The sequence below is a fragment of the Passer montanus genome, unplaced genomic scaffold (assembly GCF_014805655.1).
Source record: "Passer montanus isolate IOZ18808 unplaced genomic scaffold, ASM1480565v1 scaffold116, whole genome shotgun sequence".
Lineage (NCBI taxonomy): Eukaryota > Metazoa > Chordata > Aves > Passeriformes > Passeridae > Passer > Passer montanus.
The window spans coordinates 918,107-1,161,899 of NW_024358278.1; the positions used below are offsets into that span (position 1 = coordinate 918,107).

At 50.0% G+C, this 243,793-nt stretch overlaps 9 protein-coding genes across 20 annotated transcripts; 3 read left to right on the forward strand and 6 right to left on the reverse strand.

Annotated features, from left to right (window-relative positions):
- Positions 1–5,069: 5,069 nt before the first annotated feature.
- DNAJB13 (DnaJ heat shock protein family (Hsp40) member B13) lies at positions 5,070–8,796 on the reverse strand. 2 transcript variants are annotated; one of them, XM_039697073.1, is made up of 8 exons: positions 8,659–8,796; positions 8,075–8,178; positions 7,673–7,834; positions 7,177–7,334; positions 6,351–6,464; positions 5,613–5,726; positions 5,450–5,526; positions 5,070–5,270 (listed from the first exon to the last, which is right to left on the reverse strand). In XM_039697073.1, the coding sequence occupies exons 1-8, from the start codon at positions 8,724–8,726 to the stop codon at positions 5,117–5,119; spliced, it is 951 nt and encodes a 316-aa protein (XP_039553007.1). In that variant the 5' UTR covers positions 8,727–8,796; the 3' UTR covers positions 5,070–5,116. The 2 variants fall into 2 exon arrangements, with proteins under 2 accessions (XP_039553007.1, XP_039553006.1); XM_039697072.1 differs by having other exon boundaries at positions 8,075–8,765.
- Positions 8,797–8,900: 104 nt separating this feature from the next.
- PAAF1 (proteasomal ATPase associated factor 1) lies at positions 8,901–18,531 on the reverse strand. 2 transcript variants are annotated; one of them, XM_039697069.1, is made up of 12 exons: positions 18,407–18,531; positions 18,290–18,330; positions 18,075–18,178; positions 17,723–17,812; positions 13,571–13,669; positions 12,838–12,988; positions 11,579–11,773; positions 10,980–11,071; positions 10,581–10,696; positions 9,955–10,037; positions 9,650–9,732; positions 8,901–9,312 (listed from the first exon to the last, which is right to left on the reverse strand). In XM_039697069.1, exons 1-12 carry the CDS (start codon positions 18,451–18,453, stop codon positions 9,235–9,237), a joined length of 1,179 nt encoding a protein of 392 aa, XP_039553003.1. In that variant the 5' UTR covers positions 18,454–18,531; the 3' UTR covers positions 8,901–9,234. The 2 variants fall into 2 exon arrangements, with proteins under 2 accessions (XP_039553003.1, XP_039553004.1); XM_039697070.1 differs by lacking the exons at positions 17,723–17,812; positions 18,075–18,178; positions 18,290–18,330; positions 18,407–18,531 and adding an exon at positions 15,041–15,170.
- On the forward strand, positions 18,465–19,163 carry LOC120496535 (cytochrome c oxidase assembly factor 4 homolog, mitochondrial). Its single transcript, XM_039697089.1, has 2 exons — positions 18,465–18,596; positions 18,817–19,163. The coding sequence occupies exon 2, from the start codon at positions 18,821–18,823 to the stop codon at positions 19,079–19,081; it is 261 nt and encodes an 86-aa protein (XP_039553023.1). The 5' UTR covers positions 18,465–18,596; positions 18,817–18,820; the 3' UTR covers positions 19,082–19,163.
- A 421-nt stretch (positions 19,164–19,584) lies between these two features.
- MRPL48 (mitochondrial ribosomal protein L48) lies at positions 19,585–24,334 on the reverse strand. Of its 2 annotated transcripts, XM_039697083.1 has the most exons (9): positions 23,993–24,334; positions 23,377–23,429; positions 23,102–23,139; positions 22,775–22,860; positions 22,167–22,339; positions 21,005–21,107; positions 20,424–20,513; positions 20,258–20,333; positions 19,585–20,011 (listed from the first exon to the last, which is right to left on the reverse strand). In XM_039697083.1, the coding sequence occupies exons 1-8, from the start codon at positions 24,317–24,319 to the stop codon at positions 20,259–20,261; spliced, it is 945 nt and encodes a 314-aa protein (XP_039553017.1). In that variant the 5' UTR covers positions 24,320–24,334; the 3' UTR covers positions 19,585–20,011; position 20,258. The 2 variants fall into 2 exon arrangements, with proteins under 2 accessions (XP_039553017.1, XP_039553016.1); XM_039697082.1 differs by lacking the exon at positions 19,585–20,011 and having other exon boundaries at positions 20,114–20,333.
- Positions 24,335–26,649: 2,315 nt separating this feature from the next.
- On the forward strand, positions 26,650–68,062 carry RAB6A (RAB6A, member RAS oncogene family). 2 transcript variants are annotated; one of them, XM_039697085.1, is made up of 8 exons: positions 26,650–26,953; positions 51,551–51,609; positions 54,203–54,256; positions 55,768–55,873; positions 57,659–57,770; positions 58,470–58,563; positions 63,898–63,964; positions 66,018–68,062. In XM_039697085.1, the coding sequence occupies exons 1-8, from the start codon at positions 26,884–26,886 to the stop codon at positions 66,080–66,082; spliced, it is 627 nt and encodes a 208-aa protein (XP_039553019.1). In that variant the 5' UTR covers positions 26,650–26,883; the 3' UTR covers positions 66,083–68,062. The 2 variants fall into 2 exon arrangements, with proteins under 2 accessions (XP_039553019.1, XP_039553018.1); XM_039697084.1 differs by lacking the exon at positions 55,768–55,873 and adding an exon at positions 55,595–55,700 and having other exon boundaries at positions 26,651–26,953.
- Positions 68,063–72,755: 4,693 nt separating this feature from the next.
- Positions 72,756–79,000, reverse strand: PLEKHB1 (pleckstrin homology domain containing B1). Of its 3 annotated transcripts, none has more exons than XM_039697087.1 (7): positions 78,478–79,000; positions 77,702–77,763; positions 77,129–77,281; positions 76,186–76,288; positions 75,327–75,366; positions 74,052–74,157; positions 72,756–73,978 (listed from the first exon to the last, which is right to left on the reverse strand). In XM_039697087.1, exons 2-7 carry the CDS (start codon positions 77,736–77,738, stop codon positions 73,839–73,841), a joined length of 579 nt encoding a protein of 192 aa, XP_039553021.1. In that variant the 5' UTR covers positions 77,739–77,763; positions 78,478–79,000; the 3' UTR covers positions 72,756–73,838. The 3 variants fall into 3 exon arrangements, with proteins under 3 accessions (XP_039553021.1, XP_039553020.1, XP_039553022.1); XM_039697086.1 differs by having other exon boundaries at positions 77,702–77,760; positions 78,478–78,623; XM_039697088.1 differs by having other exon boundaries at positions 72,756–73,975; positions 77,702–77,760; positions 78,478–78,619.
- Positions 79,001–80,788: 1,788 nt separating this feature from the next.
- Positions 80,789–206,234, forward strand: FAM168A (family with sequence similarity 168 member A). Of its 4 annotated transcripts, none has more exons than XM_039697078.1 (10): positions 80,789–80,962; positions 101,364–101,446; positions 118,381–118,464; positions 144,759–144,846; positions 191,375–191,455; positions 195,758–195,883; positions 198,130–198,272; positions 199,489–199,663; positions 201,045–201,173; positions 201,804–201,899. In XM_039697078.1, the coding sequence occupies exons 4-9, from the start codon at positions 144,777–144,779 to the stop codon at positions 201,155–201,157; spliced, it is 708 nt and encodes a 235-aa protein (XP_039553012.1). In that variant the 5' UTR covers positions 80,789–80,962; positions 101,364–101,446; positions 118,381–118,464; positions 144,759–144,776; the 3' UTR covers positions 201,158–201,173; positions 201,804–201,899. The 4 variants fall into 4 exon arrangements, with proteins under 4 accessions (XP_039553012.1, XP_039553013.1, XP_039553014.1 ...); XM_039697079.1 differs by lacking the exon at positions 80,789–80,962 and adding an exon at positions 98,218–98,261; XM_039697080.1 differs by lacking the exons at positions 80,789–80,962; positions 101,364–101,446 and adding an exon at positions 98,243–98,261.
- Positions 205,159–210,683, reverse strand: RELT (RELT TNF receptor). 3 transcript variants are annotated; one of them, XM_039697076.1, is made up of 9 exons: positions 209,817–210,683; positions 209,269–209,326; positions 208,953–209,042; positions 208,431–208,664; positions 208,219–208,299; positions 208,050–208,131; positions 207,789–207,974; positions 207,594–207,714; positions 205,159–207,029 (listed from the first exon to the last, which is right to left on the reverse strand). In XM_039697076.1, the coding sequence occupies exons 1-8, from the start codon at positions 209,859–209,861 to the stop codon at positions 207,627–207,629; spliced, it is 864 nt and encodes a 287-aa protein (XP_039553010.1). In that variant the 5' UTR covers positions 209,862–210,683; the 3' UTR covers positions 205,159–207,029; positions 207,594–207,626. The 3 variants fall into 3 exon arrangements, with proteins under 3 accessions (XP_039553010.1, XP_039553008.1, XP_039553009.1); XM_039697074.1 differs by having other exon boundaries at positions 208,431–208,862; XM_039697075.1 differs by lacking the exon at positions 209,817–210,683 and having other exon boundaries at positions 208,431–208,862; positions 209,269–209,771.
- A 2,333-nt stretch (positions 210,684–213,016) lies between these two features.
- Positions 213,017–243,566, reverse strand: ARHGEF17 (Rho guanine nucleotide exchange factor 17). Its single transcript, XM_039697091.1, is given in 20 exon segments — positions 213,017–213,704; positions 214,352–214,594; positions 215,251–215,425; positions 215,514–215,662; positions 215,909–215,976; positions 216,072–216,158; positions 216,239–216,485; positions 216,806–217,361; positions 217,469–217,542; positions 217,657–217,870; positions 218,490–218,608; positions 218,709–218,794; positions 218,904–219,013; positions 219,276–219,326; positions 219,571–219,747; positions 220,093–220,185; positions 220,449–220,565; positions 220,944–221,126; positions 223,236–223,313; positions 240,639–243,566. Coding segments are annotated over 20 exon segments (5,925 nt in total). The 5' UTR covers positions 243,546–243,566; the 3' UTR covers positions 213,017–213,513.
- Between the last annotated feature and the right edge of the window lie 227 nt (positions 243,567–243,793).

The window sequence follows — 243,793 nt, forward strand, 5'->3', positions numbered from 1 at the left end:
TTTTCCCCTTTTTTTGGGTTTTTCACAGCGAGCATCCCAGCAGCAGCAGCACATCATCCCGCAGGAACCTCGGGAGGAACAGATGAGAATCCTGCAGGCTCTCTGAACAATTTTGAGCCCAAACAGATTTTATTCCACAAACCTCCCGCTTCCAAGTGCCAGCCTGGAAATTCATCCCGAGGAGCAATGAGGCTGGAAGGGAAAAAATGAGAAGGGAAAGCAGAAAAACCGCAGCACTACGTGGTGAAACCCCAAAGTCCTGAGCTGGAAAATCCTCATGGCAGCAGGGAAATCCATCCCTGGTGGAGATGTGCCCTCTCCCGGCCTCCCCGGCAACTCCTGCAGGGATAGAGGCACAAAAACCTGCCCAGAAAATGATTCTGGGATGTCTCAGGTGGCGCAGCTCGGGCAGCAGAGCTCGGGAGCACGGTGGCATTTTGATGACACTATTGCTCTTTCCATCCTGGTGGGGTTTTTTTTTTGTTTTTGGTTTTTTTTTGTTTTTTTTTTTTTTTTTTTTTTTTTTTTTGGTTGGTTGGTTTTTGGGTTTTTTTTTTTTTTTTCACTCATATATATATATGCTTTTCAGCAACAACTTCTTTTTAATTATGGACTATATATATATATACACACACATATATACATATATATATATTTATATATAGTGAGATGTAAGAGACAAGGAACATTTTGGAGGAAAAATCTGAGTTAATCTATAGAGGACAAAATTAACAGTTTGGCCATAAAATCTGCATTAATCTGTAGGGGAGACAATGGAGATTTTGAGGTTAAAATGAGGTAATTAGAAGTTGACAGGCAGTGAAAATTATGAGGGTAAAATCCGAGGCAATGCCCATGGTAGAGAAGGAATATTTTGAGGTAAACTGAGGTGATCAGTGGTGGAGAGAAACAGAAAATTTGGGGGTAAAACTTGAGTAGCTCTGTAAAGTTACAAAGAATATTTTGGAGGGAAAATCTTCTGTTACCCAGAGGGGAGAGAATAAACATTTTGGGGATAAGACAGTTAATTACGGGGTCTCTAGGTCATTAAATGTATGTCAAGAATTTGAGCTAGGAGTGAGTGGGGAGCCCTTGGGGTTTGCCTGCTGATGGTTTTGGGATGCTCTCTGAGGTTTTGGGTGCTGTCTGAAGTTTTGGGGTGCTCTCCGAGGTTTTGGGGTGCTCTCTGAAGTTTTGGGAGAGCTTCTGAGGCAAACTGCCATGATAAACAACACACAGGACAGTGCTGTCTGCTTTTTTTTTAACCTTTCCCATCGGCTGTAAAAGCCTCTTGCCAAATTTGGGACTCATTTCTCCTCCCAGCAAAGCCTTGTGTTGATTTTGCCCCTCAGCAGAGAGAGGCCGAGGGAATTCGGAATCAGTTTCTCACTGAACAGATCAAAAGCCAGATAAATGAATATTTTTCACCATGGGCTGGGTCTCGCTGCCCTCTCATGGCTGGATGGACCATGTGCAGCCCACTCCAGCGAGTCTCTCACCTTCCTCAGGTCCTGGCACGAACCAGCATCCCTGGTGTCCCTTGTTTTGTCCGAAGTACAATGATGAAGGACTGACTCACTGACAAATGGGGTGAAAATGGTTAGAATAAAATTAGACAAAGAATGCAGTAAGAAAAAAAGAACTTTTAATGCCTGGAATAGGTAGGGATGAAAATTCTGGAGAGAAGGGCACGTTTATGTTTGCGTTGGTGTCACCTCTGGCAGATCAAACCCCACAGCGAGCGATCAGAGCAGAGCTGTGCCAGCCGGGATGCTCCGAATCCTTTAATTCCTTTAATTTACTGCTCTGATTCCTTCAATCCCTTGGATTCCCATTTCCCGGGAACGCGGGCTGGCATTGGAGACCCCGAGGCGCAGCAGGGCCGGGACTGTGGGAACATGGAATTGCGCTGCTCACGGTGCAGGGACTGCCCTTGGGACACATTTCAAAGCAGCATCCTAGAACATTTTGGAGGATATTTCCAGAATTCCATTGTAGCTGGATCTCGCTCCAAGTGCAGCAGCCGGGTGAGCGTTCTGACCTGTCCAGCCCAATGCCTGGCTGAGCTTTTGCTGGAGCAGGTTTTCCAGGGAAGTGGAGATCACTGCGGACCGGTGCTCTGTGCAGCAGGGACTGGTTTTCGCAAAGCTGAGATGAATTTTGTGAAGAACCGGGAGTGGGTTCGGGCCGGCACTGGGACGGAACGCGGCTCACAGCCGGGACCGGAGCCGCGGGCACAGCGGTGCTGCCCTCCTGTGGACACGCGCGGAACTGCAGCCCCGCGCGGCCGGGACCCTCCCGTGTGATCCCCGGGATCATGGAATTGCGCTGCTCACGGTGCAGGGGCTGCCTTTTGGACGCATTTCAAACTAGTACACTACAACAGTTTGGAGGATATTTCCAGAATTCCATTTGTAGCTGGATCTCGCTCCAAGTGCAGCAGCCGGGTGCGGGTTCTGCCCGCCGCGGGCACAGCGGTGCTGCCCTCCTGTGGTCATGCGCGGTATTGCAGCCCCTCGGGGCCGGGACCCTCGGGACTCCGCGGGACGATCCCTCGGGAGCGTGGAATTGCGCTGCTCACGGTGCAGGGGCTGCCCTTTGGAAACATTTCAAAGCACTATCCTACAACATTTTGGAGGCTGTTTTTTGAATTCTGTTTTAGCTGGACCTCGCTCCAAGTGCAGCAGCCGGGGGAGCGTTCTGACCTGTCCAGCCCAATGCCTGGCTGAGCTTTTGCTGGAGCAGGTTTTCCAGGGAAGTGGAGATCACTGCGGACCGGTGCTCTGTGCAGCAGGGACTGGTTTTCGCAAAGCTGCGATGAACTTTGTGAAGAACCCGCAGTGGGTTTGGGCCGGCACCGGGAGCGATCGCGGCTCACAGCCGGGACCGGAGCCGCGACCGGAGCCGCGGGCACAGCGGTGCTGCCCTCCTGTGGACACGCGCGGAACTGCAGCCCCGCGGGGCCGGGACCCTCGAGACTTCACCGCGCGATCCCTCGGGATGATGGAATTGCGCCGCTCAAGGGTGAGCAGCATTTGGACACATTTCAAAGCAGTATCCTACAACATTTTGGAGGATATTTCCAGAATTCCATTTTAGCTGGACCTCGCTCCAAGTGCAGCAGCCGGGTGCGGGTTCTGCCCGCCGCGGGCACAGCGGTGCTGCCCTCCTGTGGACACGCGCGGAACTGCAGCCCCGCGGGGCAGGGACCTTCGGGGCTCGGCGGGACGATCTCTCGGGAGCGTGGAATTGCGCTGCTCGGGGTGAGGAGCTGTCGCCCTTTGGAGGCATTTCAAAGTAGCATACTACAGCGTTTTGGAGTCTGTCTCCAGAATTCTATTTTAGTTGGATCTTGCTCCAAGTGCAGCAGCGGGGTGAGCGTTGTGACGTGCCCAGCCCAATGCCTGGCTCAGCTGCTGCTGGAGCAGGTTTTCCAGGGAAGTGGAGATCACTGCGGACCGGTACTCTGTGCAGCAGGGACTGGTTTTCGCAAAGCTGCGATGAACTTTGTGAAGAACCCGCAGTGGGTTTGGGCCGGCACCGGGAGCGATCGCGGCTCACAGCCGGGACCGGAGCCGCGACCGGAGCCGCGGGCACAGCGGTGCTGCCCTCCTGTGGACACGCGCGGTACTGCAGCCCCGCGGGGCCGGGACCCCCGACCCCCCCGCGGTTCCATCCCACAGCAGAGAACGGACAGGGTGCTGTGGGGCCAGGCACAGGGACACCGGGCTCCTCCTTCCTCTCTGCTGGGGTTTGCTCCCTGGAAATGACGTTCTAGCAGCCTGGCATGGTCCCTTCAGCCCTGCTTTTCCTGGCACAGCCTCCCACTATTCCTTACTGGCACCTGCAATAAACCACCCCCCACGGGGTGTGATGGCAGCAGGGTCAGGGCTCCTATTGAATGCAGGGAGCCCCCGCCGCAGGGAATGATTGGCATCTCACTCCAGTGATTCAGAAGGCTGAACAATTGCTTTATTAAAATGATACAGTATTACATTAATACTATATTAAAACTATACTAAAAGTATTACATTAACACTATATTAAAACTATAGTAAAGAGTACTAAAAGAATACTGAAGAAAAACCCGTGGCTGTCTGAGACAGCCAGGATGCAGCTTTGGCCCAATAGGCCAATTAATATTAACAACAGCACCTGAATCCAGTTAAGAACTCCCTTCTGATAACCAATCTTCCTAACACATTACACATGTGCAAAATAACAGGAGCAGAGTATAGAACAATTGCTTTATTAAAATGATACAGTATTACATTAATACTATATTAAAACTATACTAAAGAGTACTAAAAAATACTGAAGAAAAACCTGTGGCTGTTTGAGACAGCCAGGACGCAGCTTTGGCCCAACAGGCCAATTAATATTAACAACCATCACCTGAATCCAGTTAAGAACTCCCTTCTGATAACCAATCTTCCTAACACATTACACATGTGCAAAATAACAGGAGCAGAGTATAGAGCTCAGAATTGTTTTCTCTCTTTCTGAGGTTCCTGGCTGCAATTCCCATGAAATATCCTTGGGAAGTTGTGCCTGCCTGCTCTCTATGAAGAGAGCTGAGGCTACAGGTTCCCTCCCCTTTTTAGGGCATTCTCCCAGCCCTGGAGTGCCATTGGAAAACACAGGTGTTATCTGACCTCTCCCTGTGTGTCAGGGCTCAGCTTCAGCAGGGACAGATTGTGGGGTCAGGAAAACAAAGCACTGAGGATGGTGGGCAGTCTTGGCCATGAGTGCCTCCCTGCATCCCCCCCAAATCCTCCCTCGGCTCCCCAGGGCTGCAGAGCTGCTGCTGCAGGGTGGCAGCTGGAGAGCAGAGACCACAAAACCTCCTGGAGCTGGGCCAGGCCTCAGAGCTGCTGTTTCAGGGTGATCCTCTCTCTTGGGGTTCCCAGCATTTGGAAGAACTTCTGCCCACTCCCAGTGCTGGCTCCAAAGCTTTATTGGGGGGCCTGGGCCAGGCCTCAGGGCTGCTGTTTCAGGGTGTCTTGGGGTTCCAAGCATTTGGAAGAACTTCTGCCCAGTCCCAGTGCTGGCTCCAAAGCTTTATTAGAGAGGGAGGAGATGGGGGAGAAGGAGGAGAGGGGGAAGGTCACTGTCCCTAGGGCTGGAGGATGCTCCTCAGGAGTGTTTTCACCTGAGGGCTGAGCCTCCTGGGGAAGAGGATGTCGAAGTAGATGAAGAGGTCGCCCCTGCGCTGCGGGTCCTGGGCCAGCGGCATTCCCTCCCCTGGCACCATTTTGAAGTACTTGGGGCTGCCGAGCACAGGAAGGGGCTCAGAGGGGCTGTGGCACGGTCCCAACACAGAGCCACCATCCCCAGCCCCCCCTGCAGAGCCCCACGTGGCTTTCTCAGGTTATTTGCTCCCCCAGCTTCACCCAGGGCGTGTCCTCCTCCCAAGTTCCGCTCAGCCCCGTTTTCCCCTGGCACTTACTGCACAATGTCGTTGATGGGGATGTTCAGCAGCCTCCCATCCAGCGTCCACACATCCACGGTGCATCCAGTCAGTGCCTGCCGGGCATGGAGGGGCACCAGGAGCTGCTGCTGCAGCCCCCGAGCCCAAAGGGGAACCGCTGTCCCCTCACCCGGCCCTTTACCTTTGCCAGGGAGATGCTGGCAACATAAAGGAGGTTGTTCTCCAGCCGTCTGAACCTTGGGTGGAGCTTCTCTTGGACAACAAAGGTGATGTCAGCTGGAATGATGTTTGGGCCCTGATTGAGGGGGGAAAAAGGTCACAGAATCATGGGAAGGCAGGATGGTTTGGGTTGGAAGGGACATTGTCCTGCCATGGGCAGGGACACCTTCCACTAGACCAGGTCACCCCACATCCAACCTGTCCTTGGAAACCCAAAAATTATTTTATACAGGGAAAACTGACACAGATTCCTGCTCCTCTTTTGTTGCTGTTTTCAGCTGGCTAGAGAGAAGGGAAAGGTATTTTCTTCCCTTGAGAGGAAAAGGAATCTTTTATCCAAGATGCCTGAACTGCCAAGGGCAAATCCAGAACTGTGTTTCTGCCAGGAAGAAAACCAGCCCTTTCAATTATTTTTATTTTAACCTGTTCTAAGGAAAATCCAGGCTCCTCAGAGTGCTTCTGAGCTGAGTCTCTCTGCTGGGTTATGCTGCCAAGTGCCCTCAGCAGTGGGAAACCAGAACTTCTGCATGGAAGAACTTTTTCCATGGAGTGGGCACAGGACTGGAGCAGCTGCTTGTGGGGGGGCATGGAGTCTCCTCTCTGGAGACATCCCCAAACCCACCTGGATGAGCTCCTGCCTGGGCAGGGGTGTGGCATGATCTCCAGGGGGGCCTTCCAAACCTGGAGATTCCGTGCTTACCTGGTCTCCCTCCTTCTCAAAGGTGACCCTGGTGCCACGCTGCCACCCTGGCTGCACGTCAATGGTCAGGATCTTGTCCCTGATGGTGCTCGTCTGCCCGTCCTCGTTCATCACCTGGGCACAGGGCACAGGGAGGGTCAGCAGTGCTACAGTCCCCCGAGGGAAGGGCAAGCCTGCCCTCGTACTCCAGCCAAAAAGTGGCTGTGGGTACAAGTAGGATCGTGAATCAGATCCATAGAATCATCAGATCCATAGAATCATGGGATCATTTAGGTCAGAAAAGCCCTCCAAGATCATGGAGTCCAACTGTTCCCCCATATCCCCGAGTGCCACAGCCACACAGCTCTAAATCCCTCCAGGGATGGGGACTCCACTACAGCCTGTTCCAATGCCTGACCATCCTTTCAGTGCAGAAATTTCCCCTGATATCCAGCCTAAAGCTCCCCCGGCACAGCCTGAGGCCGTTTCCTCATGTCCTAGAGCAGGAGGGACTCAGGGCTGCGTGCAGGAGGCTGGGACAACAAGGAGGGGGACAGAGGACACCAAGGGCACAAAAAGGAGGCACAATGCAGGGTGAAAATGGGATTATGGGAGCCCAGAACACACTGAGCTCCTTCTCCACCCCTCTCTGAGATCAGCCCTCACTTCCTACCAGCTCCCACATTGCCTCCCATGCTGAATTCCCTTTGCCGAGCCGGGGTGGGGAATGCTGGTCCAGCTCCTCCTGGCTTTGGTGCTAATCCCTCCCTGCCACGAGCTCCTGGGGCAGGGCCATCCCAAACACCCCCAGCGAGGGCAGAGCTCGCCCCAAAATCCCAGCCCCTACCCTGCGGGAGATCTTGATCTTCTTGGTGCAGCCGTGGAACAGGTCCTCGAGGGACACGAAGAGATCCCGCACGATGGGGGGGTCCCGCCGCAGGGCCCCCCGGCCCCGGGGCCCCCCAAAGGGCAGCAGCACCTCCGAGCCATCCTCGGCAAAGAACTCTGTGGGAGGGAGCAGGGGCACAGCCCTCAGAGGTCTGGGCTCTTCGCCTCCCGCCCGGAACCGCGCCGAGCGTTTTCTTCCCAGCAGTGTTTGTGGCAGCCTCGCCTCCTTAATGCCCCTTTGTGATGGGAACCCCAGAAAGGGTCACGGGAGCGGCTGGGGAAGGCTGACAGCCTGGCCATGCAGCTGCAGGCCTCCCTGGGGGAAGGCAGGATCTCTCCTGCAAGCAGCACAGGGATCTGAGGGCGGCTGGGCAGGGAAGCATTCCTGGAGAGCCTGGTGTTCACGCCATGGAATCCTGCCATGAGCCCAGCCAGCCCCAGGCCTGCCAGCCTACCTGCAAAGGGGTTGTCCCCTCCAAAGAACTCCCTGAAGACTTTCTCAGGGTTGTTGTGGAACACGTATCCCACGCTCCAGGGGTTGTCGCCCGCGTACTCCAAGGGGATGCCCCCTTTGAGCCCCTCTTCCCCAAACTTGTCGTAGATGCCTTTCTTCATAGCTGAGGGAACAAGGAAGTGTTGGGAAAAGAGGGGAGCCCCAGGCTGAGATCCAGCAGGGTGCAGGCTGGAGAAGGGGGTTCCCAGGAGTGGGGGGACAGACATGGGAGTGTGTTCCAGCCAGTTCCCAGCTGGGCTGAGGGACACGGAGCTGGTCCTGCCGGGCAGCAGGAGCTCACAGCCCCTTCCTGCCCCTGCAGGCACAGGAAGGGGACACTCCGGGAGGGGACACTCCCACTTACGGTCGCTGAGCACATCGTAGGCCTCCGCCAGCTGCTGGAACCTCTTGGGGCCCCAGGGCTCCTTGCATTTCAGGGGGTGGTACTTCAGAGCCAACTTCCGATAGCTGAGGATCACAGGATGGCTCAGGTTAGCTTTGAAGCCCATCTCATTCCATGGGCAGGGACGCCTTCCACCACCCCAGGCTGGACAGGGCTTGGAGCAGCTTCCAGGGATCCAGGGACAGCCACAGCTGCTCTGGGCACCCTGTGCCAGCACCTCACCACCCCCAGTATCCCAGTGAGAGCCATTCCCTGTGTCCTGTCCCTCCATCCCCTGTCCCCAGTCCCCCTCCAGCTCTCCTGGAGCCCCTTCAGGCCCTGCCAGGGCTCTGGGCTCTCCCTGGAGCCTTCTCCTCTCCAGGTGAGCACCCCCACTGACCCATTCCCAACCCAGCCCGGGCTGCCCCCCGCAGCCCCCAGACCCTTTCCCCGGGGCAGGACAGGGGAAGGCCAAGGACGGCCCCGGCCGGGCCCGCCCCGCTCCCACCGCCACCCCCGGCTGCCTCCCGGCCCGGGGGCTCTCTCTGATGCCCGGGGTCCCTCACGCCTTCTTGATGTCGTCGGCCGTGGCCCCGCGCTCCAGCTCCAGCACGGCGTAGTAGTCCAGCCCCATGGCGTCCCGTTGCTATAGCGACGCGACTTCCGGTCCGCGCCGCGCGGGGCATCGCGGGAAGTGTAGTTCTCGCGCTCACTTCCGCACTCTGCCGGGCCCGCTCAACCCTCACCCCGCATCTCTGCTTTCTTAAAAAAAAAAATCCCCAAGTTTCCATGGAAACACACGCAGGCGTTACCAAAGCAGCGGTTTATTTCACTCCGTACTGTGACAGTCGCTTTCACTGCACCCCCTCTCCCCCTGTATCTATTTATTTCCCCCCACTAGGAACAGCATTATTTTCAGCACTGGAAATGCAACCACAACGTCACTGCAACACAAGATCCTCTCTAAATTAAAAATTGATCCCAGTTGTGTAGTAGGAAAAAAAATATGACCTGTTACAAAAACACTGTGTGTGGAGCCTGGTCATGACAACAGCCTCAAAGTTGTACACACACATCCCAGGAAAATCAGCTTGGAAGAGCCTTTCCCACACGCTTCTCCTTTATTTGGCCCCTTCAAACACTTAAAGGTCAGAAAGTTGGTATCTCCTCACTATGCCATCCCTGCAGCACGTGTAGATTTCCTTCTCCCAAGAAGCCACCTGAAGAAGAAAAAACAAAAACAAAAATAAGATGGGTCAGGCAGAAGAGCATTGCTTTTACCCTCAGGCTTCTCCCAGCACCCTTTATCCACACTTTTTACAGGAACAGAGCTGCTCCAACTCCACCACTGCAGCCAGCTCCTGCACAACCGAGATAAAGGCAGGGAATTCTGATTGGTTTAGGATTATTCAGGCAGGAGAACAAAGAGGAGCTCAGAAGTCAGCTGTGTGAGGGAACGTGCTGAGGTGAAAATCCTGAGGGAAGGGCAGTGCCTCCTGCCTGGCAGCAGCTTTCCCTGGCCACCTTCTCCTCAGGGACACCCCCCAGGTTGCCCACCTTGTACACGGGGTCGCAGTCGGCCTCGGTGAGATCCAGGACATAGTCCAGGTCCTGCTGCACGATGAAGCAGGTGCCATCCCCTGCAGGGAAGGCACAGCAGCCAGTCAGTGAGGTGAGCCACGGACAGAAATCCCAGCGGGAAGAGGCTGGGACATTCCTTGAGGCCCCGTTTTGGAGGGGTATCAGGGATGTGGAGGGTGGAAATCCCAAAGCAAAGGGGCAAGAGGACAATGCCCAAAGAGCACAAGGCTCCTTGACTTGATTGCAGGATTTCTAGGGGCACAAAACAGCCCTGGAATTACCTTGGCTGGCAATGAATCCATCTCGGTACGGCAGCAGGGAAAGCACTGGTGCTCCTGACCTGTGGATCACCTGGATTGGAGCACTAGGAAAAGAGCAGAAACAAGGGTGAGGATTGCTGCTCAGAGCAGCTGGGGCTGCCCCTGGACCCCTGGCAGTGCCCAAGGCCAGGCTGGATGGGGCTTGGAGCAGCCTGGGATAGTGGAAGGTGTCCCTGCCCATGGGAAGGGGTGGCACTGGATGGGCTTTAAGGTCCCTTCCAGCCCAAACCATTCCAGGATTCTTTCCTATGGACTGAGCTAGCAGGGAAAAGCAATAACACTCCACAGCTCAGCTCTAGTCCTGTGCTGGAATGAGGATCAGGGCAAATGTCAGGATCCACAAGAGGGAAAAGAAATGGGCTGTGTGGGAATGGGGAATATTGATGATAAGAAGTTTTCTGCCCAATTTATCTACACGTATGTGCACACAAATCATATAAACATACAATTATACACATTTTATATAACAACACAGCACACCAAAATAATGCAAGAGGCTCAGGATGCAATGGGATGCACTCCTTGGAAGTGGCACTGCCTGGCAGCACCCTCTGCTGACTCTCTTTCCAACCAAAACCCTCACTCACTTTGTGTTTCTCACATCCAGCTGGTAGATGTTCCCATCCTGAGTGCCTGCCAGGATGTAGGTGCTTGACAGGAACGTGCAGCAGTTGAAGGCATCAGATCCAACGAAGAGGAACACCTGAGGATTTGGGAACAAACCAAGTGTCAGGCACATGGGACACCCACGAGAGGGAAGCAGGCATTGATTTAGAAGACAGTACAGCTGCCACTGTTTAATTTTAAATATTGTTTTCCCCGTTTCCAAGTTAAGTCCTGAGCAATTCTTAGTCCTACCATAAAAATCTGTGCAGGAGGAAGGACAGAGAGCATCCCTTTATTGCACCAGGCTCTGACCTCTCCTCCAGTTTAGGTTCCCTGGCTCAGTTCCCCATCCCAGTGCTCTGACAGCCCCAGGTCCTTACTGGCTGCCTGCTCTGCAGTCCCACTCCTTGCAGCTTCTTGTCCTCTCGAGCCAGCAGCAGGATTTTCCCTTCTGTCCCCACCTCGCGTTCACCTGGCAAAAGGACAACAGGTCACTCCAGCAGCAGCTGCACAACAATTGGTGGGAGCAGAACCACCCAGCCGGGATCACCCCAGAGGAATTGTGGCCAGATTCCTCCAGATCCCAAGACAGCAGGAAGGCCAGAGCCCAGTCTTCATCGCTCAGCAGTGATGAAGTTGATAGGGCTGCATTCCACCCAGGCCTGGAGCGCTCTTGGGATCACCCCAGCGGAGTTGTGGCCAGATTCCTCCAGATCCCCAGACAGCAGGAAGGCCAGAGCCCATCACTCAGCAGTGATGAAGTTGATAGGGCTGCATTCCACCCAGGCCTGGAGCGCTCTGTTCCCTTCCCACGGTGCCACATGGAGCAGCACTCCCGACACTTGGCATGACCTGTGCCAGGGGGGTGAGGGGTTTAAGGGAAAGGCCCTTACTGGGAGGTGTGACACTTGGCATGACCTGGGCCAGACCTGAGCAGCGTGTGCCAGGGGGGTGAGGGGTTTAAGGGAAAGGCCCTTACTGGGAGGTGTCTCAGGCGTGCCCAGGTTCAGGGAGCTGTCAGCAGCGGCCACGGCGATGCCGTTGACGGGAGAGCCGCAGTCGGCCACGACGCCCAGGCAGGCAGACTTCCCGCAGTCCCAGAGGCGGGCAGTGCCATCCCTGGAGCAGGACAGCACGTTCCTGCCCCGCTCCACAATGGCAGTGTCCAGAACACCTGTGGGAGAGCAAAGTCTGTGCTCATACAGACACAAACAGCACCCGAGCTGAGCCCCACTGCTGGCCCCAGGCCGCTGTCCCCAGTGACAGCAGTCACACACTGACAAGCTGTGCTCCCAGGAAAAGGTGCCTGTGGAAGGCAGCAGCTCCCAGAAAACCCCACAGAGTGGAACCACCATCTGGCACAAAGGGAAGACAGTATCAATCAAATGATATCAGCAACACCTCACCTCAGCCCGAGCTGGTGCCGCACAAAATTAACCTCAAATTAGGGCAGAAAAGAGCCTGGCACTTTTAAACATTCCCAGGTCCACCCCTGGATAATCCCAAAAGCAGCATCCCTATTGTCCAGCTACAGCAACATCCAAGGAGCAGTGTCTGCTGGCACCAAGATCTCTTAACTACTTTATTTTACCGTGGGCTGTCACATTAGGATCTGAGAAATGACAGGGGTTTTCTTAGCAGAGAACTGCCAGGTGGTTAGAAAATTTAATTGGCACTTTCCCTACAGAAGCTCAAAGGACAGGATAAGCCAAGCAAACAGACTGCAGCAGTTTGGGCTGGAGCAATGAGCAGTGACTGAAGTCACCTGGAGAGTGACTGACACTCTGACCAAGGCTCTGCCACACCATCTGGTCTGGTTAGGGGACATGGCTGCAGAAGGATTTTTAATGCTCAAAAACAGATTATAGAATGGTTTAGGTGGGAAGGGACCTTGAAGAACAAGTTACAACCCCCAAATCATGTAAGAACAATGGCAGGTTCAGCACAAGATGGGTTTTTGAGTTAATCAAGTTTAGGGCAGCCAGCCACAGGGTTTATTAACTTCTCAGTGAAGCTCAGCACTTTGTGGGACAGGGAAAACCAGAGCCTGGACACAGCAACTGGCAGCTCAGGGAAGAGAGAACTCGGGGTAGAGCTTGGGGCATCTGATGCCACATTCCAGACATGAAACACAGAGTGCAGCAACTGTGTTTCAGTGCAGGCTGCAGACTGGGCATCAGCCCTGCAGTGCAAGGCAAGTACACACTCAGCAAATGAAGCATCTCAAGGGCTCTGTACCTCCTTTGTGACCTTTAAATGTTACTACACAGCTGGCATCTTCTGCTGACCAGATCTTTAGCTGGGCATCCATTCCCCCACTCAGAACCACGAGGCCCGATGGGAAAAACCTGCAACAATTCACATCATACACATGGCCTTCCAAAAGTCTCTGGAAAAACAAAGAACTACGTGCTAGTTCCATTGTCATCGTCCTCGTGCCGAGCAGCTGTTGAGTTATGACACTGGAAAACTTGGCATTCTCACATGGGCAAAGGATTGAACCCAAATCCTCTGGCTCTGCATTGCTGGAATGGAGGGGTCTGAATTTGGGGCAGTCAAAGAGGTGATTTTGGGCCTTCCCTCTACCATTTGAGCAGCTAATTACACTGCAAAATATAATTTGCTTCTAAGTACAGGTTAAATATCTTTATTTTCTGCCAAACAAGGAGCTGACAGGTCAAGCTCCACGAGAAGGAGCTTTCCCCCTTTGCTGGGAAGGCCACAAGCCAGGATGTAGCTAATCCAGCACAAAAACCCTTTTTCCCCAGCACCAAAATCTTTCTTCCCATGCAGGATAGGGGCTGTCAGTGGCCTGTTACTCCTGATTCTCCTGTTACTCCTAATTTCAATTAGCTTTTCATTAAAAAGCCAGATTCTTCACAGGGTGTGGACAGCCTGACAAAAGTCACTGCCTTCAGGACTTCAGGAATGTCACAGACAACACAAAACCATCCAAGCCAGATGTTCTTACTCTTATTTCTCCATTTGCAGCCTGCCATATTTTCATGGTCCCATCCGTGCTGGTAGACACGCCGAGTCCTCCACCACTGGAAATATCAAGGCAGGTAATCTGCAGGAAGGTAAAAGCACCAAGAATTAGCCTTACATATAATTCTGTACATAAATATTTCTGCTCAACAGCCTAGCCCTGTACAGGGGGAAACCTGCTGAGTACATTCTCTGCCTGTGGCTCTGCAAGGCAAGGAGAAAAAGGAATGCTGAGGCAGAAGCCTGCACAAGCAGCAGTTGTATTCCAGGTTTATCCCAGGTGGAAGAGAAATCTGGACTTTTCTAACAGGTCCTAAAGAGATGAGAAATGAGAAAACAGCTCAGGGTAACTGGCCTGACTCACAAGCCCACAAGACACAGTTTGAGATATTTATGAAGCCAAATTCACAGCCTAAATTTGCTGAAAGATGGAATCAAAACTAGTTCTTTATATGAATTGGGGCCCCTCAGAAGAAGCACTTGGAGGGGCAGGAGCATGCCCAGGGAAGGTGTGGCATTCACATTCTCTGAACAGAGACAGAGATAATCCTCTCTCCCAAGTTTTTTCCTAGAGAAAAACAGAGAGAAGATAAAACAATTCTTATATCTACTTGCTGCTCCTGTTGGTTTTGCACATGTGAAATGTGTTAGGAAGATTGTGCACCTGAGGAGAGCTCCTAATTGGATTCTGGTGATGGTTGTTTATATTAATTAGCCCACTGAGTCAAAGCTGTGTCCTGGCTATCTCAAGACAGTCACAGGTTTTTGTTTAGTATTCATTAGTATTCTTTGTAGTATAATGTAACATAATACAGTTTAAATAAAACAATTGTTCAGCATTCTAAATCAACAGAGTCAGATAACAATAACTTCCTTCATCAGAGGCAGCCTGTTTTACTATAGGAAGGAAACAGAGCTGGGAAGGAATGGAGAGGTTGAGGGAGCTGGGAAGGGGCTCAGCCTGAAGAAAAGGAGGCTCAGGAGGGACCTTGTGGCTCTGCACAGCTCCTGACAGGAGGGGACAGCCAGGAGGGAACAGGGACAGGAGGAGAGGGAACAGCCTCAGGCTGGGCCAGGGTGGACATCAGCAGGAATTTCCTCATGGAAAAGGGTTTTAAACAGTGGAAGGGGCTGTCCAGGGAGGTTTGGAGTCCCCTGGAGGTGGCACTCAGTGCCCTGGGCTGGGGACAAGGTGGGCATCAGGCACAGCTTGGACTCAGTGATCTCAGAGGTCTTCTCCAACATTAGGAATTCTGTGATGCTGCGAGCTGCATTTGCATTGCATTTTTTGAAATTAATTTCCAGGCTGTGGGTGGGGGGGAAAAAAAACCCCACCACAGCGGTAAAACCCACGGACAGGAATAAGAAATGCAGATGGGCTCTAGCCAGGACAGGGTTAAGTTTTCCAGCAGCAGAGGGGCAGGGCCAGGAGGAGGATGTTCCCCGCTCCCACCTCTCCGTGCGGCGGCGGGAAAATGTCCTTTTCTTCCCGCTTTCCTTCTCGCCTGCCGGGTCCCCGCGGTCGCTCCCTGTCCCGTTGCTGTTCCCCGTGAGTCGCTCGCTGCCTTCGGTGCTCCGGTTCCCCTCTGCAGCCTCCCACCGAGCGCTAAATTCGGGAATGCCAATCCCAAACCACTAATCCAACGGCACGAGATAAGGACAGCTCTGCCCGCAGCGGGGTGGAAGCAAGTTTGAGCTGAGTGTTTGGTGTGTTAGCTACAGTCCTGGTCACCATGTGGCTCAGTCAGCTCTTCGTGGAGTGGTACCTGTGCAGGTTTATATTGCCCTGCGTGCTCCTGGTAATGCACTTTAACCGTCTGGAGAGATGGTTCAAGGTTCTTATGTACATGGATTTTGTGGTATCCACTTGTGGCGTTGTACACCACCTCCAGGAGACCATTACTAATGGTTCCATGGGGGGAAAAGGGGACGAATACTTTCATAGCCTTTTCACCTCCTTTAACTCCTTTAAGCCTCTTAAAGCACCTTTTGAGCTGCCTCTGAATATTGAAGAAAGCACGTTGTTGTTCTGTCTGCTGTGTCTCCTCCCTCTGGTCTACATCACCTTTGTGGTCTACTTCATCTTCAGAGTTACAAAAGAGATCACTGGGAAGCTCTTTCAGAGAGCAGATAATGATGAGTGGCATGGAAAGTGGGAGAAAATCGGGCAGGTTTTGAAGGAGTATTCAGCTCCAGTGGTTTGGAAGTTCACCCCTCAGCAAATACAGGACCCCGTTAAGGTGGCAGAATATCTGAAACAGAAACGCCGTGGTGGCTCCAGGGAGGAGCAACTTACTGCTCTCTGCTGGGCCCTGGCTACGGTGTATCGGACACTGCTGGATACCAGCCAGACCCCTCAGGAGGAAGAGGAGGAAGTGGAGAACAGTAGGACAGCCACCATGGCCACTCAAAGTGCAGCTGCACCAGAGGAACCACCCATGCCGGGAGCAGTCGCTCCTGAGCAGAGCACATCCAACGCTGAATTAGTTTCCTTAGTGAGGGATGAAGAGGATGAAGACGATGAAGAGGAGGATGAAGAGGAGGAGGAGGAGTCCTCAGAAGAGGAGGCAGAGGCAGAGATGACCAGCGAGTCCCGGCGCAAGCTGCGGCTGGTGCGAGAGCGCTTCGCGCGCCCGGCGGGTCAGCCCTTGCTGCTGTGGCTCTACGAGTGCTGGTTTGCAGGGGCCCACGAGGACGTGCTGCTGGACAGCTCCGAGGCCGAGCAGCTGGGACCCCTGGCCCGGGACAGGGCCATTGACAGGGGCCTCGGGAGGAGGGCAGGGACCCACAGCCTCTGGAGGCGGCTGGTGGGAAGCGTGAGGGAAGCGTACACCACGGAGCAGCTGCTGCTGCGCCGGCACCGCTGGAGCACCCGGCTGGAGGGGGTCCAGTACCTGACAGAGCTCTCCATGGCTGACATACTCTTTGGGAACACGGGGAACAGGCAGTGCCTGGATGACCTGGACAGAGCCTGCTGCACCTGGGACATGTGGCAGGCGCTGAGGGAGAGCGCGCCACCGCTCTACGCCGAGGCGCTGGCGTCACTCGCGTGGAACAGGAACCTGAAGGTGCTAAAATTAAAGGTCTTCATCTGGGACTACAGAGTGAATCCCTCTCCTCCTCCACAAGACAGCTCCTCCCACGGGGAAACACAGCCTGAGGAACGTGGTGATGATGATCCCTGCACGATATGCCACGAGGAGCTAGGCAGGACCTCGTGTGAACTGGAGTGTGGGCACGAGTTCCACAGAGAGTGCATCAGGACGTGGCTGCAGCAGCATTCCAGCACCTGTCCCATCTGCCGTGAGCACGCCGTCCTACCTGCAGACACCTCTGCATGGAACAACTCGCAGCCCTACCAAGCCAGGCCTTGGAAAAGATCGGGGTTTTAGAACAGCTCCCAGGGAAAAGCGCTCAGCAGAACAAGGTCTTAAAGAATGGGCTGGGTTGATTTCAGAAGGCTCAGAAGTGAAAAAATAGCAGCAAGAATAAAAAAAACAGAAGAATTTAAAAGTCAGTTAAAAAAACCTCTGGATACCAATGAGAGGGGATGGAAGTCCACTGGTGACAAGGAAAAGCAGTGTAATGGATATAGATATGTATCCTGAGACATTTAGGAGGGACAGCCTCTGACTAAGGGAATGATTCCTGTGCGTCTGTGTGTATAGACAGTTGGGTGGTGTGGGATCTGGGATAGGATGAGGGGTGGGGAATGTCCTGCTTCTGGCCAGGACAGGGTTAATTTTTACAGGAGCAGGGAGGGGCACATTTGGGATATTGGGTTGCACTGCTTTTGGGTTCCTTGTGGTGAGCAGATCTCTTCCCTCTCCTGTACATTTTATTAATTAACATTGCTGCTACTGCTGCTTTTTTAATTCCATTGCTGTTCTCAGTAAATTGTTCTTATCTCAACCCTGATCTTTCTCTTTTGTGCCTCCAATCTACGTTTCCATCCCACCTAAGGGGGAAGGAGTCACTGGCACGTGGTGCAGGGTGCTCCAGTGGGAACACCATCCCTAAGCCCCAAGATCACAGTTCCATCTGCATTGCAACCCCTCACCCTGAGGACACCACAGCCAGGGATGTGGGAGCTGCCAGTCACATCCAGAGATTCCAACCCCATCAGGCTACTCACACTTTTCTGATGAATCCTACAAAAACTCGTGTACGGAGCCAGGAACTTTGTGGACACATTTTCGTGAGGACAAGAAATGAGGATGCTTTTCTGAGGGGGGAAGGAAGGGGAAAAAATTAATTAGGAGTGCTGTTAGTCCTGAAACAGAGGTCCCCAAAGTAGAAGTGTGGACTGGACCCAGCTGTGGGATCCCAGAGTTTGAAAATGGGATCAGTGTGGGGCTCATCTCCCCAGGATGCAGCTGGGATGGCAGGGACCAGCTCCAGGGCTCTGCCCGGCCGGACAGGCCTGTCAGAGCAGCCCCTCTGTGCACGGGGCATGGTGACCACCCCTCTCCCGCCAGCCCCGGCACCTTGGTGACTTCCCGGACCAGGAATCCCTCGGAGGCCGCGATGTCTGGCACGCCGTCGGAGCCGAGCCCGCGCCGGGTGACGCTGCCGTACAGGGTGGGCTTCCCTGGGGGGACAGAGGCCGTCAGCGACCCACAGCGACCACCCCTCACCCGCAGCACCCCCCCGATCCCGCCTCACCCTCGCGGCTCCCCCGAGGCCCCGCTAGGCCACTCACCGGGGCTGCGGCAGCTCAGCCACGCCTCGCCCTCGTCCCTGCTGCAGAGAGAAGAAGCGGCCGGGCGGGGAGCGCGACAAGGACAAGGACAGGGACAAAGGAAGGGATCGCTCCCACCTCAGCGCCCGGCTCCAGTCGCTCTGGATCCGCAGCGTCGCCGCCATCTTTGCCGAGGTAACTGCACACACTTCCGCCTCCTTACTTCCCGTCGGCCCCCACGCGAGCGGAAAGGGGAGGAAACCCACCAATCAACGAGCGCCGCCGCGGGCGTGGGGAGCTGCCGCCTTAAAGGGACCGCGCAGCGCTGGTACGGGGGCTGCAGGGAGGGGATGGAGGAGGGGGCTGGGGATCCCTGGGGATCCCTGGGAGGGGCCGGGGATCCCTGGGGAGCCCCGGGAGGTGAGGAGGGGCCGGCTGCAGGGAGGGGATGGAGGAGGGGGCCGGGGATCCCTGGGAGGGGCCGGGGAGCCCCGGGAGGTGAGGAGGGGCCGGGCACCCCGGGCACACGGCCGGTTGTCCGTCTGCAGCGGCATGGCGCGGGCCGGGCACGGCGGGAGCCGGGCGGCGGCGGCGGCGCGGGGCGAGGCGGAGGAGGAGGAGGGCGAGGACCCGCTGGACGCCCGGATCGCGCGGAGCGGCTGCCTGCAGCAGCACCGGGAGCTGCAGGAGTGCATGGCGGAGCGGCAGGACTGGCGGCGCTGCCAGGAACCGCTGCGCGCCTTCGGGGCCTGCATGGCCCGGCGGCAGCGGCGGCAGCGCGGGCCCGGCCCCGAGCTGGAGCCCCCGGACTGACACCGGCCCCCGGCAGCCTTCCTTCCATCCCAGCGCCTGGAAAGCCGGGGAACTGCTGGGAAATTAAATCTGGAGTCTGGCAGCCCGCGCCTTGGTCTGTGCTGGGGGAGAGGGTGGGAGGATGCAGCATGGGGCTGTGCCATGGTGCATTCAGGTGGGAAACTCAGGGGGAATTTTCTTCATGGCAAGGGGTTTGAAACATTGGAAAGGGATGCCCAGGGAGGTCTGGAGTGAGTCCCCATCCCTGGAGGTGTCCAAGAGTGACTGGACATGGCACCCAGTTCTCTAGGCTGGTGACAAGGTGGGGCTGGCCATAGCTTGGACTCAGCGATTCCAGAGGTCTTTTCCACCCAAAATGATTCAGTGGTTGTGAATTTCCAGCCCAAAATGTCCCAATCCAGGAGCATTCACAGCACTCAGGCTGGGTCTTGGCTCCACAACAGCCTTGCCATGGATTTTTACTCCATGTCCTCTGTGCCATCCAAAGACTTTTCCAGCAGTGATAACCTCACGTCCCACAGGATGGGATTTATTTCCAGGGAAGCCACAGAAAAATTAGGAATAGGAGAAAAATGGATTCTCGTCTGACCACCACCTGCTGGCAAATAAGCCATGAGAAAGAAAATAGAATTGCTTTTTGCATGGCTTTTGTCAGAAGGAAGGTTCCGGGCTATTTCTCAGGGATGTGGGTCCTGGGAATACCAAGAGGCTGAGCATGGACAGCCCCAGTTTGGGGAGAGTGTAAATAAATGTGTTATTTTCCCTCTTTTTGACAAGCTGATCCTTAGAAAGGGGGAGGTAAAAAACCTCCAAACAAACCAGTTTCTGGAACAGTTTCTCTTGGCATCCATCAAATTTGGTTATAACAATTCCTGGGGTTGTTGCAGCACAGCATTGCTGATGCACAGAGATTTCTGCAGAAATTCCCACCTACCAAAAGCAAAATAGGCAGGAATTAAAAAAAAACAAACAAAGGAGGAAAGCAAACCCACATTCCATTGGGGCACCTTTGCTCCCAGTACAGACCAGTCAGATACAAACTTGTGATTTATTTTTATTGGGACAAGCTGGCTGCCAACAGTGGGAATTCCTCCCAATTCACAGCTATCAGTGCAGAGCTCATGGAAGCACCCTCTGGAGGCTGGAACAGCCCATGGATGGCACATTGTTCCTCACCTCAGGACATCTCTGCCAGCAGCTCCTCCAGCTCTGGTCGAGACTTCAGCCGGCTCTTGAAATCGGCTTCCGTGTGCTGTGCAGGGAGGGAAAACCACCACAGATCAGGGTCACACCCAGCCCTTCCCTGCTCCTGAAGGGAGAGCACTGGGAAGTGCAGCCATACCTGTTTCATCAGCAGGTGCACCCCCTCAGGCTGGTTACTCTGAATGATTTCCAGCAGGATGGGAGCAAACGTCGCGCTCAAGCCGCGGATCTGAAAGCAGAAATGGCAGAGCTGCAGGAGAACAATCCCAGGAGACTCTGGGTTGGAAAAGGACCTTAAAGATCACCCAGTGCCACCCCTGCCACGGGCAGGGATCCCTTCCACTGTCCCAGGTTGTTCCAGCCGGGCCTTGGGCACTCCCAGGGATCCAGGGGCAGCCACAGCTTCTCCAGGCCTCCCCACGCTCACGGGGAACAATTCCTTCCCAATATCCCATCACTCCCTGTGAGTTTCTCCCCTCACCCAACCCCAAACATGTCTTTTTTACCCCCCCCCATCAATTATTCAGCAGGAAAAACTAGATAATAAATCTTCTGCCTGAAGCACAGAGCCAGGAAATCCTCCTGAGTTTCTGGTTTAGGAGCAACACTCAGCAGAAAACGTAACCAGACTTTTTGCTTCCATTTCTGCCCAAACGTTGCCTTTCATCAGTTGAATGCTTGAGGGGTTTGTGGAGCCTGTGATGGGATCCCAGCTCCTACCTGCACAACCCTCTGGTGGGTGGTGAGGACTGCATCCAGCTGCATTTTGGATCCCCTCTCCTCCAGGAACAGCACCTCGTTGGTTTTGGTGGGCATGGCGTAGCTGCAGGAGGCAGAGGGCAGTGCTCAGCACAGGCAGGGTGCTGGCAGGCATCAATCACCCTCCCCAGCAGAGAACGGGCAAGGAGATTAACTTTTCATGGGGAATTAATTATGCAGAGGATGTATCCTGCACATCAGGGGCTGGCAGAGGCCGGGTGTCTTGCTGGAAGGAGATAAGGAGGAAGCTCTGCAGCACTGCTGCTGGCAAAAACCTGGATTAGCTCCAAACACCAGCCTGAGAACCTTTAACTTCTTCACTGCTCAAGAAAAGCAACAGTTCTGACTTATTTTGTCCTTTGGGACAGAGCTCAAGTCTGCTGCTGCAATGCACCACTCAAAATCCACTGTTTGCACCTCAGATTTAAGGGGAATGTGACTGGGAGTGGATCAGACTCTGCTCCACGCTCGGGACCTCAGCCTCCTCATCCCCATTCCCACATCCCATCTTTTCCCCTCAATTCCCACTCTGCAGGGCAAATCCTTCCTTCCTCTGCACACTGAGCCACCTCAGAGGGTACGAGTGAAAAGCACACACTTGAGAGAGTCCCTGCTGGTTTTGTTCCCTGCTGGCAGCTCCCTGGGAGCACCTCAGGCACCACGGGGCTGCCTGACATTCCTCAGGGATTACAGCCAGTGGAGTGGCTGCTGGAATACACCTGCTTTGGAGAGCTAGGCTGCTCCTGAAGCACGCTGTCCTCCTAAACTGAAGGAGCAGGAGGTTCACCCAGCACCTTCAGGGCTTTCCCGAGCTCATTCCAGTTCCAGGCATGTAGAACCGGGATCACAGGTCAGCAATTCCCAGGCTCTGCAGCCACAGGCTTAAAGCCTTTTCCTCAGAGGAAGGAGATGTAACAGCCATTTTTTCCTTGGAATCTGCTCAAGCCAGTGCCTGAAAAATGCTTCTAAATAGATCCCATGCTTCTAAATAAAGCATCCAAAACTGTACAGATAGACAGAAGGAGAACACAGAGGTTTGGACTGCCAGCCAAATGGGAATCCCTCAGGGAGACTGGAGCGTGGCCTGGTGTGCAGGGGGACAGAATTCCCGAGTTCCTCATACCTCTCATTGACCCGGATGCAGAGACGGTTGCAGAGCCTGTGGACATGCTGAGCAAAGTGCTCCACCAGGCACAGATCATAGGAAGTCATCTGGATGTTGATGTCCCCATACTCGTACTCAGTGCCAGCGCTGATCTCTTTCATCTGCACTCTTTCCTTCTTCCTCTTTGGAACCTGTTTTCCCAAAGAAAACACAACAAGATAAAATGGAGAGGATCTGGTCTGAACAGTGCTGGGATCAAAGGTTCAGCTCTTGCATGGCCTCACACAGAAAACGCAATCATGCTGGGATTAACTTCTTCCAGAGGAAGAAAGAAAGGAGGAAAACCAGTAGAAATAAACTCTGCTGCTCACAAAATTCAGGCATTAAACTGATTAATTATTAATTAACCTCAGGAGGGGGTTCCTCCCTCCCAAAGCTGGAATGTGCTGGACAAGAGGAAGCATTTCTGCATGCGTGGGCACTTCATGGAATAGTTTGGATTGGAAGGAACCTTAAATCTCACCCCATTCCAAGCCCCTGCCACGGGCAGGCACACCTTCCACTGTTCCATCCACGTGCTTCAGGATCACCTTGGGAAAGCAAGCACAGAGGGAAATCCTGCCTACCTCCTTTGGGAGCAGGTATTTAAACCTCCCGATGCCATGGGTGGGTCGGGACCTGTAGGATCTGTGGGGAGCCAGGAGAGCATCACCTGAAAATGACAGCAGAGCAAACGTGTTTCCAGCTGTGAACAAACATCTGCAGGGCCCCAAATTGTGGTCACCTGCTCAGCCAAAAAACAGGGAAAAAAAGAAGAAAATGCTGGGAAAATCCCATATGGAAGTGGAGAGCACCTGCTCTGGTTATTTAACCAGCCCAAAATTGGCTTAAAAAGCCCCAAAATAAAACACGCTTGATTCAATGTTTAATATTTGTTTGACAACAGACCTTACCTGCAGCACACAGAAGGTTTTCTCTGGCTGTTGCTGCTCTGTAAGAATAAAAATACTAATTAATAACTCTGATTTCCCTCACTTGCAGAAAAATATGTGGCCAATGTCCTTTTGCAAAGGCAAGGCCTGATCCCATCACCCACTTTTCCCCATCCCACAGCCCCTTCAGCTCCCAGCTCAAAGTCTTACCTCCACTATTAGAAGATTTGAAAAAAAAAAAAAAAAGAAAAAAAGAAAGAAAAAAAGGCAATTTTGGGTCATGTTTGCTTTCTCACCTGCTGAGGGCCAGCACCTGCCTGAGCAACACTCCCTTCTCCGAGCACAGCACCTGCAGGGGTAAAAACACAGCAGGGTGGCAGATCCACTGTGAATTTTCTCCAGGTTACTACACCCCTAGGATAGGACCCAGGGAAGGGCTGGAGCTGTGCCAAGGCGGCTTTAGGCTGGATTTTAGGGAAAGGTTCTTCCCCCAGGGGTGCTGGCACTGCCCAGGCTCCCCAGGGAATGGGCACAGCACCGCCCTGAGCGAGCTCCGGGGGATCAGCACCGATGTCCCAAATGTCCCGGTGCAAAGGGACGGGGATCTGACAGGGACCACGGAGACGAGGGGTGTGTGAGGATGGGCAGCAGGAGTGTGTGGGAGTCTCAGCCCCCGTCCAGGAGCACCCAGACAGATCCAGGGCACGACCTCAAGGTCTGGACCCCCTCAGGATCACCTCCACGCTTCCCTCCGAAACCACACCAGGGTGCGATCAGCGCCTCCAGCAGCAGGGCCGGAGCTGCCTCAGCACTCCCAGGGACCAAGGCTACTGCTCCGCTCCTGTTCCTCCCCTTCCCTGTCCCCGCGTCCTTCCCCGCTCCCACTCCCCTTCCCCGCGGCCATCCCGCTACCTTCGGCACCGCCGCCATCATCCGGCGCCACGGTCCGTCACACAAAGCGTTCCCCCTCAGTGCCTCGGTACGCCCCCATTCACGTCCCCCCGTCCCGCGGCTCGCTCCCCGCGTTCCGCCCACCGGCGCCTCCCGGGAATTATCAATCTCGGACAGCTCGCCGCTCCGCCCACCAAGAAATCCCGCAGGCAACAACTTTTGGGCAACCCGCGGTACTGGCGGGGCCCTGGCATCCCGAAGGAGGCAGCGGGGAGGGCGCGGGGGTGCGGGCAATAATGGCGGACACTTCCGTCCGGCCGGCCAACACGCGGTGGGCAGCGCCGCCATGCGGCAGCGACTGCACAGCGCACCCTGCCCTGCGCCTATCACCGCGCGTCCCGCCCGTTACGGCCCGCCCCCCGCCCGTCCTCGCACACTGATTGGTTCTCAGCCACGTCCATCACGGTCGGCGGCCATGTTGAGTGTGGCACGGCCACGTTGCAGTGCTGAGGGCGGTGCCCGGCCCTGCCCCAGCGTGGTGGAGCGGCCATCTTGAGTGTGGCGGCCCGGCGGCCATTTACTTAGGCCTTTAGTATCGCTTAAAAAAAATAAAATATTTATCATCACGAAATTCTTAAGCGTAGGGAGGCTGGGCTGGCGGGGACCTCCTCTCTGATTTCCCAAGTGGGAGGGGGGCAGGGGTCTGCCTGGGAAGAGATGAGGCTGTGCTCCTCTGCCTGCCGGCCCTGACAGTCTGGAGCTGGCTCAGCAAAACCCATCCCGTGTCCCTCTGCCTCTTCCACACAAAGCTTAATTTCCCACAGGCTCCTTTCCCTCCTCCTGGCTCCCTTCTCTCCAGCCTGGCTCCACTTTCCCCCTTCTTCCATGGTGGGTGCTCACTCTGGAGCCCACATCCCTGAGCCCCCTTCTGCGAGCTGGATTTTGAGTCAGGATTTTGAGTCAGGATTTTGAGTCAGGATTTCCCACCCTGCTGACTTCTGGCTGCTCCAACTGCTGTCAGAGCTCCTGATGGACTTTCCCCCTCCAGCTCATCCACGTGGCAAGTTCATGCCCTGCTCTGTGGCCCAGCCCTGCCCTGCATTTCCCAGTGCCCGGAGCTCCGGACACACACGGGACTCCCTCGGTGTCCATCCCCTCTGCAATGGTGAGGGGACAGAAGGAATGTGCAAGGACAAGCTTTGTCTCTCCACCTGCCCAGCACACGGAGAGAGCAGAGGGAATCCACGGCACCTTTGCTCTTTGCTCCACAGGGCAATGCCACGTGTTCCCAGCTCCAAGCTGTGTTTTCCTGGCGCTCCCGGGACATGACAGAACTGCCCACGTGGAAGTTTTCCTGCCCTTCGATCCCACCGGGCGTGCCAGCCTGGGAATGATGCTTGTTCAGGTGGCCGAGCACCCTCCCTGTTAGGACATGGTCCTTATTTCCAACTGGGATGTGCCTTTCTTTGCCTTTTGCATAATTTCACATCCCTGCTGCAGGAGCACAACTTCCAAACCTTTTTGTGACACAGGGAGAAGCTGAGGGGACTCGATGACTTCCTTTTTCTGCACCACACTTAAAAACTCCAGGAAGCTCCTTCTCCTTTTTAAGGCTTCCCATGCCTTGCCTCCACTTCTTTTCATACTTATCCAATGATGAAAACAATCAAGAAGTGTTCAAACAGACCTTAGAAGAAAACCCCTGTTTCACGTGTCTCCTCCTCTGCCTTCAGCTGTTGTTTTCCCTGGGACCCACGGGAAAGATCCTGGAATGAACCCTGACACAAAAACAAGGACAATACCTGCATTTAATATTTGAGATTCTCCCTGCAGGAGAGCAGCCACACAACCAGTGTGGAAGCACTCCCAGATGCCAGGTGCGGAGCTGGATGGAGATTCTGCTCCTATCTATTAAAACTTGTTTAAATTTAATCACCTGATCAAAGACACATTTTCCTCTTTTAGTTCTCTGGGTGAAAAAAAAACAAAACAAAACAAAAAAACCAGCTCTTGGTGAAGGAGTTAATCACACTGAAGGAGTATAAATGAAACCATCAAAAACAGAAAGGCTTTCAAAACTAAACACGTAGCAGATGTATTTCCCTGGCTATCAGAGCAGAGATGCTCTGGAACAATCTCCCAGCCAAGCTTTAAACAGGAGGGGCCAGGATGCACATGGAAACCTCCTCAAACACCAAACTTTGAGGGCAGAGTGGGGGAAAATGGGCAGAAAATAGTGAAAAGCAAAGCTGGCCCCTCCAGGAGGGCCCTGAGCCACTGTCGAAGAATGACAGTGGGAACCACTGACCTTCCTGGGAAATATCACTTTAATGTGAGGGATCTGCTCCGCAGAAATGCTCCTCTGAAAGGAGCATCTGTGCCAGGTCGGGATTAAGCCTTTGCTTTTAGGGGCTTTGCTGGTTGCCCCCTCAGGCCGGGTACACCTCAGCCCTCACCGGGATGCTGTGAGGGCGGGCAGGCCGCGGCACAGGGCGCCCACAGCAGCTCCGCCCGCCCCCGCACGCCCGACAGCGCCCAGGCCGGGCTGCACAGCGGGGCTCGGAGCAGCCCCGTGCCGGCGGAAGGCGTCCCTGCCCCCGGCAGGGGTGGAACTGGCTGATTCTCCCCGTCCCTCCCAAGCCGGGCCATTCCCGGCCCGTGGCACAGGGAAGCGCCCACTGCGCGTGCGCGGGGCGGGCGCAGCGCCGGCTCCGGGAGCGCGGGGGGGGCGAAGCGGCGGCACCGGCACCGACACCGGCACCGACACCTCACCGGGGCTCGCAGCCTTCGCCGGGGAGGAGGAGGAGGACGAGCGGAAGAAGCAGGCGGAGGCGGAGAGCAGCGGGTGGCGGTCGCGGGTGCCGCCGCGGGGAGCGGAGCGAGCGCGGGGCGGCGGCGGCGGCTCCTCCATCATGTCGTCGGGCGGGGACTTCGGGAACCCGCTGCGGAAATTCAAGCTGGTGTTCCTGGGCGAGCAGAGCGGTGAGTCACCGCCCGCCTCGGGCCGGGACCCCCAGCCCCACACCCGCCTGCCCCTCGTGGGGGCACGAAGGGACCCCCTGCTCATCCTGCCCGGCGTCCTCATGAGCGTCCGTGACACCCGGCCACCCTCGTGGGGACTGGTGGGATCCCCTTCCTCACCCTTGTGGGGTCTGGTGGGATCCCCTTCCTCACCCTGCCCGACACCCAGCCACCCTCTTGGGGTCTGGTGGGATCCCCCCTCCTCATCCTCATGAGGTCTGATGGGATCCCTCCCTCATCCTCCCACACCCTCATGGGGTCTGGTGGGATCGCCTTCCTCACTCTGCCCGACACCCATCCGCCCTCATGGGGTCTGGTGGGATCCCCTTCCTCACCCTTGAGGGGTCTGATGGGATCCCTCTCCTCACCCTCATGGGTTCTGATGGAATCGCCCCCCTCATCCTCCCCAGCACCCACACCCTCATGGGGTCTGGTGGGATCCCCTCTCCTCACCCTCCCCAACACCCACCCACCCTCATGGGGTCTGGTGGGATCCCCCTCCTCATTCTCCCCGACACCCACCCACTCACCCTCATGAGGTCTGATGGGATGCCCTCCTCATCCTACCCAACACCCACACCCTCTTGGGGTCTGATGGGATCCCCTTCCTCACCCTCATGGGGTCTGATGGGATCCCCCCCTCACCATCCCCAGCACCCACACCCTTGTGGGGTCTGATGGACCCCCCTCCTCAGGACACCCAGCCTCTGCCGTGAGGGTCCCTGACCCCCACCCACCCTCGTGGGGCTCCGCGGGGCTCAGCTCTGGTTTAACCCCCCCCAGCCCATCTGCAGAAGCAGTTGCTGATTCATTGGGTCCCAGCTCCTCTGGTTTTTGGGGGGCAGGAGTCTCGATCCGCAGCGTTTGCTGTGTAAATAGAGCGTTTTTCTGTAATGGAGTTGTGTCTTGGCAGAGCGACGCTCTGAATATTTAATTCAGTCAGCGAGGTTTTCTTCCCTGTCTTTGGAATGAAAAAAAAAACAACAAAAACCACCAACCAACCTAAACAATATCTCCTCCTTCCTTAGCGGAAGGCCTCTATCTCCAATACTGCATTCCAAATTTTTCCCTTGGAAGAGTTTTCTAAAAAAAAAAAAGCAAAAAAAAAGCTCCTTCATGAGATGCTTTGTGTAATCCTGGGTAGATTCTGAGTGATCTATGACATAATGAATAGGTGCAAAATATTTTCTGTCTCAGGGCGGGGTATTTGCTCCCTCAGCCACCTTTGGTCTGTGTGGTATGAGATGATGAAATGCTAGCTGGTTTTATTTTTGGCCAAATTATTTGTATTTTGGTGTTTCCTCACTTGGATGCGGATTAGCTTGGTGATAAGGCTGCTGTTGAAATTGTTTACCTGTATGTTGGCAATTTCCTTTAGTCTGTTCCTTGAATCATTCTCTTTTTATTTTGTGTTTTTGGGGCTGAAACAGCTCTTCTCATATCAGGGATTTGGGGAGCATGAGTGCAACTTGATTATTTATTATTTTTTGGGTAAGTCACCTGATCTGCTTGGTAAGGTGCTATTTGGCCAGCCATTTTATGAGGATTTTGGATGAGAGTCATGTGTAGAAAATGCTGGGTTTTTTTCGGTTTTTTTGTTTGCTTGGTTTTTTCCCAGGTATTTGATAACAGGAATCTGAAATATTAGCAATGCATTTGCAAAATCCTTGGCTTGTTTACCTGTATTTCTGAGCTTCAGTATCGTGAATCTTTTCAAACACATCCTTGGAAGGTTGTGGCACCTGGTGCAGATCTTAAATCTCAGCAGCTCTTGGTTCACACGTGGATTTCTTGTCTCCTCTAGCAGACATAACGTCACATATCTGCTTCCTCTAGGAATTTTTTTCCCCCCTCTCAGCTAATCATCTGTTTTTATACTGGGAGGTTTTAAATAATTCCCAGTCACCGCATCAAACCTGGGGAGGAGAGAAGGGATTCTGTGGGTACAGCACAGCGAAATCCTCCTGCCTGAGTGTTCCCAGCCCTGCAGTGCTGCCTGGGCTGGGGCTTGGGGACGGGTGGGAGCTGCCTGGGATCAGGGCTGGGCTGCAGGGTGGGCTCCAGCCCTGCCTTTGTCTGGGGTGGATGCCTCGGTGCCGGCTCCGTGTCCGCGCATCCCGCGGCTGCTGCAGCGTGGGCAGCACGGCTCCGTGGTGGTGAGCCTGCCTGCCATGGATGGAGACACGTCCCTTCCTGCATCGAGGCTCTTCACATGGCTCTGTCATGATGTCATTCCCTGGGATTTTTTTTTTTTTAATTTATTTTTTTAACTGCCCGAAGGATGCAGAGCTCTCGCTCCTGGAGGAATAAACGCCCTCGTGATGTTTGGAGAAAACTGCGGGAGAATCTGGTGTTGCAAAAAGGGGTGTGCTCACACCTTGTGGTCCTTTGTCTGGAAGGTTAAGGGAGCTGCAGAAATAAGTTTCTAGGATAGCAGCCTTCCTAACCCAGGAGATCTTTGTACAACTGTTGCGCTGGATTGCAGCATTTGCTTCCTGCTCAGATGAAAGGTTCTCTGCCCTGCTGGAAGGCCATAATTAAAGATATGCTCTGGCTGCTGGTGGGGAGGCTGAGTGCTCTGCCTTCATTTGCATCCAGGGACTTCAGGATGACAAATGAAATGGTACAAAGGGCTGTGATGGCCATCAGCTGCCTCAGCATCCAGGGCTGGCTGGTGGCAGACCTGTGCTGGCTGTACGCAGCCTCGCCAATAGATGTGTGTGTCCTATGGCTGAGGAAATCTGAGCTGCAGTTCCTTACTGGGCAGGCTTTGCAGCCCTCCCGTGGAAGATCTAGAAGCATCCCTGGGCGTTCTGTTTCCGTCTGAGAGTGGGCTTGCCCAGTGGATGCAGTGTGAGGTTTTCTCCTCTCTCCTCAGCCATGTTGTGGGAGTTCGGTGCCGTGTCCCTCAGCATTCACAGGGACTGCAGTGGCTCTGCCTCGTGCTGCTCAGCACTAGCTGCAGATGCTCTTTGCTGTGATTTTCCTGGCTCCTCAGCCCCCCAGATCTCCCTGTCTCTGGGGCTGTGTCCCCCACGCCCCTCCCAGGCCCAGCCCGGGGACTTGCTGTGGGTGCATCACGAGCCTGCAGCACCATCCGTGCCCAGCCAGGACAATCATCTCCTCCCTTTCCATCTCTGTTCTTATTAACTTCTACAGGGATACAGCACTGGCTGGCTAGGAGAAGGCAACTTCACCAGCACTCTCCTTAATTGAATTACTTTTCTCAATGATTGAAGATTATACAGAGTTTAGCAGTTTTAAATATGCTAATCTTTGCTAAAAAGGCAGGGAGAGCTCTGAGTGCTGAGGGATTAGATAGAGCTATTGTGTGTGGGGAAGTATGGTTCTTACTGCCTTTGATCTGGTTTTATCAGGTGATTTTCATCAGTCCTGCTACCTGAGGTTTAAGGAATTCTGATTTCTGAGTCACTCAGGGAGTGGACGCATCACCTACATGGGGGTAGCTTGCAGTATATATGACACATACTCAAATATTAACAACCTCTCTAGTTCTGCTTTGCATAGGAACACCTCTACTTCTTAATAAATGGATTTTTTTTTGATTGAGTGGGCAGAAGTGAATGCTGGGGCACTGCAACAGAAATATTTGTTCGTCACGTGAGTTTCTACTGCAGCTTTCATTGGCAAGCAGGTCTGAAGGGCACCAACGTGTACAGAAAGCAAAAGAACTCCCAGCTGTCTCTCTGTGCCAGCATTTCTGCATAAGATCTTGAAGGAAATTAGAACCAGTTGCGTTTTTGTTTTTTTTTTTTTAATCGGGAGCTGAGATTTTTAATATTGAAAACCCACTGATAAGTGCAGTGTAATAACTTCAGAGATACAACTGTTTGGAAAGCACTAATGAGCTGTTCTGTTGCATAACGATGTTGGTACAGGCACTGCTGAGCAGTGTGATGTGTCTCATTAGATAAGTGGGGAGCTGTAGGTGCTTTGTGTGTGACATGGGGCTGGTGTGGCACTGCTCACAGCGGGCACAGACTCATCCCTGTGCTGCCTGAAACTCCCTTCTTTCTAAGGGATTCACAGACTCCAGCCTTGTTGCACTGGTGGTTTAAAAGGTTATCCCCTCCCCTCTGGGTGATTTCCTAACCTTGTGGTTTTCCTGTGGCTGGGCCTTCAGACATTTGGGGTTCTCTCTGGACTGTATGAATTTTCCATGAGTTTCTAAACTCGGGCTTCGCATCTGGAAGCGGAATGTCAACAATGCATCCCAAAAAAGGGGGAGTCAGGAGCCACCAGGAGTGCTGCGTGGATGAACAAGGAACTCTGGGAAGTTCCAGAATGGAAGCCTGGCAGGGTGGAAGTGGGGGCAGGTTGCACAGAAATGGTCTGAGCAGCCAGAGACCAGGTTAGGAAACCCAAAGCCCTGATGGAATGAAACCTGGCCAGTCATCAGGGGCAGCAAGAAAAGCTTCTGTAGGGATAAAGTAGGACCAGGAAAAGTGTGAGGTCTCTCCAGAGGGAAACAGGAGACCTGGTTGCCCAGGATATGGAGAAGGCTGGGGCACTGAGTGACTTTCTTTGCCTCAGGGGTCAGTCATGGGATCAGCACTGCTGAACATCTTCATTGGTGACAGGTCCCTTCCCACCCAAACTGTTCTGGGATTCTTTCACAGTTCAGTGTGCTTGGTGTCTGATCCTTCAAGATCTTGAGCTCCACCATTTCTCTTCTTTCTCTTCTCCATCGCTGAAAAATCCCTTCCCACAGCAACGTGTGGAAGAAGCACAGAGAAAAAGACATCAGTGGTTTGTGGTGCCTTTTGATCCCTGTCTATTTGTGGAAGCCTCTGAAGGAGCTGTGTCTGTTCTTGAAAGGAGGAGTGGCTGTGCCTCTCTGAACTCCGCTGTGCTTTTCTCTCTCTGCATCTCAGAAATAATCTGTGAGTTGGGAGGAAAATGATCATCTTTTTCCTTGATGTGGCATAATGGATTTTCTGTCTGCAGCTCTTGGGGTGGTGGTGGTACCTGGCACGGGATCCAGGTTCTGCAAAGCAGGTGCCTGAAAGCTTTTGCTGGAGCTCTAAGTGGGACTAATGGAGAAACAAAGGCAGGGAAGCTCGTCTGAGCCCACCTTAGCAGATGATGTGGCATTTGGGAATTATCAGAGCCAACAGCCATTTTTCTCAGCGTCACTGATGGTTAAAAATCTATCTTCTGCAATGAGTCTGTGAGAGAAGAGCTGCCTTTTAGTTACCTGCTAATTTAGTCCAGATGTTTAAAGGCATTTTGTTGTGCTCATGCGTGTACAAGTACCTGTTGTGTACACTAATGATTATAAAACCCCAAGCAACCAAGCAAAACAAGCCAGCTAAACCCTTCACAGCTTTGAAACGTGCCTCAGAAAAACCCACACGCTGCTGCCTCAACATGAACACCACCAGATTCTTCAAGTCAACCTCCAAAATTTGCCTGTGAGGCCTGGAACCTGTAAGAACAGTAACCTTGTGATACGTGGATGTTTCTGAACACGTAATGCTGATCCATCTCTCCTACTATGGAGCAGGGAAAAGACTTCCCAGATCATCAGATCATTGGGTCCAAGCCTTGGCTGATCAAGGACTTGATGATCTTGGAGGTCTTTTCCCACCTAGATGCTTCAGTAAAAGCACTGCTTTGAAAATTAACAGACATCATCAAAATGGTGATGGGTTTGACACGTTAATATAAATTATTTATGGAAGTAGTTTAAATGAAAAACGTGTGTCTTGGCAAACAAACAGCAGCCAAAATGTGGACTTGCAGTGAAAGTCGAATTTTTCAGCTCTCTTTGCTTGATTTATTTACTGTGCTCACAAAAGTTGACAAGCTAAATGAATTAATTGTTTGCCCCTCAGCATAAACCATATTCTTCTGACTCTAATATTATGAAAGACCCAGGGACAGTGAACAATTCCATGAATTATTTTATGTCTCACATTTTCCTTTTATGCTCAAACCATGTTCTGGAATATTTGAGTGATATTAACTAGAAAAAATGAATGTTTTGTGTGTTTCAGTACTATTTAACTCTTATCCAAATGAAGCCTAGTGCATCACAAAAAAAAAAGATAATCTAGGAAGCAGATATTGTGTGGAACGGAATGTAAATAAATTTGGTGTGAGCTCTGAGTTGTCAAGCCCCTTGCTTGCTTCTGGCTGCCTCCTGTTGGGTCTGGCAAAAACTAAGGAGTTTTGGGAAGGATCTCCTTATTCAGCTGTCCAGCACACTAGTGCAATTAATTAATTTGACTCTTAGAGTCAGGGTGTAACTTGATTTTTTCCTTGGTTTGCATGTCCTTTCTGCTGGACCTGTAAACCAGGGTGGGCACGTGCTGATGTCACCATGGCAGCTGCTGCCATTTGAAGGAGCAGGGATTTTGGGGCTCACTTTGGAATTGTCCCTGCCTCTCTCCCGTGGCAGCTGCTGCCATTTGAGGGAGCAGGGATTTTGGGGCTCACTGGGAAGAGCCTCTGTGCCTTGAGCAGCTGCCAGTATCCCCTGGAGATGGCACCCAGCTATTCCGAGATTCGCAGGCTCGTGGTGTTCTCTCATCCAGACATGTGTAGGTGTTACCAACACACAGGATTAAGGCTTTGCCTCAACTCTAAAGCATATTTGCCCAGATTTGAAAGAGCTGGGAAGAAATACTGGAGCAATATTTTGTCTTCAGGCAGAGCCAGGAAGGGGCAGCTAAACCTGCTACTGAGGAAATGTCTTAACTTTGAGTTGGTCTCTTCTCTGTCTTGAATTGTGACCCTTTAAACCTCTCTACTATTAACATTTGCACCATATAGATGAGTGCCATTTATCCTGCTAAGTGACTTTGCTTTAATGGTTTGCTTCTTCAGGAGCAATCAGCAATTGCTGCAGAAAAAACCAACCCACTCCAGCATTTCTGTAATTAATGCAGGGGCCCAGTTTATTCCATTCCACTAAATGCTTCCTGCTGTGCTTCCTGTCCATGCCCCTGTCTAGGTCTGAGTTACAGCAAGTTAATTTTCATAACGTTCTTGATATGTGCAACACAAAGAGAAGGGGGATTAAGGCTGGAATAGATGTGTAGCTAAAAGGAGAGGGGCCCATGGAGGGTGCAGCATCCCTGGCAAAGCTCCAAGCAGTGGCTGATGCAGGATTGGCAAGATCCCTGTCAGAGTGGGCTTTAGGTAGCTGCTGCTGGAGCTGGGAAAAGAGAATTCCTGTTTACCGGTTGGGACTTCAGTCCTGCAGAGGCTCTGGAGCTGCACAGGAGTGGGCAGACAGCACTGGATTAATGTGAGTGCAGCAGTGTTTCTTTGCAGCTTCCTTTTTTTTTAAATTGAGGTGTTGCCTTTTCTGGGAATAGAAAATACTCATTCCTGGTACAGCATTGGCTGTGAGAACCCTTGGTGTCAGTGACTGGAGGAATTTTTTGAATGGCCTGATGGAAGGTAGAGCAATCTGAACTGGCTGAGTGATGGACTCATCCAGGGGATGTCTGAGTGGTGGAGGAGATGGAGAACATTCTCTTTTGAAGGAAGTTCTGACTCCTTTCTGACTTTCCTCACAGCAGTGGGCAGGTCTTCATGCTAGAAGTTTCCTGCCTTCTGTGTCTTGTCTCTAGTACCTCATTGTTTTTTTCCCCTTCCCCTTACTTGCTTCTGGAACAACTTTGGGGTATTTTGTCCCTGGCTCACTCAAAATGGCTGAAAAGTCACTTGTGTCCACATCAAACCCAGGATGGCTTTCCTCAGGCTGAGCTCTGACTGGGATAAAGCCAGAGGTGAATCCTTCAGCAGCAGCTGGACACAGCTGGAGGAGGGGCCGATGGCGGAAGACAGCTGGAGTATCATCACAAGGAAATCCCAATCTTTTTTGGTTTTTCCTTTTCTTTTTTTTTCCTGACCTTGGAATGCTTTACAAAGAGGTTTTCACAGAGTTGGTCTGTTCCAGTCTCTCACTGCTGGGCTTTCTCACCAGTTCTTGTAATTTCTTCTCAGCTTCTCCAGCTACCCCTTAATATTAAATATTTATGTATTCAAATTATAATTTTGTTCCTATTCTTTCTGTTCTTCCAGCTTCCCATTTTTCTGCCCTAGCTGAATTATCTTTGGTCTTTTTTCACTGGGCAGTGATCAGAGTGGCTTTTCTTCAACACTGTACAATCGTGACCATAATTCTCTCCCACTTCTTTATTTTTATTTCTAGTTGCTCCTAAACCACAATGTGACTTGGAGAAGGGGATGTTTGATTTTTTCTCCCTGACACTGCATAAACAGTAGGCAGATCAAACACTCGTGTCCCATAAAATTGACCTCTTTATTTGGATGCTGTCGTGCAACAGCAGACTTGAAAAAAGCTTTTCCCAATGAAAGAAGCTTTTCCAATCTTGGTGTGAAAATATTTCCCCCTCTCTGGTGAAATGCAGAGGGCTCATAGGTTGCCTCTGTTCCTAGGCTTGGTGGACTCTGTACTGTCACAGTGAGTAATCTACAGTTAAAAATAAATTCCTTGGCTTTAGGAATTTTACATTTTTGCTTAAATGCAAGAGAGCTTTAGCAAACTCAAAAGGAGCCTTGTGTGAATTACTACACATTGCCTCCAGTAAATAGCTTTAGGAATTTTACATTTTTGCTTAAAAAATGCAAGAGAGCTTTAGCAAACTCAAAAGGAGCCTTGTGTGAATTACTACACATTGCCTCCAGTAAATCCTGCCATCTAGAGAAAAATTCCCCTGGGGGATTGTATGGCTGGTATTTTAAATTTGGTTGTTTAGTCTGTGCAGGCCTTGCACAGCTGAGAGCGAGGCAGAGATTTGAGATCTGGTTTTGCCTGCCTGCTTCCAGATCCAAGGAAGAGCAAAGGCTTTTTTAGCTTTACCTTTTGGAAGCTGGAGGAGGGGAAGAAGTGTCCTACAGGGATGTTTTTAAGATGTCTCAGAACAGCTCTGTGCTTTTCCCTGGATTTGATGCTTCTCAGCTTCTTGCCTAAAGACCTGAGTCCAGAGCCAACCCTGTGGTGCACTTAGACCTGGTTTTAGGTAGGGCAGCCTGAGGACCCCAAAATATTTATGCAAGGAATTGCTCAAGTCAGAAAAACCTCTTAGAGAATAAATATTGCAATTAAATAAGAACTTAACTAGTATATAGTTAAGTATATAGTTATATATTCCTTCCTTTATATGAAGGAATTTTTCTTCTGGAAAATACCGCTGGAGGAGAGTACTTATTTCAAGATACTGTATCCCAGTTGGAGTGTAGGTAATTCCTGTCTGAAGAATCTGCTGCTCCAAACCCAGTTTCTCATATAAACACTTCCTTTTTTTTTTTTCTGTGATTGAATCCCACAATTCCTTCCAGAATATCCATTCATCCTGAAAAGATCGGAATAAACCACCAACAGACCTTGTTCCATTTACTACTTGGAACCAAATTTCTACGTTTTAAAGAATAGCTATTTTTATTTTTAAAATTCATGGAGATGAATGTCAGACCTTGGGTTTGCAGAGCCTTTAGGCTCCCTCTTCCCAAGGCGTTTGTGAAGCACAGCTGGGAAGGAACAAGCTTATTGTCAGCTGGCTGAAGCTCCATATGGAGAGGTCAGTGTCTCAGTTAGGAAGAAGTTAGAGGGAAAAGGGAGGATTTTGGAGGAAAAATTAGGAATTGATGTAATGGTTTAACATCCTTTGAGCTTGGAGTTCTTCAGCTGCAGTGCAGGCAGCAGGAGCATTGAGTGTCTGCTGGCCTCTATCCTGCCCCAGTTCCCAGGAGAGGAGCTGGGGCAGCTCAGGAGCAGGAGATGTGAAGGAGGAAAGGATAGTGTGGTGTCAGGATATCCTTCCCTTGAATCCTTAATGCCAGGGATTTGTGGGATTGTGCTGCCTGGACCCATGCAGGTGTGTGAGGAGCCCACAGCTCGCTCCTTCAGCTGTGCTGATCTCAGTTCCTGCACGCTCTGGGTTTCTGGTGCCCAAAACCAAATTGTGGTTGGGGTTTTTTTGGTGCAAACCTGGGGTTCTGTGCTGCCTTGCCCACAGCCTGGTGTCCTGTGCTGTGTTTCACTGCAGCTGTTTTCCCTCTGCCTGGCAGGGCACTTCCATCACGTGCACAGCCCCGTGTGTGCCGGCGCGGCTCCGGTTATTTCGGCACCAGTCCCCAGGTGTTCTCCACAGCCATCCCTGTCAGCTCGGATCAGCAGATGCCTGCAGGAGAGCTGTGCTTGGTGAAGCTACTCCAGGCACTTCTTTCCTCACAAGTTGCCTCTTCATAAGGCAGGCTGCATCAACCTTAAATCGGGATTATTTTGGGATCTTGTCCAAAGTCGCTTCTGAAGAAACACTCACCTGTGTGTCTGCCTGGAGATGGGTCTGAGGGAGCTCCTGTGGAAGCTGTTCTGCACCTCCTGTGTGGAAGGAGCACAGGACAGCTCCTAATCCTTCCCATGCTGCCCGGGAGATGGTAGGTTGTGGGAATAAGATGGAATCACTGAGAGAATGCTATATGGAGCTCTCGTCCCCTTCTTCCTTTTCTTCTTTCTCTCCTCCTCCTTCTTTTCTTTTCCATTTCTTCTTCCCCCAGCAGGAAAATTGTCACCACAGTGTGAGAGAGCAGAAATGTCTTTGTGGCAGTGCAGGAAGTCAGGAGAGGAGGGAGCAAGAGGAAGCATTTGCTTGTTTTGCTAGTGGGATAATGGTGCTTGGGGAAACATTAGGCAAAATTTAACTGAGTTAAAGGATGGAGGGAAGGGAAGGGGATGGTAATCCCTTGCATTTTAATAGGTCTCCTGAAACTTCTCTAATTCCTCGCTGGAAATGGCTGACTTAGCAGTGCTTGTTGTGCTTTCAAGGGCAAAACATCTTTGGGAAGGGAGCAGGAGCTTGTTCCAAGGGCTCCATTTGGCACGTGGTGCAGGGAAGGGGTGCCTGGATTCCCTCAGCTGGATGCTGGCATCTGCTGGTTTAGCTTGCATGGGGATAATGCTCAGTGCTCAAAGCAGGGAATGTTTCCCTGCAGAAATGCATCCTCAGGTGGCTGCTCCCTGCTGCCTCTCTCTCTCCTGCCTCAGGAATGTAATTCTGAGGAATCCAGGAGAGTGTTTCCATATTACATTAAGCATTAGCCTGTCATTTGCGATTTATTTAACAAAAGTTATTTTGGGGAAGCATCGTTCTGTTTGAGGATTTTTATGCAGATTTCTGTCTAAGCTGCCCATGAATATGGTTTGTTATGGGAACAAATACTGTGTTAAAGGTATTTAAACCAGAATTTCATAATTATGTTTTCAGTGTCTGCTTCTTCTTTCCAAAATGGTTTGGTAGCATTTAGTTTCTGACTTAAATTGAGGACTTAAGGTGGCTGTAAATTTGGAAATCCGTTGAAGACATCCCTCATGCTTCAGGTGATGGAAGAGCTCTTGGCTCCTTCCCCTTTTGCCCATGTGGAATTTGTGCTTTCCAGAGCCACTCCCCACCCTTCCAACATAATGTCTGTCCAGAGTGGCTTAATTACTTTTGCTACTTCTCCATATGTAGCATTTTATTCCTTTCAAGCCTTTTACAAGCAGATAATTAGGTATTTAAAAATAAAATATTGGGATGTAAAAACCAGATCTTATAAATGTTTAATTAGTGAAGGGCTCCTGGTGGGTTTTTGCTCAGTCCTGCACTGGTTTTTAATGGAAATTTGGAATGATGGAACCTGGTAGATGCTTCAAAAAGTGATTTCACCCCCATGGGCTTTAACTGCCATCATATATAAAGGGAATATTGAGCCACCCTTGCATGACAATAATAAAACTTCAGTATTGGGCTCTGAAACTTGATAGGTCAAATTTTTGTGTGAGGAGCGAATGGAATGGAATAGAATTTTTGGAGATGTCTCTAATTTCATTTGTCTCATTGTGCTCACAAAGCTGTCATAACCTGGGATGAAGTTGAGTTGTTGTGTAATTTCAACCCAAACACTGCAATCCAGAATCCATCCTTTGTCCAAAAATTGAGTTGCTGAGATGATGAAAGGAGGAAATAGTAAATGTCACCTGCCAGGATGTCACTAGCCAGGATCTGTCACTGTTCCTCCTTCCTTTCTCCAGTCATCTCCAACTCCTCTGCCTCACAGGTATGCTCTTAAATGTGTATTCTTCTCACAGAAATGGACTTAGAAATATCACCTCCTAAATGCTGGGGATGGGATCCAGTCCAGTTGTGGAATTCTCTTCCCAGGGTGAAACCCAGTGTTTAAAAGCAGAGTGAGGATTCCAAAAGAGGTGACTTTGCAAGAACTGCTGCTGGTCATCACCTTCAGAAAAAATCATTTCTGAGATGCAGGAGCAGCTTCCCAATAACATCTCCTGCATGGAATGTCTTCCTCTTTCCAGTTTGTGCTGCACGTGCCAGCTGAGTTGTTGATCAGGTCCTCCTGGAATTCCCACAGCTCCCAGCTCCTTCCTCCACTCACTGGGCCTTGCTCCTGAGAAATTTTGGATACAGACTGTGGTCACATGGACTTCTGGACTACTAAATCTTCCTTCTTCCTCAGCTCCACAGTCATCCTCTCCTGGTCAGAAGATTCCTGGCATGTGCTCTACCATATTTCCAAATATTGCTTCGTGTTACCACTGTTTATGGCTGAGGGTTCTGAGGCATTTTGTGAGCAGTAAAGATAAAATCCTTTGGAGAATATTTGAAGCCTCATTGGAAACTCTTTTAAAAACCTTTACTATGTAAGATAAGGAAAGCAAAATCCTCAGGCTGTGGTGAAAAAAAAATCCTTGTGAGTCTGTAAATGTTGAAGTTTTTTTTTTTTTTTCATTCCTGGCAAATAATGAGAGACTGCACAGAAGGCTTTGAAATGTAAAGGTGGCCTGTGAGTACCCTTTAGTTAATTAACCAAGTGATATCCATGAAAACATGAGTGTATCCCCCACACTTCCTGTTCTCTGCTTGGTGTCAAACTCATCCCCATGGAAGTAAAATGTGGATTTCCCTCACAGCCACTGTAGTGCAGATCTGAGCTGTCCACTCTGATCCCTGTGCTGTGGCACAGGATGGGACACAGGTGGATGCTCCTGGTGTCTTTTGGCCTTTCCATGCTTTTGTCACACTTGTCCTGCACTCTGAGGAGTCAGAACTGCTTGGGACCTTTCCTTTAGGTGCTTTGTCTCACCTCCTACTGCTTGGGCAAAATCTTGTGACCTGCACTCTGAGGAGTCAGAACTGCTTTCCTTTAGGTGCTTTGTCTCACCTCCTACTGCTTGGGCAAAATCTTGTGTCTCCCTGTTCTTTTGTTTTCCTTATCTGCACAGCTCCTCCAAATCTTGATCTTCTGGTTGCCTTATCTTGGGTTTGTTCTTCCTGATCTGAATGAAACCACATTTACCACACAGAGCAGCAGCTGGCACTGTGAGATTCCCTTCCTGCTCCTGCTGTTCCCTGTTGTTCCAGGTGTTCATGTTTCGTTTACCTCATTGCAGCACTTGGGTTTCAGCTCTTCACAGGATTCCAGGCTCTTCCTCCAAGCCAAAACTTCTACTTTCCTTGGCTATTGGAAGCTGAAAACAGTTTCTGTCTTCCACACCAGTTTAACTTAAATTAAATTAACTTAAATTAAAAAAAAAAGAACACTCAACATTCTGAAATGTTTGGGTTTCAGCTCTTCACAGGATTCCAAGGCTCTTCCTCCAAGGCAAAACTACTTTCCTTGGCTACTGGAAGTTGAAAACAGTTTCTGTCCTCCACACCAGTTTAACTTAAATTAAATTTAAAAAAAAAAGAACACTCAACATTCTGAAATGGGCAGGACTTTACTTCTGCAGACCTTAGTTACCCTCAGCCATGTTTAATCAGAATATTTGCCCCTTCTGTACAAAATGATGGGAGATTCAGCACCCTGAACATGAGAGGTGGCAGCTGCTCCTCCAGCAGAAAACTGGGAGTCTGGCTCCTCACATGGCCTTGTGTCACTTCCCAGGGGCTTGGTGTTATCCTGGGGGAGGACAACTGGGATTGCCTGGAGGTCTTCCACTTGTGACACTCCTTTTGGCTCTGTTGCTTTTTGAAACCTTTCAAACTGTGAAAATAGCACTGGTTATGTTACAGGCTTGGCTTGGAATTCCTCTGCAGAAAAGCAAACAAGAGGTTTCATCTCTGGTACATAAGGTGTAGATTTTAAAATGAATTTTTGTAACTCTGCTTAGGAGGTAGCATTTCCATGTTTTTTTTTTTTTTATTTTACTATACTGACAGAGTAATTGAATTATTACATTTAATAGATCTGTTCCTTCCTGTTCAGCAGTGAGGGGCTGACTCTTGTTTATTCTTTTCTACAATGGGATGGTAAAAAACCCCCCAGTTTTTACATGAAAACTTTTCAGTGTGCACCTTCATTGTTTTAAAGAACTCCAAGGTGTGATTTTGAGGCAGAACCAGGGGCTGTTTTTACTGTTTCATTTCTTTGTGGCTGTGACTGAACAAACAGAACAAGATTTGTTTGCATTGTGCTCTTTCATTTATTTCCCATTTTGGGAGGAAGAGTCAAGCTAATTACTGACAAAACCCACAAGAATTAATGAAGCTATTTATCACTGGGTATTTTTGTCCCTGTCACAAGGCTTGGTGCAGATCCCAAAGGAAATGTTGCCTGTGCATTAATAATCAGGGATATTGTTCTACTTTTATCAACTCTGCCAGTGCTGATTAGGATTTGCTTAGCTGGAAGGAGTTCTGAGTTTGTCATTAAACTTGTAATGAGCCTCCACACATTTTCATTGATCTGTGTGATCCTTTCTCATCCCAAAATGTAAAGGGGAGCTTTTCCCAGCTTTATGTGTCCAGGCTGTGCCCTCTACCTTGGGGCCAGTCATGATCAGCCTTAACTTGTGCCTTGGTTTATTTCTGAGAAATACAGATAGCAGCTAAGACATCTCCCTCAAGAAGAAAGTGTAGTGCTAAATAAAACAGAATTCTAAATTGCCTATACACAGCTAATGCTGATGTTGCCTTAGAAAAAAGATGGGCAATACAAAATACTCTCTTCTGCCTCTTCCTTTTCCCTTTAGCTGCTGCTGAGCTTTAAACACAAGTGACAATTCTTTGCTTCTCTTGCTGGTTTTAAAATGCCCGGGGACTGCATCAAACACATCCATATGGCACTGAATGCTTGGATCAGTGGCAGAGCAGGGTTTGTGCTGGTTGTCCTTCAGTGTGTAGCTGTCAGCTGTAAAACCCTCCTGGCTTTTTACACAGTGTGCCTGGGAATGGCTGTGTGAAAGGAAGGATCCTTTGGGAGAATTGCTGCTCTGCCTGTTGGAGATGGACCAGTACACACCAGTGAGGCAGCTCAGCTGTCTGAGTGTGACCCTGAGGAACAGGGGACTTTCCCTCTTGTCGCTGTCTGCTCACATCTTCTGCAGTGGCAGAAACACTCTTGGGGTTCCCTTGAGGAAGGGAAGTTCCACCTGAGCTGCTTGGAATGAAAACTCCAGCAGGGAGCTTGGGCAGGATGATCTTCAAAGGTCCTTTCCAATTCTGTGATAACTCTTTTGCCAAATCTTTGGAGCAAACTGCAGTAGTGTGCAGCAGGAGTTAGACCAGGAAAATGTGTGCTGCAAGATTAGGAATAAAATGAAAATATTCTCATTTGAGGAAAAAGAGAGGAGGTTTTTAATAAGTTTAACTAGCTCTGCATTCCTAGTTACAGAGACTGATATTTGTCTCTATCCAGGTGTATATCTAATCTGAGGCTGGGCTGAGAGCTTCAAATTTAAGATATGAGCCAGCCTTGAACTGGTAGATTTTAAAAAGTATCTCTTGGAAAGAAAGAAAACAAATCCTTGATTTCTGCATTGTATTGAATTTGACTAAAAAGTTGGGGAGTGGAGTTACAGGCCCTGCCAGGCACTGCTGTCAGCACCACCCTGGGAAAAAACACTTTCTAGGTCAGAAAAGTGCATCAGCCTCCATTTCTTTCTGTCTTGGATGAATTATTGTGGAAAACAACACTGTGAATGTGCTCTGAGGTGCCCGAAGAGAAGAATGAATGAGAATTAATGAGCTTTTCAGGCTAACACATATTTTCATAGTCATCTTTTTTACAAGGCAGTTACTGAAGTGTTAATCATTTGATTACTGGGTGTTGTAGATAAGGGAGTAATTGGTCCCTTTTTGTAAATGATGGAAATGCCTGACAGGAAGGGGCAGGCATGAAAACTCTTGTTTCCATGGATTATTGCCCAGAGAGATTGACTGGAACTAAAACCCCTTTGCTCTGATGACAACTGGGTGGCAACAAAATTCTGTTTGCTATTTGCTTCTCAGTAGCAAGGGCAGGCCTTTAAACACGATCCCACATGTGTGTGAAACTTCATTTTTGGCATGGCTTGAAGTGAGTATGATGAATTTCTTTCAGAAGCCATTACAAATGAGCCTGTGATGTGGCCAGGGAGAAGGGCTGAGTCTCAGTGTCACTCTCCTGAGTGACAGACAGCTCTGGTGCTGTTTGAGGACATTTTCCTGAGCCTTGAGGAGCTGCACTTCCCTGTTTTCCTGGGGCTGTAACAAACAGAGCAGATATTTTTTGGTGTAACTCTTAGGAAAATCAAGTTATGCCCTCTGTTTCAGGAAGAAAAAGCACGAGAAATGCAGGATCAGGCAGCTTTTTTCCCATCCTTAGAGTTTAAAATGGTGCTCCTGTGCAGAGGGCCTGGCTCCTTCCTTTGTATCCCCGTTCCTGCAGCACGTGGGGCCGAGCTGCAGATGATCCCAGCCATTCCCAGAGCAGCTTTCTGTGTGCTCGTCTGCTGGGTAGGTGTCATTCCTTGTTATTCCCTCTTACATCAAGCCAGTTCACTCCACTCCACGCTTCCCTTCCTGCTGCTCTGCACCAGACACTCATCAATATTCATGTGCACTTCCCACCATCCATTTAGGCTCCTATCCCTGGCTTAGGGTCTGTTCCAGTTTGCTAAGTGCAGCTTTTTTTACCGGTGCTGAGGGCTGGCTGGGGAGCTAAGGGCTGATGTCACACTTCCTCCTTTAGGAAGTTGCTGGGATGTTCAGGCTTTGGAAGGTTTTGCTCAGAAATTCTCTCGTCACGAAGAGCAGACCGAAGTTCAAGGCACCTGATTGTCACAGGGTAAAAGGAAAATGGAAATTTCCTCAGCAGCAGCAAAATTCTGGCCGTGCTGTTTCTTGCTTTATTAAATGAGTAAAACTCATCTCTTCACATTCACCTCTCATAAAGTTGTCTCATCTTGCCTTGAAAAGTCCAGTCCGGATAGAATCTTTCTAAGGGCCAAGGGAATTGAATTTACAATGAGCAAATAATCAATTTTTTGTTCAGGATCTCTCAGTACTTTAAAATACTCAGGGCTGTGTATAGAGGGCAGAGGAAAGAGGCCAATTTGGTTATTCCACTGGTTCATTGACCACATGTTGGATCTCATTAAATCCATCCCCATTCTGTGTGGAGCACTGGGACAGTGCTGTTAGTGATCATCTGGAAGGGGGTTAAAACCTGGATTTAAAAAAATAATTTAATTTTGAGAGGCTCAACACTCCCGTGAATCACAGAATCCTGGAATGGTTTGGGTGATAAGAGACCTTAAAGATGATCCAGTGCTTCCCATGGACTCCTTCCACTATCCCAGGCTCCTCCAAGCCCTGTCCATCCCAGCCTTGGACACTTCCAGGGCATCCCAATGCTTCAGGATTACCTGGAGCTTCCAGAAGTCTCTCTTGTTCTCTGGTCAGTTTCTGTTGAGCTTTTAATTGTGATTATTTCTTCTATAAATAGCATTTGAATAACTGTGGTGATGGCTGAGAGGAGTTACTTCTTATGGCTTTGTGAACTGCTGACTAAGGAATGGAAATGGAAAATAGGGAAAGGCCAAGTCCACCTTTCCCTGGAGCTCAGCAAGGCTGCACAGGCTGCTCTGGGAATGGGATTGGACTCTGGGAATCCTCCACTGCCAGTCCCTGGATTTCTGTGTGTTTTCTCCTCTGCTCTGTGGGTACAGGCCAGCCATTCTCAAATTGTGAGCTCCAGGCTGCCAGCAATCCCTGAAGCCAAAGTAATTGATCCAGGACTATATCAAACAGTTTTCAATAGTGCTTTTAATTAAAAGGCAAAATAAAGGCTTTGTTGTGGTGGTGACCTGAAAAGAAATGAAGGATTGGCAGGGATTCATTGGTCTAAAAAGGCCAGCTGCAGTTGTTTGACATTGTTATTGATTGTGTCTGTCTTCCTAGAGTTCCTTTTCGAGGTAGGATGCCATAAAACCTCCACAAATAAACTGCCAAAAACCCCTTTTGGAGGTGGTTGCTCTGCTGCTGTCTGTCCTCCTTTCCCCTGCAGTCATGGACAAGCTGCTGCCAGCAGCATCCTTGTGGCTGTTTCTCACTGGAGGAGGCTCAGAGCAGGTTCTGCAGCCTGTGTCTCAGCTCTTGCAGGGCTTTCACTTATTTTGGGGCTGAGCTTTGCCATGTGGGTGTTTGTCCAGAGCTGCTGGATCCCCATTGCTGGAGGGATTTAAACCCCTGTGGATGCAGCACCTGGGGCCATGGGTTAGTGATGTTCTTGGAGGTGCTGGAGGAAGGGTTGGACTCCATCATCTAGGACTACAAAATGTGTCCTGAACTGCCAAAGAAATACCTAAATACCAATGTTTGGCACCAGCACGGTGTGTGCAGGCTCCTCCCTGGCCTGTGGTTCCGTGGGAAGCAATGGGCTGCACATGTCCTTTGTCAGAGGAGCTGCTGATACCAAAAGAGAAGGATTAGAATTTCTTAACAATAACAAATAAAAGAGAAGGAATTTGAGGGGACTTTGTGGTCAGGGGTGCTCCTGGTGCTCCAGGCTGGCACATTCACTGTCCCTGCTTTAATTTCCGTCGCCTGATCTCCGTGTTTGATCTCTGCCACGAGCTCCAGGCCATTGTTTGTTCCTCTTGGATTGAGTCTCAAACCCAGAATCAGCTGAAGTCAAGGTGAGTTGTTCTCTGGGAGGAATGAAATGAAATATATTTAAGGTAGAAAATGATGGAGCATCTCTCCAATTCAAAAAGCAACATAAAGCAAACCTAAATTGTTCCATGTTTTTCTGGGTCTTGTTTCTCTGTAACTCTGGATATTCTACATTAATTTCCTAAACAGAATTTTAAATAATTAAGCACATCTGTATAATAGGACCACATAGTATAATTTATAACCTAGATCTTTAACTAGGTTGGGAATAAATTATCTTAAAAGGGGCTGTTTGAACCATTTTGTTTATACTACTTAGAGGGATCCATGCATGGATTTCAAGTTTTATATTTTGCAGGCTTTCTACTAATTTTAGTTTTTCTTGATCTTTTGAAAAAAATATTGAGGACTTAAATCTATAAGGAATTGGCTCAGGTGGTCCTTTGGTCTGATCTCATCTCCCATCAGGAAAGAAATGGCAGAATAAAATTGGTTTGACAATAGAGCCGGAGTGGAATCAATAGGGAAAAAAAATCAGGGTAAAAAATCCTTTAATTAGAGCAAGGAGATGAGACCTCCTCAACTGTGGCTTTTGCCTCTGCTGCCTGGAACTGTGCTGGATTCCATCCTCCAGGTTCCTCACTGTGACAAATTTCACCTGGCTGAGAATGCCTTGGATGAATGCAGTCTGCTGGCCCTGCCAGTGCCTTTGGATAATGAATGAGTTTGGTTTCTTGCTTTGAGGGAACCAGGTGAAATCTCCATAGTTTGACAGTGAAGAGCAGAGGAGGATGGGGGGTGTTTTTATTTATTTTTTTTAAAAGAAGCTGCTTTAATCACTTTAATACAGCATTTCTGTTTCCAGTGCTGGGAGTGACGTACCTAAAAATATTCTTACTGGCTCATACAGATCAGTAAAAGTCAGCTCTGTGCATCTTCCTTTTGGGGCTTCTTTTTAAACAAAGTCTAAAAATGGTTTTGAGGCATTCATAATTCAGTATATTGTTCTTAGCAATGCTTTTCCTTATGGTGCCTTGGGTTGTTTGTTTTTCTTTCCAGCAAAATAATTCCAGTGAAGATTTTGAGGTGAGCTTATGTATGAAAGAAAGTTATAGTGTCACTGGGGTTTGTCCTTCCATCAGATCTGAAGGGAGTCATGGAAAGGGGAAGTGAAATTTGGGGATTGCAGTGAGGAGAAGGCTTTCCTCATCTTCCTCCCTTTACCTCTGGCTTTTAGGATCTCTTAGCCCAGGCTGCTTCTGAGAGCTGGGAGAGGCCAAGGGCAGTTTTCCAGTTGAACAGTCTGGACATGTTGATTACTTTTAAGGTTGTTTTGCTTTCAAGATAATTCTTGTTGTTTTTTTTTTTTTTTTTTCCTTATTGCTGATGCTTTGAAAGTTCTAAACCACCACTAGGATGAAGTAATAAATTTGGGGATTGCAGTGAGGAGAAGGCTTTCCTCATCTTCCTCCCTTTACCTCTGGCTTTTAGGATCTCTTAGCCCAGGCTGCTTCTGAGAGCTGGGAGAGGCCAAGGGCAGTTTTCCAGTTGAACAGTCTGGACATGTTGATTACTTTTAAGGTTATTTTCCTTTCAAGATAATTCTTGTTGGTTTTTTTTTTTTTTTTCCTGATTGCTGATGCTTTGAAAGTTCTAAACAACCACTAGGATGAAGTCATCCTTAGAGCCTTCCCTGGGAGCCCCCCATGGATCAGTGTCACTCCTGGGCTGCTGCAGGACACACGGATCTCCCCGGGAGCAGGGAAAAGGCAGCCTGTGAGAATCAGACTGGGCGACCTTGGAATGTCTCCAGGGCTGCTGTGCTGTGGGATCAAAGCTGCTGGAAGCAGGGATCAGCCTATTGATTCCATCCTGCAGCTGAGTGCTCCTGTGAAACCCCCGCCAGGCTCCCAGACAAAGGGGATCCATCAGGGGGGCTCCATGAGCTGCAGGCTTGGAATTCAGCCCCTCCTGGTTCTGCTGATAGGATCTTCACAACTTCCCCTCCATCATCTTTGGGCCCTTGGCTGTTTGCTGCCACGATTCAGGAGGGTGTTGGTGTTTGGGCATCTGCTGCTTTCTGTGCTGAAGCAGTGATCAAACCTTTCCTTTGAGGAGTTTCCCAATTTTATCTATCAGAACAGCCAGCTTCTTCTTGTCCCAGAACATATGGGAACACTGCAGCCTTGCAGAATTCGTGGGGATGAGGTGAGCAGCCAGTTCATGAAGGGAGCCACCAGGTACAGATTGTTCCAGAGCTGATCCAGCTGAAGAAAACCATCTGAGCAAGCCAGATCTGGGCTTAAAAATTCCTGTTGGGGCTGGATCCCTTCAGAAGTGAACATTGATAATTAGATGATAGAAGGTGCTCTGAGGGCTGGAGCCAGGATGGGAGAGCTGGTTGTTCACTTGGAGAAGAGAAGGCTCCAGGGAGAGCTCAGAGCCCCTGGCAGGGCCTGAAGAGGCTCCAGGAGAGCTGGAGAGGGACTGGGGACAAGGCCTGGAGGGACAGGACACAGGGAATGGCTCCCACTGCCTGAGGGCAGGGATGGATGGGATATTGGGATGGAATTGTTCCCTGTGACTGTGCTGAGGCCCTGGCCCAGGGTGCCCAGAGCAGCTGTGGCTGCCCCTGGATCCCTGGCAGTGTCCAAGTCAGAGATTTTGTTGGATGGAAAGCTAGAAGGAATCAAGAACTCATCTGGTGAAGCCATTGTTCAGGCTCCTAATGACAGAAAAATGTCCAGAATGTCAGGCTTGGTGTTGAAACAAATGGTTTCTTTGGTTCATCACTTGTTTACCTGGCTTCCCTCCTCTTCAAAAGATGCCTTGGATGCAAATTCCTAGAGTGGAATGACATTGACAACTGTGTGTGCCAAGGAGGGGAGGAGAATCCAGTGCCCAGCTGAATAAGTTATTTTGAAATTTAATTGCCTCATTTTCCCAGTTCTGTGCCCTTCCTGCTTGGATTGGGGCTGGACTCAGCTCTTAGCTGTTAGATCTTAATATACAGAGGGAGAAGTGGCTGGAGACAACTTTCCCTGAGCACTAAGTCACTGCTGCCCCTCACCTCTCAGCTGCTTGCTGTGAGCTCTGCAAGCTGCCTGGATTTTTGCCAAAAAGTTCCTTCTCAGCTCCTGAATGGTTGGAGATTTGCCCTTGCCTCCTGTAGCTGCCAGTGTGTCCAGTCAAAGCAAAGCCCATTCCCAGCATTTCCTCCCCCACCTCTGTCCCTCCAAGGATGTGATACTGACCTTTTCCTTGGAGTTGTTCCAGCAGCATACCAGGAATATTTTGGCCTAAAGGATATTTATTGCATTGCTGACTAATGCTGCCCTGGACCTACTTGTGTGTGGAAATTTTTCCAAGAGATTAAATTAACTCACTAGATTAAAAAAAAAACCAAACCAAACCGACATCTTAATGAAACAAAGCTGAAGTCTTGAGTGTCTTATCTGTTCCTTGGGCTGTGACCCCCAGCTTAATGAAACAAAGCTGAAGTCTTGAGTGTCTTATCTTTTCCTTGGGCTGTGACCCCGGGATTACTTATCCAGTTGTTTCCCATCTGGATTTTAAGCAGCTGGTTGTTTTTGTCTCCACGTATTACCTTGTTCTGCTTCTCCCTGCTGGGCTTCATTTGCCTCCTGAGGTCATTTTAGCATTTTCCAAGATGAATTTGAGTTCTGAATCTGTCCTCTCCCTTGCTTGCAGTCATTCCCAAATTAATGCCTTCTGGGGATTCGAGAAACATACGGCCAGCAAGGCAGAACAGAAATTAGAGATACAGTGGGATCAGTGGGCTTTCATTCCTGCCAGGATTCCTAAAAGGAGTCGGTTGGGGTTGTTTAAAAGGAGGAATGGCAATGCCTCAGTATTCATGGAATTAAAACTGTGAGCAGTTGGTGTTAATGCCATCTTGATCTGCTGCCTGTCAACATAAACCTGGGTCTGTTCAGAGAAGAAATGTCTTGGAACTGACTCCATTAGGATGCTCTCTCCAAATGTTGGTTGAAGCAGATATTTAAATATAAACAAGGCAAGCAGTACCTTATTTCCCCCCTCTTTTGGTGAAACGAGTGAAGGTAGGGTAGGGAATAAACGGAATATGTTCATATTTTATGATTTGTGGACAGATCCCATCCAAGACGTGTCGCTCAGAAGGGAGGAATTTTCTGGAACACTTCATTGCCCTTCAGGGGTCGTGAGTTACCAAAGGAAATAATTTCCTGGGTGAGACTGGACCCGTGAGGAGTTAAATGTGGCTGTCTGCATCAGTGGCCACGTGAGGAAAACCAGCTTGTTTGTGGTGCTGCAGATCAATTCCTGGGATTGAGCCTGTGCTGCAGCAGGAGGGGATTGGGTTTGTTTGTCTCTGTCTCCTGAGGATTGATATTGGGCCTGGAATGAATCCCTCCTCCCCTGTTCTGCACATCCATGGGACAAATCTGAGTGAGGGATTCAGCAGTCATTCCCATCTGGGGTGTGCTGCTTCTGAAAACCTACTCAGTGAAGGGGGTATTTGCTCTGCCTTTGTGAAGGAGCTTTGTAACTTGCTGGGAGACCTGATTCTGCCTCCAGAGCAGAATGTGTTAGAAATTCACATGGGAATTCAGATTTTGACTTGGGAAAATCTCATCTCTCCAAGGCTGTCTGCTGGGTTCCTGTTTGTTTAGCCCCTTTTCAGAGTTAACTGAAGATGAAAATGCTGCTTAATTGGGATACTTGGGATTTTGGTGACACTTGTGTTAATATCTAAAACAAACAAAACCCCCCCAAAACTCACCCCAGAAATCATAGAATGATTTTGGTTGGAAGGGACCTTAATCTTGCCTTAAATCCTTGTGTTCACTGGATGGTCACCCTGGCAAAGACCTGGAATCCTTGGAATATTGCTTGGAGAACACAATCTCTGCCCTGAGCACTCCTTCTTTCCTTTTATCTGCACAAGCAGTGTTTGGTGTCCAGCACAAGTCTCACAGTTCCTCTCCTCTGCCAGATGGCAAATTCCAGCTGCAAGGAGGTTGGAAAAAACACTTGGAGGTGGTGCAGCCCTGAGAACCTTCAGTTGCTTCCTAAATAACAATTAAGAGGATTTATACACATCAAAATGGGGCAGCTGGAGATGTTCCACTTCCTGTGGATCTGATCCCTCCGGGTGAAGATGTAGGAGAAGGAAAAAGCCAATAAATTATGAGTTAGGCTTTGCCTCAGCTCTGCTGTCGTGTTTGTCTTAGAGGAATAGAAAATAAGTGTTGTGAGGATGCTGAGGTCTGAAAATTAGTAAATCCCATGCTTTATCAATGAGAAGAGCTTTTTGTTGCTGATAATTAGTTATGGGGGCTGTTAACAAAATTACTAAATGACTTGGCAGAAAACAGAAGAATGAAATTCATTTTCATCTCAAGTCACAAATATTGAAGAGTAAATCTGATGATTGGGAATGATACAGGGAAAAAAAAGTGACTTTACAATTGTAAAGTCAAGTAACTGCTCTTGTCCTTGCAGGAAGTTTAAGTGCACATGATGGATCTGTTGGACACAGTAAAGCATTTTTTAATCACTTGCTTAAACCTTGCTCTGAAATTGGTCCTTGAATCCATGTTTTTTTCTCTTCTTTTAGTGGGGAAGACTTCCTTGATCACCAGGTTCATGTATGACAGCTTTGACAACACCTACCAGGTAAATGAATCCCTGTTTTTGTCTTGTGTAACACTCCTCTGCTGCCGTGTCTTCCATTGCAGGAAAAGTCATTCCAGACAAGTTGGGGCACTGACCATGGGATTGCCAGTTGTAAAATCTTAATTTTAATCACCAGCTAGAGTGACAGTTCAGGGCTGGATTCTGCTCCAGGAGTTTGCCTGCTGCTTGCAGCAGGATGAGCTGTGCTTCTGAAGGAATACCCAAGGCACAGCCAGGGAACAGCAGTTGTTAAGTCTGCCAGGGTTGTTTGTTTTTTCCCACCATTTTCTATCAGACCATCCCAAATCTAATCCCTGTGTTTGGATAACATAACAAGTACCCAGCTCTTTTAAATAACAAGTTGACACAAGCTAGAAAATAATACAAAATGTGAAAAAAAGGAGGAAAAATTAAGATGTTTAGAAATTAGCACAGTCCAGGAGAGCAGTCAGTGTTGCCTACTCCCAGATTTTAGCATCAGCTCAAAATGTGGTGAGATGTAAAAGTACTTCAGTTTCCTGAATGTCTTCTTCAAGCAGAACATGTTTCATGACATGGTTGCAGTTGGTGATGTTCTGGATACACAAAACTGAGAAAAATCTGTTCCCTGGTGCCTGGGAAGGTTTTTATAGGGGGCTGGGAGGAGGAGGTACAGAAAAAAATAAAAGGAAAACGTGATTTTCCTGTTCCTCAGTGTCTAGCCAAGGATCTCTTAGGGGGCTGGGAGGAGGAGGTAACAGAAAAAAAAAAAAAAAAAAAAAAAAAAGGAAAACGTGATTTTCCCTCAGATCAGTGTCTAGCCAAGGATCTCATTGAACTGAGAGATTTCCCTCCTGCCTCCTTCAGTAATTCCTCCTTGCTGCTGCTAGGAAAAAGGAGATGGGAAGTTCTCCCTGAGCTGTGGGAAGAGCCACGTTTCCATAGTGTGGGAGGGAGGGAGGGCTGGAGCACACATCATTGCTTCCTCCCACTGTAATTACATGGACATTGAAGGCAGTTCTTTCTATTTAAGCTGGGATTTTTTCCCCCCACCCTCAGTATTTTTCTTTTAGGAGTGCTCCTTTTCCTTACTGAGTTTGTGTCCCAGTTCTTCCTTGAGGAGGTTTCACCCTGTGTGCCTTAGGGGTGTCCCCATGGAAAGGTGGTCTGATGTAATTCGTTAAATGATTGCAAAATCAGTGAGTGGCACTTAGAGCAGTGAGAAATCCCAAGGGCTCCCAAGACAGCTTGGATTTAGGCATCAGTGCTGCCTGCCCAGTTTGGGTGTTAATGGCCTTGGGTCAGAGCATTCATCCAAACCCCCTGATTTTCCTGGAGCTGTGCCTGAGGTGGGGCCATACCTCCTAGTGGGTGCTGTAGCTGGAAGAAGGAATCAGTCAGAAAGCTCCAGGAGTTTGGCCAAAATCACACTGCCTGTTGGTGTCAACCCAAACCAGACATTTTTGGATGCCCAGGTGTCTCTAGAGGCCCCTGAGACCCCAGTATTAATGCACCTGATCATGGGTAACTGGAGCAGGAGGTGAGTTCAGGGATGATCTGCTTGTTCTGGACATTTCTGGCAGATTTTGAATGCCTGTTTTTCTGAAACCTATCATTTGAACACGGGGTTTTTATGTTCAGCTGTTAAAAATAGAAAGCTGCCATTTAGTAAAATCCGTGCTGTGCATTGGATTCCTTCTGCTCGCTGCTGGATGAGAGGAATTCAGCTGTGTCCCTCTGGCTCATCAGTGAGAACTCGCTGTGCTGTGTCAGAGGAACACCTGGAATAAAACGCTGTGATTGAAGGTGTTTATTTCACCAGGAGTCATTCCTCTCCACGGACATGCTGGGAATGATTTCCTTTGTGCTGTGGCCCCACATGTCACATATCATGGAAGATGATATGTGACATCAGTAAATTTCATCAGTAATTTACATTAGTAAATGTCTGGTATATTGAGCATGCTGGAATCCTCTCCTTGATAATGCTGCTTCCCTGTTGTGGTAGGACAGGCTGGGAGAGGAGAAGGCTCCAGGGAGAGCTCAGAGCCCCTGCAGGGCCTGAAGGGGATCCAGGAGAGCTGGATAGGGACTGGGGGCAGGGCATGGAGGGACAGGACACAGGGAATGGCTCCCACTGCCATTAAGATGCTCTCCTGGAAGCTCCCACTGGTGTTGGGAAGTTCGGGTGCAGCTCTGCTGCTTTAGGATGAGCCAGGCTTTAGTTAGGGTGTCTGCCTTGATCTGCCTGGAAGAGTGAAGATCCCTGGAGAAATTTGGCACGTGGGAAGAAGACATTGTGCCCACATATCCTGGTTGAGCTGGGGGACACCAATTTGTCACATGCATAAAAATCCCTGCTGCTACCCAAATAAATGTGTGGATTAAACTGTCAGTGTGCATGAACTGAAGTCAAGCTTAAAACCTTTTGTGCTTTAAGGAATTGGTCTGGTCGTGGATATATTAAACAAATTGCTTATTGAGTCAAGCTATATCTTAAAAATAAGAAACCTAACCTGTTTTTCTTGCAGCTTCTGCTGCTCCCCTGAAGATCACTGCAGGTGTTCTGCCTTTTTTTTTTTTAAGAGCTCTTGGTTTTCTCATCTCTTTACAGGCAACAATTGGCATTGACTTCTTATCGAAAACCATGTACTTGGAGGATCGAACAGTGAGTAAGATTTTGCTGCTTTTCTCTGTGAACAGTAGGAATGAGGACCAGCATCTGGCTTTGTGCAGCCCACACTTCTGAGATCACTGGGAAGCACAGGCTGAGCCTTCATCTCCCAGCTGCTTCCAGGCTGACAAGTGCTGTGGAGACACAGCAGTGGGAATGGGAAATTTCAGTGTCATCCTCTGTGGAGAAAGAGATGGTACAGATAATTTGAGGGGTGAATGATGGTGGGAGTCTGGAGAAAGGGGAACCATGCTTAACCCCTTCAGCTTTTGATGCCACAAGACAGAAAGGTAAAATACAGATTGCCAGACGTGGCCAGTTAATAGCTGGCTCCATCTTCTTGATACTCCTTGTTTAAAAAGAAGGTGGCCTCTGATGGGTTCACAAATGAGACTCGTTTCCTTGCTTGGTGCACTTTTAGCTCATCAAGTGAAATCATTCCTCTGTGCAAGCAAAGCTGTGGTTTAAAATGAGCTCAGATTCTTAATTAAGAAATTCAGCCTCAGTTGAGCTATTTGCAGAAACAAAACTGCAGTGCTGCAGAAGCTTGTGGTACCGGATAAACTCCCAGTAAATGGGATTGGGTAAACCCCCAGTGAATGGGATTGGATGGGAAGGGCTTCAGGGATGAGGTGTGCTTTCCATGGCCCAACTGGCTCTTGCACACCTTGCCATACACCCTGCTTTTAGTGTGCCTTGCCTTTTCTTCCAGAACCTTGCTGGTAAGAGCCATTCAGCCTCTCTGCGTGTCTGACTTTGCAGTTTAGAGTTGCAACAAGCATTTTATCCTTAAAAAACTGACCTGAGTAGGTTTTCCACCAGCAACCATCCTTCATGCTGCTGGAGGTTGCCTGTGTGAGTGCTGAGGAAGGAGAGCAGAGCATGAATTTCTCCTGTAGGGAGAAGTGCAGGTGAACATTCCACAGAATCACTGAGGCTGGAAAAGCAAGATCAAACCCAGGCATCCCCCAGCACTGCCAAGGCCACCACTAACCCAGGTCCCCAAGTGCCACATCCACACACTTCTGGGATGGTGATTCCATCACTTCAGCCATAGCTTTCTTCTTGGTGCTCTCAGTTTGGAGGCTGAGCCATTCCACTCCCCCCCTTTTGGAAGGGAAGCATTTTTTGGGAAGCTGCACCCCTCCAGTTTGTCTGCTGTTACCCCTTGGGAGAGATTGCTGTAGGGAGGCAGTGTCCTGCTGCTCCCAGTCCCCAGGCACCTCCTGCATGAGTTTCTCCTTTTTTGGAAAAAGAAAAAAAAGTGAAACATTTCTTTACTCTTTTATTTTTAGTGGCAGTTTGGCTTTTTTAATTTTCTCCCACCCACAGATCAGGTTGCAGCTGTGGGATACTGCGGGTCAGGAACGTTTCCGTAGCCTCATTCCCAGTTACATCCGTGACTCTGCTGCTGCTGTAGTAGTTTACGATATCACAAGTAGGTATTTTGCACTGGCTTTGACCTTTTTTCTTATTTTTCTTGCTTGTTTGACTGATTTTGTTAGGTACGGTTGCAATTATGGGACACAGCAGGTCAAGAGCGGTTCAGGAGCTTGATTCCTAGCTACATTCGTGACTCCACTGTTGCAGTTGTTGTTTATGATATCACAAGTGAGTGGGGGGAATTCTGCATTTCTAATACTCTGCCCTTTTCATCCTCTAGCTTAGCTTTGCATGTCCTCTCACGTCATCTGCTTGGGCTTCATCCTGGCATGACAAAAACGTGGTTTCTGTGCTTGTTTTACACAAGCCCCGTGGTTGCTGCTGTTGTAATGTATCAACTGTCTCACAAAGGCCATTTTAACCCTTCCCTGCCCCATTTTCTTCAGTTCTGCCTGCTCTCGTTGCACTCTTCCATCTGCCTTTGGGTCATAACATCACCTGTGGCTTTTGGTCTTCGTGTCCATGGGTATCTGAGTTCTCAGGCTGGAGACTTTGGTGGCTTGCTCCACTTCATTCACCCTCCCCCACCAAACGAACTCTGGGCACGGGCTGGCGGGGAGAAGGCATTAACATCACATTTTCCTTGGAATCAGCCACTCTCACGTGCTGCAAGATGTAAAACTTACCACTAAGCTCTTACCCTTTAACAATTGCTCTTTCATTCCTTACTAAGGTATGTACATTTTTGTCAACTAAAATATTAGTGCTTCTTTAGCCCTGCTCCTTCTGTCCCTCCCCTCAGTCCAGACACCCCTTAACTTACCAGTTCCTGCACTGACAAAGAGCAGAAATTCTGTTTTAGGGGAGCTAAACCTTCAGACAGTTTCAGTTCTAAACCAGAATTGACTGAGAACAATGGCCTAATTCTGCACAAATGCATAAGTTCTTGTCCTTTGATTTATAAATACTAGAAGATTGCAGCCAGGAATAGGGGCTTTACCTAGAAAAGCTCTAATTGTTAAAAATGGCACTTTCCTTTGAGCTAAAATTACAGGTTAGCTGTGAACTCTGAATTTTTTCCTGACCCAGCAAATTCAATATTGCCAAGCAGTAAAGGGAATTAAGACACTGGCAAGTGATCAAGTCTTGGCTGTCTAGCATGCAATATATTACTTTGCAGTAGAAGCCATTAAAAAAAATCAATACTTTTCAAGAACTGCTGCAGAGGCCCCCCCCCCCTTCTTAAGTACTGAAGCTACTTTGGCTGCTCAGATGCTCTTTGTGTCACTAACTGGCAAATGCTGAGCTCTGTGGCAGCTTCCCTCCAACTCCTCGTTCCCTGTGGGATGCAACTTCTCAAGCACCAGAGAGCCTGGAATTCTTACCTTGCAGCTTTTAAGGGTGTAGCATGAAGTGCCTGTGAAGAGGTTAAATTTCTGCTTCTGGTTTTATGCAAAGATTTAGAAATTGTTTTGTAGGCAAGTGCTCAGTGCCACGGGAGTTGCTGCTGTGTTGTATAACCCTGGGATTCCCTAGAGAAAATAAAAAGTGATTGATTCTAGTGTACAAAATGCAAGGCTGGGGTTGAGGATTTTTGAGAAGCAGGGGAGCTGTAGGAACCTCTGTAGGTGCATGAGCCATGATCAGCATAGAGTGCAAAAACTAATCCCCGCTCCCGACAGAAAATACTTCATGTTGAACTAAAAAATAAGGAGCCAAAACACAGTGATGAGCCTTTTCATTTTAGGTGCTGTCAAAACCAAATTACAGATGGGCTCAGTTCCCTCTGGGGCTTTGAACCCACCTGTAATGAGGCACTTGCCCACGTGAAATCAATGCCAGAGCTTCGTGTCCTTTAGTGGGGGAGACTCAGGGTTCCACTTGCTGATTCTTCATCACCCTCCTCCGCCGACTCCACGGAAAATGGAGCTCTTCTCTCCGAGTGCAGACGTGTTTCCTGGTGAGCTGAGGGGGACAGCTGCAGTGATAACCCTCTCCACTGTTCTCTGCTAGATGTAAACTCCTTCCAGCAAACCACAAAGTGGATCGATGACGTCAGGACGGAACGGGGCAGCGATGTCATCATCATGCTGGTGGGAAATAAAACAGATCTAGCAGACAAGAGGTATGGGGCAGTCATCCAGCTTTCAAATCCTGCTTTCCTTACTCTGCTGCTCTTATTTTAAGGAGTATATTGCAATGTTTTGGGCTTTTTTTTCTGGAGATGGCTGTGACTAGAGAAATCTCAATTTTAAACCCTCTTTCTTTTGGCTAAGCCAAATTTCCATCACAGTGCTGTGAATGAGCTGAAAAACCATCACCAGTACAGATATCAGGAGAGAAGGGATTGTTGACCACAGCCCACACCAGTGAATTAATAAACTGGTTACAAATATTTGTTTAATAATGTTCTGCTTAATGAGTGGAACACATATCCAGAGAAAAATTGGACAAAATTCCTCCCATATGAGGTGGTTACACTTGGACCTTTGTTAAAATCGTTTGGTTCTAATGATTATTTTGGGACTGTGATTCTAATTGCTCAGACATAAAAGCACAGCTCCCTGGGCAGGGATTTGGGGGTGAACACTTGGCTGTTCTGCTGGAATGCTGAGTTCTGCTTGGGTGTGCCATGGAAAATGAAGTGGTGATACCTGTACATTCCATGCAGGAAAAAAAAACAACAAACTTTTACTTGCTTTCAGATAAAGCACTTAAAGGCTTTTTTTTTTTTAAGTGTAATTCATCTTAATTATTAAGGTATTTGTCCAGGTTTGGGTTCTATGAGGTTTTTTTTCCCCCCTAACTGTGTTTTCTTCCCCAGACAAGTGTCCATTGAGGAAGGAGAAAGGAAAGCCAAAGAGTTGAATGTAATGTTCATTGAAACTAGTGCAAAAGCAGGATACAATGTAAAACAGGTGAGTGGCTGCTGGTAACTCACCCTCCTTGTGGGAGGAGCACTTCCCTGGATCTTGGGAAGCCTTGGCAGAGGGGGCCAGTGGGAATTGTAGTCCACACTCAGCAAGCAACACCTCAGAGCTGAATTGTTGGCTGAGGTTCTGAGGGATCTCTGGCATGCATCACATGATTTGGGATTTGCTTCCCCTTAAATAACAGGAGTTATGGAAGAAGCTGTGTGTGAATGGGATCACACCTTCCTGGGGTTTTGCTAATCCAGATTTGCTGTTTGGATTGAGAGACACAAAGCTGGGGAAGCACAGGTCTGAGGACTGTTTGTGATTCTGTTTCAGTGAATGAAACAAACCAGTGAAGGAGGAGCATGATGGCTTAAAATGCTTCCAGTGCACAGGGAGACAGAGCAACTGCTGTTCCCACTCTGCTGGAAGGCACTGGAAGTGCCAGCAAATGTTCCTGGACAGGCAGAGCTATTTATTTCGAGAAGATGATGAGTTGCTTGTGAATTGGGGAAAGCAGTGAAAGGTCTTTTGAACTGATGGGGCTGCAGAAAAATGAGGGGTTTTGTTCTGAGTTGTGGCTCTTTAAATTCAGACCTGGAGAGGACAGAAATTCATGGGTGATTCCACAGGCCAAACACACCTGTGTGGAATGCTGTGCTCAGCTCCTTGTTCCCCAGGAATAGAAGGATGTGGAGCTGCTGGAAAGAGCCCAGAAGAGCTGCTCCAGGGCTGGAGCCAGGCTGGGAGAGCTGGGGGTGCTCACTGGAGAGGAGAAGGCTCCAGGGAGAGCTCAGAGCCCCTGCAGGGCCTGAAGGGGCTCCAGGAGAGCTGGAGAGGGACTGGGGACAGGGGATGGAGGGACAGGAGCCAGGGAATGGCTTCAAATTGACAGAATAGGTTTAGGGTAGATATTGGGAAGGAATTCCTGGCTGTGAGGGTGGGCAGGCCCTGGCACAGGGTGCCCAGAGCAGTGGGGCTGCCCCTGGATCCCTGGCAGTGCCCAAGGCCAGGCTGGATTGGGCTTGGAGCCACCTGGGACAGTGGAAGGTGTCCCTGCCACGGCAGGGGTGGCACTGGGTGATCTTTAAAGTCCCACCCAAACCATCAGGGATTCTGTGTGTGTGGATGACATTCATGTATATCTTATATATGTAGTTACACAAATGGTTTTTGTGCAGAAGGGTACCAGGAGTAGTAAAATAGGATTATAAACTACTTCATGTTCTAGACAGGACTAAAGAGTCTGTTATTAAAATGTCCCTTGACTTTGCCTCTAAGCAGGAAAATGATTCCCTCTGTAATGGGATAATTATAGCAGTGTTAACTCAGAGCTGTGTCACTGCATCACCCACCATGGATGTGTTGGCTTCCAGGGTCCCCCAATTATCCTGCCACAACAGAGGCTGCCTGGCAATTAAGGTTTGGATTCTGTGCTGCAATCCTTAATGAGTGCTTAGACCTGGGGGTGTGCACTGAGAGCAGTTGCCTCACTGAGAGGAGTGATGATGATGATGATGATGAAGGAGCTCTACACTCCCTCTTTCCTTCAGGGAGTTTCTGTGCCCTGCCACATTTCCAGAGGCTCTGGAGCTAAGCCTGTGAGGGAGTTGTAGCTTTCAGGGCCAGCTGGAACCCTGAGGATTCGATAGTGTGCACATACATGAATGGATATTCAAAAATAATTAAAAATGGATTTTTCTTACAAGTGTTGATCCATGTGTTGCAGGTGTGGACTGGGATTCTCAAGAATTTCAAAGCTGTTCTCTATTCTAGAATATTTTTAAGTCTCATTTTTTATTCGTTTAATAAGCAGTTGTTCAAGCAATTATCAAAGGATAAGACCTTTAATACCACCACTTAAATAGTTGCCTGTTTCCTTGCAGCTTCTCTGCTAAATGGTGTGAATTTATTTTATAACTTAGCAATAAATTCTCTCCCAGTGAAATGGGAAAGCACACCTGCAGAATGGATCCCCTTGCCATAACCTGTGTGAAATCCTTAATAAGCTGAATGCAAATTTGACCTTCCCATAACCGATAACTTCCCTCCACAATATATTCTGATCCTGCAGAACAATCACTGTCTCAGTTAATCTTCATACAGGATTTCCATCCAGAAACAGCTGAATTTCTTGTCCTGCTCGGGGAGGGAATGGCTCTGACTCTTCCAGCTGCTCCTCCTCAGTGGGAATCCAGGGGGCTTTTGTCCTCTGGTGCTGCTTTTAGCTTCTGCTTCATCCTTTTCTGCTGGAAGAGATGAGAGGGAAGGGCACTGCCTCCAGCTCCCTGCAGCTGTGCTGCAGATCCAGAGGGCCTGGCTTTGTGCTGGGACCCCAGCAGGTGAGATGCTCTGTACATCCAACAGCAGCTATTCCAGTGCCAGGATCTTCTACCAGCAGAGAGGCAGAGGGCACCGTGCTGCTGCCAGGCTTTTCCTGCCATTCCCTGTGCCAGGAAAGGGGAGAGCTCTGAGGATGGCACCTCACTGCTGGCTGCAGTCCCCGAGGTCCTTCACACTTACTGTTCCTCCTCTGGCTTTGGGCAGGGAGTGTTGAAGGAAAAATGGGTGGATATTAGGGAATAAAAGCATTGGTAGTGTTTTTGTGGGGTTAAATGATGGAGCAGAGGGGAAAAGACTGGCTTTTGCATCCTGCAAAGACTGATTGCCAGGGAGCCTTAAGCTGGAGGAGAGAAGTAGATAACTTGCTCCTTTTGATGCAGAGAACTGTAGTCTCTGATTCATTCTGTCAGCCTTGAATAAGCTTTCAAGGACTTTGCGATTCCTGCTCTGTCTCGGCGCTCCGTATTTCAGGGAATCTTATTGTTAGTGCCTGGATTTCATGCCCAGAATGTGTCAGGGTTCATTCTGCTGTCTTGTAGAAAGAGAGGGGAGGGAGGGCCCTTGAATTGCTCCCTGCAGCAGTACCTGGCACACTCCACGCTGGCCTGGAGGAGCCAGGGATGAATGTGGTCCTTGGCAGAAGAACTTTCTCACGGCAGCAGCTCTCTGAGCACAGCCCCTCTGTGACCCTGCTCTCACAGAGCTGGGCTCTTTCTCCTCTCTTCTGATTCTTACCCATCTGATGGGCAAGAATTACCCTCAGAGAATGAGAATTAGGGAGAGATTTTTGTTTGCCCTGTGTGGGGGAACATGTTTCTTGCCCAGCTTTTCTATCTGGACAGTGATCCTCCCGTCCTTTCCATATTGCTGCTGGAGTGTGGCTGAAGACTGGTTTATGCCTGCAGTCCTTTGTGATCCTGATCTGTTGGGATTTATTGGCTGGAGTAGCAGGAAAGGCACAGTTTGGCAAATGACTTGCAACTGATGGTGAGAGATGAGGCTTCTTTCCAGAGTTTCTATCAGGAAGCAGATTGCAGAGTTGAGTGCTGAAAGAGAGTTTGTGTGGCTTTTAGTCTTTCAGCTGCTGCCTTTAACTCCTGCCTTGGAAAGAAAGTCCTGGATGCTCATCAATACTTGTGTTTTTGTACCCACACAAACATTGAAACATGTACATGTGTGTGCAGACACACACTGGCTGACAGCACCAGGAAGCTCAGAGGGCCCTGTGGGAAGGCTGCTTTCCAACCATCAGGAAGTTTCCCTAATTGGATTTATTCACATATGCTGGGGCTGATAAGCAGAAGGTTAATAAGAAATAAAGTTGATTTTTCTTAGTTGCCAAATTCCTATTTTTAGTTCGATAATTTAGGGGAGAAATACTGCTAAAAGCATAATTTTATTCCTGGTCTTAATGTAAAGAAAGGATTACTGTATTTTAAATAGCCTTTCTGTCAGCAGTGTGGTTTAAATGCAGGAATTCCAGTTGGTTCCATCAGCTGAGGATTTTTTGAAGACTCCTTACCCTTCCTCTGTCTGGGCATTCTTGCTGTTGGTTTAGGTAGAGTTTAACATCTGGAATTTTGTTACTTCCTGGTTGGCCTGTGAGGATTTCCCTGAGGTTTTCAGGGAGGCTGGAAGGTCCAGGTTAATGGCAAAGGTCCACAGAAACACAGAGGGAGGCATACTAAGCTTTTTTACTTTGGAATTGTTGGCTGAAATTAGGGAGTTACATCGAGTCCTCACTTCTCAGACCCATCCTTGGCTCAGATTCCAGTGTGTGCCAGATTCCTGCCAAGAAAGATCCCAGACAGACCTGGGGGCTTGATCGTGGTGAGCTTGGAAGGGGCTGTAAAGGCAGCAAAGTTGTCTTAGGATGGTGGGAGCATCTTTGAGACTGTGGGAGCCCAGGTGGGGAAAGCCCTTGGGCAGGGACCCACGGGGCTGGTCGGGTACCCACATCCCTGATGTAAACAGGCTGGCAGTGCCTTGGCTGGGTTGTCTGTGGAAAGTGGGTCACTGGGAATAAGTGCTTTAGCTCTGTGTCATTTGAGGAGAGGCAGGACAGTGTGGAGCACGCCAGGCTGACGTCAGACCCGCGGGATCCGGGACTCCCGCGCGGCGCCGGGGATGCGCTGGGAACACGGGGTGGAGGGAGAGCATCCTGGGCAGGGGGACAGGCAGCTGGATTCAGGGCACTTCTCCTGCATTATCGATGGGCTACTCAGCCAGAGGGCCCAGGAGAAGCTGTGTGGTGGGAATTACCAGTCTGAACCTCAGGGGCAGAGGTAGGAAGTGCAGGAGAGGGAATCGGTCCCGTTCCAACTCGCCTCCTTCAAGTGGAATAAAACCATGAGGAGAGTTGGGAACTCAGACCTTGCTGGGAAACTGGAGGTGGTGTTCAGGTGAGAGGCTTTGGATGCCTTTGTTCTGTGCTATATGCCCTGAATGTGGGCATAGGAAAACCATGGAGTGGGCACCAAATGGTGAGGATTAGGTTTGGCAGCGTTCCTTTGTCTGTTCCATAGGAGCCTGAGCACAGATAGGTGAGGCTTGGCAGAAATCCTTTCCATGCATCCCATTTTTTGACACTCTTCCATGTGGCTGATGCAGTGACAGGCTCCTGGATGATGTGTATGCCTTCATCAGCATGTCCATGCTCCTCTGAAATCCTCTGGGGAGGTGTGAAAACTTAATTCCCACCTGCCCTGGGGAGGTTGTTGGGGTCTGTGGACATCCGTGGCAGCTGTGGGGTGAAATGCTGCATCCCACCCATCCTGTTTGCAGAGAAGGTGCAGGAGGTTTGCTGCAGCTCTCTGATCTCCACTAACAAGAGCTGTGCTTTGCCCTTTTCTAGGAATAAAGGTTATGTTTGGTGTCAGGATTTTGGGGCTGAGCAGTGTAAATAGTGCTGGGGGATGTGTTGAATCATTGTTTGAACTGCCTCAGCCGAGGGGAGCTGTTGTTTTCATCTCTTCCCTGTGTGGTTCTTTGCAGCTTTTCCGACGTGTGGCAGCTGCCTTGCCCGGGATGGAAAGCACACAAGACAAAAGTAGAGAAGACAGTATCCTTTCTGTGCCTGTGCCAGGCGTTACCCTGCACCAGGAAAATCCACTGCAGCCCTCGCTCAGCTCCTGGACATCCCAAAAAATGGGGGAACAGGGGCAAGTAACCTTCGAGCTGAGGAAGGAGGATTGCTGGGCTGGAAGGCTGCGAGCAGGGGTGCTGAGGGTGGAGGCAGCAGGGGAAGGAATGGTGGTCCAAAAGGATTCTTTGGTTGGTGTTTAAACGTGTGGAAGGTGGGAGAAAACGGCTGCAAAGAGGTCTGAACAAAAACCCCTGTGGTTCTTGCAGCTCTGACTGACAGAATCCAAAACCAAACTGTCCTGGAAGGGACCTCTGAAGCCCCTTCTCTGATCCTCTTGCTCAAAGCAAGGCTGGCTCCCAAACGGAGCCAGTTTCTCCAGGTCACATTCAGGGAAACATGGGAAATCTCCAAGGACGGAGATCCCATAACCTCCCAGGGCAGCCTGGGACCCCAGGCAGCATCTCTGTGGTGGGAGGGGGAAGACTCAACTGATGGGGTCAGTCTCAGTCAAGGAAAGCAGGTGGCAGGAGGGGTGGAAAAGCCTTGAAAAGCAGTATGGCTATGTCGGAATCACTGACCTGGCCAGGTGGGTGTGCTTGTAATAGCAGCTTTTCCAGGATTGTTGGTTTTATTTGCAGCAGGGATCATGGAGCTGGTAAATAGAGGAGAAATTGTGCCTTGGAGGAAGGAGGTCCCAGGAGCTGTGGGAGTGGGACAAGCCTGGCACTGAAATGCCATCAGAGCATCTGATGCATGGGCAAAATAAGGGTTTAGAAGGCTGGGGATTGCAGCTGCTGAGGCACAGGCTTCGTGGCAGGAATTTGAGTGATCAGAAATACTTTACAATGCAGCTCCCCAAAAGGTTAATGAGCAACAATCTTTATTAATGAGGGGGGGTAGAGTGCACAGGCAGGGAGTTTGGTCAGCAATCTCTAAATGGGAGTGCATTTAGGACACTGGGATCTGGGCTTCCTGCAGCCTGCAGATAGCAGGGGTGGATGGGATCCTCTCTCCCAGGCAGCTGCATTGGGATTAACAGGGGCACTTCTGCAAAACATGGAGGGTTCAAGGATCTTGACCCATTCGTGCTCTGAGATGAAGCTGGCAAGGCTCATGTCAAGCATCTGCAACTTAAACACACTTCAAGCTTTAAGTCAGCCGAGTGGACCAAGCATTGGAGATGAATTGCCTGTCTTTTGTTTCCATTTCCACGTTTATTTTCTCCAAACCTCTTTAAAAAGCAGCTTCACCCCCCCTAAAGAAACGAGTTGGAAGTACCAGCTGTGTGATCTCTTTGCCTCTGTGTTCTGTGATAAGGGGGACGCTGGAGACTTGTGGTGAACAGCTCTGAGCTGGGGATTAGCATTCAAAGCTCCTCCTGGGAGAGGCTGGAGCTGGAGGGCATCCGCTGGGAATCGGAGCGCTGCTGCAGAGGGAGTCCTTATCACAGGCAGGCTGTGAGCAGCCAGCTCTGCAGTGACCTTGTGGGACATCAGCTGTCACTGCAAGGGGCAGCTCAGGCTGGTGGCAGGGCTGTGCTGGCTGCTGGGGGAGCAGAGAGGTTCCACTGAGCCAGGGTTGGCGAGGAGCTCTGGGGGTGCCCAGGAAGTGGTGGAGACCCCATTCCCAGAGGGATTTAAAGCCATGTGGATGTGGCACTTGGGGACACGAGATGCTGGTGGCCTTGGCAGTGCAGGGAGAGCAGGTGGGCTTGAAGATCTCAGCGGGCTCTTCCAGCCTGAATGATTCTGTGGTTCTGCAGCAGCGGTGATTATTCCTTTCAGTGGGTCCATGCATCTTGAATTCCCACAGCAAGAGGTCAGTGGGATTGCCGGGAAGAGCACACTGATTAGAGGCAAACACTGGGGTCTGACATGGTTTCTGCTGCAAATTTCATGTGCCAAACCTTTGGTTTGGAGCTGATCTTTCCGGGTATTTCAGCAGGAAGCACTGAAAATACCATTCAAAATCCCGCTCTTGGTAGGGAAGCGGAGTTGGAGATCTGTTTGCCTTAACTTCCTCCTTCCAGTGATTGACATAAAACTGGAAAAGCCTCAAGAGCAGCCTGTCAGTGAAGGAGGCTGCTCCTGCTAATACCATGTGGCTTCCACCTTTCTCCAGAACATCACTGCTTTCCCTCCCTGTCCTCTTCATTGACTGCAGTGTGAATATTGGCTTGAACCTTCCCCTTTCCGTAATAACGTATCGCAGTTCATCATCGCTGGCTGTCTCGTGGAGATGATCTTTAGCTTCACAAGCACACCCCACACACACACACACACCAACAAAATGTCAGTGTCTTCATTATTTATAAGAAAAGAAAAAAAAAAAGCCAAAATATTCCACCGTATTCTAGGTATAACTTTAAAAAAAAACAAAAGCGAAAAAAAAAAGAGAAAATCCAAACAAAAAAAAAATAGGTACAATTTCTTAATATTTGTTCCTTTTTTAATATGTTATGATATTGCACTTTGAAATGATGGCAACTGAGTAAGTTTGGAATTGGACCTAGACGAGATGTATGTGCAGAAGAAGGCTTGCAAATCTGACCCATTGGAATTTCTCTCAGAAACTGGGAATGCGTAGACAGCAAGGCGGAATCACGGGGGGAGGCGGCAGATGCCGAGGGGTTGAGGGCTTATCCTTGATAATTAAACACAAATTAACCCCAAGCTCTTAATTGCGAGCCTGCCTGGTGTCCAGAGCCAGCCTGGCCTTAGCAGGGGTGGGACACCCCGGCTGCTGGAGCTGGGAATTGTCGCCGAGGCAGCGGGGACACGATTCCAAGGAAGCATTACTGGGAAATACGGACGGGCTCTTTGGGATGAGTGGCTTCTGGAGGATTTGGGGGGGAAGGAAAGGGTGGATGTGCATTAGCAAAACACTTGCAGGAAACAGGGAAATAATGTTTGGAGTGCAAAATGAGTTTTCAGAGCTTTTTTTTTTGTCCTTTCTAAGTAGAACACCAATGAAGTGAATTATTACTGCCCAAGAGATGGGAACTTAACAGTTCAGCTGTTTGGAAGAGAAAGCATTTTGCTTCTTTGCTTTTTTTAGGGGAAATACTGAAATCAGGACTGGCGCTAAAACCTGCCAAAGCCGATTGAAACCTTGGAAATTTGGGAGAAAGAGGGAAGAGCAGCTGGCTGCCCCAGCAGAGGGGGAATGGCCCCGCTTTTCCAGAGCGTGGGCATAGGTCGGTGGGGAAGGGTGTTTACTTTGATCCTACAGAATCCTAGTTGAGGCATCTTAGATGGAAGGGGAGGGACTTGAGTAGGATGGAAACCAACTTCTGATTATGCAGATTTATGCCTTTATTTTTTAGCTCTTTTTTTTTTATTTTATTATGTTCAGTCTTCCAAGTTGGTTTAGTTTGGTTCTCTAGAGCTGTATAGTTTGGTTAAATAATTAGTAATTTAGTTTTCTATGGAATTAGGCTCACAATTAACCCTTGTTTTTCTTTGATATTTATTTCTTGGCTTCAATTTTTTTTTTTTTACTCTTCTCAGTGCTGATTTTGTTGTTTTCCTTTGGCTGAGGAATCTGTGTAGAGCTTTGCTGATGTTGCGAGATGTAGCTACCCGAGAAACACGGAATGAAACACACTAGAAGTGCACCCTTTTAATCTTTACTAGTCATTGTGAAGTTGCTGTGTAAGTTAATAAACACAATTGTAAATACATTGTTTGCTGGGCGACTCTGGCCGAGTTACAGTGCAGGAAGGAATTCTCGAGTCTGTGTTGCGATTGCGAATTACATGGACAATTGCAAGGGAATATTCAGGCTCCTCCTTGGTTCTCTTCTGCCCCTCTCTCTACCATCTAAAATAACCACCTGGGGGAGAGGAAGGGAATCGTCCTCACCACCACTTTCCCCAGGAGGCGGGCATAAAAGAGTTGGAATTCTTCATTCCTGAGGTGAAGGCCAGGCTCATGCCCTGCCCTGGGTTTCTAGCAACTCTGCACAACAATAACTTAAAGGCAGAACGAGATGTAAAAGTGCTTTTCTAATGCAATATTAAAGGCGAATTTTTTTGACGTGGCATGTCTTGAAATAAACATCAATGATATGTGACAAAGGATCATTCTTTATTTAAAAGAGACTCTCTGGGGGAAGGAAACCTGGCTGCTTTTCCTTTGTTGTACTGTTCTTAACCGTGCTGAAATGCTCCATCCTGCTGCTTCTTCATTTGCTTTGGTTTGCTTTTTTCTCCTTTGGTTCTCCGTGCAGCTTCTGTTGGTCCTCATTTGGCTGTTCCCCACAAGCACATCCTTTTTTTTCCTTGCTTCTGATAGAACCAGCCCCCTCTGCTTCCCACAGTCCCAAGCTTTAAGCACTGGATTTAAGGAGCTGGCTTAGCCCGTATGGGCTGTGATGGACCAGCAGCCCTGGACGCTTTTCCTGGAAGGCCTGAGAGCAGGTTTGTCCAGAACTCGCTGGAAACAGAGGTCTGGAGAGCAGCATTCCCACAGCTCCGTGTTCAGCACGGCCAGGGGGCTGCAGGAGCACGGCCAGGTACGTTCAGTGCATGTCCTTGCTGGTAGCCTGTGCTTAACAGGGCTCCCTCCTGTCCTGGTCCCAGCTCTCCAGAGAAAGTACACTTCCAAGGTGAGCACAGGAGCAACGTGGTCTTCATATCAATTTTGTTTGTTTTATTTGTTTTGTTGGTTGGTTTTTGTTTTTTTTTTTTTTTTTCACCATCCCTCTGTCAGGTTTTAGTTTTTCTTTTAGCACAGGAGCAACGTGGTCTTCATATCAATTTTGTTTGTTTTACTTGTTTTGTTGGTTGGTTTTTGGTTTTTTTTTTTTTGCACCATCCGTCTGTCAGGTTTTAGATTTTCATTTTCTTTTACTCCGTGGGCGTGGCCAGTGGAGCCATGGGAACAGATGTTCTTAATGCTGATTTTTGTGCCATTTTCTGAGTGAAGGTCTCGGCTCTGTTTCTTTTCTCCTCCCTGCTCTGGCTTGCTCGTTGTACAGTCCATCACGCAGCTGTTCCATGCCTCACCTTTTGTCTTGATAAAAGTAGTTGAAGAAATTGTGTAAGGGGGAAAAAAAAAGGTTCCTTTTCTTCATGTTGGAATGTCACTGGTACCTCAGCTCTGTTTGGTAATATGAACCAACAACAACAAGAGAACAAATCCTTAGTGCTTGAACTAAATAAATACCTGTCTCATTGGAAAGCTCTGGGTCTCTTCTCTCAGCACGGGCAGCGGGAGGAGCAGCTCCTCGGGGGGCTGAGGAGCTGCAGGAGCCTTTTGTGGGGGCAGGAGGGGTTTGGGGGGCTCTGTGGCACGGGGAGGTGTCTCAGGGCTGTGTTTGCTGTCGCTGCGGTGTCTCTGCCATTGTTTGCAGCGCCCCAGGAGCCGTGCCGGGGACGGAGCCCGGCTCTGCCGGCCGAGCTGTGCCTCTCTGCTCCCTTCCCGCTCCTTGCCTCCAGCTGCTGCCTCTGCTCCCTTCCCAAGGGCACCTCGTGCGGCCTCACCTCTGCCTCAGCTCCCTGGGACACGGGTCAACAAGCCCAGCTTCCCTGGGGAGGATCCTCCTGGAGCCTCCTCCTTGCTGGAGACGGCGGCCGCGGAGGTGAGTAACAGATGATCTTTGGTGAGTTACCCTCTGCTGTCCTGAAGGAGAGCATCCTGCAGTCACAGCATGCTTGGGTTGGAGGGGACCTTAAACACCACCCATGCCACCCCCTGGCAAGGACAGGGACAGCTTCCCCTAGCCCAGGTTGCTCCAAGTAGAGAAGGGGAATTACCTGGATTTGGGGTGTGCCCAAGCCTCGGTCTCTTGGTCAGGCTCTTCACTGTGAAAAGGACCGTGAATAAATGGGTCATGAAACAGGAATTAGGGGCATGGGAACAGTTGTGTGGGGGGACGAGTTCCTGGAGAAGGTTTTTGTCACTGGGGGAGCTTCTGTTCCTTGTAGCCAGCCTCTCCAGGTGCTGCCCTGGGTGGGAGCCTCTGCAAGCACCACCTTCACCTCCTCAATCCCTCCTGGCTGCTGCCGTGGGGCTCTCACCTCCCACTGGTGTCCCAGTTCCCAGCTTCCCTCTGGGGAAGGAGTCTGGATTGAGCTGCAGGGATTCTGGAGCAGGGAATGGGTGGGGGGCTCCCCCAGCTCCAGAGGATGCTCCTGGCTACTCACTCGTGGCTGCAGTGGGTCGAGCTCCCTCTCCCAGCCCAGCTCCAAAATCCAGGAGGGAATATCTGGCTCGGGTTGCAGGGTGCTGATGGCTTTTTGCTCGCTGGTGGGATCAGCCCCGATTTTTCCAGGCTGGAGGAGCCACAGCATCCCCCTGGCAGCATCTGCAGAGCTGCTGCGGCAGCCGGGCCGGCCCCTGGCTGCAGTTCTGCTTCCAGCTCCCGAATCCTGGGCAAACCGAAGCGCAAGGGCTCTCCCTACCTGCTGCAGCAGCACCTTTTTCCATGCCGGGCATGTCCCAGCTCCGAAGGAAGATAAATGGGGCGGGCAGGCTGCGGCACAGGCTGCCGGCTCTCCCGCAGTCAGGGAGGCAGCTGCAAACAGCCGGACCTCGGAGCAGCCTCTCCCTCCATCTGTGCTGCCTCCTCCTCTGCTGCTCTCCCTCTGCCTTTCCAGGCTTGCTGGGCTTGGGCTTTCACCATTGGAATTGTTTTTTCATCAATTTAAAGGATTTTTCATCGATTGGCAAAAATACCGATTTTATTTCCCCCCCCCCTTTAACCATTTTCCCCTTCCCCGCCCTGGTCCGAGCACCTGGTGAAGTCAAACACGGATTTTTATAAAATATTTAGGATCCTCTTGTAGGAGCAGACTGGAGCTGACTGCCCAGATGGATGCTGGAAAGGCTGGGCTCGGGCATCTCAGGAATTTAACCCCTGCGGAATGGCAGCTCTGCCCTTCCCGGGAGGATGAGGGGTAGGGAAGGGCTGCAGGCAGCTGGGTGATGCTGCTCCTGCTGCCCCACAGCTCTGCCCTGCTGGTGCTGTTCCCAAATCGAATTTTCCAGGCTTGCCACCTGTTCCTGAGGGTTTGGATATAAATTAGAGCCATTTTGAGTGCTCGCTGTCGGCCGCCCGGAGAGCACGTCTGGAGCGAGGATGTTATTAAAGGCTTGATTAAAGTTATTGCTAATTAAAGCGCTGAAGTGTCTCTCCCGCAGCCAGTGGCTCCTTGGGTACAGGGCAGGGAGAAAATGGGATTTATCCATGCTCCCAGCACTGGTGGTTTGGCACTGACCTTTTCTGCATTTATCCCAGCTTGGGAAGGAGGGCTGTGTAGAAATAGGATGTTTGATCCTGACATTTCCTGAGCTGCTTCATTTCCAGAGAAGTGGGTTTGGATCCCAGCGAGGGTCAGGTGGCCCCCAGCTGATTCCTGTGCCATGGGATATTGTGGGATTCCTTTTCCAGGCAGTTTGTGGGCATGATGGGCTCTAATGGCTCCTTGCTGCGGGTCCCGTTTTTCCGAGGGATTTTGGGGTTGTTCTGAGCTTTGGAGCTTCAGCAGCTCTCCCTGCTGGGAGAGGAGTGCTGCGAGCCTGGCTGGCAGCTGGGAATGGAGCAGGTCAGCCCTGATCCCTGTCCCTCAGCACTCCTTGTCCCTCTGCTCCTACCCAGCACCACGAGCTCCTGGGAAGCTCCTCCTGAGTGCAGCAGACCAAGCCAGGAGCTTTTGTGGGCTGTGGCTCTATTGTTTGTGCTTCCAAAATGATGTGTATTTTATTTAATTGCTCCTTCATTTAGCTCCCTAGTGCAGGGCCTGCCTGCCACCAGCAGTGTGAAGACCCTGGAAATTGCTGCTGGAGGCCGCTCCAGCACTGTCCTTGCCTGGATTGCTCCACAGCCCTGGATCTTGGGGAGGCCGGCACGGCAGGAGAGAAGCAGGAACAGTTCCAGGACATCCAGGTACTGCAGGGATGAGGAGCATGGGTGTCTGAGCTCGGGAAAAGGAGCTTTTGCAGGTCAGCAGCTGGACATGGCTTGGGAAGGACAGACAGTTTCTAGGTCATGTTGCTATTGGTAACAAGTTTCCAGATCTTTCCATCTCCCTTTGTGTCTCTCCTGGGATTATGCAGCAGGTGAACCATAAAATGGGTATTGGATTGGTAAATTAGATATTGGAGTAAAATTCTTCCCTGTGAGGGTGGTGAGGCACTGGCACAGGTTGCCCAGAAAATCCTCCCACTATCCCATCCATCCCTGCCCTCTGGCAGTGGGAGCCATTCCCTGTGTCCTGTCCCTCCATCCCCTGTCCCCAGTCCCTCTCCAGCTCTCCTGGATCCCCTGCAGTGGCCCAGGAGTGGCAGTGCCACGGGGTGAGTGAGCACTGTGGGGTCACGGGCACAAGGATGAGGATGCAGTGGGTGTGTGGGGCTGGATCCTTCCCTTCTCCGCTCTGGGCTTTGTGCTGGGATTGACAGAGGCACGGAGGGGCTGGATCCCTGCCTTGGGAGCTGGGAGCTGTGTTCAGCCACCTCGAGGCCCCGAGTGGGGCTGGCAGTGCCTGACCCTGTGCTGGGCCCTTCCCGAGAGGCCGTGCCGCATCCCATCAATCCCTGATGCAGAGGAAGGAGCTGCTCTGCCAGCACAAATGGTGCACAGGAGCAGGGTTTTGGGGGCAGCTTTTGTGACCCCAGAGCTTCCTGGTGGAAAGGCAGGGAAGCAAAGGGGAGCTGGTGACACCCCTGGGCAGCTCTCCAGGGGAACACAATCCCTCCCACCCCCCAGAGGTGGCTGAGACTGAGCATTCCCTCCTCATCCTCACTCACCCGCAGGCCAGGGCTGGTTTTTCACTGCCTTTATTAGACTTCAAAGAGGTTTTTTGTATTTTTTTTCCCCCTTTCTGGGAGCAGGTGCGCAGCAGGAGGGAGGCAGGGAATGCAGGAGAGGATGAGGATGGTGTGTTGGGATATCCCAATCCCCTGGTGGGCACAGGGATGAACTGACCCGGGGCTCTAAAGGCAGGAGCAGGCTGGGGTGCTGGTGTCACTGGTGGTTTTCTATCCAGCTCTGGGATTGTAATTCCTGAATTCAATGCCACTTGTGGTTCCAGGATACCATCCAGGCTCTAGGAGTGACACTTGGCAGTTCCTCACCTCCTCAATTGCCCAACCAAACCCCTGAGCTGCTCCTTGTCCCCTGGCCTGACCGTGTGTCCCCCCTCAATCCCAAATTCCTGCTGTAAAGATCCCGGCTTGGCTGCCAGAAAGGTTCCCTGGTCCCCAGGGAGAGCTGCCCTTCTCCCCCTCCCAAAAATCACTGAAACTGAGGATGCTGTGTGTCCCTCCCACTCGGCTGGAGAGGTTGGGATGATCCCTGGGCTCTTCTCAGCCTCGTTCCCAAGGGTTTAACTCCAATTCCTGAGGGTTCTGCACCGTTTCCCCAACTCGGCCAGGCCCAGGGGACCGGTGCATGTTGGAAAGGGGTGGAAATCCTGAAAAGGTTTTCATCCTCCTTAACCTTTTAGCCACCTCTTAAACATCCCTGTGGTGCCCTCTGGTGCTGGAGCCTCTCCCAAAAAAACCCCTCTGCATTGTGGGGTTCACCCAGCCAAAAAAGATCCAGGCAAACTAAGTCCCCCTTCTTCCAAACCCGGAATTTCTGCAGCCAGCTCCCTGTGGAGGTTTGGGATGGGGGAGCTCTGCCGACAGCCCTGGCAGCTCCCCGGGCCCTCTGCCGACGGGAATCGGGTGCTGTGGAGGTCTGGAGCGGGATTTGGGGGGCTCTGAAGCACGTGGGGGTTACTTAGTGCACAAGCTGGGGCTGGGAGCAGGCCGCGTGTCCCCAGGGCGTCCTGGGCAGGCTGAGGGGCGCTCAGGGCAGGTTCCAAGGCAGGGCTGGGGAGCAGAGGGAGGCCTGGAGGCCGCTAAAACCAGCAGGGCATCCACATGAAGGAGCCCAGGGCGGCGCCGGTGGCGGCCCCGGCCAGCAGCCCCAGCGCCATCTGGTCCCCGGAGACGCGGTAGGGATCCTCGCGCACGATGACGTGGGTCACCCCGGGAGCTGCCGGGGGGGAAAACGGGCTGTCAGCGGGGGGATGGCCCTGGCCACCCCTCCCCGGGGCCACCGGGCCACCCACCTGCGTACTGGGGGCCGTAGTGGCCGGAGCTGATGTAGGCGGCCTGGTGGGAGTCCAGGGGCACCGTCTGGTAGTAGTCATCGTCGTAGGGGTCGTACACGTGCACCTGCAGAGCCGGGGTCAGGGTCCCCGGGGGGGGACACGGCCCTTGGGGGGGAATCCCAGCGGGACCAAGGGCTGGGGACAGCCCGCGCTCAGGCCACGCTGGCTCTGCCCCTTCCTTGTCACTGTAACAGTGTCCCTGCCACCCTAAGTGTCCCTGCCACTTCAGCAGTGTCCCTGCAACCTTAACAGTGTCCCTGACATCTTAACAGTGTCCCTGACATCTTAACAGTGTCCCTGCCACTTCAGCAGTGTCCCTGCAACCTTAACAGTGTCCCAGCAGCCTTAACAGTGTCCCTGCAACCTTAACAGTGTCCCTGTTACCTTAACAGGGTCCTTGCCACCTTAACAGTGTCCCTGCCACTTTGACAGTGTCCCTATTACCTTAACAGTGTCCCTGACACCTTAACAGCGTCCCTGCCACTTCGACAGTGTCCCTGACACCTTAACAGTGTCCCTGACATCTTAACAGTGTCCCTGCCACTTCAAGTGTCCCTGCAACCTTAACAGTGTCCCTGCCACTTCAAGTGTCCCTGCAACCTTAACAGTGTCCCTGCCACTTTGACAGTGTCCCTATTACCTTAACAGTGTCCCTGACACCTTAACAGTGTCCCCATCACCTTAATGGTGTCCCTGCCACCTTCACTCTGCTCCCACTCCCTTCACCTGTTCCTGTCACCTTAACTGTGCCCCTGTCACCTGAACTGTGTCCCCATTCCCCTTAACTGTGTCCCTATAACCTTAACATCGTTCCTGTCACCTTACCCTTGTCTCTGTCATCTCAGTTGTGTTCCTGTCACCCCAGCTCTGCTCCTACTGCCTCTGACTGTCCCTGTCACCTTAACTGTGTGTCCTTGTCACCTTAACTGCATCCTACCCTATCTGCCCCCTTAATGGTGCCCCTGTCACCTTAACAGTGTCCTTACCTGTGTCCCCATACCCCTGTGTCCCTGCCACCTTAACTGTCCTCCTGTCACCCTCCACCAGTGCACAGGGTCCCTGTGGCTCTGTCACCTGCCATCAGTGGTGGCATCCAACCCCTCCCCACCTTCTTCCCTGTGGCTGTCGGGGGGCCCCCCCACGCTCAGGGTTGGGGTAACCCCTCCCTGCCCAGATCCTGAATCCCAAATCCCGTGCCAGGACGGTGTCCCTGCTCAGGGGACAAAGCCTCACCGGGGTGGATTTAGCCTCCAGCACGGCCATCTTCCAAGCACTGCAAACAGAACAGAGGGACTCACTTTTGGTGGGTGCTGGAGGGGTGGGAATTGTCCCCTTCCTCCCCACGGGGACCTGGATGTGGCACTATTCTTTAATTCCCCGTTAAATGAGTGCTGGGCCAACAGTTGGGATTGGGAATGTGCTGGGAGGTACCTGACACCACAGGGATGGGCACAGGGCAGTCCCTGGGAATGGCCCTGGCTAAAACAAGGGCAGGCAGGAAAACGACACCTAAATTTTGGGGAAAGAGCACGTAATGGATGAATTTCCATTCAGCTGAGGTCAAGCTCAGTTGATGAAGTTCTGCTTGGCCACAGCATGTTTCCCTCCATCCAAGTTCAGCTGAACGTTTGCCACTGCCAATTTTTAAAATTCTTATTTTAAAAAACCCAATTTTTATAAAAATATATATTTTAGAATTTAATTTATAAATTTTTTTAGAAATAAATAGAAGTGGAACAGTGCTAAAAAGGGCAGTTTGCCTCAAGCCAGTGAGGGCTTCACATTCACAGACTTTTTATTTCCAAATGATGATGACAACCCTTCTCCTCAGTCAGGCCAAGAGAGGATTTCTTGTCCATAAGGAAACTCCCCCATCAGGAGATGGATTGCTCAAAACCAGCTGCTTTTGGCTCTGGATTATTCAGTGAGAGCCCCAAATCTCCTCCTGCACCTTTGGCCCTGCAAGTGTGTTTGAGACCAGGGGCTGGGGGCTGGTTTAGCCGAGGGTGGGATGTGGTGGGAGCAGGACAGGGCTCTCCTGCAGCCCGGGCCCTTCCCAGGCTGGGATAACCGGGATGGCAAAGTCGCTTACACGGCGTCGTCCTCGCTCTCGGCACACAGCGTGGTCTTGGAGCCGTCCCGCAGCACCACGGTCAGCAGGCATTCCCGGCTCCTGCCCTCGGGCGGCTGCACGTCTGCCGGGGAAGGGATGGGGTGGGATCCAGCCCAGGAGATGTCCCACGCACCCTCCCCAGGCCCCACGTTCCTCCTGCCACACGAGCTGCTGGGTTCAGTTTTGGCTCCCTCTCCACGTGGAGGATGCAGTGGGGCTCTCTCTCAGGTTAAAAGCCAGCACAAGGAATGAGCTGATGGGCAGAAACCTCCACCCCCACAGCAGAAGGAACATGGAAGGGCAGCAAACTGCCAAAAACCTGCTCCGGGCCACGAGGCCGAGCTGCCTTCGCTTTGAACTCGCCGGAGCGCACCCAAATTCTGTAGGAGCGGGAGATGCTCATTGCTGGAGTGGGACCGTGAGCTCCAGCAAGGGCAAAACCTTAAATCCCCGAGGCTGGTGTGTCTGCCCCGTTGTGCAGCTTGGCAGGACCCCGTGGTGAGCACAAAGCTGTGGGATTGTGCTCCCACGGCCGCTCCCAGCCCGAGAAAGGCGCTTTGTGCGGCGGCGTGGGCTGCGGGGCCCCGCCAAGCTGCTGCTTTGTTCCCCTTGTTTGTGCGAGACGCGAGCGATGAGTCAGGGCCGTGGGATCCTGTTTGTTACAAGCACACACCAGGAGGAGAGTTCCTCCTTCCTCCCTTGCTCCTTCCTTCCCTCCTTCCCCCAGGAAAAGCAATGGCAGAGACCATCCGGCGTCTCCCGGCTGGGAGCGAGGAGGGGCGAACGGGGCAGCCTGGGGTCATTATTGGGTTCTTTTGGGGGTCTGCAGGATGTGCACAGGTGCAGCCTCGTTCAAGAGGGGTGCAGCCACGCGTGGGATGGGGCTGGGAATGCAGGGCTCGGGAGCAGGGGCTGGGCTCACCTTTGCACTCGCGGCCGATCCGCACGTCCCGGCAGCTGTACTTGATGTGGATCCGGCCGTCCATGTCCCGCTGCGTCTCGTCGTGGTAGTAAACCAGGCTGCCATCCAGGTAGAGCACGAACCAGTTCCTCTTCCAGCGGCGCAGGATGGAGCCTGGTGGGACAGGGAGCAGGCGCAGGATCCCGGTGGGACGCGGCCAGCGCGCTCACAGCCTCATCCCCCAAACTTGGCGTGATCCCTCCATCCCACAGCACACCTGTGCCTGGCATGAGCATGCGGGGCAGGTGGCTGTCAGTGGGAAGAGGCTGCCAAAAAAGCCATCAGGCCGTTGGGTGCTGCCCTGCCGAGGCACGGGAGCGGATCCAGCCCCGGACACGGAGCCGTGTGTGCTTTCATGGCAGGCAGCCCCTCTCCCCGCTGACGTAAATCCACGAGCCACAATCTCCCTGCTGCCGTGGATGACCCACCCAGGCCGGGGCTCCTCGTGTCCCTCACACCCCACCTCTTCCCCGCAACGCTCTCCAGGTGTTTTTGGGGGGCTCCCAACGTGGAAAGCTCGAGTCTGGCACTTACTCTGGCGCCAAAGCCAACCGCTCTTCACCAGCGCCATGGCTGCCGCGGCTTGGCCGGATCTGCTGGGATGGGAAAATAACGGGGTTAAAACCACAGCTCCTGCCTCGCCCCCGCCTCTGCCCATGGCTCCCAGCTCCCCACGGCCTCGGGATGGGGATTCACCCTTGCTGCTCCTGGTATTTCTGGGGGATGAGCTCAGCGCCCGGGTTAATCAGGGGATTTCGTCATCCGGGACCGGTGGCGAAGGAGGCGCTCGGGCCACCTTTCCCCCTGCCTTTAATCTCGTTGGGATTTAGGGATTATCGGCCCGTGGAGGTAAATACAGAAAACAGGCAGTGCCTCCCCACAGCCCCAGTAACTTTCCATGCTAAGCGACACCTACACTTGTTTATTTTCCCTGCCTGGATGGGAATTAGTCCTTAATAAGGCCATGAAGTCATCGCTCCCCAGGTCCCCGAGCAGAGCCAGCACCCCAGGGAGAGGCAGGAGCAGCTCCCCGGCCACATCCCCAATACCCACTGGGAATCCCAGCTCGCAGTGATGGGAGCTCAGCACCCTGGCAGGGCCTCCAGGATCTCCCACCAGCTCTGGGGGGCACGGCAAGGCACAAACACGCCCCCAGCACCTCTGTGCCCGCGTTACCGAGTGCCTGAACCCCGCGGGGTTTGCATCCCTGCTACCATCACCCGGCACTGCCCATGGATGCCCCCATCCCCAGGTACCCCACCCGCATCCGCTGCCCTCATCCCGCATCCCTGGCGTTCCCCGCTCCGTACCCGACTCTCGCGGCTCGCCCCGGGTGTCCCGGCCCCGCAGCCGCCCCGCGCGTCCCTCGCCGGGCGGAGGCGGCGGTGCCGCTGCGGGATGCGCCGCGCTCCGCTCCCGCTGCTGCCCGCCCGCCCGCCCGCGCGGCTCGCCGGGAGCTGTAGTCCGGCACCGCATCCCGGGAAAACGCCGCTTGCCCGGGATTCACCCCCAGAAAACGCCCTGCTGCCCCGCCGCACGGGCAGCGACGCCTGGGGCATGCGGGATCGCGGCGCCGAAATAAACCGGGGAAACTCAAGATTTAAGCACCAAAGTGCTCGTCTGAAATGAATTCCCGAGTGGAGTGAGCAATCCTCTGGGTGAAAATCAAGGCTTGTCCTGGCTTCTGCTGGAATTGGAACCGTCCCGGGCTCTGGGGCGTGAGGTTGGATTATTTGGGGAGTCAAGACGCGAGCCAGGTGACAGCTGAGGCTGGGCTGTTAATAAAGGATGTTTATTGAGCACATGGCAACACTATTTATTTATTTATTTATTTATATATGCACACACATATTTTATATATATAGATATAAATATATATATATATAAATAAATATATATGTTTTCTTGAGTACATGGCAACTTTATTTTTATATATATATATATGCACACACACATTTTATATATATAGATATATATAAATATAGAAATAAATAAATAAATAAATAAATATGTATATAAAAATATATATGTTTTCTATTCCAGCACGTTTTCCAGCGTGAAGCCCTTTCCCCTCCTCTCCCTCCAGCGCTGGCGTTAATTCCTTTTTTTTAGAAGGAATTAAATTAATCCTTCTGATCCCAGAGGAGTTAAAATGGGAATCACCCCCTCGGCCAGTCCACATTCACAGCCTTGTGCATTCCCTGTGCTGGCTGTGGGGCTGCAAAACATCCTGGTGCTGCTGAATATTCCCAAAATCAGGGAAATTGTTTGGAAATCCGGCTAAGCCATCAACTTTGTTCTGCCATGAGTCCGGGAAAAAGTTCCCTTAGGAAGGGGTTTGGGCTGAAATCTGGATTTATCCTGATTTATCCACTGGATTGGACTGCCTCTCCATACTGATATTAAATGGAATTAATTGGTGTCAAAACTTTTCCATTGTGTTTTTCCTCTTGGGAAGGAAACTGTGCCGGTGTGGGATTTGGGGGGCTTGGTCTATTATTTCTTTTGTAAACTAGGGTGGGGTTTTTTTTTAATGTTAAATAGGATAAATTTGGGGCATGCTGGGTGGAAATGGTGACCCAAAGAGGCAGGAAATGATTTCCAGCCAGCGAACGGAGAGGATGCCGTGTGGGAATACACTCTCAGAAGAGCCAGATCCTGGATTTCCCCCCCGTTTTCCATTGGAGCTGGGGGTTGTTTAATAAAATCCACGAACTCCGATGCCTCTGGTTTGTTTTTCCTCCTGCGGTGGCTCGTGCCTGCTGGGGATCTCCCAGGATTTCAGGACTTTCCAAAACCCTTGCCGCCTCTCGGGAAATGCCTGCCTTCCACGGGGGGTCTCCGCAGGTTCCAGGAGCTGCGGACACGGGCGGAATCCAGGATCGCACGGGCGGAATCCCCCCGGAGCCGCCTCCTCCTGCAGCCGAGCGGGTCCTGCGGGGGAAGGCACGAGCAGCGATGTTCCCGTGTGCGCGATGCCCCCACAGCCGCCCCAGCCCGGCGTTCCCGGCCCCATTCCCGATTCCCAGCGCAGCTCCGCGCCCATCTCCGCAAAACCAGCAGCCAACCGCACGGAACCGCTGTCGTGCGGGATCCGGGGTGGAGGGAGTGCCCCTCTCCGTCAGTGCAGGCGCGGATCCTGCATCCCTTCCCGGAACATTCCTTTCTTTCCCTCAGCAGCGTGAGGGGCTGCGAGCAGCGGCAGCGCTCCCTGAGGGCGGCACGCAAGGCCGGGCCCCGCGGCTCCCCGCTCCCCTCCCGCGGCCCTGCGCCCGCCAGGCCACCCGGAAAGGGTCTCCCGGAGCCGGGATCAGCTCGCGGGGGGCCGTGGAGCCCCACCTGGCACATCCCGGTGGGATTCCCGTGGCGGCCTTCTGCCGCGCATCAGCCTGCGCGGACTACAGCTCCCGTCATGCCCCGCTGGACTACAACTCCCGCCATGCCGGGCGACCCTACCCCTGCCGTACTACACCTCCCAGCACGCCCCGCGCCCGTCCGGGCCCTGTCGCCTTATGTCCTTCCCCCGCCTGCCGCGCGGACTACACCACCCATGACCCCTCGCGCGGGGCGGCCAGCGGCGAGCCGCGGCGGCGGAGCGCGGGGCACGCCGGGAGCTGTAGTCCCCGCAGCGGCCGCCGCTGTAACGGTCCCGCTGGTGGTACTGCCCCCCCTACACCCCCCCCACCATTCCCGGCTGGCGGCTGCGGGAGCAGCGGGAAGAGGAGGAGGAGGAGGAGAGGCAGAGCGAGAGCCGCCGCACCGGCACAGGGGCCGCCGCCGCCCGAGCAGCCGCAGGTAAGGCGCGGGGAAGGGGAAAGGGGGCACAGCCGCGGGTGACAGCGGCGGGAGAGGGCTGGCGGAGCGGGGCGGAGGGGCAGCACCCCCAGCCCCGCGGCGGGGGCACCGGGGCTGCTGCTGCTGCGGCGTGCCCCCCGCGGGCTCTGTCCCCGCTGTGGCGGAGCCCGCAGGGTGTCCCCGTCCATCCCCGGGGCAGCCCGCTGTCCCCCCGAGCCGAGAGGGGCTGTGTCCCCTCCCCGGAGCGGGCTGGGATGCCCGAGCCCCCGGGCCCGCAGCCGGGCACGCTGAGGGGCCCGCGGCAACTCCGGGCCGGGCCCGTCCCGCAGCCCTGCGCCGGGCTCGGAGCGCCTCCGAACGGGGGTGAAAGCGGGCAAAAACGGGGTGAAACGGGGGTGAAATGGTTAAAGGCAGCGCGGAGCCGGGGGATGCCGGCGCGCAGCATCCACAGGAATGAAAGCGGGGACGGCCAGGTCGGGGAAGGCGAGGCGGTGCTGGGGATTTTCCTGCCTGGATAAAACGCCTGCTCCGGCCGGTTCTTTATAAAAACGTGGATTATCTCTCCCTCCCCCTTTTTATTTTCTATTTTAAATATTTTCCCCTCTTTTTAAAATGTCTCTTTAATGCGGTGTTGTTGGCATTGTGGCGCTCCGGGCAGCGAAGTCCGTGGCTATATTGTGGGGGGAATAATGCCAAAAAGGAGCTCGGTTTCAGCCCTTTAGAGAAAGCAGGGCAGCCTGGAAGTGTGGAAATGAAATAAATATTCATTAGCAGAAGGAGGTTCTGCACCGGCTTGGGTTCTGGGGGCATTTTTTGCCCCCCGCTGCACATGGTGATGGGCTTTGGGGTTATGGTTTGTGTCTCCACGGGCTGGATTTTATTTATTTGGTGCTCATTATTGTCAAGTGCGGAAAAATGAGCAGGTTGAGGGGATTTTTTTCCCCCTCTCCTGGACAAAGACATGTTGTGCTTAAGCAGAAAGAAACCCCAGAAAGATTCTATTTCTGTTTTAATCAGAATATGATTTAAGATGCAGTGGTGTGTTTATTTTTGCTGTTAAATAGTGATGGAGGAAGTCAGAGCCTTTTTTTTTTTGTGTCTGTGTGTGTGTGTGGTTTTTTTTAAGGAATGTGAATGATGGAAACATCTTTAGGGAAACATTTTGCTGGACTTGATTGCATCAACTGCATTATTTCATAAAATGTGAGCTGTGAAGTGGATGTTGATTAGAACTCAAATTGAGGAGCGATGTTGAGCAATGTAAAGAAAAAGGAAATTAGTATGAAGAGGCCAAATGCTTCTTTTCTTTTTTTTTTTTTCCCCAGTTCTTTCTGATTCTGAATTTTAACTGCTTCATGGATTCTGAATTTTAACTGTTCATGAGTCTATTTCAAAAGAAAACAAACCCAAACAACACCTACGATCTGTGTGTTTATTCCTGTTATGTATACATAGTCATGAAAAGGACTGATATTAACCAGCATTGTGTATTTTGCATTACATTGGTGTTCAATCTGATTAACTTGTGCTCTGTAAGTTGCAAATGCCAACTGAGCCTGTTATGCATCCCAACTTTTTATTTACCAAAGCAAATGTTGGCGGTTTCCGGGAGGAATTTTTCTCTCCCAAATCCCGTGCTGTATTTTAGGGAAGGTGGGATGAGTGTTGCAGATGTTATTGTCCAGATCTGGGGGGTTTGGGCTGTGTTCTTCAGCCGATTAAAATTCCTGGCTGCCAGCAAAGCCACACTTTTTTTGGGGGGGGCAGGTAGATATATATCCTCAGGAACAAAGGGGCTGGAAGCAAAATGCGTTTGGAGTTTGTTCAGAAAAACTGAACGAGAAAACGGAGCGAGAAACCCGAATTGCGGCGCGATTTACGCGGAATAACCGGGATGCAGTAATTTAGGGAGAACTTTCTGCCCTCGGTGGACACTCAGACTCCTGCACTGCAGCAGGTGAACAGCCCGGGGGGTTTGGAGTCTGTTGGATGAAGGGGATTGTCCTGGTGCAGGGATTCCCAGGGATGGCGGGGCAGGGAGGTGCTGCCAGCCTTTCTGGGGAAGGCCTCCAGTGCCTGCCCTGGGGGATAATTACGGTGCTAATTGAAGCGGGGCTGGTTGGGGTTGTGCTGTGGGATCCAGGGCACTGCCTTGCCCTGGGAGCTCCTCCAGGGCTCTGCCTGGCAGGGAGGCGGGATGCTGCCCGCTGGGATGGCACCTGCTGGCAGAGCTGTGGCCAGAATTCCCCCTGGCACTGCAGCCCTTGCTGCTCAGCTCCCGGCAGCAGCTCTGAGCGCATTCCCAGGCGCTCCCAGGGGCTGTCAGGAGGGAAGCCCAGCTCTGCCCTCTCCCTGCCTGAGCTCCATTTGTCTCCCAGCCCTGCCTTGGGGCTGATGGGATCTGCAGAGGCCCCCGGTTTCCCTTTCCGCAGCACAAGTGCTCCGTGTACTTTCTGTTTCCTCTGCAATTCCCAAAGTCTCTCCGTGTGCCGGGCCATTCCTCTCCCTGTGCCCTGATCTTCCTCACCAGCTGGGCTCAGCTTTGCTGCTTAAAACCCCTCATTTCTCATGTTCATTCCGTAGGAATATCCCATCCGGAATGACCGACTAGGAAACAGCTCCTGGCGTGCTCTGTAGTATTTTCTTTTTGCTGCTTCCAAATTCCAGTCCCTTGGTCCCTCTGGATGCTGCTGGATTCTCGTGCCGTGCATCCCTTCAGTGAACAGATGAAGATTTCTGTTTCAGTGACAAATAAAATCCACTGGTCTGCTTTTTTACCTGTTGATGGTCTTTTAAGTCTCTGAATTAATAAATACTGATTCTTAATCTATGTCTATTTAAAAGTGGGAGTAAATTTTTAGGAATTATTTCCATGTGACTCAAATAGCAGTTGGACAGACACAGTTCTCCAGAGCTGTTTGTGTCACCTTCTTGTTCCTTCCACCCAGCTGAATCACTTTGTTCCTACTTTTGTGTCAAAAACACCGGTATCCCTAAATACCAGGGGAGGATGTCAGTGGCTGGGCTGTGTTTATTTATGCACATTCATGGAATCCCAGGAGGATTTGGGTTGGGAGGGATCTTAAATCCCATCCAGTGCCACCTCTGCCATGGCAGGGACACCTTCCTCTATCCCCTATCTGCTCCCAGCCCTGTCCAGCCTGGCCTGGGACACTGCCAGGATCCAGGGGCAGCCACAGCTTCTCTGGGCACCCTGTGCCAGGGCCTGCCCACCCTCCAAGGGGAACTTTTTCCCAGTAAAATTTGTGTAAACCTGATTTTTGGAGAAAGTCAGGATGTGATTGCACTTCCTACCTGCCCACCTGGGCAGAGAGAGAGTAAAATCAATGTAAAATCAATGTAAAATCAATGTAAAAACATGCCCACGGTCTGTATTTGATGCCATGCTCTGCTTTAACAGTGCTTTGTTGTGTGGATAATCTTGAGGTGGGGTTTTGTGTTTGTTTTTTAGCTTGAATGGGAAGCAACAGTTGGGAATTTCTAGGATTTTCTTTTGCTGAGGACAGGTGTGCCATGGGAATCCCAGACCTGTAATCAGGATCCCAGGCAGCAAAGATCCAGCTTTTAATGCATATCCAGCATCTGCAGATCTGAAATTTGTGGGAGCTCTTTATTTTTAAGAGCCACGTAGGGAAGGAGCTTCTGTTGGTGATGACGGAGCCTCGCAGATTTTTTAGAGTGTGAGTGGGACTTGGATAATTTTTCCAGAGCTCCTCTGGGTTTTGTTTACTATGGATGTGCAGAAAACCCTGAGCACTGCACAGGAATTTCAAGTGACTGTGCTTTCTGCGAGGAAAAAAATGTGGGCCTGCTGACGCTCCCCAGCAAACCATTTAGGAGATTATCATCACAGGATTTATAAATGCTGGAAAAAAACCCCAAAAAACAAACAACATTCTCGTCTTCTGGTTTGTATTTCCCTGTCCCCCCTTCCTCTCCTTGGCTGAAAGGGTCACGTGGAAAACTGGAGAGTGGAAAAATGAGAAGTCAGAGCAGAAAACTGGGGTTTGTCGTGGCCCTGGTAACTTTCCCCACAGGAAGGCTAAAGCTGAAGTGTGTTTGTAGGCTGCTGGGTTTTGCCTTCCTTGTCTCAGCAAGGGTTAGAGATTTGGGAGGATTATTGGAGACAAGCTTAGAGTATTTTATGAGAGGAAAAGTACTAAACTGGCAAAAAAAAAAAAAAAAAAAAAAAAGAATAGATGCCATCATGCCTGCTAGGCATGTCTAATTCTTTGATAAAATGGATAAAGATTTGCAGACTGCAGCAAAAGTTAAAATAGACCATAACATCTCAGGGTCCGCAGGGTTTTTCCTTCTAATTTGCTGTAGAGCTTAATAAAAAAGATTTGCCTCTTTTATGGCATCAATCTCTTTATCTGCCACAAATTAAAGCCCAGTGCTTGAGCTTCTGCTTTCTCTGCTGTTGGATAGCAGCTCCCTAAATTTGATAACGAGTGGGTTTTACCATTCTGAGTTTGCAAAATACATCCTGAGGACTGGTGAGAGCTTCTGAGCATGGTCTTCTTTTCCCCCATTTTCCATTCAGTTCTTCATACTTGGATTTATGGCCAACAATAACTTTTTGTGGTTATTTGAAACAAGGTCCTAAGAGTCCCCACAGCCCCAAGGGCTGCTGAGGGAGTCCCCATCCGGGGAGGGATTGAAAAGCCACGTGGATGTGGCACTTGGGGACATGGCTTGGTGGTGGCCTTGGCAGTGCTGGGGGCCCCACGATCCTTGAGGTCTTTTCCACTCTCATCAATGCCACGATTCTGCCCTCTCCTGCTGATTTGATGGACAGAATAAGATCATTGCAGTTCCTGATGACATTTTACCCAGGACAGTTGTCATGCCTGTATGGACAGACAGGTTCTAGAGGCTTTCCCCTGCTGGAAAGTATTTTGTGAGCATTTAAAATGCAATTACTTTGGAATAGGTCCCTGTGTAAACATTTGGTTCCGTAGTAGTTTATTCTACAAATCATTTTCTTCAGTTTTCTGTGTATGGTGTCACTTAATGAGACTTTTAATGGCTTTTACAAAATGATGGCTTTCCACATATTTTCCAGTTTGCTCTTGACTTGACTTGCATTCACAGCAGAAGTTTTCAAGCCTTAAAATGCAGTGCCATAAACTGGAGAGCTGGGTTCTTTTTCTCTACCATAGCATCCAAATCCCAGCTGTTGAGCTTTCCTGGATAGCTGAGTCTTTTAATATGGATTTGGGAGCTCAAGAAAGTATTTCTTCATATAAGAAATATTTAAAATTTGAGCCCTTGGAAAAGCAAACACGGCGGAGCAGCCCGGGAGCATCTTGCCCACGTGGTTTTGCTTTCCAGGGAAGCTGTGCTGCTGCTGGAGCAGGTGCCAGGGACAGGGTGGGTCCCTGGGGGATTCCAAGAAGGGTGGGACATCTCCAGCAGGCGTGGCAGAGCTGGGCATGGAGAGAAGGAAAAGGTTTTACAGTCTGGGTGGTAAAACATGGGCACAGCTGATTGCCCAGGGAGCTGGTGGCTGCTTGTCCCTCACCCTGTCCAAATGTCACTTCAGTTAATTTCTGACTATGACTTCCAAAAGCCAGTTATTATCTAAATGCAGATGTCCTTTGGTACCCAGTATTTTTCCCCTTTGGAGGGAACTCTTAATTCCACTACCAGGCGATCTGTGGATGTGGTCCAGTCAAACTCACAGCATTGCCTGGGAAGTGCAGGGCAGGTTCTGTTTGAGGGGCTCTGCCTTTCCCATCTCCTTCCCTGGATTCCAGTGTGCCGTGGGCCTCTGGAATGGTTCTGGGCTCTGGATGAAGCCCAGCAGAACCCCACAGCAGCTCACTGTGCTGGTGATTTTCCACGGGTGGCTGCTTTTAGTCATCTGTCCCCCGGCCAGCTCTGAGCCTGCTCAGCTGCTTTGTTGACACATCCTGTGGTAATTTTTTAACTGGGATGTCATCCTCAAAAGCTTGCCTGTTGCACTGCAGCTCTTACCTTTGTCACCACGGATCTCCTCAGCTTTGCTTGACAAGGCTTATTTTCCATAACACTGGCTTGGCTGTCATTAATTTCACTCCTGTTCTTTTTAAGTCCAGATCCAGCCTGATTCAGTTTTCCCTTATTTTGTCCAGAGCTTGTGTCTGGCAAACAGATTGGTGTTTACTTGAGTCATTTTGCCCTCTCCTGGTGTAGTTGTGTTGGAAATGTTTGTCTTCCGAATTTTCTCCTGTGTTCTGGAAAACATTGCAAATGAGCCCTTGTGGTCTCTGAAATACTGGAGGACTCGAGGGTTAAACATCCTGGGCTTCTGGGGCATCATTCCACACTGGAATGCCGAGCTGGTAGAGACCTTGGGCTACCTTCCAGTCCATTCACTCCTCGAGGCAAGCTAAAGTGTCCCTAGAGCATCCTTAAAGAATGTATTTCTAATTTTTCCTTAAAGTCTTCCAGTCTCGGAGGTGCCAGCCTGCTCAGGAAGCTGGCAGGGAACACTTAACCAATTTGGTTAAAAGCTTTTCCAGTATCTTAGATCTTTTAGGAAGCAATCCTTGGCTGGCAGGGTGGGCAGGCCCTGGCACAGGGTGCCCAGAGAAGCTGTGGCTGCCCCTGGATCCCTGGAATTTTTCCAGGCCAGGTTGGATGGGGCTTGGAGCAAGCTGGGATAGTGCAGGGTGTCCCTGCCATGGCAGGGATGGAATTGGATGATCTTTAAGGTCCCATCCAGACCAAGCCATGCTGGGATTCTGTGATCTCTGAGAAATGAAGGTGCTTTGCTTTGCTGTTCAGAATAACCCCTCCCCTTGTTTCTGCTGTCTCTGATGGGAGAATGCCACATCCTCCCCCAGTTTGTGTTCCTGGGCTGGCACGGTCCTTTCGTGTGTTCTTACGGATCATTTTGTATCCAAATCTCTTTATTATTCCCTCAGCTTTCCTCTGTACTCTGGTGTGTTTACTTCTCTCTCTGCTCAGACTTGGCACTGCGTGGCCTTGTCAGCATTGTATAAAACAAAATAATGCTGGTTTCCACATGGCACTCTTAAAACAATCTGAACTGCCTTTCTTTTTTTTTCTTTTTTTTTTTTTGGCCAATTCCATTGTATTGTTGACATTTTACTTGTGGTCCAGTATCCCCTCAGGGTTGTTTTCTCCTGTCCATCAGCCCAGCTGGGACTTCACCTGTACAATGCACCCTGCCCTTACATTTGTCTTTATTGAGTTTCACCAGGCTCCTCTGGTTTGACACAGTTTGGTCTTGACTCATCCCTGTGGTTTCATTTTGGCTGTGATTGCTTTTATGTAAATTGTTAAATAATCTTTCTGGTGTCCTCCCATTGATTGTGAGGGGACTTCAATCTCTGATTTGCCCCAGAAGCTTTTTCAGACTTCACTCTGGAGCTGTTTCCTTTCTGATCCCAAAAGCACTTTGAAACTCAGTGAGTGGATTATCTATATGCAAATTCCTTAATTTTTCCTCTGCTGCGTTGTACTTGTGGAAAATCAAGTGATGCCAATTTTCATTGCAGTTGGACTCAATGTTTTAAAGGTCTTTTCCAACCCAGATGATTCTGTGAGCCTGTGATTATGCTGATATTTTGTTAAGACGATAACTAAAAAGCACAAATGTCATACAGGTTAAAATCAATTATTGGAATCGAGACATTTTGCAATCTCGATTGAATTACTAAGTGAGATATATTTAAATGAGAGTCTGTTCTTTTTCTGCACTGTCAAGGCTTCCAGTCCAGTGATTTCTGCAGCTTTATTGCTTGTAACAAGGCCCAAATCAGTTACTTGGTGTTACAAATTGCCACCTATGATTTAGGGAAGCTAATCTCTTGTAATTACTTGCTGCATGAGAGTTTCTGTATCCCTCCTGTCCCCTCCCCAACCCCACATGGGTTGTTTTTTTTTCCCAGTATGGACTCCCCTGCCTGTCTTGGTGCTTCCCAGAGCCTCCTTCTGGCTTTTCCCATTAAAACACACCAAGTTTCTGTCCTAGAAATTCAGTTTTCCTGCAGTGTTGACAGTTGTCAGAGAGGTGAGCCTTCCCATCTTTTTTCTAGGAACACATTGCAGCCATCTCTTCCTTTCATATCTGAACACCACAGTACTAACAATTTTCAAGTCCAGTCACATGCACAATTTTTTCTTTCCTGCTGGCCAGGATTTCATTTGTTCCTGCTTGTTATCCAGACTCCCTACATCCATATATAGCAACAGAAAATTTTTTTTTTTTTTGGTGAACGCTCTTGTCTGACTTTGTGCCTCATTTCCCCTTCTAAGTGTCCTTCTCCTGTGTTCAGCTTGTGCCTTTCCTGGATGCATCAGCAGTTTCATCTGGGAAGGTGTCTTATTAGTTGGAAAGGTGCTGGCTCTGCACTTCGTGGTCTCCAGTATTGCTCCATCACTCAAATCCAAACATTCTCTCATCACTCGTGCAGCCTTGCTCAATTCCAGGATTTTTTGGGGGCTTTCCTTACATCTGGTACTGGATGAATCTTTTAGCTCAGGGACCCCCGTGCAAGGAGCCCGTGGATGCAGCGAGGAGCAAACAGCGTTGGCATTTGGAGGCACTGGCTTTGAGGAATTTGCAGCTTGCAGTTCCTGCCTCTCCCTGAGCTCCAGGCTCGGCAAAAGCCGCTGTCCTGCTTGGAGCAGATTCTGCTGCTTCGGGAGGCAGCTCCTACCAGCTCCTCTCTTGGCACCTCCAGCCAGTGGGAAGGAAAAGCCTGGCATGGCAGCGTGTGAAGATTGCCAAACCTTGACTTAGACTTTCCCCTGGAGCTCTTCTCCAGGATCCCTGAGATCTTTCCTCACCTGCTTGGCTCCAGCTGATGCAGTTCCTTCTTGTGGCCGAGTCATCAGCCAGTGTTGGTGCTTGTCTGTGGGAAGAGGAAATCAACCCATGGCAGCCAGCTCTTTCTTGGAGACCATCGTGCTGATCCACAAAGCATGTCTGCAGAGGCTGGGTTTGCTGAGCACAGGCTGGAGAAAGCAGCAGGAAAACATTTTTCTCCACAATCCAAGCTCGTTTCCACCTGCCAGCACTAAAAACACACGTGGAGTTTAGTGTGACTTTCACTGTGGGTGTTTCCCTGGATGTCCTCGACTTTCTCCTGCTTTCCTGATGTCTTCACTGACGTTCCTGGCACTTGACTTGAGTGTTCCATCCCATTCCCTGCACTTTGTGTGTTTTCCCCTTCTCCTGACACAAAGCCTGATGTTCCATGTTTGTGTTCAGCCCTTGGGAAGCTTTTTTCCCTCTGCTTGTGGCCAGTGTTGGGGGCTTTAACCAAATTCCACGTAACAGAATCATCTTGTCTTCAGTGGAGATTTTGTTTTGGGATGAATTTTCAGTCTCCTGCTGGACTTCTTAATTCAGGGGAGATCTCCCTGCCAGAAATCCCAAATCTCCAACTTTTTGGATTGTGGCTCATAATTTGCTGGGGATGAACAATGCTCTAGTGATCCAGTGGTGGAAGACTGACACCTGCTCCTTTCCATGCCCCAGATTTCCCTCCAGGTCCCAAACTGCATAAACAGTGCCTCAGTTTCCCATTTGGGATGGGGCAAAAAGGCTTGGCAATGTCTGTACTTGCAGAGACAGATAAATGAAACCTTGGAGGATGCTGCAGCCACAAATTCCCCCTTTTCTCTGCCACATGCAGGAATGGGAAGGTTGTGCTTGGGCTCCTTTTTTGTGCCCTTTATTTAAAGTCTTAGACAGGTTTCAGAGCCAATTGACCCCTGCCACATGGAAGTGTGTCTCGTGTGACATCAGGGCTGTGGGGACAGCTCTGGTGTCACCCTTGCTCAGGTTTGCAGCTCAGGCTGCTGCCTTTGATCTGTGCAAATCTTGATGTGGATCTTCTCTCCGTGTGAGACCTCTCTCCCCAGGACTGTGCTGGCAATCAGGATTAGCTGGGCTTTACTTCGTTGGCAATCTTGTTTTTAAATCTGAAAGGACCTCAGCAGAGTTTTCTCCTGGGGCAGGGAGGGAGTTGGTTCTGGAATATGTTTTTCTTGGTGTTATCAGGATTTTTTGGATATCAGGATAAGCCACGGGGCTTATGGATCATGGAGTTTTCTTCCTGCAGGAAGTTGTGCCTTCAGTTTGGGTTAGGTTTTACCTGACCTTTCTATGATTTTTTACCTTCTTATGATTTTTTTTTTCATATTTTTTTCATATTTCTTGCTTTCTGTGGGTGTTTATGTTTACCCAAATACAGTGGGAATAGCATTGGGTAAAACAATCTCTTGTTTTTTGGCTTTTGGTTTCCGCCTGCCCTCTGGAGATACCGGCAGGGTTCCAGGAGCATGGAACATGGAGGGAGGAGAAAACAGGGCAGTGTTTCTTTTCCTGCCTCAAGGTAGACACCAGGAGCTGTTGTACTTTTAGGGATATTGCCATTAAGTTAAGAGAGGGAAAAAAATCCCCAAATATTAAATTTACTTGAGATGTGTTCTCAAGAAGATGCTTCGCTGGATATCAGTGCTGTCTGCAAATCTTTTTATATTGAAATAATTTAATGGGAGTATCCATTTTAGAGTTACTGGGAGTATCCAGGGTCTATTCCTGGTGCAGAGAGCGGAAACCTGTTTTAATTGGAGCAGTTTTCTGGGAGTTGCGTTTCCTGCCAGAGCGGTAACAGTAGGAAGGATCAGCAGCATGAGAGGTTGTAAAACCCCTAGGCATTTCACATTCCTTTCAAGTAGCTGGATACAGTAAAAAAAACCCAAAAATTGGGCAATCAGAGACTCTGCACAGAGGATTCAGAGAGACTGTTTTAAACCTTCCCAAAAAGCACCTGAATCCATGGGGACACAGTTCCTGAGTTCCCTTCTGTGTTTGTTTTACTGAGTGGCTCATACTCTGAGAGCAGATAAAAATCCACTGCTGCCACAAATAGCACTCGAGATTTTGGTGCTGATTATAATTAACCCTGATGGTTTCTGCCTGATTTGATTCATTTTTGTGTTTGTAGGCAACACGCAGGAGTGCAGGAACAAACCCAATTAACACTGGGAAGTGAAGGCAGAGTGTTATCAGATAACCCAGGGAAGCTGGAGAGATGGAAGCCTTTAAAAATAGCTTTTTTTCAAGATAACTGTGTCACTCTAATTTCAGAAGAAAAATGTGTGTAGGTACATTATTTTTAAAGCCAGTTTTGTTTCCCAAAATGCCTTGAAAAATCGAGCAGATCCATTAAAATTGCTTTTCCTTCAGTGGTTCATCTTGGAGGGATTCTTCTACACAGGGATAATTTATTCCTGCTTGGCGCTGTGTCCGTGATGCACATTATTAGCAAACTCTCACAATTTTGCTCTCACATGCTAAAATAAAGTGGAAAATGAAAAGATTCTGTTTCATGTCCATCATCCCAGATTATCTGAGCTTTATTTCTGAATACAGAATGGGTGAGAAGCCATTATTAAAGACACCGCTGTGTTCTTATGTGGATTTTCACTTTGGGCTGTTTAGTTTCTCAAAACTTGTGTCTCTTTAAATCCACAGATCAGGAAAGTTGTGGAAATCCATTTTCCAAGGGCTACTGATTTAAATTGACCCACTCAGGACTCTGCCCTGTCTACAATAAACCTCAGCCAAACCCCAGTGAATAAAGGGGTGCTTAAAGACTTGAACTCAGTCCTGTTAGAGCAGATCTGCTTCCTCCTTACAGCCAAGTTAATTCCAACTTAATTTTAAGTTAATAATGCCTAAATGGGTTGCCAGTTTTTGTCATCGCAAGGAAATTAAATCGAGTTGACTGTGCTTAAATTGCTGTTTTCAATTAAGTAGCTCAAAGGAGAGCAGCAGCACTGAGAACTCACCCTGGTCCTGCTGAAGCCTCTGGGATGGATCCAGGGAAGCTCTTGTTTAAATTGTGACCTGGGAGGCATTTTATGATATTCTGATGGAGAAAATTGGCAGGATGGTAGCAAATAAATATATTATTCATAATAAAAATGGTTTATTGTGGTCAAGTGGATGAGTTTTAGAAGGGTTCCAATGGTCCAGCAGTGCATGCAACAGGATTTTGGGAGACTGGAGAGGAGAAGGCCCCAGGGAGATCTTGGAGCACCTTCCAGTGCCTAAAGGGGCTCTGAGAATGTTGTTTTGTGAGCAGTGGTGCTCAAAGGGATTACAGAGCAGGTGGGTGTAAACACCCAGTGACGCAGCAACAAAAAAGGCAATTTAATTTTTTTAAAAAATTTTTAGGTGTGTGAGCAAGAAAATATTTAGAAGAGAACAGATTTCATTTCTGTATTTGGTGCTTGTGACTTTCCTGAGTATGATTTCCATTTCAGCATCCTGAAATAGCTCCTGGATAAGTTGTAGGGGAACGGAAGAAACACAAAAATAGTCTGAGGACTAGAAAAAACACACACAGAGAAGCACAGAGCTAAGTCTGGTTGGCTTCTCAGAGGCAGAGTCTGACTGCAGGAGCATCCCAGAGAAAATTCCAGGCACTGAGTGCCCTCCATGCATCCAAGGAGGTTTTAAAGGGAGAACCTTGAAAGGTGAACTGCCTTTTGGGATGAATGGCCCAAGGAAAAGAGCACTTCCCATCTCTAAAATGGATCACTATTTGTGTGACCAATGCAGGGAATGTTTTTGTCAAGGATTAGGCTGGCTGTGGGTGACATTTAAATGATGAAAGTGTGAGCAGGATTTCCTTCCCAGGCAGAAAGGATTGCAGGAAGGCACCAGGCACCATTAACCCCGGGCCGTGGCACAGGGGCTGTGTGAGGGGGTGATGGAGTTTGCTCATTGAAGCAACAGTTTTTATTTCCTGGGCCAGCTTTCACATTAAAATCACCACCTTGTTCTAGTTAAACATTCTGTGGAGGATGGCACAGTGGGAAGGGTGGGTTTGGGATACAGCTCAAATTAACTGGAGCTGGAGACAAGCCCAAAAATGTTGTGGAGCACGTGGTGAATATGGGAATGCAATTGGATTGCTGGGACTGAAGGTTACAAAGATTTCTATTTATATGATAAATGTATTCCCTTATATAGAATCACAGAATTGTTGAGGTTGGGAAAGCCCTCCAAGACCATCAAATCCAACCATTCCTCAGCACTGCCAAGGCCACCACTGCCCCATGTCCCCAAGTGCCACATCCACACAGCTTTAGATCCCTCCAGGGATGGGGACTCGCTGCCCTGGGCAGCTGTGCCAGGGCTGGACAGCCCTTTCCAGGACAGAATATTCACAATATCCAATCAAACCTCCCCTGGCTGGGCTTGGGGCTGTTTCCTCTCATCCTGTCCCTGTTCCCTGGGAGCACTTTCCTGTCAGGGAGCTGTGCAGAGCCACAAGGTGCCCCCCAAGCCTCCTTTTCTCCCCAGCCCCAGGTAAAACGATGCAGCAAGACTGCTCTGAGCAGCAAGACAAAGCCTCTGCTGAAATGCTCTGGCTCCAGGTGATGTCTTGTGGTAGCTGGATGTCTCCAGGTGATGCCCTGTCCCCCGAGGGACAGCTGGGCACTGCTCATGGCATTTCCAGGAGAAGTGCCACGTGCACTGCTCTTTGTCTGCATCTCAGCTCGTCCCTGCCAGCTCTGCCTCACCATCAGAGCTCCTGGCCTGACTGATGTTTGGAGTGATCTAAGAATACCTCAGATGTATTGTCAGGGGGCTCAGTGCTAAATAAATTATAGGAAAGATGAGATCCTAGCAAGCGTTTGGATAACATAAGCAAGATTAATGGTTTGGAGCCTGTTTTCTGAACAGTGGGACGTGATTGATCAAAGAGAAAAAAATGTCTCTGTGGCTCCTTTGTACCAAAACTTTCAAGAGCTGAAAATGAGCAGCTGAAGTAAGAAATGCAGAGCTTAGGGAAGAACCTTGTGATGAAAAACTAGGGTGGGAGGTTATGAAAGTACAGGTTGACAGCTCTGTCCTCTTTATCAACCTTTCCCCACAGGGATCTGCTGTAGAAGATTTTGGACAGGCTGCTATAGCCTGGATAGGTACTTTGAAATTTTTTTCACAATATTTTTTTAAAATCAAAGACTTTCATTGTGCTGTGAATAAGATTTGAGTTTCTAGAAAGCTGGCTCCTTCTGCTATCCAGGGAGAAAAGAGCTGAGGAGGTGGAAGGCTGATCTCCCAGGGAAGGTGACTGTGCCTGAGGGTCTGGGGAGAAAAGCAAGGGCAGATTTTCACGTGCCTCACTCCCTGCAAATAATGTTCCTTGCAATTCCTGCTCCTGAACTCAGAATTTAGGACTTTGATTCCGTACTTGATTCTCACCAGAGGTAGAAAACTGTGGTTGGAATAATTCCAGCTGATTCAGAATGTCACTGAAACCAAGCAGTGGGGAGTGGGAGATGAAGGTCATCAAGGCTGCCCACACCAGCTCCAGTGGCCACATGATTTCCCAAACAGCTCTGCAAAATGGCCCTGTGTGTTTAAGGCATTGAAGGACACACGTCCACTTTACTTAGCTGAAGAAACTGGGGTACAAACCTGCTGTTCTTGATGGAAATGTTGTTTTTTGCAGTTAAATTCTGCCATTCCGTTCACTGAAGCGTGTAAGGATGAGGCTTAGGATGATGTTCTGCCTTTTCCCAGTATCTTTCTTTAAAAGATGTTGCCCTGACTAATCTAACAGTGGGGATGGGCTTTCATTTGGCTCAACCCAAATAGCAGAGCTGGTCTAAGAATAACCATGAATGTGCTCATTCAATATCAGTAGAGGAGATTGATTTTGTGAAAACACTGCAAGGAGAAAGGTGGTTTAAACCCATTTGTTCCATCCCCAGAATAACAATGTGTAAATTGTGATCGCTCCTGCACTCCAAGTGTCAGTTTTAATTTGAGTCTTGTGTAAACCACTTGGTTGTTGAATATTGCAAAGAAATTTAACCCCCTTGGAAGAAATCAGGAAGATTCCTGCTATTGAGGTAATTAGATACAAATTTGAGTAGGGATTTTTTTAATAAAGATTAAATGATCTGTTCAATTGTTTCAGGCCCTGCTTGAGTTACACACACCTGTGTCTAGCTTGTAGAGCATTTTCCTCATTAATTAAGAGCACTTTCCTTGTGTTATTACTTAATTGGGTATCACAGGGATCCTGATGAGACAATGAAATGGTCTTAATTGCAGCCAAACTAAATGCATGATGCTCCACATGCTGGAGTGTTCCACGACACGACCCCAGCTTGTCGTCGTGTGCTAATGGCCACGGTGCCTGCTCGGGGCAGAGGGAGCCCTGCTGGAATTAATTCAGCCACACAGCCAGGCTGGGCAGGGAATGGCTGGGAGCAGCCCTGGGGACAAGGATTTGGGCTGCTGAGGGGTGAAAAGCTGGGCATGGCCTGCCCGTGTGCACTGGCACCTGGAAACCTCCATGCCTGGGCTGAGGGGGATTCTGCCCCTGTGCCCAGGTGAGACCCCACCTGCAGAGCTGCTGGAGGGATCCAGAGGCTGCCATGGGGATGCTCCAGGGCTGGAGCCAGGCTGGGAGAGCTGGGGGTGCTCACTGGAGAGGAGAAGGCTCCAGGGAGAGCTCAGAGCCTGAAGGGGCTCCAGGAGAGCTGGAGAGGGACTGGGGACAGGGGATGGAGGGACAGGACACAGGGAATGGCTCCCACTGCCAGAGGGCAGGGATGGGTGGGAGATTGGAAGGAATTGTTCCCTGAGAGCGTGCTGAGGCCCTGGCACTGGTGCCCAGAGCAGCTGTGGCTGCCCCTGGATCCCTGGCAGTGCCCAAGGCCAGGCTGGATGGGCTTGGGACAACCTGAGCTGGTGGAACGTGTCCCTGCCCATGGCAGGGCTTGGAGCTGGGTGATCTTTGAGGTCCCTTCCCACCCAAGCCACTCTGGCATTCTATAAATGAAGCACTTTCCCATTGTCAATTTCCCCCACTTAGATTTAAGAAGTTTTCTGTGTTTTGACAACATTCAGTTTGGAACCACCTAAACACTCTTGGTTGTTTACATTTCTCAGGGTTGTATCCATTTCCCAGGGCTGTATCCCCTTTCCCAGGGCTGTATCCCCTTTCCCAGGGATCTATCCCATTTCCCAGGGATGTCTGTTTCCCTGCAGCTTCAAACTGATAATTACAAAGGTAAACGGCCGTGTTGAACTTTCAAAAATAATATGTAAGGCTTGTTTTCTCTGAGTGTACACGTGTGCTTCTGGACAGCCAGGGGCTTGTGTGGAAGCAATAAATTTATTCTTCTGGGATTAATCCCTACTCTGTTTCTTCAGCCTATTCCTTTTTTTATTATTATTTTTTAATTTTTTCTGTTGGGAGAGTGGAAGCGAGAGTGAAAGAAGGAAAAAGCTCTTGCCCATGTCATGTTTGTGTGTGCTCATCTTTCCCAAGCAGCAGGTAGATGTGTCAAAACCATGAATTATGAATGGAGCTGCTGGAATGCTGCAGATCCACAGTGGAATTGACCTGTTTTATTCATCCCTCAGCAGCACTCACTGTGGGACTGGGAAACCCCAAAACCTTCCCATTTTCTGTGCTCGGGAAGTTAGTCCTGGATTACACTGATTAAAACTTGGCAAGGAGAAGCTGGAGAGCTTTCACACCTTTCCAGTATGGGAAATTCTCTTGTTCAAGAGGATATTTCAGTCTGAAAAAACAGTTGTCAAAGTTATGTTTTTCTCTCTTGGAAATGAACGCTTTCGCAGCGTGCCAACGTTTTTTTTTTTTTAGGTTTAAGGGGGAGAGATGGCAAGAGATGCCTTGCCATCAAGGCCAGGGAAAGACAAAAGCAGGGACTGTGCATGGCACAGGAGCTGAGCTCTTCTGTGACTTGGAGCAAGAGCTCTGGTTTGTCCGGATTTTTGTTTTCCCCGTCCCTGGAAAGGAATCACTGATATTTCCCTTGCAAGGCCGTTTCCAGGCTTCTTGGATCAAAATTTGCAGGGATTGATTATATGGCACAGTAGCTCTGGGGTTTGGCATTGGTACCACTCAGAAGTAATGGTGAGAGCTGAAGAAAAAGCTGGTTTTTATCATGCTCTGAGCTCCTCGAGTGCCTTCCACAGTGCCACAAAGGTGGAGTGGCAATGAACCAACACCTTTTATCTCCTGGATTTTTGCATTTTGCATTTATGCCCGTTCCAACAGTCATCATGCAAGGAATTTGGTAGTGGGAGGGAGGATCTGAATGGATTCCATTTCCATTCTGTTTGTTGTTGTTACACCCAGTTTAATTTTTCCTGTTGTATTCCTGTGTTTAGCCACAGCCTGCGTGTGACTGCATTCCTGGTGGGGAAGGGTGGGAGAGCTGGATTTCACCATTTACCAACCTATTTAAGGTAGTTTTTGCCTTCCTTTTATTGCTTTTCTTAAACAATATTTTGGATTATTACTGTATTTTATGTGAGGAAGAACTGCAATAGGTATAATGTATTTTAAATACTCAATTTCTCTAAAAATTTCCTATTTTCTTGCCAAAGGGGATCCCGGAGCTTTGTCTGCCAGGAGAAGAAATGGTTATTTCATGTAACTACTTCTGGTTTTAAATCTACTTTTTAAATCTATTGCTGATTTAAATTGTATTTAAGTCAAGAATCCCAGCTTGCTGATTTAAAACATTTGATTATAAACTTGGGTTTTTTTTAAAAATTGTGCTTTAGTTCTCCTCAAAGAAATTTCTGCTCCCTGCTTGGTCAAATATCACTTGTACACTGCTGTCCTTTCATTAAAATTAGAACTCCTTTATTTTGGCCACTGCTTCTGTGCACACTTATTTAAGCAATGGCATCTAATTAGTAATTTGAGAGTCTTTGTTTAATTTTTTATTGTGCAGTGTATAGTGCAATACAACAGTGTAGGAAACAAAGAATGATACATTTCAGTAGTGATGTGTGCTAGGAACTAATGTCAAACTTCCCTTGGAAACTGGAATTCAGATTAATACAGAGTGGGGTGCACAAGTGTTTGTGCTCATAGAAGAACTTTCCACTTGATGAATTCCTGAGAAAAGCAACAGATTTCTCCCAGAGCAGGCTGGATGTCAGCAGCAGCACTGGTCTGACAGGTGTTCTCACAGAATCCAGAGTGGTTTGGGCTGGAAGGGACCTTAAAGCCCATCCAGTGCCACCCCTGCCATGGCAGGGACACCTTCCACTGTCCCAGGCTGCTCCAAGCTCCATCCAGCCTGGCCTTGGGCACTGCCAGGGATCCAGGTGCTTCTCTGGGCACCCTGTGCCAGCCCCTGCCCACCCACAGGAAACGATTCCTAATTCCTAATATCCCATCCATCCCTGCCCTGTGGCAGTGGGAGCCATTCCCTGGGTCCTGTCCCTCCATCCCTTGTTCCCAGTCCCTCTTTCAGACTTTCACAAAGAATAAGGTGTGAAACTGTCTCATCTTGTTTGGTGTGGAAGATAAACATCAAATCACTCCCATGAACCATGTTGCTTTTTCCCCCCCTTTTCTACCCAGATATTGAAGCGCTCTCTTGGTGCTTGGATTTTGTCACAACCGTTTTGCATCCCCAAATCCGTGTGTGCCCACCTGAAGGGGCTTTTCTCAGGCTGTGTGAGTGGAGCAGCACAGAGCAGGGCTGAGGTCAGGGGTACCAGGCCTTGTAAAACAATTTCAGCGTCTCTTTGTAGGGATCTGTTTGTCTTGTGATCCATCAAAACCCAGCTGGGGAATTTGTCCGGGCTGATGGCTCGTTTCCTCCTTGGAGAGACCTTCAAAGGCTGCCATACAAGTAGCTGGCATTCTTCTGCACAGACACATGGTTGTTCCAGGAGGTTCATTAATGCAACGCTGCCTTCAAGCTCTTTGGAAATTTAAGGGTCTCATTCTCTCGTTTACACCAGTGTGGAACCGGGTAGGAATTGTAATGACTCGAGCTTTTGTAGTTGTGTACAAAAAAGGGAGATTGAATTTGATGGGTTTGGTGGGAATTAAGATCAGAAAGGAATATTAGATCATCTATGCTAATCGTGAGTAAATTAGATGGTGCAAATTCTGAGCAGAAAATCAAATGCACGCTGTGATTCCTTACGGGATGAGCTCTGTCACAAGGAGCTGATGGGTGAGAAGAGGGTGTTAATTGCTGAGGCTGCTCTGAGGGGGCATAGCTGATGTTCACTTGGGCATAGTCCATGCTCCAGACTAAGAGGGAGTGGCATCCCTTCCTCCCTGGCTTAATCTGCTGCTTGGGGAGGATGCTGGGGGTGCCTGAGAAGAGGCTCCTGCAGAGCGCCCAGGCTCTGACTGACACCTTTGTAGCTGCTGTTTAGGGAGCTGCAGGCTGGGCTTAGATGGGCTCTGGTCTCCTCCTTGCCAGCTCAAAGAAGTCCAGCTCCCTCCCCTGGTTTTCCCAAGTCCCTTGCTCTGTGCAGTTTTGGGCATTAATGACTTCCCTTGACTGGCCAGCCAGAGCCCTCCCCTGCCCAAAGGGGCTCCAGGAGAGCTGGAGAAGGACTTGGGACAAGGGATGGAGGGACAGGACACAGAGAATGGCATCTCACTGCCAGAGGGCAGGGTTAGGTGGGATATTGGGAAGGAATTGTTCCCACAGAATGTGGTGAGGCCCTGGCACAGGGTGCCTGGAGCGGCTGTGGCTGCCCCTGGATCCCTGGCAGTGCCCAAGGCCAGGCTGGAGTTCTGACAGTCTTTAGGGTCCCTTCCACCCAAACCATCCTGTGATTCCTCTTGACATCAGCCTGTGCTGTCACTCAAGTAATCCATGGTGGTTTTGGACAAGACCAGCCCAAGTACCAGCCCTGTTTTCCTTGTTTCTGGCTGCCAGCTGGGTGTGGAGTCATTGATTGCTGTCCTTTGAGCACAGTGGTCCATATTGCTTTAAACCTATTGAGACACGTTTGTTTGGTTGTAATTATTGCCTTAATACATAACTGCAAGGTTTTGATAGACTTGTTCAGAGCCTCCAAAAAGGAAAGTGGTGTAAAATGGATTTATGTGTTTCAAGATCAGGAGGGACTGACATAATCCTCTGTTTGGATGAAAGATCCTCCTGAAGCTTGGGACTGAGCTTTTTATTTTTTTTTTGGTCTTTTAGAAACAAAAGTAAAGATACTGAGTCCAAGATTTTTTAAATCCTGATGGATCCTTCTGATGTGTGCTTGGAAAGCTCTTCTGTGTTGGCCTGGCCTTTTATCTGCTCAGTCCTCAGATGCTTCTATTTTATCTATTTCTGAACTTCCAGAGCTCCAGAAAGCTTTTTAGCCCAATTTAATATGGAATAAAGCAAAAAAAGCATGGTTTGATTCCAGACCAAGTCAGTCAGGCAACAGTTAGATAAGTATAATTAGACTTGTAATTGGAATGCGTTGTAGACAATTAGTTTTTGTAAATGTGTGTAATTTAATCCCAAGCAAAGGGTCAGGAGGACCTTGCTGTGAACGAGGTTAAGGAGTAACGTGTATAATTTCCAGGCCTTCTGATGCTCATGTCTGACACAGCTGGAGAGGAGCATGTCCATCTTTCCAATGGCAGCAAAAAATTCACCCTCCACAAGGTGAGTCAGGGCTTCTGTTCTGCCTTTGTCTCCCAGCATCCATTCCAAGAAAATCCATAGGGGATGCAATAGCAGCAGTGATTTATGGAATGCCCCACAAAAACCCAAAGTCTGTGAGGGAACAAGACCCACTCTGTGGGAGTCCATTCAGCTTTTGGGGGAGCTCCTGAGGAATGGGATCTGATCTCCTCCCAAAGCCTGGACTCTGCTCTCTGTGGGGCTGCAGGATCTCACCCGCGTGCTTACACGGCGGCACTCGGGATGTTTTTCTTCCTGCAGTCCTTTTGTCAGCAAAGGGGCAGCCCTTCAGCCTCCAAGGTCAGCCCAGGAAAAGGGCCTGCTTCCCAGACATGTGGTACTCATTTGCTTGGAATTTTTGACACCACTTATTACAATCCGGCGCAGCTGCAAGTTCCCAGGCTCTTGGTTTTGGGGTAGGATTGAATGGCAAGGGAGGAATGCCCCAACTTCTCCCTGGATCTTACAACACAGTGCATTCCCAGGATTTAACAGACCCTGCGTCATTATGGCTGGCCTTCATAGCTTTAGGAAAACAACCTCAGTGTGCTGGAGTCCCCGAGAAGGGGTTGGTGGTGCTGGTGACCAGCTGCCCCTGGGCTTTGCCAGAGTTCTCCGTGGTTTTTATGGCTCACGGGCTGCACCGAGTGTGACCCAGGTTCTGTTGGCACAGATGTTGGGGCTGGGGTGGGTTCCACAGCAAAGGGGACTCCCAGCTCAGTGTTAGCTACACCAAATTCAAAGCCTGGAAGAGCAGGTTCTGGTTTCTTGCCTTCTGCTGTAATAGCAGGAGCAGTGCAACCGTGTGATTAACGGCGAGAGTCCGAAAGTAGCAGGATAATAAATACTGGGAATTCAGAGGAAACCTCAGCTTCTGGCAATTACAGAGTTTGTGCAGCAGAGAGATGGAGCTTCTGACTCCAGTGTTATTTGTGACCTACTTGGAACTGAAATGTTGCAAGAGACTGTTTGTTTAATACTCAATTGCTATTTTTTTAAAGTTATACCGTATTCGGGTTAAATACAATCCTTTGAACATGGACTCACAGATAAACATTCTCCTCAGAAAATTCCACCAGTTCTTGTTGTCTTAATTTTTACTGCCAGCAAGTGTTCAATGTGTTCCTTCTTTTTCCATTGCAAAAACCCCCGCCCCGAACCTCCATAACCTTTCCTATCATGTATCCAATATTTTATAGAGCAATCACAAAGGGTAGTAAATTGAGTAAAACATACTATCCTTGGCAGGATTTCCCTCATGACTAAATCCAATATGAACAAAGAGGACAAGGGCAAATAACTTCACTTATTCAGGTCATTTTTCATAAGAATCATAAAAATTAGATAGAAAAGGCCCATTAGATTATCTCTCCTCTCTTCCATTTTGCCAGTTCTGGCTTGTTCTCTACAGTAACCTTGTGAAATTTTACTTGTCCAAATGGAAGAAAGATAATTTTTCCTGCTGGTTATTATTTTTTTTGAGTGGAAAAGGATGGATGGTTTTTCCATCTGGGCTAGAAGCACTTCTTGTGCTTCTACAAGGCTCATTTTTAATTTCCACAAGTGTCTCCTCTTCAGCAGTTTTATGTTCCTCTTTTTGGGCACCGTGATCTTATCGCGAGGCGTTTCCAAAGCTTGGGCCCAAGTTTTTAATTCCACCCCATTATTCCAGTTGTTCAAGTATTGGAATAACCCCGAGGCTATCTGTAACAATTTCACCCCATTGTGTTTCTGCCCTTCAAGAGCTCGCCAGGATTAATGTACCACCACCAACAGATTGTTCTTGCTGTATATTGGGAAATGTTTATAAATGCTCTTCAGATTAAAATAATTTAAAATCCTCTTAAAAAATTGTTTCCTTCCCCCCCAAGAGAACTGCCAAGGAAGTATATATAAGATGACTTAAACCATCCAAAACAAAAAAAATAAAGCCTTTTACAATGGTAAAGGACCATGAAGAGCTGGAGAGAAGCTGTCGGTGCAGCAGCTCTAGAGCTTATGTTTAACTCCACACATGTGGTTTAATTGCTGTGCTGAGCTTCTCACAGGCTGAAGAAAGCAGTGGAATGGTTTTGACATTTGTTGCTCTAGATTAAATATGTGTCAGTGTCCAAAAAATGCTGAAATGAATATGGGTTTGGAAGGAGTTAATGTTTAAGGAGTGTATGTGCTTATCTGCTGCTGAAAGGTCACTGAGTAAATTCTTCAATGATCCCAGTGTTGTGGGGGTGCTGCTGAAATGACAGCTCTTGCTCTGTTTCCAAAAAAACAAAAATCTGGGTTGGGACGCTGGAGCAAGCGGGGATGTGTCTCATGTTGCTGGGAAATAGGGAATTACTGAATCATGTCACAGAATCCCAGAATGGTTTGGTTTGAGAGGGACCTTAAAACCCATTCCATGGGCAGGGACACCTTCCACTCTCCCGGGTTCCTCCAGCCCTGTCCAGCCTGTCCTTGGACACTTCCAGGGATCCAGGGGCAGCCAGAACTGCTCTGGGGACCCTGTGCCATCCAGGACTTGGAGCTCCCCAGTGTCTGCTGGGTTCCTGAATTACTGCAGACTCCTGGGTGATGTTAGGGAAATCAGGCAAGTCTATAATTCATGAACTGGAGATATATTGAATGTGACAGGGAAAACAAAGAGAAATTAGGATCCACAGAATGAACATTTGTGACAGCAGCAGAGGATTCTTGGAAGCTGCTTGTGGATCTTAGGGGGACTGATGTGCTGCTATAATAAAGAGAAATAAACCTTTAATATATAATAAGGTCTCTTCTTTTGATACTTGGTTTTTGACGCATGTATCTGGTTATATTTCAGTCTAAAAAATAGGGTCTACTGGTCAGACAGATAAGAAAATAAGGTTTTATGTTTAACAACTTCCATAATTGCCCTTCTTCTGTCTCTATGGCCACATCTCATGTGTTGATGCCACCCCTGGGCATCCTGAGCCCTGTGTGGGAACACAGATCTGTGGAATGCTGTCCCTGTTCTCTGTGGCTCTTGTGCTGTGAAGTTTGCCTGCCTTTAAAAATGGAAGAGGGGACTACAGTCTGTGGTACCACACAGGGATTTTACTTAAAAACACTCCTGTTTTGGGAGAGTGGCTTCACAGTGAAATAAAACTGGCATCCTTTTGCTCTGTTCTCCATAAAATCCATGGATGGGAGGGTGGCCATGTACAGACTTGCTGTACATTAATTTTGTTTGTAAAAGCTCTGTAATTATACAGCTCTCCTGCCAGTTTGGCACAGGAAGACAAGGAAAATCCCAAGCGAAATGCTTTCCCCATGAAAAGTATTTCTGTAGGGTTTTTTCCTCCCTTAGCTTGAACATAATAACCTGATTGGCAAACCATTTAAAAAATGAATTGCAGGGCTTCCAGCGTGAAATGATTGGCTCCATAGGAGTTATGGCTTTTGCATACGTGGGGGAAAAATCCAACTGTGCTGCTGAGATCCTCTGGGATGTCCTCTTGGAGAGCCTGCCAGGCTGCAGTGACCTGGAATGCATCCAGCTGGTGCGTCACCTCTGCTACCAGCGCTGCATTTCTTCAGCTTTTAACTCAATTCCTGCTCTCCGTGGCAGCTGTTTAATTCTTCTGCCAGAGATAGCTTCAGGAGGGGAAAAAAAACCCAACTGCATATAGAGGAATTGTTTGGAATATTGGGTCTAAACATAGATGAGGGTGATGGCTGGTTCCATTTTTAGCTTCCTAAAGAAACGAGGCTTATCCAGCAGTGACATCTGCTCGTCAGCTGCTTACTCACAGGTTGTGGGTGCAGGGGTCAACTTCAGCCAAATTTTGATTAAAAAACAAGCTTTGCTCCAGGTTTTGGTGTTTGATGGATGGGGACATTTGACTTTGGAGCTCGGTGGTGATTTCTTTTCGACCACGTGGCTGCAGGGCAGGGGAGGGAGAGTGGGTCCTACAAAGCACAGGGGCAGGAGAGGAGGAGGAGTGCTGGTGTGTGAGCTCTGATACGAGAGCAGAGAACAAAAATCATGGCCAAGCCACGTTCCAGTAGCTCCCCGTCTCCAAGAGCAGCCTGCCCGGTGTCCCTAGGCAGGCTCCCACCAGGGGATGTCTTCTCCTGCTCCATTCCCACCTCTCCTTGTGCTGCCACGGCCATTTGTGGATCACTGAGGCTCAGGAGAGGCTTTTGGCCGTGTTGTTTGGAGCTGAGATGAGCTTAAGGCGGCTGTGAGAGCGAAGGCCAGCCTGTCTGAGGCGCCACAAAGCTGCTTTGCCTCAAGGAGCCCGGCTCCGGGCAGGATTATCGGGCTGCCTGGCAGCGTGCCATGCTTCCAAGTGGGCATGGAAGTGTCTCTGGGAGGAGGAGCAGCACCTCAGTGTGCCCCTCGGTGCCTGAGCAAAGGTTGGATGTTGTGATTTGTAGCTTGAGTCCTCAGGGTTTCTCTCCTGCTTTAGAATCCAGCAGGTTGGAAGGGGCCCTGAGGGATCGTCCACGCTCCTGGCTGACCAAATTCACATCATGTCCTTAAGGCATTCTCCTTAAGGGGGCTGCTGACAGGCTTGAGGCATTGGCCACCTCTGCAGGAAGCCAATTCCAGCATTTCACCACCCTCTTGGTAAAGAAACCCTTCCAAATGCCCGGCCTGTGATGCCAGCGGGACAGTCCTCCCGTGCCCGCCCTTGGTGCATCCCAGGCCGTGGTTTGCCCTCCCTGCTGGCTCCAGCCGACCAGCACCCCCAATTCCTGCCTGCAAGGCTCTCCAGCCGCTCCCCTCCAGGGGTTTGGGTGGATTTGTACAAAAATCTGCTGGATCATGGCTGGTGAAGGCCACATTCTGCTGGGCAGGCCTTGAGGCCCTGCATTCCCGGCGTGTCTTTGGGAATGGCACCAGCCTGGAGAGCAAAACGTGCAGCTTTTGGTTTGGAGAAGGCTTTGCCCTGTTTGGGATCTGGCAGAAATATTTTTAGGGTTTAGTGATGGGGAAATGCTGTGGCTGCAGAGCTCTTTAAGGCGCCCTCCCAGAGTCTGTGGGGAGCTCTGGGCCGAGGGAAGTAAACTGGTGACCTGGAAAAAGAAAATGAAGGAAACAACATTAGTCTGCTCGACAGGGAATGCCATCCTGGGATTTAGTTTGATTCCCATCAAAGTAGCAGCCTGAAAGACTTTATGCAGAGAAAATTTGTGTTTTGTAATTGGAGAGGAAAAAAAATACATACTTTTAAGACATATACATATGTAAAAAGTATAGAGCTTGGTTCCTGGCTGGTGGCTCTGGGAGTGCTTTGGAGAGGCTATTCTGCATGATATCCTTTATTTAGCAACTGTCATGCCCGTTTGTAGGATCTGTGGTGATAGAACCTGTCCTGGGAAACGTCTGAAATCCAGAATCATGAAATATTTAGTGGACCGTTCACTGCTAATGGGCTCCAGCCCTGCGCCAGCACCACAGGATCAGTAACAAAAGGCTCTGTGTACCAGTGCCAAGCTGCCTGAGACTGCTCTGAGTTTGTTCAAGTCTTATTTCAGGTTTTATCAAAAGCAAAATCTGAGTCCAGCAAGGCAGGGTTTGGTTGGTTGAAACCAGCAAAAGCTTGTTTTATTTTCCTTGCTCAGAGGAAACCTGGGATATGTCATGTGTGGCATACACAGAAGTGAGTTATTTTTTTTTTCGGCAGTAGATAAATTGATGTGAGAAAAAATACACAGTATTGATTTTCCTTTTCCTGTGGCTTTTGAGAGGTTGTTAATGCAGCAAGTACACAAGAGCACTCATATGTCTGTCTGCACAGTAATCGCTAATAAATTGACTTTCTTAAAAACAATTTTTAGTCTGTAGTTTCAGTGACTTGATTTGTGGAGTAGATGATATCTCCTGGCACATAATTACTCATTTTTGGGCCGTCTAAGAGGGGGGAGGATAAATTTTCCTGCATTATCTGTAGCACTGAACATCTCTCCTATTACTCACACAAGTTTTTTCTCTGTGTCTGCTTCCTTGCTAGCTGAGCAAAGATGTTTTTAAGGATCTGAGGCTTTTCTCAGTGTTAAAATTTACAGTACAGACACTTTCTAGAGCTAATTCTTATGCATTCTGATGCAGCAGTGGTCATGGTCGTGACAAGGACAATGATTTATACTCAGGGGACCAACAATTGGTTTCAGTGTCTCCAGAGTGACTGCAAAGAACTTGTTTTCCTTTGGGAAAAAGCCCCAAACCTGCAGTAGGACCCATGGTGATAATCACATTAACAGCCCAGTGAGAGCAATTTGGTGGCATGTGACAGAATGTGACGTGCCAGGCCTGTCAGTCTGCTGGTGGTGATGATCTGAGGATGCTGAGGAGGGCACTGGGCAGGAGCTGACCCATGGAGTGGGATGAGGTGTTGGTCCATGCCTGGGGAATTTTGGGTGTCCAGTGGAAGCACTTCTGGTCCTGATGCAGAGATGGGCACATGGTGATGCTTTGGAATCACTGGTGTTCATGGACACTTCTGTGATGCTCTTTGCTCTTGCTGTTCTGGGCTTGCAGTCAAAATCTAGTGGTCACTAATGTTTTAATCCGTTTATCCAGTGCAGGATTGCATTGTGTCCAGTTTCTCCTGGGTATGGTCTACACAGTCAGTGTTATCTGGGATTTGTTGTCCCAGAGGGTTGGTTCTAAAGCCTTGTAGGTTGCCATGGTGGCACGGGGACCACGTTGTCACTATTGTAAGGAGACAGACATTGATTATGTTGCTCTGGGGTGATTTATGCCCAATAACTCCTTGTCTTGGCAGTCATCTGGTGATCTCAGCTCTCATGACAGTGATCCTTCTTCAGTATCGCTCCTGATGGCATTTTCCTGATTATCCCCTTGGCCTTTGCTGTTGTTCTGATGTCCCACTTGTTTTTAGCCACTTTTCTGGTTTTTGGTCTCTCTTCCCATGGTGGTCCTGCCAAATCACAGGTCTCCACTCGGGAACCTTTCTGTGGAGGAACAGTGACTGCACTGTGAGACACAGAGTGAAATTCAGGACTTGTAATTCTTGCACATTCACAGCTCTGCTTTCCCCCCCACTTTTTGTCCTGTTTACAGTGCAAATGGTTTCTGCAGGAGGGCCGTGGACATCTGTGTGTTTGGCTGTTTACTGCAGAAAGCTTTTAGTGGGTCAAGGAAGCACGCAGAGGGGAGCTTCTGGAGTGGCCTGTGAAATGATTCTGCTTAGCTTTGTTTCAGCACTCCTTGCACAAACCTCTGCTCCCTCCCCTTGGGTCACAGCTTTCCAAGCTGTGCCAGCAAAAGCAGAGTCAGGCTCTGCTAAACTCAAATGAAGCACGGGGCACATTTAATTTGCATTTGTGCAGAGGTGCTTAATTACAAACACCTCTCCTCCTGCCACAGTAGTCCTGGTAGTTCCTTGATTGCTCCCAGTAGGGAGCTGAGCAGCTTTGAGGGTGGATCTTGTTCCCTTAGGTTTAGGAAGGTTTTCCACATCCCAAGGAGTGCTGTGCTGTGAGATGGATGAGTAAATGTCAGTGGTTTGATATTCCCAGAGGGCTGCTTATTACAGGATATAATCACGGAATCACAGAATATCCTGAGTTGGAAGGGACCCACAAGGATAATTTTTTCCAAATCCTGGCTGTGCTCAGGACAACCCCCAAGGATCCCACCATGAATCCCACCCCAAGGATGTGTGTAAACCCTCCCTGAGGGCTCACAGTGAGACCAACACTTCTAAACTCTCTCAAGGATATTGTAGATGGGGTAGCATGCACCATCTGTAAACCCATGGATGAATTGGAAGACAATGTGGTGGAACTGGAAAATGAACCCCAAACCTGAGCTATTGCCTGAGAAAACATGGGAATCCCCATTAGAAAGATTTAGATTAGAGGACACATCTGCCAGGAGTTTGGGTCTTGGAATTCCATCAGGGAAGTCCCACCTTAATTCCTTCTAGAGATTTAAAAACAAACAAACAAAAAACCCCACCAAAACCCATCCTAAACATACATTACATGTCTGTATTATTTATATGTCTATAAAATCCTCTTGCAGTGCATCCAAATCCTCTCTAGAGATGGTCCCAGGATTTACCAGGTACTACTCTGGACATGCAAGCCTTAGATCCAGCTTGGAAATTGTCAGGGAAGTATTTTCTACTGAAATACAAATATCCCCTTCTCACCCCCTCAAGAAACATTGAAGCCAGTTTGGAGGAGTGAAAGTGCAGTACAACATTTAGTTATAAACTGGAGATTTCCGAGCTCTGTTGACTTAGAGCATCTGTTAGTGAAACACGTCTGCTCTGCAGACAGTTTTTGTACTTGTGCTGTGCAAGCACATTTCAAACAAGCACAGCAAATGTGCTGCTGAGAACAATCCAGCGGTGCTGCTTGGGTCATTTAGATGACTTAATAGGTCTTTTCTTTTTCCTTGCTATCTGCATTAAATCAATGATTCATATAAATTATGCCAAAGGGAGTTAATTGTTATTGCATGGTATAAAAAGCTGCCAAACTAAGGGCAAAACTCTGATTGCAGTGCATGAAATAAAATGGAGCTGTGTTGTGATTGCTGAAAGCATAAAATGGCTGAACCTGTCACCCCTACCAGAACAGCCTGGACTGGAATTCCTGTGGAAAAACGGCAGTAAAGGAATTGTAAAAGCAAAGGTTTGGTGACTGTGGCATGTTTGGACGTTTGGGAACATTTGGATGTCTCCAGAACACACAACAAAGATTAAATGTGAATTAGCCAGCTGAAAGAACTGTTCTTCTCTGGTGCCTGGATCTGCAGAGGAATTTAGGAATTTGACTTTGTTGGGTCAGTGGGAGTTGAGCTCCTAAATATCTTTGTGAGATTGGACTGTGATCTGTATAATTTGGTTTATTTCTTATCTCTGCAAGAGGGGCACTGCTACCATTCTCTCTTTCTGTGTTGTTCCCCCAGCACATTTTCAGGGCTGTTTGAAGAGGAGTTGCTGCTTCTCGGGCTTTTCTAGCTTTTCAGGGTTGGACTTGATGATCTTGGCTGTCTTTTCCAGCCTGAAGGATTCCATGGTTCTCAGAGGGAGGGTACTGCAAGGGCACTTGAAGACAAGCTCAGATGCTACCCTTTGCTTTGGAATATTTCTCACTGTAGCCAGTGGAGAGGCAAAAAAGGATCTGTCATGTGTTACTTAATTTTGATGTGCATTCTGCACTAAATCTGACATGGCCCTTTCCTAGGGAAGCTGCATTTTACATGGAAGAAGCTAAAACAATGAGAAGTTCGTGGAATCATGGAATACCTTGGCTTGGAAGGGACCTTAAAGCCCATCCAATGCCACCCATTCCATGGGCAGGGACAGCTTGCAATGAGAAGTTCATGGAATCATGAAGGGACCTTAAAGCCCATCCAGTGCCACCCATTCCATGGCAGGGACAGCTTTCACTATCCCAGGTTGCTCCAAGCCCCCTCCAGCCTGGCCTTGGACCCTTCCAGGGATCCAGGGGCAGCCCCAGCTTCTCTGGGCACCTGTGCCAGGGCCTGCCCACCCTCACAAGGAGAAATTCTTTCCCAACATCCCACCCATCCCTGCCCTCTGTCAGTTTAAAGCCATTGTTGTATAATGTCAGAGTTGAAACACTGCCTGTTATATGAAGGAGAATGGAAAAATATACACTTTTAGGAATTGTTTGGAGCTAAGCATGGAGGTTTTTGTGCAAGGAAAAGTAGTTTTCAAACAGGAGTCAGCACTGGGAAATAAAATAGAGGAGCGTGTGGAATATGTAGGTCTGGGGTAGGAGGGAGGAAGACAACATCGGGGAGATGCTGGCACAGAAAAGTGTTTGGAATGAGAAGGTGGATTTGTTGGAGCTGGTGGGAAAGTTCAGGAGCACCACGACACACCAGAAACTTGGGAAATGGCAGTGATGGAAATGAGGAAATCCACACTCTGCAGTGACTGAATAATTAATAAGGGACCATTTCTGGCCTGCTCGGTGACCTGACCCGACTGCAGGAACTAAATGTGTGGGGTAAGGATTAATGTGCCTTAGGCAAGGTCCGTGCTGGGATTGGAACAGGAAATGATTAAAGTCCTTTGCAAAAGCTGGAGGAAAGCTCGTTATTTTGCTCTAATATTATCAGGAATTTTTATAATCCACGTGTAGTGTTCAGGGAGGTGAAGTAGTTGAGTGTGGGGGGGCTCCCCACTATGATCTCTTTAAAAACTGGGGAATATTACTCCAAATTTTAGTGAGTTTTCCACCAGCACTCTAATACCTGTCCCTGTGTGGCCTAGGGAATTAAGTGAACAAAAATTAAGTCTACAGTGACAGAAATTGCCAATGACTTCTAAAGGAAGGAGAGATTGGGACTGCTTCAAACAAGTGCTCTAATAAACCCCAGTGAAAGAAATGTTGACTTAACTCATTTTTAATTGCTTTTAAGCTCTTAAGTGAGTTTGTTATTGAAAGTAATTAAAGGCCTTGAAAGATTGTGGGGAACTTTGGGAACACCTCTATGGAAAGGCAGTTACTCACCTTAAAATAATTTTTACTGCTACCTAATCTGTCTGAATCGCTCAATTAATTACTTAATGAAGTGTGGTTCAGCACAGGGATGCTGCTCAGGTATGGCAGAACGTGTGTGCTTTGGGTACAGTGGAAGGCAAAACACCTGATAAACAGTCAATTGTTGCTTTGAGAAACTTTATGGATAAATAAAAAAAGACCAGTCAGTTTTGTGAAGACCTTTTTTGACGAGAGCTCCCTTTCCCAAGGCACACATAAGAACTGGAATGGGTGAATTTTCCAGAGCTGAAAGGTTTCCTTGCAGAATCACAGTTTAAACAATGTTTTCATCAGCGTGGCTCAGTCGGTTTTTCAGATGGAAATAACTCCAGCAGGAAGTGTCTCTGTCAATACAACAATCTCCAAATTGATTTTGTTGTCATGTTTCCATTGAGGACAGTGGACGAAAGATTTCAACGCTGCCTTGTGTGGCTGCAGTGGAAAAACATCCTGAAGGGATCAAGGGCTGCTCTTAACCTGGAATTCAGGTTGAGAGAGAGGACTCTGTCCCTGAGCCCAGGTGAGAGCCCAGCTGCAGAGCTGCCCCAGCCCTGGGGACACAGCAGCAGCACCTGGAGCTGCTGGAGAGAGCCCAGAGGAGGCCCCAGAGCTGCTCCAGGGCTGGGAAATCTGGGGGTGCTCACCTGGAGAGGAAAGGGCTCCAGAGAGCCCCTTTAGGTACTGGAAGGAGCTCTCAGTGCTTATTTTCTGTGCTCTGTTAGCAGTAGGATCTGTCTCCCCAAACTCTGCTACTCAGCCATGCCTTGAGCTGGATGATTCTGATATTCCAGTTATTCTGAGTTTGGAGATTGAAGGAAAGCCCTTCGCAAAAGATGGCCCTTGTAAATTGAAGTAGATTATTAAACCAGGCTAGAATTTACTGCCCTTTGCTTTTCTAAACACAGTGAAGTGAAAATCAAGAATGAGGGCATTTATCTGCAGTGTGTATTTTTCTGGATTACAGACTTTGGCAGATGTGGTGCAGGGCAATATTTCTTGGCAAACTGGCATGTTTGAAAGACTGGCCTTAGAGAAATGAATCTCTTTTAAATAGAGCTAAATATAAAGGCAAACCAGCTCTCACTCTGTTTAAGTCTCTCTTATCTGCTGGTAGGAGTTCAGATTAGAGTGTCTGACTTAAATATCTTGAATCCACACCCATCCTGCTGCTGCATCGACTCCCAGCTCAGCACCTGAAACCCAGGGCTTGACAGGAGCTGATACTTCAGTAGCAGTTGTCCTTTTCCTGCTCTTTGGCTCCAAAAGCAACCTCTCCAGTTTTCCAGAGGATTAGATTCCTTTTTTTTTTTTTTAATCAGTAACTGTGAGTAAGTAAAAATGCAGATGGGATTTGCTGCTTTCCCTAAGCTCGCTCTGCCCTTCTGGCCTTCTGCTGGCATCCTCCAACTGGGAAAGTTATTCTAAGGATACAGTGGAAGTGATGTCAAAGGGAGGTGTGGTCAGAGGTGACATTCAGAGTCCTGATGTGTGTCACTTGTCTTTCTTGGGAGCTGAGCCAACAGGATGGTCCTGGAGAAAGGACGATGCCCGACTTTGCCAGTTTAATGCTTTCCTCACTTTTCTTGCCTCTTGAGTTCTCACTTCGATCCTGCATGTAAAAAATGAAGGAGGATCCTGGGATATTTGATACTCTGGAGTTTCAAGAACCACCTAATTTGAGAAGCTCATTGCACACTTGGAGGTGTTGAGTCATCGTGTGTTGTTCCATGGAGTTTTCCTGGAGGGATATTTTCCCGTGGTGGGTGTGTGCAAGGTGCTGCTGAAGCACGTGGCCCTTTTCACCTTCTTCCTTAGAAACTCCTTCCCCTGCTGACTGGCCAAAGCCATTGCTGGTGATTCCCAATAATTCCAGTTCTTCCACCAGCTGAGTGCTGGAGATGGGTCTTTGACAGGGGGAAGCTCAGGAGCTGGAGGCTGCCCCGGGAGCCTTTCCCTCCTGAGGAATAGTGTTTGGGGAATCCAGGGGTGAATTCCTGCTGCTGCTGCCCGTCTTGCTCCATCCCAGTTCTGGCTGTGCCCTGCATTTCCTGACTCCAGGGTGAAGCTGTCCCTGGGAGCCTCCCTCCTCCTGTGCCTGTTCCCGGTGCTCTGCTGGTCCAGCTCTCCCAGGGCCAGCTGCTGAACCAGCTCAGGGAATAGCAAACCCAGGTTATTTTTAACCTGGATCCCTCCCCTCACCCAGCTCTGGGCCACTCCTGATGCCTCAAAGGCAGCTGCCAGTTTTTAAGGAGAGGAAAGACAGGAAGGTGCTTCCAGCCAGGAATGACCCTGTGGTTTCCTGCAATGTTCTCTGCCTTCCAAAATTATTTCTTTCCATGCCTTTATTTCCTGCTAGGTATTTGCACAGATGTTTTCACTTCCAGCTGCTCCAGGTGGATCTTTAGTTTTTTTGTTGGTTTTTTTTGGTTTTTTTAAATGTGCCCTGAACAGAATGGAATTCAGACCCATTCTGGATAATTTGTATATATTCATTAACATTTTGCCCTGTTCTTCCAGAATTTGGGTCCTAAGTGCATTAGGCTCCATGACAAATGTCTCTGGTATCCTCTCTCTGGTGTCTCCTTGCTCATAGCTCGACACTGCAGCCTTCACTATTGCTTTTAAATTCTGTTTCTTTAATTCCATTCCCTGTGTGAGTAAAGGTGTCTGAATTAACCTTCACAATGAACCTGCCAGGGCTTTTCCCAGTGTCCACATAGATTCTCATTAATCCCTCTTTTGTAATGCAGGAAAGGCTTGTGTTGGAGTGTTTTGCTTTGATTTTATTTTATTTTTTTTAATAGAGGAAAAGGCCGCACTGAGGCTGCTCTCACTGAAAAGTTTATTTTTATTTCTAAGACAACGGCTGCATGTAATTTTTAATGTTGCACTTTCTGGAGGTTGACTGCTGTCAGTAGTACAGTCAATATTTCCTTCAATTAAGAATAATCTTAGATAATGAAATTGTTTTCTTTTCATTACAAAGTAATTTGTGACTTAGAAACCCCAAGGTGCCTTATAATATATAACTTGCACAATGAAAATAATTATTCCAGAGTCAATTCTAGAAGAAGTTTGGGAAAATTGTTGAAAACAGGCAGTAAAGAACATTGACTTTTGGGGAACTTTTCCATTTCGTGGGGTTTAGTTACTCAGAGGGCTAAACCCAAAATGTTGTGGAATAGGATTTATCCCTGCAGAATGTCAGATATTTGCTGAATGTTTTTATCTTCATTTGATAAGCAGTTGTGGAGTGTATTTTTATACTATTTTATCAGAACTCTCTGCAATCTACCAAAGCAGGTGTTTTAATCACCACATCCTAATTAACTCAATCTATTTTATAATCTGTCTACCCAGCTCCTACCACTGGAGTCCATTTTGTGGAAAGAAGGAAAATAAGGGATTAAAAGAGAAATACAGAAGAATAATTGTAATAAGATCATCATTGAATTGTAGCTACTAACAGAAAAGAAAAAAAAACTAAATTTGGGGCATAGGAGGGAGGATAAAATTTAATATCTTGTTTTGCTGCTTGAAATAGCACATGGAGTTGATGAAGATTTTAGGGAACAAGTTTCCCTGCTTAGTAGCTGCAGTAATCTTAGGGAATACTGAGGGGTTTATTCTCTTTTATATCAAGAAGAAAATGGGAAGGGAAGGGAAGGGAAGGGAAGGGAAGGGAAGGGAAGGGAAGGGAAGGGAAGGGAAGGGAAGGGAAGGGAAGGGAAGGGAAGGGAAGGGAAGGGAAGGGAAGGGAAGGGAAGGGAAGGGAAGGGAAGGGAAGGGAAGGGAAGGGAAGGGAAGGGAAGGGAAGGGAAGGAGGAATTCTGGCCTGCAGGAAGCTGTTTTGGTGTCTTTGCTTAACCTGATAAGGATGGAGAGGGACTTTTTGTGGGAGCTTGTAGTGCCAGGACACAGGGAGGGGTGTCCCACTGCCAGAGGGCAGGGTTACATGGCATCTTGGGAAAGAATTCTTGGCTGTCAGAGTGTGAGGCCCTGGCACAGGTTGCCCCACGGGCAGGCAGGGCTGGTTTTTTCTGTGTTCTTGAAGTTTTCCCTGCCTAAATCCCAGATCACACTCTTGAACAAGGCTGTGCCAACAGGACTTCTCAGCGCTGTGCTATTTCCCTAGATTTTCCAAAGGCTTACCTTCCCACAAATTCATTTGGTTTTTCTCCCTCTTTAATGAATGTCTTTGCACTTCCACTCAAAGACACTGATTGGGACTGATTGTTTTTCTGCAAATCCATCCAAATTTGGTCAATCCTGCCTGTTCCCTGCCGGTTTTTGAGCAGTGGCAGGGATGTGTGCTGGCAGCTGGACAGCCTCCTTCTCTGCAGCTTTTCACAGCTTCTCTCTGCAGCAGCAGCAGCATCCACTCCCTCTGAACTGAATCATTTTGACTTCTGGTCAGGAAAAGACAGAAAAGGAGAAAAAAAAAAATCCCCAAAAAGGGTTAATCTGCTGAGTGGCAGCACAATGCAAGCAGGTATTGCTGCTGTTGCAGCTGAAGAAAGATGCAGCACCAAGGTTAATGAGAGGTGGGGACTGTTGTTCTCCCTCTCTGTAGCAGCCAGAGCTGAACAAAAGGGGAATGTTTGCAGAATCCCTCAACATTAAAGGTTGTGGCAGTGCTGTCCTCCTGCCAAATCCTGGAAACCCTCTGGATGTTCAGCACCATTGGACACTCACCTTTAGTGCTTGTCAGCAAGAGCTATGGACTTCCTTGGTTTATACAAACACGAGGATGTGAAGATATGCCAAGATGGGGACTTGGAGCAAACTGAGGTATCCGAGCAGCTCTGAAATGAAATAGCAATGCTAGAGGTGTGGGAATTGAGGTGTGAAAGCAGCAAATGAATGGTTGGTGATCCTGTGGTTGATGCTGAGCCTGGTGCAGCAGGCAAGGCTTGCTTTCCCGAAATCCAAGGGGGCAGGAAGATGTGAGGGAGGTGGTTTTCTCCCCCATTTGCTTGAACACTTATTTTCAGCTTCTTTCTTGCCACAAAAGGAGTAATTTGTTTAATTTTACAAAATGTTACTGAAGCTGTTGGAAGTGGAGCTGCAGCCCACGTCTTCTTAATAAATGAGTGTGTGTATTCCTGGAAGGAAGTTAAAATGGGGCTGTGTTATATTTGGTACCTCCTGAAGTACTGAGGCTACTCTGAGTACAGAATGTGCTCTGAGAAAGACTAATTTGCCACTGCAGAGCTTGATGGGATGAGATTTGTCAAGTCCTTGTCTCTGCTGAAATTCACTTATGCTTTCCTCTCTCTCCTGAAGATATTTTAGGGTTCTATCTCTGAATTGAAGGGCCATAAAAACAAGTCAAAAAGCCTGAAACCAGAATTAAATTCCCAGCAATGAATATGCTTCTTATAATGTAAAAATACTGAAGTCAAGCACCCTTGGAAGCAACAGGTGGAGATGTTCCTGACCTGTTTTCCTGAGTGTGCTCGTGCTCCTGCTAGCACCAGGGTTGGGATTGTTGGGACATTGGAGCTTCAGCAGGGTGGGTTTTGACTTCCCTCCAAGGATGCCATCTCTGATGGCAGGTGGTGGCTTCCTGCAGGAGGCAGGAAGAAGAAAGATTCAGTAAAAATGAAGATTTTTCTGTTTTCTGTTCATTTACAAGTTCATGCTGTTTCATTAGCTGGCTGGAAGGGTTTGGTGGTGTAATTCTACAGGGAAAGGTGGGATGTGCCAGCACTCCCTAAAAAACCTCAGTTGTTTCAGTGGATTCAATGTTTTCTGCCTCCTGCTTTCTCCCCCAGAGTGTTTTTTGAGTGAATGTAAACTAATACAGGATCAGTGGTTAGAAACCATGAAAAAATATTTAATGTAAACCTTTTGGTACTGGGTTGATTAAAATAAACAACTGTTCCAAGGAGCTGGTCCTGCTTTGGGAACAGTAGGGTTTCTGTTCCTCCCTATAATGCATAAAGCATGTGGAGTGCCTCGAGAGCTTTTTTTGGGTGCTGCACTTCATTTTGAGGGATTTCATTTTCAGTTCTCGGAGCTTTTGTGTCAGCTGGGAAGGGAGCATGTAGGAGTAACATGTAAAACTCAGGCTAAAACCTGTTTAGTCCCAAATCCTGACAAATAGCTGGTAAACAAGTATTTAAATGAAAGCTTGGACTTTGTTTTCTCTCTCTGGGAAGCTGGGAAGGCCTTGGTCTTATTGCCAGCTCGGGTATCCCTTCCCTCTCCTTGTATCCTGTGGCTCCTCCTTTTTTTGCCTGCATTTCTTACATGTCCCATTTCTCCTTCTGCTCCAGTGGAGGTGAAGACCACTCTGAGCTGGGAAGAGTGTTTTGTTTTGTTCCAGCAGGTTTTCCACAGAGCCTCACGGGTGTTTTTCTCTCTCTCTCTCTCTGTCCTTGCTGCTGCAGAGCTCTGGAATGCTGTGAAGACTCCCTGCCCAAGCACACTCCTCTCCGGATTATCTCCATCCCAAGGAAGCTCGTATCCAAGAGGTACCAATTCATCCTGTCTTTGTGCCCTTCAGTTTTAGCTGCTTCTCCCAAAACCCTTTCCCTGCTCCCTCCAGACAGGAAAGCCTTGGAGATTGCAGCTGTTGCTGTTTGATGCTCTCCTTTCACTTTGCTACAGAAGCACTTTACATTTTCAAATGAGAAGTGATTTCTGGGTCAAGAAATGCATAAGCTGCAGCTCCAGCAACACTCTGTGCCTGGTGTGTTTTATTGTGTTGATTTAGAAAGTTAATAAAGTTACAGCAGGTCTTCAGCAGCCTGAGTAAAACACACAGTACTTACGTGCTGCTCCTATAAAGAATCGTGGGAGGGGTTCTTGTTTTAGTGTTTATTAGTCTTAATATCTTCCTAGTAAATAATACATTTTGGTTCTATATTAAAAAGGAGACTTGTGTTCATTAGCTGGGTCAAAATCCCTGGGTTGGCACAGACACCATTCCTGATATAAACTTCTGTCATTTGCCTGGAGACAGGCAAATTGTTTTCTAATAGTTTCTATTTCTTGGGAGAAGAAAGCTGGAAACGATGTTTTCAAATAGAAACTTTGCAGTGTAATTTGATTGAAGCAGTTTCTATCTTGGCTCCTTATTTTGGTTTATAGAGCCCAGTGTGATGAGACCTGAGCAGGTCAAGCCTTTAGAGCATGTACATATATTTATATATATATATAAATATTTTTTTACTATATATATGTGTAAAACAATTTAATATGTTATAACAGTGGGAGAACATGATCTACAGGAGCTGTGAAAGAGGAACATATCCGCTCAGGAAATCCCTCTGGAAAGTATGCTGGGAAAATGTCCCTGTGTGCCTGCCCTTCAATTTTCCCTCAGGGATTCACACGTTCCTGTTGGGCAGAGAAGACACAGGGTGGCTGAAGTGTCTGTCTGACCCCATCCAGCTGTTCTTGTGCAGGAATATGGAAAATCCAGGCTTGACTCTATGATTTTTTTCCATTTTATGTGTTTTGCTGCTCACTTAATGATATGAACTTTAAATGTCAGCTGCTCTTGGGTCTGCTGCACTGCGTTGGGATCAAACCTTTGGGCACACTCTGACCCTTATCCTCACAATAATTTAGGACTCCAGCCCTGCTTTGGGAAAAGCTGCCCTAAATCAATGCCTCCTCTTTGGGTACAGACAAAATCTGGGTATTTCTTCCTCTCCCACCACCCCAGCTTAAGTGGGATGGGACAGAAAATGCCAAGGATTTCAGAAAAGCTTTTCCTAGTTTGAGGCAACAACAGCGATCCCCCGTCCATCTTCTGCTTCCCCTTTTTCCCCTCTTCATGCTAGAAAAAAGGATAAATGAAAAAAAAAAATAGGGACTTTGAAGCTGCTCCCATCTTTTTTTTGTGTATGGTTTCCCTGGTTTGGGCAGCTTTTTTGGGATCTGAGAAGCAAAAATCCAGAGCTGTTTCAAGTGGGAATATGTGGAGTGTTGGCTTTGCATAAGAAAGCTCCTGCTCCAAGGGCTCCTGGTCCAATCCAGCTCCAGATTAAGGAATGTGAAGCTCAAGAGTGGAATTGATGGAGCCTGTGGAGACTTGGCTGACCAAGCAGATCGAGTTGCTCTCCAGACTGTGATAGCCCTGCTGGGGATCTCCAGCAAATATTTACTTTTGGGTGACTTTATCTTGAGTTGAACCCCTCCCTGTTAGACTCAGTGTCCATTCAGAAGTCAAAATGTGGAGGAAATTGAGTTAAACTTGAATGTGTGAGTGCTCCATGTCTTAGCATACTTAGGTTGTTTCCTGCTTGGGAAATACCCCACTCCCCCACATCCTAATTGAAATTCCAGCAATTAAATAGTTAAACACGGTGTGTGTGTAAAATCCATGTGTTTCTATAAATACCTCTCTTATCTCTGTAATGGTTTGGTTTGATGTAAATATTTTAAAATGTGCTTTTACATTAGGCTGGTTTTTATCCAGTGTGTGTGAGTGGAATTTGGAACCGGGCCTGGACTTTATACTTCTGCTCCTCAACGTTTCTGAACTCATGTGGAAAATTTCTGGACTTTAAATCTCCTGAGCATTTCTGCCAGTTTGGTGGGGTCTTCACTGGGCTGGGAATGCACTGAATCCAGAGCTGAAGTGGAGCATTTTGCCAGCAGCTCTTGGACACTTTGATGCTGTTGGGAACATCATTTAGTGAATTTTTTTAGCGCAGGAGCGAATCCTTTGTTCCCAGATCTGAAGTTTTCCTGCATTGCCAGCTCTGTTTTGGAGAACAAAATTCCTTTCAGAGAACATGTGATATGGAAAATGATTTCTGTAAAGCCAAGTTGTGTGCTGCATCCAGCTCTGGGGCCCCCAACATCAGCAGGACGTGGAGCTGCTGGAGAGAGCCCAGAGGAATCCATGGAGCTGCTCCAGGGCTGGAGCCAGGCTGGGAGAGCTGGGGGTGCTCACCTGGAGAGGAGAAGGCTCCAGGGAGAGCTCAGAGCCTGAAGGGGCTCCAGGAGAGCTGGAGAGGGACTGGGGACAAGGCCTGGAGGGACAGGACAGAGAGAATGGCTCCCACTACCAGAGGTCAGGGATGGATGGGAATATTAGGAAGAAACTGTGGCAAAAAATATTTTAAAGGGGGAATTTTTAGAAGAGTGGGTCTGACTCAGAAAAGTATTTGCAAGAGTGTTACCTAGGATGAAATGCTGGGTCATTAATCTTTCTCAATTCATCACCCTATACAAGGAGGAAGTTTCCCTATGTGATCTATTACAGCTTATTTAGGTACATCACAGAATCCCCAAATAGTTTGGGTTGGAAGGGACCTTAAAGCCCGTCCAGTGCCACCAGGACACCTTCCACTATCCCAGGTTGCTCTAACCTGGCCTGGAATGCTGCCAGGGATGGGGCAGGCACAGCTTAACGGGGCACCCTGTGCCAGGGCCTCCCCACCCTCACAAGAAGGATTTCTTCCCAAGACCCAGTCTAAGCCTGTCTGTCAGTTTGAGAGAAGGTTTCACTCTTCCTTGTGCTGTCACTCCAGGCTCTTGTAAAGAGTCTGTCTCCATCTTTCCTGTAGGTTCCCTTCAGGTCCTGGAGGGCCACAATTAGGTCACCCCAAAGCTTTTTTTTTCCAGACTGAACAATCCAACAATCCCAATTCTCCAAGCAGAGCTGCTCCATCCCTCTGATCACCTTGGTGCCTGGTCTGGATCTGCTCCAGCAGCTCAGCAGCAGCAGTGTGCTCTGTTCAAGGGCTCTGTGGCTGAGGTGAGCTTATGGGAAACATCCTCCCTGTGCCCCCCACCTTTCCACAGCGCCTTCCCGCAGAGTTCTCCACATTCCTGCCCTCACAAAAGCCGTGCTGGAAGCAGGGGCCTTTCTCTCAGATGTATAATTCAGCCCCTGTCCCCGGCGTGCCAGCCTTGTTTGTGTTGATGAATGAATGTTCCCTGTGTACAGCCTGCAGATTGCTCTGCTCCTGGACTGCAGTCCTGCTCAATGTACCTGGTTCTGATTAAGTGCATTTGAATTTGGGAGTGTGCTTAATGAGCTACACCTTTCACAGATTCTTTTGTTAATTCAGAAAAGCTGCCTGCTCTGATTTATGGCGCCAAAAGGGGTAAACTGCCATTAAAAGCATTAATTAGTCTTGGTTGACTGCACAAAGAATAGACTTGGTGTGAGCCAGTTTTTGATTTAGCCCTTTGATTTTTGCCTAAGCTTGTTAGAGGGTCTGTATCTCTGGCTGTCTCATGCTGAATTGTGTAATTGGAATTTTGTGTGAAATTCTTGGGCTGAAGGAGCAAGAGCCAATTATAATCAATAAAGTTGTAAGGCAATTGGGCAGAACTTTGCAGATAGTTTAAAACAGCAATGTTCCTTTTAAACATGTGGAAGTGATAACTTGGGATTGTCAGATTGTCAGGGATGATATCCTGAGGGTTTGCTGTCAGCCTTGGGCACTGTTGGTAAACCTCAGGAAGGAAAATATTCTCAGGAGCCTTGGATCTGCCCATTGTGCTGCATGTGAGTCCCAGAATCCCACAATGGCTGGGCTTGGAAGGGACTCAGAGGTCATCCAGTCCAACCTCCCTGCTCAAGCAGGATCCCCAAGAGCAGGTAACCCAGGATTGCGTCCACCATCCCTGGGATTGTGGGGTTTGACTATCCCCAGGGAAGGAGACTCCACACCCCTCTGGGCAGCCTGTTCCAGTGCATGGTCACCTCACAGGAAAGTTCTTCCTCTCCTTCAGGAGGAACTTCCTTCATTCCAGTTTCTTCCCATTGCCTCTCATCCTGTTGTACCACCCAGCAGAGCCAGGTGGTAGCACTGGTGGGTTTTTTTCTTTCCCTCTACATCTTTATCCATTTTCTACAGGCTAATTGGAAAAAAACCAAAAAGCCCTAAACGCTGGAACATTGTCTGAGTTGTATCCTTGGAAATCCTATATTATATTGATGAGTGTATTTCAGTGTCTGGTAGTTCCTGTACTTCTCAATTCTAGCCATCAATTCTCCACACAAAGGTTTCAAAATTAATTGAAATGCAAATCATAGCCTAAGCTTTCTTTCCAATAGACTTTCCATAATTATGCTTGACTGCAAAAAAACAATTCCATTGCTATAATTTTGGTAATTGCCTCTGGTCTGTTTGAGAATTAAGATTTCCCTCTGTCTATATAAAGTTTCCTTCTCTCTTAGATATTATCACATTAACTGCTCCATAAAAAGAAGGTTGGATTGGGCTTCCATCCCAGCTTGTCCTTAAGGAGCCGACAGTTGGATCCTCCAGCTCTGCCTTAATTTCCTGGCAGAACTGGAAGGTTCCTTCTCCCTTCCTTCTCCTTGCATGCCTGGTGGGATGATGGTGGTACCACAGAACTTTGGAGTATTGAACTGGAAATATCCTCTGGCTATCCAGGGAGATGGGAACTGCCTTCAAAATGCATTTTTAGCACAAATTGGTTCCTAACAGCAGCATAGATCTGAAATGACAAATATCTTTAGAGGCATGGAGGTATTTAGGAGCTGTATTCCCTTCCCTGAACACATCCAAGTCCTTGGGGCAGTGGGTTTCCAGCATCTGCCATGTTTGGCAGATGGATTTTTGGGTAAGAGTGAAAGCCTTTGAGCTTCTGTTTAGTTTTTTATTCTCAGCCAGCATATCCATGGAGAGAAGTCCATCATGTTGGAAGCACTGGAACAGCCAGGGAAGTGGGAGCTCCCCATCTCTTCACAGCCACAGCCTGGGCTTGGTTATTCCCAGCTCCCACAAATGTTCCCAGCTTTGTCTCTCCATTATTTGTTTTCCTTTCCCATTGAAGGAAGTGGTTCTTTCCAGTGTGAGAAGCATTAAATTGACTTAAATGCTTTGTTTGCCGAAGTAGCTCTTTGAAGTGGATCTTTCAAGTTTCTTATGTGATCTGGGGTTTGGTGAGACACATTTTAACCCAGCAATGTCATAGTGAGGAAGGAAGGGAGGCTGGAAGGAAGAGAAGGAACCTTCTAGTTCTGCCAGTTTTGATCCTAACTCACGCAGTTTTCCACATTCCCTTTTAACACTTGACTTGTGCTGGAGCATCCAGACATTGCAGGGTGATCCGTGGGATGAGCAGGATCTCACTGGTCAGCTTTTCCAAGCATGTCTCCAGCATTAAGTCTCAAACTGGAAAGTTAATCCCCTCGGGAGGCTTGACCTACTCTTCAAATTACTTTCTCCTGTTCTTTTGAGGCGTTGCATTTTATTCGGATGGTTTTTTCCTCCTCATCAAGGCATCTCGTTTAATTGCTGTGACTGCCAGGCAGAAACCTCACTCTCACTCTTACAGACCTCCTTTTCTTCAGCTCCTTCATAACAAAGTGGGTTTTGGAGCAGGGCCAGGCCTTCAGCCCAAAGTGTCTTCTGGTTTTGTATCAAACAAGGGACAGCACAGCCAGATTGCTTCCCTAATCCCTCTTCCCAAAGACAAAGGTGTCAGCACTGTCTAGACATTGGTGTTCCATGTGCTCATTCAAGGCTGAGGGCTCCCCCTCTCTCCTTTTCATCCCACTCAATTGTCCTCAAAGCCTCCTAATCTGCCGTTGCTCAGTGGGTGAAATCGCCCCATGCAATTTGGGATGGATGTGTCCAATCTGGGAGTAGGTGGTCTGTGCCCCTTTGGAGCTGAGTCAGTAAAACAGGGTGAGTGGTACAGACCAAGCATTTAAAATCCCTTTATTCCCCCATATTCATGCTGTATCCAGTCAGGAGATATTACTTTTATATTTGTATGATTATTGAATGCCTTTCTTTGGGTCCACATTTTGCAGCTTTTCCATGGGGGAGTGAGTACTTACAAGCTACAGATTTGGAGTAGGAAAAGTAACAATTCAGCTGCTTCCTGGTGCTTTGAAATTTTCGTTCTACTGATGGCAGGTTTTGTACAGACCAAGCATTTAAAATCCCTTTATTCCCCCATATTCATGCTGTATCCAGTCAGGAGATATTACACAGCAGCTGTTCTTAAACTTTTATATTTGTATGGTTATTGAATGCCTTTCTTTGGGTCCACATTTTGCAGCTTTTCCATGGGGGAGTGAGTACTTACAAGCTACAGATTTGGAGTAGGAAAAGTAACAATTCAGCTGCTTCCTGGTGCTTTGAAATTTTCGTTCTACTGATGGCAGGTTTTGACCTCTTCTTTCTTTGGAAGTGTTCCTGGAGTAGGAAAAGTAACAATTCAGCTGGTTTCCTGGTCCTTTGAAATTTTCCTTCTACTGATGGCAGGTTTTGACCTCTTCTTTCTTTGGAAGTGTTCTGCTGGGAAGTTTAGCTCATGGGAGATCATTAGGATCCTGTTTAGCCTTGGATGTGGTCTGGTGTGTAATGGAGAGGTTAGGTACAAAAAATTAGGAAAACTGAAGACAAACTAGCAGGGAAAATTCACAAATTCTTTCTGCCCAAAGTTCTTTCTCATTTTGGAATTCCTTACAACCCTTTTGGAGAAGAAATTTTCCCTGGGAGCAGGCCCTGACTCCCCCAGCTGCCCTCTCCTGTCAGGACACTGAGGCTGAAAATTCCTTGGCACTTCAGAGTGCTCCTTGTGCCTGTCTGTCAGTCTTTCTGCCTGCCACAGCTGGGAACAAGGAGAATCGTTGTGTTTTGTGTGTTCTATACAGCTGAGTGTGTCATTTCAAGTTAAAAATAAGACATCTTTAATGTCAAGATTGCAAAGTTCAAGAAGCAGAACGGGGCTGGAAGTCAGTAGCTGCACTTTTCAGTTTGTTCTATATTTATGTGAGGCCTTATCAGCAGGATTTCTGTCCAGGCTTCTCTCCCTAAAAAGTCATTCATCCATGAAAGGTGTCTTGGACTGAGGTCTATGGCAGCTGGGGGTAATTAATTACTTATAACTTGTGAGGCCACCTAAAAATGAAGTTCCTTGTTCCTTCTCTAGGCTCTTCTCTGAGTTCAGCCTGGTCTAATGGAAGGTGTCCCTGTTCATGGAAGGGGATGGGAATGAGATGGGCTTTAAGGCCACTTCCAGCTCAAACCACTGGGGGATTCTATGGAAACAAGCAGCACTCTACATTTGTGGAGCTGCTATTGCCTTGTCTTTGGGTGGCTTGGGTTTGAAAGGCGTTTCTTCAGCAAAAGTGCCTGGAAAAGAGCTGGTTATTCATCAGAATTATCAGTAAAGGGGTTTGCTGATTATTCATCAGAATTACCAGCAAGGGGGTTTGCTGTTGGTCCCAGGTACTGCTCAAGGATTATTTTGCCAGTTCATTAAGCTTGGATAGGGATTTACAAGCTGATAGCTTTGGTTCCCCGGTGGACTCCGGCTGGAGCCCCTAAATATTTTGCATTTAATGTTGAAATAAAGCGGGATTTCGGAATGAGAAGCCAATTCTCTTGTTATTTTAGAGAGGATTACAGGCAGAGAGTTTGCAGACTGGGGACAGTAACTGGGTGTATGGGAAGACCACAGCAGCTTATCCACTGTTAGTGCTCCCCTCCATTTCTCCTCCTGTTGGGTGGAACAGTGACCCTGGGATGTCACCAGCACACCCTCGGGCTGCCTTCCCCCAGCTGCCAGAGTGCAGGAATGGCAGATTCCCATCCCCACAGTGCTCGTGGCCTGCCAGAGCATCTCCCTGCAGTTCCGTTGGGAATCACTGCTTCATTTGTCACGTGCAGCTCCAGCCTGGCTGGAGAGCCTTCAGCGGAATTCACGGCGCTCTGCCAAGGCGCTGCGTTGTTGTCAGAGCCCCTGAGCTGATAGAACACATCCTGACTGCACAGTATTGCATCCCTGGCATTGCAGTCCTGCATGTGAGCTCATGAACCAGCCTAGGAATTTGTTGGGTTTAGCCCTGGGGATTACGGAGTGGGTGTGGGTGTTCTGAACTGTTGATCCATATATTTTACTGTTTGAAAAATTCATTTTCCTGAGGGTTATTTGGCACTGCAAGTGCATCAGCAGGATCTCTGTAATGCAATCAGAATATCTTCTACACAAGAGGAAACGTGTATTCTTTTTCCTCAAACAAAAAGACAACTTGCTTTACAAGGAAAAAAAATTTCTTTTGTGACCTTCATTGGGGAAAAAGAAAGCTTTTTGTTTTATGAAGGTTTTGTGTCTGCAGGATCCCAGCTGAATGCCATGTAGGAATTGAGTGGCGTGCTAGTGTTGATTTAAAAAGAAATCGGAATTCCTTGGACATGGGAGGTTATCAGCCAAACACTGCTTAGAGAAATTGTTGTAACGTGCTGCCTTCAGCACCTCACCGAGGCACAGGATGGGCAATAATGTGGGCAGTGTAAGATCATCACTTTTCTCCTGATCATTTAACTAAATCACCAGTTGATAGTAGGAGTATCTGTCGGTAAAATGAGAGGAGAAAATCATCCTTGCACTTACATTGTCCTTGTTCTCATCCCCCTGCTCCAGAGCTTGCTGCCAGCGCAGGGAGAGCATTGCAGGATTCCCTGTGGCTCTGCCTTGCCCTGTGTGTGTTTTTATAGAGTTCCTCCTCTTGTCTGCCCCTTTGATTCTGCTTTTTCCTCAGAAGGCCACACACACAGAGCTGAACCTTCAGTTCTTGTCACCATTGTCATCTTTTGTGCCATTTTCTTTATCCTTTCCCAGTCCCACCTGTGAAATAGGTGTGGTTTAAAACAAAAGAAAACCCAAATGCCAGGTTTATGATCCCGTTTTTGTGTTGCTCTGCCGTGGCTCACAAATGAGGGTTGGCCTCAGAACAGATACAAATGAGTTTTGCTGCCTCTTGAATGTTCTTGCAGGCTGATGGATTTAAAGCAGAGGGAATTAAAATGTAAAGTTGCATTGGGAAAGGGTGTCCCACATCTGCTGCAAGAAAAGGGCAGGAACTGATGCCCAGGAAGTTCCACCTGGACAGGAGGCAGAACTTCTGCCAGGGACACCTTCCACCATCCCAGGCTGCTTCAATCCCTGTCCAGCCTGGCCTTGGGCACTGCCAGGGATCCAGGGACAGCCACAGCTGCTCTGGGCACCCTGGGCCAGGGAACAATTCCTAATTCCCAATATCCCATCCATCCCTGCCCTCTGGCAGTGGGAGCCATTCCCTGTGTCCTGTCCCTCCATGCCTTGTCCCCTGTTCCTGTCCAGCTCTCCTGGAGCCCCTTCAGGCACTGGAATTTAACTCAGAAATGCTGTTAATTTTGAAAAAAAAAAAAAAAAAGCAGCATTTAATGAGTTTTTTACTCACTTGGCCATTTAGTTTCCATTGCATGGATACAAATATTGCAGCATTCAATCAAGCATTTCAGAAGCCCCATTATAAGTGATTTTTGGATAGCCAAAAATTGCCTCTAGGGGATCTTTCTAAAACATCAGCCACTGCAATAGGAGCAGGATTTATTCTTTTATTCAGCACGCACACGTTACCTTGCATCTCTCAGCAGATGATTTCACTCCCTGCACTTCTCTCAGGGCTCTCTGAATCTCCCAACTTAATTATGACTCTTATGAATAATTTAATCTCCACAAACATTGCTTTGTCTCTTCTGTCTCTGTCCCAGTTTCCACTGCTGGTCCCTGTAAAGGCTCTGGGAGCACCTTGCTGTCACCCTTTTGGAACTCTGAAAATCCCAAGTTTAATACAGGCTGTTTCCTATTGCTTAACTGCTCCCTAATCCATGACATTCCCTTTTCCCATTGTCCTATAACTTTAATTTTATAATAGTGTCTCGCTGGGGCTTTTGTAAGTAGCTTTTTGAGGTGGTTTATTCCCCAGTCCTGGACTCTTTAGCCACAATTGAAGGATTTGGGCTGAGTTATTTTGCTTCCCATGCTGTGTCTGTTTATCTGAGCGAGGGCACTGCAGCATTCCAGCCACTTTGCTTCATGGGAGAGGAGACATTGGCTAATTCCATGATAATCCTTAGGACACTTGTTAAGGATAAGGACAAGTCTTGTGCTGTTACATAGTGAACGATTTGAATGTGATAAAGGATTTGCAAACACGTCATGGACAGGGCATTCTGAGTTTCCCCTGACTTTTAAAGTAAACCATATTTGATTTTATTGACTTTAGCATATATTTGCTTTGTCTTCCCTTGTGGAGTTCTCTGGAAATTCCCAATCTTTCCATACTTGGAGTAAACATGGAGCAGATCTGTATGTGCTGTTTTTACTTTCTAGCTTGTTTAAGGTGTTCTGTAGTTTTGTTTAAGCTCTTCTTGGTTTGGATTTAGACTCATTTTCTTCCCATTATTTTGTTTTTCACTGAGCATCCTCCTCCCTGCTCTCCTGTTCCTTCCCCCATTTTTTGGAGGTTCTCTCACATTCCTCAAGCAGACCACAGGCAGTCTGTTGCCTTTAATTTCCCCACCTTTGGACTCTTCTTACATGAAATGATCCATATTTTAAATCCTCCTGTGAACAGATGCAAATTTCTATGTCACCCTACTCACTTTAGAGAACACTGGCTTTTTCCCTGTCCCAAATAAGGTTTTATTCTTGGCAGGGAAGAGCTGAAGTGCTGTTTGTTTGCAGAATTTCTGGATGACTGACGGCATGCTCAGCCCTCGGAGTCCTCACGGTAAACACAGCTCTTGCTATTGGAAAAACACATCAGAAATCCCAAAATAAAGCAGGGAATGTACAGTATTCCCAAGTTAGGAACACCACGTGGGGCTTTTGGTGGCAGTTTGTTTGATTCTGAGATGTAGAAGTGAGATATTTCAGATGTGTTTCAGAGAGAGCCAGAACATCTTTTTTTCCCTTTTCCTACTCATCCGGAAACACTTAGGAATGAGCAATTCCCCCCCTTTGTCTTGTTGATGGTTGTTTTCTCCTGGTATAAGGAAATACTTTCCACTTGTATTAGACCATTATCTCATAGGGATGTGGAGCAGATTTCCATTTGCTGTTCTTGGCTGGGAAGGACATCGTGAGAGAAATCTGCGGGAAGCTGGGCAAAAAACCTGAGAATATGAAGTGCCTTGAGCTGCTCGACTGTGTGTTCTGACTTAGCCTGAAAATTCCTCTTTTTTGGGGTGCCTGTGGTGGGAATAACTAGGGAAGGCACTGTGCCAGTGATGGGGGTGCTGCTGTACTGTTATTTTCATTTGGGGCTGGCAAAGCCTCTTGGTGCCGCTTGGTTGCTGAACCCCAGGATATTGGGGGTTTTGTAACTCTACCAGTGCTAAATCCCTCTCCCACAATAATTCCCAGCTCTTTCACCTGTGTTTTAGGAAGCCTTTGAAAAGGGAGTTGTCAGGTCATATTGTCTTTCTTTAATAACTAGAAATCCCCTGGAATTTCTTGGTAAATACCCTGTAGGATATGCCCCTGGTATAGGTACCCAGCCAACTCTGGCCTTGGAATAGCTCAAAAGCCATAAGTAAATATGTTCTTGGAATTGTATTTTAAAATTGGTTTTCCTCTTTAACTCGTTTTGAAGTTAAAACCTAATTATGAATATTAAATTCAGGTTAACTAATCCAATTTTCTTCCAGTTCTGCATTAAATGAGCTGCCAGAACTCACCTGCTGGTGACAGGTTGGGAAGGAACATTCTCTGAGGTGGCACCACTAAACTGCAGACTCTAGCCTAAAACTGTATTTTAAGCATTAATTTGCATAGAATGGAGGTCCTGTCTTTCAGGAAAAAGAAATTAATTACCTCTCCCCCAGCTGGCCCTATCTATGATGAGGCTGCAGTGGAAAAGCAGGATTCATGCTTTGGAAAAAGGGTGTTTGCCAGATTCTCATCTGAGTTGTAAAGAGCAGCTCTGGCTTTGAAATGAGCCGTGAGTTCACGGTGCCCTTCCATGGATGAGTGAATGAAGGATGGATTTGGGCAGTGCTGTCTGTTTGTCTGGCCCTTTGTGTGACGTGGGCAAGTGCTGGACATAAAACCCAGCGGAAAATTCCCCCATGTGTTTTGTGTTGCTGGAAGTTCAGGTTGTGCCGGCTGATTCAGGAGGGGACATTGGAACACACGCTGGCAGCAATTAAAAGGGACAGTGTTTGCTGGTCATCCCAGCTGCTCTCATCCCAGGAAACATCAGCTGTTGACGCTGCTCAAACCACTGGAGCACTTCTGGAATAGGGGAGCTCTCACAGCTGTCCCAAACTGGCATCTCAGTGAAGCAAAAGAAACTTTACCCTGACCAAGGTGCCTTGGATGAAGAAATCTGAGGGGCCAGGCAGAGTGAATTCCAACAAAACCATGACAGCCACGAGCCCCTTCTCAAATTGTAGCTGATTTCTGGGCCAGGGAACTCCTAAGTGGTGCATTTGGCTGATTGAGTGTGTTTTGGTCTTGTTTTGCTGCTCTGAACCAAGATCACCATGAAGAGAATGAGAATTAATTGTAGCACCATTGCATTAATTGTACACTGGAGTTCCTGCCCTCAGAGTTGCTAAAAATTTGTCTGGATTAGCTCAGGAGCAGTGCAACAGTCCAGTAGCATCCCTGTGGTCCCAAAGGCCCAGATGTGGAAAAACTTTGGGATTTTAAATAAAAAATAAAAAGGAAGTATACACACACAGCATATACTTTACCCAATGTGCATATTTTCTGCAATCATTAAATACCTTGAAAAGATCCCTTCCAGCCCAAATCTGTGGATGATTCTGTGATCCTGATGGTGAGGAATGGTCAACTCTGCTGTAAATTACAAACTCTGATAGAAGCTGAATTGGTGCAATCTGATTGACCATCTTAGACTCTGCTGCCTGAAAAATTTCATCCCTTTATTCCAAGGCTCCTGAAAGCAGTTACTCTGGAGCCATTTAGTTGTGACACGACCTGGCTTGTCTCAAAATGACACTTTGCAAGAAGTTAATAGAGCCATCTGTTTTCCCATACTCTAATTGCTCATTGAGCCCAAACAGCTCCGTGAATCCAAGGAAATCAGGGAGTGAGAGGGGCCAAGTGTTGAGGGGCTGCTCTGAGGCTCTCAGTGTGGATTGAGGCTCCAGGGCTCAATATCCCATCCATCCCTGCCCTCTGGCAGTGGGAGCCATTCCCTGTGTCCTGTCCCTCCATGCCCTGTCCCCAGTCCCTCTCCAGCTCTCCTGGAGCCCCTTCAGGCCCTGCAGGGGCTCTGAGCTCTCCCTGGAGCCTTCTCCTCTCCACTGAGCATCCCCAGCTCTCCCAGCCTGGCTCCAGCCTTCAGAGGATCTCTGGAGCCTCTTCCTATCATTTAGGAATAGCCAAATTTCTTTATTTTTTAAGGCAGATCTCTGTAGTTTCCTTTGAGTTTTGCTTTAGATTTATGGATATTTTTAATGTGGTTCCAATGCTGTGGACAAGAACTTTTGACCTGCTAATCTTGTGAATTTGCAGTGATTATTGACAGAGGTGAGAAAAGGAAAGTAAATCCCACTTATCCTAATAAAAGAGTGGATTCTGACCAGATACTGGGAATGAAATCTTTCCTGTGAGGGTGGGCAGGCCCTGGCACAGGTGCCCAGAGAAGCTGTGGCTGCCCTGGATCCCTGGAAGTGTCCAAGGCCAGGTTGGACTGGGATTGGAGCAACCCTGGGCTAGTGGAAGATGTCCCTAGCCAGGGGGTGGCACTGGATGAGCTCTGAGGCCCTCCCAACCCAAATTCTGGGATTCTGTATCTTTCCTTGTCCTCTTGCTGTGTCCAAACCTGGCAATGTGTCCGTAGCATCTTTGGGTGAAATGCCTGCTCTTGGCATGGTGCTGCTGATCCAGCCAGCCAAAAGTTGTGGAAGACTGGAGCTGGAAAAATGATCCCGTGTTCTGCAAGTTCAGGGATTCCTAATGATTCATCTGCAGGCTGTTGGCAGCTGAGGGAGCAGAGCAAGACCCAGCAGTTGCTGATGGTGAGAGCAGGGGAGCTGCCAAGGCACAGGCAGTGGCATTCCCTGGATTCCCTGGCTGGAAGGCTTTCCTCAGCCTCCCTGCTGAAGAGAGAATATGTTTTGAGATGCTTGAAGGGCCTGTTCAGTGCAACTCTCCTGACTTCTTCTCAACCAGACCTGGGACTTGATGTATAATGTCACCCTCAGGTCTGTAGCTTCCAGTTAAACCAGTGCTTGCGCTTCACAGAGATCCACAGTCCTAATTTATTGCACAGGTTTTCCCCAGTAAAGGAGTCATGGAATAGTTTAGAAATCTGGACAAGTTTAATTCTGTGGAGCAGTTTCAATTAACCTGAAACCTCTGTCAGTTGATGTCTTTGGGTTGATTGGTGATAGTTCTGTGAGGAGACACACAGACCCATATGAAGTCTCCAATTTATATCAGGAATACGTAGGATATGTGGGATGTGGACCAGCAGATCACCTCATTAACCCAGCCACCCCAAAATCCTGGCCAGGGGGGAGCCAAACCCACCGCAGCTGCAGCCCAGCTTCAGCCCTCCCCTGGGACATGGGGTGTGGGCACAGACATGGGGGTACACCACAGCAGAGCAGGGGAGGATGTGTGATTGCTCCAGGGCTGAGAAAGAGGTGATGTGCAGCTGTAATTAACAGCCACTTAATTGAGTGGTTTGCCCAGGCCGTGTAGGATACAACGCAGGATGTGTGAACACCCAGCCAAGGGTGTTTGAGCTTTGCAGGAAATGATCCCAGGTCGTGGGCAGAAGCTGCTGGAGCAGCTGTGAGCCCCTTTTTTTTTTGGGAATGTTGAGAGTTCCCAAACCTTTCCAGGGCTGCAAATACTCACTGTTCTCATCACCCCTGGGAAAGTAAACCCCGGAGTTCCTGCTGCTCATCTGAAGCCCTGCTTTGTTTTTTGAGCAAACACTGCACAGCCTTTAAAAGCCCAACAGAACAGGATGCTTTTTCTTTGCTGGTGAAAGCAAGTGTTAAGGACTGGATTACAAGATGGGAAATGGAGCTGTATTTTTATGGGGCTCTTTTGTAATTGCAGGATTATGTCTAACAAAGATCCTCTTCAGCTACATCAGTATTTCATTCCCTTTGGATGCTGGTGACCCCAGGGCTTTCCTTACCACGTTAAACTCTCCGAGATGGAGTTTTTCACTCCATATTCAAGATGGAATTTCCCTTTTCTGCTTCTTAGTATTTTGTTAACCTATTTTAGGAATGATTTCTCTGGATTTTTACCAAATATAGCAGCCATGACTCAGCCTCTGTTCCTGGTTTTGGACTCAGAGATGCACTTGCTGCTTTTGCATTCCCTCTGCCTCTATAATTTCCCCCTCTAAATTTCTAATCTAGTCCCCCTGCATTCCTCCAGGAGCTTCCTTCAGTTTACATGGCTTTCCTATTGATCTCAGGATTCTCAGGATTGTCACAATATTTTATAAATGGGCAGCAGCAGAAGAATTCAGCACAGGGGATAGGAGAAGGGTGGAATGGTTTTAAACTGAAGGAGGATGAATTTAGATATTGGGAAGGAATTCCTGTCTGTGAGGGTGGGCAGGCCCTGGCACAGGGTGCCCAGAGAAGCCGTGGCTGCCCCTGGATCCGTGGAAGTGTCCAAGGCCAGGCTGGATGGAGCTTGGAGCAACCTGGGGTAGGTGAAGGTGTCCCTGTCTATGGCAGAGGGTGGAACTGGATGGTTTTCAAGGTCCCTTCTAACCCAAAGTCTGGGATTCCATAATGCCCCATATTCCATTGGCTGTCAGACTGTCACAAAGCCCTCAGCTGGCATTTTAATGCACTAGTGACAGATCTGGAGCTGCAGTGTTCTTCTGGAGCTCTGGGGAGATCCCGTTCCTCCACGTGGCACCTGTGGAGCAAAGTTCCTTGGAAGCTTCCTCCCCAGCACGGGCTGTCCTCTGCTGGAGCCAGGGCTGGGATCAATAACCCATGGCACACATTGTCCAGGAGCCCAGGCTGCACACAGCAGGGAGCAGAAGGCTGGAGAGGCACAGGAAGCTTGGCAGTGATGCCAGCTCTGATTCCGAGGTGGTTCAGGGGCTGATGAGGATTTTTTTGAGTGCCCTCTTAATTGCTGGTAATTGGCAGCACAGCCTGAGCAGTTCTGTCTCGCGTTCAGCTCTCTGTTTGCCTGCTCTGATGTCTGCAGAAGATTTGCAGGATCAGATGGCAGCAGTGAATTGCAAATCAGGAGGATTAGCATTTGTATCAAATATGCTCCAGCAGAAGGAGATTACAAGTCCTGGGTCAGCAAGAGCTCGGGAGTGTAGCTGTGGAACTGCTGCTGTGGTGGAGATGGGAATTCTGCTCTGTTCCTTCCACAAGGCTGCCTTGACAGATCATAGAATCATGGAATATCCTGAGCTGGAAAGAACCCACGAGCATCAAAATCCAACTCCTGGCCCTGCACAGACATCCCAGTGCTCCATTTGGGTGAAGAACCTTTTGCTAATAATAATATTCAGCTTCTGCCAACATGTTGTGTTCTCCTGTGAAAATGCAGAATAAAATCCTTCCAAAATGGTGTTCCTGTCCTTCAGTGTCAGACCTCCTTTTCTCTTTCCAGCCAGTGGACAGGTATTTTATATCAGATGAAAGACCAGGAGAGGAGCAGGCACACATTTCATGTTTTTAGAGCTGCTTTTAGTGTTGGTTGAGCTGAACAAAGGAGGGATGTGAGAACATCAATGGCAGCTTCACCTCGGCTCATCCACACCGAGCTGGAAATACCTGCAGGCTCCTGTTCATTTAAAAACTAAAAGTGGGAGCAGGGGAAACCTGGGCTTCCTCTGCCAAGGGCTGAAACACCCACGGAACACACAGATGAACTGCTGCCTGTGGCAAACAGGCTGCCTGAGGGGGAAATGAAAAGTGCCACCCTAAACCCTTTGTAATTACATTTCCATAGCCCTCAGCCACACTGGGAGGACAAATCTGACACTGTTGTGCTGATACCAAAGTCTGGGCACAGCTGGGTTTTAATTTCCAGAGAAAACAGAGGGCTGTGAAGTGCATCTTCCTCTCCTTGTTTTGTGTATCTTCCATCTTCCTTTGGCATTCTGCATATTGAGGGATGCTGGTGGGATGGCACAGCCCCAGTAATGCCATGGGGGACACCTGTGCCCTGGGAAATTAATGTGGAAATACTTCATGGAGTGTTGTTCACTGTGCTCTGATTCCAAATGCAGGCACCATTGTGTTTAAATTCACGTAGGTAAAGAAATGAAAATATAAAATATCTGTTACAAATGTGATTAAAGGCATATTATTAATTGAAAAGGAATAACCAGACTATTTTATAGTTCTTGAAAGAAGTCAATTTGGTAAAAACTTATAGAGAAAGAGGGGACCTTGGGGAAGTGTCTTGCTGTGTAACATTTGTTCTTTCTGAAGTGTGTATTCCCAGGCTCTCCAGATCGTAGAGGTCGTGGCTATTCTCATAATTTGCCCTCCTTTTCTTTCCCTCAAGGACATTTTTTTCACTCCTGTTGCCTGGCAATTCCTGTGAAGATTGCCCAGGCCCTGCCCTGTGCTTTCCCTGTGTTCCCTGTGCTGGTCACATTGTCCAATACCTTAGGACTGCACTTCCAGAGGATGCTCATCCACTCTGGTTTCTCTCCTACCCACAGTGTGTGCTGCCTACTGGGCTGCTTATTATATATTTAATTCCTTCTAGGTCCCCTGTTAGTTCTTCCTTGCTGTTGGAATCATCTCTTAAAGCTGAATTAATCATTGAACAGAAACCAGGAACTCAGTTGCTGTTGTTTATTAAGGAAATGAAAAACATGCCACCAGTATTTCACAAAACATCTTCTGGGAATCCTGAGTTTATTTTCCAGGCATGGAAAAAAAAACTTGTGAATTCATTAAAAAATAGAGAGAACCTTACCAAAATTAGTCCCTTACCAGACCGGGGGTTTTATCACAGTTATTATCAATTTGGGCATTGTCAGAGGACAGAGAAATCTGGAGAAAGGAAATCTGTCTCCTGAGTAGGTGATGTGCACCTGTTGTTTGATTGATAGAGTTCATTTAAGACGAAAATTGAATTGTTAGGGAGAAATGATGGCAGAAAAAAGCCTTATTATGTGCAGAGATGAGGCTTATCAGCATGAAAAGAAATGTGTCACAAATTGGTTGCAAATCAAAGGCCTGATTTTTTTCCTTCTTTTTCAAAAAGGAACAAATAAGGGTGTGCACTGTAAATCATGGAATTGCTGTGTAATGTGTGCTGGGATCTTTTGTGCAATATAAAAAGGCTTTTTTTTCTGTAAAGTTTATAATATGAAGCTGTGAGGCTACAGACAACTCTGTTCTTAAACCAGGTGGATTTATTCCAGCTACACCTGAGCGTGGTGTAAAATCAACACTGAATTCTAAGAATAATTAAATTATCAGTCATAGGTACAGACATGGAATTGTTAAACTTGGACACAGCCTCTGAGGACATTGAGTCCAAACGTTCCCCTGGCACTGCACCAAGAGAGCTGCAGAGGGACAAGGGATGGAGGGATAGGACACAGGGCAGGGATGGATGGGAATATTGAGATGGAATTGTTCCCTGTGAGGGTGGGCAGGCCCTGGCACAGGGTGCCCAGAGCAGCTGTGGTTGTCCCTGGATCCCTGGCAGTGCCCAAGGCCAGGCTGGATGGGGCTTGGAGCACCTGGGACAGTGGAAGGTGTCCGTGCCCAAGGAATGGGTGGCACTGGAGGATTTTCCAGGTGGCTCCCAGTCCAAACCATCCTGTGATTTTGTGGTTGTTTAACCTGCACAGATGCTGCAGTCCTGGCTTTCCAAGTGGCTCCTTGGCTCCTTGACCTTGCAGCCAGGAGGGATGGATCTGAGATGAGTACCGGTGTTCACGTGGGAAGGCCAATATTTGCTTGGCTGCTTCAGAATAATCTTTTCCTTTTAAATATTTCCAAGACACTTCCATGACTTTTTTTACTGTTTTTCTGCTCTCAGCACTCACTGTTATTTTAAGGAAGAAAGGAATGGCTGATCTGCAATTTCTGCCGTGCCATTCATTCCCCAAACCAGTCTTATCCCCCCGATGGGAAACGAGGAAGCATGGCTGGCTTTTCCAGCCATCATAGGCTGGGGATTTCGTAGTTATTTTTTTCCTGATATAAACTGCAAGCTGTAAGCTCCTTCAGACTTCTCTTCCCACTCTTTAGTTCGGGAAGGTATGTCCAGAAATCTGTGAAAAGTGTTAATTGTTGACTTGCTGTGGCCTTTCAGCCCTTTCTTTTGTGTTGCTGCAAAAGCATTCTTGCTTTTGGCCTCCTGGGCTGGGTGTATTCACTGGAAACCTGAACTGAGAGTTTAGGTGAATAAAAGCTCTTCCAAATCTTCTGTGATGGCAGGCTGGAAAATTCTTGGCTTTTCCAGTGGTTGTGAAATATGAATATGCTAATTGAGTGCATATTGCATGTGTTAGGGATCATGCCATACATACACTGATTATTGCCTCTTGTCCCTTAGACAGTGTCTGCCACAAACCTCTGGTAATTCCTGTATGGAATGTTTGACTTGTGTTTGAGGCCTGGGACAGCTTTACAGACATCTGTAGCCTTCATTTAAAGATTTCTGTCATGGTCACCTTTGTAAGCTTGGTTTTTGTTGTACTGGCTATGTGTTGTTTTACTGAGCTTTGCCTATGATTGTTATGATTTTCTTAATTTCTTAATTTGAGTTCTGTTTGTTCATCACTTGACAGCTTTCCCCCAAAATGTCACCAACTTCTTTTCCTTATTTTTCAAGTTGTACCGAGTTGCCCTGTATATTTTCTGTGTTTTGGTGGAGCACATCAAGCCCAGCATAAATCTGGAGTCTGTTTTTCTCCTTCCATGTAGCTTGGTTTCCAAATGGAGTGAGGGAATGCCACTGTCTGCCTGTCCTATGGATGGGAAAGACTTTCAGGCTCCTGGGCTTGTTAACACAGAGCCTCTTGCCAGCACGAAATTACAAAAAGACGATGATAAACAAACTTCTTGCCAAAGCTCCCTTCCTGCTGACAGATTTAGCCTGGGCCTTCCTTCATCTTCCCTGGTACTGCTTTGTTTCAGAACGAAGATTCCAAAATATTTAAGGAAGAAGGGACTGTTAGGGAGGATTGATCCCCTCTGTTTGCACTGTTCATCTTCCTCTTTCCCAGTCTCTAAACCCATCTGGGTCCATCCATCAACGTGAGCAGAGGAAGAGGAGAGGAGAGGGAGAGATTTGCTGTGCTGCCTGATGGGAAAGTGGGGCTGGAGCTGCTCCTCCACCCTGCCTTGGGTTTCCAGTCTTGACCAGAGAAGAAATCCCAGAAATGATCAAGAAACAGGAGCTGGGTGAAGATTGTTAGAGAGCAATGAGGAACAGCCGTGGCTGGAAGTGACAAATTACAGCCAAAACCTGCAGCACAGTGGATTTAACCAAGTAAAGCCCAGGGAAGCCTGACCCATTTGTTATTAAAAGGCTATCTCTGCCCTCACCTGATTTTAATTCCAGGAATATTGTGTTGCTGATGTACGGTGTGATTGACTCCCAGACAAATTTAAATGTTTATCCTGTTGCAATCCATGGCAAGGAGTCAAGTCTTTAATATTTGGGATATGGCTTCAAATAGATTCTCCCATCTTGGGGGAGCGATTATAAAAATGAAGGGAGGGTAATTAGTGGTAGTGGTTGGAAATTTTGGAGCAAAATGTAAATTGAAGCTTGTCTTTGAGGATAATGCGATGGAAAATGGGTGTTACACCTGAATCCTGGTCCTGCCAGTATGGTCTGAAGCAGCTCAAGAAGGCTCAGACAAGAAAGATAACTAAAAATATTTTGTTTTGTTTTTTTTGCAGTGCCTGGGTGATATTGTGGGATGGATGTTTATAATCCAGGCTTTTTCTGGTGGCCAACCCAAATCTCCCAAGGCAGTGCTTGTGGAAAGGAAGGAGCAGAGAGAAGTGTCTTCAAGCTGTGTGTTCCAAGAAGCCTTTTCAGCAGAACATAATGAAGTAGGATAGGGAAGACAAAAGAGTGGAGATAATCAGCTGGAGGAGGCCATGGCTCGGTCGGAGAGCACAGAGTACAAGAGTACAGCAGGGTTCATCTCCAAAGGGAAAGTCAGCAAGGCCTCAAGTTAGAGAAATTAATAGGAATATATCAAGGAAGTCGTTTGAGAACTGCTGAGAATGGTTTGGGACTCACTGGGGCAGATATGTTAGATCTTTTAAAAAATACATGTATTTATTGGTTACCTGCTGGTGAAACCCATCAGACTTGCAGATAAAAGGCTGGGAATTTGCAGCACAAAATTCAGCTGCATTAAGACATTTTCTTCTCTGGAAACAAGTTAATATAACCCCATCTGAGCCAGAATCTTTTGGTTTTTCTCATTCTGAAATTTCTTGTGGGGGAACTGGTTCAAGGCTAGGTTGAATGGGGCTTGGAATAACCTGGTCTCATGGAAGATGTCCCTGCCCATGGCAGGAGCTTGGAACTGGATGAGCTTTAAGGTTCCTCCCAATTCAAACCAGTCTGTGAGCGCATGATTCTATGATTTCTCATTTATTTAGGCTCAAGGGGGTGTTTGTGTAAGCTCTGCATAATTCAAATAGGCAAACACAATGTGCAGGTATTTTGCCATTCACATTCAGGTTCACCTGTGCAACAAGTGATCCCACCTTCCTAGTCCTTTTAAGGGAGGGCAGGGATTTCCTTTACAATATTTCAATATGCAGTCTGTAGTATTAAATTGAATTAATAAGTGAATTATCATTTTTTGATCCTCTGGCTTTTACGCAGATCGTAAACTTCAGCTAACAAAAGGTCGAGATTTTTCCTGTCTCAGCATTTATTTTTTTGGGCAGTCTGAGGTCAGCAAATTCCAAAGTCAAGAGCTGCTTTGTGCTGATAAATTATCCATTTCATTTTTCATACAATGAAGACAAAAGGGCTTGTTGCCGCTAGAGATGTCAGGCTTTTCTTGATTGGAAAAGCCTGATTATTTAGTTCTTCATTTCAGAGGAAACAGCAGGTGATGAGAATGTGGTTCCCTGGGGTTTTGTCTCCCAGGACACTCTCCTGTGTCTCCTCAGTGAAGATCTGAGTGCTCCTCTCCTGGTTTGGAGGTGGGTCTGACAGAAAATGCTGTAGAACTATAAATTTTTGGGAGCTAGGGGGGTTCACCTGGAGAGGAGAAGGCAACCTGGGATAGTGGGAAGTGTCCCTGCCTATGGCAGGGTTTGGAGCTGGATGCTCTTTAAGGTCTTTTCTATCCAAACCAGACTGGATTTCCATGTCTCAACTTGATGTGTTCACATTATATATATATAATACATTATATATGCATATATATTGTATACAACCCTGTTGCATTTCTATAACAGGTTCAATATTTTGTTTCACGTGTGAGATGCTCAATCAACTCTTAAGGTGTCACTAAAAAAAGAATAAATTAATGAAGAAGTTGCTCATTGTGGTAACGAATCTCCGAGCTCGTGCCCACTGTCCCAGACTTTTTTGGGGAAAGGTGGGATATACCCTTGTCACTTGCCTAAATTAACCTTTAGCAGATGAATAGGAAGGTAATTTAATTATTGTTTGGTGGATCCCAAGTGAGGGTCAAGCTTCAAACGACTTAAGGGAAAAATTGTCAGAAAATTAGCGGAATTTGCATGGAGTGTAAGGTCAGGAGGCCTTTTCATGTTCAAGGAGACTTTGGCTGAATATTATTAGCATGCAATTTGTATAAAATTCATTTAAAGAGGTGATGTGCAGGTCAAGGAAGAAAAGATCTCTTTTCTTTGTTCATACTCTCTCATGTTGGTTCTGTGCCACCTGATGTGAAATAAATTACTTTTGGCACATAGAGAAAATAGTACCCTCTCTCCAGAGTGTAAGGAGTGGGGCTCTCAAAAGGCATTGCATCCCAGTGCCACAAAAAACAAGGCAATGGGAGCCTAAAGGGAAAATCACCTTGACACAAGGAATGACTTGAAAGAAAATGGAAAAATGTCTGTTGTTCAGAACAGCTCCCTTTTCCATTGTTTAATCTTTTCTTTTCAATTCAGAGCTACTATTTAATTTTTGGAGAGCCTGAAAGACTCACCTGTCCGTGTCACTGTTTTAAAAACCCTGCAAAATATATTTATTTCTCTGTAAAGATTTCATTCCTTTATTCTGAAAAGATAATGACAGTAACTTCATTAACTTCTGGGATTTTCCATGCCTGCTTGATTCTTTTAGCTTTTATGTGATGATCTTGGAGATCTTTTCCAACCACAGTGATGGGGGTGGCAAAACCCCCTGTGGAGATGGGGAAATCTGGGCACAGTGTTCCAAAGGCACCAAGTAAACCAGTGATGGGGGGAAGCAGTGGGATGAGATGTTCTGGTGTCCTGTGTCTGTAGGAGTTTGGAGATGTGGTGATTCCGGATTCCCAGGAGTGGGGGACACACTCACAGAATCACAGAATCATTAAGGTCGGGAAATCCCTCCAAGGCTGGGAAAGCCCTCCAAGGCTGGGAAAGCCCCCCAAGGTTGGAAAAGCACTCCAAGGCTGGAAAAGCCCTCCAAGGCTGGGAAAGGCCCCCAAGGTTGGGAAAGCACTCCAAGGCTGGAAAATCCCTCCAAGTTCATGGAGTCCAGCCATTCCCCAGCTCTGCCCAGGCCACAGTGACCCATTCCCACCCTCCCTTGTGGCTCTGTTTGCCCTTCACGTGGAGAAGTTCCCTGGTGTGATGGGAGCCTGTCCTGCACTTTCACGGGAAGGATAAAGCAGATGAAAAGGTAACCAGGTTACAGGCACAAAGTATCCCGGGACTGTTTGCTAGCAGCTTATTCCCATGGCATTCCTGCTGGAGTTACTCCTTGCTGGAGTCTCTCGGAGCAACTGAGCATGGCTGTCTCAGGGATTAGGAAGCACTGGAAGCTCCTGCAATAGAGCAGCACTGGTGTTTGTCTGTTTATAATTAATTTTTAGTAGTCTTTTTGTTGGGCATTCATGGCCACAAGCGAACTCTGCAGGTTCTGGCGGTGCAGAAGGTTTAATTTTGCTAATCCTGTTTTATTCCTATTTCAGTGTAGCGGTTTCAATGCCACAACATGGTGCCTGCAATGAATTTCAAATGTATTTTCGGATGGCATTGTCTTGCAGAATGGGAGAGAAAATCATCCCTCCCAAATGCCGTTTGCAGGGGCTCTTTCCTGCTGTCTGGAAATCCCACCCTGCATACAAAGCAGGGAGGAAGCACAAACCTCTTCCTCACAAGCTCTCAAGCCCCCACCACGATTACAACCTTTTTATCTGGGATAAAAAGCATTTTCTTTCATCCTTCTCAATAAGAGTGTTTTGCTTTTACCATTTGGTACAACACCTAGTGCAAGCCACACGTACTCTGTCATTTTTTTCCCTGAACTATGATTTTTTTTATACTCTTCACACACACAAGAGTACAAATGAAATGCTGCTGGCATTGAAAAGGCCCTTTAGAAAAGCAGCCGTGATTCCAGCCCTGCCTGGGAGCAGGTCCAGCTGCCACTGGGTGGTTTTTGGGAAGGAACAATGGAAAGGTGAACAGTTACCCTCCTAAATTTTATTTCATAAAATCACAGAATGATTTGGGTTGGAAGGGACCTTAAAGCTCATCCAGTCCCATGGGCAGGGACAGCTTCCACTGGATCAGATGCTCCAAGCCCCATCCAGCCTGGCTTTGGGCAGTTTCAGGGATGGGGCAGGCACAGCTTCTCTGGGATCTTCTTAAAGATCTCCTTAATGCTCTTAAAGCTGTGTGTTAGTGAAGCCACTGGTGGAATTCTGAGTCTCCCTGTCTCTTCCCACTTGCTTATAACCCTGATTTCCTTTGCTTTGAGAATGACTCCTTCAGTGCTAACTTGGGGGTGGAGGGACAGCTAATTAATTAAGCACTAATTGTTGTCAAATCAATCGGTGCTAACATGTAACGTTTGACTTGTTTACTCTCCCGAGGTAAAGTGAAAGGAGTTAATGATGTAACAAATTGTGTCCCCCATCATGAGGGACTTGTTTGGAGAGAACGGTGTTATTTATGAACTGTAAAATAACACATTTTAACAAAACCCCCAGATTTTGAAGGAAGATGGGCTTGGTTCTGGTGTGAAATTACCACTAGATAGCTGTGGAGACAAATGCGTCGCCTAATAAAGCTTAATGACTGATTTTCCCATTAATCAGAACTGAGAATGTGCTTCATTAAGATAATTAACTGAGCCAGTTGCTTAACTGACAGTTAGGAGACACAAATTCCCAAGTTACTTGCTTTCCTCTTAATAAAACCCACAAGAAGCTGACCCGGCTTGGTGGCTTTTATCGGCGAGGGGAGCGCAAGGGCTGAGATCTCCTCGCTCACCTAAGCTCCGTGACAGAGTGTCCCTGTGGGACACGGCTGGGACCAGGGGGTGGCCCTGCCCAGCCCCACACGGGATGCAAGCCTTGGCCTCCAGCTTTTCCCAGTCAGCTCACGCTGAAAGCTCACCAAGGCTTGCCCTTCTCCATCTCGCCAGCGGCGAATGCTCTTTCATCTGCTGCTTTCAGAAAGGTCAGGTCTTTGGTTTTATCACCCAAGAACTGCTCCTTCTTCCGAGGGGGAGAATTCCTTGCCTGACTTTGTGGCCCCTCCTCTGCGTGTTCATTGCAAGCTGGAACTGGGGTCATAGTCCTGAACCTCCCTGGAGCAGGGATGTGGAAGATGAATCTGCTCCGGGTGCATTTGTAGGCAGAATATGCAGCGCTGGAGAAGTTGTGGGAATTAACGGAGAGATCCAAAACTTGAATTATTAAATATGCTATCTGGTTGTAACGTCTGGTTGTAAATCCCTTCCTTCACAGCTGTCTGTGTCTGGAATTCTAACAGGGTGATGCTATCAGGACTCTGCACACAGACAGAGACTCGGGAGCCAACGTAAGGCAACCATCTCAACTCTGCTTTTCTTTTGTCCTCAGAGTTCCCGGTCTTCCACCATGAATCCTGTTTACAGCCCCGTCCAACCTGGGGCTCCCTACGGAAACCCGAAGAACATGGCCTATACAGGTAGGACAGGGGATGTGGCTTTTCCTGGATGTCTGTGTGTGGTGGTGCCTGATCCCTTAATGAGGGAGAAAGATTTCCCATCAGGGAGCTGGATGGGAACGCGACTCGCTGGAAAAGCCCTTCAGCAAAGCCAGTGCAGTGAGGGTGGTCAGAAGAGTTGGAGCTGAATTCATGCAAAGAGGATGCGCTGGAAATCCTAAGGAAAAGGATCCAAAGGTTTTTTTCTTTAGATTAAAAACATGCCAGCAGGTGCTGGGACAGTCAGCAGGAGGGTTTCCCTCAGGAGCTGCCCTGAACCACTGGGGTGCACGTGCTGGGATAATCCAGCTGTGGAAATGAGGATCTCACATCCAAGAGCCCCTTGTTTGGAGAACATCCAGGTATTGTGATAGGTGGTGACTTATGCTACAGTACTGACTGATTTTTTTTTTTATTTCAAGTTGTGCTTTGGTTGAGTTAACCTATGTGGAACAGTAAGTCTATTGTCTGTTTGAAACCTTCTTTAGAACTGAGTTGTCTAAAAATGTCATCCTTAACACTTGATAAAGATGTTTACCATAATTATGTAACTAGTGGGGAACTAAAGTGTACTGATATGGAAAGAATTCATATGGGACAGAAACAGTGCTTTGGAAAAAGAAAATCCCACTTCAGGTGTATCTGGTTTTCCCTGTGGATTATGTTCACCTTGGCTTGCTTTGATCTTGTAACCCCCTTACAAAATCTGCCCTGTAAAACTCCTTTTTATACCATTTTGGGGAATGTAATCAGCTCTTGGCTGTCATGTTGTGGCTTCCTGCTATCTGCATTGACTTTCACCTCATGTGTGGAATTATTTGGGAATGTGCTTTTGTGGAGGAGAGTGGTCACCAGCAGATGGGAATGATCATCAAATGCTCTGAGTGCTTTGTGCATGGAACATTCTGGTTGAGTTTGGCAGCCCTTCCAGCTGGTGGATCAGTGGGGCTGTGAGGAGCCCTGTCTGCGACTCTGCAGAGCACAGAGTTCCTCAAAGGCGTTTTGCCCCATTTTTATTCATCCTTTCTTTTTCCCATTCCAATTTATGCAGCTGCTTTGTTGGAGATACTGTAGCTTGGGGGAACTTTGGTCTCACAGTCAAAGCACGAGAGGCTTGAGAAAAGAAACAATCTCTGTGCAAAAGTCTCTTCAAAAAATCTCCCCATTGTGAGAGGACTGTGGACTCCAGCAGCACTTGGGTGATAGAACGAGCTCATAAGTGCACAGTTATTTTCCTGCTCTGGAAATAACAGGAATTTTGTGGCTTTCCAGCACAAGAGGCTACTTCTCTCCCACTTTACTTTGATTTTTTTTTTTGGCATGTGCTTAAAGCTCCACCTTAATATCTATTCAATGTACATTTCTGTATCTGCTTTCATACAGTTCTGGGTGTCTTAGCAGCTGCATTATGGCACTTGATAAGACAATTTAAATTAAATATTGAGGTGCAGATTGGCCAGAATTTGGACCTTGACCTTTCTGGAATAATTTTAGAGGGAGAATTGTGCTTTAGATGAAGGGATTAATGGAATTCCAGAATGGTTAAGGTGGGAAGGGACCTTAAAGCTCATCTGATTCCACCTTCCAAAGACCAGGTTGCTCCCAAGCCCTGTCCAGCCTGGGCTTGGACACATGAATTCTTCAGGACTCCATTTGGAATTAGTCAAGTGCCAACATGAATGGGATGTTGTCTTCTAAAGTAACCTGCTGGTTGATCACTGTGAGGTTCCTACTGTGCTCTTAACTCTGTAAAATTTGACTTGACCAACTTGTGCCAGCTCTGATCCATGCAGGGATCAGGAGGATGTGCCCCCATGGTTTCATTCCAAACCATCCTTCAGGCATTTCAGAATTTGTGGTAAATGCACAGAAGTCAGTGGTGGTTGTGCAGGATAATGCTGGAGGAAAAAGTTGGAGGCAGATCAAGCTGGAAAAATTAAAACAAGGTCCTAGGTTATGTCAATGGTAAAACAAAGAAACAAATGTAGGACAGCACAGCAGGAATATTCCTGCTGGATGGTTCCATTGCCCAGGTGGAAGGTAAGGAGTCAGTGGGCTGAACTCCTACAGTGAAGTCCCAAAATAAAAGTAAAAAAGCCCTTAACTGAAGAGCTTTGGGTTTGGTTGTTTTTTTTTTTTTTCTGGGCAAATAGTATTACAAACCCTTTTAAATCTGAATTTGTTTGAATATGTAATGAAAGACTCAAAGTTCTATATTGAATGAGGAGGAGAAAATTTAAATTTTATCCTCTGCAGGGAAAAGACAGGCTACTCCTGAGGGTGGTCTGAGCAGCTATGAAAAGAGCTGTGGAACAAAACTCAGGTGGGGTAGAGGCAGGAGGAAAGCAGGGATAGTGATCAGGATACTGGCAGGTTGAATTCTGTGCTTTTGTGGGGTTTTTTTGGTGCTAAATGTGAATGCTTTATACTACTTAATATTTTGTTTACTGTTTTTATTTATATGATAGCTTTAGGCTGAAATAATAAGTTTTAATCTGAGTTTTAATGATTTTCTTCTCATTCTGACTTCTGTGTTGTTTCCTGGCAGAGCAGGGAGAGAGGTCCATTACAAGATAAATAATCCAATTTTTTCTGCCAGATTGGCTGTTAGGGAAAATAGGAAATCCTTGAGTTAGGGAGAATGGGAAATCCTTGGCACATGCTCAAGTACTTGATGAAGCATCCGTTTATTCAGATTCTTGATTTTTCCATTTTGATCTTCCTTAATGGAAGTGCGAAGGACAGTTATTTCCTAAATCATTTTTTAAGTGTGGGCTGGATTGGCTGGATTTTTATGGGAAATAATAATTACGTTTCAAAAAGGAAGTTTTAAAATACAGTTACTCAGTGAGATAAAATCAGAATTGTTCAACTCATAGGAGAAATCTTTATGAAAACAATCCATGTGTTTGAATGAAGGGATTTATTAAGCACTTGTGGCTTCTCCTGTGTCTCATTTTTGGGGTCCTTAGAACTCCCAGACCTGTTGAATTGCACCCTCTTTTCCCGTTTTTCTTTGGAAACTGAAAGAGGAGGAGAACAACTCCTGCTGGCAGTGTTTCCTGCTGCTGGGTGAGCAGCTGTGGAGCTGAGGGAAGGTGACACAGGGAGAATATTCTGGCTGCAGACAGAGCCACATCTGCCCAGTGCTGGCTTTGTGCTCCAAGTCCTGGCTCCTCGTGCCCGGCTGGTGACGGCTTCCACTCCGCTAATTCCACGGATTTTGGAACATCAGCAGCAGCGTTTCAGCCTTGTTTACTATTTAATTAAACCAGACTGTAATTAAGTTGGATCTTCATGTAAGCTGTTGTTTTAATTGAGGCTAATTTATTTAAGGCCTCCAATTTGCTTTTTTGGTCTTGGTAGAATTCACTTTACCTGCTCCAAACGGGGGCTGCCGATGCACCTGGTTTTCCTTTGGCACATTACCCTTCCCATTTCCTTGCAGCCACTGCAGGAAGGCACCAGTGCTGCAGTAAATAGATTAGCCCATTGGTGTGGAATCAGGGATGAAGAATCAGTCTCTCCTGGAGCTTGTTTGACTTCAAGCGTGAAACTATAAAGTGTTTGTGATAGCTCACAGCGTCTCCCCTCTCCCTACCAGGAGCTGATTAATATGCTGATAAGATGCTGTGATTCATGAACCTCTGCTAGGCTGGCTCTGTGTTCGGTGCAGTTATTCCTAAATAATAAATGGTAATAAAATCCTACAGCCCAAGGATGCTGAGCTGGCTGGGGAGTCTCCAGGGGTTTGTGTCACGGCGCTCCAGAGCACGGCGTTTCTCAGGTCCTGCTGTGGGAGGGATGCTCACAGAATCCTGGGATGGGTTCTGCAAGGGACCTGGAAGAGCATCTCATTCCAGTCCCCAGCCTTGGGCAGGGACACCTCCCACTGTCCCAGGCTGCTCCAAGCCCCAGTGTCCAACCTGGCCATGGACACTTCCAGGGATCCAGGGGCAGCCACAGCTGCTCTGGGCACCCTGTGCCCATCTCCTTCCCAATATCCCATCCATCCCTGCCCTCTGGGAAGCCATTTTCCCATGTCTTGTCCCTCCATGCCTTGTCCCCAGTCCCTGTGCAGCTCTCCTGGAGCCCCTTCAGGCCCTGCAGGGGCTCTGAGCTCTCCCTGGAGCTTCTCCTCTCCAGGTGAGCCCCCCAGCTCTGCCAGCCTGGCTCCAGAGCAGAGGGGCTTTCCCTGCATAGGATCCCTTCATGCTCCTGAAGAGCAAGACACATCCCTGAGCTGGGCTGTTTGCATCACTCCCAAGTTGAAAATCTCCAAGTTTTGTCATTTTTTTCTTTCCCAAGGTGAAACCACACCATTTGTTTGGACATAATGGTGACAGAGGGAATCTGTGCCCTCCGGCCGTTGGTTCTGTTGGCAGGACAGGAGGTGAAGGATTCTCACGTGTGTTCCTGTCCTAATCCCTGTCATTTGTGTTCATTGTTGAACCTCAGACACAACTGCACATGTGAGGAGTGACCTCGACTGTTCCTTTAATTTATTGTGATGTAGAAAGTCGGTGGCCTTCAATGTTGTAGAAGATGGAAGGATGTTCCGACAGGATTTGTGCTGTTGGTTTTTAATCCTCCTTTGCATACTCTCTGTGGGACAAAGATAATTCCAGGCATGATTTCAGCCTTTCTCATTAACTTACAATTCTAATTTGGCTGTATGCTTCTCTGGAAATGCTGGGCCTTTGATGGCAGATCAGCTCTTAGGCCACAGGAACCATGTTCTTTCACAACTGCTCTGTGAAAGGGGATGAACCTTACATTTTTTCTCCTTCTTTTTGACATTCCTCAGCATTTTCAGGGGTAGCACTGAGGAACACAGGGCAAATGGCAGGGTTGAGGTGCTCTCTCCTTACTTCTCCTTCTGCTCCAAGATGTGCATGCATGTCAGCCTCTTCCATTGATTGGGAAGTGCCTCTCCTGGATTTAATTAGGCGATCCATTGCTTACCGGGTCTGTAAAACAGGAATTCTAAACCATGTTCAGGGTGTTGAATTGATTTCAGGGTGATTAAAAATGTATGAAGTGGATACAGTGAATATTTTTCCTCTGGCGTTTCTTCATGTTTATTAATTGGTGTGTATAGAGCAGACAGGAAAATCCTACTTGACTGGGAGAAGAATGAGCTGTGACTTGTGTAGGCTCTCATTGTTTTCATGTTTAACTGTGTGATTTTCGTACGGGAATGCTTCCAAACAACTTGCTGAGTTCCTCAGTGTTGGGAGCTGCTGAGTTTCAGCACTGAGATCAACAATGGATAAATCACCATCTTCCTAATGAATTCAGTCAGGGACTTCTTGAGGTTGTAAAAACCGTAAAGCCACTCAGGGAAGGAGGGTGGAGTAGTTTTCTGTTTGGGAGAAGGAAGCAGAGGGGTTTGGGTCAGATTAGGGATGTTTGTGAGTGGCAGAGGTTGCTCAGGGCGGTGATGGAGTCATCATTCCTGGAATTGTTCCAAAGCCATGTGGATGTGGCACTTGGGGACATGGGGCAGTGGTGGCCTTGCCAGTGCTGGGGAACAGTTTGACTCGATGGTCTTGGAGGGCTTTTCCATCCTTTATGACTCTGTGGTTCTAAAATAATTCATGACATCCACCGAGCTCCTGTGCAGATCGGTCCAACTGATGCCAACCTTCCAAGGAGTTCATAGAAACTTTGGGAAACATCCCTCACCCCCTGTTTTGTAACTGTTTGGAGAAGGTTTTACAGGCTTTTGAGTCCCCCCGTGTTGTGAAGAAACAGAATAGTCTCAGATCTTAAAAGCAAGCAAAACTCGTGTTGTGTTTTCCCAAATGACCTCATTGTGGGCCTTCTCCTCCTCCAGGCTCGGGTGAGTCCATGCAACTGGATTATTTCTGCCTCATTTCTTGGCTGCAATATTGATTTTGGTTTTCCTTGTGGTGGAAAAGAAATAAAAAGATTAAATGGCCACGCTTGAAGAGGGCTGGGGAAAAATTGTGAGGCAGAGAAGCAAAAAGCATAGGTGGGGAAAGAAAAAAAGATGGCCTTGGGAACATGTTTTGAAGAGAAAAGTGCTCCATTTAAAGAAAATAAAAGGTGAACAGAGAATTTTCTTGTGTCTCAATTGCTTTTATAGGGTACAGGCACATCTTGTGAAGTTCTTCACTCACCTGGGGAAAAGAGAAGCTTTATTTTTAACCATGAGCCCTCCCAAATTTCTGTCTTAAATTACATTCAGGCAACCAGAGCTTTTGGCTTTTAAGTACACATTCAGTATTAAAATTGATAACTGAAGGGGTTTTTTTGTTTTATCCTTTCTTAGTGGGTGTATATCAGAGAATGAAACTGGGTTTGGGTAACTTATTTAGTTCTAGTCTGTTTCTGAGCCATCTCCTTTTTCCTTGTTTTAGCCATGATCAATTGTTTTCCATTTAAAACTTCTTTTTCTGCATGTTCCCTTCACTTCCATATCTTTTCCTAAGTTCCTCCTGCTCTGCTCCTGAACAAGGAGCCACTGTGTGGGAAGTCAAAATCACATTGGCCATTTCAGCATCACAGAAGCTGGAAAAGAGCTTCAATATGATCCGAGTCCAGATGTTCCCCAGCCCTGCCAAAGCCACCACTGCCCCATGTCCCCACGTGCCACATCCCTCCAGGGACAGGGGATTTGGGAACCCTTGCCACAGGCTCCGTGGAGCTGGAGTGTGCCCTGGTCATTCTGCAGGTTGGAGATGGGGGTTCACAACCCAGGATGGAAACATCTCCTGGCCCTGGCACCCCACGTTTCAGGGAATCTCTCATCCAGAGTTAAAATCTCACCCACTCTAAAATAAAGGCCTTTTCCTGCATATTTCTTTCTGCCACTTGCAGTTGAAGTTCATATGCTGGCTTGTTTTTCTCTGTGCATGTTTGCACCCCACACATTCAATACCTCTTAAATCCCCAGGTGCTTCAATTAAATGATTGCAAATAAGCTCCAAGGCTGCCTTGTGATCCATTGAAAACCCTTAATATTTGCTGCCTTTCCTTCCCCCCACAGTTTTTTTTTTCATCTTGCACAGCAAATAAGTGGTCAGATCCTTGTTATGTTTTTTCAGGCTGAAGGTAATAAATTAAAATTTAGTGGCTTGACTTCTGCAAAAATGTTTTTAGATTAAATATTGAGTTTTTCTTCCCTCCTGGTGCACAATTATTTCTCACACCGGGCGCAGTCAATGTGATCCAGCACAGAGGTTTGTACAGACAGAAACGTGAGCTGGCCCAGGCTTGGAAAAGGCTTTTATGAGCTTCAGAAATAATTCCCTTGTTTGTACCAGATCTGTTAATTACTGGGTCTGCTTTCCTACTGTGCTTTATACCTAATATCTTATTTCTAATTTAGTGGGGATCAGCTTTCCCGAAGCAGAGCGCTTGAGTTTATTAATCACAGAATCCCAGAATGGTTTGGGTTGGGAGGGACCTTAAAGCTCCTCCAGCTGCAGATCTGTTCTGCTGTTCCGTTTCATTAGACTTAACCTGGTGTGAGGCCAAAATCAGGTGTTGCTTTTATGCAAATGCATTCATATACTTATTTTAAAGTGTGTGTGGCTGCCCTTCCCTCTCCCTGCGCTCGCTGGCACTCGGCCCCGTTTCATCTGATGCAGTACTGGGCTAGAATTTTAATGTCTCTGCGGCCAGCCATGATTTATTAGATCCCAAAGCCCTGGCTCTGAGTGCAGGAAGAAAATATTGCAGCAGTGAGCTGCCTTGGCACTGCTCGAATAAATGAGTCCTGAAAGACTCTTTAGTGTTGCAGCCTTTTTTCCCTTCTCCTCCCCTGGCCCCCAGTGCTCCTTCCCCCCTGCCCGACCCCTGGATTTCTGCTGATGGTGGGAAGTGCTCGTTTCCTTGAGGGAATTGCCATCTCCTGGTCTTTTTACAGGAATGGATTTGTCAACAGCCTCGTCATGTAGAATTCCCAGAATGAGCTGCTATCCTTAATCTGGAAAAAAAAGTAAATCAGCTTTTGTGTAGGGCGAAAGGCTTGGGCTCCTGGTGATGAGCTGGTGGTACAGAGAGAAGATCATGGAATTCCAAGATGGTTTGGGTTGGAAGAGACCTTAAACAAGGGCTCTGAGCTCTCCCTGGAGCCTTCTCCTCTCCAGGTGAGCCCCCCCGGCTCTCCCAGCCTGGCTCCAGCCCTGGAGCAGCTCTGGGCTCTCTCCATCAGAGCCTTGTCTTACCTGTTCTGAGGTCCCATTTTAGCAATGAGGAAAGCCAGCCAGGCCCTCAGTGCTCCCAGGACCAGCAGCAGGGTGTGCTCCTCTCTGCTGCCCAGCCCCTCCTGCCACAGAGCTGCCAGCCCAGCAGCCCTGCCTGGGAGCAGCTCTGAGTAGTTGCACTTCATCAACAAAATCATCTTCAGGGACAAATGGAATAAAGAAAGAGCTGGGCTGAAAAGATGAGCTCCCAGAAGACAGAGCAGTCAAGGGGAGGATTTAGGAGAAGCACAAGGAAGAAACCTTGGAGTAGTAACAGGTAAAACTTTGGAGCTCATAGTTACAAAATTCACTTTAGTAAGCAACCAAAGGGAATATCCACTTTATGCTTGATTTGTTGCCAACTATTTGCACTTAAAAATGACATTTCTGTGCCTCATCATTAGAGGCCTCATGTTTGGCAGCAAAGAGCATCCATCTCTGGGGAGAAGAGGTTGATTCCGTGGCACTCCCAGGAGATGCAAAGCACATGGTGACTGTACATGAAGTCACATAGGGGAAAACCTTGATTTTTACAGCTGAGCAATGAAGAGTTTCATTCAGAAAGATGAATGTGAATGTGAAAGAATGTGTTTAGGCATCTGAACTTCTCTTTACCTCTAGTTCTTTTTATTTCAAATTAAGAACTCTGTTGAGGTGAAGAGCATTCTGGTCTGTGGTGAAGGATGTTCTGGCACTCTGTTGCCAGAATAATTTTTCTCCCCCCATAAAACAGTTAAGGAAATAGTAGTATAATGGACTATCATAGTAATTTCAGGGTGAGCAGAACAATTTTCCACAAAAATGACAATTATGTTGTCATCAAACGAGGCATGGTTTGCTCTGAGCCCATTAATATAATTGAGGGTCTCACTGGATGCACGAGCAGCAGGTTGGTCACTTACACCCAACACCCCCAGCTCTCCCAGCCTGGCCCCTGGAGACTCCTCTGGACTGGAAATCCAGATTATTTCCCCCTAGTTTGGATGCCTTGAAAACCTGGACATTCTGTGATATTTAATGTGAACTCTGGTTTGAGAGGAGATTGTCAAGATGGGACTTGAGTCACAAAATCCCAGACTGGTTTGGGTTGGGAGGGACCTTAAAACCCACCCAGTGCCACTCCCTGCCATGGGCAGGGACCCCTACCACTGTCCCAGGCTGCACCAAACCCCAGCCTGGCCTTGGACACTTCAGGGATCCAGGGGCAGCCACAGCTTCTCTGGGCACCCTGTGCCAGAGCCTGCCCACCCTCACAGCCAGGAATTCCTTCCCAAAATCCTTCATCTGTTGAAGGATTTTAATCCCTGGGTTTTTTTCCCCGCCTTTTGTTGCTTCACTTTGGCTGTGGAGTTTTATTTATTTATTTTTTTAATCCCCACAGTCCTTTCTCCCTCCTTTGCTGCTCCCAAGCTCTCTGGTTCCTTGCAGGCACTAACGTGGAATTCTCCCCTGGAAGATGCTGGATGCATTATGAATAAAGATCAAGTGGAAGTGGAATGCTTTCCCATTAATTTCAAACTTTGGTTATCATGACAACAGGTTACAACTCTCTCCATTGCCATGACAATCTCCCGCAAAATTGTTAAAATGCTGGCTTGTGGTTATTTTTAGTTTGTCCTCTATTCCCATGGAGACCAACTTTTCCTTGAAGTGTTTGATGCTTTGTGCTTGGAGCCTTTAATGAGCCCCACAGAAGTCTGGGAGTCAGGGAAGGCAGAGGCCTCTGAGGTCAGCCCATCCCTCCATCAGCCTTGAGGGATGCTTGGTGCACTGGCTTTGCCACTGCTTTTGTTGTATTGTGGGCACTTCTTTTTTATTGTTATTATCTGCTCTTGTGTGATTTTTAACATTTACATTTCCTGTCGTGCCCGAGCTCTTGTATTCTTTGCCTGTGACCCTATTTGTTATTGTATTCTTTGCATATGACCCTATTTTTTTGCATTAAATTCTGTCTGAAAACTTAACATTCTGCACAGACCACTGGGGGAAAAAAATCTACAAGGGAAAATGAAAAACTGTAGAGGAGCTTGAACAGGGCACATAAAGTGGTAATTTTTTAGTTGCTGGGTGTTTTTGGGAAAAAAAACCACACAGAAATTAACTTTTCTCTCTGCCAATTTACCAAGAAGTTTTACTGGAGTAACATTTGCTCAATCAGCTGAACATTTATTGGCTTATAATTAATATCTTACAAATCAATAAAGTGTTACAAATCACCTCAAGTGAAAAGGGAAATAAAATTACTTTGTGATCTTCCTTTATCCATGGGCTTTGATTTTCCCCCCAAGTATTTTTAGAAGGTGGCTGAGACTGTGCAGGCTTTTATTTGTATCCATCACACCCTGAATGAGGGTTTTCACTGAACTGGGGGATTTCTTTCCACATCTAATAACTGTTAGAGTTGTTCTGGAGTTTCTTAGACACCTTAAATTGTTGTGTCATTAATACCAGCTGAACTCGGGGCTCCACTCAACCTTCCACTGCCCCAGGTTGCTCTAAGCCCCATCCAACCTGGCCTTAGACACTTCAGGGATCCAGGGGCAACCACAGCCACTCATACAGATAATATTTCTATCAATAATTTTAAACCTCTGGAGAGGCTCAGGAGCTTATCATTGACGGTAAAAATCTCTTTAAATGGTGTAAAACCTTTCTCTCTCTGGGATAATGAAATCCTTTTTGTGTTCAGGTGACTCTGAATCTTTTTACAGCTGGTAAGAGCAATCAGAAGAGTTTTTAATGCCTCTTGTTTGCAGAATCTCGGTGCTCATCAGAGTCCTTTTGCTCTCTGCTGTGTCTGAGTTTGCCTTTACCATGCAGAATCCAAATAAAACATGAATTCTGCATAACACAGCCCTCATCTCGAGGACTGAAAGGTTATTTTGGCAGCAGGATTTCCTGGGAAGGTTGATGGCTCAGTTCTACTCTGCAGATACGAGGGAGAGTATGAAATAGGGTGGATTTTTGTGGCACTAACAGTGGTGGTAAGATTTTTATCAGGATGTTGCTCAGCATCCTGTGAGATGCGAGGAAGATAAATCCTGATGCTGAGGCTGGAGAGCTTAATTGAAATAATAATCTATAAATCCCTTTAATTTTTTTTTTGTTGTTCTGCTACTTGTAGAGGACATGGCATAATTACCCTGATTTGATGTTGATGTTGATTGAGAGGTGTGTGGCTGTATTTAAGTGTTCCCACAGAATCCTGGCCACGTGCTGTTCCCAGAATAATTCCTTTGCCCTTTCCATGTGTGGTTAAGAGGCCATTTAGTTTTCCCCAATCACTATTTTATTCTAATGGCTGCTAATTGGTAATAAAGGTTATAGCTAATATAATATATATAAAGTATTGATAACACTGCTTATGTTTTTGGGATGGAGTGGGTTTTGTTCCTTGGATTTTTGTTCTTTTCCCATTATTTAGGATTGCAAGGAATAGAATAGAACAGAACAGAATAGACCATTAGTGTTGGAAGGGATCTCCAGCAATCATCTCATCCATCTGCCTGCCTAATTCAGGGCTGATCATGTTGTTAAGGGCATTATTATTTGTTTTTTATTTGCATGTCTGTGACCAGTGAATTAATTTTATGAGACAATGTTGGTTATAAAATCCACCATGATCTGTTCTTTCTCCAACTCTGGGAGCAGCAGCTACAGGGAGGTGCAACGAGAAATCTCCAGGCATGGAAAAATGGAGTTTCCTTCCACTTGAATGTAGCAGAAAATGCAGGAGGTAATGTGATTTTGGAAGGAAGGGGGACTTTTTTCCAGATTTTCCTATGGGAATTGCCCAGAGAAATTGTGGCTGCTTATTCCTGGGAATGTTCAAGGCCGTGTTGGACACAGCTCAAAGCAACCTGACCTAGCAGAAGGTCCCTTCTAATCCAAACCATTCCAGGGTTTTGTAACTTCTTCTAAATGCAGATCCTGCTCCAGTGCCTTTAGGAGTAAACAAAGACATAAGAACAAAGGAAATCTGTGCAAAATTTTTACACGCACAGAAGATTTTCTCTCTATGATCACACACCCCAAAAAGCAGGCTTGGTTTCCTCAGCCTATTTTGATATTTTAGCAAAATTACTCTGCCTCAAATTTCCAGCTTGAGGAGATGTTTCCCATCCTTGGTTTTAACTGAATTTGGGCTCAGCTCTCCCAGGGCTTCCTGAAGAAGCTCAGAATGAGGGGCAGCATTTTCACTTCTGTTTTTCCTGTGAAAAAAAAAGGATTCAGGATGGCAGCCTGGTGGAAAGGAGCGGGAAGAGCTGGTGTGCAAGAAATTCCGGAGGCGTTTGTGTTAAGCTTGGGATCAAATCCTGCTGGGCACTGACTCAACTGCCATCGATCCATCCCCTTGTTTGCCTTCCAGCTCTCACATTAAGCAATGGTTAAATCATCCCTGGGGCTCCCTTGACTAATTGACTGCTCAAGGTGGTCCAGGTGCTTCTGGGCCGCTCCATCTGGCAGCAGCTCCGACCCATCTGGCCCTGTTCTGGCCTTGGAGAAGCCTCTCCTGGGAAGTTTATCCCAAAATCGTTGCTTTCAGAAGTGTTTAAGGAGCAAAGTGAGGTGCAGCAACGACCAGGAATTCCTGTCAGTCTGGAATGGCTTTGACTGTGAACAAATGCACAAGGAACAACGGGGATAAATATCACCTATTGGAAAAGCCTGACTCCTGGATATTTAGGAAGTGTGGATGTTTGGGCTTCTCACGTATTCCTTCAGAGCAACTTTCCAAAGTAAATGCAAAGCCAGTCACCTTCAAAAGGCAGGGAATGTCACCCTGCATTTCCTATCCACCTTTGCCAAGCGGGAGGACTTGGCATTCTCCGGAACGGGGAGATTTGATGGATGGCAGGACTTCTAATGTTGCTGGCAAGCAGTGCAGGTTCCATAGGATTTGGCAACGTTAGAGTCTTTTATTTTATTATTCCTTATTTTTAGAGGAATCTTTCAGTTTGCTCTCACTCCTGGTGTAAATCAAGAGCCTCCACAGGGAGGTGTCCAGATATTTCCATGCATGGCACACATTCCACATCCCCAGTTTACTGATCCAGTCACTAACCACGAGCCTTTCCTTTCGTGCTGTCAATCCCAACACATTTTTCCAGTGAAACCAAGGTCGTTTCAATCCCTCACTTGAAGAAGGAACCTGCCCACAGCTTAAAATCAATACTGGGGGCGAGGTTATTTTTAGAAATAAGGCAGAGCCCTGACCCCAGGCACCCAGGATTTATCCCTGCCTTTGGGTTGGGAGGATGCTCCAGCAGGGACCGCTGGGTTTCCTTCCGGCATCGCCCTCGTTATTCCCGAGTGCCTTGGGCTCATCTGTAGGGAAGCAGATTTATTCAGCTCGTGTGAGCCTCTGTATAATCATCCTTAGCTCTGCATTAATGTGCTGAGCAAGTGGAACTGGTTAATGAGAGGAGGAGAAAGGAATCTCTTTTTGTCCCTGCGATGCTCTTGTTCCTGGAAGCGGAGGGGAATAATTAACATTCCAGCCAGGAAGCCCGTTCCTTCGGCAGTGCCTATTGATGCAACACGGGGGATACAGGTGAGCTAATTCCAGCCAGCCACAGGCTTGATGTTTAGCTCTGCCTTTGTTATATAACAGGTTTCTAGGTCTTCAAAAAAAGCCATTTCTGAGCAGAAATGACCTTCAAGGAATGGTTAAAATAGGAAAGCCGACGTCCCTTTGGTTACCGGTGCACAAACTCATCACTTACATAAACAGGACAAAGGCTTTAATCTCCTTTTGAAGTTATTTGCATCTTTATGGAGGCTTGCAGTGCCTTTTTCTTTGGGATCCCACTGATCTGGAAGTGAAGGACACACATGGCTGGAAAGCCCACCAGGTTTCCCTGAGGTTCACATCAAACTCACTTGTTAGTCCTCGAGGTGGGACGAAGTGGCAGGATTCAGCTTTGCTGTGAAATCATTAAACCAGGAACTTCTTGGTATTTCTGTGCATTTCTTACTTGTTGTTCAACAACCTTCAAAATATTTTTTTCACCTGTTATCCCCTTGTTACTCTTTAAAAGAAGAAAACCTTTGGGGCTTTGAAATTAAATTCTCTGTAGGTTCATTGAAATTCCTTTTCCTGTATGGGATTTCAGCCTTGCTGAGTGGCACGTGACCATCACAATTAGATTATCAACAAAAATGACACCTCCAAGAGCTGCTCTTTTGAGACAAATGGTGCTGCACACTCAGAGAAGGTGTTTGGAGAGGTGGTGCTGCATTGGTCCCATTGCTTTGCCATTAACCCCACTGGGAATCTCCACATCCCTGGGGTGATTTTGTGGCTGAAGGTGAAGCAGGGACCAGGATCCTTCATGCTCCATTGGTGCAGGATGTCCTTGCTCATCCTGGATGGAGTAGCCAGCAGCAGTTTTGAGTGCTTATATTAAAAACCCCACAGACACACCCCAAAACACTGCAGTTTTGTGAGCCACGTCTTGCCAGGATGGGAATTCTCCAGGCTGCAGGATGAGGAAGGTGCTGTGGACAGCGAGGGGTGCCATAATTACATTGCACAGTGCACCTAAACATGAGCTATTGCAGTAATTACTGTTAAATGCTGGCCTGTAATTATAATCCAGCCATATTCCCGGCAGAAACCTTTGTGTGGAAGCTGCAAGGAGCTGTTCTGCATTGGTGACTTGGAAGTAGCTGGAAGAAATTCAGAACATCTTCATGTGAATTACATTTTGGTCATGGTCTGCTCATCCCCAGGGCTTTGCAGGCACAGGTTCCCCTCCTTGACTCCTCCTGCCTCTGAGGCTGCTTTGAGAGCTCATCTTTCCCTTCTCCCATCCCCACCAGCAGGATTTTCCTCATGGACAACAGCCAGCTGGGAGCAGGTTGGGCTCTGCTCCCAGGGAACAGGGACGGGAGGAGAGGGAACAGCCTCAGGCTGGGCCAGGGGAGGCTCAGGTTGGATATTAAGGAAAATTTCCTCATGGAAATCCCTGTCCATCCCTGGCAGTGGTGGAGTCCCTGTCCCTGGAGGGATTGTTGTGGGTCCCCTCAAACTCAGGATATTTTGTGATTGTATCTTCCTATAAAACCTCATTTTTAAGGCTTGTCCCAGGTCTTGCTTTGTGCTGCTCCAGCTCCCTGCAGTGGCGGGCAGGGATCAGGTGAAATCCTTGCCATTAATGTGTGCCCTCCACAAAACCTGCAGGCAGTTTTGGAAGAAAACGCCACACTTGCCTTGCACATGAGCCCTATGAAATTATTTTCAGGAAACATTTCCATGATTTTGAGCATTTCCCCCCTTTTTTTAATAATTGGCCAATTTATGTCAGAATGTCAGGGCTGAGTCTGCTTTAAAGCAGGCTTGAACTTGGTGCATATCACGAAGAAAATGAAATGTTTCTGGATTCCCATCTGTTTGACTGGAATACACCTGGCTTTTGGGACTAGACACACGCTATGCTTAAACCCAAGGCTTTAGAGATAAAACATGACACCGGCATGCCTGACTAATCTCCTGCAGGGATGCTGCTGGGATAAGATAAGGGACTTGTTGGGAATGGTTATTATTGTCTGGGGGGGAGCTGCCAGAAACACCTGATAAGGTCCTGCCAGGCTGGCACCCACAGCTCCTGTCCCGCTGCCACCCCGGGATTTTGGGAGCCTGTCAGAGCATAAACCAACATCCCTGATTCCAAACAATCCCAAAGGACAGCAGTGCTCCCTGGATGGTGTTCCTGATGGAGGGACTGTCTCCATCAGGAGTTCTCCTTGGCAGGCAATTCCAGGAAAATCAGAATGAGCTGTTATTGGGGTGATATTTACATTCCTGTTCCTTCCTCATGCTCCTCTGCACCAGTTTCAGGGAGCTCAGCCTTGCAGATTTTATTCTCTCCAGTTCCATGTCCACACTGGCATTCTCCTTTTTTTTTTAATCCCATTGACTGATTTTTTCCATTTTTTCCCCTCCCTGCTTGTGGATTTACATCACCTTTTATAAATATTGTATAAAACATATTCTTTTTTCGGTGTGAGCAAATAGGATTCTCTGAAGAACAGGGCAAGACATAATTTGAAAATTGAAATAGAGCATTGAAAATTGGCTTTTTTCCTTTAAAAATATTTCAGGTATGTTCAGCAGGATGTAGAAAAAACAAGGAAAATATATCACAGGGTAAGGAAAAAAAGAGAAATCTTTGTGGTCCTGATGATTTTGGGGTAAAAAGAAAGATATGTTTACTGATTAAATAAATCTGTTTTAATTCCAGGCTGGGTATTGAATAACTGGTGTCTGTAGTTGTTCCTAAACTCCAGAGGGCTTAGGAAAATCCCTCTCCACCTCCTTGAGCTGCTTCAGGAGCTTTTCCAGGCCTTCCTTGAGGTCTTAGCCTGGGCTGGGGTTCCTGCAACTCCCCATTTTGTCCCAGCTCAGCCCAGTTCTTTTCCTGCCTATTCAGCCCAGGATGGGATGGTGATGTTACATTTCATTTGGCAAATAAACTGAAAACATAATAACAATTCCATTCTATTTAAGGAATAATTAATATTTATTCTTGCCTCAACACCCCATTTGCCTGCCAGCCAGTCTGCTTGAGTTTAATACAAATTATTTCATTCAACTCCAAATGTTTCATTTCATTCATTTATGAGGAAATTAAAGGAAGTGAAGAGAGACGAGGGTTGCTAATTATCATAAAATCACAGATTCCCAGGATGATGCCTGCTCCATTTTGGGTTAGCACTGGAACAGAACCAGAGTCCAAATGAATGTGCAGGAAGTTCAGTCCTCAGGATATTTTTTTTTTTGCACCATAAATTGGATAATTCGGGTTGGAAAGGACCTCTGGAAATCCTCAGGTCCAGCTGGGCTCAGGTTGGTCAGAACCTTGTCCAGTGGACAGAAGTCAAGGAAGTTTTCTGGTTTTTTGGCAGGTTTTCAGGTTTTGCTGAAGGAAGCTCTCCTGGCTCTGCTGCCAGGTTTTGAAAACACAGGATTTCCAGAGGATCCAGGAGGTTGTAGCTGGATATTTGCAATTTTATATGAGCACCTCTGCTCTGGAGCCAGGCTGGCAGAGCTGGGGGTGCTCACCTGGAGAGGAGAAGGCTCCAGGGAGAGCTCAGAGCCCCTGCAGGACCTGAAGGGGCTCCAGGAGAGCTGGAGAGGGACTGGGAATGGAGGGACAAGAAAAGGGGGAACAGAGAGCAGGAATAGTGGGAGCTCTGGTAATCAAATGCAGCACTTCAAAGCTGGCCCCATCTCCTCCTCCAAGGCTGGACCAAAAGTTTTCTTTTAGTCTTTACAGATATAAAGTTCTTACGAATTTCCTTGGAAAATTTTATGGCTTTTATGGGCAGACTCATTATGCTTTGCTGCAATAGAAATCTGCACACTGGGTTGCTTGATTTTTTTTTTAATTTTTATTTTTATTTGCCCAAAGTTTGCAGACTCTATGGCCACAAAGCTTTTGCAGCTGGTGCCACTTTTTCAATGGATTTCCACATCCTCCCAAATTCAGGGGGATGAGTCACCTGGCAGGAAGAGGAAAGGAGCAGCAGTGCTGTCTCATCCCAAACACATCCTCATTCATGCCAGTGCCTCGGGGTGCTGCACGTTCTGTGTGGGGAACACTTGCTTGGGTTTGTTTTCCAAGGATGTGCAATTAGTGAGGATACAAAAAGCTGGTGCTGCTCACAGTTTCTGGGACAGCAAATCAAAGAGTAACAGCTGGGAGAAGGTGGGAATTGCAGTCATGGAACTGTCTGGGACATTGGCAAGGACACTTCCCACTGTCCCAGAGTGCTCCAAACCCTGTCCAGCCTGGTCTTGAGCACTTCCAGGGATCCAGGGGCAGCCACAGCTGCTCTGGGCACTCTGTGCCAGGGCCTGCCCACCCTCACAGGGAACAATTCCTTGCTGATATCCAATTCCAGCCCACTCTGTGTCACTTTGAAGCCATTCCCCCTCTGGGCTCTCTCCAGCATCTCCAGGTGCTGCTGCTGTGTCCCCAGCAGATCTGCAGGTGGGGTCTCATCTGAGCTCAGGGGCAGAATTCCTGCTTTCCTGCTGCCCTTGCTGGGGGATCAGCCAGGACATGGGTGGTTGTGGATTGCAGGGAATAAAGAAAGGACAAAATCCTGCAAGAATAGCAGAATTTTCTCCCAGAGCCACCTCAGCTCTTTTGTTGGGACCCATCTGTGCTCTCTCCCAAGAGCACTGCCCAACATTTCCCTGCCTTAACTCAGCCCAAGGCACATGTTCTGGTTATCAGGAGGAATCAGGGCATCACTCAGCAAAAGCTCAGCTCAATTTACTTCCTGGAAAGCTGACTTGGTCTTGCAGTTGAGCTCATCTGGACTTTAATTTCCTAATTAATGATCTTCTTCCTAGGAAGCAAAGTACAAATCCAAGAAAACAGATGATGGTCATACCGTGTCCCTGTGCTGTCTGTCCAAAATAGGACAGGGAAGGCTGGATCAGTGCACTGTGACATTTTCTTGTGTGAAATTCTGCCCAAATTAAGAATCGTGAGGAAGTGCTAGTACTGTCTGCTCCTGTTAAAAATGCACATCCAGGGAGTGGTGAACGTGTCCCTGTCAGCTCCCAGCTTTTCCTTCCTCACTGTGTATATTCTCTTTATTCTTTATTTCACAAGGTGAAGTGGCAAAGGGAATAAGCAAATTCAAGAGCCTGATTGCACTGGAACAGGTGATACTGATGCACACAGGTGGCATCTTTGGTTTTCTGGCCAGACTCCTTCTGCATATTCAACTTACTGCTTATGCCTGATCCTTTGGGAAGCAAAGACCTTCTTGAATATTCATGGAATTAGTCCTTGGAACACCCTGAACTTGCATACCTAATCAGGTGATATATTTACCTTCTTAATCCCTCCTGACCTTCTTCCCTATGTAAATGAGACAATTTGAAAGCATCTACTTCAGCACTGGGTAGGAGATCCAGCTGATTCCTCTTACAGTAATTGCAGTGCCTCTTCCCAAAGTTTCTGGGAAAAATCTTCAATCTTAAATCTCACTTGGCTGTGCTATGCCCTTGGCCACTAATAAATTGGTTTTAGCTCCTTTCTGGTTCCTTTGAAAGGAACCTGCATCTGTGTTTTTCAATTCAATCCACAAATTGCACCCAAAGAGTGACAGAAAATGGCTTTAAAGTATTTCCTGACAGGTAAGAGACCAGCTCTCAATCACACATCTTTTTGAGCTCCTTCTTTGCAAATATTTTGAAACATTGAGAGATTGTTCCAGTAGTTTTCCTGGACATCCCTAATGCCATATTTATTGTCACAGAATGATTTGAGCTGGGAAGGACCTTAAAGCTCACCCAGTTCCACCCATTCCATGGGCAGGGACACCTCCCACTATCCCAGGGTGCTCCAAGCCCTACCCAACCTGGCCTTGGACATGTCAGGGATCCAGGGGCAGCTACAATTCCATCCCAGTATCCCATCCGTCCCTGCTCTCTGGCAGTGGGAAGCCATTCCCTGTGTCCTGTCCCAAGTCCATTTCCAGCTCTCCTGGAGCCCCTTTGGGCACTGGAAGCAGCTCTCTGGTCTCCTTGGAGCTTCTCTTCTTAAGGCTGAACACCCCATTGCATTACACCCCATTACCATCCCTGCATTAATTTTATTAAGCAAATACAATAAATAAAAAAACCCTGCAGAAACACAAACAGGAGACAAAATAGTTGTGGAATGATTGGTGCATGATGAGATCTGGACTAAAAATGCCACATCTCGACCTACTTCAGGCAAGGTCTCCCTGTCTTGGAGAATGACTTCAGCCCTGACACTGATTTGATTATCCACTCCAATAAAACAGGTTATTGACTTACACAGGCACTGTAGGAACTGCAGCACTTCCTCCTTTTGCACTCTCCTGCGTGGAAAATGGAAACTGGAGTCACTTTTTGGTGCCTTAATCATGAGAGCAGCCCTGAACTTGTGGACCTTGTTGCTCAGCTGAGATGTGATGATGTGGAGACAAAGATTTGTTGCCAGCAGTACCTGAAACATGATGGGAGCATCTCCTCTTCTCTGTAAAAAAATCATGGGATCTTTGGGGTTGGGAAAGCCCTCCAAGACCATGGAGTCCAACCATTCCTCAGCACTGCCAAGGCCACCACTGCCCCTTGTCCCCAAGTGCCACATCCACACAGCTTTAAATCCTCCAGGGATGGGGACTCACTGCTCTGAGCAGCTGTGCTAGGGCTGGACAACCCTTTCCCTGAAGGAATTTTCCCTAATACCCAACCTAAACCTCCCCTGGCACAACTTGAGGCTATTTTTTTTGTCCTGTCCCTTGTTTCCTGGGAGCACAGCCTTCCTCAGGGAGCTGTGGGTTGGGATTCTCTTCCCTGTAATCCTGACAGTGTTGTACCTTATCCCAAGAGATGGTCACCAGGCAGTGACCAGTTTTAAATTTCTACTGAAAAAGGCAGGGATTCCTTGAGCTAGGGAAGGATAAATCCATGAAAGGAGCTGCTGTCACCTGAGGTGGTTGTTCTGGAACACAAACACCCTGATCAAGCTGGGGGTTTGTCAACACAACCCCAGAGAATTCGGGGTGGTGCACGAAGGGGATGTTTGTTGGAAAAGTGGAATGAGAATCATTAAGATAAGTCAGCAGGCTGCTGAGAGGGATCTTAGGAGGGTGGTGTGAGGATGAGAGGTAAAACAGGAGGTGGAAGTTTGGAAGGAAGATTAAGCACTGAAGTTGCAAAAAGCTAAATGAGGTAATTTGTGCCGTTTATAAAACTTCTGTGCTGTTGCAGAAGCTTCAGGAGGACTTTTTGATTCTGCTGAAGCTCTTCAGATCTTCACTTTCATGTTCTTTTTCATAATCTCTTTATCTTTTGATTTACCAACACCAAAAGGATCCTGCCAAGCTGTTTGAAACCATAAAGAAAGAAGTTGCTCTGTTTATTGACCTCTACTTGAAAGCTGGCAACCGTACTTCGATTTCTCAGATGTTTTCCTCATTTCACATCCTATGTCATTATAAACATTTGTCTTTCAAGCATGGGACAGGCTGAGAGTTGAAGAATTACCAACCTGGTGCAGGTCCTCAGAGTCCATCTGGTTCCTTCTCTCCATGGCAGGAGCCTGGAAGTGTCCAAGGTCCATCCCAGACTGGTTTGGGTTGGCAGGGACTTTAATGCTCATCCAATCCCACTTCATTCCATGGGCAGGGACCCCATCCACTGTCCCAGGCTGCTCCAAGCCCTGTCCAGCCTGGCCTTGGGCACTGCCAGGGATACAGGGACAGCCACAGCCTCTCTGGGCACCCTGTGCCAGGGCCTGCCCACCCTCACAAGGAGGAATTCCTTCCCAACATCCCACCCATCCCTGCCCTCTGGCAGTGGGAGCCATTCCCTCTGTCCTGTCCCTCCATTCCTTGTCCCAAGTCCCTCTCCAGCTCTCTTTGGGTTTTTTTCCCCCCAATATTTATTATTTTACACCTGTCACAAGTGGATTTTTTTGGTTGTCACTTTGCTTATTCACCAACTTTGTGCAGGTGTTTTTCCCCCTTCTATTCCTTGTGCTCTGTCTGGCCTGGCTGGTGTTATTAATATATTGAACTGGCAGCTTTCCTATTTTCCTACTCACTTTTCATTATTAATCCACATGTCAAAACAATTTTGACGGGTTTGCTTTTCTCCCATAAGTTAATGGAGAAGTGGAGCTGCCCTGGATGAATACAGAATTTATGGAGCGTCCTCCCTGAGCCAAGGGATCGCTGATATCACAGCACCAGCACAAATCAGCTGCACTGGGAGCCAGACAGAACACCCTGTCCAGGACACGGAGCCTGGGTCAGCTCAGGCAAGGAGCCTTTTCCCCTGTTCAAAGCAGCAGGGAGCTGATATCTCTCCATGGAAGTACCCAGTGATAGCAGCAGAGATGTCTGGAACACTTGGTGGCTGGATCCCATGGGAAGGGGTGAGGATGCTGCAGAGGGCAGATCCATCAGTTTGGAATTTAATTTTTCTCTCCTTGTTTTGCCTCTCATTCCTTTATCCCCTGCCAAATATTAATTTAAATGCATTCTCGTGGCACTCTTGTTTTATTTTTTTTTCCTTGCCAGACTGTCTGTGCTCTATTCCCAGTTAATTTTCCGGAGTACAAGGAGCTTCTTGGACAGGGAGAAAAACTCTTCTAATGTATTGAATCATAAAGCTCCATTTTGTGTCATTTTCTGGCAGACGTAACTCACTGTGGGGATTGTGTTTGTGGTTTGGGTCCTTGGGTCTGAGACAGCCCTTTCCCATAAATCATTAGGAAAGGGTACAGAAGCTCTGGCTCTGACAGCTCAGTCCCTCTCTCATTACTCCACTCTGCTTTATTTACCTTTTTCATTAAGCTTAAGGGGAGAACTGCCCACATAAACAAAACATCAAGAGTGAATTAGCTTCAACAGGAATGATTAAAGCTATTCCCAAATTCTAATTTATCCCCTATTAGCAGACAAATGAGCACATGCTGACTCCATGCTCTTCCTCCACCACACTCTTCATTCCCAGTGTCACTTCCTTGACACCACAGAGAGCACAGTGCCCAGAACAAATACAGAACCTCTGAGTGCCCAAATTCAGGTGGAAAATATACTTCTATCTCATATATATGAACCTGTGCTCGTTGTAATTGCAAATATGGAATAAAAAGACACTATTCCAGAGGAGAGAAGGCAGAAGCAGCAGGATCTGAAGTGCAGAAGAGGAGTAGAGAAAACATAAAATAGCAATTATTGAATAATTCTGTGTCAGACACTCTCTGGGTTGTAGATACCAGGACAATTTGGTTTGGAAGTTTATGGTTTCCAGAAGGATGTGCCTGGTGAATTTCTGGGCAGGGAGTGAGGCTGATGGGCTGGCATTTCCTTTTCTGAAGGTGGGTGTGATGTTGCCCTTTTCCCAATCACCAGGGACATTCCCCATCTCCGTGACCATTCAGAGGTGACAGAGTGGCAGTGACAGCAGCCAGCTCTCCTGGCACCCTCAGGCCCATCTCATCTGGCACCTTGTGTTTGTGCACATTGTTTAAATGGTCTGTAACTCATGCATCCTTTATCTGCAGTTGTACCTCACTCTCCAGACTCTGCTCTCACTGATCCAACACAGCTTTCCACAGGATCCCACTGATCCCCCTGAATAAGGCAAATCCTGTGGAACTGGAAATACATAAATTCCTCATTTTTGTTCCTCTCTCTCCTTCCATGGTAGCGTGGCACTCCTCCTTTTTCCCAGAGTCTACAACATTGCCTGCATCAGCAAATAACCTCACTCCCCTGCTTCTCCTGCATGTTCTCCTTTGGATTCTCCTCCACATCCATGGCATCCTGCATGTGTCACCACCTGGGACATTGAAGTGTGACAGGAGCTGCACTCCTGGCCCAGGAGAAAGCACTGGTTTTGCACATGGATTACTTGGAGTCGCTGGATTTCCTCCTCCCTGCAGTGTCAATCTTCTGCCCTTGGAACCCTTGAGACATCCAGTAATGTGGGTGGTGAACTTCCATGGGAGAGGAGGTCAGGGAAAGCACCCAAGACAGGCAGAGAAGGTGAGAGGGGTGGAGAAGGTGAACATGAAAATGCAGGAGGGATAAACAGCCTGAGGGTTGCTCTGATCCAGACTTGGATGAGCATTTTAGTCATGTGAAAAATGCAGGTTTGGGGGAAGCAGAGAGAGGATGTGGTGGAGCTTGGGCAGAAAATTGCTACTGACAGGAAAAGCTCTCTGGGGCTATTTAAAGATGCAGGTTTGGCTCCTCTGTTTTTCACTATTTTGTGGTGTTAATTTGTTTTGCTGTTGATGCCTGACTGATGTCTCGCAACGCCTACTCCAGAGACTCTCAAATTAATTCCTACTAGGATTTGTTTCACAGAATCACAGACTGATTTGGGCTGGGAGGGACCTTAAAGGCATCCAGTGCCACCCCCTGCCATGGGCAGGGACACCTTCCACTGTCCCAGGTGGCTCAAAACCCCAGTGTCCAGCCTGGCCTTGGGCACTGCCAGGGATCCAGGGGCAGCCACAGCTGCTCTGGGCACCCTGTGCCAGGGCCTGCCCACCCTCACAAGAAGGAATTCCTTCCCAACATCCCATCCATCCCTGCCCTCTGTCAGTCTGGAGCCATTCCCTGTGTCCTGTCCCTCCATTCCCAGTCCCTCTGCAGCTCTCCTGGAGCCCCTTCAGGCCCTGCAGGGGCTCTGAGCTCTCCCTGGAGCCTTCTCCTCTCCACTGAGCACCCCCAGCTCTCCCAGCCTGGCTCCAGCCCTGGAGCAGCTCCTCTGGGCTCTCTCCAGCAGCTCCACGTCCTCCTCATGTTGTTTATCATGGATGGGTGATGTTGGGATGTGCTTTTAGTAAATGTTGAGGCTGACATGTGTTGATCTTGTCCCATCAAATAATATCATCTCTCCTGACATGTATTTTCCTTGAGAGTTCTATGGATGTGTGAAGCTCCAGCTTCTACGCTGAATTTTGGAGACTTTTTTTCCTTCTTTCCTGAGAAAACTCTCCAGTAACAGAGCACAGAAGACTGTGGAAGGCAGATTGGTGTTTGCTGTGTTCAGTTCATTTGCTGGAAGCACCTGGTGGCCATTTAGAGAAAGGGATAAACTTCTGTCAAGCCCAAAAGGAAACACGATCAAGGCAGAATTGACAACTCCTGTTTCTCCAGCCATCATTTGTCATCATGCTTTGGTGAACAACATCAAGAGGAAAATACTTGGTTGTGATGTGGATAGAGATATTATTTATTTGTACTGGCACAGAGTGGCTTCATCTGCCTGAAAACACAGCAAGATTAATCAGGCCTGTTGTTTAACTCTTGCCCAGCCAGGCTCTTCTCAAGGATTATGCAATTAAATTTTGGATTAAATTGAAAATTTAATTGGATTTATTAGCTCTAGGGGGTGGATGAACAAAGTTTATTGGTCCTAAGTGGGAAACACAGGGTAATGTACAGTGAAATTATGGGCTCTTGGATTGCACACTCCACTGCCCATCACTGCACCGATGCTCTGCTAAAAACCCATCAGGAATTCCATGTAAAGTCTGAATTCAAACAATTATTTTTTTAAAAAATCAGAGTTTTAAAACCCAAGAAAAACTCCAAACCTCTCATTTTGTCTTAACATGGAGCCTTTTTTCATGAAGGAAGCTGGTTGCTTCTCCTTGAATTCTCTGGCTCTTTGGAGTAGGGAATTAAGACTTAAAGCAGCATCTGCTACCTATTAACATTTTTCCCACTGTGATATCACTGAATTAGTCCAAAGGGGGTTTTTTGAGAAATCACAGTATTTTAGAAGACATCCCTGCTGGAATCTGCTCCTTGTCTTTGTTCCAGGAAAACTCAAATATCTGCTGTGTGCTTATCCCAGAAAAGCACCAGCTAAAGTCTGGTTTGGGTTTGGCTTTTGCCAACATTTCCAGGCAGTTCCCTCTCTCCATCTCCAAGGTCACGTGCCTCAAAGATGGAGCTGCAGGACATGGATGTCTTACATGAATGAGAATAATCTCACAGATGGGGTAAGGCTGGGAGTGAGATAAAAATTACAGTATTAATTTTTTCCCCCTTAATTCTGAAGGACGACAGAACTTCATTATCCAATCTGCTTAAAATTGAACGACCTAATGAAATTTCACACCCACTAAATTTAATCATGGATTACTCATGTGGGATTTGAATCAGATAAAAAGGATGCTTCAGATATTTGGTAGCAATTGCATAAGGTAATAAAAAATCTGCAGTGTTCTTTGTCCTTTTCAGCAAATGTGAATTGCTCGACCTACTTTTCTTTTCTTTACTTTTTTCCTTTTTGCCTTTTTTTTTTTGTGGTGTTCATGACCCCACCTTCCTCCTGGGCATCACTGAACAGTCAGTCCCACGCTCGTGTACAAACCAATGGATCTCAGGAGTGCTTCCTCCTGGGTGCTGGGGATGCAGGTGGATTATTGCTTTTGCTGCAGCAGTTTGAGGCTGGGAAAAGAAAGGAATGTTTTACAGTCAATATCTTAGCTGGTGTATTAAAGGGCCAGGCTGGTAAGAAGATCTTGTTTGTGGCAGGTGGGGGTGGATGGTGGATTAAGGTTCTGCTCAGGGCTTTGGTTGTGGCTGCTGAATGAGCTTTTGCAGATCACTTTACCCCTCCAAACCTGCCCTGTGTGGATGTAATTGGTGTTTGACTCACAGGGATGTTCTGACCCCCCCCAGAACTGGCAGTGCCTGTTCAGGAACACTGACACAACACACATTCTGTGCTTACAACCTGTGGTTTTCCCCTCCTCCACTGTTTCCTGCAGAGCTGACCAAAGGGTGAGGAAGGTTCTGGAAATAGCAGCTCTCTTGTATTTTTAGTGGGGCTTTGGGATTTGGGGCTGTTCTTCAACATGTACTTCAGGCAGCACCCCAAGCACAGAGCAAACCCAGGCCCTAGAGTCTCAGAGAAGTGGAGCCTGGAGTCACTTTTGGGAAGTGTACAGTCAAAAGAACCTTTGGAAGAGATGCTGGGTATTTAGGAGGACTTCTGGATTTTCCTTGTGGGAAATGGAGCACACAAAGCTGCTTTGGATGTGCCCTGAGAGAGCAGCACAGGCAAAGCTGGGGTGCTGGGGGTGGCTGAGTGAGGATGAGGCAATGGAGTACCTTGAAATAAGCACAAATTGCTTACTTTTCATAGAGTAAAGAGAGTTAGTTAAGCTGGGTAAAGGGAGAAAGGCACATGCTGAGGAAATTATCTTTCCAGGAGTATTTGGAGTAGACAGTGGTGGAATAGCAAAGCTTCAGTGAAGGTTGAAGGAAAAGCTCTTTTGATAGTGGAGGTGTGAGAGGCTCTGGCTCCTGGATGGGTGGGGAAGGCTGTGTTTAAGAATGTTACACACAAGGAGTTTGGAATCTCCCACCAGCAGCTGAAGACAGGGATGAAGTTTTTGGTGCAAGTCACAGGGAAGATGCTGGATACAGTCAGTGGAAAAGTAATAGAGGCTTGGAGAGAAAACTCCTGTACTTGTACTCCCAGGGAGCTTCAGCTGATGGATTGGCATCCCTGATGTCCCTGAAGAGATGAACACAAGCTGAAATATTGTTTGGACAGGATGGCTCAGGTCTATAGAAGACACCTGTACAGAAAACTTTAGTAAAGAGCTTTCAATTCCCCTTCAGGAAAAGCAGAAGTTGGAGAAGCCACTTCTCGATTCAGAGCCTGCTTGTCCAGAGTACAAAAAGTCAGTGGAGGAATGGCTCAAGGAGGAGAGAGAAACAGCCTTTGTTGTCAGATCTTTCCTGCTTTTGCAGAACCATTATTCCAAAGCCTGCACTGTCCCTGCCGGGTGTCCACTGGGTGCCCTTCATCCTCAAAAAAAACCCCAGGAAAAAAGCAGCTTCAGACATATAAAAGGATCCATCAACAGACTGAACAGCAGCTTCAAATGTTTCATCAAGGAGTAGGAAATCTCATCACAGCTGGATTACCCACCAGCTTCAGGGTTCTTTAAGGTCAGAAAGTGGTTAAATTGTAGGGAACAGCGGGAAACAAGGGCACTGAGGCTTCCTCTGGAGGCTGCTGGGTGTGAGTCCTGTCTTCCACACATGGCCCACAGCATTTTTGTTATTATAATCCCTTCCCATGAACACTTTGCAGGCTTAGAGGATTTTTTTTTGTGCCATTCTTTTCACACAGCCAGAATTCAGGGAATTTGCTGTCTAAAAGGTGTTCTGTGGTCTTTGCAAACAGTTTGGGTGGTGGTGAGAGCTTTTACCACAATTCTCCATCACCCTGCAAGATGATGCCAGGGCTTTTTCAAATGGAAATCTGCAATTTTTGTCAGCATCTGTATGTGCACATCTGGGAGTGATGGCCATGGTTGGGCAGGAAGGTTTCTGGCCAGATTTATCCAGGGATGAGGAAGGGGCTGGAGCCCCAGGAAAGGCTGAGGCAGCTGGGAAGGGGCTCAGGCTGGAGAAAAGGAGGCTCAGGGGAGGACAGCAGTGGGGGACAGGGACAGGAGGAGAGGGAATGGCATCTGGCTGGGCCAAAGGAGGTTTAGAGTGGAGATTAGGGAAAATTTCTGCATGAAAAGTGTTGTCCAGCCCTAGCAGTGACTGCCTAGGGCAGTGGTGGGGTCCCCATCCCTGAAGGGATTTAAAGCCATGGGGATGTGACATTTGAGGACGTGGGGTGGCCTTGGTAGTGCTGGAGGAATGGTGGGACTCGATGATCTTTGAGGTCTTTTCCAGCCCAAACATTTCCATGCTTTTGTGAAGCAGAAGCAGTGTGTTTGGATCTGTTCACTGCTACCAGTGACAACAAATCTCCTCCACTGCCAGTTTCTTGGGAAATAAATAATCAGTGGTTTAAATCAGATCGGTGCCAGTCACAGATTGCACAGCCTGTGTGAAAAACACGTGTAAGGCCGAGGAGTGAAGGCAGTGATGGATCAGGGGAGCTGAGGCTCACACAAGGAGTTGTTGATGCAGGATACAGGGGAGATTTTTCCTCTTTTTTCAGTCTCCTGCTGACACACACCTGCTTTACCTCTCTCTGCTTGGGAGACACCCCTGCCTGTCTTCACTCGTGCTGCACTTTTAAAGCCCTGAATTTATTGTTCAACATAAAACCAAGATACAAGGTTGTCTCTTCCTGAATGGAATGCAAACTCTTTGTATGTCTGATGTGCCAGGGGTGTTCCTGTGCCAAGGCACCCTCGGAGCTGCTGGTCAGAGGGTCAGGACACTGGGAAGTGGCAGAGGGTAGGAAATATCCTTAGGGATATTTCAGTCATAAAATCACAGGACAGATTGGGCTGGAAGGGATCTTTAAAGGCCATCTCATCCAAGCAGCCCACCATGGTCAGGGACACCTTCCACTATCCCAGCTGCTCCAAGCCCCATCCAGCCTGGCCTTGGGCACTTCCAGGACCAGAGCCTGGAAAAATGTGGCAAGTGGTGGAAGGAGGAACAGCAGGAGCTGTGGAAGAGGAGAGAGTCTGGTCTGCTGGAGAGGAAAGGAGGAAGCAGCAGCGACACTTTGAATGGGTGTTTTGAAATATGCTCGGAGTTAATTTTATCCAGAAGCATTTGACATGAATTTAGATTTGAAATCAGCATTTGCTCATTACCGAGCGACTGATGAATGCCAAATCAGGTCATTACTCTTGGAGTGGGTTTTTATCTTCTCCCATTATCTGGGGTTGCTCAGATCCTCTTCATTCACAGTTGTCTTTTCTGGATATAATTGGGTTTAAGCAACTAAGATACTAAATGAAGTGTTGATAACGAGAAGGATTGTTCATCTCTCCAAAGATGGTTGGGTTTTTTTCCTCCTTTCTCTCGCCCCTGGTGTGCTGAGGGCTGCTCAGCAGTAATTGTTCTAAGCTCTGTGCATTCAGATGTGTTCCATCACTGTCAGGGTGCATGTACTGACCCTTCCCTCCCTGCTGGAGCACATGATCTGTAGGAATTTGCCTGCAGAGCTGAAGTTCCTCTGTCTCCATTCCTGAAGGCTGTTCCGACAGCTCAGCGAGTGGGAGAACAACAAAACGACCTTAATACCTTTGGAAACTCAACTACCTGGTTTAACTCAATAACACCGAGAGGAAATTGGTTTCCCATCCTAAAAATGTTTCCTCTCCTCCTGGAAGAAGGGATGAGGTTTCCATTTATCAGAGCACTGGAGATCAACAGGAAAATGTTACCGGGTTCCTGCGGCGCTTTTAATAGAATAAGGAGGCAGTGCCCTTCAGCTGTTCCTCAGCCAAACAAAATGTTTGGTGAGCCTTGCTAATCTATCCTGGCAGGACCAGAGCCACCTAACAGTGGGAAATGTCACCATGGCCAACTGCTAAAATAATATTATAATTGTGTAATTTGTATTCCTGCGGGAGAATCCGGCTGCGTGCTCCAGCAGCCCAGATCCCCTGGGCTGATCTCTCAGCCTGGGCAGCAGGAGAGGGGGATTGTGTCCCTGAGCCCAGGTGAGAGCCCAGCTGCAGAGCTGCCCCAGCCCTGGGGACACAGCAGCAGCACCTGGAGCTGCTGGAGAGAGCCCAGAGGAGGCCCGATCCCCACTGAACATGACAATGTCACTGTGTATTTTTTCTCTCCAGCACACAAAGCTGAACCTCTGAGTTTGCAGGCTTCAGTTTTTTTCCCACATCTAAATCAATTTTGGACACGCCAAGCCTCGTGCTCCCACATTGTATCTTTACACTAAATATCCTACTCCCACATCTTGTCATTTTAAAAAACAGAAGCGTGGCCCAAGAGGTCCTGAAGGGCTTTTCCTCTCTTTACACAGAGCTTTTGATTCCTGGATCTGTTTGAAAGTGTCTGAGGGCTTTCAAGATAAAATGCAGTTGTCTCCTTTTCACTCCTCTCTGGTAGGCAGAGTCAATGCCTTTGTTTCCTGACATAGCTGAAGTGCTGCCATTCCATTTGAAAATCCCATTTTTTTAATCTCATACATCCAATGATGACATTAAAAAGTAGTACAATATATGGTTGGTTTTCCACAGGCATCCCATTGTTCAGTGGGCACACATGGCTCTGTGGGAACAGGGCTTTGAGGAGGGACTTCACAGAGGGAAATTCCCCAGGCTTAGACCTGCCAGGATGTCCCTTTTTTACTCCTAAATCATCTCCAGTCTCCTACTCCTGCAGGCACTACTGGCATGGAAGATGGGGCTGCTGCCATGGCTTTGCATCTTTATCCCCAGGTACAGAATCCCAAATGGTTGGAGTTAGGAGGGACTTAAAGCCCATCCAGTGCCACCCCTGCCATGGGCAGGGACACCTTCCACTGTCCCAGGGTGCTCCAAGCCCTGTCCAGCCTGGCCTTGGACATTCCAGGGATCCAGGGGCAGCCACAGCTTCTCTGGGCACCCTGTGCCAGGGCCTGCCCACCCTCACAGGGAGAAATTCCTTCCCAAAATCCCATCTAGACCCACCCTCCTTCAGTTTAAAGTCATCCCCTTTTGTCCTTTCACTCCATCCCCTTGTATTTATTTATTTCCCTCCGAATTCTTCCCTTCACACAAATAGGAGGAGCTGGGTGCCACTGGATTCTTCATCCATTAGAAATTCAGCTGAATGGTCGTGAGGAATATTTGTCCTACAGCAGGAACAGCATTGAATTGGGAGCAAATGTAACCATTACATTAACTACTGCATTTCTCCTCAAACACAGGAAGATTTCTTTGCACTATGTGGCCTCCCCACCTTTTTTTTCCCCCCAGATAAACTGATATTCCCTGTTCTGTGGGGATTTAATTTCTTTTGTCTTCAGCTTGAATACTCCCTTAACTATATTAATCACATATTTCCATCAGAAGAGATTTTTGAAAGTCTTTAAGCATATTTTGCACAGGTTGGAAGACTCTGAGCTGCCATCTCACTCTTGTTACTCTTCAGATTTGTAATTCCCCAAAGATAAAGCAGCATTAGGAGCAGTCCCCCGTTTTCTCTGGAAAGTAATTTCTGATTTCCATATTAATCAAAAATAGCTTTACCTTCGTCCTGCCCTAATCCTAGGAACAACACAGGAAGAAGATTACATTCTGTAGATGTCAGAAAAGCAATTAAAATTTGCACAGAGGAATGGAAGGGGGAAGGAATCTCACCTCTTTATTTTGTGAGCCGAGCAGGGAAAGACCCTGACCTCCAACTGTTTGTTTCTTATTGGCTCCTTTTCTTTTGAAGTGCCTGCTAGAATCATCTTTAATATTGCAAGATTAAAACACTGGGCTTGCAGTAGACTGAGAGGGTTATAGTGATGAGAAGAGACATTTAAGGAGGGTGAGGATTGGCTGTGAAGAGGCTGGAATTTGCAGTTGGAGAGGTGAGTGCCTATTAATAGCTCTGTCTGCAGAAATGGATATTCCTTGATCCTCGTGCAGGGAGATCCTGCTGGAATATTCCCAGGCTGGAATAAAGGGAGCCAGGAGAGAGGGGCAGGAGAGTTGTCCTGCTGTACAAGTGTGCAACTGCAGGAATTTGGGAGGTGCTCTGGGGAGCAAAATCTGTCACAGCTGACAGGAGGATCGTGGAGAGGAACAGGGAGGAATGTGGTGGGGATGGCTTTTGGGGTTTGGCCTGTCACGTGTCACCTGTTTGGGTTCAGCCAGGGTGTCCTGTGGTGAATCAGGGCGTGGGAAGGGAGGTGGGATGTGGCTCTTTGGGATGGGGTCCTGCCAGATACAGGTTTAGGGGTAGGGGGGGAGAGAAAGACACAACAGGATGGGATGGAATGGAATGGAATGGAATGGAATGGAATGGAATGGAATGGGAGTGGAAGCCCTGTGGAAGGGGCAGAGGAGCACACGAGTAGATGCTGCTGGGCTGTGGACTCTGTGTGTGTGGGATGGATTTCCCAGGATGGTGCTCTTGCTCTTGCCTTTGAGGAGAGGGGATTTTCCCAGAGCAGCTCTCCTAAACATATTTTATTCTCCAGTTTTTCAGGTTCTGCAGGGTGAACACTGAAGCTGCAGATATCAGTTTTTACTGACTGAACCTTTGAACCAGTTTGCAGCTGGACTGATCCTTGTAGATCCCTTCCAACTGAACAATTCCATTCTAATCTCTTCTATTCCTTCCATTCCATTCTTTCCTTTTAGTGAGCACATCTAAGTGTTCTCTGGAATGTGTGACATCATACCCACAATAATTCTCTTCCTGAAACACTTCTGCTGTTAAATAGGCCCATTCTGGAAATTCCTTTCCTCCTCTTGGCTGATAACCCTGGACCAGTCCAAGGCACTGTGGTCAAACTTTGGAGCTGCATTTATTGCAAAAAATTTCTCCAGCAACTTGCCATGTGACTGATGGCAGTTCTCAACGCTGAACTTTTTCTCCTGCTTTCCCCGTGCACTACAACTCACAGCAATGTGATCATGGAATGACTTTAATTAGATGGGATATTGGGAAAAAATTCCTCCCTGTAAGGGTTGTAAGCCCTGGCACAGGGTGCCCAGAGGAGCTGTGGCTGCCCCTGGATCCCTGGAAGTGTCCAAGACCAGGCTGGACAGGGCTTGGAGCAGCTTGGGATAGTGGAAGGTGTCCCTGCCCATGGCTGGTGATTGGAATGAGATATTTTTTATGGTCCCTTCCAACTCAAACCACTCTGAAATTTTATGCAAAATTTTCTGCTATAAAACTGTGCTTCCTATTTTATGGCATTAAAAGCATTTTTAGTTGTGACTTACAGCCTGTGAGAGCCCTTTATAAAGCTGTTTTAAATGAAAACTCTTGAGGTGCTTGTGTGTTAGTTTATTTTTGAGAGGGAGAAAAAAACTGCTGCAAAAGGAAATTATTGTCTTCATGCATTTTTAAACCATATTCAGCCAGAGCTGTGACAGTGACAAATTGGCCTCAGGTCATTTCTTCTCCTTGACATTTGCAAATCTGATACATTTTCCAAGCTGTGGCTGCCCCGTGTCTGGAAGTGTCCAGGCTGGTGTCCCTGCCCACTCAGGGGTTGGAATTGGATGAGTTTAAAGATCCCTTCCAACCCAAACCATCTGTGATTCTGTGATACTTTGAACTAATATACATTTCCTGAACTGCTTCCAATGTAAATTTAGAGAATTCCAGATTTCTAATTAATTTGTTTTACTGGAAATTACATGCTAAAACTGAGTCTTTCAATTCTTATTATATTTCCCAATTTCTTTGCTGTTGGTCCTGTAATTTTTGAAAAGGATTGGAGCAGAAAGCCCAGTCCTTCATGGCAGTGCTGGGGCACTGCTTGGCTTCAGCTGGATTTTGGATCTCGGGCCTCATTTTATTTTATTTAAGGACAACAGCTTAGATTTGAGCCGTGGGTGACCTGGGGAAGCAGGGGTGAGTGCCACACGTTAGAATTCCATCTGGGAAGTGAAGCTGGTGTTCTGTCGTGGTTTCCCTCAATTTATTGCAGTGAGGAGATCCTGCAGGACAGTCATGGGATAAATTAATTGCAATGCATTGATCTTGTCCTGGAAATCTGCAGAAGTTCATTGAATTGAGCAGGACATTGAGCAGGAGCACTGCCTGAGCACTGCCTGACCCAAAGGAGTCAAAGCAAGGACACCCAGGATGTCACTGAGGTGACATCAAACTGCCTTTGACCCGCTTGATGTTTGCCAGGTGACCTGGAACTGCCACTTGCTTGTGTTTAAAAGAAGCAGCAAAATCTTCAGGAGTGTTTCCTAAGGCTGCTCCATGTCCCAGCAGTCTGTTAAAACCAGATTCCTGGAGGAAATTGCTAATTTCTGTAGGCTGTGGGAAAGCTTCCTCAGAGCCTTCTTTGCCATCACAGGCAGGGACACCCTCCACTGTCCCAGGCTGCTCCAAGCCCTGTCCAACCTGGCCTTGGACACTTCCAGGGATCCAGGGGCAGCCGCATCTGCTCAGGTAACCTGTGCAATGTGTGAATCCATGAAGAGCTCAGAGATCAGGAATTGTCTCAGTGTATTGTAGAGCTGAGGATTTAGAATAATTTCAATGCATTCTTTACACAGAGCTTTCAAAATAACCCTATCCAATAAAATAGATGCTGTTTCTGCTTGCCCTGCTTGGAAGTAGACCAGGACTTTGTGGGTGACAGGAGGTCTGCGCCGTGCTGAGATGGAGTGGGAGGCACAAATCCAGGCAGAGGAGGATTTCAGGGGATCTAAAGGGAAAGCAGCACCACTGCCTACAGAAGAACTGGTGAGGGACCGTGTGCTGCCAGTCATGTTGTGCCAGGATAAATACAAACTTGGTTTATTTTACCTAATTTAGTTATTTCTCAATGTAGACACGACCTCGGCCGATCCTTTATTTCTCAACTGTTCCTGTTAATGTTTTTAGGCAGAAGACAAAACCTGCCAGGAGTTTTGGCTCTGTAGAGTAAACAGGTTGCCCAGAGAAGCTGTGGCTGCCCCTGGATCCCTGGAAGTGCCCAAGGCCAGGCTGGATGAGGCTTGGAGCAAGCTGGGACAGTGGAAAGTGTCCCTGCCCATGGCAGGGGGGGAACTGCAAGAGCTTTAATGTCCCTTTCCACCAAGCATTCAATGATTCCCTCCATAATCCATACTTATATATTGCTAATTTCCAGTTTCTTGTGCCCCAAATGATATTTTATGAAGTGTATTTGATGCCATGAATTAATGGCAGTTTTATATGGTGTTATGTTTTTTTGGTAAAAATTTTTAAGTCCATCTGAGAGATTCCCCTGGATGCCTCTTCCCTCTCCTTATTCTCACTCCTTGCTTAAATCATCCCTCAGGTTCTGCTGGTAAAACCAAAGGCTGCTGATATTCTCAGTCCCAAATCATAACTAGTCATGTTCCCTTTTTTAAGCTGATTTTGTCAACCCAGCAGCCCCCAGTGCAGGAGGGGGCTGATGTGAACCCTCTGATTTTATTTTGCTCGACATCGTGCCTTTCATTCCTTTCACTTCTGAGCTTCTCTCTTTTCCCCTCTCCCTTTTCCATCCCAGTCCATTACTCCAATTTGCTATTCCTGGAGGGAGCTGCTGATCCTTTTTGCTGTTTCCCAGCCACGCTGGATGTGTTATTTTAAGGCAGCCTCACTACCTGCAGTACAGTGACTCATTTTGGATTTGCCAGGTCCCCACGTTCCTGCTGAGAAATCAGCTCCTGGATTGAATTCCTCAGAGGATTGCTAGGATCACGGCAGAGAATTCCCAAATCCTTGGAGGATGTTAAAATCACAGCTATTCCCTAAACACAACCCAACACTGCCCTTCTGAAATGAGGGGGCAGAGAGTGCCCCCAGGGCCTTTAATTCCCCCTGTCCCTGGAAGGCTCCAAGGCCAGGTTGGATGGAGCTTTGAGCAGCCTCATTTTTGAAATCCCTCCTGGGATGGGGACTCCACCACTTCCCTGAGCAGCCTGGACAATCCTTTCCATGAAATCATTTTCCATCCTCCTGCCTCGCTCTCCATCTGCCATCCATCCTGAGAGTCACAGGGGTCTCCCAGTTATCTATGGGAAATAATTGCCCCACACAAATCTTGGGATTTTGTTTTTTAAACAAGCCTGCCTGCTTCCCTCTGTTAAAAAAACAAGTAAAAGAGGAGCTGCCACAAATTTATCACTTTTTACCTGCTTGAGCAACCAGGAGGATGCACCTCAACCATAAAATGTAATTTACTTAATTAGTAATTGCTTTGCTGAGTTGGGCCAGTGTGGAAATCCTTGTTTTAAAGCAAGCAAATGAAAACTGTGCTAAAACATCCCAGGCTGTCACCCCTCAGCTATGGGGTTTATTACGTTTGGAGTTTCTTCTGGGCTTTTTGTAAGGAATAAAATATTTACAGGATGGAGGGAAAGGATTTCTATTTGCTTTTTTGTATATATTTTTTTTCTCCCTAAGCTTTCTGAAGAGATGCTCTATCAGAACACCAGGTGCAAAAACATAACTCTTAATTCAAGTATTCCCAGAAATTGCTTGGGTTTGTGGCTTTGTTTTAGAAGAGGGATTATAGGGCATGAACATGGTTTATTACACTTCTTTAGGGGTTGAAAAATTCATTTTATGAACCAGAAGTAGCAAATTCTGCACAGCCCCATTATTCCAGAGCTGTTCTTCCTCCCTGGATTTTGGTGAGTTGGGCAGGAGCTGGTGGGGTTCTCAAAGGTCAGGTGGAACACTCAGAGAATCTCATCCCAGCTCTTGGCTGGAAAATCAGTAACCAAAACCTTGAGATAAGGGATCTTTGTGGGATCACTGTGTCCCTGCTGCCTTTCTGGCAGAACCTTTGCACTTCCAAGCTGGTGAAATCAGATTTTATTTCCACCAGAGCCGTTTTTCCAACAGCACTGTGGAGTTTTGCCAGTTCAAATATTAGGGATTCTCAGCTTCCCCCAAGCATAATTTGAATCCCATCTCCTGGCCCAAATACATGTGAGAGACCCATTAAGCCTTTTAACACCCAAAACCTGCTTTTGTTAATATTCTCCGTGTGCTCCATCTGCTGCTGTGTTTGTCCATAGCCAATGGATTTGAGAGCAATTCCCTTCTCTGGTCTGAGGCCAAAATGTCCAAAATACCATATGGACATTTGAAAGTTAATGAGCATTTTAAAATTTCAATATCTAAGGCTGTTGTGATCCCTAAACCTGAGTCTTCCTTGAATTTGGCCTCTTCTTGTAACCCAAAATATTTTATCATTTTGGATTTTTAGCTTTGCAAATGAAAATCACGACGTTTCTACTTTGAATTACTGGCCCTTTGGGGCAGTAATTTGATTTGTAACATTGTTTTGACTGTTCTGGAGCTGATTATAATGAAAATGAGCTGAAATAGGAAATTTGGTGTCCCCAGAGATGTTGTTTAAGGGTGTGAATCAAAGATGAAATCAGGAGGATGCTGCCAGTGCCAGAGGACAAAGTGGAGTGTAAAAAGCAGAGATAGGAGCCAGGACTATGTTTGTGCTATAGAGAGACTTAATTAGTCAATTAATTGATGGATTACTGATTAATTTATTAATTACCAGGCTGTTTCTGTTGGGTTATTTATTGATCATGCTCAGGGCAGTGCTGGGCACCTTGGCTTTGGCCACACACCTGGAATATAGTTTTTTAAGGCAATTCTAACCTGGTAAATTCAATTCAAGTATTTGGAATAAAAAAACCTAAAAGCCAGGAGCTTTTTGCCATCACCTCTTTCAATCCAAACCATTCCAGGATTCTATTTTGTACCCAGTTGTTACAAACGCCAATGTGGCAGAAAAAAGAAATTACAATAGACAGAAAACAGGGACAAATTCCCAGTTCCAGGATCTAGGAAGGCATCAGGAATGGGGAGCAGTTGCCTTTCCCTAGCTGGAAGCACAGAGGATTTTGCACAGACCACAGGGCAAAGAACTGGGTTTGAACTGATTCTCTTTTTAGCTCCTGGCTTGGGAGCAGAGCTAAAAGGATGGATTGAAAATTAGCCAGATGAACAAGTGCATTTTGGACATCACAAAGGGTTATTGTAAATATTATTGTAAATATTATTGTAAATATCTTGTGTAACCTGAGGGCATGGAGAGCACAGAGTCCTGCCTGCATTTCCATTCCCAGCTCCTCCAGAAAGGATCTTCTCACCCCTCTGGAGCTGCCATAAAAATTCTGTCAGAGCAGGAGCATCCAGGTGAGGCTCTCCAAAACTTCAGGGGAATGGCAAATTCATGATTGAAAAGCAAATGAAGGCGTTCCTGGTCCAGGATGAGGTTGGATGGGGCTTGGAGCAGCCTGGGACAGTGGGAGGTGTCCCTGCCCATGGCAGGGGATGGAACTGGGTGAGCTTTAAGGTCCCTTCCAACCTAAACCATCCTGGGATTCCAATACCACATGGTCTGTCTCAAGCTGAGCACTCTTCTGCCATCTTAATTTGTTTTAAATCTTTCCAGATGAATATTTCCCTGGGGAGCATTATTGGATAAGGCTGAGCCACAGTTGAGTATTTAAGAAAAACTGCAAAGGAGCTTCTTTATCTCAGGCTTCCACTTTCTGTGGAGCAACAAACCCTTTTATTTTATCCGTAGGGGCTGTTCTTACCCTACTTGGGATTCTTCAAAGGCAGAACGAAGCAAATCATTGCAAGGAGAATCAATATTGCACAACTTCAACCCTTTTCCAGAACTTCTTTCCCACAGAGCCTTGTCTGAACACTGGAGAGGATGTGACACATGTCTGTGGCCCAGAAGTGATATTGATTGACAGTCTGACAAGTTCTGTCACTCTGGTTTATTTATAGTGTGTGCACTAAGCAGTCAACAATCTCTCTAATATTTTTGGACAGTTGATCCTAGTTTTCAGGATGAGTTTTGCTCATCCAAACACATCCTTTACCCAGACAGCTGCAGTAAGGCAGGAGGTTTGGTTTGGATGTAAGTGGGAAGTAAAACTGAGGTGGAATTAAAATAAGAATGGAACAATCTCTTTTGTCCAACAGCTTGCAGCTGTATTGAGCCTTAAAAAACTGGTCTGAAAGCAAGTTTGGTCTGAGCAAGAGAAAATCAGGGCAATGTGTGTCCAAACCAGTGCTTCTGTCACTTCCTTAATATCTTTTTAGGCTTGTAATTCTCCTCATTCCTGGCATGATGAAGGAAACAGCTTCCAGCTGACGTGTGGCATGGTGCAACCACAAAGTCCCGTGGAAGAGCTCAGAGCTCTGTGCAAAATCATCTCTTGGCCAGCCAAATTCCCAGCAGGAAGCAGCTGGGATTCTGCAGCTCCTCAGGGCAGCGAGGTCTCACCATCCATCCATCCATCCATCCATCCATCCATCCATCCATCATCCATCCATCCATCCATCTGCCTTTGACCTCCAGCTGGGAAAAGCTCCTGCGGGCAGGCAGGACCCCGTTGTGTCAACACTGTGACCCTGTGGGATGGAGACAGACAGGCAGGGCCACGTGCCCCAGCTGTCCTGCCAGGCACTGGAGGTTCTGTCCCCATCAGAGGTCTCTTTGCCACTCCCAGCCCTGTCAGCAGTGCTTTCTGCAATATTCCCTGCCAGATCCCTCTGGGGTTTGTGGGGATTTTGGGGTGGTTGGGTTTCTCTGTGGGGTTGCAGTTGTGTGAAGGGTGATGCCTGTGGAGCGCCCATCCTTGGGCTCCAAGCCTTGTGCTCACCATGTGAAATGTGGATAAGCCCTAAGGAAAACTCCTTATGCACACAAATGGAATTTGATCAAGCTGTGATCCTGGGCAGGGAGAGGAAGGAGGCAGAAGGAGGCACAGACATCTTCTCACCAGAGAGCAGCTGCACTCTTCCCTCCTATCCTCTGCTCTGCAAGCCCAGAGCTGCCTCCCCTCCTGGGGAGCCTCCTCCCCTCTGTAACGTCCTCACCATCCTGGGAATGTGGGGCTGGACTGATGGGATACTGGGAAGGAATTCCTCCCTGGGAGGGTGGTGAGCCCTGGCACAGGGTGCCCAGAGAGGCTGTGGCTGCTCCTGGATCCCTGGAAGTGTCCAAGGCCAGGCTGGACAGGGCTTGGAGCATCCTGGGACGGTGGGAGGTTGGTTTTGCATGGCTCTGTGTAATAGTTGCTGTTTATATAAAGGGAAGGACCCTTCAGGGAAAAAAAGAATCAACTGTAAAAGGTCTCCAGAAGCAAGATTGTCAAATGTGAGAGCAAATCTTTTTTTAAAGACCTTGCTGTGTCTGGTGCATCCACATTCATTTGACTGCTCCACTCTTGGGCTGATGAGGCTTGAAACAGTAATAAGGGGGTGGCATTTTTTCATGGGAACAAATGCATTTATTATCCTCAGAGCCTTCAGAAATGCTGGATTCTCAACCATCCATTAACTTGCTCTTCAGAACAGTCCCACCCTTGCTTTCAGCTTTTCCTCTATTTTTACACGCGTTTAGCATGAGTGGGCTGGAGTAGTTTCATGGCAAGGAGGTGAGTGAGTGATGGGATGGCTGTGCTTATGTGGGATGATCAGTGGGAAATGAAAGCTGCTCCAGCCCCTGGGCTCCTGCAGCATCCAGGTGCATCTACCTGCCTGCTTCTAGGGGCATCAGGAGAGGTTTGGGCAGAACTTGCCATGGAAATGTGTCAAATGGATCTGTGTGATGAGGGAAGGAAGGAAAGGTTATCCCATCTTCCCTGCCCTGAGCTGGCAGAGCAGGATTCACCCAGAGATGTTTTAAACAGTTCCCACTGAGCAGGGAAGGTCTGCACTTCCCTGTGTAAGAAGCTGCTCAGAGGTCACCTCCCTCAATCCCACTGTGGGATATTCCAAAAGGCAGGAAGAGATGCACAGCCTGGAGCTCTGCAGCTGTGAGAAGAGCCAGGCAGGCTGGGAAGATCCTTCTGGAATGAGATCGGCCGATGCCATGGGAGAGCAAGCTTTGGTGCCACCCCTGCTGCGAGTCCTTTGGGGAATGCTGGAGCTCTTCATCTCTGGAGGCTGGTTTCCTCTGCAGGAGGAGTTCCCAGATGTCCTCCTCAGCTCCTTTCCCTGTGTCCCCTCCCCATCACATCTCCAGGCACGTTCTTTCCGGTGTCACTGCTCCCAGCAATCAACGTTCCCGAGCCTTTCCTGCGAGTCTGGCTGGTGGAGGCTTCAGTGGAGCTGTGCCAGGGAGCCTACATGGTGTCTGCTCTCTCATTTCTCACTTCTGGGGTAATTCCTCAAGTACCAAATCTGCACATCATTCATTTCCCAACGTGTGATTTTCTGCAGGAATAAATCCCCAATTGCTCCGCTCGAAAGGGATTTACAGCTGCGAGCAGTTGAAGGAATGAAGTTTCTCACGTTTTTGTCCTGAGAAGGTGCTTGTAAATCCTGTTTTTGAAGAGTTTCTGAGGGCTGGGCACTAAAGAATGAGAAATGCTGGATGGGCTTAAAATAGAACATGAAAGTGTTTTGCAGGGGAAAATGCTTTGGCTCCATCTGGCTGACCCGAGGAGGTGATCATAAAGCAGAAATGTTCCTGGGGCTGCTGCAGCTTCAAAGCTGTCACTCATCAGAAACAAAGGGGTGGACAGTGGCTAACGGGGTTTGGAGGGAGGATTGGTAAAACAGAAGCACAGAACCAGGTTGGAAAAACCTTCCAAGACCACTGAGTGCAGCTATGTCCCCAGAACTACCAAAGCCACCACTGACCCTGACCCCAAGCACCACATCCACGTGGCTTCAGGCATGGGGACTCACCTGTGCCCTGGGCAGCAAATTTACCTCATATTATCTAAATTTATCTCATATTTACCCACCTCAGAGCAATACTGCCACAGGTTTGTGTGGCTGCCTGGCTTCTCCTTCCAGGGATTGCTGGTGGTTAATTGAGCTCTCCATTGCAGCAATTGTGGAGCTGGGAGTCCTTGGCAGCTCAAGGAGTTGAAGTGTGGTTTTACAGTGCTTTGTCCTGCCCTTAGATAAGGGACTTTATCATCCTGTAAAAATCCTTGTGACATGGCCACTTTCAGGAGTCTGTGCTGCTGGAGGCTGGTGAAGGAAAAGAATGGAGGGGAAATATTTTGTCTTGTAAATTAATGTCAGCTGCTCATAGCAATTAAGGCCTTGATCAGATAATGGTCAATGAAACTGCTCTTGAAAAAGTGAAATGGCACAATCTGGAATTCGGTGTTGGAGGTGACAATTCCCAGTGGGTGGGGGGCTGAGACCATGGACCAAGCAGGGGCTCTGTAGCCAAAGAGAAGCAAATTCTCTTTCAAGAATTCCAAGAGAACCTTCAGAGCTTTAGCACTTGTGTATTGTCATGGCTTGGGTGTTATTTAAATGATACAGAAACACTTAAAATACATGAAAAATTAAAGATGGCTTTTAAATACCTACTTGATGCAGCCCCGTGTGCCTTTTGCTTTGCACAGTTATTGTGTGGTGATTTTTTAAAGCAGCTCAGCCAGTGCTTCCCAGAGCTGGAGTGCTGTGTGCTTTCCCTGGGGAGGAGATTAAATGAACACTGCCTTTCTTACTCCTATTGATTGTGGGGATGATATTAAATTAAAATAAGCCGCAAAACAACTTTAGATTTCTGCTACGAGGAATCTAATAAATTTTGTTCAATATTTTTCATCTCATTTTCTTTCCTTCTGCGAGGCCTCAAGCCCAGCAGAGACAGAGTCCTGTCATGTGCAGATGCATAGGAAGTAAAGGATATTTTCTGTCTGTTCCTGACATTATATGTCAAGTGGGTTTGAGCCTCTTGCTGTTATTTTTCATTCAAGGTGACGAGGCAGGACATGGCAGGAGGGGAGCAGTGGCAGCAGCAGGAGCAGGAATTTACAGGAGGTGTCTTGGGTTTTCCAGGGGGAAAATCAGAGCAGGATGCTGCATGCTTTGGTGTTGTCACCTCTCCTGAGATCATTCCTGGTTCTTGGATCCAGGCTTTGTTTTGTACCCAAGGGAAAGTAAGGCATGGGGACAATCATGGGGGAGCACAGCTCCATGTGGGAGCTGATTTGGGATTATCTGGGGGATAAAGAAGAGCCAAAACCAACAGGATATAAAAATTATAGGATTGTGGAGTAGTTTTGAGTCAGAAGAGACCTTTTAAAAATCACCCAGTGTCCATGGGCAGGGACACCTTCCACTATCCCAGGTTGCTCCAAGCCCCAATGTCCAGCCTGGCCTTGGGCACTTCCAGGGATCCAGGGTTAGCCACAGCTTCTCTGGGCACCCTGTGCCAATGTTTTATCACCCTCATTGTAAGAAATGTCTTCCTCATGTCTAATCTAAATCAACCCTCCTGCAGTTTGAAACCTTTCCCTTTGTCCAATCACAACAGGCCCTGCTAAATGAAAAATGCCTCATGTATTTTTAAACCTGCTGGATTTTGAGTGCTGGGAATTTCCAGGCATGTTTCTTCTGGCACAAATTGCCCCAGATTCTGCTGCTTTCTTATTTGTCACTGTGTCCAAAAAAAAAGGAGCAATCCACACTAATTTTCCTGTACCTTTCCCATCTCTGCTTTGCCTTAAAATAGAAAGGACAAGTTTTCTTGCTGGAGGTCAGCACTTATCAAAGTTTATGAGATCACAGTGGAAGACAGTGCAGAGCAGGGCTTCTTTTTGCGTCCAAAGCTATTAAAGCTTCCTTGATAGAAATCACATTTATTTGAGCCAAAATGAATCCAAATCCAGCCACAGCTTACCTTCAGAACAACAAAACAAAAGATACCACAGTAAGGAAGAGTCCTGGCAAGCAGAAACTAAACCCCAAAAAAAGGAGAAAGACCAAGTAAGTCCCCAGCCCTGGAGGGTTTTAAAATAGGTGTGGATGTGGCACTTGGGGACATGGGTCAGTGGTGGCCTTGGCAGTGCTGGGGTGGGCTTGGACCTGATGGTCCTGAAGGTCTTTTCCAAGTGAAACAATTCTGTGATTCTATAAATACACATGGAGTTGCCTCCATCTGCCTGAAATAAATCCTTCAGTACTCAGCTGGATGGAAAATCTTACCCAAACCCTCACTTTTCTTGTGGTTTGACTTATTTCAGGCTCTTTTTTTAAGGTATAACCCCAATGCTGCAAATTTTGGTACGAGTAAAGGAGGTTTTTTTCCTGATTTTGACAGTGGGTAAGTGCTGGTGGCATCTCAGGGGGAACAGGTGAAACATTTGTGACAACACAGGACTGTGTTTGTCATGGCTGGTGACTGAGGGCTGGAAATTAAGGATTATTACTGGAGACTGCAGCAGTTTGTGGGATTCAGGGCTTATTTGGGGGGATTTTCCAGCAGCAAAGGTCAGAAGAACCTCTTGGAGCTCCAAGAGCCTGTCATCTAGATCCCTTGCAAACGTGACTTCCCAACACCATGGCACACAGAGCCATCATCATCTGTGCCCGTGGCAGGGAATTGGGATGATCTTTGAGGTCCCTTCCAACCCCAGCCAGTCTGGGATTCCACCAAACCATGTGCCAAGAAGGTAAAACCCCACGAAGAAACACAGGAAAACACACAAGAAGTGAGCTGGAGTTGGTTTAGCACCCCTGGCCAGATTGTCAGGAGGAAACAGGAAGAGTGTGGAGCAATGAATGTCCTGGAAAAGACATGGTTGTCTTCTAATGAACTGAGAGAGGGATATTTCTGATTTAAGATCCTCATCATTAATGCTCTGCTTGCAATCACTGGATCTGCAAATAACTTTCTAAGGAGCTTCTTGATTGCTGATAGGGTTTAGATATTCCTGGTACGATGAAAACAGAGTTCTGTGTAGCCTAAAAACAACAAAAAAATCTGTTAAACTGCTGCTTATCCAACATTAACTACAGCAATTTATAATTAACCTGATTTAGAAGCCAAATATATCACTGATGAAAATGAGAGGGTAGAACATCCAGTCATTTATTCCAGTACAGTGGCCATGATTGTTGAATTAGATTTATTCAAATGAACCTCAACATTTTGCCACAGAAGTCAGTGGTGCCAGGGTTTGGGAGCAGTGGGATTTGGGGTGTGGGAGGGGGGACTGTGCTGTGGCTCTCTTGGTGCTCAGAAGAGGGGAGTACAGACCCACGCTGGCTTTTATTTAATAAAATAAAACATTAAAAAAGATGGGTGTAAATCCACTGCTAATTACCTCCTTCCAGCCTTTGCTGGCAGCCAACAGGCAGTGTCAGTGGGGCTTGGCATGGAAACATCTCCAAGGGCCATGGCATTGGCTCTGCTCTGGGATGCTGGCCAAGGGGACACGCAGATAAACCGGGTGGTGACGCTCAGCACAGCCAAAATTGTCCACCAGCAGAGCAGGGTTAACGTGTCCTGTTCCCTCTGCCAGGGGGATTTACTCAGCAGCACCTAAGGAGGATGGAGTTGTTCAGGTGTTGCTCTTTTCTGTAGGGAAAACCTGCAAAAAACTGAAGGAAATGAAAAGAAAATGATGAGAAGTGACAGGACCCCAGGGAGCAGCTGGAGCTGTGCCAGGGCCGGTTCAGGTTGGATTTTAGGGAAAGGTTCTTCCCCCAGAGGGTGCTGGCACTGCCCAGGCTCCCCAGGGAATGGGCACAGCCCCACAGGGCTCCAGGAGCTCCCAGGGCTGCCCAGGGAGGGATTTGGGTTGTCTGTGCAGGGCCAGGGGTTGGGCTGGATGATCCTTGGGGTCCCTTCCAGCTCAGGAATTGTGTGGTTCTGTGGGAAAGGAGCAGACTGAGGTGCAGGGGTTGTGTCTGTGCTCTCCACAGAGGACAGGAATTTCCAGTGAAGTAGGAGCTGGATGCTGGACACCTGCACTGCGTGGGTGCACACAGGCTCTGGGGTGTGCCACGATTTCCAGCGCCCCACTTCCATCACACGGCTCCCCTGAACTCCCTCTGACCTCTCCAGTGAGGCTGATGCAAGCTGAAGATGCCCATTAAACCCTGAGTGGCTCCAGAGGGTCCTTCCAGGTGGCCTGGCAGGTGATCAGGGCCCTCCTGGGAACAGCACTTGTGCAGCCATGGGTGAATCCAAGGCTGGCATGTTTTCCTGCAGGATCCCTGCCTTCCCTTCAGCAAGAAACTCTGCTTACTGGGAGTGCTGAGCTCTCCAAAGTGCTGCCACACAGCCCGGGAAAACCTTTCCAGTATTGCTGTGCTGGTGGGGTTTTCTACATGAATTCCATGCTCAGAGTATGGATTTTCCCAGCAGTTTTCTCCAAAGCACAGTGAGCACACCTGCATCCTGCATTCTGATCCTTGTTTCTTACAGGAATAAAGATTAAATATTGATGATGTCACATGTGGAGCACATTCATGTCCCCAGAAAATCCACCTGTGCTTTCCCTGTGTGCTCACCCAGGTTGTTTATTGCTTTTCAGGGCTGCCATCCCTGCTGGACTGATAAAACCCTAACTGCTGTTTTCCTCTCCTTTCAGGTTATCCAACAGGCTATCCCACTGCTGCCCCAGCCTACAATCCCAACATGTACCCAACCAGCAGCCCCGGCTACGCCCCAGGTAAAAACCCTGAGAAAGCCTGAAAACATTCCCTGCTCATCCATTTCCAAGCGCACGCTGGAGATGAAAAATAATATCTCACCCTTCAGTTCTGCTTTTGGTTGCTTGAGATGTTTATTTTGAGTGGTTTTGCCTCAGAAGAGCTGCAGGGTTTTAGCACTTCCAAATGAAGCTGCCTTTTGAGCTTGCATAAGGAGCACAAAGCTGGACTTTGTGCCAGTCTTGCTAAACCCTCTCTCCCCCTTAATTGCCAAGTTTTCAATCTCCCAGTTGTCATAAAATCAGTGGATCCCCAGGCTCAGATGCTTTCCAAGGCTGATGAAACAGGAATGAGGGGTTTGTTGCCAAAATCTTTTGGTTTTGTCTTCTCCACATCACAGTTTACACATATTCCATAAAACTGTTTATTGTGGATGTTTCTGGAAGGGATCTGTTGTGTTTTGTTTGGGTTTATGTGCTTTTAATAAGGTCTTTAGCTGCATTTCTTCCCATTAAAGCCTTAACATGGAACATGAAACAATTTTTGTTCCCCTGGATTTGTGCTGGCCACCCTCCTTTCCCCTGAAGGATAAAACACTGGAGGAATTAAATGAAAACAACTCCACAGAATAAGAAAAAGCCCATAAATTTATTAGTAGCTTGTCCTCCCAGAGGCTGGCAGTGTCCTCCCTGCTCAGCCAGGAATGTAAATACTGCAGCATTCTGGCATTTTGGCCTGGATATTATAAAATGTCACTTGTCCCCAGTTGTGCAGGTAGCAGCTCCTGCACTGAGTGGGCACATGGCCAGGGGAACACCCAAGTGAGAGGAAACCCCAAATCACTGAAGGACAGGGATTTTTGGGGGGGTCTGAATTGCTTCTTGTACATCTTAGACACCATTTAATAATTTCCATCTTGGAAATCTCCTGATGGTCAGAGAGCTGACAGGTCAATTTTCATGGAGAATAAAAACCTTCCAGTGGTCAACACAGCTAAGCACTAAACTAGCAAGGAAACTATGAAGATTAAAATTCAGAAATTGAAATTGGAATGAAAATGCTGAAACTTTTCATAGAGTTTCCTGTAAATCTTGAGGCCAAGTTGGAGAGACCTGGTTTAGGTAAAGGTGTCCCTGCCAAGGCACAGGGTTGGAACTGCATTGTCCTTAAGGTCCCTTCCAACCCAAACCATTCAGTGGTTCTGCTCTAAACAATTTTTACAGCTCTTGAAATCAATACCATTTCATGTCACAGCAGGATATTAAACCATTTTAACCACTCTGGGAAGCAGGAGCAGGCTCTGCTGCTCAGGCCCTCCCAGCACCACACTCAGTGGTCCCTTCTCAATGGAAAGCAGACTTCCAGGAGGGAAAAAAAAATAAGATACTTTGGGAGCTAACTGATGGAAAAGAAGTGCCATAAAATCTCCCAGCAGTGGGGACATGTGATAGAGTGACAGCATCCTCAACTGTGTTAAATGGAACTGGGCTGAGCTAATTCTGTGGTTCAGTGGCTGAGCTAAAACCATCATCAGTACAGAGAGTGTTTCCTCAAATTGAAGGAGCTGCTGTCACACAGGAGGCTGGAAAAAGCCTGGAGAGGAATGTGCTCCTGGTGTCCTTCAAACACACTGGGAATCAGCTTGGGGGTTCAAATCCTGGACTTCTCAAACAGCAGACTAATTCTAATTATGTTTTTAAGGGATTTTATACATTGAGTCTAAAAATGAAAGAGGTGCTGCATGTTCCCAGCAGAATAACTGCTCCTGAACTTCCCATCCCTGGGCAAGGTCCTGTTCCAAAGCTCCCAGGCTGGGCAGGAGGTGTTCCTGCTGGCAGAAATCCCTCCAGCTCACTAAAAAGCAGTCACAAACCAAGGGTTCATCTGATTCTCCAGATGGAGATTACCCAGGGAAAGGTGCCCCTCAATACTGCTTGGAACAGAGGCTGGGAAGAGCTTGTAGTTTCTGAGTTCTTGGGAGGTACCTGCAAGGAAGGGCTCTTGAACAGAACCATTCTGTCCCAGCTTGATCACCTTCTCTGCTCCACCCTGAAGATGCTCCTGCTCCCTCTCAGATGTTTCTTGCCTCAAACCTCATGAATTTTGGTGGATTCCCTGCAAAGTCTTGGTGGGAGATCAACCCCTGAGTGAAGATAATTCCAGTTTTCAAATCCCACCTGCTTTTGTCCCTGATGTTCTCCAAACACTCCCTGATGCTTCAGCCATGCCTCATGCTCTTCTCTTGACCTCGTGGTTCCCAAAATCCTGGGATCCACATAGGAAATTAAATGATGTAGTGACCTAAGCTTTGCAACAGCATCAGAGGGAAACAAGGAGAGGAACTTGGAGAAGTCTGGAGTCCCCTTGGTCCAGTCCTCTGTTGAGGAAAGGGAAATGGTGACTGGAGCCAGTCTTGATTTCTCCCTCTCCCAGTGCCAGGTTTTGAGTGGATATTTGCTGCTGTTTGAGCCCAAAAGGTGTTAAATTATTCCCCAGATTATTCCACAGGAGCCCTACAAGCAAGGGCATGAGTTGGACTGGATGATCCTGGTTGATCCTTCCCAACTCAGGATATTCTGGAATTCTATCAATTCCTTTCCATTCCATTTCCAATTCCTGCCTTGTGTGATTTTTCTGCTGCATTTTCCACAGTTTTTAGAGGAAGAGACACAAGGCAAAACACCATCATTGCAAACTCATGCTTGCAATAAGCCTGGTGTTTTAGGACACTGTTCTTAACAAATCCCTTTTAAGTATGCAGAAATGAGCATCTAAAATCACTCTGCTGCAGACACAATTAAAAAAAATAAAATTATGTATGTCTTCATTAAGCCTGGTGCATGTTCCCTCGCAGGCATTCTGTCTTGCTCGTGGTTGTTTTGTTTTAACTTCCTTCATTAAAGCCTCCCTTTTTCTTTTCATGAAAGTAGGACACACACTTTGCTCGTGGAGGCTGGCTGAGGCTGGAGCTGTGTTTATTAATAATGCAGGGCAGAAGTGATGGCTTTGCAGCAGTGCCCTTCCAGAGCAGGACTGAAACCAGCCTCAGAAATCAGGGATCTGTGTGGGAATGTCATGGGATAGAAACTGATAATTAATAAGAACTCTTTATTTTATTTATATTTAGGTGAGATGATAAACCAAATCCAGAAGACACTGGTTAGAGGTAGCCCTTAAATGAATATTGGATAGTCATGGCTGGATTGTGATCCCTGTGAATTATTGCAAAGGACCAGGAGGTATTTATGTTCCTGGAAGCCTCCTTGGTCCATCTTTTGTGTAGTTTTAAGTGATGGATTCTCTGAGGATCCATGATTTAATAAAGAACATGCAGAGCCTTGACAGTCTCCCAGCCATCTCCAACCCAAATTGCCTTGATTTTGTGGCAGGTTTAATGTGGAGAGGGAAAACCACAGAGGAAGGATTCGTGTAACACTGGAATGAATTGTCTCATCAGTCTCAGAAATTAAAACCTCTGTGAAATCCAGAGGCAAAAGTGAATCTGATTCTGAATAAAAGCATAAGTGAGGGAGTGTTTCTGTGGCAGCACTGGGAGTTGCTCTCCAGTGCGATGTTCCTGAGTGCAGCCTAGCATGGAAAATAAAGCAAGGCAGCCTGGAAATCCTTAATAACTCCCAAACCTTTGGGAGAGGGCAGACACTTGGAGCAGAAAATGATCAGTGACTGAGTGGAGGAGAAATTGGGCTTGAATCTCTGACTTCCCACAAAGCTCCTGGTTTTCTGTTGGGGGAGGGAGGAGCAGGGTTCCACATCTCCGGGTGGATCTCACTCCCATGAGCATCTCCCACAGCTGCTGATGGCCAGCAAAGCAGCACTGCTGCGTGTCCTCTGTGCTCCCCATTCCTGTCTGAGTCTGGGAGAGCCTCAGGAGGGCTTCGTGGAGCAGCAGACCTGCAGCACTGCTTCCCTGCACTCTCTGGGAGGTGGATTTCCATCCACTGGGATGCGTTGTGCTGCTGCAGGCTGTGGCCCCAGTGCCAATTCCTCCTCAGCCTCCCCAGTCCAGAGGATTGATCCCAATCATTCCCACCTTGCAGCCCTGTGACACTGCAGATTTAGAGCTGTACCTTCAGAGAGGGTTAATTCAGAGTCTGAGCAGGTGTGGAGGGTGTGGAACATCCTTGCTCAGCCCAGGGACTCCAGGAAGATTTCCAAGCCCTGAAGGGGCTGTGAAGTCCCTTCCGTGGGACTCAGCACCTCAGGGGTAGGAACCTGGAGGGAAGAGATTAACAAGGTGATTCCAAGGTGACATAAGTGTGGGAAGTTGTCTGTGTGACACCTCTTCTCTGTCTCCACTCCAGCCACACTTCTGATGAAGCAGGCCTGGCCCCAGACCTCCTCGTCCTGTGCCACCGAGGGCACCTTCCACCTCCCGGTGGACGCTGGCACCGAGAACAGAACCTACCAGGCTTCTTCTGCAGCTTTCAGTAAATAAACTTTCCTTCTGGGGGGCTGCTGGGTTGGTTCGTGTCTGTTTGCCTCCCCTGCTGGGGACTGATTTGTGGACAGGGGTATTTGGGATCACAGAATCAAAGACTGGTTTGGGTTGGGAGTGACATACTTAAACCCCATCTTGCTACAAGCCCTGTGGGCAGCTTGAACAAGACCAGGTTGCCCCAAGCCCCATCCAGCCTGGCTTTGATGGATTAAAACCATGAAGGATCATGAAAAGGAGAGTACTGATCCTCTTGCTGCTCCTGCAGAGGAGGAATTCCAGTGGAGAAGGTGAAACCTCTCTCTTAGCTGAGTGTTTGATCCCTGGGAGCAACCTGGGGTTGTTGACAGGTATTTATCTCCAAAGGGACATTATTCCCCATTCCCTTAAAACTGAAAGAATTCCACAATAAAGCCTGATTTTCAAAGAACACTGCTGAAACTCCCACCTTGTAACCCAGGAGAAGGGGGAGGAGATGCCATTGAGGGATCACAGTCAAACAGGCTTTTCCAGTGCAGCCTTGTCATCTCATCCCTGAAGAGGATAAGTAGTGCCTCCAGGAGGGCTGATAAGCTCCCTGATAAACCTTGGGATGCTCTCCCTGGTATGTGGGGTGTCCTCTGGCCCCTGCTTAATCTGGGGCATGAGTGCTGTGGGGTCAGAGTGTTCCTCACCTTACAGCTACTCCAGACTCCATTTTCCTACTAAATTCAATCAATTACACAACAAGGTGAGAGGAAGAAATATAATATATTTTTTTACAAAAAGAGTTATTAAAAATAAATCTTTTAAAAGCCTCTGGGAGACTTTCTCTTGGGAAAAGGATGGCCCTACCATTCCTTGGGGTAGGGGCTGTACACCAGGCATGGTCCAGCCCTCGGAACATCTCAGTGGCCTCCTCTGGGCTCTCTCCAGCAGCTCCATGTTCTTCTGCTGTGTCCCCAGGGCTGAAGGCAGCTCTGCAGGTGGGGCTTCACCTGAGGGAGGCAGAGAGGCAGAATTGTGGACATTCTGTCAGTTCCTTGCCCAAGTGAGGAATCCTGCTCGTGGTGAACCCTGGAAACAAGCGGCGACGGCAACACAAAATTCCCCACTGAGCTCTTCTCCCCCCACAAGAAGCCTTTTATAGAAAAACATTTCTGTGCAATCCAGGGCACTTGTGAGCTGCAGGATCAATAAGGCTGAGATTTCTCGAGTGACATGAGGGATTTAATCAGCAATTTTAATAGAAGATGGAGCTTAAAGGCTCGCTGCTGCTGAACCACAAAGCGGCAGCAGCACGGGCCACGCCAGCCTAATCCTAATAAGGTGTTAGTCATAATTAGGTTTTAAAATTATGTGCCAGACAGAGAGGAGCCTCTATCATCTTGTGTCATTAAACCTTGTTTTCACATTGTTTTACCTGCAGGTTGTTGTGTTTTTTCCCCAGTTTATAAACACAGCAGATTACATCTGCCTGGGTTATTATGTTTTAATGCCTTTTTAATATAGGAGATAAACTGTCCGTGATTCATCAGTCAGGAAACACTGCAAGTCTTGGTATTCAAAGTGGTGCAACCACACAGGCTTGAGCAGGTCCACACCTCTAGACACCCCTCAGAAATGAAGTGTGACACTGAGAACTGGCAGCCTCTGAGGTATTTGTTTGAAAAAACGAGTTCAGAATAGAGAAAAAAATCCATTAGATGTAAAACCAGGAGGTTGGTTGGTCTGTGGCTGCTGCTGGGTTCCTGGAGGAGTCCTAATGGAGGAGGCTGCACTTCTGCTCTGATCAATATTTCAAACCTTTTCCACTTCTCATTCGAAGATGGGTGCTCTCCTGCTAATGTGAGTGAGGAAAAGAGTCACAGCTATTCCCCTTGTTAATTAACACCTATTTTTCCAATCTGCAGTAATCAGGCGGGAGCTCTAAAAGCTCTGTGTGTTCTTCGCCCTGTTTCAGTGCCTGGAGGATGATGTGGGATATTAGACTTGAAATCCTGGCCTTCTCTAATTGCTGAGCACTGGTGGAGTAAATAAGCTAAATATATTTGAGCCAAATATATTTGAGTAAATAAGTTAAATATATTTAAGTAAATAAGTTAAATATATTTGAGTGTTTTAGCTGGGTGGAGCCTTGCCTTCTCCTCTCCATCCCACGCAGTCTTCGGGGTCAGGGAATGGCTTCTCCCAGCCCTCCTGCCAGCCCTGAGCAGCCATTCCAGGCCCTGACTGGCACCCCTCTTGTGTCTGTGGCAGGGTACACCGCGGGGACTCCCTACAAGGTGCCACCGACCCAGAGCAACAACGCCCCTCCTCCCTACTCGCCGTCTCCGAACCCGTACCAAACCGCGATGTACCCCATCAGAAGTGCCTACCCACAGCAGAACCTGTACACCCAGGTAGGTGCCACCTCCTGTCCCCTCGGCCACGCCCCAGCCACAGAATGTGCCATTTGTCCTGTGAGCATTTGTAGCTCCTGAAAGAAAGTGATGGAATAGTTGCTCTGCACCTCCTTCTCCCCTTAATCCAGACCTTCAGAGGTTCTCTAATGGGGCTTTCACTAATGCACGGTAAAATCTCCCTTTTGCTGATTCACATCCGTTTTCTTTCCTCCCATGCCTGGTTTGCAGGTCCTTACAGTGCTGCTGCCTGTCATGGGGACAGCAGTTCTCTCCCTTGTGCATCTCCTCATTTCAGGCTCTTCATACTATGTGAAGCTTTTTCTTCTTTTCCTCTTGGCTCCTTCTATTCCCATGCATCCTTCTCCCCCTTGTTCAAAACCCTGTGAGCCTTGGCAGCCTGGATTTTGGAGCCCTGTGTGAAACCCAAGAAGATGACACAATACTGGACCCAAGCACCTTGGGATCATCCAAGAACCATGGCTTGTCCTTTGCTTACATGTCTTGTTCCTTTTCTACACCAGCAGTCATTTGTGTCCGGGCCCTGTTTCATCCCACCAAAGGGAGGCAGCAGGGTTTGTCCTGGATGGATTGACTCCTTGACTGTTGATTCCCTCCCCATGCATTCCCCATATCCCCAGGTTCAGGTCTCTAGGTGATGCCTGAGGTTTAGCTTTCATATTTTTCAGATTCTATTCTGCCTAGGTGTACAGTTCTGAGCTTCATGTTAAGTGTTGGTAAGCTCTCTCCACAGAATAGGGAGACAAAACAATTCCTTCTCTAGCTGGGGACCAAGGATGATCCAAATTTCAGGCCTAAGAGCAAAAACAATGGTGAAATTAAGAGAGAAAACAGGAAGAATGGGACTTCATAATCTGAAGCTGTAATTGGACAATGAACTGCAATCTGCAAATGGAGCAGAGCTTATAAAAGTGAGACCCTGTGAGCGGTCATGCATTTTGGGACCATTTTGGTTCATCTTGGGTGCAGCCCAAGGTGCATCCATGGAGGAGATCCTTTTCATAAATCCCTGCTTTATTCTGTAACTCTGCCCAGCCTCTGCTCCAGCTCAGCCCTCCCAAGGCATCATGAGCACAGGAGCTCATCCATGGAAACACCAGCTCTTCGTCAGAGCTCGAGTCACAGAACCAAGGACTCCTTAGGCTGGGAAAGAACCTGGAATGATGGTGGCTTTTCTTTTTCCCTTCTCCAACAGGGAGCTTATTACACCCAGCCCGTGTACGCGGCCCAGCCCCACGTCATCCACCACACCACGGTGGTGCAGCCCAACAGCATCCCCTCTGCCATCTACCCGGCCCCGGTGGCCGCGCCCCGCACCAACGGCGTGGCCATGGGCATGGTGGCTGGCACCACCATGGCAATGTCAGCAGGTAAGGACGGAGCCCTTCCCCTGCTCTGAGGCCTGGGAAAAAAAAATTCCCCGTGCATCCCAACCCTCGGTTCGCCTGCTGGTTTTGTTTGCTGGGCACTGCTCCTGTGCAGGCAGAAATGCGGTAATTTGCCCCAAATCCTCATCTGACTCAGCAGAGGAGACCTTTGGTTTGGCTCACTCCTGCATCCTTAGATATATAATTATATATCCTTAAATATATTATTCTGTATCCTTACATATATTGTTCTGTATCCTTACATATATTGTTCTGTATCCTTAAATACATTGTCCCTTCCTCTGTCTGTTCCCTAAGTGAAGGAATAACCAGATTGGTCCATCCTCAAGTAGATGTATTTCCCTCAAGCTCTTTTTTTAAAGACACTTTTGGTCATGTTTTTGTCTGACAAAATGAATGTAACCTTGTTTTATCTATCCCGGTTCCTCTACATTTTACATGCAGATTCTGACTGCAATTAGTAGCACATTAAGTAAGATAGGGGCTGGTTTTATTTTTTCCAAAGCCTGTATTTTTCTCCTTAACAATTCTTGGGATTGTATATTGAATTATGCCAAGAAAATGCATCATTCATCCTTTTGCATCTGCATTAGCTGTGAAATAGGAGTCTGTAATGGGACACAATCCCTATTCCAAGCAGAGATATTGCAGCCTGGATGTGACAAGAACCACTCTGAGAGATTGCTTATATTGAGAAGTGGATAAATGTAATTAATGCACGTGGGATGTGTTAGAATTTCGTTAGTAACATTTGCAGAGAGATACCCAGAAACTGAGAATTTGGTTTAAGCACCCAGTTGCTCCCAGAACAGAGTAGTCCAGGGCTGTGTCCTCCCTCCCCGTGAAGCACTGTGCAAATTCTGACCTAAAATCCCTCTGTTGACTGGCTGCACACTTAAAAAAAAGGCTCATCTTAATTTTCCATGGAGATCTGTTGGGTTTTTTAACTCGTCTCCCTTTGCATCCCTCATCCCTTCCAGTTTGTTTCAGATCTGTGCAGTGATTTGCTGTCCCAGTTTAGCCCAGTGCTTTCCGCAGGTAGATGTCAGCAGGTTGTGGCCAGCTTTGCTTCCTGTCTTTAGGGACAAGGATCACTGGGAAAAAAACAAGGAAAACCCTCCAGGTGAAGGGCCAGAGGTAGCATGGAAAATCTGCTGGAGCTTCAGGGGTTCTTGCTCTGTTTGTGGTGCTGCTGATCCCAATCATGTGGGTCCAACACCTTCGAATCAGGTCTGGCAGGCAGAAGAATTATCAGGGAAAAAAGGGAAAAGGGAAAAGGAGGCAGCTGATGCTCTTCCTGCCCCGCTGCACCCACAAGTGGCAGCTCCTCTGCTCCGTGACAAGTGTCTGTCTGTCCCTGCAGGAACCTTGTTGACCACCCCCCAACACACCGCCATCGGAGCACATCCAGTGTCCGTGCCAACGTACAGGGCTCAAGGAACCCCCACCTACAGCTACGTACCTCCACACTGGTAAACCACTGGCCAACCATGTGAGTGCTGCCTCCGGGCACCCTGTGCCTCAGCCTCCCTGCCCTCACAGGCAGGAATTCTTCCCGGTATCCCATCCAACCCTGCCCTGTGGCACTTTGAAACCATTCTCTGCGGTCCCTGACAAAGTCCCTGCCCATCTTTCTGTCAGGGGAATATTTCCTTTCCCCTGCTGGGAGATCACGCTGTTCATTAGCGCTGGGTTGCGTGCGGCTGCCTGTGTGTTCCTGTCATGCCTGGGATCCCAGAAGTCCCAGCCTGTTCCTGCAGCCCTTGGCCCATCATGCCCAATTACCAGGACAGGCAGCTGATGGGAACACGATGCTGCCCAGGGAGATCCCATCCAGCCCCACGGTTATCTAAAATCTCTCTGTGCCACACAAATTACGCCGGGCTAATCCTGCCCCTCCCAAATTGGTGTGCAATTAGCAGGGAGCAGCTCATCTGCATATTTGTAATCCTCTGCGTTGGATACCGCCGGGGAGCTGCTGCTTTCCCAGCTCCCTTGCCTGACAAATTGCCCACGGGGACTGTTAAATTCCATATGGATCAGCTCCGCGTGGTGCAGGGGTGCAGAGGGGAAGAGAACATCCTTCTAACTCCCTGCTTTTAATGTATTTGCTCTCTTGCAGATCCGGAGTCAAACATTGTATGCAACTACACAAGTCTTACATCGGCGCTGCGGCCGCTGGGCTGCAGCGCCTCGTCTGTTTGCAAGAACAAAAGAAAAAAAAAAAAAGTGCAAGGGTCACTTTATGCATTCTTTAGTGGTTTTTGTAAAAGCTGCTTTTTCTAATCTTCTGCCTCTTTTTTTCCCCCCTTCCTCCCCCTCCCACATGAATTGTGTAACACACATACTGACACTGAGCAATAGTCAAGTTCTCTCTTCGGTCCTATCATTTGAAAGCTCAGAATCTTCACTTTTCCAGCATTGCCCAGCTGAGTGGTGCAGAGATCCCCCCACTTCTTGTTCGTTTGGGTTCTTTTTGTTATTTTTCTGTTGTCGTTGTTGTTGACAAGAGCCTAGATTTTTTTTGGCTAGTAAGAGTGGTTGATGTTCAGGGTACTATGTGAAAAGCACAGCGCTGGTAGGCAGGCTTATTCCGATTTGGTTTGGGTATTTTTAGTTGAAGAATATAAATTATTCAATCTTTCATAACATATTACAGGAAAATTGGTGTCTTCCAGATAGCTGTCGTGATAGATTATAAATGCATTATCTGCAGTGGAATTCTGAACTCATCCCTTCTTTTTGTAGGAGTAAGAGAATATAAATATAATTAGCGACGTAACACACTTGTCTTAGGAAGCACGAGGACTGGTCACCAGCGGGTCTTTGGTCTGCTTTTTCCAACTGGGCACATGGATCATGGGTGATGGGAAGGGAGCAGCAGGAGGATGCATGCCCTGGGAGCATCTGGAACCCCTTGGGAAAGCGGGATGCTCCCCCTCAGCCACGTCCTGGGGCAGTGTGAGGGAGAAGGAGGCTCCTTCCCTGTGTGGCTGCTGTTTGCAGGCAGAGATGTGCTGGGCAGCTGCTGAGGGAAGCAAGGACATGTCCAAAGGTTGGGCTGGAGAGCTTCTCCAGGTCCAAGGGTTGATCTGGAGAGCTTCTCTCAGGTTTAGGTTTGGTCTGAAGAGCTCCTCCAGATTTAGGGTTTGGTCTGAGGAGCTCCTCCAGGTTTAGGGTTTGGACTGAGGAGCTCCTCCAGGTTTAGAGTTTGGTCTGAGGAGCTCCTCCAGGTTTAGGGTTTAGTCTGAGGAGCTCCTCCAGGTTTAGGGTTTGGACTGAGGAGCTCCTCCAGGTTCAGGGTTTGGTCTGAAGAGCTTCTCCAGAGTATGGTGGTGTGGGAAAAGAGGGCGTCTGGTTGATGGAGATGAGTCTTCAAGGCAGGGTGAAGGCAAGGTGGGTGGCTTCAGCTGGCACCCATGGTGCTGGCAGGGCTGAGACCAAACTGCACTGCCTCCCTGGCAGCTGAGGTGTCCCCCTCCCATTCCTTGGGTTACAGCTCCAAAACTTCCAGGAGAAATGTTCATCCAAGCACAAATACCAGCACCGTGGAGGAAGGCTGGGGAGGGGGATGATGTCTGGCTGCTCTGCTTGGGGAGGTGGCAGAGGAGGAAGCAATAGCAATAAACACGTCGCCTCCTTCACGGGAAGGCACCTGAGAAGAGGTGACAGCAGGGAAGGTGATCCACAGCTGACATGGAGCAGGATGGGGGACGCTGGGCACGCCGAGGCTGTGGGCATCAGGGGCATTTGGGGGGTTTTGGCTTACCCAGGGACAGGAAGCTGGTGACATCCCCCCTCGGGGTGTCCAAGTAGAGCAATAAGTTGTCTTGAGGGCAGCAGAGGCGGTTTGGATTTGCAGACAATGCTTGTGGCCAGTTTGTTTTTAAATCCTTGTCACCAAACCCAGCATAGAAACAAGGTTTTTGGGACTTTTTTTTGTTTTTGTTTTTTTTTTTAAGACAAAAGCTTGGTTGGGTTTTGATTTTTGCCTCAAGTGTGCCAAAAGTGTTCCGTGCTCTCGGCGGAGTCTCCCAGCTTGGCCTGTGCTCCTGGAGCTCCTTCCCTGGAGCATGGGCCAGGTGGGGAGTAACAAGCCTAGGGATCCCAGGAGGACTTTCCCTCCCACTGGCTGGTCCCAGGAGGTTTGTCAGGTTGGGTGTTGGCACTTCTGTTTGGGGGTCATTTGGTTGATTCTGCTGGTTTTGCAGGAAAGCTAGAGCAAAGCTCTGGTTGCCCTCCTCAGCCTCAAGAGGAACAAAGTGGGGGGAGACTGCTGTGGGGTGGGGAAGGGGCACCCTTGGGCTGCACTTTGGGCTGGTATTGAGGGAAAGGAGAAGGAAAAAAAAGAGCAAATAGGCAGCGGGTTCCCCATTTGGCTTGGCAAAGCCAAGGATTAGTAAAGAGCAGCAGGACCTTGGGAAATAACACCAACACATCATCCTTGCACTGTTTGTAGCACATTGCAGTTAATCCTGGGCCAAAAAATCCCCAGATCCTAAGAACTGAAGACTTCTGAGATCCCTTTTTCCCCCTCACATGCTGACTTTGTGTTACACACCAGGAGCTGTCTGTCAGCATTGAGTCAGGCCTCCCAATGTAAAGGCACTCTGGTTTGGGGGGTCCAGCGAGATTTGGGGTCCCTGTCCCAGCAGACACCATCCCACCACTGCCCCAGGCACCCTGCACCACCTTAGGAACCACTCCTAAAATTCTGGCCCGTGTGTGGAAAGGAGATGTTGGGCTTTCTCCTGGAAGGAAAAGAAACTTTAAAGGTGGGGGAGAAAGCCCCAGGAGTGGAGCGTGGTGGGTCACCCAGTGTTCCCACTGATGAGCCCTGACACGGGGCAGTTGGGTTTTAATTCCTTTGCTCAAATATTTCATTCCAGCAAAGCTTTGCTGATGTTGGTTAAGGAAAAGGGTTTTCCACAGTGAAGAATCACACCGGGCAGCAGTGAGGGGTGAAAGCATCCTTAGCAGCCACTGAAGTGTCTGAGATTAAAATTCCAGCTAAAGAGGAAGGAAAAATAACTCTGAACCATTAACCCATCCCAGACCTTACCTTTACTTCAAAACACAAGCTGCGAGGTGAGATGTGGGGGGGAAATGGGATTTCAGTGGTGGTGGTGACCCCCACAGCCCAGCAGCCCCTTGGAGCCTGAGGCCATCATGCCTCCAAGTGGCTGAACCCTCCAGGCAAGGATTTGCTACTGCATTTTATGAATAATAAATCACTCCGTTCAGCATTGTTGCAGTTTTGGGATGCAATTCCCAGGAAATGTTATTTAAGGGGTTTGTTTTAATGAGGGGTGTTCAGAGCATCAGGTTTTCCTCCAGCCACCAGCATCCCACTGAATCTGGTCCTTCCCAGAGAGACCCCCCTGACTCTTTGCCATCCCCTCTGGGAATGTGGGGATGATGTGGTTCCCAGCTGGAGGGCATGAAATGGGATCCTGGTTTTTTGAGCAGGATGGAAAAAAATAACATTTGAGGCTTTATTTTTGGTAAAATCCAACCAGCCAACAATAGCAATAAGAGCTGCTGGATACCCATAAATCCAGGTGTTTTTGGTTTGGGTTTTTTTTCCCTAATTGCCAATACTTTCAGGCCCTCCAGCTGTGGTGACCCTCTGCCCATCTTCCCTTTGCTTTGCTCCTGAGCCAGGATCAGCCTCCAAATATTTTCTCTGCTGTGTGTTAGCATTCCCTTAGGGGAAAAAAAAAGGAAAATAAAGCCTGTGATGGAGCTTGGGAGGGAGGAAATCCTTGGAAAAGGCATTTCTGTGGCATGTTGCACCACGGCACTTGGAGATTCTCTGGCAATCAGGTAAAAGAACTTGTGGGAATGTTTGCAGGGCAGGAACAGCAAAATCTGTGGTTTGACAGGAGCGATTCCCATTTGGAAGCGCTCGGTTGTGCTGCTTGTAGGGAATAATCTTGATGCAACATGGCCACCTGCAGCCTCCCTGCATCCTCCTGCAAGAGATGGAGCTGGAATTTTCCAGGGGGAAGAGGGGTTCAGGATCAGGGGAGGGGTTTGTAGGGAAGCATGGCAAGGTGCAGGATCACACCCAAACCCTCCCATTCCCACAACACGGCCTCGACCCACACCAGGCTCCCACCCCTCTTTCTGTGTAATTAATTTTAAATTGATTTTGACCACCAGACCAGCTCGTTTTTAAGTATTATTGGACCTCTTAAACAAAAATAAATACCAAAAAAAAATTCCCTGAAAGAACAACAACAACAAAAAATTTAAACCCAAGAGTAACCACGTCTTCCAAGTCTACATCTCACAGGTGTGTAGGGAACATGGCCTTGGACTGATGCCCTGGAGAGCCCCACAGCCTCAGTTTGTCCATCTGAAGTGTAAATTTGGGGTTGTTTTCCCGTTTGTTTTCTGTTCTGGTTTTGGTTCTGAAGATCAGGTCGTGATCTCCCTGACAGATTTCAGCCAAGAGTTTGTAACTGTACGATATTTACTGTAAGATGTAGAACATTCGATAACTATTAAAATGTTTCCAAAAAAAAATTAAATAAATAAATAAAAGAGCCCCAGAGGGTTTGGTGGTTGGTTTTTTGGCACGGTGATGTCGTGGGGAGGTGAATGGGACCGGCCACAAACCCTTTTTTGGGTTGGTGGTTGGGGCTGATGGTCTCCAACCCAACCTTGGGTGGGTTATCCCAGTGATCCCAACACGGCCAAGCCAGCGTGATCCCATAGAAGCAATTCCTATGGGAAGTGAAATGTGTCATCTGCACGGTGAGCTGAGACTTTGGAGAGAGGATGGATGGATGGATGGATGGATGCAGGAGACCAGCTTTGCCCAGAGCAATCCGTGCCCCAGCTGGGCTGTTGGGAAGGGGGAATCATTCTGTGATCCAGTGATCCATTATCCTGAGCGCTGGCACCAGGTGATGGAGGGAAATCAGGAGTTCCTGATGGTCCTGCAGAGTTCAACAGAGCCAGAGGGTGACCATGAAATGGCATCCAGTGCCCTCTGTGCTCCCAGTGGAGCTGTGCTGTGGCATCACGGTTCCCAGAGATGACGATTCCCGTGGCCACCACCGCTGGCATCGCAGCTCCTGGAGTTCCAATCTATGAGGCCACCACGCCGTGGCCACCCTCAGGCCTCGGGGACAGAGGATCCTCTCACCAGCCGAGCGAGACGCTGGGTTTGCTGTGCTGCTCTTGCACACCTTGGTGGCAGGAAGCTGCGCTGCCACCTCCAGCACTTGGCAGCCCTGAGCTGGACTGGCTCTCACACAATGCCCGCTGTCCTCACCCCCTCCACGGGGTCCCTGTGGCTGTCACTGACCCCCGAGGCAGCCCCCAGGCCAGGTGCCTGCTGTGGAGGACAAGGGATGGACCACGGGTGAGCCTGGACTGGCCCCTTGGCACCACCCAGGGTGGCAGGAGCCACTCGGTGTCACCCACGGCTGTCACTACCCAACCCCAACCTCCCCCGGCACAGTTTGTTGAGGCTGTTCCCCCTTGTCCTGTCCCTGTTCCCTGGGAGCAGAGCCACAAGGTCCCCCCTGAGCCTCCTTTTCTCCAGGCTGAGCTCCTCAGCCTCTCCTGGTGCTCCATTCCCTTCCCAGCTCCCTTCCCTGCCCTGGACACGCTCCAGCCCCTCCATCTGGAGGGGCCCAGAGCTGGATGGTCACAGCAGCAGCGCAGCTGGAGGAGGGGACGCGGGGACGTGAGCGAGGGCACGTGAGCCCTGCAGCTGCCCGTGAGTCACGGAGCAGCCCCGGCCGTGCCAGGCCATGCCAGGCCGTGCAGAGGGGACACCCCTCCCTCCTGCCCCACTGTCCCCACACCACATCCCTGGGGTGTTAATGCTCCCCTTGCCAGCCTCCAGAGCCCCTTTGTCCCGGCAGGAGCCCAGGGCTCCCCAGCACCCCCTCACCTCGAGGGGCCCTTGGTGCTGCTCCATGCCGGGTCACATCCCGCTGCCGGCGGGGAGGGGACCACGGAGGGGCTCCCCCCCTGCCTCGCCCCGCAGCTCCGGGATCCGGGACACCCGAAACCTGTTGGGGAGCACCACGTCAGCCTGTCCCCAGCCCCGCAGAGGGGACACCCAGCGGGGGCTGTCCCTGCCTACCTGCCGATGGAGAGGATGGTCACCTCGCTGGGAGGAGCCGCGGCTTTGGGGACTTTGGTGGCACCGAGGGATGGCAGCAGCTGGGGCCACTTCTGGTCGCAGCGGGCGCACGGGGCCGGCCCCTGCACCGTGTGCGGGTGCTGCTGGTGCTGGCAGGCCGGGGGAAACTGAGGCAGGAGGTGCAGCCTGGGGAGGGGGCAAACGGCATCAGCGTGGGGGTGGTCCCAGCACCAGCAGGGGGTCCTCAGGGGACACTCTTACTTATTGAGGGGGGCACAGCTCGGTGGCAGCAGCTGCTGCCTCTGGTGCTCCTTCAGCAGCTCCTCCAGCGCCGCTGCGTTTTCTGTGTGCGGCACCCAGGAGCTGGGGGGTCACGGGGCCCTGGCCCAGGTCGCCCCCTCCTCCTCCCCCTTCCCAGGGACCCCCTGACCTTTCTTCTCGGTGATCAGCCGCACCAGCACCCCGATGGTGTCCTCGTTGGCATCCTCCAGCTGGTAGATGGAGCTGGCACCTGGAAGCAAAGGTTGGGGAAAGCTCGGTGATGGGGGATGAGGCACCCAGGATGCCGTGGGACAAGGGGAACCAGCAACCACAGGAATGGGCTGGGCAGGATGAGAGGGATGTGGGATCACCGGGGCTCACCGGTGCCACCGGGCTGGGGCTCCTTGCTGGCGGTGCAGTGATAACCCCTCTTCTTCAGCAGGTTGCAGACCAGGATGCCCAGCAGCCCCATGGCACAGAAGACCGGCACGATGGTCAGCACGGCTGCCTGCGCCGCTGCCGCCTCCTCCTCCTGCTCACCCAGCAGGGTCACGCGTGTCCCGTTGGCTCCCGGAGCCCGGCCCGGCATCTCGGGGCTGCGGGCTCGCCGCCGGCCTGCGGGGAGGACGGGCCAGCCTCGGACAGGGGCTGGGCTCACCCCGGCAGGCAGGCTCCGCAGCGGCTGTCGCTGGCCGCCGTCCCCGCCGCCACCAGCAGCCCGCTCCCGGCCCGGCACGGCGTGTGAGCGGCGCAGGGCGCGTCCCCCCGCGAGAAGGTGCCGGGGGGACAGGCTCGGCACGGCCCCGCTGGATCCTGCGGGGCGGGAAAGGCGGTGAGCCGGGTCCCGCGGCCGGGCTCGGCTCAGCCCGCCGGGCCCGGCTCAGCGCCCTGGGCTCGGCTTACCCGGCTGGGCTCGGCTCCGGGCGGGCATCCCGCTGCGCCCGGCTCCGCGGCGCTGCAGCTCCCGGCGCTCCGGGCAGGTCCGCTCAGCACCTGCGGGACACCGGAGCGCTCAGAGCCGGTGGCACGGTGACAAAGGCCACCGTGTCGCTCGCCCCACAGCCAGCGGATGGCCTTCTGCAGCGGGGTGAGGGATGTGAGCTCAGTGGATGCACCGGGGTGGATGCAAACCCATCCCCGTGTCCTGTGTGGTGATGGAGCATTGGAGAAGCAGAGGGATGGGAGGGGATGGGATGGGGCCAGACGAGGCCATACTCACCCCCAAGACGGCGACAAGCCACCAGTGCATCCCACTCCTCTTCATCACCCAGGGGGACCTGCCCAAGGGAGAGCACCGGCGTCATCATCCAGGGGAAGTCCCACTGGGGAAGTAATTTGGGGGCCCTTTTTCTCCCAACTGGGATGCTGCCTAAATATCCCTACAGCAGCAGTCCTCAACTATCCCCCAGAAAGTTATTTCAGAGATCTTCTGGAATGCCCAGCTTCACCCCTTCCCTTGGAGATCCCAGCTCCATCCCAAACTGGAGAGGGACCGACCTCAGCAGTGGAGTCACACCATTCATGCAAGGAGCAGATGATGCTAAACAAAGTTAAAGAAAGGTTTTTTCCTGCTCCGGAGGAAATCCTGTCACAAGGAAATGAAGTCACAAAAAAATATTTAAAAATATTTAAATAAGAACTTGAACAAAACAAGAGGTATTTCTCAGAGGCTCATCCCCCCCTCTTCGGGCTCAGCAATTGGTTGTTAAAATTAAAATCTATGCTGACAGCACAGGGGAAGGAAGGAAGGAAAAAATAAATAATAACCCAAACCCGGATCCAGCCTCCGCATGGAAATCCTGCCGCCCGCATGGAAATCCTGCCACCCGCATGGAAATTCCCCCCCCGGTCGTCACGGTCCTGTGAGAGCCCTGGCAGAGCTTCATTACAGCCTGTGCCTGACGAGTTTCTCCTAATTAGCGGCCAGCACCACGCCGAGATGCAGCTAATTACAGGTGAGGGGTCCTGGGGGTGAGCGGGGCTGAGCCGGGGGTTTAGAGGATGTGGGTTGGGACACCCAAAATGAGCAGACCCCAAAAAGAGCAGACCCCAAAAAGAGCATCCTCTGTATTCCAGCTCCCTCCCAGTACAGGATCACTCCCACGGGATGCCAGCCCAGCTCCTGAATCCCCAGGGATTTGGGATGTACCCCTGGAGCACAAAGGGATGGTGGTGCCCTGTGCAAGCTCTCCATCCTACAATCCAATAAAACTCGAGTTTAAACCTGGCGTGGAGCACTTTAACTCCCTGGGGCTGTGCACTTTGGGGACACACTGAGACGTCTGGGGACCTGCTCTGCTGGGGAAGAAATGGCCTCAGGGGGGGACAGGGGGGTCCCTCCGTGGCTGAGGGACCACGAGCACTCCAGATCGGGATGACTGGATCTAAACACCGCCAGGAGCAGGGGTAAAGCTGATTTGAGGCCAAGCTCAATCCCGGGATTGGGGGCATCCCTCAGATGAACACGGGAGGCGCAGGGAGCAGGGGGTGCCGGCTTTGGAGCTTTGCCCAGGACTCAGCACCCGCTTTTGGGGGCAGCTTGGGGCCATCCCAAGCGGGGACAGGGTACACAGTCCCCAGCTGGTGAGGCTGGGAAGCCCAGCTGCCCTGACACACTCCTCAAACCCACAGGATCTGCCCTTCCAAGAGGCAGAGGGAGCCAAAAATAACTCCATAAACGCCAGACCCGGCTGCTTTTGGGGGCACTCCAAGGCCCGAGCCCCACCTGACCGGTGCATCAATGCCAGCGAGCCAGAAGAGGCGAGGTTTTGGAAACCTCCCCAAATCCCTCCGGATCACATGAGCCGTTCATTCCAGAGTCTGTAACCCAAAACTGCCCGCCGGGATTCCAGCCCCGGCTTCCCCTCCCCTGGGGGAGCCGGGTTCCAGCCGCAGACAAACGGAGGGAAAAAGGAGCAACTGTTGGGGAAAACTTCGGGAGCAGCTGCTGGAGACAGCCTCGGACAAGGAGGGATTGTCCGGCAGATGGAGCGAAACTCGGCGCTACCGCAATCCCGGCTCCCAGGGGGGCTGCGGGAACGACCGAGCCGCCACGGAATTCCAGCGTTACAGTCAAACCATCCCCGGGGAAGCGCCGGGAGGCGCAGAGCCCCGCCAGAGCCCCGTCCCGCAGCATCCCGCAGCATCCCGCAGCATCCCCGGCCCTGGGATTTTCCAGCTCCGGCAAAAAATAAAAAAGGGGGGCGGACAAAAAAATAAAATAAAGAGAGACCCGGCACGGCTGCCACCTCTTTTCGCCGGCAGCCGCAGCTGAGCGTTCCTTAACCTACTTTTTCTCCTCCCCAGCCCTTTTTTTAACCTACTTCGGCGCCGCAGCAGCCGCAGCCTCCCGGCCCCGCGGGGCGCACCCCACTCCCGGCGGGAGGGCTTTAGGGACAAAACCAGCACAGCGGGGGTCGAGCACCCCAAAAAGCACCGGACCCCCCCCCCGTCCTCGCACATCCCAAAACTGCAGAAACCCCAAAACTGCAGAAACCCCAAAACTGCAGAAACCCCAACCCCGGAGCGCCGCGTGGGCGAGCGGCCCGAGCCCCCCGGGCAGAGGGGGTGTCCCTGTCCCCGGGGGGTGTCCCCTACCTGTCCCCGCCGCGGAGCCCCCGGGCTCCCCCCGGGGCGGCCCCGTCGCTCCCGCCTCCTCCTTATGAATGAACCCGCGGGCGCGCGGCTCCGCCGGCCCCGCCCCTCTATGTGACGTCACGCGGTAGGCCACGCCCCCTCCGTTCACCGAGGCAGCGCCACCTGCTGGGGACTGCGGGAATGGCCGATCCCGGCCCGGGATTTGGGATGGGATTTATCCCGGCCGCCGGGAAAACGGGAACAACCGGAGCGCGGTGGGATTCACCTGCCCGGCAGGAATTCAAATTAACAAGAAAAAGGGTTTTTTTGTTTTCTTTCTTCCCCGTGTGCGCTCGCAGGGGGGATCTGTAAGTGCTGCACCCCGCTTTCCTGCAGCCATGCCTTGTCCTGTTCCCTTGGGGACAGCTTTCCCACTCTGGGGACACCCGGGTGCCGTTCCTTCTATGGCCCTCGGTTTTCCCAGGACGTCCTGGGGAAAATATCAGGATATCCCTCATATCCTGACATCCCCCTCGGGGTTATGCAGGGCAGAATAACTGCACCCCAGTGGTGGAAACGGCTTCTTCCTCCCACCGGGGTCTCCATCACCAGCGGCAGCGGCGGGTGACATTCCCAGTGGGAATGGTGGGAGCCGTGCCCCTCCTCAGCCTGTCCCTGCCGCCCCGCACCGAGGTGAAGGACGAGAGCACGCCGGGATCATTCTGGCACGGGTGACCTTTAATAACAAAGAGCCCCCGAGTGACCGAAATCCCCCCCCGCCCCTTTCCCAAAATATCCTCGTCGCCCCAAATATAGCGCACACCCACTCACCCCGCTGACGGACAGACGGATGGCTCCATGTGGGATGGCAGCATTCCCGTCACTCACCCGGCTGTGCGGGACTGGGGACACCCTGATTCATCCCTGCCACCACGGCTGTCACGTCTCCCGCGGGGACAGCAGGGTGTCCCAGCCTGGGAGCACTGATCTCGCCTGGATCCTGGGGTGAAAGCAGGAAAACGGGGGAGAAAAGGGGCACATGGGGGAGGGCTGGTCCGGCACAGTCTCGTTTTTGGGGTCACCGCATTGGAAGGGTGGGGGACAGCCCTGGCGGCAGAAGATGATTCCTCTCATCCAGAGATGCTCCAAACGGCAGCAGCGCCTTCATCCCACTTCCCAGGCTGCACAACCCCACCGGGAATCACAGAGGAGGAGGGGGGACGCCCAAATGTCCTTCCCTCCTCCCCTCCCCCGGCGGGGTCAGGCTGTCCCTCGGGGCGCTGCCCGGGAAGTTTTAACCCCTCACCCCCGGAGAGGAGGGCCCGGCAGCGCGGTGAGGACGCCCCTGCCCCCTCCCCAGGCCCCCAAATAAATAAGGATGTTTATATATATATAATATATATATATATTTAAAACCAACGGACGAACGGACAGAGCTGTCGGGGTGCTGGCGATGGAGCGAGCGGGTTGGCGGGCGGCCCGGCCCGGCCCGGGGGGGACACGGCGGGCGGCTCGGCCCCGGGCTGCTCCCGCGAAGCGCAGGCACACACAGAACCGGAGAGCAAGGCAGGATCCTGGCGGGCGGGCATCCCCGGGGATGCTCGGTACCCTCCTCCTCCTCCTCCTCCTCTTCCTCCTCCGCAGCGCCTTCCCAAGCGAACCCCCGCCCCATCCCCCCGAAGCGCTGTGTGTCCCCCCCGAGTCCAGCGGCGGCCGGGGGGAGCGGGGCTCATCCCCCCGACCCCGAGCACACAGAGAGCAGCCGGGCTGGAGATGAGAGGTGCTGGGGCGGGGGGCGGTGGGCAGGGGGCCGGGACCCCCCCTCTGCGCACAGGGGGGCCAGCACCCCCCGTTCCATGCCGGGCCGGCCCGGGGGGGCCGTGGCTGGTCACGCTCTCCACAGCAGGAGGTGGTTGGTGCTGTCGTCCCGGCCCACGGTCTCGCTGCTGCTGGTCAGCCGGAAATCCTCGTAGCCGTCCCCGCCGCTGATCACCAGCATCTTGGGCTTGGACAGGGCCAGCGCGGGGGCACGGGGCCGGGACGGGTCTCGTTTCTCCGCCTCGCTCGGCTTCTCGGCCCCTGCCAGGCGCAGAACCCCCCGGATGCTGTCACCGGCTCCGCTGGTCCCCAGCAGCAGCACCTCAGCATCCACCCTCCATCAGCATCCAGCCTCCATCAGCATCCACCCTCAACCCTCCATCAGCACCCACCCTCCATCAGCATCCACCCTCCATCAGCATCCAGCCTCCATCAGCATCCACCTTCCATCAGCATCCACCCTCCATCAACATCCACCCTCCATCAGCACCCACCCTCCATCAGCATCCACCCTCCACCGCCTTGCCGGCACCACATCCCGGCCCCAAAAAGCTCCTCTCATCCCAACAGGCCCTCATTGCCCAAATGGCCCCTGTAACCCAAATGGGCTCCTGCCAGCTCCCATCCCATCTGCTCCTTCTCCCTGCCTCGGAGCTGGGCTGGGTGACACCGTGGGAATTCGGGTCTCCCTGGGAAATTTGGGATTGCCCGTGTTGGTAGAGGGCGGTTTGGCATCCAGTTTTCTCACCCTCCACTGCCAGTTTTTCACCCTGGATTTTAACAAGGCAGGAATGCAGCGGGGACTCCGACATTTCCTGCTCATCCAGCGCGGCATTCCCAGCCCCACAAACACTGCGCACTGCCCCCAGGAAGTGCCAGGACCGGGACGTGGCAGCCCCCCCGCCTACCCGTGTCCCTGGGCAGCGGGAAGAGGACGTCCAGGCCGTCGGGCAGCTCGATGGCCGTCAGGAAGCGCACGTGGCCGGTGTGTCCCTGGGACAGCCCCACCAGCGTGGGGGCTGCCTTGGGGGACACGGCCAGGGTGAGCACCACGCCGGCGCTGGTCCCGATCCACAGCAGCTCCTTGCAGGCCAGCAGGGCCGTGATCCGCAGGCAGGCGGCCTTGTGCTGCCGGATGATGGCATCCGAGCCTGCCGGGCATTCCTGCCGTCGGTGCCTTGTCCTGCCCCGCACGGGGCTGGGAACCCCCACCCACAGGGAGCCATCCCCAGGGAACATGGGGCACGGGGAAGGGAGCTCACAACCCCCCCCCCCCCCGGGTGGTGGCATCACACTGGGTTGGCAGGACAAGGGGGAATGGCTTCCCACTGAGAGAGGATGTCGGGAAGGAATTCCTTCCTGTGAGGGTGAGCAGGCCCTGGCACAGGGTGCCCAGAGAAGCTGTGGCTGCCCCTGGATCCCTGGCAGTGCCCAAGGCCAGGCTGGACACTGGGGCTTGGAACAGCCCTGGGACAGTGGAAGGGGTCCCTGCCATGGCAGGGGGTTGGAATTAGATGATCTGTAAGGTCCCTTCCAACTGCAACCACCCTGAATTCCACAGTTCTATGGATTATGGGATTACCCACGTTTTTCAACACGGAATTATCCACTTCCCCAGGGGCTGCCCCATTTCCACATGGGATCACCCAGCTGCCTGGATAATCCCACAAGGCCTCGCATCTCCCTCCCCAAACCCAGCACCCTGAATCTCCCATCACCGGCTGCTCCAGGGCGCTTTCCAGGGGCGCCAGCACCCGCTGGAGCTGGCGGTGTCACCCGCCAGAGACGCGCCACGGGTGTCACTTACCGGCGAGCATCTTGTGCACCGGGGGGGTGATGTCAGCCTCTGCCAGCTGCTCGTAGGTGGCGGCGTGGTACAGCCTCACCTGGGCGCTGCCCTGCAGTGCCACCCACACGCCGCCGCCCGCGCTCACCATGCAGGTGACGCTGCGCCCGCCGTCCTGCCCCACCTGCAGCGTGTGCTGAGGGGACACGTGCCACCGGTGATGCCACCTGCGATGCCATCGGTGCCCGTGACACCTCCCAGGGTGCCCTCTGGCCCCCCCGTACCTCCTGTGCCAGCGTGGCGGTGTTGAGGACGATGACGCGGTTCTGGCAGCCGCACCACAGCTTCCCCGCCACCGCCACCATCTTGGTGATGGGGCTCCCCGGTGAGCCCAGGGACAGGGACTTGGAGTTCTGGGGGTCCCAGAAGCGGCCTGAGAGGGCGGGGAGAGTGGGGTGGGTAAAGTGTTACCACTTCCTCCAGGCCACCCCTCAGAGAGGACATGAACTGATGCCACCATGGGGTTCCAGCGGCAGGCAGGGACCAGGAGAAGAATGCCCATCTCCACCTGCCTCTGAGTGTGGTGTTTCCAGCATCCCTCCAGGGATGCCACCCCGAGCCACCCTCCAACAGCCACCACCTTGGGGCTGAGTTTCTGACATCCCAAATCCAAGCTCACCTGCTTCCCGCTGGTACACAACGAGCTCCCCGTTGGCCAATGACACAAACACCTGGTTATCCAGGTACCTGCGGGCACAAACCACCTTTGACATCCAGCTGCAGAAGCCCAAAATCCCCTGCTCCGGCCCTCCCAGAGCTGAAAATCCCCCTTCCCCACTTACAGGATGCACATGACGGCGGCAGCGTGCTGCATCTTCATGCTGTTCTTCCTGTTCCGGATGTTGTCCGAGGACTGGTACACGTGGATGCTGCAGGAGGAGAGCAAAGCTCGAGGCTCCCCCAGGACCGGCGCGAATTCCACGTGGGAATTCCCACCCCGGGGACCCACCAGCCATCCTCGGTGCCCAGCCACATGGAGCTCTGGTGGGCCTCGGGGTCGAGGCTGAGGAGGTCCTCGAGGCTGCCGCGGGTGAAGGAGCCGCGGCTGGAGCGGCGCAGGGCGCGCCCGTCCGTGGGGCTCTCGCCGTGCCGGCTCTGCCCGTAGGTGCCAGTGATGGGCATGAAACCAGGCTCCTGCTCCTCCTCCGAGCTCGTCGTCTCCACTGCTGCCTCCTTGCAGCTCGGGATCTCTTCATCTGAGGAGGAGGAAGAGGAGGAGGAAGGAGTGCATCAGACCACGGCCATCCAACACGCTCCAAAGTCATGGGGAAAAGACCACGGGTGATGTCAAGCCCAGGGGGTGGCACAGGGATGCTGAGCCCCAAAATCCATGAGGCTTCACCCAAAGTCCACAGAACCACACTGTTGGGCCAACATCTCTTCTCCCAGGCACAAAAGCCTCCACCTGCAGATTCCCCCAAGGAATACAAGGCAGAGAAGCCAAAACAATGGAACTGCCCATAATTTTGGGGCTAAAAAGCGTATTTCTCCCAAGCAGGGGCTGGGGAGGACTCACTGCCGAAGCTGGAGGAGATGGTGGAGTGGCTGGCTTGGCTCTGCAGAGTCCCGGAGGGACTGGGCGAGGACTCGTCATCCGTGTCGTCGCTGTCGAAGGGCACCAGCTCCCTGTTGCCGCCGTCCACGGGCTCCGAGAGCTCCAGCGACGAGCCCGAGATGGAGATGTGCAGGCACGGCTGCGGCGCCGCGTCCTCCGGCGGCGCGGGGCCCAGCTCGGCAGCGGGGCTGCCCAGCGGCTCCGCGCGCTCCCTGCCGCTGCCGGGAGGGAGGGAGGGAGAGGAGAGAAGCAGCTCCAGCATCGCCCCGCTCCTGCGGCAGCGCCCCGCGCCCCTGGCGCCGCAGGGCTGGGGCATGTCCTACCTGTAGGCGCGCTTGAGGCCGGGCACGGAGGCGATGCAGAGGATCCTGGCGGAGCAGACGGCGATGCAGGCCTCCACCGTGGGCTCCTTGCGGATGCTCAGCAGGCAGACCTGCCCCACGTAGCCATCGCTGTTGCAAACCCAAACCTCGTGCGAGCTCTCGGGGCTGCCGTGGCTGGGAGAAGCGCAGGAGAACTGCAAGGGAGAGGAAGATTGGGTTACTCAGGAGCTGTCGGCGTCTGGTAGCAAGAGCACTGGGGTGGGGAGGACCCGCGGGATGCCTGAGCCCAGACTTTCAGTACCTGCATCCCACTCCGCGTCTTCATGATGGGGATGGCTTTGAGGAACTCCGGGTCCAGGCAGTTTTTGCTGGAAGCTGGGAAAAACAGACTGGGAGATCAAGACGTGATGGAGGAAAGGGGTCTACCAAAGCAGCGTGGGGGGATGCCAAGCCCACCACCTCGTCCAGCTGCCCTCTCCCTGCTGTTACCCAGCTTTTTCTTGGCATCCTCGAAGGCTTGCTCAAAGCCGAGCCGGGCGTCGGGGTTGGGGAACTCGAAGATGAAGGACTCGGTGCCGTCAGCTTTGGTGGTGCTGAGCTCCACCTTGTTGGGGGGGAAGGCCATGCTGAAGGACAGGGATTGCTTCTCCGACAGCTCCCGGTGGATGGCGGCCATCAGGTCCTTGATCACGTCATCCAGGCCCTTGGGACGGGGACAACAGCTCTCAGGGACGGGCCACCACAAGCCACGTGCTTGATAGCCCCTTGTCCATCCCCTGGCATCCTCCAAAAGAGGCTTTAGGGTGCCACCAGTCCTGCCACAGGTTGTCCCCTCTGGCTGAGGACATCCTGTGTGTTCCCACCAGGAACGTATCCAACCAGGGCACAGCTGCAGGGCCGCCATCCCCATACCTGGTGGGGGAAGCTGAGGGTCTCTGACAGCTTGCTGACTTGCCCCAGCGTGTTGAGGTCTTCATCCAGGCGGCTGATGCTTTTCTGGATGCTCTCCCTGTTGGTGGCTTGCGAGGCACCTGTGTGGGGACACACGCGCAGAGTTAACCCCTCCCTCCCTGGCTCTACCACCCATGGGTTTTGGGGAGAGATGGGACACTCCAGGAAGCAGTGAAAGACCTTTGACAATTTCCACATCCTGTCCATCCCCTGGCATCCTTCAGAGGCTGCCCCAACCTCTTTTGTGGCTTTAGGGCGCTTATGGCCACCAGTCCTGCCACAGGTTGTCCCTTCTGGCTGAGGACATCCTCTGTGTTCCCACCGGGAACGTATCCAACCAGGGCACAGCTGCAGGGCCGCCATCCCCATACCTGGTGGGGGAAGCTGAGGGTCTCTGACAGCTTGCTGACTTGCCCCAGCGTGTTGAGGTCTTCATCCAGGCGGCTGATGCTTTTCTGGATGCTCTCCCTGTTGGTGGCTTGCGAGGCACCTGTGTGGGGACACACGCGCAGAGTTAACCCCTCCCTCCCTGGCTCTACCACCCATGGGTTTTGGGGAGAGATGGGACACTCCAGCAAGCAGTGACAGACCTTTGACAATTTCCACATCCTCCAGGGGCAGCTTCCAGAGCAGTTTGTACTTGCTGGCGGTGTCGATCACGCTGGCCGCTGTGTACCTGGGAGGTTGGGGGGCATGGCCGAGCTGCACCCACAGCCACAGCCCCCTGAAGCCAGGCCAGCTGGCAGGGACAGCCAGGGGGTGTCCTCAGGCCTGGGGGTACTCACAGGCTCATGGAGCTGCGGCGGAGCGAGCCCGACTTGCGCTTCAGCGTGGTGCACACCAGCAGGTCCGTGAAGAGGAAGAAGGAGCGGTCCTTCTTCCCACCCACCGCCTTCTGTGGAGCAGCGGGAGACACCAGCGGGTTAGTGACCATCCCTCCTCAGGGCCAGTGCTGGGAGAGGGCCCTGCCTCAGTTTCCCCATGTGCTGCCTTCCCCTTTCATCCTTCCGTTCGTTCCATCCATCCATCCATCCATCCATCCATCCATCCATCCATCCGTCGCCTCCCATGGGCACACAGGCAGCCCATGACCTGCACTCACAGCCCCCCACTGCCCACCCCGAGGGGTCCCATTTCCCCACAGACCCCACTCTTACCACTTCCACGACCATCTCCTGGCGCAGGAACCTGCGGAGCGGAGCCTGGAGCTGTGGGGACAAGGAGACCTGTGGTTGGGAAGCCACTGTGGGGAGCTTTGTGGCCTTCATCCCTGCCCCTGCATCCCCCAGCTTAGAGTTGAAACCCCAGTCCCTTCCCAAACCCCCACCAAGACCAAATGAAAATGGGGAAAGCTGGACCTGGAGGAGCAAACAGGTGACCCAGAAAGAGCAGAAATGAGGACGTTTTGTGGAGAGGGAAAGAGTGACCCCATCCAAGGCCCCCCACACATACGTCCTCCATCCCTTCGATGTGGGACTCAATCTCCTGCACGATCCGGGCGTTCCTCTCCACCTCCTCCGCGCTCTTCATGCCCTTGTTGATCCTCTCGGCCACCTGCTTGATGTTGCGCTGGGCGTCGATGAGGAAGGGGTGGTCGGGGTGGTCCTCTGGGGTGTGCTTCAGCAGGTCCTGCCACGGGGACAGAGGGGGCTGTCACCCCTGGCAGCGCCTGCCATTGCCCGAGCCCCTCCCATGCTGTCCCGGCTGCTGGGGATGGAAACCAGCCCCGAGGAAAGGGTGGAAATGTCCAGCGGGAAGGCTGAGGGTAAGGGGACCATGGTGGGCTGGGGCAGCAAGGTGACCGTCCTCAGAGTGACCATCTGCAGGAGGGCAGAGCCATGTGCACGCCTGGGGACACCAGCTTTGTGACAAGGGGTCAGGAGAGACCTGAGAGCCCTGAAAGCTTTGTGGAGGCGAGGAGAAGCCGTGGCCTCCCCGCTGCTGGTGTGACACTGCCACCCCGGTGTCACCCACCTTCACCAGCAGCTCGTATCGCGGGATCCTCTGCACAGGCTTGATCATCAGGTCGGACAGGGCCTGCTTCTCCTTGTTCTCCCGCATGCTTTGCTGCAAAACACCCAGGAGGGACAAGGATGGGACCCTTGGTGGGACACAGCAAGGATCCATTAAACCAGGATTGCCCATTTTGGTTTGGGGTCCAAATTTCCACACCACCCGGAGTGATTCCGCTCCATCCCAACTGACCCTCTTTGCACCAAAACCAAGAAGGTGAGGGGAAATTTCCAGTCTGGCAATAAATTTGCTCCCATTAACTCCCATCTGGCTCTAGATCGTGGCCAGGATCTACAGAGACAGGAACCAGGACCCACCTCCAGGAACTTCATGAAAGCCGGCCGGGCTTCCTTGGCGATCCTGACGGCGTCCTTGGCGTTGAGGAAGTTATCAATGTAGGCAGAGTAGATGTTCACCAGCACATCCTTGGAGAACTGGGGGCAGGAAAACAGGGCTAGGGATCACGGGCATTCTGGGAGAGCCTGGGAGCAGCTGCCCCAAGGGTTAACTCTGGCTCTGGGCTGGCGCAGGGAGGGCTCACCCGCTGTCCGCCCACCTCGATTTTTCAGCCCTGACGTTTGTGCTCCCGAGGCAGAAACGCAGAGCTGCAGAGCCAGCCGGGAGCAGCAGCTCCCACCCTTATGCTAAGCAGACAGCAGGCCTGGAGATCGTCTCCTGCTCTCCATCCCAGGCCTGCTTGGCCCATCCTTTCATCACTCCCCTGCCTCCTGCTCCGAAACCTCTGCTCTGGGGCCGTGCCCAGCAGCGGGCACACCCGCATTCCCGGGGGGAATCGCCCCGCCAGCACCTACCGACTGCACCAGGAGGTCGCCCACTTTCTGCTTCTCGTGCCAGTTCTGCACGCAGTCGTGGATCTGCTCCAGGAACTGCTCGTGGTGCTCCAGCAGCTCGGGGATCTGGTCGAAGATCTCGTCCACCAGCGAAGGGTCGCAGAGCAGGGAGTTCTCCGGCTGCTTCAGCGGCTTCATGTAACCCTGCGGGCAAGCAGAGGCACCGGGACCCGTGGGGGTTTCCCCTCCCTGCCCAGCCAGTCTGGATCTCTCAGCCCATGTAAACACGGGCATGGATGGCAGCCTGCAGCAGGGGGCTCCTCCCTGGGCTGTGGGACCAGCCCCCAGGACCAGGCAGGTTTTGCAGCCCAGCCCTCCTGGGTCCCTGGGATGCACTCAGTGAATCCCCACAGCTGAGTGGGGAGGGGACAGATCTGCACAAGGAGCCTGCCTGGCACAGGATCCTCTGTCCCAGGGCCTTCAGAGCCAGCTTTGCTGTCATGAGCCTTTACCACCTCCATCTGCCCGACCTAGCTTGGAAATCACAGCAACACCAGCCCGGGATCCAAATGCCGGAGTGTTCCCGGTGGGATTTAGGGTGTTTGGAACCAGGTGGGGGCTGGGCCAGCAGGATGCACCCACTGGGTCATGCCCTCGGCCACCACACAAGGGCCAATGAGCAATGCTCAGGGCCAGCAGGTGCTCAGCAGGGCTGGGTGGTGGCTCTGCTATGAAACCCCTCTCCTCCATCCATGGGGCAGAGCTACAGAGTGGAGGAGCACCCCTGGAATGGCAGAGATGGATTTGCAGGGGATGCAGCAGCATGTGGAAGGTCTTCTCAAGCCTTGCCACCCGCTCAGTCTGACCAGTATAGGGTGCTGGTGGCTTTCAGGATGTGTGGAGGACCATGGAGCTGAGCACTGAGGACAGGACCCATCTCCAGTGGCTTCAGACCTCTCCAACCAAGCAGGCAAAGGAGTCATGCCCCAAGGATCAGGTTCCTCAAGCTGATGCCAGATATCTCATGGAGACCCAAATTAGAGGGACCAAATCTGTCCTGGGGCTCCTAACTCCCTTCACCTGTCCTACTGCGTCCAGCACCTCCAGCAGGAGCTGGGATGGACTGTGCCATGCATCCCGTGCTTCCTACACTGGGAAGAGGAGGAGACAGCCCTTGCTGCAGCACACAGGGACAGCAGGCAGGGCTTGCCCATGCACCATCTGCCTTGGCTGGAGGATGATGCTCCAAGATGGTCCTTGTCCCATGCTAAGTGCCACCAAGCCATGTCAAGGACCTGAGCACCTTGTCCCAGCTGAGACAGGGAGCTGGGGACACCTGGAGCCCCATGATCCCTGCCAGAAAGCCAGGTCCCCCCTGGTGGCACTGTGTCAGGACAGGTCCCATGGACAAGAGCCCAGGCATTAACACCCTGTGGCTCCCACCCGTGTCTTTCTAGAGGATGCACAGACCATGGGACAGACTCTCTCCATGGGAAAACCAGTGGGGACACCTCCCAGTCCCAAACCCTGTAAAATTCCCCCCAAAATCAGCCCCAGGGCTGGGGTCCTCTCGCCCCTCTAAGCCAAGGTCTGCACGGGCAGCAGCCAGGGGGTCCCTCCCTCCTGCAGCCCATCTGTGTCCACCTTGGGGCATCCTTGTGGGGCATTTATGGGAAGAACCCAGGGCAGTGTGGGATGGAGTGGCCCATGCCCTTGAGGACTGTCACAGAGGTCCCACAGGCACTGCTCCTGCAGTTTGTGGTGTTTCCCCCTGCAGGGATGTGGCTGGACAAGCCACACCTCGGCCAGGTGACGTCTCCAGGGCGTTGACCATCATTAACCTGCTGAAACACCTTCATTAACATCTGAAACGTGGGCTGGACCCTGGGGCCAGGCTGCTCCAGGGGGTTTGGAACCAGCTCAGCGAAAAAAGCCTGAGAAAAACCTTTGGCTCAGGTCTGCAGGTGACGATCCGAGCAGGGAAGGGGAGCACGAGGGAACGGGGGATTTCAGGCATCATGGCAGGGCCATCAGGAGGTGGGGTGCAACACGAGGAGGAGATTTTGGAAGGCAAGCACGGCAAAGAGACTGGGGGACACGCCACCTGCCAGGTGACAGCACGCTGGCAGTGCCGCAGGCTCGTTTCGGGCACGGAGGTAATTCCTACACCCCGTTCTTGACACTGCTGTCACAGCGCTCCCCTCAGTCCCCAGCATCCCCAGTGTCACCCCAAGCGGTGCCACACAGCCCCTGGCACGGGCAGGACTGGGGGTGAGCAGGCTTTGGGGTGTCACCCCGTCCGTGCCACCTTACCTGCATCAAGGTGCGCAGGGACTCCACGTAGGACTGCTCCGTGTCCAGCAGGGTCATGATGACGTGCTTCCTCATGTCCTGCCCGGGGGGAAGAGACACAGCAGCGTTTTGGGGAGAGCCGGGGCGGGGGAGCAGCGTGCCGGGGCTGGCGGAACACCGGAGCAGCCCGGCTGGCGTCCAGCTCCCCTGCGCTGCCTCTCCGCCCCGATGGAGGAATCCGGGAGGATTAGGAAGTACATGACACCGAGCGCCTGGTTTCCTCCGCGGCCGCGTCAGGAGCCCGCCCTGGAGCTCACAGCCCTACATGGGTCGGTGCCGGAGCCCTCTGGCTCTCCGGCGGCCCCGCTCCGAGCGGACCCGCAGGAATTCGCCTCCCGCCCAGCACCCGGGCACCCTGGGGAGGAGATCCGTGGGGAGGTGGGAAGCCCTGGGAAGCAGATGGGCCGGGGTCTTCCTGGCTGCGGGGCCCAGGGACCCCCCCTGCGTGCACACCCTGAAAGGCTCTGAGAGCAGAGACACCCCAAGAGATTTCCGTGGGAGATGCCCCAAAGGTTTTGGATGCAGTGATACCACTGAAGGTTTGCGTTTGGAGGGAAGGTTTGTGTTTGGGTGCCCCCCAGAGATTCTGGCTGCAGAGACACCCCGAAGGTTCTGCATGGGAAGGATGACTCCAGTGCAGAGACATCCCAAAAGCTTCTGGTGCAGAGATGCCCTGGGTGCACAGACACCCCAAAAGTTTTGCAGAATCTCCAGAGACCCTGGATGTGACACCCCAAATATCCTCAGTCCTGTGGGATGAGCCCCTGCCATGTCCTCCCCAGTGGGGACACAATGAGCTGTGAAGCTGCTCGGCAGCCACAGCAAGAAGTCTGACCATCCTCACCAAGGAGAGAGGCCACCACCGTGCTCGTGGTCCCCAGGGAGCAATGGAGAGGGATCCTGGCCAGATCCTGCTCTAGGACAGAGCTGTGCCTCAGTTTCCCTGCTCCCCACCAGGCTGCTGATGGAATCAAGCCTGGAGGAAACTCTTGTCTGCAGCCAGATATTGGTGACGGGTCCAAGGCTCTCCAGGAATCAGGAAACCATGGTGATATTGGGAACACCAGCTGAGACCTCCCCACTTGGTTAGAGAGCTTATGAACACTCTCGCTGCTGGATTAATTAGCTGTAATTACGGATGGACGGGCGCTCAGTGGAGGATGCAGCTTAGGGGAATCTGCTGCCCCAGACTGCCTCAGTTTCCCCAACCCTCACCCTGCTGGTCCTTTCTTTCCTGGACCTGGGGATTTGCAGCAGTGGGGACACGCAGGATGAGGCCCAGCTGTTGGCAAGGAATCTTTTCCATGGTTACAGCACCAGCATTACCCCGGCAGGGGCAAATTCCCCGTGGGATGAGCAGAGCTGGGGGAAAGGCACCATCCCAGCAGGGCAAAGCCCTGCGTGGGCAAAGGCGGGATGCGCCCCGCTGCATTCCTTACCCCAGCAAAGCCTCTCCGCCGGGGGGCTGAAGATGCTTCAGCCTCATCTGCTCCCCCACCTCACCCCGGCCTCACCCTGCCTCCCCCGGGACGCTCAGCACCCTCGGGATCAGCCCCTGCCGCCATGGAATCGGGTATTCCCACCATGGTATTCCCACCATGGCATTCCCACCATGGCATTCCCACCAGCCGACGCCTCCGCCGTGCACACCAGCACCGGGGGGGCGCTGGCAGCGCTGGCTCCAGCCCCCCCATCGCCCCCTCCGGCCGGCAGCATCCCCCCTGCCCGCCATCCCCAGAGCCCCGGGGGCGCCGGGGCGAGGATGAGGATGAGGATGGAGGCTCGGTTGCCAGGGCAATCGCGGCGCAGAGCCCGCAGGTGCCGGGCGCCGCACACGTGTCCGGGGGTGACGCATCCCCGCATCCCCCCCGCATCCCCCGCCGCAGCCCCGGGACCCCCCCGGCCGTCACCTCGGAGCCACCGCGGCCGCCGCAGCCCTTGTCCGGCAGCTCCTCGGCCGCCGAGCCGCCGAGCCCGGAGGTGGCGAAGGCCGCGTCGATGCCGTCCCCGATGTCTCGCATGTCCTCCAGCGCGATGGTGAACTGCGCCAGAGTCCTCACCATCTGCAGCATGCGGGTCCCGGGGGTCGGTGCGGCCCACGCGGCCCAAGGAATCGCGCAGAAATTCCCGCTGCGTCCCTGCCGCCCTGCCCAGGTGTCCGCCCCAGCCCGAGCGCTGCGCCGGGATGCGGCGGGGAGGGGAATGGAAGGCAGGCGCTATTTATACCGGCGGGGCTCGCTGGATGCGGGAGCGGGGGGATGCTCGGGAAGCCCTCCCGCAGGGCGGCAGCGGGCTGCGCCTGCGTCCGTGGCCACGCCAGGGCCCCCGGCCCCCGAAACTGGGCAGGCAGGGGCGGGGGGCAGAGCCGTGCCCACGCCGACACGCAGGGATGCGGGCAGGGCCGGATCCCGCCGAGGGATGCTGCGGGAATGGCTCTGCCCAGCGAGGATGCTGGGGCGGGGGGCGGGGGGAGGCGATGCTGTCTTGTTGGGGCATGAGGTTTTTTGGGGAGGGGGCGCACGGGTGATGCTGAGCGCCCTCAGGGGCTCCATAGCTGTGAATACCCCCCTCCCCGGCCTTGCAGGCAGGGAAACTGAGGCACGCCCCCTTCCCCGCAGCCCCACGGCATCCCCACCTCAGCACCCACATCCCTGCTGGCCGGGTGATGCATCCTGCCCAGATCTGTTTGTAACGCTCCCCTCCTGCTTCGTTAATTAAATCTAATTAGCCGCTCACCCCGTTTCCACAGCAACGGCGTGCAGCAGGGCTGCATCCCTCTCACTGCAGCCAGTAAATTTCCTCTTGGAAGTGAGGGTGACAGCATCCCAGCCCGGGAAGGGTGCGAGGCAGAGAACGGACGGCTCGGGGCAGGGAATGGAGCTGCAGCAGCTGCCCATGCACCCAGGGGTCAGGGAGGAGGGAATGCTAATTGCAACCAGGTAACGAGGCTGCTCTCAAGCTCCTGCTCCTGCAGCTGCGGTGCCCTGGCCATCCCAGCTGTTGGAATGCTGCGTTTATTTGGTTTGCAATCCCAGATCTGCTTGGGTTGCAGTCCCGAGCTCTTCTGGGATCCAATTCCAGACCCATTTCTGCTGTAATCTCAGATTCCTTTAGGCTGCCATCCTAGAACCAGTTTTGTTGCAAGCTTGGATCCATCTGTATTGCAATTCCAGAGCCATCTGGATTGAAAACCTGGGCTGTTCTGAGCTCCAATCCCAGATTAATTTTGGTGGTAATCCCAGACACATTTGGGCTTCAATCCCAAACCCATCTAAATTGCAATTCTGGGCATAACTGCATTGCAATCTGGGATCCATTAGGGATAAAATCCTGGGCTCTGCTAGAATCCTATTGCAAACATGTTTCTGTTGCAATCCCTGTTTTATCTGGGCTCCAATTCCAGACTAATTTCTGTTGCAATTCCAGATCCATTTGGGCTCCAATCCCAGAACAAAATGGGTTGCTAATCTAGGTCCATCTGGATTTCAGTTCCAGACCCTGCGCTTGCACTCCCGGGTGCTTTTGGGCTGTAATCCCAAACCCACCTGGGCTGCAGATCCAGGCCCAGCTGGGCTGCAGCACTCTGGGTTGCGATCCCAGACCCGTTCATTTGCCATCCTGGGCCCCATCTGTGTTGGAATCCTGGGTTCCAACCCCAGACCCATCCAGCTGCAACCCCAACCCCATTCCTTTGCAATTCCAGAACCATTGGGGTTGGATGGGTCTGCAATCACAGACCCACCAAGGATTCAGACTTGGGTCCAGCCCCACTGCAATCCCAATCCCAATCCTTTTGTAATCCCAACCCCACTCCTCTTGCAATCTCGGACCCAACAGGAAAGCCAGCCTGGGTCCATCTGGGTCCAGCCCCACTGCAATCCCAAATCCAGCTGTGCTGCAATCCCAATCCCAGCCCTTTTGCAATCCCAACCCCACTCCTCTTGCAATCTCGGACCCAACAGGAAAGCCAGCCTGGGTCCATCTGCATGGCAATGCCAGATCCATTTGGGCTGTAACCTCAGAACCACTCCTGCTGGAATCCTGGATACACCTGGCTCGCAGTTTTGGACCCGTTTGGGCTGTAACCCCAGATCCATCTGGGATGCAATCCCAATCCCATTCCTCTTGCAATCCAAGGTTCATTTGAGCTGCAATCCCAACCCCATTCCTTTTACAATCCCAAATTAATTTGAGCTGCAATCCCAATCCCATTCCTCTTGCAATCCTGCGCCCAACATGGGTGCAGACCTGGGTCCAACCACATTGCAATCCCAGGTTCATTTGAGCTGCAATCCCAACCCCATTCCTTTTACAATCCCAAATTAATTTGAGCTGCAATCCCAATCCCATTCCTCTTGCAATCCAAGGTTCATTTGAGCTGCAATCCCATTCCTTTTACAATCCCAAATTCATTTGGGCTGCAATCCCAACCCCATTCCTCTTGCAATTCCAGGTTCATTTGAGCTGCAATCCCAGGTTCATTTGAGCTGCAATCCCAATCCCATTCCTCTTGAATCCCAGGTTGATCTGGGATGTAATCCTAATCCCATTCCTCCTGCAATCCTGGGTTCATTTGGGCTGCAATCCCAACCCCATTCCTTTTGCAATCCCAGGTTCATTTAAACTGCAATCCCAATCCCATTCCTCTTGAATCCCAGGTTATCGCATTCCTCCTACAATCTGAGATTTATTTGAGCTGCAATCCCAATCCCATTCCTTTTAAAATTCCAGGTTCATCAGAGCTGCAATCCCAATCCCATTCCTCTTGCAATTCCAGGTTCGAGTTGCAATCCTAGGTTCATTTGAGCTGCAATCCCAATCCCATTCCTCCTGCAATCCCAGGTTCATTTGGGCTGCAATCCCAGATTCATTTGAGCTGCAATTCCAACGCCATTTCTCTCGCAATCCCGGACCCACCAGGGATGCAAACCCGGGTCCAACCGCATTGCAATCCCCAATCCCACTGGTTGGCAATCCCATTCCCTCTGGCTGGCAATCCCATTCTCACTCCTCGGTAATCCCGCTCCCCGGGCAATCCCATTCCCGCTCCTCGGTGATCCCGCTCCCCGGCAATCCCATTCCCGCTCCTCGGTAATCCCGCTCCCCGGGCAATCCCATTCCCGCTCCCGGCCCGGCTCAGCCCCGCGCTCCGTGTCCCGGCGGCTCCTCCCCCGGCACCGCCCGCTCCCTCCATCGCAGGAGAGCCTTTCCCAGCCCCGAACGCCAGCCTGGGCTCAATCCCTGCATCCCACCCAGCGTGTCCCGGGAGCGCTGCAAGGGGACGCTCCGGTGTCGGCTGCGCCTTCCTCCGTGGGTCTGGAACCTCGCTCACACCCACCCCACCCTCGGGATGGGACAGAGGATGGCCGGAGAAGGGTTAAACCCGTCCTGCCCTGTCCCGGTCGGGAATTCAGACCGAATCCCGCTGGTTTCGGGGCGCCCTGTCCATCCCCCGGGATGCAAACCCCGCAGCCCAGCCCGGACCCCCCTGCAAGCGGCCCGCAGCCCACAGGAAATTCCTGGGAGTGTTTGGCCACTCCAACAGCGCTGCCTATTTTTAGGGCTGTCTAAAATATGAGCCGGTTATTTTTAGCAGCGCGGCTCTTTGTAAACACCTTTAGATTTCCTTTCGGACCAGCCCCTGTTGTGGTTTGGTTTTGTTTTTTTTTTTCCCAATCTGAGCGTTTCCTCCCTCAAAACCCCAAACCCTCCTAGGAAACGCGCGCCAGTTCCTTGGGATGGAGCCAAGGGACTCATCCCCCATCCCAAGGCTTGTGCCAGCGTGGCAAAATGCTCCTGAAAACCCAAAGATGGAGAGGATCCAGCACCGGGGGTTTGGGGTGATTAAGCAGCGCCCCAAACCTGGGATGGGGGCCAAGGAAAAGCCCTTTTCCCCCAGCTTTCCCTCTGACACTGGAAATACAGCCCTGAAGAAGGATGGGAACCCTCCCATCTTGATTTATTTTATTTTTTTAACTAGGCTCAGGGAGCAACCCCATCATTTTGCTTTTCCCTGCGCAGGAATATCGATGCAGGAGGAGTCTGAGCATCCCCAGGGATTCTAAAACATCCTAAAACATTTGGAAAAGGCCACGGTATATCGTGTCCTGCCTCCACCCCTGCAAACAAAGATGCATCACGCAGCAAAGTCCTAAAACATCCATTTTTTAAACAAACAAAGGCCAAAGGCAGAGCAGGAATGTACATTCCATGAGGGATCACAGCCACCACACAGATTCTGGCCCCTGTGCACACATCAGTGCATGGAATGATGGAGTTTCCAGCCACTCTGAGGACTCCCCCACTGTCCCAAACCCGGTGATTGGGTCGGTGTGGGAGGGTGTTCCTTGTGCTGCATCCCCAGAGATCATCCCAAAATTCCCACACCCACAGCCCTCGGTGTTTCTCCCTTTCTTTGGTGTAAACTCACCCAGCCACAGCCAGAGTGAGCTGCAGCAGGGATTTTGTCCCTGAGACCCTGTTCTGGGGCAAAAATATCCAGATTTAGGGGGGAAAACAGTGCTTTGGACCACTTTGGGAGTGGGATTTGCTGCTCAGGGCCTTCCTGCAGCTGCTGAAGGAGGAGCTAACCCTGCCTCAAGCAAAATTATTCCCACCCCTCCAAAACAAGCCAAAAATGTAAGAGTAAATAAATACAAGTTGTTTTTCCCTCAATTACAGCTCGTTCCTGCTGCCAGCTCCTGATGGGAGATTCTCTAGGGTGTCACAGTAGGGCTGTGCTAGGAGGTGCATGAATCTTGGCACCTCCATGAAACCAGCATTCCCAGTTTGAAAGAATCAGGTATTTCTGCACCTTTTCTTTCCCTGAGTGCTTGTTCCCAAGGTAGATCCCACTAGAGGGAGCTGGGACATAGTGGGAGCCACTGGTCCACCGGGAGAGTGCACGGTGAATTCCCAAGTTTAACAATTTTAACACATCCTCAGCTCTATTTCTACCAAAACTGGAAAGAAAAAGCTTGGAAATAAACTGGACCCGGTTCCATCCACCCCAATGCAATGAGCAAACACCTCTGCAACAAACAGCATCATCCTGGCATCTAAAACTTCCTGGAACAGCCAGAAAAGCCCCTGGCTGGCACCACCTCCCAAAACAGGATGATGCTATTCCATCCAATCCTCTATTGCCTCAATCACTCAGCCTCTGGCAGGAAATCACTTGAGGGAAAAAAAAATAAATCACATTCTGTTCTCTTGGGAAGCATTAAAGCAGGAGGTTGGGTCGGGTTTTGTAGGGTTTTCAAACCTGAGCAGCCTTTCCCTTGGGATCAGATGCTCTGCCCCGTGTCCCTCAAGTGCCATAAAGCTGGGGGATGGCAGCCACTGCCATCCCTGGGTACCAACAACATCCATTCCACAGCACCAGCCACCTTTTGGGACATGTCAGCTCATCCCTGGGTGCCAACCACATCCATTCCATGGTGCCAGCCACCTTTTGGGACATGTCAGCTCATCCCTGGGTGCCAACCACATCCATTCCATGGTGCCAGCCACCTTTTGGGACATGTCAGCTCATCCCTGGGTGCCAACCATCCCCATTCCATGGTGCCAGCCACCTTTTGGAACATGTCACCCCATCCCTGGGTACCAACCACTGCCATCCCTGAGCACAAGCCACCTCCTTTTCCAGGTGTCACCCCATCCCTGGCTCCCAATCCCTCCCTCCTGCTGCCAGCCTCTCATCCCTGAAAAAGCTCCCTGGGAGCTCCAGGTCCTGGGGAAGGCACTGCCATGGGAACAGGAGGCCCTGTGGCACAGCAGAGGGGCCGTGCCCGAGCCTGCCCGACGCCGTTGGGAATCACATCCGGGGCTGCATTCCCTCCCTGCCCAGCCTCTCCCTGCTCTCCCACGGGTAAGGAAAGTCCGAGCTGCTCTCCAAAGAGTAACTTCTTGAAAGGAAATAGGAGCATAAATCAGCAGCTCTGATTCAGCCCTGCTTCAGTTGCTAATAATATTCCCGTGTTTATTCGCAGGCCCGGGGCTGGAGATGTTTGCTTTTCCCTCGGCCGTGGTTTTTCCCAGGCTCCCGGCTCACAGAGGAGCATTGATTTGGTCAGGGATGCTCCCATGGAGAAACCCGGCAGCACCGCCTCCTCCGGGATGGGGAGGATGAGGAGGAGGAGGAAGAGGAGGAGGAGCAGGGCAGCTTCAGCCCCAGCACCCGGGAATTCAGTTGTTTTCCCTTCTTGGACTTCTCGGCTGCGGTGATTCATCCCGGGAGGACACGGCCTGGCTGCAATTCTGCTTTTAAAGTGTGAGGGGAAAAAAATGGGAATGAAAAATAAAGGAGTTGGGGCCATTTTTCCAAGGCAGGGTGGAAGGATGCTGGGCATCCCTGTGCTGCCCAGGGGAGCAGCGGCGCTGGCAGCAGTGCCAGTGGGATGGGGAAAGGGCAGCTGCAGGACACTCATCTCCCAAAGCAACGAAAGTTCCTCCTCTAAATGCACAGTGGGGCTTTTCCTGTGGGATTTTCACTAGGAATCTTCACCAGTGGCACTGGGGTGAGGGGTTCTCCCCTCTGCCAAAATCCAAAGCTCAGGATTGTGCTGGTGCATCTCCTGCATCCTCCCTGCGCTGCTGGCAGCATCCCACGGATCCCCCCTCTCCATGCCCCCCTTCCCAGCCAGCTGGAGATGCTCACCCCGATTTAACCCTCCCCAGCTACCACCCATCCCCTGGCACATTGGCAGAGCCCTTCCAGAAGCAGTGGTCCAGGGCAGAGCTGGGGGCTCGTGGCCCCCCGTTTGCTGCCAGCCTTTGCCGAGTCCTGGAGCAACTTTCACCAAATATGGAAGGTTTTTTTTGCCTCCGGTTTTCGGCACGCAGGCCGCGGCCCAAGAGCGCAGCTTTCCAGATGCTGAGGTCAGCCCAGCTCCTCTTCCCTCCCCCTGCTCCTTCCCTGCTGCCTCCCAGTGGGCTTGGCCCTGCACCCACCGGGACAGGAGCAATTCCACCCCCTCAGCTCACTGGAATCCCTGGATCCCCCACCAGCATCCTCTGCTGCTGGCACACGCCTCCCCAAAAGCATCCCACGCCACCCCAAAAGCAATGGCTATGAGGATTTTGGGGGACAGGGAAGCCAGGAAGAGGGGTGCCCGGTGCTGGCACTCCCTGGCATCCCTGCTGGACGCCAGCCTGGCACAGGTGGGTGGGAGGTGCCCGGTGGGATGGGGCCAGAAGCCTTGGGGCAGGCGGGAGGGAGCCGGCCTGGCATGGAGGGGGTGATGGGCACAGGAGGGGGTCGGTACCCAGGAGCTGACGGGGATGCAGGGCTCCACGTGGAGCCAGAATCCCAAGCACACCCGAAGCCAAGAGGCATCCAGGAGTCAAAGATGATGGATGCTCAGAAGCTGATGGCTGCTTAGGAGCCACCCTGGAGTCCATGGGCACCCAAAAGCCAGTGGGGACTCCCTGGGTACCCAGGAGCTGATGGATGCCCAAAGAGACTCTGGGCATCCATGAATCCATGGGCACAAAGGAGCTGAAGGACACCCAGGAGCCAACGGACACTCACAGGCATCCAGAGGCCATGGGCACCCAGGAACTGATGGATGGCCAGCATCCAACAGGTACCCAGCAGTCCAGGGACGCCCTGAAGCCACTGGGCACCTGGAGGGGATGGGGATGCAGGAGCTGATGGATTCCTAGGATCCAACAGGTGTCAGGAGTCCATGGACACTCACAAAGCCAGAAGTAACCACAGGCCCCCATGAGCTGATGGCCCCCCAGGTGCCAACCAGTACCAGGAGTCCATGGGCACCCAGAAATGTCATCCAGCTGCTGACAGGCAGCCAGGAGCTGACAGATGGATTCTTAGGATCAAATAGGTGCTAGAAGTCCATGGGCATCCCCAAATCCACAAGCTGAGGGACACCCAGGAGCTGATGGAGGACGTGGGAGACCTGACCACCCTGTTCCATGCTCCTGCCAGGATTTCTCCTGTCCCTCCTGCCTGGGTCCACGCCTGGAAGCAGCTGAGGTACAACCACCAGCCTGCGCCCAGCTGTGCCCCAAAGATTCCCAGTGCCTGGTGCTCCGTGGGTCCCCTCAGCCTGCTGCAAGCAGGACAGCAGGGATCTGGGGAGAGGGGGGAAGCACAGAGCTCGCCAGGAACGCCCACAGCCCACGTCACATCGCAGCCAAGGCGAGAGGTGACTGCTTCCCTGCCCTGTCACTGTCACAGCACACCCTGGGGTTGGGGGGAGGAGGGGAGCAGGGGGGGTTCAGCATCCACTGACCTGCTCCAGGTTTGGACGACGGAGGGACGAGTTCCCTCTCCGCTCACCGAGGCTCTGAGCCATCTACATCCCATCTCACCGGGGTTTTGGGCAACCCAAAAATCACCAAAAGGACCAAACCCGATCCCCTACCGCTAGCGACGGTGTTTCTGCCGAGGGGTCAGGATGAAACTCTTCCAAAAAAAAAAAGAGCAAGAAGAAGGATGCCAAATCAGGGCAGGCCGACGAGTCTGCTGCTACTCCAGCTAAAAAAAGCAGGAAACCATATCCCAGGCTCGGAGATGCCAATCTTCCCATGCAAACAACTCCCTTTTTGTTTTTTTTGGAGAGTATCGGAGGGCTCGGGAACAGGCAGTCACAAATAGCAACTCCACGGCACCACCAAGGAAACCTCCTCCAGCCCCGGGGACCGTGCAGGGATGCTGGTGACCCCACAGCAGGACGGTGGCTTCTGCAGGGGTCACCTGGTGGTGGCTGTGCCCTCACTGGGATGGTGACTCCTCCAGAGGAAACCTGGTGGTGGGTGCCACCACGGGTGTCCTTTTCCCAGCACATCCGTGCAGGGATGTCCTGCTGGGGCTCACTGGTGTCCTGGATGCCACTGGTGGTGGTGGCCATCTCCTGGTTCCCAAAAGGGGACATGCTGGGGTTTCTAGGATAATGCAGGACACGGGGGTGACACAAGCCCAACATCTGCTCCCTCCAATCCTTCCACCACTCGGATTAAAGGGATTCTGCCCAAAATGCCCTGCACAAGGTAGAGGGGAGCACCAGGCTTGGGGACAGCCCCCAGCTGCACCCAGGCATGGCGGTGCCGGGGGCAGGAGCTGGGATCAGCCTCCCGTTCCCCGGAAGCTGAGCGGCTCCAGCGGGAATTTGCACAAAGAGTGAGTTACTGGAATACTTTTACCCAGATGCTGATTTTCGTCCTCCTTCCCATTGGCCGGGCCGCAGTTCCCAAAGAACCAAAAGCAAACACACTATTTTTAGAGAAGAGTTCATTTACTGGAGCCATTCCCTTTGAAATTCCTCACTCATCCTCTCCATGGAAACCGAGGGAGTCCGGAGAAACAGCCCCACCGGGACCAACCATCAGAGCTTTAAAAAGAGCCACGGTGAGGGAGAGAGGGTGGAAGTGGCTGATTTTCCTTCAGTGGACACATCCTGGCCTGGAAGCACCATGGTGGACACGGCAAGGCTTTTGTTTGAGGGGGCTCTGTCTGTGCAAGCCTTCAGGAGGAGACATCCTGGAAGATGGACCATATTCTCCTGGAAAATCATGCCTGGATAGCGTGTGGGGACTGTTGTCCTGGATAAGTGGTGGGAATGGCTGGCTGGATGGGAGCATGGACGTGGGTGGAGGTTGATGGAGATGGGAGGAGGTGGATGAAGATGGATGGATGGATGGATGGATGGATGGATGGATGGATGGATGGATGGATGGATGGATGGGAGGATGGGAGTCTCCTTCCTTGTTTTCCAGGAGGATGGGACTCTCCTTTTCCCTGTTTTCCAGGTGGATGGGAGTCTCCTTTTCCCTGTTTTCCAGGCCATGCCCTGAGAGAAGGGGAAACTGTACTGGCCAAACCTTCCTTTCGTGTGAGGGCACCTCCTTCTCCATCCTGGATTTAGGAGAAGCTCCTGCTGCAGCTCTGAAGCTGTGGGATGCCCCATGGGACCTGCTGTGACCAGGTGAGGGAGCTCAGCAAGGGGAGACCTCAGCACATCACCTCTCTGGACATTCCCATCACACAGGGATCAATATCCAGGGGAAAGCTCCCTCGTCAGAAATACCCCTGGGAAAGGCTCTAAATCAGAGAGTGAGAGAATCACAGAATGGTTTGGACCAGCTGGCACCTTAAATTCATCTTGTTCCAACGCCCCAGCATGGGCAGGGACACATCCCACTGGAACAGGTTGCTCCAAGGCCCACCCAGTCCGGCCCTGAACACTTCCAAGCATCCCACAACCCTTGCAATGATGGATAAAGGCTGCAGGAACAAGCCCTGGGAAGCTCTGAGCTTCCATCCCAGCTGGGTTTGGCAGGAGGTTACCTGGAGGTTACGCCACAGGGAGGCCGACCTGCTGCTTCCCTGGCAAGAGCAGATGGAAGAACGAGGCCACCTCCTCCCAGAAGCTTTGGAGGCATGTGATTTTCCATGGAAAAGCCCAGGCATCTGTGCACAGATGCAGGCAGGGTGCAGGCAGGCTGCCCAGTGCATCTCTGAGAATACATCCCAGCACCAGGGCCCTCTCCACACCCCTGTGTGTGAATCCCTGCACCAGGGACCTCCTCCCTTAATAATTTTAATCATTTAGAAGTGCCACTGGGTGCACAGCCTCCTCTTGGGGACCTGCCAATGTCCCCACGGCGGCACCAGCCAAAGCTCCAGGAGGTTCCTCATTAACCCATTTTAATTATAATGCCCAATGGTTTCATAGCACTTTCCAGCTCACCATCAGAGAAGGCAAAAAACTAAACCTGAACTGTTCCATCAGGCAAAAAATGATGCCAAATTCCCCCCAAATTCCCTTTGTGAGTGTCCCATAAATACCTACGTGTATCTCTGTACCAGGCTCTCTCCATACCCCCTCTATGTACATCCCTGCACTCCAGGACTCCCCGTGCAGGGATGCACATCCACACAAATTCCAGGGATTTCCCTGGATGCACAAGCCCAGAACCAGCCTCTCCCTGTGCACCCCAGCCCCAGGGAGCTCCTGGTACATCCCAGCTGCAGTACTGTGGGTCCCTGCACGGGCTGGAAGGCCAGCTCCTGCCGAGCCCATTTCAGCCTCCCACCCTGGCTGCAGGGCATGGATCCTGCCCAGAGCCTGACCTTGGGATCAGGCAGCCAGGAGCAGCCCAGCCCAGGGCTAACCCTGCTGCTCCAAGGCTGCATCCTGCACCACCAGCACAGGCCTCCATCCCACGTGGATCATCCCCCACCCCGGTGGAGCTCGCTGCCTAATTAATTAGAGGCTTTTAATTAAAGTGGGGGGGACAATGGACAAAGCAGCCCTGTTCGAAGCACTGGCAGAAATGGGCAGAGTTAAGGGGATTTTGGCACCAGGGAAAGGAAGAGACAAAAATGGGCAAAAATAAGGGGATTTTGGGCATTGGGGAAGAGTAAAAACTGGGCAGAGTTTAGGGGACTTTGTCAGCAGGGAAAGAAAAGAGGTAAAAATGGGCAGAGTTAAGTGAATTTTGGCACAGGGGAAGGAAAAAGGTAAAAAATGGGCAAAGATAAGGGATTTTGGCACAGGGGAAGGAAAGAATAAGAAATGGTCAAAGATAAGGGGGATTTTGGCAGTGGGGAAAGAAAGAGACAAAAATGGGCAGAGTTAAGGGGACTTGGGCTGGGTCACCCCCCTGGCCCTGTGCCACTGATGCCAGGCTCAATCCGCACCACTGACAGGCAGCATCACCTGATCCCAGAGAACTTCTCCCCTCTCTATCCCACATCCCAGCTCTCTGAAGGGTTGCCTCAGTTTCCCCCTACTCCAGCATTTCGCTGAGCACGGCAGATCCAGGGACGCAAAACCCGGGCAAACCATTGGAGCAGGGAGAGGAGAGCCAGGATTTGCCCATTCCCACCTCTCCCCTGCAGCTGCTGTAATTAATTAAAGATTTCCAGTAAAAAAACGAGACAACTCCCAGCCACAGCCCCAAACCTGGGCATTTACACAAATGGAACAGGGGGAAACTAAGCCCAGAAATTACAAACTCCAGGAACACACGGCCAGTGCATGGATCCGCCTCTGAGCTGTCCCCACAGCGAGGAGGAGCTTCTGGAGGCTCGGGGATGGCGCTGGGGAGGGAAAGGGGTGGTTTACACAAGCTTCCCTGGGAACGTGACCCCGCCGTTCCCGCCGGGATCCCCCTCCATCCCTGATGGCTTTTCCGGGGTGCGGCCGCCCCGCTTGGGACCGGCAGGTGGGGAAGGCCGCGTTCCCACGACTCCCGTGCTCCCCAGAGGTGCTATATTTAAATCAATATTTTCCTGTTTAATCCAAGTGCTGCTAAGTCAACAAACACAGCAGGACAGCCAGCATACCTAATTTTCCATCCCCAGATGGATTCGGCTATGGGGGGGGGAGAAAGATCCAAAGGGTTGCCAGTCTGGCAGGAAATGGACCCCAAATCCATCCCAAAAGCATCCTAAATGCATCCTGCCTTGCTGTTAGGCTGTGTACGGCTGAACGTGGGTGCACACACATGTGCTTGTGTGTGCTGCCCATTCCAGCAGCTTTTGGGATGCTGGAAGCAGGGAGAAGTCTTTATCTGGAGTTTTGGGGGTTTTTTCCTCCCACAGGATGCCCCATAGTGGGATATGCTGCTAACGACCCCCAAGGAATTAAAAGCCTGGTGCCCATCGTCAGGCACAGGGTGAAGGAGTTCCCCAGGATGAGCTGGATGGCTCCAGCCCCATGGAGAATTGCTGGGAAGCACCCAGGGCAAACAGTGCTGCCCCCGAGGAGAACACCACGTTACCTCTCTGGGCAGGATGTGCCAGATGCACCTCTGCCAAAGCCACCACCAAACCATGGGAGCTGGGAAAATATCCTGGGGAATACTCAACCTCTTGAGGGTGAAAGATTTTGGGAGAGAATCTTTTAAGGGAGCATCACTCCAGAGGTGCCAGACCCCATTATGAATCCCTTCCCAGTACAGTCTGCTGGAGATGGACACCATCTCACCATCCCACCATGATATGAGATGGATGCTGCCATCCCACAAAATTCCCAAGTGGAGGTGGCCATTTCCCCACACAGATTCACAGCCTCGCAACGCTGGCCCTTCCCATTGAGTCAGGGAGGGGAAAAAAATCTAAAAGTTAAAAAAATAAAGCAGATTTCTTCTCTGCTGGTCAGGGATAAATCCATGCTCCCAGCCAGCCATCCCAGTGCCAAGTTATATCCGGTCCTTGGTGCTCTCACTCAGAATTAAAGCAAGCCCCTTGCAGGGCTCAGTCCCCCTTGGCCCCCGCCAGACAAAGCTGATGCCATCTGACATAAAACATCCCAGCTCCACCATCTAATAAATCAAAAGGAGAAATAAAAATCCTGGTTTCAGTTAGGATATGGCTGGAGCACAAAGAAATCCCAAGGCAGGAGAGAGATTTGAAGATACAGCTGTGGTGTTGCCCTTAAAAGGGAAAATTCGCACCCTTGTTCCCCGAGGCCAGAGGGTTCAGGCAAGGTGAGGAGCAGCATCCTCAGGGTCTGCTCCCACAGGGTGGCCCATCCACCTGAGGACATGCTCGGCCAAACAGGACCCCCAGCTGGTAAAAATCCACCCAAATTCTTCCCAAAGTTGGGATCAGACCCGGGCTGGGGGTGTGTAGGGGTCAGCAGAGCATCCCTGATTTTGGGGCCATCAGGTACTAGCCACCGGGACCTGCCTGAGTATGAAATATCTCTCTATAAATTATTGAGATAAACCATATATTATATAAACTAAACATATTAATTATTTAGAAGTGCCACTGGGTGCACAGCCTCCTCTTGGGGACCTGCCAATGTCCCCACGGCGGCACCAGCCAAAGCTCCAGGAGGTTCCTCATTAACCCATTTTAATTATAATGCTCAATGGTTTCATAGCACTTTCCAGCCCACGATCAGAGAAGGCAAAGAACTAAACCTGAACTGTTCCATCAGGCAAAAAATGATGCCAAATTCCCCCCAAATTTACCCAAAACATCCTCAAGGATGTTTCACACAGTGGCCAAGAGTGGCCATCCCTGTTCTCAGCCACCAACGGTTGTTGTCTGGCAGTGGGGACAACAACAGGAAAAGGAGCTGGATGGGACGCAGAAATCCCTGGAGGATATTTTGAGGGGAATGTTGCTGCAGGGATGACGTATTCCAAGAGAATAACCTGGGGGAATGATGCTGTGGGGATGCCAGACCCCAGGAGAACCTCCTGGGGATGACAGTGCTGCAGGGCTGCTGGATCCCATGAGAATATCCTGTGAGGAGCATGCCAGATCCCAAGAGAATACCCTGGGGGGAAGATGCTGGGGGATTTTGGGAGGATCCAAAGAAAAGCAGCCTGTCTCCACATGGCTCTGCCCTGGCCAGCAAGGGTTACACCACCGGGCTCAGCCCCGGGGACTTCACGCTTGGCTGCCAGTGGCTGCTGGAAGGGAATGGTCCAGCCCATCCTCTGAAATCGGTTTGGAGCAGGGGAGAGAGCCCTGCCAGCATCATTCCTGCGAGCTCTCGGCAGATCCCCCGCGGGAACGGGTATTTCTGGGCTTCTCCCAGAGCTATTAAAAGCCCCGTGGGTGCTGGCACTGCTGTGCCGCAGCAGGAGGTGATGCTTCCAAGCCCTTCCCGGCACAAACACCCGGAGTGATGGGAACCCAAGTCCATGTTCAAACAACAGCCAAGGCGCCAGCGATGCCAAAAACCCATCCCAGGAGAGATCCCAAAGCACGCAGCTGTGCTTCAGGGCGAGCAGAGCACCTTCACATCCCCCAGACTGCACCAGCTCTTCCCCAGCGAGGATCAAACTTTCACCTATCAATCAAATATTCAGTGCATGCACAAAAATATTTTTCCCCCTTTTTCCCACGCACCAGCGTGGCAATGCTCATGATCCCAAGTAGAGGGGTGGTGGGTTTTTTGGGGAGGAAAATGCAGTTTTGCTCAATAAGGGGCGTAACATTTGGATTCCCAAGCAGAAGGATTGTTTCCCAGCCAAGGAAAAGGCAATTTTTGGTTCAGCATCTCAGGGATGGTCAATTTATCAGTACCTCATGTGGCACCACTGAGAGATGTTATATATAACCATAATGCATTTCAAAAACCCTCTTCCACCACAGCTTGGTGCTATTTAACCTGAAAACTGCTTTTTCCCATCCAAAAATCTCCTTTTCTTCAGGGAGGTTGCCCCAGTGAACAAGAGCTCATCCCCTGGGGACCACCGGAAAGGGCTGGGAGGGCTCTTGGCCATCCAGCAGTGCCTCTGGTGGGAACTTCCCCTTGTGGTGGGAACTTGTCCACCACGAGGGACACATGACAGACCCCGAGGCCACCAGTGCTCTGGACGGGTGGCGCACCCCATGAAACAAAGGTGCTTGTAGGATGGATGGGCACTTACCACCTGTGGCTTGGTCCTGGGGCCGTGCTCCTCGGGCAGCCGCGAGCACCGGGGCAGCCGGGGCGGTGGGGCAGCGGGCGGCGAGCGGGGTCCGTCCCCAGGACTGGGGGACGTGTCACCTGAGTTGAGGGCCAGCATGTACCGCTTGGTGACATCCTCCAGCGAAGGAGGCTGGAGGGCCGGGAAGGATTTCCCAGGTGAGCGGCCGGCAGCCGGCGCAGGGAGGGGGCCGTGGTGGCCGGAGGGGACGAGCGGCTCGGGGACGGTGATGGGGACGAAGGTGGCGGGCTCGCTGGTGTGACGGACGTGCTTGGTGGCCGGGCGGCTCTTGGCGAGGATGGCGGGCGCGGGGGGCGGCTGGTTCTCCTGGTGGGCCGCGCGGTTGGAGCGCTTCTTGGAGCTGCGGCGGGCGATGCGAGGCGACAGCACGTCCGCCAGCTTGGGGTCAAAGCCGTAGCCGCGGCCGGTGCCCGGTGCTGCCGGCTGTGCCGAGAGGATGGGCTCGCTGCTGGACGGGGGAATGCTGGGCTCCAGCTCGCTGATGGCCTCGCCGGGACCCTCGAAGGCGCCGGGCGACAGCTCGCCGCGGCGGCTGGGGTCACTCAGCGACTTCTTCTTGATGGTCTTGCCGTTGGCCTTGTCATCGCCCAGCTTGGCCATGGCACCGGGCTGGCTGACGATGGTGCGGATGAGGCTGCTGTAGTCCCGGGGCCCATCGCTGCCCAGGGACAGGTCGCTGCCCGCGCTGCCCGCGCTGCCCGCGATGGCGGCGGGCTGCGGGATGCCCGCCTTGGCGCTCAGCGAGCCCAGCAGGTTGCTGTCGACGGAGAAATTCTTCGCCTCCTCCGCCACCGAGCGTCTCCGGTGAGGCATGGGGTCGCTGAGGGAGCGGTAGGGCTCGGTGCCACCCTCGCTGCCGCCCTCCATCCCATTGGCGCCCGCTGACGGGAACTTACGTCGGCGCCGCAGGCTGCCAGGGGTGCTCGGCGTCTCGGGTTTGCCAGCTGGAAGGTCTTCCACCGCCGCTGTCGGGTGAGCGGGCAGCGGGGTGTCGGAGTCACCCGCTGCTGGCCCGGTACCGGGCAGCATCCAGGCATCCACAGCTTTGTGCAGGTCTTGGAAGGGCATCCCCACAGGCTCCGGCTCCGTGACGATGCCCTCGTCCGTCACGCTCGACTCGTGACCCGACAGCTCCTCCACGGATTTACTGTGAGCGAGGCTCTCCTCCAGCTCCACGTCCTTCAAACACCGCGTGCTCTCCACCTGTCCCCGAAGGGTCACGTCTGTCGTCCCCGTCACCGGTGCCACCACCTCAGCGCCCTCCACACCTCCGCTGTCCTTCTGCTCGGCGGCAAAGCCGTAGTCCTGCTGGGAACCCATCCTGCTGATCTTCTCAAACACCTGCCTCGCCTCCTGGATGTACTGGTCCTGGATGACCACGGGGAGAGGATCCTCGTCCCCCTGCTGTCCCCCGCCTGGAGCCACCCGGTCCTGGCTGTCCGTAGAGGCCAGAAGGAGCTCAGAGGAGCTCTGCTTCATGGTGCTCTGCAGGAAAAGCCGTCGCGTCCCGGATTTTTCGGAGCAGGTGAAGGACTTGGCACGACGCAAAGTGGCCGTCAGGTCCTTGAGCGTTGGCCGCTCGCCCGGCGCCCAGCGGTTTTGGGGATGAGCGGCACCGCAGCCGCCTGGAGAGGGGCTGGCACCTCTGGAGCATCCATCAGAGCCCACGTCAAGGCCGATCCTCACCCCTTTCTTCTTCACCTTCAGCTCTGAGAGGTCTGATTTGAGGAAGCTGAGCAGAGTCAGGGTCTCGGTGGCAATGTCGGGGTTGGACAAGGACTTGCGGTGCTTGGCCCGCTCCCCTTCCAGCCCTGGCTGGTTCAGAATCTCGCTCCCATAGTCCGCTTTCGCCTTGGCCACGCTCTGGGGCAGCTTGGGGCGGACGCGGACCCCCGGCTGTCCCCAGGCCAGGCCATCGCTGGCCCCGAAACTGGGCGACCTATAGATACCATAACCTGCCTGGAGAGCCCGTCCTTGGCTGGGCCAGCAGACTCCAAACTGCTCCTCTTCCTTCAGCGTCTCCGTGCTGGAATAACGACTGCTGCTGCGTGACCCGCCGGGGCTGCCGAAGGGCAGGAGGTTCACCTTGGAGACGCGGGCCACCATGGGCAGCGGGTGCCGGGGGACCACCCTAGCGCAGCCTTCGGCCTCGGCATCGCCATCCGCCGTGCCCTCCTTCTTCTTCTTCCGCGCGGCGCGGGGCCGCTGGGCAGCGCTCTGCCCCTCGCCTTCGCTGCCCGACGAGGCGCGGGGAGAACGGGCCGCCGCCGCTTCATCGTCCCCGTTGGAGCGGGGTGATGGGGAGGAGGAGGGTGCTTGCGGTCGAGCCGAGTTATGCCAGGAATGCGGGCCGGGCTCCGGCGGAGCTCCGCGGGGAGAGCGGAGCGCCGGGTGCGGGACGCGGCTGCGGGGCGGAGGCGGCGGGGGAGCTCCGCGGGCGCTGCCGCTGCCGCTGCCGCTCCCCATCCCATTCCCGGCGGCCGCCGTGGGCTGCCGGCAGCTTTCCCCGAAGAGTTTCCGCATCGCCGGGACGCTGGGCCAGCGCGGCGGCTCCGCGTTTAACCCCGGGCCCGGCGGCGGCGGCGGCGGCGGCGGTGGAGCCGGGCACGGCGGCTGAGCCCCGGCATGAGCCGGGCCCGCCGGCTCCGGCTCGGCGAAACGAAGCGAAAGCTGCCGTACCGACGGGGCCAGGCTGCCAAAAGCCCGGCCCGGTTGTTGCTCCGCGGTCGGCGCTGAAACTTTCCTACCCGGGAAGAAGAAGGAGGAGGAGGAGGAGGAAGGCGGGGAGGAGGCGGGCAGGAGGCCCCGAGCCGCCGCTACCCCCCGGCCGCTGCCCCCCTCCGCCATTGTCGGTGCCCCCCCGCCGCCGCCGCCGCCTCCTCCGCTGCCCAGCCAGGCCCCTCCCGTTCCCCTGCCGCCTCCGGCTCCCCCCCTGCCAGCCTCTGGATTTTCAGCGGGATTCGTGTCCGAGGATAATCGCCCTTTAACTGGACTAGCAGCTGCGCTTGCTGGAGCCAAACTTAGGAAAGTCTCACGGGTAAATATAACTCTGGTTTCTTTTTCCCGGTCCTGTCCCCGCTTCTAACCTTTGTTCA

What these genes read in the sequence shown, in the direction of transcription:
- DNAJB13 (XM_039697072.1), bottom strand. Translation starts at nt 8,384, where the DNA reads ATGGAGGGACAGGACACAGGGAATGGCTCTCACTGGGATACTGGGGGT. An exon ending in AGATCAAGATCTCCCGCAGG is followed by an intron (nt 6,465 to 7,176) that starts GTAGGGGCTGGG and finishes CCCTGTGCCCAG; the next exon opens with GTGATGAACGAGGACGGGCA. An exon ending in TTGAGAAGGAGGGAGACCAG is followed by an intron (nt 5,727 to 6,350) that starts GTAAGCACGGAA and finishes CCCCTCAATCAG; the next exon opens with GGCCCAAACATCATTCCAGC.
- PAAF1 (XM_039697069.1), bottom strand. Translation starts at nt 18,453, where the DNA reads ATGGCGGCGACGCTGCGGATCCAGAGCGACTGGAGCCGGGCGCTGAG. An exon ending in CTGCAAATGGAGAAATAAGA is followed by an intron (nt 12,989 to 13,570) that starts GTAAGAACATCT and finishes TTGTTTTTCCAG; the next exon opens with AGACTTTTGGAAGGCCATGT. An exon ending in CTGGATGTGAGAAACACAAA is followed by an intron (nt 10,038 to 10,580) that starts GTGAGTGAGGGT and finishes CTCTTTTCCTAG; the next exon opens with TGCTCCAATCCAGGTGATCC.
- LOC120496535 (XM_039697089.1), top strand. Translation starts at nt 18,821, where the DNA reads ATGGCGCGGGCCGGGCACGGCGGGAGCCGGGCGGCGGCGGCGGCGCGG.
- MRPL48 (XM_039697083.1), bottom strand. Translation starts at nt 24,319, where the DNA reads ATGGCGGCGCTGCCCACCGCGTGTTGGCCGGCCGGACGGAAGTGTCCG. An exon ending in CAGGTGCTGGCCCTCAGCAG is followed by an intron (nt 23,140 to 23,376) that starts GTGAGAAAGCAA and finishes TTATTCTTACAG; the next exon opens with AGCAGCAACAGCCAGAGAAA. An exon ending in AATACCTGCTCCCAAAGGAG is followed by an intron (nt 22,340 to 22,774) that starts GTAGGCAGGATT and finishes TTGGGAAAACAG; the next exon opens with GTTCCAAAGAGGAAGAAGGA.
- RAB6A (XM_039697085.1), top strand. Translation starts at nt 26,884, where the DNA reads ATGTCGTCGGGCGGGGACTTCGGGAACCCGCTGCGGAAATTCAAGCTG. An exon ending in TGTACTTGGAGGATCGAACA is followed by an intron (nt 54,257 to 55,767) that starts GTGAGTAAGATT and finishes TGATTTTGTTAG; the next exon opens with GTACGGTTGCAATTATGGGA. An exon ending in ACAGATCTAGCAGACAAGAG is followed by an intron (nt 57,771 to 58,469) that starts GTATGGGGCAGT and finishes TTTCTTCCCCAG; the next exon opens with ACAAGTGTCCATTGAGGAAG.
- PLEKHB1 (XM_039697087.1), bottom strand. Translation starts at nt 77,738, where the DNA reads ATGGCGCTGGTGAAGAGCGGTTGGCTTTGGCGCCAGA. An exon ending in TGGAGGCTAAATCCACCCCG is followed by an intron (nt 74,158 to 75,326) that starts GTGAGGCTTTGT and finishes CCGGCTCTGCAG; the next exon opens with GTGCACGTGTACGACCCCTA. An exon ending in CTACGGCCCCCAGTACGCAG is followed by an intron (nt 73,979 to 74,051) that starts GTGGGTGGCCCG and finishes TTTCCCCCCCGG; the next exon opens with CAGCTCCCGGGGTGACCCAC.
- FAM168A (XM_039697077.1), top strand. Translation starts at nt 118,241, where the DNA reads ATGTCCCATTTCTCCTTCTGCTCCAGTGGAG. An exon ending in CAGCCCCGGCTACGCCCCAG is followed by an intron (nt 191,456 to 195,757) that starts GTAAAAACCCTG and finishes TCTCCACTCCAG; the next exon opens with CCACACTTCTGATGAAGCAG. An exon ending in GGCTTCTTCTGCAGCTTTCA is followed by an intron (nt 195,884 to 198,129) that starts GTAAATAAACTT and finishes TGTCTGTGGCAG; the next exon opens with GGTACACCGCGGGGACTCCC.
- RELT (XM_039697074.1), bottom strand. Translation starts at nt 209,861, where the DNA reads ATGCGGGCGGCAGGATTTCCATGCGGAGGCTGGATCCGGGTTTGG. An exon ending in GAGGCTGGATCCGGGTTTGG is followed by an intron (nt 209,327 to 209,816) that starts GTTATTATTTAT and finishes TCCCTTGGGCAG; the next exon opens with GTCCCCCTGGGTGATGAAGA. An exon ending in AGCTGTGCCCCCCTCAATAA is followed by an intron (nt 207,975 to 208,049) that starts GTAAGAGTGTCC and finishes CCCCCTCCCCAG; the next exon opens with GCTGCACCTCCTGCCTCAGT.